Source organism: Melanotaenia boesemani, chromosome 4 (assembly GCF_017639745.1).
Source record: "Melanotaenia boesemani isolate fMelBoe1 chromosome 4, fMelBoe1.pri, whole genome shotgun sequence".
Lineage (NCBI taxonomy): Eukaryota > Metazoa > Chordata > Actinopteri > Atheriniformes > Melanotaeniidae > Melanotaenia > Melanotaenia boesemani.
Window position 1 is genome coordinate 16556850 of NC_055685.1, and position 288358 is coordinate 16845207.

At 38.7% G+C, this 288358-nt stretch overlaps 12 protein-coding genes and 1 long non-coding RNA gene across 23 annotated transcripts; 6 read left to right on the forward strand and 7 right to left on the reverse strand.

The window, feature by feature from the left end:
- Positions 1-19186: 19186 nt before the first annotated feature.
- papss1 (3'-phosphoadenosine 5'-phosphosulfate synthase 1) lies at positions 19187-33925 on the reverse strand. Its single transcript, XM_041982951.1, has 12 exons — positions 33665-33925; positions 32707-32821; positions 32383-32618; positions 31848-31986; positions 30789-30907; positions 30339-30452; positions 29970-30081; positions 28101-28306; positions 25034-25169; positions 24463-24731; positions 23042-23271; positions 19187-20314 (listed from the first exon to the last, which is right to left on the reverse strand). Exons 1-12 carry the CDS (start codon positions 33722-33724, stop codon positions 20176-20178), a joined length of 1875 nt encoding a protein of 624 aa, XP_041838885.1. The 5' UTR covers positions 33725-33925; the 3' UTR covers positions 19187-20175.
- Positions 33926-34324: 399 nt separating this feature from the next.
- Positions 34325-45450, forward strand: sgms2a (sphingomyelin synthase 2a). 2 transcript variants are annotated; one of them, XM_041982950.1, is made up of 6 exons: positions 34325-34573; positions 38511-38999; positions 40425-40542; positions 42909-43062; positions 43617-43783; positions 44706-45450. In XM_041982950.1, exons 2-6 carry the CDS (start codon positions 38551-38553, stop codon positions 44889-44891), a joined length of 1074 nt encoding a protein of 357 aa, XP_041838884.1. In that variant the 5' UTR covers positions 34325-34573; positions 38511-38550; the 3' UTR covers positions 44892-45450. The 2 variants fall into 2 exon arrangements, with proteins under 2 accessions (XP_041838884.1, XP_041838883.1); XM_041982949.1 differs by having other exon boundaries at positions 34326-34573; positions 38508-38999.
- Positions 45451-47913: 2463 nt separating this feature from the next.
- On the forward strand, positions 47914-51849 carry LOC121638269 (cytochrome P450 2U1). Its single transcript, XM_041982948.1, has 5 exons — positions 47914-48458; positions 49168-49818; positions 50439-50600; positions 50729-50896; positions 50992-51849. Exons 1-5 carry the CDS (start codon positions 48029-48031, stop codon positions 51195-51197), a joined length of 1617 nt encoding a protein of 538 aa, XP_041838882.1. The 5' UTR covers positions 47914-48028; the 3' UTR covers positions 51198-51849.
- Positions 51850-53082: 1233 nt separating this feature from the next.
- hadh (hydroxyacyl-CoA dehydrogenase) lies at positions 53083-57890 on the forward strand. The gene is made up of 8 exons (XM_041982467.1): positions 53083-53267; positions 55179-55307; positions 55405-55562; positions 56444-56570; positions 56982-57071; positions 57243-57315; positions 57398-57514; positions 57609-57890. The coding sequence occupies exons 1-8, from the start codon at positions 53151-53153 to the stop codon at positions 57725-57727; spliced, it is 930 nt and encodes a 309-aa protein (XP_041838401.1). The 5' UTR covers positions 53083-53150; the 3' UTR covers positions 57728-57890.
- A 3024-nt stretch (positions 57891-60914) lies between these two features.
- Positions 60915-104700, reverse strand: lef1 (lymphoid enhancer-binding factor 1). 7 transcript variants are annotated; one of them, XM_041982466.1, is made up of 11 exons: positions 103622-104692; positions 101815-101881; positions 100627-100754; positions 80087-80219; positions 75912-76002; positions 74443-74562; positions 73538-73700; positions 72657-72764; positions 70917-70956; positions 70277-70318; positions 60915-62478 (listed from the first exon to the last, which is right to left on the reverse strand). In XM_041982466.1, the coding sequence occupies exons 1-10, from the start codon at positions 103820-103822 to the stop codon at positions 70284-70286; spliced, it is 1086 nt and encodes a 361-aa protein (XP_041838400.1). In that variant the 5' UTR covers positions 103823-104692; the 3' UTR covers positions 60915-62478; positions 70277-70283. The 7 variants fall into 7 exon arrangements, with proteins under 7 accessions (XP_041838400.1, XP_041838399.1, XP_041838398.1 ...); XM_041982465.1 differs by having other exon boundaries at positions 70917-70959; XM_041982464.1 differs by having other exon boundaries at positions 70917-70965; positions 103622-104690.
- Positions 104701-110144: 5444 nt separating this feature from the next.
- On the forward strand, positions 110145-130264 carry LOC121637644. Its single transcript, XR_006009913.1, has 3 exons — positions 110145-110156; positions 120611-120614; positions 130189-130264. It is a non-coding gene; the product is annotated as an uncharacterized LOC121637644 (long non-coding RNA).
- A 44389-nt stretch (positions 130265-174653) lies between these two features.
- On the forward strand, positions 174654-191979 carry LOC121638524 (calcium uniporter protein, mitochondrial-like). Its single transcript, XM_041983364.1, has 8 exons — positions 174654-175089; positions 188590-188659; positions 188822-188989; positions 189701-189805; positions 189935-190095; positions 190220-190423; positions 190854-190970; positions 191107-191979. The coding sequence occupies exons 1-8, from the start codon at positions 174982-174984 to the stop codon at positions 191182-191184; spliced, it is 1011 nt and encodes a 336-aa protein (XP_041839298.1). The 5' UTR covers positions 174654-174981; the 3' UTR covers positions 191185-191979.
- Positions 191505-195803, reverse strand: LOC121638525 (caspase-6-like). The gene is made up of 8 exons (XM_041983365.1): positions 195748-195803; positions 195435-195476; positions 194477-194519; positions 194208-194357; positions 193972-194048; positions 193626-193801; positions 193358-193508; positions 191505-192868 (listed from the first exon to the last, which is right to left on the reverse strand). The coding sequence occupies exons 1-8, from the start codon at positions 195776-195778 to the stop codon at positions 192633-192635; spliced, it is 906 nt and encodes a 301-aa protein (XP_041839299.1). The 5' UTR covers positions 195779-195803; the 3' UTR covers positions 191505-192632.
- A 1087-nt stretch (positions 195804-196890) lies between these two features.
- On the reverse strand, positions 196891-199521 carry pla2g12a (phospholipase A2, group XIIA). Its single transcript, XM_041984361.1, has 4 exons — positions 199140-199521; positions 198844-198920; positions 198518-198683; positions 196891-197598 (listed from the first exon to the last, which is right to left on the reverse strand). The coding sequence occupies exons 1-4, from the start codon at positions 199402-199404 to the stop codon at positions 197480-197482; spliced, it is 627 nt and encodes a 208-aa protein (XP_041840295.1). The 5' UTR covers positions 199405-199521; the 3' UTR covers positions 196891-197479.
- Positions 199522-200499: 978 nt separating this feature from the next.
- On the reverse strand, positions 200500-207523 carry dnajb14 (DnaJ heat shock protein family (Hsp40) member B14). 2 transcript variants are annotated; one of them, XM_041983590.1, is made up of 9 exons: positions 207325-207523; positions 204062-204236; positions 203177-203322; positions 202715-202903; positions 202406-202491; positions 202122-202231; positions 201610-201782; positions 201342-201486; positions 200500-201184 (listed from the first exon to the last, which is right to left on the reverse strand). In XM_041983590.1, the coding sequence occupies exons 1-8, from the start codon at positions 207455-207457 to the stop codon at positions 201362-201364; spliced, it is 1137 nt and encodes a 378-aa protein (XP_041839524.1). In that variant the 5' UTR covers positions 207458-207523; the 3' UTR covers positions 200500-201184; positions 201342-201361. The 2 variants fall into 2 exon arrangements, with proteins under 2 accessions (XP_041839524.1, XP_041839523.1); XM_041983589.1 differs by having other exon boundaries at positions 200500-201486.
- A 2717-nt stretch (positions 207524-210240) lies between these two features.
- Positions 210241-216733, reverse strand: LOC121638672 (tetratricopeptide repeat protein 39B-like). Of its 2 annotated transcripts, XM_041983587.1 has the most exons (18): positions 216627-216733; positions 216042-216073; positions 215646-215750; positions 214973-215104; positions 214455-214531; positions 214085-214214; positions 213878-213983; positions 212543-212608; positions 212347-212455; positions 212140-212207; positions 211980-212039; positions 211729-211890; positions 211535-211626; positions 211327-211447; positions 211124-211235; positions 210932-211049; positions 210651-210767; positions 210241-210530 (listed from the first exon to the last, which is right to left on the reverse strand). In XM_041983587.1, exons 1-18 carry the CDS (start codon positions 216654-216656, stop codon positions 210416-210418), a joined length of 1752 nt encoding a protein of 583 aa, XP_041839521.1. In that variant the 5' UTR covers positions 216657-216733; the 3' UTR covers positions 210241-210415. The 2 variants fall into 2 exon arrangements, with proteins under 2 accessions (XP_041839521.1, XP_041839522.1); XM_041983588.1 differs by lacking the exon at positions 216042-216073 and having other exon boundaries at positions 216627-216643.
- Positions 216734-221955: 5222 nt separating this feature from the next.
- snapc3 (small nuclear RNA activating complex, polypeptide 3) lies at positions 221956-228075 on the forward strand. The gene is made up of 9 exons (XM_041981831.1): positions 221956-222191; positions 224439-224522; positions 224604-224682; positions 224790-224894; positions 224995-225144; positions 225292-225374; positions 226420-226578; positions 227523-227630; positions 227721-228075. The coding sequence occupies exons 1-9, from the start codon at positions 221959-221961 to the stop codon at positions 227866-227868; spliced, it is 1149 nt and encodes a 382-aa protein (XP_041837765.1). The 5' UTR covers positions 221956-221958; the 3' UTR covers positions 227869-228075.
- Positions 228076-228368: 293 nt separating this feature from the next.
- Positions 228369-243915, reverse strand: psip1a (PC4 and SFRS1 interacting protein 1a). Of its 2 annotated transcripts, XM_041983766.1 has the most exons (17): positions 243809-243915; positions 243318-243407; positions 243115-243191; positions 242425-242563; positions 239832-239921; positions 239366-239464; positions 238347-238406; positions 238196-238256; positions 237904-237997; positions 237529-237712; positions 237105-237184; positions 233951-234000; positions 233723-233793; positions 232286-232387; positions 231991-232192; positions 230447-230543; positions 228369-229001 (listed from the first exon to the last, which is right to left on the reverse strand). In XM_041983766.1, the coding sequence occupies exons 1-17, from the start codon at positions 243887-243889 to the stop codon at positions 228971-228973; spliced, it is 1608 nt and encodes a 535-aa protein (XP_041839700.1). In that variant the 5' UTR covers positions 243890-243915; the 3' UTR covers positions 228369-228970. The 2 variants fall into 2 exon arrangements, with proteins under 2 accessions (XP_041839700.1, XP_041839701.1); XM_041983767.1 differs by lacking the exon at positions 239366-239464.
- Between the last annotated feature and the right edge of the window lie 44443 nt (positions 243916-288358).

A 288358-nucleotide genomic window follows, 5' to 3' on the forward strand; every position in this document is an offset into this window, starting at 1 on the left:
CTCCACCTAAAAGGCCCCTGCCAAGGTTTGAAGCGGGAAATGTCTTGCTGTAGGGCTAAATAGTTAAAAGCTAACCAGCACACCACCATGCAGCCCATATTGAAACACTGTGTGCATGTGATAGTAGAGACCCTAAGACATTATCTTTTTTTTTTTTCTTTTTCAGTTTAGTGATCATCGTGCCACATTCACAATACCACAAACATCTGTGACTTCTCCTCTTAATGTCAATATTTTCTGGTTCAGTCATAGGTCACTCAGATGTGTTGGTTTAGTCTTGGAATATTTCTGGTTTGGACGAGTGTGAATTTAATCATTCAGAGCCCAAACACTCTGACCTTTTCACCACAAACGGATTACTCATGTAAAACATCCCAGATTGTTGGTCAGAAATGGACATACTGCAAGGACTCAGCCAACACTAACTGCTCATTCAAAGACAAAAGTATTTTAACACACATTTTTCTGGATGCAGCATCCTGCTTATTGGCGCACACATGTTTCAGATGCATAAGTCCTAAATCACTGAAAGCTGGATCTCTGGACTTTAAATTTTCACATTCCCACTCAGGCCAAGCAGAAGTTGTAAATGATGAATTAGAAAGAAAAATAATGTTCAGGAATAATTTTGGTCTATTACAAGACAGATATCTCAGCTATGGACTAGGTGAGTGCAATGTTGTTGTATAACATCATTATAGAAATAATAACGATAAGAAAAAGGACAGAATGTTAGAAATCTGACTTATTGCTCAAGATAAGAAGTAGACAAGTGAAATCCAACACTGTTTTCCTTACAATGTCAAATGTTTTTCATTCTAAATATAAGAACACAGGTTTATAAAGTGAGAGATAAATCTTTGCTGTCTGTTGTAAGTTGCTGTGAAGTTCCTCCACTGTTACATCCCTGCACTAAACAAGTGCAGGGATGTAACTATAAATTATAACCCACCAACAGGACTCTTATCTCTGTGAGCACCTGCTGCTCTGGATAAAATAATCCTGCTGGAATTTCTCTCCAGCTGTGGGCCCCTCAAATTGTCACAATCTCTCATCCTTCAAGCATCAGCAATATCCTCAAGGCTCAAGGATTAACCCTGTGTTCAACCTCTAGACGCCTTCTAAGCTGCAGTGGTGTGTCTGACACTCATGAAACACTGAACAACTAGAGGGAGAAAAAGTGTTTTCTATTACTACTCGTCCTGGTCCTTGCTGTTGGGCCAGATGTATGTAGGTGTTCATTTTGACCTGGTGAAATTCATCCTTGCTAAGACTAAGTATATTTATGTGATGTGTTTTCAGTTCTAAAACAAAATTAAACTAAGGAAATAATGCGCTAACAAGGGTTAATTTTGGCAACTTTTGAAAGAAAAACTTCCTTTCGGCTGTCCTCAGCCAATGGCTGCACGCTGTAAGTGCTGAAAGATATTTCTGAGACCACAATAAAAGAGAAGACAGTGCTGGTCTGAGCAACCCACTCAACTAGTTGAAGGCTTACTTTGGCCATGGATATGTTCATCACTCAAAACTGACACTTTAGCACGACAGGGCAGGGGCCATCCTCCAACACTTACCATATGCACTCACTGGGTCCTTTGTTCTGGATTGACAAATATACAGGGCATCTTCCTCCTCTCCTTTTAGTCATCCTCTAACAACTAAGTATTAACGAGTAACAAGAGAAGCTGTATTCATGTGGGTAACTTCAAATATTTCTATTTTGTAGCATTAACCACAAGCCTTAGATCAGTCACAATTAGCTGGTTGTATGAATAAAAAAATGCACGCTTTCTTAAAAGAAGGAAGCTTCAGATGTATTATTCTGACATTATTTGTATTCTTGATGGTTTACACATTGTCTTTTTTTAGTTTACCAATGTGAAATGTAGTTAAAAGAACAAACAGCAGCTATAAAATGTTCAAGTTTTGCTGCTGAGAGAAGTGATCAGAGGAACCAGTTTCTTCAGTTACATTGACTTGCTTGTTGTCTTGATGTTCATTGCTGATTTGATGATTTAGCATTAAGCCTTTTGTGTTTGATTTGGTTTCCATTTTTAGGGCTACACACATTTCTTTATACATTCCATTGGTGCCCACCAAACACACATCTACATGCCATTGCATTGTGCTGCCACTTGGGGGCAGTCTAAGAAATATGTGAAGTATGGGTTTTTCTCTGGTTGTGTTGCTGCTGTTGTTGGTCAAAAGACAGAAGCCAGCGGGCAAACATCTGTTTTGTGAAGTAGTGCATATCTGTCCATCTGCATAAAATTAAATAATAAAAAAGGTAATCTCTGTTAACCTGATGTTTGATCCCTTCTTCTATAAGTATGAGACTGAGCTACAGCTTGTAAAATAAAAACAACTTATTTCTTAACATTTACATAAAATACAGTTAAAAAATATCCGTAATTTGTATATAAAAACTGGATCTTAGTCTCAGAAGAGATGGCAATACAAAGTGCATTAAACTTACATTCTTACCGCTGCCCAACAGGAAGTGATGTCAGTGGCTGTTGAAGCTGACTTAAGTTAAAGTCACTTGCAGTGACTTGGCTGACGTAAGCCCCAGTTTTAGCTATTCTGGATTAAACTAAAGCAGTTGCAGGAATGATTATTAGAGCTAATTTAAGAGGAAGGTTTAAGTTTTGCTTAAAAATGTTTGCTAGAGAGTATGAACTATATGGATTATTTAAATTCAGACCAATATGCAGCATAGAGGCCTGCCTGAAGACTGCTTGCAGACAGGAAGAATCCACTGATTTATTTTGATTAAATAACTTTTCCAGACCATTTTGTATGTACAAAGGAAATGCTTTACAGCTAATATCTCTGCTTTATAATTGACTTACAAGGACCTGCACTCAGAGGTGTTTTCACAATGCAGCGTTTCAGTTAAATAAGTTGTTTTCTTTGTGTTCTTTTTAAGGTCTAACTTGTGCCAAATGGTGCTCCGGCACCAATCTAACAAAGATAAAAGCTCAGAGGGTTCTCACTTCACACACAGTTGTTTGGTCCATTCAAAGACACCATTGTTAAAAAAAAAAAAAAAAAAAAGATATCACAAATGTGGCAGCTTCCATGTATGTGGACCCACAGCACGTAGATATAAATGACTCAATCGAAGACTCAAAATGACTCAAAGAGAATAAAAACATAAAAGTTATTTTAGTAAAGTGATTAGATATCTAAAGAAAAACAGATTTTAATGATATATTTTTCTGTCCTGGACCTTTGATTATTTTTTACACACTGCACCTTTAACCTGCCATTCATGCTAAATTCTTCATCTGCAATGTGAAAATGTTCATCATCAGGCAGACCATCAGGAGGTTGGTGGTTCTTTATTATTCCAGACAGGAAGCCAGTCAGTTCACCAGTGTTGTTTTGTCACAGTAGTTCCCCACCAGTAAGATACCACTCTCTTTGATTTTTGCATTTTATTTTTTATCATTTCCAGGCAGGTATAATTTAATGGAAATGATGTCAGAGCATAAATATGAGAAGTGTGGAACAGATATTAGTAAAATATTTTTTTTTTTTTTTTGGTATAACTAACCTGCCATTTATGCTAAATTCTGTGTAAATGTTCATTATTAAGTTTGGCCAAAATACAAATCTTTATTTTGTGTATCTCTAAATGTTCAGAGACAATGAATGTACTTTCTGGCCTTAAATGATTTACAAAATAATGTAAAACATTCATCTTTTGTAATGTAATATCATGTTTTGGATTATAAATTGAATTTTGTTTAACACACACTTGATTGACACATGAATTTCTATGTACTGAGAATTGTTTTTAAAGTATTTGAACTGAAAGGACCGCCATACCGCCGACTCTGATGACATATTTTGTTTGACAGCAAGAAACCGGATATTTAGTGTTTTCTCCACGGTAGGGCTAGCAAGTACATACCGTAGCGAGCATGACCCATTGCCAAAGAGGCTGGAATAATGAGAAAACTTTCTCTAAAAGATTTAAAAATGTTCTTCTTAGTTTTTGATGGACTTTGTTTGTAAAATGTGCCCAATATTGTTATTATTTTCACTTGTGAAAGTTAAATCCAGAGCTTTTGTTGCTTTCAGCAAGCCACTGATTTCAAACAATGTGTCACCAACAAAAGTGCTTAACCAAAAAGTTAAATCCAAGATAAAAAGATGTAAAGAGTTTTAATAAGAAGCACGTGCACGTGGTCAACAATGACTGTACAGACTTTATGATTCAATATGTTTGTCTCTGTGTGCAAATCCACTATGCTCTAATAGATGCCAGCCGTAAGCCAATCTCTTGCAGAAGACCTGACGGTTGACCAAGAAACGTGATGAACTTGGTCTAGTTAGGCTACACTGGTGAAGGTTTGGTTAAATATAAATTATTGTGTTTCAGTAACTGCATTAAAACAACACCACAGCTTGATGAGCAATGTGGAGTCATGTCGCGCAAACATATTTACATAACAGATGTTTGACTTCATGGAGGTCTGCTACTTGAAAAGACCATTGATTTACATTCTAAAAAGCCCTGAGTCAAACCAGATTAAGTGGCAATGGTTGGGTTAGCAGTAAGCAAGAAACAGCCCAGTCAAAGAGAATCAGTTCAAATTCTTATTTTCAGAGTATGTCGTGAACACACTTTGGTCTCCTGCAGTATTTGGTCAGATATCATTTGGCCCTAATTGTGGTGCAGGGCCACATTTGTCATGGTGGTTTCAACAACACTTGAATGCTGAAGGGGTCTTGGGAATTTCTGAAAAGCATGCTGATCCACTCCTTCCCTGGGGAGTTGTTGAGGGCAGATGTGATGCATATTGGGCATGTTTTGTTCCTCAGTCACTATGCACATGCTGACAATGTTGGTAGGAATTTGGTTTTGAGAAAGTGAACAAAGTGTCTGTGGTCAGGGACAAAGAGAAGAGCCATTCCTCGGGTAAGAACCAGAAATAAAATGTCCCATTTTGTCGTCATGTAAATGACACTCAAATCATTTTCCCAGAATTCATTTTATAATATAATGGTTTCAGGCTATGTGAAACCAGAACCTCTGAAACATTGCATAAAGACTTCTGTGCAGACTGTGAGCATAATATACAAAACAAAATGTGCAGAGAGAATTAGAATCTAATTTGTGACTACTCACTGTAAAGTACAAGCTGGAGTGAATCCTGAGAAATGTATATTGGGAGCACTGTGAAGTATCTTGTGTTATTTAGAGATGTTCAAATTAACTGAACAAAGCTTGTTTGTAGAAGCATTATATACATTTTATGTTGTGCTGCTGTATTGGATTCATGTTGCCAGCAGTACTGCTCATCTGTGGTGTGTTGCTGACTGGGTCAGTAGCAAGGAGGGGCATTTGTCACCTTTAAGGACACATTGGGCTGAGCCTGGACCAGATGTAAGTTCAAAGATAAGCAAAGCATTTTTCTTCCCTAATATAAAAAGGTTTTATAGTAGTAGACTGTAAATTACCTAAATTATAATTTAATATCCAGATGCAAGTATGATAACAGAGTGGGATGTTCCATCTATTGCATGATGATGCATTAGATGGAACATCCCACCGATTTATCAGGCTATGAAAGCAGGTTACGTCTAATGTTAGATCTTATATCTAATGATCTGTGTTTTGAAACATTACATTTGAAGTAAAAACAGGAAGAAAATGTATAGAGTTTAGTTCATCTCTCTTCACCTGTTCTCCTTCCTCTTTCCCTTTTCTCTTCCTCTTGTTCCGTCTCTCTCCTTCTACCAAAAGACTACCAAAAGAAATAAAGAAATAAAATTTTAAACATTAAATTGCTCAAGATCAAAAAGATAAAAAACATCACCATGTTCAACAACAATGAATCATTCAGCTTTCCTGGTTATCTACAACAGTGGTTGGTAATGGGAGTACTACAGAGTACTGCAGGAGATAAATAAAATATCAGAGAATAAAAGCATTGAGTTGTGAAATAATTAGGAATAAAATCAACAAATAAGTACTAACTAAACCACATATGAGAATTTTAGTGTTTCTCACGTCATGTTTTGAATGATTTTTTTTTTCTTAAAAATATTTTCTCCTGGTCAGACAGTACTCTGCTGGAAAATATTTCATAGAGTACTGGAAAAGGTTTGAGAACCATTGCTCTAGAGCAGGGGTAGCCAACGTTGGTCCTCGAGGGCACCAATCCGGTAGGTTTTCCAGATTTCCCTGCTCCAGCACACCTGACTCAAATTAAATGGATCCAACAGCCTATAAGGATCTCCACAATGACTCGTTAGTTCAAGTCAGTCAAACCTGCCGGATTGGTGCCCTCGAGGACCAACGTTGGCTACCCCTGCTCTAGAGCATGAGCAGTAATGATTATCTAATCATCAAAACAATGGTATTATTTATCGGAGACTTGTGGCAGCTATCATTGTAAAAGAAGTTTATTACCAAAACAGACTTTCAACTCAAGAATAGCATCAACAAAATTATCATAACCCCAAAAGCTTTGAGACTTATGTTGGCTGCTTTAATACTTTGAATTTGGCCTTTATATGCCACATAGAAAAATGTTTCCCATTCCCAAGTTTGGTATAACTATTTCAGCACAACCTCAGCATGATCTGATCTTTTGACACTTTAACCTACTTTTTTACCACACTGGGCTTAAAATACACAAAAACAATCAAATCTTAATCATAAAAAAGTTCTATTTATTACAATATAAGCCTGCAAACATCACTTCTTTTGTTTGGTAAAATGACAAAAATGAAAAATACATTAAAAGAGACACAGCATCTGTCCATCCAGGTTTTACAACGGGATCAATATTTTTTTTTGTGTGTGTGTTAAGATCAACAAGATCAACTAAATATTGGTTTTAGTGTTTATTCTCTCCGTTCTTTCCTCAGTAGTTTAAATAATTGCATGTATTTTTTTAAAACAAAACACTATCAGCCACTTATACAGAATACATACAGCACATGTACAGGGCATCATTTTAGCAGCTCAACAGGAGCTTAAAGGCTCACTAAAGACAATAAGATACAAAAGCTAGAGGCATTCATCTTTTAGGTGAAATTTACAGAAGGGGGGCATTAACTTCTTCTATATTTAAGTGAAGCCGCAGACGCAAACGCCGCGCAACCATCAATCCGCCTTTAGGCAGATGTTAGACGACAGTACAAGTTTAGCAGCAGTTTTAAACATTATTAAAACATTTACTGATTTCAGAGAATATTTATGATTTTACATGTGACACATCTGATAAATTCCTCTTATCTTTCGTGAACACATAAGACCCCAGACTGCTTCCCAATATTACTGTTATTTTTTTTTTTTAAACAGAGGAAATGGCATGTGACACATTCACTCATTCATTCATTCATTCATTCATTCATTCATTCTCTATACTGTATATTCCAGTGCAGGGCCATGAGGAAGCTGGAGCCTATGGGAGCAGTGAGTAAGCTAGAGGCATGGTACACCCATTTAATTTATCTGTTTTAATTTACAATAAAAAGTTTATTTTTTAAATAACTGTAACAGAAAGTGAAGGTTAAGATGGCAAACCATTTCTTTTACAGTAAATTAATATTTAAATAAATGTGTAAGATTGAAAAATGGACTTTTAAAGTCTATTGATTAAAATGGTGTTTGCAGATATGCAGATAATCCAAAATAACTTAATATAAAGAAATAGATTGCTGCATACCAGAACCTTCTATCTGAATCAATGCAAAATTGGTGAGTGAAAAACCCTTTTCTTTTGTGACATTGCTTTAACTTGTCACTTAACATTATAAATCCTCATGTTTTCGAGTCAGTCTGGTGGTATATTGAACAAGCAGGGAAAGTTTCTTGGACCCTATCGCTTACAGCTTTCTTACCCACAGTGCATAGTCTTAAAATATGCTGTCACAAACTTAACAAACAAGTTTATTATTCCTTATTTATGAGGAGTTGACATTGTGGACAACTGAAACCATCTTTTAATCAGTTGTGTTTGGCTACTGTGCTCAATTAATGTCTTCACTTTGTGTCAATAATTCATCACAAATGTCAACACATATATGTTGTGGTTTCTGTTAATTTACATACTTGTTGTAATATGTGTTGTGAGATACAGGAGTGTTATGCTTACAGTTAACAGCCAAAAGGTTTAACTGAAAATATTGTAGCATTAAAATCAGATAACCAGCTTGAGTATGCATTTTTGGGATTTACATTAAACTCTTTCTTCTGTGACCATAAAAGGGTGGATGTGTTTAGTATTTTGATTATAATGAATGTTTGATTTTTCTTTGTTGTTCTTTTAGCACATTTTTTAGCAGTTATGGCAATATGAGCTGCCGTGCCAAGGCAGTTCTCTTTGATAAAAATTATATTACCTGACACTGGAGTGTGCACTCCTTCAGTAGTGTTTGATCATCTTTACTAAGCCAGAGTTTACCATGTAAACAGAAAAACAACAGCATGCAAGTTGCTTAAATTATTGTCTGAGGGTTGTTGTTGTGTTAGTAAGGGTTTTGCTGAGTTTCTAGTAGCTTTTATCTCAATACTTACATTGCTTTTCTGTAAGTGGGCTACTAATTAAATGTCTGTCTATCCATCCATCCATCATAACCCCTCATTTCCACCAGGTGCATGTGCGCCACGGTCTGGCTGCAACACGTTTTTTTTTCGGACTTCCATGACGTGTCAATCCACACTGGAGTGTGTCAGGTGCGGCGGGCCCGCAAGTTTAATCTGCCTAATTGGATCTGTGAGATCACAAAATCACAGGAGAATCTTGTACTTGTACACTCCACGCTCCCAGAATGCATCAGTTTATATATTGGCCCATAGTTCTCTGACTGGTTCAACAAAAACTATTTTAAAAGAGCTGGGAACCAGAGTTGTTGTATTAGAGATATCTAACACATTGTCAAATAATTGCAAAAAATGAGAAAATGGTGCACATTTCAGTATTCAGATGGAGAACAAAATACTCACACTGAGTCGTTTGAGTTGAGGTATACTGGATATCTACACTAAACTGATGCTAAATTAATTTAATGATTTCAGTAGTAGATGTTTTCTGGCCTGAGATTGTTCCTTTTTAGTGTTGCATTTCTAACAAATGTGATATGTAACCGGTTTGTATGATGCGATTAAGAGGACTGGACAATAACTGATTAGTTGAAGCTGACACCTGTGTAGCATTTTGAGGTGTTGTATTTATTCTGTGATTGATCTTTTTAGTATTAAAGATGCTCTGATGAAAGCTCTGTGCCGAAACGTGTAAACTTACTTTTATCCAAATAAACGACTCACTGTGAGTGTTTGGTTCTCCTTCATCTGGATACTGAGATGTACACCCTTTCTTTTTCCATTTTTGCAATTATTGGATTTGGGTTTAACACCCCACAAAGAATTCCCAATTAGAAGTCCCCCCTTTTTCTCCACATGGTCAAATAATGTGAAACATCTTTTTAAGCAGTGCTGCAGGAAAAACATCATTAGGACAGGAGGAAACAAAGCAGTCATTCTGGCATGGCATTAATGTCCACATATGAGGAAATGGAAGGTCACAGACAGAGTTGTGCAGATTGGAAGGAGAAACATTTTCCCTGGCTTCATGTTGCTTTGTTGTTGACAAATGTGGAAACATGTAACTGTTTGGCCTCAAACTGGTCCTATAAACTGTATTTAAAAGATGGGCATGTTCATTGTTCAGGTATGAAAAAATGAAGCCTAAACCTGCATTCTCTCAGGTTGGATTGCACTACAGTTAAGCCTAATGTTAGCCAAAATATTTAACTCAGTGCTTTAGGGAGGTTGGCTATGGAACAGATATATTGTTTGTGTTTCACAGCAAACATAGTTTAAATGCTCTTTTAAACACAATTCTAATGTCTTTTAGACAATTAGACAAAAACTAACATGTGGGGACAAAATGTCAAGACTGTGTGGAACAACTCTTCACTTGAAGGAGACAATGAGCAAAGCATCATGAGGCGGATCATTACATGTTGGCATCTGAACTTAACACATCATGGAGTAATGACCTCCCTCAGGAAACACATTTGATACTCATGGTGTGTGCATATTTTTCTCTCTATTTTCTAGGATGTTTTCCAATGAGAGATGTTGTCAACACAATCCAAGTGTTGCACAATTCAGTGTGACTAGGGCTGATTCTTAAATCATATCTGTGCTTATTCTCAGTCAGAATGAGTTATTTTGGAGATACTGGCAAGGATTTATTCTATTGACAGTCGTTTTCATTTTGAAGTACAGCTTTTGGCTGATGTTTGGAGTTCCACTTAACTTTAATGGATACTCCAATGGTCCAAATAGTCCTTTCTGACCGTGAAGCCACATTGAATATTTTATCTTACACTTATCCCTTTGGAATTTGGGTTTTAAGTTCCTGCAAGTAACATTCCCTAGATTACCATTCCCAACTTTTGGCTCATATTTTTTAAATGAGATCAGTGTATGTCTCAGTTTGTGGCTTTGTAGTAACTGACCGAGAAATATATGGGAAACAATTTTGAGAACACAGCATGAGACAGCCAGTGTCTTTGTCTGGATATAATTTTCATCTGTTTGTCATCACTTTTAAACATGCTGTAAATTCTCATATCTTTCCTCTAAAAATACATACTTTAAGACAGCAGTGTACAAAATATCACCTCATGTACAAAATTTATTTTTTACCCAATTCACTTAACAGTTGAGCTATTTTTATTTTATCACTAACTGTTGCATCCATACTATCTTGTTTAATTTGTGGTTGTTTTTTTACCTAATACACCTTGCATCTGTACTTTTTAGTGGGGACATAAGGTGGCAGAGTTCTGTTTTTCAGTTCCACATCACGCAATACACAAAACCAAATACCATGACAATAGTCTGTTAAAACCAAATGTAAAGATGATAAATCAGTTTTTATTCAAGTTTTAGTTTGAGCCATGTTTTTATTGGCCATGCTAGGAAGCTGCGGTAGACCGCAGGAAGGATTAGATCTCATTAAAAAAAAAACAGAAGGGATTTGGACAAAAAACCGACAACAACAAACAAAAAAGCAAAATGGGTTATGTGACTCTTGGTCCTTGAATTAATTGTACTGCGTCCATATCATTACACAGCAACTTGCCATATGGCCATGTATAAATGTGTATTAAGGGTAAAGGATAAAGGTTTTAGGGTTATAAATAGAGAATTTTGGGCATTTCTGTCACCATATTTTTGGATAACCACACTGAGATTCCACCATGGCCAGATGTTAAATTCCCAGAGGTTCAAGAGCTTCCAAGAAGTTGAAGTGTAGTTTGACAGGAATCCTAATTACCAACAAATATTATCATGGTATGCACACAGATGCTTCTAATACAAGCAGGTTTGTTTTCTGTTTAGAGGAGGCTGCATGCTTGGCCATATGGCAAGTGGGTGGGTAATAGTATGGACCCAGTACAATTAATTCAAGAAGCAAGAGTCACAAAACCCATTTTGTTTGTTTGTTGTTTTGTGTGTGTGTGTGTGTGTGTGTGTGTGTGTGTGTGTGTGTGTGTGTGTGTGTGTGTGTGTGTGTGTGTGTGTGTGTGTGTGTGTGTGTGTGTGTCTGTGTGTCCAAATCCCTCCTGTTTTTTTTTTAAATTCACAATGAATAATTTCCTGTAGTCGTATATCAGGCTCTGCTCATTGCGTGCATTGCATCCATGCTCAAACATATGAAAATAAAAACTTAATGAAGGTGGAGGAGGAAAGAGAAAGCAGTTTTGGTTCTAGTACAATATACAAATTAAATTGTACATTTGGATTTAAGCAATCCACAACTAAGTGACTACATACTAATAGCCGTGCTAAAGAGGCTACTGTGAATCAAAGACATAAAGGCAGCATGTACTGAGTCAATTTATCTTTTGATCAGTATTCCCAAAAACTGTAGGCCTCTGTGCCTGTGCTTGCATATGCCCCAACGTCTCTTGTTCCACACATTGTTTCCAGGGGGAAGGATAAAGCCCAAAGTAATTACTGCAATTTATGATCAAAGCTCGAACAATGTCCAAGACAAATATAACCGTGGCATCGGGTAGCAGCACATCTAAAGATATGTGGGAACTTGAGATTGCCTGAGTGAGCTGTGCCAAAGAGAGGCTAAAACAGCATCACTGTGTTTGTTTACAAGGAAAGCACCTGAAAGTCAACCAGAGGTACTTGTCATGTCTTTATGTATGAGTCAACCTCATGAGCACAAATATGATCCACAGAATTATAATGGGGTCAACAGTGTATTAGCTAGACTTAGCAAACCAGTTTATATAAAGTGTTAAGAACTGTAACTAATAAAAGCTATCATGCTTAACTGTATTCAGTTTTTTAAACTTATAATAAATAAATCATAACTCCTGATCTAAAAACAATATATATTTTGCAGTTTCTTTTCACTTGTGGTGTCCTAGCGGTGGATGATCCAGATATTGTTAAATTGTTTTAAATGATTTTCTAGGGAAATTTATGCAGAGAAGGAATTGGGAGAATATATATATATATATATATATATATATATATATATATATGTTACACATATGCTAAGCAATGTCTTCTGTAACCAGCATATTTATCTCCAACTACACAAGTCCTGTCTGAAAGTAGAGCTGTTATTTTTATTCATCAATCTTCCACATGGGTTAAAAAAAGTAATTATCTCAACTCTGTAATTACACTGTTTATAATGTGAACTCTCTCTGCCTGTGTGTTGTGAGAACAGACTTTTACACAGGGAGCTAAGCATTCTCCAAACAAACAAATAACAAAAAAAGAAACCCAAATTAACAAAACATCTCGATCACTGTGAAAACACACACTGTGGACAGTAATAAACTGAACCAAAATACTGCCAATCAAAACTCAGCATATGCATGGCTCAGTGGGTAGAGTTGTCATATAGTTTCCTGAGGGTTGCCGGTTCGATCTTCGGCCTGTCGAGCTCATGTCGAGGAGTCCCTGAGCAAGACATCGAACCCCCGAATTGTGCCTGATGGGGCATGGTTGAGTGCCTTCATGGCAGCTTCCCTCATGTGTGAATGGGTGAATGTGATGTATAATGTAAAGCACTTTGGGTAAAAGTGCTAAATAAATACAGACCATTTACCATTTTATGTATTTATGTACAATAACTTGTTGACTTTAAGGGATTTTTTTTAACATTCTTTCACTGAACATTGCAATTTAAAATCTTTAAACTTGTTTAATTTTTACAGCTGATCTTCTTTCTTCTTGTGCTGGAAGTATATCTGTCTTACCTCCCTGTGATCAGACCTTTAAACACAATAGTTTGTAGCTAATATAGACCCAGCACTGGGAAGCAGTTCTTTTTATTTCCACTGCCAAAGCACTTGTTCTGGCTCAGGAAAACCATACTTTTGTAGCACCAACTCTTTGCTGGCACTGAGTAAAGAACTACTTACATCAGGGGTTTGGGAAGAAGTTATACAGACTAAAAAGACCAACAGAAATACCATTGCCTCTATATTTAAAAATCCAGAACCAATGAAGCTACTTAGTAATTTAAGAATGAAAAATCTAAGTCTTGGGTTTAACTTAAGTCCATACAGCAGTGTCTGTGAATTGTTGGCAAATAAACCACAGAACCCAGCATGCACCATTGCCACCAGAATTTATAAACTACATTTGCAGCTTTGTGTGATTTAAAGTGGACCTTTTAATATCACCAGCTGGAGTTTTTGTTTTTTCTTAAAACAGCATGCATAAGTCTAGTTTGCAGCACTGTTCGTAAGTTCAGTGACCATTATTTAAAATAGAGGTTAGAAACTACACTGCCTATAATAAAAAAGCTGGTGGGTCTTTAGCTGTAGAGTTAAAGATGGCTACTAAAATGCAAGCCCCTTTTTTCACCTATATATTTGGAAGAGGAGGATATTCACCTGGTTGCATTTTGCAACTTTTGCATGTTTACATGACAGACCTAAGCTGGACTTCTAAAATACATGTAGCAATCATGTCTAACTAAAATTGCCCAGAATTTAAGTTAAATCCTGATAAACACATCCAGACTGTTTTTGGGGTCAGATTCCCGCGGTGGGTAACAACAAAGGACAAGCATTAGGCATGAGGTGCATCTTTTGTGTAAAAACATTAAAGCATTCAGCTCTTATAAAATATACAGAGCTGTGAAGCTGCTCAATTCATCATTGCATAACTTAGCAGTGATTTGCCATCATCTAGCAGCGTGATGTCAGACATATTTTGGTTAAATAACTTGATTCCCTGCTAGTGCTCACAAACTAAAATGAGCACAGATGTCAAATTAAATGGCTAGACTGAACTCACACCTTAGCTCAACTACACTATGGAAAATTAAGTATTATTCATACTTACTTTTAATAGATAAACCCGCATATGAGTACTTAGTTTGTTGGCATGTTTCCTAATATGGTCTACTTTGTATTGAGCCATATAAACTTTAAATTATTGCAATTGTTATCAGTACTTTGTGCAAATCTTTTACTTTCTTATCATTTTACAATCCTAGCATCCATGGTAGAAGCTCTATGTAAACTCATCATGGACATTAATAGTATGGTAATACTTGTCATTCATCATATTGAATAGAATTTTTCTTGTTTAAGAGACAGAAACAATGGACAACTAAAAATAGTTTCCACATGCATTCATCTTTAGGGTGGGTTGGTCTTGAAATCAAACACCTCATCAAAAATACTGTGTAAGTACAGAGACTCAGGTTATCAATTCACTGATGTAAGAAGTTCTAATTGCCCAGAGTAAATTGGAAAAAGATTCTGCCCCACAATATCAGTTCAAGGTTGTAAACCTATGACCAGAACGTTAGCCCAGTTTAGACTTTTTGCTGTGATAAAGAAAGATGAACTGTTTCCTCTTTCCATGTTGTATTTTTAGGGGAGACTTTCAGTGAGGAGGGTTGTAAAGATGCAGACATATTCCACGCCACAAAGTTTATCTTCAGGACGGTGCCAGGAATTCTTCTTTTCCTCCAAAGGTTGTAAAACAGATGCTTTCTTTTGATGTGTTCACGAATCATCATTTGATGCATGATCTCTCTTCTGTCTGTGTGATCTCTTCATTCTGGGCCTTTGGCTCCTGAGGTAATGTTCCCAAGCCTGTCCAGCCTCATCCCGACATGGTGCCTTGACAGGATCGTAAAGCAGAGTGATTTATAAGTCCTTGGTAATCGTGGAGTAATGAGTGTTGCCTGAAGTCTGCTGTATTTCAACTGCATGTGTGAGGTAGTAGAACAAAAGCTGTGCACAGGAAAAGTTCTCCAATTTTATGAAGCTTTGCACATTTTGTTATGTTTCAGACCCAGCTTCAGATGTATTTAAAGATTTTATTTTTCCTATCAGATTACACATTGTTGACCAAAAAAAAATGTGTTTTAAAGTAAGACTTGGCACCTGATACCTGGGGTAACTTACTTGTAGGGCTGGGCGATATGAACTAAATCTTATATCTCAATATTTTTTACCTGAATCACGATGCACGATATATATCTCGATATATTTATTTATTTATTTATTTTTTTGTCAAGTAACCAAAGAGACAGTTCTAATTTACAGCCTTCAGTGCTAAATATACATTTATTAAGGATCAGCAGCACATGTGCATTAAAACAGCTGACTGAAATTAAAGTACCTTAATATTAAATTAAATGCTCCTAAAACAAAATAAATTAAAAATACTTTTCAATGACCATAACAAAAATACCACTGTGCAAAATGCAAAAGAAAAGATGCTTTTAACTCAAAACAAGCTATCTTGATATAAAAGATATTCCATCCTTCTATATTGTGTCTGATAAAGTCTCAATATATTTTAAAAATCTCTAAATATTGCCCTGCCCTACTTACTTGTGTCTGAGTAGATGTAACTGTTCATATGTACAGTATTTATACATCTTGAATCAAGTAAAATCATGCCATGGTTGCCATATTACAGCACCCAGGGAGCAGTTGAATAAGGGTTTAGCTCAGGGACCCAAAGGGTCAATCTGAGTTGCCAGTCAGAGGACTCAAACCTGGATCTTCTAACCAGTAGATCACCACTACCAAAACCATGGCGCACATTGAAAATGGTCAGTGGGGTGATGTCCAGTTCCTGGTGTGTGACATAGAGCTGTAAAGCGAAATCCTGATGCATGGAGCACCCTGGAAAATAAATAAAGTTGTGAAGTACGGTTTCTCAGCCTTGGAATGTAATGAAGGCTCAAGGAATGCATATAAGTAAATGTCACTGTGCCATCAAAACGAGTCAGATACACCTTTTTTCCAGGTCAAAATGTTACATAGTACTACTTTACAGTAATGGACAAAGATTGGTGAAAGGAGGACATTCATTTAGTCTATTAGATGAGTATGAAATTTGAAAATGATAAGTCTAAAAACTTTTTACATTTTATGGCATCATAACTAATGCTTTATAGTTATTTTCTAGCTATTATCTAGCTATGTATGTAACACCAAAAGACTAATACAGTATTTGATAAACCTTTATTAACCTGAAGCTCCAAAAAGAGTAAGCTTTAGGTACAATAATAATCATCATCATCATCATCACAATGGCAGCTCAGTTTTGTAGCATGTACAGCCAAATTAAATATGTCAGAAAGAGAAGTAAAATGCTGTAAAGTGTGAAATTGATACCAGCATGCCAATATATGTGCATACATCAGACATGCAATGACATCATCAGTGTCACATCCCATACCACCAAAAGGTTCTGTTTTTACATGGACTCCAGCTGTATTTATCTCCAATTTCCTTCCATCTGGTTTGAGTTTCGGTCAAAGCCAGTGGTGATAAAAAGAGGCTTTACATTGAAATATGCAGGATATGGTTCAAATTCAAGGAAAGTCGTGTTCCTCAGTGATGGCTTTAAGCAAAGTAGTGTGGGGGCAGAGTCAGAGCTCATTAACAGAAAAGACTTTGCGTTTTGGACTGCACTGATGGCAGTGGGAAGTTCTGACATATGACTGATATATTATTATTATAATCTTAAAGGACAACTTGTTTCTGGAACATAATGTTCATTAATGCTTGGTTAGATTAAAATTTATTAAATATGTTTTGATGAGTGGTTTTTTCAAATCAGGGAAATTATGTTGAATATTCTTTCATCTTTTTGGACCCTGTTCACATAATTCTTTAATTAAAATACAGCTTATGGCCTGTAATTTCCGAATGGAAACATGAACTTCTTTACATCCCGGTATGGCAGCTTTGTCCTAATAGGCTGTTAAATTAAAAAGTTAATCATTAACCTGAAATCACAATGGATAAAAAGGTGTTGAGAATTAGATCCAAAATATACATTTTGAAGGAGAAATTATGGAAAGAAGTGAGACATATTTTACATTGTGCTAAGATGACCTGCTTTTAGTGAAATCTGTATCATTAAGTAGCGATTTATATATATTTCATACAACCACCACTTATTACAGAAACTGTTCTTTTACAACTTACTGAAAAAGTCCATTTAAATATTGAAAAATAAATAATAAATAAAATGGCTATTATTACTATAAATTACTATTAGAGAGACAGGAGATGGTTTTATTCAAAGTTACTTGTAATATAAAACAGGAAAAGTTCTAGTTTAGTCAAGTATGTTAGGATATAGATAAACATTTTATTTTATTATTTCGTTCTTCCAAAGGGACAGTATAAATTAAACAAATACATATCACCATAAAACTTTCCTAATTAATTCTTCATATGAAAGCAATTTTTTATTACTTTATATTTCTGTTTAACTGTGCCAATAAGGAAACAAACATTAAATATGAACATGTTATAATAATAAAAGTTTCTGGTTGACAAAAAATAAAAATGCATTTTGGATTTGAAAGCCAACATTTAATGAAAATAAAATATCTAAAAACATTTTTTAAATGGTAGTAGACTATTAAAATAGTTTACAAGGTGTTTTCCATAAAAAAAAGACACCGGAAAAAGTAGCAATATATATACTGGACCACATACATAGAAATATTTGTAGCTGAGTGAAATTCAGCGTCATAAAAGTGTTTTTTAAAAGATATTTAATGTCTGCACCTGATTTTTTTGTAAAAAAAAAATTCCTTTATCTTATATACCAATTACAGATGTTGTTTAAAACTTTCTAAATTGTCCACAACAAGTGATCACAATGAAACGAAGCGGTGCGAAGCCAGAAGTCACAAATGGTTGTCAGAACAAGACAAATCCTTTCTGGCACCTTCCTGTGTTCTCCTTGGCAGGGTGCCACATAGTAACGCACCCTTAGAGAGAGGAAAAGTTTCAAAGAGAGATCTGATTATGGGGCAAACAAGCTGAAAATTGACCCAGAACTAAAACAGACTGTGCAAGCTACAACTGAGATACCATCAAGAGGATATGGATACACACGGTAACAGACACCTGCATTACCCAGAGAGCATTGATCTTTTCCAGACAGTTAAAAGGTTAACAGAAATCATAACGCAATCTTTCCAAAATCATTTGATCATTTACTGTGTGAAAAAAACAGCTCTTCTTTTGAAGTTGCACTGAGGTCCCAGCTTGATTAACATGTGAGATTGAACACGATCTGGCGAATAGTACAAAAAAATTGCTGCTGGCAGATCTTTTCCTTACATCTTGGGAGTTGGATTAGATGGAAGTATCCAGGGTATTTCTGACAACATTTGCTGTCTGGATTTAACCTGCTCTGTTCCACTCTTTCTGCATCTGGAGGCCAGCTGCAGCACTTTGTATGTACTGTTCAAGTGTTTAGGTCTGATTAGGGTCAGAAGGGGGTCTGCCTTATTCTATGTACAGCTGACTGTCTCACTGCAAGGTCACCACAGTTCCATAGGACCATGCTTACAAAATTAAAGAAATGTCATTTTGAAGAGTGTTATGCTCATCTAGATGATAAATATATTAAGTGGGTTGGTCACAAAGTCAAGTAAATCTAGAGTTACAGAAGTGTTGCCACATAACTGTGTTACAGACACTGAGGGCTGACATCTGATGAGCTATTCTCTATAATTAAATTCAGCACTTCTATTTAAAATTTCATTCTTAGATAATATCAATTCTTGGATAAAACACTATTATTTCAATCCTTGATTTGTTTTTTTTAAAAATGTAACAAATGCAAAGATTACAGAAAGAAAAGAATAGACAAAACTGTTCTTTGCTAAAAAATGGTTTATTGGACAAGAAGATTACAAATCGGATTCTTTGTAACCCTCAACCATCTGATTATACAGGCCAACTTCTAAAAACGAATTACCACATGGAAAATATTAAATCCAGGAAGGCAAAAGAAAAAGAAAATGTTGAAAACTTAACAAAATACCAAAACATTGGAGCACTACATACCTACATGCACTTCACAGTTAAAATGACAGACATGGTAATGTTAGGAGACAATAAATAGACTATGATGACGGCTTTTTTTCCCTAAAAGTTTGTGATTGTGTTGATCACTGTTTAACTACATGAACTGTTAAAGTGTATCAATGCAACAGGTGGGACAAAAAGCATGTGTGTGTCCTAATTCAAACAAGACACCATGTGAAATAACTAAGGACCAAGGCACTCAACGTTTACTTAAAATACTAGAGCACACCAAATTTGAGTAATGGCCACAGCCACTTGTGAATGTATAATGTAAAAAGCAGCTTGTCTAGAGCTCAGGGTGCAATAAGAACCGTCCAGCATGTGCAGCAACCTTTTAAAAATTTGGACATCACAAATGCTCAATATTCATTCTGAATACTCAGTGCTGCTCAACAGCACTGAAACCAGGTCATTATGAGACCTTCTTGGTCTTCACTTTATAACCAGTTACCAGAATATACAGTTGTTCAGTTGGTGAGAAACACAAACATGTACTTTTATGACACATTCTCTAAAAATTCTCTTTAGTGCACTGACCTTTTCTACAGTATTTCAGAGGAAATTCAGTTAAATAAAACACATACTGTTAAAACACAAATGTGACAAGACTAAAAGAAACTGAGACCAGTATCTTGCGCAACAGTTTAGCATAAATATAACAGATAGAAGCCAGAGTGAGGTTTTTAAGAGTGGTCCCCACATTTATCTTTTCAGAAATCAACATAACCCACTGTGTTCCCATGTTTGTTTGTTTGTTTTCATTTTGTTTAATCTGAGACTCCACCTTTAGTCCTTCTCCAGTGACTTGTAGTATTCTTTCAACACAGCCCAGGCCTTCGGTGCCATGAATCCATCAGGAGGGTTCTCCCCCTCGCGAGCCATCTTACGCATGCGTGTGCCTGAGATGAAATCATAATCTTGATGGCTGCAAATGACAAAGGGAGAGTTTTAAAGCTATTTCAAACTGATGAGCAGATGTTTATTAATAGCACGGATTATATGAGAGGACAGAGCCAGCAGCTAGATCAGAATTGGCTGAATCAAGTTGCAAATAAATCAATGTTTCTGGATGTAAAATCTTAATGGTGAAAGTTGGAAATAATACCATCTGCCTTGTATATATGGGCTGCAGATTTGACCCACAGAAAGATGGTTCCTGGTTCAAATGCCACATGGGAACTTTCTGTGTGGAGTGTGGGTGTTCTCTCTGTGCATGCCTGAGTTCTCCAATTTCTAATAAAGGTCCGAGTTAATAAAGGAAAGCAAAGCATTAACACTATTTATTTTAAATACTTTTCTGTACTTCACACTGCTTTTACAATCCTTATTATCAGTTTTGGTCTCCACTCGTGTTGGGTAGTAACGAGTTACTAGTGTTGCAAAGTCCACTTGTTGGGCTTATTTTTCTGTGAGGTCACTAGTAAATATCATGGTTTGAGGCTTCCTCTGCTCCACCTGTCAAACCCTCCTGGTTCTCTTACAGCTGTCCACAAAGCAAGAACCACTGGATGCCGAGTGGGAAACATGAACATAACAATCCTTTTGATCAGAAACTAGTGTCCACAGCCCTGTTTTCTTGGTTACCGTGAGTGCCCGAAATGGCGTGCCCCTACCTACACACACACACACACACAAACTTCACTTGACAGAGAGACAGAGACAATACCCACGAATAAATAAGGAAATACGTAAATAAAAATAAATTACTTAAAAATATTACTTTTTTTATTATTTGCTGGCCTGACTTCGTTAATTAGTGTTGAAAAACTACTTTGTGTTTAAAGTTGTATTATATTTCAACAACACTAAGTTATAAGCATATTCATAGGAGAATTTTTAAGAAAATCTTTACTTTTACAAAAGTAACTAAAGTTACTTTTAATAAAAACTACTTTTTGGTGTAAGTAATCAACAAAGTAACTGAGTTACTTTTTGAATTAAGTAACAAGTAACTACTTTTTGGTGTAAGTAATCAACAAAGTAACTGAGTTACTTCTTGAATTAAGTAACTAGCACAACTCTTTTTCCTTCTTTTTTATGAAATGTGACTTTAAATTGCTCTTTGGGATTGCTTGATTAAAAAAAAAAAAACAAGAAGCTTAATGTGAAGCAAGCAGTGGAAGACTGTTGTGGTTTCAGACTGCTGCTGAATGGAGCCCTTACAAGTTTCCTTCATACTTATTGTCCTTATCTATAAATTGATTAGGCGTGGGGGATAATTCAGCAAGTTTTAAACTTTTTGTCAGTAGATATATTTGCATGTCTGCACTGAGCTCACACTGAGGGTTAAAGTCTAGAAGTTCAGTGAATAAAATTTCTAATTTTTAATCATATGGCAGCACATCAAAAAAGTTGGCTTCACCCTGAAATTCTTCCAGTGTAAAACTGGAAACAGCTTGCTCTGATACAAGCCATGGCACTTTAAAGGAAGATAGAGATGTGTTGTGATTAAGTTGGTCATCAATATTACTCCTGAAAATTGGCAAGACCAGCTGGAGAGAATGGAATGCTGAAACATTAGAGTGACGTCTGCAGACTGGAAATTCAGTATTCTTTGCTTCCTAGTAATTTGGACCATGGCCTTGAAGTGAGATGAAAAGTGGATTACATGAAAAAAGGTACATTTTTGCACAAGAGACTGGCAATGGCATTATGAAATATGAAAAAAAAAACTTTCTTTAAAGGCAACTAAATGATTTTTCATGATCTTAAACAGCTACAAAGCAGATTATTTACATTGTGTGTCTCCTTAAAAATATTTTGTAAATATATTTCTAGTTCTTTAATTTGATTTATAATTTTCCACAAGTCTAAATGGATATGCTTTGCTTTGTTTTAAGACAATATTGTTTGTGTATTTAATAAATGTAAGTCTTGAATTAAAATTGTTAGAACTAATGATTACAAACCTTTAATCTCTGTTACCTATCTAACACAATAAATAAGCACCTAGTGAAATATGTGACCTTCCACAAACTTTTTCCTCACCTCAATAAATATTAGTTATTTTTTAAAACTTCTCTTCAGAGAAGACTTAAATGTTACAGATCAACGGTTTGCTATGGACTTCATGTCCCAAACATACATAATGGAAAACTAACTATTCTTTTGATTAGTCCTAACATTTCAGCTGAACACAACAACAGTTGCATAATCTGATGGAAGTGGCCCCATCAGACCAGGAGGAAAGAGCAAAGAAACTGTGACTTTTGTTTGTCATTGTGTACAGTGTCCATACAGTCTTTAATCAGTGGCAGGTCTGTAATTTTGAGCAACATCAAAGGTCATACTAATCCATGAAACCTTTTAACAGTAAGAGGAAGAAAAACAACTGCTGTTATTCTTGGCTCAGCATTTTACTGCAGATAGAAAGCAAGAAAGAAAGAAAATGGATGGCGGGTTCTTTTTTGTAAACAAAACAAGCCTAATGAGAAATTAATTTAGAGAATATTATGTCTGTTTAGGCAGCTTGGCCTAATTGGTCTAAATGTGAGGTATTATGCTGGACTAAATTTACAAATAAGCTTTTAAATTAAATGAGTGAGCATTGCCTGTAAACCTTTCCTGTATCCCATTACCATAATAAATAATCTTAAGACCGCAAGACATGTAGCAGTACATACTTACAGAAAACTGAGTACGGTGTACTTACTTTTTCGGATCATAAAAGTCCATTGCTCTCTTGACTTTGTTGTAAGCAGCCACTTTAAAGGGTACTATCTCAAGAGTGATGAGGCCTGGAGCCATGGTGAGGACCTTGGCTCCATGAGAGGGTTCATACAGGTCTTTTCCTGTGTCAGGGTGAGGCATGCCTGCAGGGTCTCGACCCACAATATAGAAATTTGCACCAGCAACCATACGTGCTCTGCAATGCCACTGAACCTGTGGACAAGGAGTAGAAAAAAAAACCTATTGAGAAAAAATACAATGCCACTCACAGAAAACTATTTTGTGCCAAGCAATCAGCGACTAAAGCCTGTATTTAAGCACAATTGTTTAGTTATTTCTAGCATGAACTAATAAAACTAAAAAAAAAAAATAACTTGCAACTACACTTTACGAAACAGTACAGATTTTGTGGTGTGTAGCTGTGAAATACTGGGTCAACTTTTACAAACACTGTTATTTTATTTCATTCATTTTTTTTTTTTTTCATTTCAGCATTTGAAAGTTTAATTATGAAAACAGCAAAATGCAAAATACATCAAAACAGTATTGATTTTAACAGATTAGCTGTCTGATATAATAAAGTATAAAAGGTTACCATTTTTATTATTTTTTCTGCTGAACCACCCACACACAAGTTCACCCAGCCAGCCTTTAACAATTACTTCCATCGAGGACTTGCACTCGACATTAGTTCTGACGGGTTTTTCTGCTTCTTATTAACGATAATCATTAAATCTACACATTAATCCTTGGCAATTAGTAATTGTGCTGCTATTAAGTTTGAATCCATTTTGTATCTACATTTCAGGATCAGTGATTTTAAGATAACTTAGAGTAATTAACCGAGGAAAAGTAGTTTCAGGGCTTTTAAGAAACTTCTTTAAATGTGAACATTTGAGAGGAAATTCTATTATTTCAATAGCATGCAGACCGAGGGTGTGTTGTTTTTAATGGGTAAACAAGTGTAGAGCTATAATGCTATGACTGGGGCTTTGCCTGGTTCTAAAAACCTCCCATTCACTATAACAAACAGACTAAATTGACTCGCTGACATCCACCAGCCCGCAATCTGTTCTCAATGATTTGCACCATAGCTTTTCTATTATCATAAGTGAATGATTAAAAAGATTCTCGGTTACACAAATCCGCTCAGTCAAATAGAGGTTTGTGAACGGCATGAAAACACTGAACAGAACGCCTCAAAACAATTTTAAGCCTAGTTTCCTGTCATTTGTCACTCTCAAAAATTTGCAAAGTAAGTGACAATCATCTTTCCCTGAACGTGCTGTCATTACTCACTGCTGCAGACACATTTTTGTTTTGTCACTTCTGAAGGAAACATGATGCATGTGTTTAAAGAAACCTCAAACATCCAACTACAAATACAACACTATTGATCATTACCTCAGTTGGCCCTGCATACATCATGGGTGAGGGAAAAATTGCAACAATAGTAGAGTCTGGGTTGAGTACACCCTCTTCCAGCACGGCAGCATGCTGCTTCATTCTCCAAGGCAGTGGCACGTCATCGTCTTTGGTCCATCCTCCCAGTGGGTGGAGCAGAAGAACAGGCCGGCGGTAGCCTCGCTCAATGAGGCGCCTGTGTGTGTCCTGCATCAGAAGAGCATGGCCATTGTGGACTGGGTTACGGAGCTGGAAGGCGAACACTGCATCTAAATATATCAAAAAAGTGAAGAAAGGTTTGCTAAAATGCAAGTAAACACAGCTGTAGACATCTGAACAAGACGATCCAAGATCACAATGTACACAAAGATCATGCTGCTAAAAGCCCAACCACTGCAACTACTGATAAATAGTCTTAATGACTTTTCTTCTGTCATGCATGTACTGTGACAAACTTATTTCTTATTTAAAGACTAGAATTGTTGGAGTGAGTCAAAACAGCAAAAGTAGTTTATAAACACTGTGACCATACTGGCTCCTGGTTTTGAGATTTCCTCACTCATCACCATACCTGCATTCATCTGTTTAAACTTTTGTTTGAGCTCAGTGGGTGTCAGCCTGTACTGGTCCAGCCCATCATTCCAATATATCCTGTCCAGAACCTGCAGGTCTCCACCAACCAGCCAGTCCCCACTTTCCATCACCATCTGAAATAGGAGTCACGAAGATAGTGATGGTGAACATAGCTGTAAGTTAATTCAGACTTGATGCACTGTGATCTTTAAAATGAAAACTGTGCTTAAGCCAGTTACTAGTTACTACCCAGCTGCAACGTGACAGGGCAGCATGAATCAGTCATAATAAATGTAGCATTAAACAGCCCACAAAATACTGCTGTGCATACATTGGCTACTTTAAGTAATTGTGCCATAACCCAAAGGTTTTCTGGAAAATTTACAACTAAAGCTTTTTATTTCTGTTCCTGTGTCATTGACATTCATGCACAATTTGTATCGTATCAGGCTTGAAAGGTAACAGCAAACACATTTTCCATCAAGTCTGAGTGAGTTCATTTCATCAACAAAGCAGAGACAAAATCAGAGTATTTTCCCTCATGAGATTTATCGAACATATGATACAGGAACAGGCTGCTATTGTTTCTAGCTATGCATTTAGCCTGCATCCTGTGGCACTTTTGAGACTACAGCTCAAGTTACTGAAAACAATGTGCTGTGTGATTTTAATACGATCTAAAGTGACACATTTGTACATTACAAATCCATCCATGTGATTTGTTTCATTGACACATCATTTGTCATGTGAATGCTCTTTGATATCCATACTTTAAAAACAGAGTAATATAACTTTGATCATAAGCTGTACGTAAATCAGAATGTTGTCAGCAACAGACGTGTCTATGTGATGTGATGAAAAACAACTGAACAACGTTTTAAAGATCATGGGATTTGTTTTCCACAGTGTCATTCATGCAATTTGACCAGTGTCGACCTGAAATGAGTCATGAAAGATATAATGTGCTTGTGGATAAACCCAAAGAGGAGGCTCACACATACACATGTGCTCTGTTTAACCATTGTAAATGTCCCTCATATTCACATGTGAAAAGGGGCCTAACCAAATAAACAGCTGCTGCACCATAGCTTCCGGTGAAGGGGGCTCTGTCTGACAGACAGGTAAACAGGAAAAAGTGGATTAACTACATGTTATGTGAAGTTGCTATCACTGGAAAGGAGTGCTGACAGACGGGCTCCACTGCAGAGAGTTAAACATACACTTAAGTATACATACACGCACTTTAACAACTGGGACCTTAATCAGGACAGGCTGAACACACATGTTAGGTTAGAGTGGATAAAGAATCATATTTGGGGAAATAGAGCATGGAGTATGTGTGTCAAGGCAGCACTGAAGCATCAGGTGTTGACAGAAGAGAGCCACAGTACCAGTTTATGAAACTTGCAATGTAGCTTTAAACACATTACCAGGCCAGATTTCATTAAGAACAAGGTGAGGGAAAAAAAAGATAAAAGCAAAAATTTAAAATTACTACCAAGTGTGCTGAAATACTGAGACAGCTGCTATCTGCTGCTAAAGATCTGAGGCCAAACTTTTTGCAACAAAGGACTTTCAAATAAGCCAGCAGTAGGGCAGTATGACAGCAGGAAAAAAAATAAAAATCACCAAATGTCATGTAGGTTATTTTTAGTTCTCTTCTGAACCCTTGTCAATTTTAAGCAGCCAAACAAACTGCACTGATTCTGAAAACAATGGGAATATAAAATTAGCCAGACAACATTTCTTTTTTCTTAAGCAACAAGCTGCTACCGCTTCCTGCAGGGTGTACAGGATCATTTCAGGACATTATCACCTCACGGAGTCCATCTGAGCCCCATCGATATGCGACAAAAAGATAAAAGCCTGGATATATCTGGAAAGCTGTAGGCAGCTGAGTGAGCCCTACAATTTCAAACAGATTTGTGGGGGCATGGAGGCTCTGCATCCAAATATAACACCTGCAAAATGAGAGTGGACCCAAACAATCACTGGGCATTGTGGCAGAAAAGCTAAACTCTTCAATATATTCAGTCTTTAATTAAGCAATATGAAAAGTCCCGCTGGTATCTGTGTTCTGTCTGAGGAGAATTTAAGAAAGTAGATGCTTTTGCATTCTCTGACGCACATGAATATGATACGAATACGGTGATAACCTGATTCAGCTACAGCTCTATGATGTGTTAAATGTCTACTTTTTTAAAGTCATGAAGTTACAAACTGACAGAGACAATCTAGTAGTTTTCATTGAAGCAAAGTCTGCCAAATTGAAGCATCTTGCATTTGCAGGTGTTGGCATACAATTTTTAAATTTGTGAACTAGAAAACAAATGTTAATGGTTTTGTAAATGGGATGTGTTCTAAGTGTATCATGAGTACACAAGTTGACATTCAAAGAATTTCGACATGAATTCTGAGAAGCACTTTGAAGTTGTCAAAAAAGAGTAAAACAAGACAATTAATTTGTGTGTCACATATTTCACAGACATCTAATTCAACCATTTAACATAAGAACATACTGCTATCCATAACTTCCAAACAGAATGATTACAGTTTGTTCTGGCAAGCTTTATGTAAAATGCTGAACGTTGTCAGGGGCAGAGGTGTCTACGTGCCTTGATCAATGACCACTTCGCTCCCCAGAGAGATGCTTCCTGGATCATGTTGTGATTTGTTTTCCACACTCTAATTATTCCAGCCTGTCCAACACTGGCCTACTCTCAGTCATGAAAGATGCTTCACAGTGATTTTCTTTGGAGAGGTCAACAGGATAAAGAACCCAGAGCAGATTTCCTCAGCATGCTCAAAGTGTAGGGGAATCATGCAGTGCAGTGCAGGTGGATAAATCATAGGTATATACACTACCGTTCAAAAGTTTGGGGTCACTTCCCTATTGAATCCAATGGCAAAGTGACCCCAAACTTTTGAACGGTAGTGTACACATGCATGCTCTCCATCTAATGGTTAAAAAAAAGACCCCACAAATATATCTGTGAAGTAGTCTAGCTTTCGATGCAGGAATCAAACTAGTTGTGAACAGGAGAGCTCTCATCTAAAGCACTGACCTTGATGTACGGGTGGTCTTTGCAGGTGGTGCCCCACTGCCGAGCACAGCGCTCTTCTTTTCTGTGCTCATAAAACTCTGGGTTACGAAGGATGGCCACTCTTCTGCCCTCGTAGACCAAGGCCATCGCTGTTACACCATCCAAACGCTCTTTATCTGCAGTTGACACCGGCAGCACCACAGGCACGGAAAGGTTGATCACACCACCTGGCAGGGAAGCATAGTGTGTATTTATACAGATATACTCCAAATGTCCATCTAACAATAACCTTAGCAATAATCTGGCAAATAATCTTTGCAATAAATCCTGTGGTCTTCATTTTTATATACTGAAAGAAACACCTTGACCATCAGTTGAGATGATGAATGGATTAGAACAAGGCCCACAGCTGTAAGCATTTAATAAATTGTTGAAATACATGTGATTTTATTTTTTCTTATTTTAACCAAGTTATAATTATTAAAATCATAATTTCACTTTCTCTATAAATTGTCATAAATGTTTTTATTATTATTATTATTCATGATGCCAAAATAAATGGGTCTAAATGCTCTGAATCTAAATGTATTACGCCAAGATGAGACGACATACAAAAGACCAGTTAAGATACCCAAAGATTGAGCATATGCAACTTAACAGTTCAACCATTGTTGCAAAGACTCATGCCATGCACCTTCAGGCTCTATGTGGAACATACACTTTAACCACAAGCTACAACGAGTTCTTAGAGCTGCAATTCAAGAACTTCCAGAAAAAAATAAAAAATAAAAAAAATCCTACACTACACTGGAGCTTTGCCCTCCCTCATGTCATGATTTTATCAGTGTGGCGAAACAATTCTTTTGGCATTATTTTCCCTCAGGTTGATGAAAATATCGAGACCCACACACTTTTCACATAATATTATAACAAAAATTTTGAAGACAAGAAGAGACTTTCTCATTGTTGTACCCCTGCCTCCATCTGGACGCCCTTCTGGTCCCCTGTGTCACAGGGAAGAGCTCACAGCTGGTTTCAATAAAACATACACACACAACTTCCAAATGTCCAAATGGTGGAGACATGAGCTTGACTTTAGATTTCTGTTTATCTCTGCTGACATTTTGTTTAGCGAAACCTACAGTTTTATGCTTCCCGACCGGTTATAACATTATACTGTGTGTAATCAATCCATTTACTGTCATATCCATGGAAGGAAGTGAAAATGGACAAATGGCGGTGTGCAGTGTCAATCAATAGAAAGCTTCTTCCTCTGTGTCCTTCACCCTTAGGACGAACAGAAAAGAATCATGACCTTTCACATCTGAATATATGCACATATTTCTGGCTGTGATTTTGAGATTTTGACCTGTCAAAATCTAAAGGTTTAAAACACATTTAGTTAAATTTCACTTCATCTTATTGTTTGTACATCTTATTCTAGACTGTGTGCAGCCAACAAAATGTTTGATGCTACAAAACAGAACTGTAGTTTGTATAATATCACATCTTATGGAATTATTTTTCTTTCCTATTCTTTTAAGTTTTTTTAATAATAGGAAAATCTAAGGCTGCTAGTTCAACCAAACCTGTGATGGTGTTACTTTAAGCTCTGACATTTTTTTATCAATAAAAAGAGCAACCAGTAAACTACACATTACTGTAGTTTTATCATATCTAAAAGATATTGTTGCGATTGTAACACCACAAATGAACAAAAGCCACAACTACATAAAAAATGTACGCCGAAGAGAGTCATCCACTATATTTGCTATCCCACTTTGTGTGCAGTCGACTCCATCTAGTGCTTTTGTTTTTAATAGCACAGAATGTGAATATTTTTTAGTCATTATTATTAAATTAAAACAGTCATTCAAAAAAACATCTTACCATCCAGGAGACAGTCAAAATGAAGACACTGTAAATATTCCCTCTCTCGCATAAAGCCATTCAGAGGAGTGGCCCAGCCTTCAGCCAGCACCTGCACCCACTGCATGTCCACCTGACGGTCATACGATCATATACAGTAGGTCACAGTCTGATCAACTTATCATAAATACAGCTCAAATTTAAAGGATGTAGCATAATGTGTAAGTAGACAGACAAATGGGTAGTCAAATACAAAGTACAAAATATATAGATTTCATTAGTTTGCTAGTTGCATTTACTACAAGGAATAAGATTACTCAGAATTTGTCAAATTAAAAAAAAAATTTAATAAATTAAAAAACAAAAAAATAAAAAAAACATGACAATCACCTTTCCGATCTGCACAGCAGGCAGAGTCTCTGCATCAGCTTTTGCCAAATCCAGCGTATTCTCCTGAACATACAGCTCTTTCACTTCATATGAGGCATCAACAGGAACTATATCCTGCAGATAAAATGTCAAACAAAGTGCATTCAAAAAACATCCTTCATGATAAAGGTTATCTGTTAAGATTTACAATTCACCAAAAGAGTATTGAATGACATGACTGAAGTATATTTGCATTAGCATAAAAAATGTATGCAAATATATGGAGTAAGCGGTTATAGAAAATGGATGGATGGCGCAATACAATTATGATGCGTCTCTGCCCCCTAGTGGCTAAAGGAGAAACTACAGCACTTTTTAAGCATTGGGTCAGAACTTCAAGGTCCTAATTTAACCTTAAAAAAATAATATTTAACAAGAAAAATATCAAGACAAAATATTTTTGCCCCTCACCCGTTCCTGAAGCAAGTCAATGAGCTGTTGTATGCAGTCATTCACACTGCAGGAGTCTGTCTTCAGCACCAACTCTGGAGCTTCTGGCTTCTCATACTCAGAGTCAATGCCAGTGAAACCTGATTAAAGATATGTACAGTTTGCACTCTGTTATATTTAAATATCCAACACTTTCAGGAAAGTTCACTTTCTATTAATCAATTAGCTTTGAATAAAGACAGAGTGAAATATTGATTTCTAATACAGTGCACATAAACCAACTTATTTTGTGCCCTTTAATTATTAATCGCACGACTGGTTTCATCTTCCACTCTGCGTAAACACGCACACATTGGATTTAACAGAGTTGCAGGTAGAAATGCAACACCAAACATGAAATGGTCATTAACTTGGATGATAAAAACAAATCTTGCATTTTCTCAAGATAGAAAGCAGAACATCAGAGGACAGATTAGCACAAAATTCCATTAACTATCAAACTATAGCAGAAGGTGAGGACCACTCAGCAGAATGAACAAGAAGCTGCAGGGTAAATAACATCTGGAAGCTGAAGTACGAAACGTTAACGCCTCAGGTCTTCTGCATAAAGCCACACAATGAGAAAAACTAAGAGGATAAACTAATGTAAACTAATGTTTCCATCGCAATATTTGTTATTATAAGTTTTGTTATTATAAAATACTTGAAAAATCATTTATATAAGGTACTATTTATTATACGCCACATTCAGTTGTTGGCAGTAACCTAATCACAATTGTTTGGTGACCATGGAAATTAGTGTTAGCGTTTGCAGATTTACATTAACAGAAGCTAAAAAACAGTGGTGTTGAACTTGTCATTGTCTTACCTGGGCAATAAATTCTGCTTTGTATGTCTACATGTCTACTATAATGAAAGTTTATTTTGAATTGTCTTTTAGTCTCACTGTGTAAAGGCATGTGCAACAGATGCCATTTTCATTTAACTCATCTGAAGATTTATAAGTGCATAGTGAGTATAGAATCCATGCCTTTCAATAAATTGTGCACTTCACTTAAACTTAACCGAATCATTGTTCACCTCTTATCTCGCCCGCTCTGGCTCTCTTGTAGAGCCCCTTCACATCTCTCTGCTCACATACATCCAGTGGGGCATCCACAAAAACCTCAAAGAATGGTAGACCTGCTGCCTCATGGATCTTTCTGGCATTAAGCCGATCCTATCAGAGAAAAATGAGATTCACACATTAAATCAAACAATTAAGGTGGTACATTTTTTTGGCTCATTGGGTTTTCTATTTGTTTTTTTTCTTGCAGCAAATTAAATAAAGCACCAATATGCCTCAAAATAGCTTGCACAGCATTTAGCAAATGTAGTTCATTATTACCTTTCAATTAATCATCAGTCTCAGCAGGATAGGGATAGCAGACTGCCATTATTGATATTGTCATCATTATAAAAAAAAGTCATATTTTTCAAAAACAGAAGTGTGTTTTACAGCAGCGTCCTGTTAATAATAGTTTCTTTTAAATATAACTGTTAATAAAGGACCAAAATTTACTTGTGTGGCATAGACATTATCAGACATGCAACCACTGATGCATTCTTTACTCACCCTACTGTACGGAGAAATGAAACTGGCGATGCAGACCAGACCTGCATCTGCAAAAAGTCGGGCCACCTCAGCAATGCGTCTAATGTTCTCTTCACGGTCCTCTGGGCTAAAACCCAGATTTTTGTTCAGACCCTGGCGGATATTGTCTCCATCCAGTGTGTAGCAGGGGATACCATGACAGACAAGGTACTCCTCCAGAGCCATACTTACTGTGGTCTTCCCAGCACCAGACAAACCTTTGTACAGAGGAAAACCACAATATTATGAAAACCTTATAAATTAAGGACATCCTAAAATTTCTTCCAACAACAACTTGCATCATACCAGTCAACCACACAGTGCATCCTCTGAATCCTCCTCTTGTACCCACAACCTGCCCACGTTTGTTTCTGCTTACATGATGAGCTTGATAGGTGACGTTAGTTGCACGTTGCATTCCCTAAAATGATGTAGATTTTTTTTTTTTTTTTTTGGTCATTTCATCACAAATATAGAAGTTTAGAAACGATACATCAAGTAAACAAAACTTAAAATAAATGACAAAAGATATAATTTTAAGATAACCTTGATATATCATTACTGGAATACAATAAGCTGCCATTTCTTGTGAAAACACCTTATTTGTAAGGAATATTTGTCTCAACGACTGCCCAGAGTGATGAATTTAAATTTTTTGTCCTGTCCAGCCAGCTTCTCAAAACTACATTATTGGTCAAAAAGTGACTGCATTCAAATAGCTTCAAGTTTTGTCTCTTGATCCAAGAATTAGGAATTAAAGTTTTTATGTGTTAGTCTGAGGTTATTCTATTTGTTTCATGGGTCTGACTAATTGTGATAGAAAACCTTTGTTGGATTAGTTGACAGAACTGTTGCCAAGAATCAATCAAGAACTTCACCATGCAGCCTTAAGGTAATAACAGTTTTGCTTGCTGTGATGTTAAAATCAGACAATGCAATGCTTTTAAGAGTTGATTTGGCATTAAACAAACAGATCAAGCAAGAGCTACAGTATGAAATTCATTAACGTTTGCAGCCAATTTTTTAGTCTAGGCGTAGATAGCAAGTAAGGTTGGGTAGGTAAAGCTAGCTTTGGTGTATAGCGCTGTAAACAGAGTTAACTACGCTAGCTGACTAGCTACTAACCGACTAGCATGTTCGTTTATTAACTGTTGGTAATACAGAGGTGGAAGGACATAATAGAAAGTTGTGTTGAATTAACACAGCTTTTAAAAAAATAATAATAATAAAAAATAATTTTAAAAAAAGGAGGGGGGGACCTTACCCAGCTCTCGGCGGTGTTCCTTAGCTTCTGTTTCTTGTGCGAATTGCCAAGCGTCTCCATGGTTGGCAGGAGTGGGTGGCTAATTCAACCGACTACCTCTAAAACACACAACGTCAGAAACAAAACGGGAAAAAACGAGCAATTCGTTCCCTAATGTGGAAATAAGTTGATGTTGAGCGAAGGTATGTAGCGTGAAATCCGGAGGTGAGGAAGCTGGCACGACAAACAGGACGACTTCCCCAGCGGCCACGTCACCGGCGAAGTAGTGACGCATTTCCTTAGTGCATAGCTCTAAAAACTGATCTGAAGTCGGTTTAGCTTTATCGTTGCCCTTTTGCACCGTGACTGGTTGAGAAACTGAACTGATCTACAATCGTAAAGGGTTCATAGTTGAAAGGAAAATTCCAGTTGAATAAATAAATGAATGTTTACAATTAGATAACAAAAAATACACTATTACTAACCCTATAATATGTTTAAAAAAAATCGAAAAATATTTAATATATTTTCTGTCATTTAGATTATAGCAGTTGCTCAAATAATAATAACAATAATAATAATAATAATAATAATAATAATAATAATAATAATAATAATACTGCCCAACTGCGAATTTTTAGGTGCAACTATTTCCAAATGAGCTCACTTACAGGGCGATGCACGCGTCGATTACAGGACAGTTTTACTCTAAATTAAAGGGTGATGTGAGGTAGGAGGTTCGGTACAGAGTCTGGGTTAGGGCTGGGTCTGAGGCTTCAGGGAGGAGCGCTTCATCAAAAGCGAGCGGCAGTGTCGTGTAAAGCAACAGTGCTGCCTGCGAGGAGCAGAAAGCAGACAGAGTGCAGCAGCATCGGGGATTCAAGGAACTGCAACTTCAGGAAGAACTGCAAGGAGGCCCGAGCGAGGCAGGTAGGATGCTGCAGAACCTGTGGACCATCTAATCTAAATGCAGACTGATAGATCTTGTTATCGGTAGGCCTGTACGCTGGCTGATATGTGTTGGAAACAATAATTGTAACAATAACATATGATGTTAGTAGAGTTATTAAGAAAAGAACTGAGGATTTACAACTTTTTTATCAGCCTTGCCCATAGATAAGCTACTAAAATATACAGTGAATAGGAATTGTAGTAAACATATTTGAATGATCATGTTGTAAGTGTTGTTGTGATGTGTTGTATAGAGTTCTTGTCTTTCCATTAAGTATTTCAAAGAGTTTAATCTGCTGATCTTTATGTCTGAGTTAGTGTTGAGATGGTGAATCATCAGGCTGGTACAAAGCCATTCAAATCCTATTTACCAAGTGCAGATTTTGCATGATTGCGGAACACCAATAATTTGCTTCAATTCAATATTTTTTATTTGGTTGACAGTTAATAGGTCTGATGGAAATTAGAGGGCTTAATTACAGGGCATGTAATGACCCATTGCCCCACCCTGTAGCCTCATGTGGAAACTAGTATTTAACACTGTGTGGGGCCACTATGCTACACCCCAAATGTAAACTTCAGAACTCGCTGGGGCAGAGACATCACATGTGACAGAGTGCCACCCTATAATAAACAAGAGGCATGGGAGACACCCAGCCCTGAGCCTAACCCACTTTGCCAGGATCCACCCCACATGTGGTTGAGGAACCCAGAAAAGTAAGGGTGGGTCCAGGGACAGTGAGACTATTTTTGCCTGTGCTTTTTGAATTTTGTCTTTCAAGCAAACAATGTGCATTTGCATGTTTAACTACTGCTATGGCTACTTCAGGAGAACATGACCATTGTAAAAGCAAACATTTGCTCTCTGTTGTTCACAGTGTTGTGACAAGGTTATATACATTCATATGGATGAACACTGTAACTAATTCCCACCATTGCTACCAACTGGCTGCTTTAAAATAAGGGACATACTGTAATTAAGACAAACCTGACATTTTCACACAAGTTCCAAAAGAAACTTATAAACAATTGAGACTATATGGTCATTGGGAGTCCTTATTCATATATATATATATATATATATATGAATAAGGACTCCCAATGACCATAAAGAGAAACTCTAACAGCTCCATATGGGCTAATGTATGGAAATAGGTGCTTTCGCTCAGATGTATGAAAACAACCCAAGGCTCCAACTTGTCAACATGACTTTAAGGGCAGGCAGCAAGATCTCTTAATGATGGCTTTCTTCTTGTAGCTTGGTTCTTTTGTGCTCCCCTGATGTTTGACTTGTTATCTTTAACATTATCTAATGTAAGAGAGGCATTTAGTTGCCTAAATGTCACTCTGGGTTCTTTTGTGATTTTGCAGACTATTACACAACTTACTCTTGGAGTTATCTTTGCTGGTTGACCCATCTTGGAAGGGTAACAGTTAATGGTTGTTCTTCAGTTTCCTCATCTGTACAGAGCTTATCTCACTGTGGATTAGGGATTACATATTTTTCCTTAAATTTGTTGTAAAGGTCAGATTTTGATGTATAAAGCGGGGTGCCTATTCCCCCCTAATTGTCTCATGATTGAGAACACCTCACTCGGATGTCCCATGAAAATGAACTGCTGCAGATGCAGCAAGATCAGTGTTAATTGTAAATAAATGGCCAATTGAACTATGTTTGTTTTGTGTATGTAGTTGGACTCCTTTTATATTTTATCTTGTGCAAAAATATAGAACATTTTCAAGATATTTATAATTTGCAAGCATGGAAAACTACTTTGCTAACCACTACTTTAGCATACTTTTACTGCTAGTTATCACTGGTCTATTGTTCTTCCATTAGGTTTAGTCAAACAGAGCATTTAGATTATATTTAGACAGTTAGATACATGTCTTTTACAATGGAATTAAAAGAAATGAGCTAATGCTGTTGGATTTATTGCAAATACTACAATGATAAATATTTAGTTGAATATTTATTTTAATTGACGGTATAACTATTATTAATAGTAGTAGTGGTGATGTTATTATTAATGTATTCACATAAGTGAAATTAAAATCTTTAACATGCAGTGTACAAGTATACAAATGTATGTAGACATGCTTCTTGGAGAAACTTGATTCTATCTAAGAATACAAAAACACCATAACATGTTTCATGCTGAAGATGAAAATCCTTGGAAGGTTTTTTTTTTTTAGGAGAAGTACATAATCAGCTCATCTTTAGTTGTTCTAGTTGTTAGAGGACAGGGCCACCTCTAACATGACTTGTGTTTAGCCCTCCCTTTAATGAAGACATGATGCATAGATGAAAATGAGAAACCAGTGAGAGCAGCATGTTATTATCAAAGTCCTAAAATGGAGTAAAACCCCTACTTCTCTGAGAGTAAAATAAAGCCCTGAAAGCAGCTAGCTGCCTTCTCTTGAAATAGCCTGGATAAATGGAGTCAGCCAAGTTATCCATTACAACAGCCTGTGACCGTGTAGAATAGGTTTTTCTGCCAGTTTTCCATCACCACCCATCCCTTCAGAACGCTTGGTCCTCTGACCGGTGGGAAAATACTATGCACTGTACACAAGGGAGGAGGGAACTGGAAAACGAGTCTAATGCAGGCACTGTGCTAACATCCCACAGCAGTGCACATATGGTGCAGCGTCCCAGAAAACACCACAATCTTTTTTTGGACTTGATCTCACCCCAGTCTTTCACCGTGTAAAAATGAATATAAAATTCCAGTAGAATTAAAAATCAAAAAGTGATAGCATTAAGAATGAAAAACACTATAAAAAATTACACCACTAATAAATAATACTAAACATTGTAACTAAAATGTATTTGTTTTCTAACCAGTCACTTCATACAGCTGGTTGAATAAAAGATGGTGAACTGATTTTTTGAGCTAAATGATTGATTTCAACAACAGAGACTTTTGTATTAGAAATTATTCATGCCGATGATACAAACTCTATAGAAGACCAGCAATTTCCCCTGAAATGGCCTGGGCGTATGGGATGACAACATGCAGTAACTCACCACAGAGATACAACACAGTCCCACTTAGACATGACATTGTAATTGGCTTCCACTATTTACTTGCTCTTGTTTATCTAATTAGCCATCTTGGTAAGTATTAGCATATTTTATGAGCCCTTAAAGCCTGTCACACTTTGTGTTCTGTATCAATCAATCTGTTGCATAAAGTAATGAAATCAGCTGGGCGTTAGTCAGAGTGCTTTCTACTATTATTATTTTCCCCAAAATTGATTCTAAGGAAACTGATACATTTTGCAGCTCCCTTGCACCCAGGCATGTTTTGTCTTTATATTTTCTCCTTCTGGTAAGTTTCTCTTCAAGTAAACAGCATTCTGTGTGACTCCCAGGGGTCATTTACTATTGTGATGCATTTCAAGGTTGATACCAATATCCCTCAACCCATTAAAGGGGCTGTTTAAGGTACTAAAAGTACTTTTGGATGTGAAGCATAGAAAATCTTCATTGCTGCAGTGCACTCTTATGTCATTAACTACCAATAGTTCAACAATCATTCCACTTAAATTATGTTCATCTTTTGGTTACCATTAGGACAGCTCCTAATAATTGTCTCCTAAATGTGTTAACTAGTAATGTTTGGCCACGAGAACAGCTTAAACCTCTATAGCAGACTTGATGAGGACGGTATCAAATAAATATAAACAAAAGAGGGTCGAAAAGAGTCCTAATGAACATTTAAACAGATTGTCCACTGAGTGAAGGCCTGATAAAAAGTAAAACTCTACTAAAGCAAAAGTAAACCACAATTCGTCTTCTTACTTTTTCTGATCATGGTGTTTTGGCATTCTCAACGCAACCTTCGTGTGTAAGTTTTTCCCAAAACTAAGAGTTTGTCTGTATCAACCTTTCCCCTCACTCTCTCAGCAGATACAAGCTTTACTTCTGTGGGTGAACAGAGCAAGGACCCATGGCTTCACAGGAGCTTGTGAATGCCGGAGAGTCTGCGATGGATAGTGTGAAACCTGAAATGGAGGCTGGTGCTGTGCCCAGTGCCGGTAAAACCTGTCCAATTCACACCCCAGGTGGTGAGGATACGAAACGGGGTTTTCGGAAAGGCATGAACAGACATAATGACTATGTGAAGATTCCTGTTCCAGAGTCCCAAGTCAACCGTTTGCCCATGGAGTGGTGGAAGACAGTGATCGCTTTCTTTTATGCTGCTTTTAACTTGGTTCTGACAACAGTTGTCATCACAGTTGTGCATGAAAGGGTCCCTCCTAAAGAGAGCAGCCCACCTCTTCCCGATAAGTTTTTTGACTATATTGATAGGGTCCAGTGGGCATTCACAGTAACAGAAGTCAATGGTATGCTGCTGCTGGCCATTTGGATGATCCAGCTGTTCTTCTTTAGATACAAGTAAGAACCATCTGTCCTTTCTTATGAATGCTGGTTATTCTTGTGGCATATATAATTGACTGTCTGTTGTCACTTTTAATATCGTGTATAACATGATGATCAGAAAGGATGAATAGAAATCATTAAAATGGAAAAACTTCCACAAATACACAATCAAGTTTATATTTTCACTTGTCCCTAAGGAGACATGGTCCATGTTAGAAGGAAGAGAAAGAACTTATCATGTCTGACCTGGTAAAGCTTACAATGATGTTACTCACCAGTTTTTTTGTTTTGTTTTGTTTTGTTTGTTTGTTTGTTTTTTGTTTTTTTTTTCCAGTTTGAGCCAGCAAACAATAAACTTATGTGACTGACCAGCATCTTGGATCACATTAACTTTACCCTGAAACTAACAATATTGATTTAGTTGTGTGGGCTAGCACTGTAAAGTTATTGAAAGGGCAATATCTAACAATAACAGACTAACAAGTCCTTTGAAAGAATTACTGTATTTCATTTTACACAATATAAAAGTTTTCTGTATGAAAGAAATTTTACTAATTCAAAGATTGTGAAAATGTTTTGTTTTTTATTAAAGCATATTTAGTTTTTTACCAGTTTAAGTGAACAGATATGACAAAAACAGGTAATAGTGGCCACCAGCCATTGGTCAAAATATTATATTTAACAATGGTCCAGAATCTCACAATTGGTGCATCCTTAGGATAATATTCCTGATATTTTCAGATTTGCTCCACACTTTCTTCCTGTGGATGTCCACCAAAGTTGTTGTGTTTGTTTCTGGCTCAGAAAATCACATCTTCTGAATCATAGCCGCTAGTAGTGCAGCAATACCACCACTCCACAGCTTAGTTTACTGACTTCAAACCAGGCTACAGGAAAAATATCTGATTCACTTTGTTTCAGCTTTTAAAAAGATCACTTCAAGACTTTTCTTTTTGCTTTTAAATAGAAATTCAGCTAGTTATAAATAAATAAATAAATAAAAACACAATTAAATGAGAATAGGCAGTATAATTCTGCTGCAAGAAAAGCAATGTTAGGCTTCAGTATTACCCACTACTTCATGTATTACATAAACCTATCTTGGTGCTACTTTTGACATGAGGTCTTCTACATTAAGTTACATCCATTTAGTGAATGACACTGTTATAGCTATCAGAGGAGATATGTCATTCTTGATTTCTGATGTTTGGTTAATAAAACCTAATTTGTCCATCTGGCTCAAATTTGGAAACATGTTAAGAAGGATTGTCTCTGCAGATTTATGAAGATGTTTGCTTTCGTGTAGCTGGAGTACACCTTATAAATCACCGTTGAAATATGACACACTGTAGGTAGACTGAAATAATGATTATAAAAGGAATTGTAAAATTGCATTAATGCAAAATTTATCACTCACTGGTGTCTTCTTTTTATTTGCAGGTCAATAGCATGCCGACGGTTCTTTTTTCTCATTGGCACCCTGTACTTGTACCGCTGCGTGACTATGTATATCACTACCTTGCCTGTGCCTGGCATGCACATGACCTGCGCGCCTAAGGTGAGTGGCAACTAAACATCAGAAAGCCAATCTCATGCATAGCCCTGCCAGAAAGAAATGGATTTTTTTTCTAAAGCCATTTCAACTCTCACAGCCTTGGGTGCAACAAGGATATTAAGGTGCACCAGTTTCTGATGAAAACATGTGTTCCTGGCAGTTGTTTGCAGTGTTGTGTGTGAGGCAAGAGGATCAACATTCAAACAGTTTATAAGGATTTTATTCTTTGTTGGCCAGTCATTTCCTGCTGTTATGTCAGCTGTTATGTCCTCCCTGAGCCGCCACCTTATCGTGGTGGAGGAGTTTGTGCGTCCTGACGATCCTAGTGGCTATGTTGTCGCTAAGGCAAAAACTCGGGCGTGGGAGGAGTTTGGAGAGGCCATGGAGAATGACTTCCAGACGGCTTCGAGAAGATTCTGGTCCACCATCAGGTGGCTCAGGAGGGGAAAGCAGTGCACCGTCAACACTATGTACAGTGGGGATCAGGGGTTGCTCGACTCGGGACGTTGTGAGGTGGTGGGAGGAATACTTCGAAGACCTTCCTAATCCCACCAACACGTCTTCCGATGAGGAAGCAGAGTCTGGGGTAGCTGGTGCTGGCTCTCCCGTCTCTGGGGCTGAGGTCGCTGAGGTGGTTAAAAAGCTCCTCGGTGGCAAGGCCCAGGGGGTGGATGAGGTCCGCCCGGGGTTCCTTAAGGCTCTGGATGCTGTAGGGCCCTCTTCAAAAAGGGGGACTGGAGGGTGTGCGCCAACTACAGAGGGATCACACTCCTCAGCCTCCCCGGTAAGGTCTATTCAGGGGTGCTGGAGAGGAGGGCTTGTCGGATAGTCGAACCTCGGATTGAGGAGGAGCAGTGTGGTTTTCATCCCGGTCTTGGAACAGTGAACCAGCTCTACACCCTCTTCGGGGTCTTTGAGGGGGCATGGGAGTTTGCCCAACCAATCTACATGTGCTTTGTGGACTTGGAGAAGGCATTCGACCGTGTCCCCCGGGGAATCCTGTGGGGGGTACTCTGGGAGTATGGAGTGCCAGACCCGCTTGTACTAGCTGTCCGGTCCCTGTGCGACCGGTTTCAGAGCTTGGTCCGCATTGCCAGCAGTAAATCAGAATCATTTCCAGTGCGGATTGGACTCTGCCAAGGCTGCCTTTGTCACCAATTCTGTTCATAACTTTTATGGACAGAATTTCTAGGCGCAGCCGAGGTGTTGAGGGGATCTGGTTTGGTGGCCTCGGGATTGGGTCTCTGCTCTTTGCGGATGATGTGGTTCTGTTGGCTTCGTCGGCAGTGATCTTCAGCTCTCACTGGAGCGATTCGGAGCCTAGTGTGAAGCAGCACCTCCAAGTCCGAGACCATGGTCCTCAGCCGGAAAAGGGTGGAGTGCTCTCTCCGGGTCTGCAATAGGGTCCTGCCCCAAGTGGAAGAGTTCACGTATCTCGGGGTCTTGTTCACGAGTGAGGGAAGGATGGAGTGAGAGATCGACAGGTGGATTGGTGCGGAGTCTGCAGTGATGCGGACTCTGCATCAGTCTGTCGTGGTGAAGACGGAGCTGAGCCAAAAGGCAAAGCTCTATATTTACCGGTCGATCTACGTTCCTACCCTCACCAATGGTCACGAGCTGTGGGTAGTGACCAAAAGAACAAGATCGCGAATACACGCAGCCGAAATGGGTTTTCTCCGAAGGGTGGCCGGGCTCTCCCTTAGAGATAGGGTGAGAAGCTCGGTGATCCGGGAGGGGCTCAGAGTAGAGTCGCTGCTCCTCCACTTTGAGAGGAGCCAGATGATTTGGCTCGGGCATCTGGTCAGGATGCTAACTGGACGCCTCCCTGGTGAGGTGTTCCGGGCACGTCCCACTGGAAAGTGGCCCCGGGGAAGACCCAGGACACGCTGGACGGACTACATCTCTTGGCTGGCCTGGGAATGCCTCAGGATTCCTCCAGATGAGCTGGTGAATGTGGCCTGGGAGAGGGAAGTCTGGGTTTTCCTGCTTAGGAACCTGACCCCGTGACCCGACTCCGGATAAGCGGCAGAAAATGGATGGATGGATGGATGTCAGCATTAAGTAACCACTGCAGAGAAAAAAGTCAAACAGCTGCTTCAGTAGACAGCTGTTTGGATAATCCATCAATCTTAAATTTCAAGTGTTTAAGAGGAAATTTTGAACAACTTGAAGACATATTCTGGGGGCTAGAAACTTTTTGTGTTTGTTTTGTTTTGTTTTTTTCTCTCTCTCTCTTTAGCTTGAAATCTTGTAAATGAATGATTGTGAAACAAACTTACAAAAAAACAATTAGACTAATACATGAAATAAGTCTTTGCAGCTTTAATGTTAATGCTAATACAGTTTTTATCTCCCTTTCTCTCCGTCAGCTTTACGGAGACTCCCAGGCAAAAATCCAACGAATTCTTCAGCTGATTTCAGGTGGAGGCCTTTCCATGACAAACTCCCATCTGTTGTGCGGAGACTTTCTCTACAGTGGACACACAGTGATGCTCACCCTCACCTACTTATTCATCAAGGAGTGTGAGTACTAAAAGGAATGTCTGTTTGTTTGCTTGTGAGGAATAATTCATGAGTTTTTTATTGATTATTCATGAATTACATTCTGCACGTTTGCTCTAATACCGTATTACCCACATTATTGGATCGTATAGCCACACATAGGCCTTCTTAGTGGACCTGCATTTAACAGCAGACACGTCAAGATGGCATCTTTTATATGTTTGCTGAATATACTTTAAGATTAATCAGCAAGTGTTCTTGTTGCTACAAGTAGTGAAATTTTTGTCACAGGAAATCTGTCTGCATTAAAATCCCAGTATTGTTTTTTAGAGTAAAGAGATAGAAGGCAAGGCAAGGCAAATTTATTTGTATATCACATTTCATGTACAAGACAATTCAAAGTGCTTCACATAAAACATTTCAGCAGGGTGCAGAAAGCAATACAAGTGCATTAATAATAAAAAAAAAGATTAAAAAGATTAAAAGAAATGCGATTAATGAAGTAAAAACAATAAAAAGAAGAAGAGACAAATAATACTGACAGCACTGTTGTCTTTCCTTTTCTCTTTTCCAAGACTCACCACTGTCTTTTTGGTGGTACCATCTCATGTGCTGGCTGCTGAGTGCTGTGGGTGTGGTCTGTATCTTGGTGGCACACGAGCACTACAGTGTGGATGTGGTTGTGGCCTATTTTATCACCTCCCGTCTGTTTTGGTGGTACCACACCATGGCCAACTTACAGGTGGGACATGTAGCTGAACAATGGGGTGGCTGTTGTCTGTGTGATGTGTGTCTGTGCATGTATTGGTAAATGAGAGTGTGCAGAAGTGAGAGCTTACCAGCTGAAAGTTGCATGAAAATAATTTATTTTTGTTTATGTTTCAAAGAAATGGTCCACACATGATTGTATACTAGTAAAGTGACAGATACTTTAATTTTGTGTTATTGCCATTGATATGCTCAACTGCCTCCCTCTAGTGGGCAAAACATAAACTGTTAATATGGGATCGCAAATAAAAACTTAATACATTCATCTTAGAATAATTTAGGTCCAGCATTTACAAAGACAATACACAAACTTTTAAAACTGACTCATTTTATTGCATGATTATTTTCAATTTAATGTCTGCTTGATGTGTTAGACATTGTATGTTGCCACAGTTTTAACTTGCAGTTAAGAATGGGATGATGAGCTATGTCCACTGAAAATGGTTTATAAAATGTACCAGAGCCTGTGCAATAATCATATCTATTTTTAATCCATTCCCCACTGAGATCATGAAGATCGCTTCCACCCATTCTTTTTTCAGCCTTGTTCCTTGCACCTCAAAACACTACTATTGTTATCAAATGTTATCAAATTTTCTAAGCTTTACCCAACTTTCCACTACTGTTCAGCTAAGGGAGTTAAACAAATTAAATGGCTGTTTTCCAGACATATTTTTTTTGTACAAATGTAATTCTTTATATCTCACAGGACAACAATTCTCACACAAATTCCAGCTATGCCTCAGCTGTTAAGCCCAGGAACTACACCAATATGAATGCATATGGGGATAACTGGCTCTAGACAAGCTATAAGCTTTTGTTCTGTTACAGACTCTTTCAATGTCTTTTGTTTTTAAGAATTTTACACTTAAGAAGAACTTTTTCTTTTTTCACAGACTCTGAAATGCTCGCCCAATAACTACCTCACCAACACCTGGTGGAACCCTTTGTTCAACTTCCTGGAGAGGAATGTCCAAACCTCTGTGCCATGCTCATACAGTTTTCCCATCACTTGGCCTCCTGCCTGCCTGAAGAACCCCTGCAAGAAGTACTCCATGGTACAGAGCACACGAGAGGAGTGAAATGACCCTCAAGCATCAGCATTGCTGCTTGACAATCTGCTGAAGATGTATTTATTCATTCAGTATTGTCTCCTAGACAGGAACCAAAAGCATACCAAAAACATAATTGCAAATGAAATGTTCTAAAAGTAGGATCATCATCTTGTCTGTGTATTTGTCCACTGTGATTTATTTATGAAAAGATGTCCTGCAAGCTGTCACTGTTTTTGTGAGTGATTTTTGTAAGGGACCCTAATGAGCTCCACCTCTTTCACTCTTGTTGGATACTTGCAGGTTTGTTGAAGTACTTGACATTGATTTTGAATCTGCAATCATAATTCCTCCATACTAGGTGTTTTGTCAAGGTTTCTCAATTTGATATCAGTATACTTAAGTCACAAGGTGCCTTAGTGTGTTTGACATCTGTAGGTGTACCAAAGCTGCCATTATCAGTCCTAGTGTATTTTTATATGTGCTTTATTATGAATAACTTTGTATTGATTTTAGTAGTCAGAAGTCTAAATACCCAAGTTGTAGTCTCAACATTGTATCACTGCATTAAAATTTAACCATGCTAAAGCCTAAATGTGCCTCTTTTCTTCAGATAAATAGTCAAATTGTTGGGCTATAGACTCCAACTACCCATAAAGTTAATCTAGTTGTACATATGAAGGTGAAATCAATGAAGTCAAAGCTACATCAAGTATAGTACCACTACCCTAAGAACAGCAATGCATGCAACAGCAACTTTATTCATAACACACTTTAAAAACAACAAAGTTAAACCAAGTGCTACAATGTACACAATGTGCATGTATAATTTTGTTAATTGCTTACTTTGGATTTATTTTAGGCCGTTTCTCAAAGATAAGATAAGATAAGATTATGGAGGAAGGGTGGAAATACGCAGTTAGGTAATATTTATATATATGGACGTACATACATATACACATATCTACATATACACATACATATATATTCATACACATATAAATGTATACATATACATATACATAAATGTTTACACACATACGAGATGCATTATGTGTGTGTGAAGTGGTGACAGTGGAGGTAAAGGGTCCGAGTGACTCATGACATTATGATACCTTAAATAGTCAAACTGCTGTCCGGATGAATGCTCTACGAAAACGCTCCTTCCTGCAGCGAGGATGTTTTAGTCTCAGACTGAAGGAGCTGCTCAGCGTACCCACGGCCTCATGCAGAGGGTGATGGGGGTTTTCCATGATGGATATTAGCTTTGCTAACATCCTCCTCTCACCCACCACCACCACAGACCCCAGAGGACATCCAAGCACAGAGCTTGACCTCTGTACCAATTTGTCAGTTGTATCATATCCCTGAACTCCTTTATCTGTATTTTTATTCTTGTTACTCTCATCAGTTGTTATTGTTTATAAGTTTATTTAATCTTGTTTTTACTCTTTAACTCCAGTGTTTTCCTCCTGGGGATCCTCCACACCGGTAGCTCTACCTGCTCTGTCTGCAGGGTTGTTGCCATAGTGATTGCCTTTGTCTGGGTGGCTGGGGGTCCTGCACTGCAGCCCTGTGGCTGTGGTGTGGATCCCGGCATGCCCTGACCTGGGTGGTTCCTGTGGTGGCGCCCTCTGGAGTCATGGGTGGACTGGCTTCCAGTGTGACTGGATCCCCAAGATATCATTTCCTCATAGCAGCATCAAGCCAGATGTTTTCATTCTATTGATGTTTTTATACTAACATTCAGTTATGAAACAGTAACTAGAGATGGGAGTTCATGTTTGTACAGAACGGGGTGTGGGCGGGTGGAGGGAGTGTATGTGCACTTTGTTTGTATGTGTGTGAGGGCGTGTGTGTGAGATTGTGTGTGAAAGAGACTCCCTGGTACATACTCTGGTGTGTGAAGGATTTTAAATTTAGTTTTTAATGTGTATAATTTTGTTTTTATTATGTAAAGTACTTTGTGTTGCCTTGTGCATGAAAAGTGCTCTATAATTAAAATTTGATTTTATTTGTTTTTGCTGAAGCTGTTCTTCCATCTTTCTCCTGAAACTCTTTGGCTCCTCCTTTTTAAAAATAAATAAATAAATAAATACAAAAGAAAAATAAGTAGAAGTGATGCAATTTTAAGTATAATGCACCTAGTTTTAAAACACCTTAATAGTCCCTCAGCTGGATATTAATCCATTCTTAATTAAGTGGTACTATTCTTTCCTGTCAAATGGGCCAGAACAGGAGAAATTAAATTGTTTAACATTGCATTAAGCAGAAGTGGAGCTTCTCAGCTCATAGTTTTTATTTACATTGTATACTAATGACTGAACAAGTTCCCAGCCAGGTTAATATATGGCAAAATTTTCAGATGACTGTAATTTTCAGTCTTATAATAACATGTCCTTTCAAGTCAGAGTTGATGCATCTTTGTTGTACCTAAAAGACATACAGAGGTGGAACAGGTACTGGAATCTGATCAAGCTAGGTACCTTTTTAAGGTTTGAGCAGTTTAGGCAGTGTAGGCAACAAATTGGGGGCAAAATAGGGTTTAATATTTTGCCAAAAGACACTTTCGTATGTGAACTGTGAAAAGTTAGAATCAGTACAGTGACCTTGCAACAGAAGGACAACCCTATGCTGCCTCATTACATCCTCATTTGAGGACATATAAGAAAAACTCTGACCTTTCAATAAACGGGAACCAGATTAATGTGTTTAATGCATGAGGACGTTACTGAAAAAGTGACCAATCACATCAGTAGTTTTTCTTTTTATTAACTGTTTGCAATTATCTGCAGAATATTAGAAATAATAATTTAATTTAGTTTATTGAATTTATAAATTGAAGGTAATTAAAGTTTATTTTTTTTATTTTGGGCCACTCAATTAAATTTACCAGAGATACATTGATACACCCTATACCCATGTTGGATCCTGCAAGACAAAAATGAGGGTCGAAACCAAAAAACGGACCAATCACAATAGGAGTGTCAGCGTCAGCCAATAGGAAGGCAGTAACGGTGTAACTTGCTCTTCAACAACAACACCGGAAGGGAATACGTGAGTTGGGTTGTTTTTAAGCTCAACTATCGTCGTGGTTAACTTAATACGAGAAATGTGTCGTCAGTGTTATTAGCTTACTGAATTCAGCTTGTTTAAACTGTAACATCATGAGTTCGCTGTCATGGTTGGAATATCTGATCAGCTCTGCACTGACATCTTCAAACATAGTGCCGTTAGTTGTATTTGCCTTAGTGTTTTATCTGGTTAATTTTTATCAGAAGCAGCGGGGCAAATATAGAAATATCCCTCCAGGTCCGAAGCCATGGCCGGTTGTTGGCAACTTCGGGGGCTTGTTGATTCCCTCTTTTATTATGAGGAGGCTTGGGCAGCAGCCACACAACACTGGCATACACGTCATAGATGTTTTAACATCACAAACCAACTTTTACGGTAACATATACAGCCTCTTTGTTGGAAGTCAGTTGGTCGTTGTGCTCAATGGATTTGAAGTGGTCAAGGATGCTTTGTCAAACCATCCAGATAAATTCTCCGACAGACCAGACGTACCTATGGTCTCCATCATAACTAAACGCAAAGGTAAGCAGCTGTTTGCATTAAAGTTCTCTTCCTCTTTATTTCTATTGTTAGTATAAGCTTATTACTTTAACAGACAGTCATATACACAGGCCTATTTATGTTATTTTATTTTTTTATGCACACACAAATAAAACATCGTGGCAATCATGATAAGGCAGAATTAATCAGAATTCAGTTTTTGTAACCAGTCTGGTTGTGGCTACAGACATTTGGCCTCACATGACCTGACCACTATTTAATGAAAGGCACTTGCATATAACTAACTAACTAAATAAATAAATAAAATGCAAACACATTTGTATTTCGTGAACCCTTTGAAAATATTATCAAACCAATTAAGTAACCAACTGAACAAACAAGGCAAAAATATATTTGTCTACACACATTTTTATGTGTGTACACAGGTGTATATGATGTTTAAAGAATAATTTCAGCAAAAATAGCAGCAGTTGTTGGCTGCAGCCAATAGAGATCCAAATAAAAATAAACAACAACCAGAACAAAATACATATATTTACAGAGATAAAAGGTCCACTTTTATATATCTGAGAGTGCAAGTATGTGTTTGCATTATAACATGTAGGCCCTATGAGTAGCTATGTATGTAACAATTACCAGTCCAATAGAAATGTAACTGAAAACTGAGCAAACTGATACTCTCTGTGATGCAAGCCCTAAGCTATCCTTTATTTTTCTGATTTAACTTCAGGGATAGTCTTTGCACCTTATGGGCCAGTGTGGAGCAAGCAGCGAAAGTTCTGCCATGCCACGCTCCGAAACTTTGGCCTGGGCAAGTTGAGTTTGGAGCCTTGCATCCAACAAGGCCTGACCAACATCAAAGCAGAGCTGCTGCGATTGAGCAAGGCATGCAGCGGCGCTGGTGTAGACCTGAGTCCACTGATCAGCAACGCCGTGTCAAACGTCATCTGCTCGCTAGTCCTGGGTCAGCGCTTCCATCATGAGGATCACGAGTTCCGCACCTTGCTGGGCCTGATGGCGCGTGGGCTGGAGATCTCCATGAACTTTCCTGTAGTCTTCATCAACATCTTTCCACTGCTCTACTATTTGCCTCTTGGGGTTTTCAAGGAATTAAGGCAGGTGGAAAGAGACATCACAGTGTTCCTGAAGAGGATTATTGCAAATCACCGTGAGACATTAGATCCCGACAATCCGAGGGATCTTATAGACATGTACTTGATGGAGATGTTGGCCCAGCAAGCTGCAGGAGAGGAGGACAGCAGCTTCACAGAGGATTACCTCTTTTATATTATAGGGGACCTCTTCATTGCAGGCACGGACACAACTACTAATTCAGTTTTATGGGTTCTGCTTTATATGGCCTTACACCCCGACATCCAAGGTAACAGCAGCAACAGTCCAGTCAGTGGAAAACTGGGAAATCTTGTGAAATCTAATCACCTTTTATTGCCTTACTTGTAGATGATTTCCAGTGGTGTTTACATTTGTTTATCGCTGTTGAAAAAGATAAACATTGTTGGAACAACTAATATTTAGATTGCAAGTATTTTTTTTCCAACAGTTTAAAGTCCAGTAATATAACTGCTCTTATATAATTTTTTACAAGTTTATTAACTACTGGCAGGGGCAATGTTTGGAAATAGAGGTGATTGCGACATCTTATAGTCTTTCAGACATTGTTTACTTGATTAATGCAAACCAAGAATGTGAAAAAGGAATTGGAAATCTTTTGTGGTAAACCCTGTCTCTTCTACTTCTCGGTTTTAGGCTTCATGTCTAGCTCAGTTATGCATCTAGTCTTTTTACAGCCATTTTGACAACCACAGAAACCAGTATATCAGATTCTTTCGGATTCATTTGAATTTCATTGCGATTTGCTTCAAGTGCCCCGGCATATCAGTGATTTTTTTTTAAATATATTTTTATTTTTATAAAACAATTAATTACTTCATCATATGACAATTACCTAATGTTGCTTCTGTCCAACTGTTTTGATTCAAGACAAAGTCCAAGCAGAAATTGATGAGGTAGTGGGAAGACATCGAGTTCCATCCCTGACTGATAAAGGAAGTTTGCCGTTCACTGAAGCCACCATCATGGAGGTGCAGAGACTGACTGTAGTGGTTCCACTGGCTATTCCTCACATGGCCTCAGAGACAGCAGGTAATTAAAAACTGTGCACTTCCACCCCCAAAACCCAGCAAATACCATAAATGATCTTGAGGAAAGTAAAGTTCTTCTTTCTTCATCAACTTTCATGATACTTTGAAGTCCTCTTTTTTCTTTTCCAGAGTTCAGAGGCTACACTATTCCCAAGGGAACAGTTATTTTTCCCAACCTGTGGTCTGTCCATAGAGATCCTACTATGTGGGAGGATCCAGACACTTTCAACCCAGCGCGGTTCTTGGACAGTGAGGGAAAGCTGTTCAGGAAAGAATGCTTCATACCGTTTGGGATTGGTAGGCCACTTATACGAGCAACATGACAGATGTTTAATGTATAGATGAATTCACCTGCATGCACTTAATACCGACTCCACCTGTGTATTTGTCAGGTCGCAGGGTGTGCATGGGTGAGCAGCTGGCCAAGATGGAGCTCTTTCTGACAGTCACCAGTTTGCTGCAGGCCTTCAAGTACAGACTCCCAGAAGGAAAGCCTCCTCCTTCTCTGCAGGGGCGCTTCGGCCTGACTCTGGCACCTTGCCCATACACTGTGTGTGTGAGTGCTCGTAATGGGAACAGTGGAGCAGATTTAATGTAAGCAAGGTGCTCCGATATATAGGACTTAAGAAAAATTCAAAGATGGATCTCATGGAGACAAACTTAAAGGTAAAAAGTGATATTTTTTGACCAGAGTGATTGCATCCTGAATCATTTCACTATTCATTCACCTATTGATTATACCTAATCAGTATTGTGTCTAAATGTTTCCATTTTAAAGAAATCAGCTAAATATTTGTGTTTTTTATGGCTGATTTATTATTTATAAATATACAAGAAAAAATCTATCAAGATAATCATGGAAGTAAAGTTTATATTTTTCTGCTTAAGATGGAAAACATATATTTTCATAATCACATGATGTATGGCTGATTACAGATCTTGAAGTGACCAGAGAATATTAGAATTTTACTTAGCTTCATGTATGTTTTAGCTCTGTTTCTCTAATATGTTTGCTGTGAATTATTTTCTATTTTAGTACATAATTGTTGCAACTCTGTCAGGAATATATAAAGATAATAAGGACATGTTATTTTGAACAGTGTGAGAAACTTTGTAACTTTATACTTTAAAACTGCTGCCGAGGAATGCTTATACAAGTGGAAATGAAACAACAATTATTTTTTTATACTAAAGCCAATGTAAAACTGATTTACTGCTCTAAATGACATTAAATGTCAACATTTAAATCATATTTTCATATTTGACTCTCATTTTGACATAACATGTGAGGACTGCTTAAGCTGAAGTGTAATATTAGTTTTCCCCAGCAGGGCTCATTGTTGCACTTCTTACTGAATAAGGGAGGCTTTCAGAGTCCACGAGTTTTTGTTAACATGTTTAATTCATCCCCAGCAGAACCAGAAATATACAACTTTGGCCTCAAGAAAATGTTGTACCAGGAAGGCCTCCTTCTCCTTCTTCTTCTTCTTCTTCTTCTTCTTGCATGGGATCGTCAGTACACTTTGATTTCAAGTAAAAGAATTTCAAAGCATAATCAACTTTCATTTCACTTTTATGACTAAACTGTGCTCAGTTCTTTGTAAAAGACATATGTATTTCAGTAAAGTTGTAACAATATGTTTGCAGTGGTCAAACACTTTCATTTTTCTATTCGATTGCAGTTGGTAGTCACTCATTCTTTCATTTTCTATGTGAATTGGAAAATACAAAATTTTACCTTTCTGCTGCTATATCATATTTGACAACTGTTGTTGAGGTTGTCTCGTTGTCTCTTTTGCACAATTGGAAGCTATTTGTCCTTTATTCTGTTTAATTCATATCATTCTGTTTTTTATCAACGTAACATTCTTCACTACATATCAGTGGTAAATGCTGCACTTGACAATATTTATTGTGCCTGTCAGCTTATATTACAAATTACCACAGCTTTCAAACACACACACACACACGATAACTTTCTGAAACGGAACAGTTTTAGCAGTGTATCCTGTGCATCCTAGTGCATTGCAAAGCAGGTAAATATTGCCTCAGTTTGATCAGGTTTGAAGCGGGATCATGCTGTACACTGAACATGTGATGTAAGAAGCTGCAGAAATTCCAGCTGGATACCGCTCTCTCACTCTCTTCACACAGTACACCTCTGACTTCCAATACAACCGAGTACTGTCATCTACAGTGCCCACTAGAGCCTACAACATTCCCCATTTCCCTTTTTTTTAATTGAATTTCCTTTTATTTAAATAGTCCTGACAATTTGATGATTGTTGTTTCCATCCGTGGGTGGTGCTTTTTTTTCTACATTTTCTGTATTTTCTTTAAAACCTATTTTTTTCAATACACTCTACTAGAAGAAAAAATAAATAGAAAGCCTTTGGGGGAGCACCAGAGCAGAAGGTGGCGGTAATGCACCAGAAAACTGGATCCCAACTACAGAAAGACGAAGAAATCCAAGCAGTGTCGCCTGCAGGGTCACGTGACTGGTCACCCCGTTCAGCGTGTCCTTCATCGGCTCGGGGTTCTTCCGCAAATTATGGCTTTCTACGCTCACCAGCTCGTCAGGAGGTTCTCGTCCTCGGCTGTCAGAAATGTTGTCATCAAACAGGTTACGATCATCGGAGGTGGACAGATGGGTGCAGGAATTGCACAAGTAAGCTACAATATGATCTGAGACGTGTTAGCCTCTTTATAGACAACAGCATTTTTTCCAAAGTTGGTGGTTTAAGTTCCACCTTTAAATCAGAGTAGTTCTAGTGCTGTTTGTATCCAGCTTCAAACTTACAACTCGGCTCCGGGAGATGGGATGAATTAATTGCACATTTTAAATTTATTTCTAGGGTTTTTTTTTTTTTTTTTTTTTGGTTTCTTTTTTATGGGTCATGAAAGAAAGCTCGCAACTCTTATTGTAGGCTAGTTATGTAATAGTGTACACCAAATTATATGTTTTAGAATTAGTAAAAAAAAAAAAAAAAAGACACTTGTCAGCCTCCTAACGGTTAAAACTTTTCCATCCAGAGAATATAACATCTAAAAAAGAAGATTGTAATTTTTCCAACACCTTTTTTAACTTATATGTGTGGGGCAAGATATCAGGAAGACCTCACCACCACCCTTAGATAGGTAACTTTATTGTCTGTTCTATAACAGAAACATACATTTTCTGCATGATCTTATTAATGGATATGATATATATATATATATATGTGTGTGTGTGTGTGTGTGTGTGTGTGTGTGTGTGTGTGTGTGTGGGTGGGTGGGTGGGTGGGTGTGTGGCTATATGTGGACTACCAAAACTTGTCTGAAGGAAGAACAAACATGAAGAAATACAAACAAACTGGTCTAAAGTTGTGTTCATGTAGAAGAAAAAAAACCACACACACAAAGGAATCCATATTTTACATTATGAAATCTATTGGTGTATACCTTCTCAAAACATGCTAAACTTGAGAGACGCCATCCTCTTTATAGCTCGTTGATCTGTTACTAAACTTTCTTATGATAAGGGCGAGTTCATAAAACTGGGTTCTTATGGAGAATATGGATAAAGTCCATGGATGCTGATTGAGAGATGATCTTGGTGAAAACATTTAACAGATTTTTCCGATAAGGAAGGAAGGAAAAATAAGGAAAATTACTATCATTAACTTCATGACGTCATTTCTTTCAACTCTGTCAGACATATAAAGAATAAATAAAGTGCTTAAGACTCCAATAATATTGTTCAGTTACTCTGATTTGTAAAAAAAATCCTAAATATTCATGTGATTTAATTTCTGTGTGACCTGTGATACGCAGTAGATTTCTCTTGTTGTACTTGACTGTAATGGTGCTGCTTGTCCCATTTGGATGGAGTAGAATGGTTTTAGTGGTATGAAAACAGACATCCTTCCTGCCAGGATTATAGTAAACTGTTGTTGAACATTTCATTGTGTACATGTGCTTGCACTGGAATAATTGACTTTGTTCAAAAGTGATAATAAACTGCAGCAGTGTATGATAAGTGAGGATTTGTTAGCACATTCAGAGAAAACTGGACAGAGGTGAAGTCTGACTGCGTTAGGAAAACGTGTTTTTGTTATTCAGTTTTTTGTTTTGTATTTTTTTTTTTTACCACTTCGTTTGAACTTGCTGACTTATTTGACGTATGATAACTGCATCTATCATACACTGGAGATGGAGTATTGACCTTCAGAAATATAGTTGACCAAGCTATTATTTAATCAGGATCATGTAAACAGACTGACTGTGTTTACAGAAACCAAGGAAACAACTTTGATTGCTAGATTTTTGGAGAATATTGTTAGACATTCACTTGATAGATTATTTAATACAATCTTAACTATAATTAATCTTTTGATATGCTTTTTTTTCTTTTTCATTTTGTTTCATGAAGTTTTTGGGGGCACTTTTGTATTGTGATCTCTGAGAGAACAGATAGACGAACATGTAATTCCTAATTTCAGAACACACCGTTACTGTTGTCCAAAAACCTATGAATATATTCAAAAGTACACAGCTTATGTTTACTGGCTTTAAGTTGTTTTAAACCTCTGTCCATTAGGTTGCTGCATCAACTGGCCACATGGTGACGCTGGTGGACACGTCCGATGACATCCTAAAGAAGTCTGTCAAAGGGATCGAAGGAAGCCTTAAGAGAGTGGTGAAGAAGAAGTTTGCTGATAAGCCAGAGGTGAGATGGTGTAGATCTACAGAGGAAAACAGGCAGCCACATCGGTAATGGTGATAAATGTGTTAATGGGGAATGATGAGTTTTGGTTTTTGTCCAGGCAGGTGAAGAATTCGTCCAGAAAGTCCTGAAGAACGTGTCGACCGCCACGGATGCTGGAGCCGCAGTTCAGACCTCAGACCTCGTGCTGGAAGCCATTGTGGAAAATCTAAAAATCAAACAGGATATTTTTGGTCGGCTTGACAAGCTGGCACCAGCGTAAGCACTGCCTCGGTTCTGTTGAAGATGTCAGATTAGAAGTGGATGCTCACTTTGTGGCAGGTGTTTGGTACGAAGCATGCACAGATGGCCATGTGGTCTGGGTGTTCTCTAAAACATAGTTCTTTTCAGATGACTGAATCAGCTTCAACTGAATTTCCTGAGCTCACACGTGAGTGTGGTTGAAGAATAAAGTTAATGTTCATCAGTGACCAAGTCAAAGGTCGGATCTCAATCCAGCAGAAATACTTGCTGAAATCAAGCAAGTGATGTGAGGCAATGAATCGACAACCTGTTTTTGTACAGAGGAAAACTCTGAAATTCCTTCATGCTGATGTACACAGCTGACTGGGCTTGGGTCTGGAAAACCCAGGTTCAAACCCCCTGAGTGCCAACACAGGTGAACCACTATGGGCCCTTGAGCAAGGCCCTTAATCCCCCACAACTTCTCCCCGTGTACCAAAACATGGCAACCCACTGCTGTCTAGTACATTTAGAGACTGGTCAGATACAGAGCTGACTATCCCAATCAGGATTAATAAAGTAAAATTATTATTGTTATTTTAAACTAGAAACATTACATTATAGTCATCACTGTGTAATGGAGCCACAGAAGATGCTGAAAAGAAAAAATTTCTAATGTTATTAATAATTTATAATATATTTATATTAGATATGTATGCCTGTGTAAACATAATTCATTTAGTAGTGTTCTTTAGGACTTGTGTGACAATCTGATGTGTGGGTCCCGTTAATGCAGACGTATTGAACATCCTACATCCTTCACAAACTTGCCCCACTTTATTACATTAGACATAAAAAAATCTGCTTAATTATTTACTGCCATCCTTTTTACAGTTTTTCTCTACTCTCCGTTGCAGACACACCATCTTCGCCAGCAACACATCCTCCCTACCCATTACTGACATCGCCAGCTCCACCAGCAGGCTGGACAGATTTGGTGGCCTTCACTTCTTCAACCCCGTCCCTATGATGAAGCTTGTAGAGGTAAAGTTAAAAAAACACATGTGGAATACATTTTTTCGGTATGCTCACCGGCCCTATTCGACCCCCTTTTGCCTTCATAACTGCCTTAATTCTTTGTGAGTTGCTGCCTTGTGATTGACTGATTAGCCGTTTGTGTTAACAAGTAATTGAACTGGTGTACCTAATTAAGTCAATGGTGGGTGTGTTTTATATGGTGCAGGCAGACTCTATGGGAGGTTCAAAATCTCCACAAAAGGTATTATGGTGATCTTTTGTGTAAATTATTAACTTTGCCCTTGTGTTCATCTGTACAAGTCCTAAAATTGAGTCCAAGTTTCCTTTGATTTAAGTCTAAAAGGTAAAACACACAAATGCTGTTTGAGGTCTCCTGGGTTTAAATATTTGTTTAAAAACTTTGTTAATCTTCTGTAGGTCATCGGAACCTCAGCAACGAGCCAAGAAACTTTCGATTCCCTCCTAAACTTCAGCAAAGCACTTGGAAAAACACCAGTGTCCTGCAAGGTGAGCTGTGTGGGTGGGTGGGATTTTTATGGCTATAAAGACAGTCAGAGTTACAAGTCATGACACAACAGGCAGCTTCATAAGTCTGTTTATAGTGATGAATCCAACTTCAAAAAGACTTTACGCATCATCTCCCATCACTATCCAGCTAACATTATCTATTCCAATCAGGATACACCCGGATTCATTGTAAACCGTCTCCTAGTTCCTTACATGATGGAGGCCCTCCGTTTGCATGAGAGAGGTGAGTGTATCTTTTATTTAATTCTGTATCCTTTAATAGTATTTGCATGGCTTCAGTTCTGTTCTTCTGTTTTCTTCTCCAGGCCATGGATCCAAAGAAGACATCGATATTGCCATGAAACTTGGTGCTGGTTATCCCATGGGACCCTTTGAGCTTTCTGACTATGTAGGACTGGACACAGTGAAGTTCATCATAGATGGTGAGTAAAAACATTGTGGATAATATGAATGTGAAAAGAAGCAGAACTACTCTGAGTGGGGCATAAATTTTTCCCCCCTTATGTCCATTTTCAGGTTGGAGTGCAGCAGAACCTGACAACCCACTGTTTGCACAGAGTGAACTGCTGAACAAGCTGGTTGCAGAGGGCAAATATGGCAAAAAGACTGGAGAGGGATTCTACAAGTACAAGTAATTGCTTGTGGCTGTGTAGCCTTCATGTTCAACACATCAGGGAAAGAAAAAACTAGCAAAGTGCCTGTCACATCAACTTTTTCTCTCAGTCCATTTCCTTGCTGACATCCACCGAAAGACGCATGAATGTCTGAATTCTAATCTGAATAAACAGATTTTACTTGCGTCTTGTGCTTTTTGATCTGATGCTTATAGATATGAAGAAGATAACAGATGCGTTTCAATTTTGTGAGTGTGATCTGGCACATTTTGTTCGAAGTAGGCAGTTCTGCTCTCCACAAAATGTTTTTGTTGATATATGTGGTGTCAAGTATCAGCTGACAACCGAAGACAAAGTGACAGAGGTTGCTTGTGGCCAAGAATCTACAGAGAACCCTCAAACTTGATGCTCCCATCAGCAGCTCAGCCACAGAGTTTCCATGTGTGTGAAGAAACTGAAAACATCTTAGAGGAAAGTAAACTTAAGAGTTATTAGCTAGACTGAAGGTTTGTTGCTGCTTAATACTCAGATTTTTGCAGAAAAGTTTAGCATAATGTTTTCTACACAGTCTAAACAGGAAACCTCTTCTCAACCACAAATGTGTGATTAAATAAATTTTTATTGAAGTTGGGGATATTTTTACCCAAATCTCAATAAATTAAACTGCCTATGCAAAACATGCTGCACGTGCAAAGTACTACATTTGTTTATTCCTTCCTGGTGTGTTGCAGTCCACACAAGTAAAAATTAACTGTATGCATCCAAATTGGAGTAAAGCTTTAGGAATTACAGCTTTTTAATATGTAGCTGCCTCTTTTTTAAGGTACCAAAACTAATTGGACAGTTAAATCTAAAGCTATTTAATGGACTGTACCCTCATTAATCCATCATTAAAACAGGTAAATAGTCTGGACATCCATGGATAACAACAGAGGTGCTTGTTTGAAGGGTCCTCAGTTCTGGAGCAGCATTCTATGGACAGAAGAAACTAACAACCAGTACCAGAATGATAGGAAGATATAACTATGGAGAAGGTTTGGAACGGCTCATGGTCCAACATACACTACATCTTCTGTAAAACATGGTGGAAGCAGTTAGATGGTATGGGCATCCATGGCTTCCAGCAGCTCTGGATCACTGGTGTTTATTGATGATGTGATAGCAGACAGAAGTAGCCAGTTGGAATCTAACGTTATAGGGATTAACTTTCTGCTCACATTCAGCAAAGTTGATTGGATGTCACGTCAGAGTACAGGTGAACAATGATCCAAAACATACGGAGAAAAAATACACGAGAATTTTTTTAAGGGAAAGAAGGGGAATATTCTGCCATAGCTGAGTCAGCCATCAGATCGCAATACAATTGACCATGAATTTCACTTGCTTAAGACAAAACTTAAGGCTGAAAGACCCACAAACAGGCAACGACTGAAGACAGCTGCAGTAAAGGTCAGACAATAAATCACAGAGGAAGAAAGTTTGATCATGTACATGGGTTCCAGACTTCAGGCAGTCATTGTCTGTAAAGGATTCTCAACAAAGTATTAAAGATGAACATTTTATTTACAGTAATGTTAATTATCGGTTTACTTTTGAGTCCCTGGAATGAGGACATTTCACATAAAAATGGTTGCAATTCCTAAATGCTTCATAGGATATCCGATTTTTTCCCAACTACTTGAATTAAACCTGAAAGTCTACACTTCAGTTACATCTCAGTTGTTTCATTTTAAACCCAATGTGGTGGCATGCAGAGCCCAAATTATGAAAATTGTTTTACTGTACAAATATTTCTGGGCCTAACTGTTTGTGGCTGTGCTGTTTCTGGTTTTGAAGTTGAGCATTAATGACCCAGTCCAAGGTAATGTTGGCCTTATTGCTTTTGTAAGAGGGAGGAGTTTTCTGTATTGTGGTTTCAAGATGAGCATGGCAGGAAAACAGAAACCAAACTTGATTTCTATGTTTTTATTATTATTTTTTTTTCAAAAATTAAAAGCAGAAAAGGTTTTCTTTTAAATGTTAAGTGAATAAACGAACTGTATTCAGTCAGAGGCTTCTTCAGCCTAGTTGCAACAAAGAGCATAGAGGTCTATCCTGCCCAATGCAAATAATGCTCATTATGAAGAATGAGTTTTATAACATCATGACTTAATTTCACATTAGTGATTAATAAAATATGTTTAATTTCATGTCTAAAAAATTTAAAAAAGCATATATTCTGAACCTATGTTTTGTTATCCAGTTTGCAGTTACTGTTAAAAATGAATCAGATTACACTCTGCTCCTTTAAATTTAAAATCTGCCAATATTTTTCATTGTGAAAGTTGAATTTTTAAACACAAAATGTCTTGTACATCACAGAAGAGTCCATTCTCTATGTATGTTTGCTTGAGGTTTTTAGCTGTATATTGGAAAACAATTGCCTCCAAACAAATTGTGCAAATCAATGTTCAACTTTTAACTTAAGCCTTTAGAAACTTTGCCCTTTGGCAGAGGCGTACATGAAAAGAGTCCTCTGTTGCTCATGCACCAGTCAGCATAATGAAACTAAAAAAAATCCATTTGATCTCACAATCAGTGGAATACATCAAAGTAAAAAGCAGCCTTTATACTAATAGCTGACCTTTAATAACATTATAAATAAATCCTAGCTACTTCTGTTCACATTTAATGGACATTTTGTTTGTTTTATCCAAACAGACGCCGAATCAGATTGTTAAATACTTTGACAAAAACATTTAATTTTGTTTTTTTGGTACTGAGAATTGCTTGAATAAATAGAATTAATTATGTTTCAGGAGCTTTCATGAACGCTTTATTCCTGTTACATCAACGTGACCACAAGGTGGCGCCTTTTTATCAGAAATAGAACAAAATAATTCAAGCTCTAGATTGAGTATTACCTTTAGTTTTTTTTTTTTTTTTCCAAACATGACTCTTTAATCAGCATTTTTCTTAAGTGTTCTTTTTTTGTTGTTGTTCTTTTAGACAGGAGGAAAGATTCATTTAGAAAAGGTTTTTATGCTCTGATGCTGCAAGTTTGTCTTTACATGCTCACCGATATTAAACTATAAAGATGCATTTTGTGCTTTGCTTGTCAGCACATTTAAGTTTTCCACAAAAAAGATGTTGTACCAGTGTTACACCACCACAAGTCATTCCTGCCAACAGATACTTGACTGTAATCTCCAAGGATGACACAGAAGACTTTTACATGTGGCACATCTAGCTCTGGTCTTTCCACCACACAAGCAATCAAATGAGCCAATGGTGCCTTTTTATTTTTCTTTAAAAAAACAAAAACATATTGAAACAATTCAAATATGACCACTTGGGAAGCAAAATGCTATACCAAGATGACAGTGACCCAAAATATGATGATAATAATAATAATAAAAAAAAAGGAATTCATCAAGTAATACTAAAATAGAGCATTAAATCAAAATGTTACAGAGATGTTTGCATGGAATAAACAACATGGCTAAAGACCACACTATTAGCTACCAGAGAGAAAAGACAAAGGTCCATTGCAAGAAAAGAAAAACTGTCAAGTGCTGGGGTAAATATATATATCTGCTTCATTTGTCATGTTTCAGAACAATAAAATATAGGCCTCTGAGCTGTCACTCTCGCCCTTGTCCTAATGTAGCCTGCAAAAATACCAAGAAAATTGACAAATCCTGACAGTTTTTTTTTTTTTTTTTTTTTTAAAAAGTACACATACTGAGCATTATTTTACATCTGAGCAAGACTCGAGGTCACTATTTGTTACAAATAGTTATCAAAAGAAGCCTTAAGTTTCAATTTTCTGCAAGACGCTTCAACAAGAAAAATGGCTTTCCTGTGTCCAAAGCTTATTTTCATATATACCACTATATAAAAAAAGAAAAACAAAATATCACTAAAATATACACCAAGAAGTTGAAACAAGGGTTCAAGATTTAAAAAAAGAAAAAAGAAATCAAACAAAATTCAGTCTAAAATTAAACACAAATCAAAACGTTGATACTTTTTTGCACCAACTTGGTCAACAGCAAATTAAAATGGCATCTTGAGGACGTTTCTTTGACAAGATGAGATCCCTCCATCTTCCTTAGTGCAGTCTAAAAAAGAGGTGTTTGGTCGGTCGGGTGAAACCCCAGATGGTCTTAAAAATCCAGTGAGAGATAGAGAAAGGGGGTGGGGGGAGGGGTAGGGGAGTGTTGAGGGAGTGAATTTGAGCCTAGTGGACTATACAAAAGGAACAGGTGACAAATAACTTAGAATAACTTAGTGACAGGTGTCGGGAGTGTTTGGGCAGTGCAGGGAAGAAGTCTGTGCACACATCACAATTGCTGCTGTTTTTCAGTGCAGTGCCTGGGATTGCAGTAAAGCTGATATTTTAAGGAAACTGACGAAACACAGATGTTGGAACTGATGTTTTCTGGGTGGAGATAGGCGAGGTCGCGTGAGGGTGCTCCTAGTAATCATGATTGTCTTGTTCAGTTCAGTGTCTTTACAGTAGGTGCCTTTTTGGGGGAAGGAGCTGGGTCAAACAGGGAAGTGTTTTTTTTGTGATGGTGGTAAGGTATGATTGTTTGGAGGACAAGGGAGTAACGGTTAGACGGGGTAAGTGGGAAGTTGGCTGGGGTGGGGAGGGTCCGCTGAGAACAGGAGGCTTCAGTTTGGAGATTTTAAGGGTCTTCATGGAATCTAACAGGCCTCCATCTCAAGCAGAGGGCCCGTAGCTGCTGCCTTTGCTTTGCATGTGGAGAAACTGTTCCGTTTTCCTCCTGGAGGGGGTTAAAAAAAAGAAAAAAAAGAAAAAAAGAAAATTTAATCACGATAACTAATGTAACAGCATTTGTTCACAAAGGAAAAAACTGCTGCATCTGAAACAACACACATCAAAACATTCTTCACATTCAGTTAAACCAAACTCAGACATGTGACGATGACTCAGAGTAACTGGGAAGTATCTCACCATGCATGCATGCTTCCCTGCTCCAAGGAGAGGCAAATTATCAGTCTATTCCATCTACATAATCAATCATTAGTTTTTTTTTTTTTTTTCTTTAGTACTACAGCTGATTGAATAAAAGCCTTCACAGCAATTTTGAGCCCTGCACTGAACTACGGCGGGGTTATAGGTCAGCGACAGGATGTGGGCCGGCCTGGCTTTGATGTTGTTCATGTAGGGTTGCTGTGACCCAGCTAGCAGCACTGCTCCCTTCTTTGCTCATTCCTCCTCTCGCTATCTCACCCAATTGTGCAGCTTCAGGTTGACATTTAAGCTTGTGCTGCAGGTGGGCGATGGGAAAACAATAAAACGGAAATTCTGGGTTTGTCTGAATAACCCACATTTTGCCATCTTGAGCTCTTAAATACACATTTTTAAAAGACCTGTAGGTAGCAAGGAAAAAAAAAAGTCCCACGTCAAAGAAATGCCAACACACAGTATGTTTGACCCACACTTGTTACACCCTTTTGATGCCATTTCAGAACAGAGTTCAGAGGTGAGTAGATCCAACAGCTCATCACAACCAACTGCACCACACTGCTCTGGCTGTTGGAAGGGGTAAATATGAAGGCTGTCTTCACAACCAACAAACTCTAAAAAAGAAAAAAAAAAAAAGACAAAAGCGACCTTTAAAGTTGCCCCATAAGATATTTTTGGTGTAATGAGACAAATCATGAGCAAAATTTGCCAGTACTACTAATAGTCTCAGAGACGTGATGTCCGACAGCCCATATGTTCTACGTAGAAGGTTGGAGGAGACAATCCCAACTACTGCCACAGCTAATTTGCAGCTAATTAGCTTTAAAGCTAATTAGCAAGGTGATGAAACAAGAAGTTTTTATTTTTCCAAAGTCCCCAATACTTGTAATCCTCCTCTCAATGTATAATTTGAGTTTCTTTCTGCCATGCGGGTAATTTGTAACATCAAGAGAGACAGGATGGCCTTACTAACCCACATGTGTCCCAGTGAGCTTCGATGAATCTCCACAAGCCTGCGGTCTTAACGCACGCTTGGGAATGGAGTCAATTACCACAAACTATCACACAAACAGGCAACTTGACAACTAGCAGATTCTCTTTCTGCACAGGAGGATCACTACATTGACCCAGAGTTAGTTAAACCTAAAAGAGTTTGGGAAAAACAAGGTAGTCCAGTTTAGGTTCAGGTTGACACCAAAGTTTTATCTGAATCCAGTACAGAGAACGTTCATGTAACCAACCCCATTTCTCTAGCTGGGAAATTATTTGTCAAACTGCAAAAGTGTTCTTTTCCCTCCCGTGATCCGGGCTAGAGCTAACATAACAGAGTTAGCTTGAGTTTTTGACAAGCCAAGGAGAGCTATTTTAGACCCGAGCAGCATCAAATAGAATGTGTGATCAAAGTGGAGAGGCAGAGACAGAGGTGGGTAGATGCCTCCTGCGACTAAAAATATGGATGTTTCGTGAGGACTAAAAACAAGGAAAAGAAACAATATTAGTTTGCTTCTCTCTTGAGGAAATGCCAAGTGTATTTTTGTGGGAGAGAAGTCAGTCGAGTCCTGCTGCTCACTGCATCTTAACTCTTGAAAGTCTTACCACACACATAAACACACCACCCAGCAGACTGCTTTACCACATGTGGATAAAAGGGAACGGGACAGAGGCCACCATTCCCGAGGAGAGCTGACCCCAGAGCAGCACGGAGCAGAAACTGAAAGGAACACAGTGCTCAGAGTACAAGAGAGAGCCCCTGTCGCTTTTATTTACCTCCGCCGCCTTCCTTCTTTTCATCCCGGGATCTCAAAGCAGGCCCGCACGCCCGGCCCTGCACCCAGTTTCCTGGGGAGCATTTTTCCTTCCCCCACCGCAGACATGAAAAGCACCGACCTTCCTGCCTGGGGAAGAGTACTGAGGGGCTGCGGGCGAGTGTGAGCATGAGTGAGTGTATATATGCACGCATGTGTGATTGAGTGTGTGTGTTCAAATTTAAAAAAAAAAAAAAAGGTCGGTAGTAACAGCAGAGCTGTGTGGTGGTTGGATGTAGGGGGCAGAAGGCCAGCGCTTCACAAGGTCCAGCCGACAAACACTGGGATTCAGAAGCAACTTGACCCCTCCTCCCCCTCACCTCCTTCTACATTAGAGCTCAGGAATGCTGGCTGGATTTTTTTTTTTTTTTTTTGCAGGAAATGAAACGCTCCTCTGTTCAGAGAGTGAGGGAAGGTTTAGTGCCCCCCCCCACCACCTCTACATGATGGAGGGTGGAAGGGAGGAAGGAGTCGGAGAGCTCTCACCCAGCTTTTGAAGTGTGGGAGGTTAAGATAACTGGCACAGCCTCGCGCCTCAATCGCCGCTTTCACCTCCCAGGACAAATCAAAGCACCCGCAGCTGGGGCCTCCACACGTCTTATAGCCCTCTAGCCTCCATCCCGGCAACCCATCCACCAACTCAGCTCCCCTCACTCCCTACTTTGAGCATGTTTTTTTTTCTTCTTCTTCTTTTTTGGTGCCATTAAAAAGGAAAACACTGCTGACAAATTGCACTAAAAATAAGCCAAGCGTTGCGTACGGCACAGGCTGGGGTGCAGACATTTTACCATGGCAGAGAGTAGAGGGGAGGAGGGGGAGAGAAACTGAGAACATGCGAGCAAAGCAATGTAAGTAAGGATGATTATACTTTAGTACAACCTAGAACAAGTCTAAAATAGTAGCTCCATGCCTACAAGTGCCCTTTTTTCCCCTCCTTATCTTAAGTTTGTCATTGTAGAAAAGATCACATTGACGATTTACAAACTGATACATGTTGGATATTCTATGATTATGGGCAAAAAAAAAAAAAAAAAGAGCAAATAAGATCAGTGAATGTCTGGGTCTTTGAATATATTTTACATGCCCCGATTATCATTACATGTCAATAATGTAGGTAGAAACACAACCACCAATAAAGATATGTCCATCATTATCTCATCTTCACTTCCTGTAGAACTACCAGGTTTCCAGCACTTTGAGATTATTTCTGTATAACTCAAATTTACAGAAGTACAAGTTCTTGGGACACTCTTAAAAATTAGATGCTACATCTCAGAGGTTTATTCCTAAATAAATTCCTGTGGTCTGTAGCGTCTTGGCAGTGACTTCAGCCCAGATTGCACAGCCAGCTTTGGTGACACCTTTTCAAAGGAGTTTTCACTCAATAAAACTGTGGCAGCGATGCTGTTAAGGGACAAAAAGGAGAAAATAAAATGGACAGTTTAAAAAGGAAATCCACCTGGAGGAGATGGCGATGTTTTAAACACGAGCACTGTCAGCATTTTCCTGAGACTCTCAACATAAAAGAAAACAATTTGAATTTTCTCTCTCTCTCACTCTGTTTTTTTTTTTTTTTTTTACCTCCGATCAAAAACGCAGACACATGGGATGTATCTTTTCTGCAGGGGCTATCAGAACTAACAAGTGAGTCTGGAAGGCCTGAAACTTTGAGAGGAAAAACAGTGCCTGTGTTAAATACAAGAGAGTGAGGAAGGGTGGGGTCTGGTTGTGGTTTAAAAAAAAAAAAGGGAGGGGTGGGGGGTGGGGAGTAGTCACCAAAAAGCCCAAACCTCAGGCATGTGTGGGTGAGACTAGGGGAACACAGGAGAGTGTGGGAAGAGGGGGGAGTTAGCGGGAGCCGTCGCCCACATCTGAGGCAGCGTCGCTGGGGGCCCGAGCAGCTGAAGTCTGGCCCCGTGCCCCCACACAGCTCAGTCTGAGCCACTGCAGGCTGGAGGATGTTGGGTGGGGGGTGGGGGGTGCGGCACAATCAAAGAGCTTGCACAATGACTGTTCCTTCTGCTGTGGTCCCTCTTCAAAAGGCCTCTGCTGCCACTCACATCCAACATCAGAACGGAGGAGCGGGCAGGATAAGGAGAAGGAAAAACTGGGTGTAAAGAGGCAGAAAATGAATTGAAGAAGAGCAGAGGTTCCAGTTTTGCCTCTCTTTAATAATGCTGTGACAGACTGAAGCAGAAAAATAAACAATGCTTCCCTCAGCGCCACTGTCATCTTCCTGCCTGCGCCCTGTTACCTGGGGGCATTTTATTCAGAGATAAAAATCTCACGGGAAGAGCATTTTATAAGGTCACGAATCCCCACCTCTTCCTAAAACCTGCAGCGCCTGAAGAAGCGTCAGGAGTGAGGGGGTGAAGTGGGGAGGGGAGAACTGAGTGAAAGGCAGGAAGTAGGGAAGACATCACAAAAAGCCATGAGACTGGACCCTCATACTGTTACTGCAGCTGGTCAAACCACAATACAATGGGCTCACGACTCAATCAAAACAAATTTCGTGTCCCAGTCTAAACAACCGGAGAGCTGTAGCTGCACCCCCCCCCCACTCACTCTCCCTTCACAAACACAGACTTTTAAGAGGGCTCAACCCCTCCCTCTTCTTTCTCTCAAAGTGTCAAATAAAGCTGCAAGGCCAGGACGAGACAAACACATCGGTGTGTGAGACTTAGGGTACTTCTGAGCTGAAGCCACATACATGTACTTAAATTACAGGTCCTTAAACTAAGTGCTGACAGGGTTGTTTTTCTTCACAGAGCAAACTTTGTGGAGGTCAGGGGAGGGGAGGAACATTTCCGATTCCATTTCCTACCTCCAGTAACATTAGCCAAGGCGTCGTTCCAATTTAAGCCCAAATTTCTCTGCTCCATCTTCTATGCCTTATGCCTTACTATTTTTTTCCTCCTCTGTACGGTTTTAAAACATCCTATCATCTCCTGTGTGCTGTTCTGAGCAAAAACCACAATTTATCTTTTTTCCTCCTTTTTTTTTCTTTTTTTTTTTACTTTTTTGGCAATTGCTTCCCCAATTACCAAAGGTCACTAATAAGGCAGGGTGTGAAGGCAGTGGGCTGTGCCGCGGTGGCCTAGAGGCTCAGTGCCAAATTGAAACGACTCAGGAAATAGAGGCAGACGCTGAATCTTGCCTAATTGCAGCCAGAATGTGTGGCTGACTGCTCCAATGTGTGTGAGAGAAACAGAAATGTGTTGGGAGTGAGGGAGATGGGATGGGAGGCAACAAATAAAGATGTAGAAAAAAAAAGAGGATGGAAAGCAGGAATGAAGACTAAGGGATGAGTGGCAGTTGAGTGAGACTGGGTAAACTCAGAACTCCTGAAAATGAGTGATTTTCTACTGGCCCCTTTTCTTACCCTCCCTTTCTCCAAACACACACACACACACTCCCTCCATCTTCCCTCCTTGCTCATCAAAGACTTTTGACAGCTGACTTCTGGATGCACACATCAGAGGGAGCAGAGCCAGGGCACCAGCAAGACAGACATGAGGAGGTGGTGTGGGTGGAGGGGAGTGGCCACCAATATTTGAACATTTTCTTTTAAGTTTCTGAACCAGGAATTGCAGTAAGAAACGACCCTTGACTTTCACAAGCATCATTTTACAAACAAATCCTGCATATCCTGGACCACATGCTTAAAAATGCAACCCATTTTTTCCAAACAACTGGATAAAAAGCAATGCAAACTAAAGAGTATAATCAGGAAAAGTGAAGGAACATGACTTTCATAGGGTTTCACGGCAAGTGTTTGCATGTCTGTGGCCCTGGCCAGCCAGATTAAAAAGCCATCTTTGTTAGGAGTGTCTCCCCCCTGTGTAAAAAATGTGCAGCGGCTGATGGGATGATGGGAGAAAGCCTCGAGGGCATGCATGTGTCTCGGCCAGATAACTATCTCAAAGACTGTGAATCAGTGGGCTCAGTCAGACAAAAGGCTAACAGCACAAGAGAAAGCTAGACGGAGAGAGACAAAATCAAGAGGGCTGCAGAAATGAGAATTAAGGAGAAGAAGTGTGGCAGCATAAAAAGAAAAAGAAGCCAGGGCATAGAGTGACAAGGCAAAGAGAAGACTTCTCTGAGAGCTGCTTCTCTGTGGTGAGAACCAGCTGTGTGGCGGACCCACTGTTTGACATGCTAAAGATAACAAAGAGTTCCACAACTCACCGCCTGGTTTGCCTCACATGCAAAAAAAACAGCAGAGGCCATTTAACAAAAAAAAAAAAAAAAAGTCACCCACTCTAATCAGCATCTAAACACTGAAGCTTTTCACTTCAGACTGAGTATTCTTCATTATGAGTGAACAAGAGCTAAAAATAAAATGTAATGCAGCAAATGTTTGAACCTTTGTACACAAAAGGTTCCTTCAAAAAATCAACTCATTAACAAATTTTCTCCAAAGATTTCTTACACATGGGAGGGACAGATGGGGTGGAGGCTGGGACAGATGAAAAGAAATAGACAAACGAGTTCATTTAAAGATGTTTTTGGCGTCTACAGCAAGCTAACCTCAATCCAGCTCTTTGGGATCTGCATAAATTGAGGGCTTGGGGAGTTGTGGCAGTATCCTTGGTATTATGCATATTAGTTTAAGGCTGTCACTGAGAATCAGCAAGGGTGTCCATCCCGCTGCGGCTAGGCGCTGCTAATTATTGGATCAGAGATAAAGTGCTTTTTAGCGCTTGCACTCACTGCGCTTGAAAACTGGCTGTGGTTCTTTTTTTCTTCGTCTTCTTTTTAAAAAAAGAGAAAAGGGGGGGGGGGGGGGGGCAATTTTGGGTTCAGAGAGAGCCAATGGGTCAAGAATCGATCAAGTGGAAAACCTTTGTAGGGTTTGGGGCGATTTCGACGCAAGACTGGATTTGTCACATCTGCCCAGCTTTTACTAGGAGGGAATGGAGCGGGAAGGGAGCGGAATAACAGGATGCTACCACATTCACTGGGAGGGAGAGAGTAGGGAAGCAGAGATGGAAGCAAGAGGATGCGGAAAAGTGTAACAATGATTGAGAAGGAAAATTGACTTGCCTTTACCACCAGAAAAAAAAAGTTCTAAAAGGGATTGGCGTTCAGTATGAATCAGAAAAAAAACAGCATAGTGCCTTTGTTATGGGAGCATTATAGACACCCTGAGACCCCAGATACCATAAAATCTTATTAAGGTATAGCATCTCATTAAGTTCCTGCCAAAAAGCTGCTGGATCCTACTATGCTTTACAAAGCTGCAGAGGAAGACAACACATGTAGTCCATATGGGCTGAGCCGACATCCTGGACTCTACCAGCAGTTTAAAAAAATGTTCTGGGCCAGTTAAAATGTTTTCAGATGTATTATTTAGTCCATGTTAAGAAAACAAGGTTTGGATAAGCTGTCTGATTTATCAAGCATTTATTCTTCAAAGACAGTACTTGTTGGGACAATTTTCTAACACTTGGTGGAAGAAAAATAAACCTTAATCCTCTGACACAACCCCTGACTTTTCATCTATCCAGTGCTTACACGAGAAATGCATAGAATGAACCAGCACGGAGTACATACACATGCACATTTACACACACACACACACACACACAGAGAAATGCAAAATATGCACAATCCCTCAGCAGGCCTAAACATTGCTGACACAATGGCTATGGCAAGGTTAGTGTGGACCTGTTTAGGATTAGTCTGTAAGCACAAGCTCTCAAGTCACTGTGTAGCTGTTTAGGAACAAACTTGACATATATTAGAGTGGACCAGACATGGAGGGCATAGAGGGGTTTGTCTTACCATATTCTCAGATGTACGCCGTTTTCATTCTCTGGCCTGTACCTGCAGAAAATTGCATCTTTTTTTAAAAAGATTTTGAGGTATCTGGATGGTATGGATCACAACCATCCATCTGGCCTGCACAGTGTACAGACCAAAAAGGAAAAAAAAAGGAAAAAAAGTACTGACATTTTTACTTAAAGTGTAATTCTCAGTGGATTACAGTTGAACTAAGAGGGGGCTCAAATGTGCAGCTAAACAAGGTCAGCAGAAAGACATACTGTAGTGCAGCAGGCAAACAAATAGTGCAAAGCCCAAGATCGGTAAGTAGTCATAAGAATGGACAGACTAATCCCAAAGTAGGTGTAATGTGTGAAAGCAGGGATGAGATATGAGTAGAGGACAAATGGATAAAGGGATGATCAGTATATAAATAAAGTCAGATCAGACCAGAATACAGATTGTAGATTATCACTGACAAGTGTTGTCTTATCTGTGTTTTTATTGAAAGAAATTGCTTGTTTTACAGCTTTACAATGTGTGTATTAGTTCTGCAGAAATAGACTATAGATGATAACGTGCACTTCATGGAAAGATGGATTTCTCATCTACAAGATGCAACAGACACACCACAGAAAAAGTTGCAGAGACTGTTGCTTACCTGAGGTTGATTCCTGCATCTTCTCCCTCTTCCGCTTCTTCTTCTTTCCCTAGAAAATAAACAGAGGAACGCATAAAGTGTGGCTCCAGCACTCACGCTCACTAGACCACTCTGATATCCTGCTGCTAACTGCCATGTTCACTCATCCCCTGCTGGGCATCCAACCAGCATCCCCCAGACTCCAGACTCCACCACACTCTGCAACACTGAGAGGGGACCAGCCTGATACAAGTGTGCTTCACCTAAACTGAAATTATTTTAAAGTACAACAACTAAAACTTTCTAGTATTATTATAGTTCCCTTCCTAGCTGAATAGAGGTCAGTTTTTTTTCTATTGCTGTGACTGCTCGATGTCAACGACAAACATGCAGTAAAAACGTTGTTATAATTAGGCCACTCTAGCTCAACGGCTGTGAAGAGCACCACTCTTCTTCCAGTGAGGTGGTGGGAGTTGCATGAGGATTTATAGCTTATACAAAATCCCCAGGGGGGAGACTATAGGTATAGATAGCAGTGTAGAGTCGTTCTAGTCAAATATGAGCAGCACTTTGGTTTCCTGCTGCAAAGTCTGCTAATCCACTTATTCATGAGCTAATCTGCCTTCTATTGCTGCGGCAGATGGGGAAGAGGGGAGACCAAGTGAGTGTGGGTGAGAGGAAGGATGAGAGAGGTGGTACACTGTGATGCTATGAACACTGCACGCTCTCCGTGCCAGTGTGGTACCTATTTTGGGGGGTTTCCAGGCATGATGCGCTCCCTGCATACAGCTGATGATTTTGATGGAGGGAAGGATGTCAGAGAATAGCTCTTGCAAGGAGACAAAATTATCTTCCAAGGAATGTTTAGCATGAGTCATGGCTTTATCTCTCTCTGGTAGGCAAAGCAGAGAGTCATTCCTCTACCCTCTTCCCTCACTTGTACTTACAAAACTGGAAATTAAATGATGTAAGGACTGACTGTCACTGGTTGATGTTAGTCTTTAACTGCGCTGTGCTTCAGTGTGTCCCCCTCAGTGAGGCATCTTGGCAGTGGAGGAGTGGAGGCAGAAGGAGGAGGGATGCTGTCAGTGTCCGAGGGGAGGCAGATAAACACCACAAAGCACTTCAGTGGTGGAGTGAATGTGAGTGCCGGAGCCACACTTTTAATAAAAGCTGGTGCTCTCTTTCAGAAAAGTCACACACATCCCCATTCTTATAGACAGATTTTAACAACTTCCAAACACACACACAGACATGTCTGCATATACACACACATACTGTTATATAGCCTAAAAACAGGCTGCATCCTAAATCCAGCTCATTTACAGACAAAATGGGCAGCTGGGGAGAGCAAAGGTTGCTGCTGCTGAATGCTGCGTGAACAATCCAGCCTCCTCAGCTCCGTCTAACAGTTGCTTTTACATCTGAAGCTCCATGCTGATGTGGAACATCAAAGGCTGGCATAGCCATTACCAGGCAATTTTCACTCATAGTGGCAATAATAGTGTCTGTGATACTACAATCCATTTTAGTGTGGATGGTACTAAAACAATGTTATGAATTACACATTAGGCTGAAACAAAGGGTTTGCAAATGGACCCCATTAGCATGTAGAAGGACAGTGTGAATTAGTGTGTATGTAATCCTTGTTTTGTGTGTGTGTGTGTGTGTGCCACTTATGGAGCAAGTCATGTGAAGCAGACATAAACAACACCAATACACGCACGCGCACCTCTGCCAATCTGTTCTGTTGATACTTACATAATTGTCTCGAGCGGACCAGCCTGGGTAGAGCTGCATGTGGAGCTGCCGTTCCTTGCGGGCTAACTCATAATACTTAGCTTGCTCTTCCCGAGATAAAGCATGCCACTGTTTTAGTACAAAAGAGATTGGGAGGGGGAAAAAATAGCACGCAGCAAATTACTGGCATGCACTTGCATCTTCCCTACATACAGAAGTGTGATGTTTTGGTAAGGAAAGTGTGTGTGTGTGTATGTGTGTGTGTGCGGGGGGGGGGGGGGGGACTTCTCAGTGTTCGTTCAAAAACGAGGATAAAAGACAAAGAAAACGAGGGAAACATGATGAAGAGATTAACATGCAAAAGAGTCGGAGGAAAAGAAAAAAAAACTTTTGATTTCATATCAAAACACTGCTTCCAATTTAAGCAGTGCTTTTTATTCAAACTGTGTCAGCAAGCAATTACCCTCTGTAGGCCACAAACTAGGCTTTGCTGTGGCTGGCTGCCTAGGCCTATTCGTTAAGGCTTTTTAACATGGCTCTGTGGTTCCACTCTTTCCCCAATCCTCAAAAGAGACAAATTTTGTCATTTCCAACCGTGCCATTATCCAGGCATGTTTTATTGAAGCCAATTTGATTGAATGTCACTTAGATAGGCAGGCTGTGTCTGTGCTGCTGAAAGTAACTGACTTGGGCAATCATTATGACAATCATCACCACTGCTTCATAAAAGACTATGTTAATAGAGAGGGGGAATCTTTGTACTTTTTCAGCTAATTGGGCTTGGTAAGGGCCATGCCCTGAACTGTGATCTCTTGAATGATTTAAGTTAATTTGTAAAGAGAAACTGCAGCAGGAAAGCAAATGAGAGCGATTTGCAAGCCTACGCCAACCACATGACCTACCCTTCGTCCCAGGATCTGATTGATGGCAGCACTCTCCTTCAGGGTGCATTCGGCGACCACATTCGCACGCATCTCTTTCATGTACAGCATGAAGGCGTTTAGCGGCTTCTTGATGTGTGGCTTCTTGGGCTCATGCTCCTTTCTCTGTTCATGCTGGGGTTTCCTGTTGGAAGGGAAAAGTCCAAAAAACAAACTAAATGGATGGAGGTGAAGGAAAAAAAAAAAAAGAAAAGAAAATGGTTTGAAATCAAGAGAATAAAAGAGAAGAGCAACGGGAGGAGGAAATTGTGGTGCCGCGATGGCGACAAAAGCAGCGAGGGTCTGGCTGCTCTCAGCCAATGCTGAGGCAGCGTGAGAGGGGCTGCCACACCATGGGCCCCTGCTACTTTAATCATGTGCAGTTGTACAGTCGCAGTCCTTCATGCGGAGAGATTACTTCACCAGTAATAGCAACCAAACCTTGTTGTCCACAGAACATTGGCAACTGCTTAAAACAAAATGTGAAAGTTCTTTAGCTGAAAAACACTCTGCTCCCATTCCTGACTTACTTTCTGACAATCTTTTTCTACAGCCTTAGAGCGAGAATAGCTTTATTTCCCACACTCTGGGTGTGAATTCAGTTCTAGCACTCTGTATCTGTTGTCGGCTCTGTACTTTGTGATCCCTGAGGCCGAATGAAGCGCAGCCTGTTATCAGAGGAGCACGGGCCCTCGCCGCTTATCTGCTCCCATCAAGAGAGCAAAAACAAGGCTCTGACGGAGAGGATTGTTCAGCAATGGCCTGCTGCAGTGGCAGAGTGCACAAAATACCTGGAAATATGTCATCTCAGAAAAACTGCTAAGAGCGGTCATGGCATGAGTTTTAAAAAGAATTGTGTTTCTGAATTTTGTGCTTGGAGGACTCACATGTGCATGATGTCAGTTTCGTGTTGAGGCTCATGTTTAATCTGTGGGTTGACGATGGCTGGGTGGGGGATCCCTGTGGCGTGGGGACCAGGGGGGCCGGGCACCATGTGGTGAGAGAACCTGCAATAACAATTACTGTGAAACAGGCATCCTTTCACATTTTTATTTTAACCAGGTTAGAAAAATTTGGTCAAACTTCATGACACATTTGGGCAGAAAGCCAGGATTTTCTGCTATATTGCAGTGTAAAAGAAACCACATGTTACACAAGCAACACTTTTATTTATACAGCAATCTGGCTATGGTAACAGACAAGGACGTGAGGTGTACGCTTCTAAAAGCACCTCACGAACAATCAGCAGCAAGTTGGAAGAAATGTTGCTCAATACAATATTCTGTTTTAATTTTTTCTTTCAGACATGATTCATATATCCAGATTAGCTACACATGACACAATCTTTAAGATATGCTTTTCATCCATTGTCACATCCTAAATTCTATTAGATTCCTCCTCAAACATAACAGTAGAGTCTGCATCTTTTCATCAGATCAGAGGGTCTATAAAAGGTCTCTTTCTCAATTATCCTCCCATTTCAATTCATTTAGCTATTTATTTCAAATCTCACATCATCATTCTGGGATTGATTCAGTTGTCTGGATGTTGTTTTGTTTGTGTTTATTGTAAAAAAAGGGAGAGAGATTAAAATGCGTAACATTTACGCAACAAGATCATTCACTACTAAAAACCTCAAACTCCCTCAGTCCCATGGAGTAAAACCTGTGACGTGATATAAAATCACTTGGCGTGGTGGAAAAGCATGGGAGGTTCCAAGAAAAACACTTTTTAATCTAAGGAAAAGCTGCTAAATTAAAAAACATGCCAATACACTGTAGGTATTTAGATTTAAGAGCGCCTGGGGAGTAGAGGATAAGGAGGATGACGATACTGTTCTTCAAATACTGCCTGACACTGCACCTTACATCAGTCTACACTTAGTGTATGCCTCAAATGATCACACTGACACAAAGACATAGAATGGAAAAGATTAATATATGGTGGGAAATGAACTAGTGCAAAAGAAAGGAAGAAGAAAGGATGCAGTAAAAATAGACAAAAACAAATAAGAGAGAGACAGAAAGAAGCACTTTGCAAACATGAAGCAAGTCTTAAGACAAAGGAGTGCTTCCAGAAAGCTTTGATGGAGGTTAAGCAGCCATATGGCCATGCAGAGGCACGTATGCAGTGATGTGTTTGACATGTGCTGGGCACACAGAGGAGCAGTGTGGTTGAAGCCACAGCAGTAGAGTAGAAACAGCCAGAGGCAGACCTCCCTGTTGAAGCTGCTGCTGCAAGCCTTTCTCCATTTACTACACAAAGCTGGTACAGAGTCACTGTTCATATGATGTAAAGATCGAGGGCAATAATTGCTCCTTGTACATGCTTTTGCTGTTGTCTGTTGGTGACTCACCATCCCAGTGGTGGTGTGATCTGTCCCACTCCTCCAGGAGACAGAGAGTAGAAATTGGATATGTCTGGTCCTGGATGATGTCTGGGCATTCCTAAGTGAACAATAGTTACACATAAGTATTATAGATGTGCAAAACTCAGACATATGTGGACACCGTGAGAGCAAAACTTTACCAGCACTGACCCAATTATGTTCACACTACAGATTTTCAAACAAAGAATAAAGAGAAAGAATCCAAACTATTTATCATGTTGGGTTTGCAGGTTACTTGGTTAGACATTTCCTGATCCAAATCATCTTTGCAAACGTTTGCAGCATAATACTGTCTGATTGTGCTTTAGGTGCTGCTATGTTTGACAAGTCAAATTAATTTTTTCGAGAGTTTGGAACATAGAGGTGAGATCAGGTATCTGAGTTGTACTGGCGGACCAGTGCAGCACCAATTTTAGACCTTGTATCAAGGTCTACTTGCTAGCTTTAATCCACAACAACTGTGTAAACTCTTAAAAGATGAGCTGTGGTTTAAAACATCTTTAAAACATCACTTTCAAGTCTCTATTTCCAACAGTGCTGCAACCCACCTTCACCATCATGCTTCACCACGAGTCAAGGACATCCCACACTTTCAGGGCGTGAACATGGATCCTGACCTCACATTATTAACCAATAGAAAAGGATAATATTTTGTCTGCTTAGCCAAATTCCTTCTAGTGTGTTTTAGTGTATTTAAGCTGGATAATTGAGGCTTCTTCTTTATGGCAGAGGCTGCGGCTCTCCCTGTAGACACAGGATTGAGTTGGACTAGCTGTCAAGACTAAGCCCCTCTATCTCTGGCTCCTACTGGGCTTCAAGGTCAAGGGGCCTATTTTCCGTGACAGAGTATTGTAGCAACAGAGCTGCAGAATGATAAACATCTGCCTCACTTCATTTTTTTCTTGTCCTGTACCAATTTGTTTTTCATTTTCAAGCAGGTACCAGGAAATGCTGTTCATGCACAGACACGTGGAATGTCCCTACATGAGAACTCAAACAAACACACACACACACACACACACACACACACACACACACACACACACACACACACACACACACACACACACACACACACACACACACACACACACACACACACACAGGAAAAAGAAAAAGGGCAAATGACTAAAGATTAGCACCATCTTCTAATCCTTGCTGGAGCCAGCTTTTTCTGCCAGCTTCTATCTCCTCTCTCACTCCTCCTCTCTCCAGGCTGTGGTCTGAAGGGGGCTTCCTCCTCTGAGAAGCAGGCAAAGTGGGAGGCTTATATCTCCAAAGCCAATGTTGCGACACTGGATTCATAGCATGGATAGCACTGCTCCCCGCTCACTAATCATAATCCACTATGCAACACTCCTATAGGGCCCTCCTGAGGGCAGAAGGGAAGGAGGCGAGGGGTAAAGTGGCAAGGGAGGAAGAGAGAGGGCCCTGGCGTGTTAACCCTGTCACTCACACCTCTGTGGTGCCTAATTACTCCCTCCTTCTGTTTCACACATGCCCGCTGAAATCCTAACAAAAGCTTTACAGTTGCATTTTCTTTCAAAGCAAGCAACCGAAAACCTCAATAAGTTGTTCAAAGTATAATCCTTGTCTTATATATATATATATATATTTTTTTATTTAATGGTTTACATGTAAATTAAGCAAACACCCCCACCCTCTCTGCTCGACCTTCCATCCCACGTAGCGGCCCTGTGCATATTAGAGCTCATAATGAGAAAATCAATGATTGTTTTTCATAATTAACGAGGAGATCAAAGTCTGAGCCCACTAAGAGGAGCTGAGCAGCAATTGGTCGATATGAAAGGCAGAAAAAGAGCAAGAGGGACAGCAAAAAAAAAAAAAAAAAGCAAAGAAAGAAAATGGGCGAGATTCTGTTTTAAGTATTTTCATCTTAGGTCTACTGGTGCGCACACACACACACATAAATGCCTGGGGAAATCATTTACAGCTAATTCTGCAACTGGATTGCTTGGACATGGATTGCTGTTCAGCTGCAAGCAGCAAGATCAAATAGTAAGAAAAAGACCCCCAAGGTGGTTCTTACTACTCTTCATTGTCAAAAACCAATGTGAAAAGGAAAGCAAGGAGCATCTTCTCATGAAATCTACTACATGGCAATGAATTGCTGAAATCCAATGAGTGCATGTTTTGTTTTACTACCTATTTGTTCTTTTATGCTTCCACCAGGAAAAAAAAAAAAGAATCCTACCACATGTGTCATATGCACGACATATGTGGAGCACAGTTTCGTTACATGTCCCGCTTCCTTCATCTCACAACAGTTCTACATTGTTATTTATAGCTGGTCCCTCAGAACCTCATCATCCGCGCCTACATCCCGTCCGATCCCTCCTCCCCCCTCTTTTTTAACTGGCATTTGCAGGAGAAGAAAGTGGAGAAAAGCTAAAAGGTGGGGGACAAAACTATGTTTGGCCCACATCTTTTTTGAGCATCAGTGAGGAGCTACCAAAGTCTCCCGCTGTGCAGGGCTGAGAAGCTCGTCCAAACAGCTGAGGAGCTCTTCTACGGCTGTCAGAGCTGCTGCTTGATGTTATTCCTGAGATGCAAAGAGTACAGAGGGAGAGGGCAGCGGGGCTCAGCATGCCATCGCACAGGCTGCTTCAAATGAGTTCACACTCGGATCATACAACGGTGACTTTGCTGCAACATATTTTGGTTTGCGCACTTCTACAGATTCCCAACAGTGTTGACAGACCTTAAGAAAAAAAAAAATCAAATAAAACTCAGTTAAATGCAGACTGACACACATTACTGCAATATTTGAAGTAAAACCAAACTTTATCTCAGACCTTGATAAATTTAAATAAGAGGTTTAACAACCCTGCTTCTTGAGAGTGGAGTACTGTAGAACTTCAGGTACCTTCACATGCCTGACATTTTCACTCCATAAGGGCAAGGATTAAACTCTCAGTAGAGACTAAAGGCTTCACATCACCTGTGTCTGGGCCAGGTGTTTGCAACCTGCAGCTCTCTGGACCTTCCACACTGGCTATTAATACATGGCTAAAAATGCTAAAGAACAAACTAATATTTTTAAAATATATAATAACAAATGCAGTTTTTTTGTTTTTTTTAGGCAAATTTTCATTTTTTCTTCATGAAATAATTGCACTGAATTTCTACAAGATAATGACACTAAAAGAACCACTAACATTTCTTTTACCTATTTTTCTTGTCGTTAGGTTGGAAACTATGGGCTTTGTTTTTTTTAAACATAATTTTCCCATCCCATAGAAGAAAGTCTGTCTATCATCTTATTATAAAAGTTTTATGTTTTTCTATATTTAAAAACCTAAAAATAGAAATAAAAATGTGGTTCGTCAAAAATGACAACAAATTTCCTATAGTGGATATTTATCGAAAATTACAAGCAAAAGGTCTCGTAACATTTGCGGCTCTAAACTAGTTTTACTGAGCTGGGCTGAGGGAAAAATGGCTCTAAATTGCAAAGGTTGCAGACCCCAGGTCTGGGCTAACAAAATAGCACTTGAACACACCACAAACTCTGAACTAAACTGCCAGCAAGGATGTACAAACTACACCTGTGCACAGTATTTGATTTACTCAGTAAGACCGTGTTGTTGTAAAAGTGTTGCTTGACTGGGAGAAATGACAATAATGAATACAAAAAGATTGTATGTGACAACTTACATTTTCTTTCTGATGTCACTGCCGTCTCATGTGCTCACATTTTGCACTGAACAGCCATAAACCTGAATCACAATTGATGGGTTCAAATGTTTGGGAAGAACTTGACAACAAGCTGCTGAGGACAGCCTTTTAATTTGAATCAGGTGCACTGGATCAGGGAGACCTGCAGGAATGCGGAACCTCGAGGACAGGAGCTAGATACCTCTGGTGCATAAGGGTCTGCCAGGGTTATCTTTGACCTTGTTTTAACTTACATATAAAATGGAAAAAAATGCACGCAAATTACATTCATGAAGACTAATAGATTTTTAAAGGAGGAGCCTGAGGGCATCAGATCAGTGCTCTGTGGCAGATATCCAGCAGTTAATGGGAAGTGGTTTCATTCAACATTGATATAGTTCCACCACAATAATCCTGTTGCCACATCCTGTTGACTGCTTTGTTTCATGTCCATCTTCATTTACCTTGTTTGTTGTTGGCATCCTGGGGGTGATGGCCAGAATGAGAGCCTGGAGCAAAGTGTTCATCGCTGTATGTGATCAGAGGGGTGAGTGGGTGGACTGCATGGGACGGCTGCACCACGGGAACTTTGTTGGACTGTGGAGACAGAAAAAAAAAAATTTGATTTAAAAAACAGAAAGTAAGAAAGATGGCATCACTCCCCATTCACATAAAGCAGAGACTCACAGGTGATCTCTTCTGCAGCACAGAACCCTCTGTGGGTTACAGTTTGGTGAAAAAGTTATTAAAAACATTTCTTTAATTTCTCCTCTTTAGCCCAGTAGCTCTAAACTTTGTTTAGCCTTGGTCAGCAGGAATGAAAACCCCACTCCCTAAAGGAGGAAAAACAAGTCAAAGAGGTGCATGAGCCTGTTTAAGAGAGAAACAGAGAGAAAAAGATGCAAACAGAGGAGGGGCGAATAGAAGCGAGCAATGGAGCAAAGAGAGGAGAGAGAAATGATAGACTTGCAAGGTAGAGTTAGAGCAGAGGTCTGAGGCAGGAGATCAAAGGCAGTCATTAGCTGGTGAATAAGGGGAGTTCATTACAGAGCAAGAGCCGGGGGAAGGAGAGATGAGGGATGGAGGAGGAGGGAAGGGGGGGTTGACTGAAGAGAAAGCGTGAGTGAGACAGATGTCTGCAGAGGTCCTTAATGCAGGGGTAATCACGTCAACAGTGGCCTGGCCACAGACCCCTCATCGCCAGCTGATTCACAGTACCTCCTGACAATTAAAACAGGCCGAACCAGGACTGACACAACCCAGTCAAGAGAGCTTACATGCTTCAGCTGCACCCAACACATGGGAATGCTTAGCCATGCTAAATCTACTATTCACAATCTAAACCCAGAGCTGAGCTGGAGTCAAAATATCACCTCCACAGGATACATGGCTAATCGGAGAAACGTCAGGTCACGGTTGGATGAGCTACGTCTTACACTGTACAGCTCCAGTTTCACCAAATTTGTAATCATTTTCTTACACAGAAACAGATACCTGATTAAAGTGATTCCATGACAAACGCTTACAAGAAAAAATGCTCACAAATTGTTTTATTATCTATATTTACAGCCAAAAAATTATATACAGATAAAACAAAATATGAAATATGTTCACATGTCACTTTATTTATGAAAATATGTATAAATACTTTCAAAACATAATGCTCTAGAATAAAATATATATGATTTTGATTTCCTCTGTATTTCTAATCCCTCCTAAAGGTCACACTTTATTTCACACACTGGTGAGATAATGTTAAAAGGGTTTTGACACCTTTATAGATGCTGATGGTATATGTTATTTGTCTTACTTATCACATCCCATTTTAAACTTTAATCATCAGATATCACACCTATTGTTTTGAGTACATCCAAGACATCATCACAAAGCTTTGGTCCCTTTATAGACGAGTTACTCAGAATAAAAACATCTGCCGTTAGAGCAGTTCTGGATACTCAATGCGTTGAGTAGTTTTGAGCAGTTCTGGTAAATGATGAGCTAGAACTTGTGTTCATAAGGATGACAGGACTGACAGGTAGTCAGCCACACTGATGGCTATCCTTAAGATCACCATTTCATTGTCAGGGAGATGTAGCATCTCACAAGCTTAGGTTTATGTGATAAGTCTTATGTGACATGTAACAGAATGTTCAATTGATTTTTTTTCTTTTTGAACAAAGATTGTAAAAGAATTTGTGAGCGTTTGTGTCTTTTTCTATTAGTGCTGTCAGCATTTGTCTGCACACAGATTAAAGCTGTTAAAGACCCTCGTCTAAATTTAGTAGGAACACCAAGTTTTGAGAAGATATAATGAAACAGGCTGCTCTTCATCAGTTTCACTCTGTTGTTTGACGATGTGTGTGTGAAAATGACATTCCCGCAGTATTAAGTGGTCACTGGTGCCCCTTCTCACCCACTCCCACCATACACACAAATACAAAAGAGGCTGGAAGGTCTGAGTTTCCCCGAACCTCTCACAGACTGGCACCAGCTTTAACTTGAGAGCCCTGCCCACTCATTTACCTCTCCCCACTTTTTGGAAAAGTCCTAACCAGGAACAACAAAAAGAGGCAGAATGTGGGATGTGTGTGTGTGTCCCACCACAACTAATTTTGCAGAGTCTCATCTCCTACATCAATTTAGTTCCCTCTTCCAGTTTTGATTTAAGCCTTGTGCTGGACCATCAAGCACAGGACACATCTGACCCTCTGCAGTCTGAAACATGGTCTATTCCTAAAAAAGTAAAGGATAAATCCAACTAATCTGACCAGGATTCACAGCTTTTTCACATTCGTCCAGGTGAAATGGGTTCTGTGACCTCAGTCACAAAGAGTCAAAGGTGATGGGATAATCTGTGAGCGAGGGAGTGTCCCACCTCCTCCTACAGAAGGGAAGGCTTGTTAATAAGTCTGCTAAACCTAAAAGAGGGACTAACCAGGGCTGAAGGGGCTGGGACATGCCTACACCAGAGGCTAAATAATAGCATTCTCGCCCATATTATTTTACGCCTCTCCACTCCCATTTGTTATCCTGTGGGAATGAGATAAGAACCTGGGAGATTACCATTAAAGCTACAAGTCCTCTTTAACTTGTAGCAGAGAAAGGGGGACATAAAAAGAGGGAACAAGTTATTTTCCCCTCATCCTTGTTTTTGCACTAAACTAGCGAAAGAGGAGACTGCCTCCTTAACGGCCAATAAAGTAAGAGGTTTCCACCAAAGCGAGCTTCTCTGCTTCTTCCAGTTTTACAGCTGTCAAATCCCATTTTTCTCAACTTCTTAATAAACTGCTCCATTGTGAAAAAAAATCCACCGTGGAAAAACCTGCAGGCCTCTGTGACCAATACAGAATATATGGCTATTTGGGTGCACAGTTACGCAAACTGCATGCCTCTATACAACCATGGTTTACTTTCAGAAGAAAGGAAGAGTTTTTATTTAATTACCAATTAAATTCGACAGGTTTATATAACTCTGTATGCATAAAATATGATTAGAAAAGCCACATCAAGCAAAGACAGCTGACCCTTTCTGCTGGAAGTAATGGAAAACGGAGCTTTGGTTTTAACACCAGGTGGGGGGTTGTTGGCAAGTCCACTTTCCAGCTCTTGGAAGAGTTCACAAATCACAACACTCTTTTACCAATTTCCTGGACAAAGTAGTTGGAGACACTCAGCTGAGTGCAGCCATGGAGGTCATGCCACGTTGCCGCAATTTGATCCCTTCTCATCCCCACTCTGACTCAGAAATCTTCAACAGCAGCAGCAGCACTGTAGCAATAGAGGGCGGCCATATTGGAGGTCTCTTTCATTGTAGAGGAGAAATAATAGGCTTAGGATCTTTCTATTCATATTTTTTCAGGGAGAGCAAAAGAGGAGAGGCGGCAAGGATTGAAAAGAAAATGTTCCATTTCAATTTCATATCCAGGCTTGGCTGGCCCTTTTAAAGAACCCTTCAGATGTGGTTTTAACTGAAATTCATTGTGCGGAACTGGAGCTGGCAGGAAGCCCTTCATGGACAACACACCCCAGTGTGTTTCAGAGCGGGGAGCTGGTGACTCGGTATGCTGTCTGAAGTTAGGGGTGGGCAAAGGAAATGTGACGTTTGATTATTGTTCATTTTGTTGTTTCTGTTTGCTCTTTATGACGACACACTGGGTTTCTTTGAGCTCTGTCAAATTCCACCAACATCTTATCGTTGCAAAGCATGAATGTGTGTGCTTATATGGGCATCTATCTCATATATAGAGTAACTACCTCTGTAATATTGCCTTTTTGGCATCCTTCTCCCTCTCGTGCCTCAAAGCACAGCTTTTGTACTCCACTCAATTATACCACTTCTGCAGAGTAGAGTAGGGGGGAGCAGAAATTTTATAATAATCACTTCCCACTTCTGTAATTTATATGCAATGAGGACTCTTCGTGCCTGCAGCTACAATCAAGTGTGTAGAAACCATACGAGGTGCTTCAAAAACAGCTGGGGAGATGGCAGCTCAAGTGGTGGCTATGGATTCCCATGTGGCCAAATCTATTCACGAAGAACCCATTCTCACCCCAAGAACCTAACCTCACCCACTCACATGGTTTTCCACACTCAGCAGGGAAATGGATGTTCAAAAAGAAGGCATGGGATATTAACAGAAGACAAAAAGATGAGGCAAGAAACTGAAATAGCACCAAGAAAAGTTTGCTGTAAATTTTACAAAGTGTATTGATTACCACTTTGGGATGTCTTTTTAAATTACCTCACCACTAGAGAGTACACACCCTTAAATGTGTACATAGAGTATTTAGCTACTGTTTCCACTGATAATGAACTCATAGAAAAAGATTACAGAGACAAAACCTCTGTAAATGCCAAACGTCTGAGTATGAAGCATGGGTGTGCCAGGTACTGAATTCCTCCAGTCACCCCCAGACCAGGTGTTCACTCTCAGGTGTGTTTGTGTCCAGCCTTTGTCCAACAAAAGAGAGCAAACAAGCAGTAGCTTCATAGCATAGGGAAAAAAAGCCACTGTACCTCCCTCCCCCCCTTCCACTTTTTCAAAACCAGTGGAGACCAACCTGCGGAAGCTTAAATAAATAACCAATTACCATTTGCAGAGCCGGTTGAACCCAACCAGCTCCGAGTGAAGTGCTAAAAATGGAATATTTCACTGGCAGGATTGCCCCTTGGCCAGGGGGCTTAATGTAACGAAACCCAATTAATGAAGAAGAAAGCCAGGCTGCCAGCCAGTGAAGGAGCACCACGCGCCCAGGGTAATAAGAAGAACAGGCGAAGCCAACCATGGGGACAGCAGTTGGGGAGACTACGAACAGCAGGAAGCGCCTGCCCTGGAGAGGAGTACACATTTGTGATGCCTCCCAATCTTTTCCCTCTCTATCCCACCCATTCCAATCAAAATACCCTTCATGCTAATAGGAGTCCAAAAGCAGAAGGGAGGCAGTGAAGCCAGCTGGTAAAAGAAAAAAAAAAACTGACCACAAACTTGGCCCAGTGGAGTTTGGTGGAGCAAAAATAGGCATGCACTATATATTCAGTTTAAGTGGTTTAGTGGTTGCAGGACAAATTAATCATGTAAGGAACTTGTCATGCCGTCTTCTAAATACTAAAGTAGCACCATTCGGACACACACGGTTAAATACTTTCAAATTTACACACATGACTGACACTTATTAACATGTATAAACATGGAATCCATCCACAAAAACAGCAGCTTAAAAAGCCGCATACACATGCATTAAAATAGGTTCATGGTGCAGGGATCAAAGACTGCGGAGTTAATGAATTGAACACATACATTCTGCATACAAACACAAACAAGCTATTAAGAGCCAAGCATCTTCTTTCCCACCACCAAGTGTGAGTGAATAGGACAAGATGGATTACCCATCATCCTTCAGCTGGCATGAAGAACTTGCGCTTCGAGCAAACCCAACATGTTAGCTCGGTTGCTGACATTCTGAACGTACAAGGAAGATAATTTGTGTGAAATGTGCCTGCCCCAGATGAAAAGACTTGATCCGCTTTTTAAAGTATTCAACTCCTAATTTCTATGCAGAACAGTGCTATTAACAAACTGAGGAGAAGAAATGGAACAGTCAAAATCATCCAGTTGCTTTCCTCATGCGTCAGGCCAGAGAAAGTAGAAAGTAGAAAGAAATAAGACAGCAGGGGGATGTTTATGAAGAGTCCAAACTGGAAAAAAGTACATGCCAGAGGTAATAATTATCACAGTGTGATGGGATCTCATTCAGATGGTTAGCATATTACAAAATGAAATTAGAAACCTGTGTTTCTGTAGCCTGTTATTGTCAGCAAAAACATTTAATTTACCAAAGACACAAGTTTTATCCATCATCTATTCTTTTGAGATATTGTGTACATGTGGTTGTTGTAATCCTGATAAAGACTCAAGACTTTTGATTATTTCTATGACACTGGATAACAGGTGTTCCCCTAAAATGATTGAGTAATCTTCCGATTTAATCACCCATTCTTCTGAGTAACGTAATGAAACCCTGATCCAGTTCAGACCCAACAAGCTGTTGGTTTTCTGTGAAAGCAGATATTTAACACCTCCAATCACTTTTTTAAAACCTGTGAAACAGTGGTTGTAGACACACTTTTCATGAGATTGTCAGTGGTTAAAAAACCCTACTCAGAATTTTTTCTTATCTTCTGTGTGAAAAAGAATGGAGCCCATCATTCACTGGTCAAGTTCAGTCACATAAAGACTAGAAATGAAGTCTTTTCAGATCATTTTCTTTAAAGTCCCACTGTGTAACACTTATCAAAATCTTTACAAAAAAATACTACATATATTCTAAATAATCATTATTGTAAAATCATGTAAAAAAAACCAACTTTTGTGTTTTCATTACATTTTGAACGCACATTTATATTCTAAAAGGTCATCCTCATTGCCCCTGGTGGGATCAGTTTAGTTGGATGAGTTTTGCAGGGATTTTTTTTACCCCCTTATCCCTATATGGCAGCCTGTTGTTGTTCAATAATACTGCATAATTTCTTTCAGTATCCTAGCTGGATAAAATTAGTTCATTTGTATTCATTTCCAAAGATATCCTAAATTCCATACTTACATTTCAGGATGACAATGCACGATGACAATTTGCTGCATAGATTTGCATGCTGACCACATTTTAATATATCCCGATGTCATAGAATGATCAGTATCCTGATAATCTTCATACTGATCTGTATACTCTACCAAAGGTTACTACTGTACACATAACCAATGGTAGAGATTTTGGGCTTGAAATGTCCATGTGACACATCAAGGATCACCCCTCATTTTCTCCGTCTGCACTCTGTGTGTTGGTGGATCAGCTCTGAATGGAGGTCGGCTGTTCCACTGATATGTTTGCAGAAAGAGAGTGTGTGTTGGGGGGGGGGTTGCTCTGGCAGAGCCCCAGGCGAACTGCAGGATGTTCACCTTGCGGCGGGGCACAGGGCTCATTATCACAGCAGGACCTGGTCACATCAAAGGACTAAGGAAAGGGCAAACATTCTGCTGAAGTGCCACTGTCAGCAGGCCTGCACACGCAAACATATACACAAAAAGCATGCCACAAACACACACTCACACTTCAGAACCCACTCAGCATCTTCAAGCCTGTGAGGGACATAACTGCTGTCTGCTTTGAATCTACATGCTACATGACAATTTCAGTATCTAGAATAACTGCTCAGTTGTGTCATGTATACAGTCATGATGGTGGGTCTTAATTTAAACACAGGTAATCTGTCACATATTAAGAACAAAGCTTTTACTTTAGGGGTGTAATGAATAAACAATACAAATTATAACCTAATTTTAACATTACTGTAAAAAGGTGTACATCGATACAAGGAACCCTAGTTTGATTAGATGCAAGAGAAACTGCTAAACAGCCCAGTTCCACCACTAAAGTCTATTGGACTGAGGCTATGTTCACATTGCTACTCAATTTCGATTTTTTTGTGACTCATATTGAAATTTTTAATGACAGTCTGAATGGCACAAATCCATTAAAAGGAAAAAACAAACCAAAAAACTACACATCTGTGTCGAAGCAACCTCAGTCTGAACGGTCACGCCCCATTTCATCAGACTTGGACGTCACAAAAGTGAGACAAATGTCCCAATTCTGCGTTGGTGGAAGGGGAATGCAGCAATATTAAATTATAGCAAATAATACTGATGCATCTAGTCAAAGTAAAGTTTTTAATTGTGTACCTCTAAACTGGTACACAAACACATAAGCATCCATGATGATTTTCATAAACACTACACACTGCGTGACATAGTGTTTTCCTCTGTGCATGGGTGTCACTTTGGGGCCATGTACCATTCACACTTAAGTGTGATGAAATGAAGGTAGCATTGAAATGATAATGTGAACAACCATGCAAAAATAAATAAATAAATAAATAAATAAAAATTGATTTCCATTAAAGAATCAGATTTGAGCATTAAGACCTACAGTGTAAACATATCAAATTTTGCTGTAGATCTTTTAGAACCAAAGAAAGATCACACCAGCGAGAAAACATCACTGTGTGTGTATATCATTAATACACTACTCATTCACCAGTGAAAGCAGCATGTATGGTAAGCACAAATACAACATGTCTAATGTCTAGTGCTGGCAGGGTTTACAACCCATTAAAGTATAAACTCTGATGATAGTTTGGACTTTAAAAGGAAGAACTATATATTGGACAAGAGTCTGCTGAGCAGTGATCAGGTACAGTGGGTACACAGCAGGTCTGTATACTTATCTAAATATATAAAATATAACATGGATGCAAAAACAACAGCACAAGCAACATCAATGAATACATACAATAAATACAAAAAAAAATTTTTTAAACCACCAACCACAGTTCAGACACAACTAAGCAAGGTTAAGAGGTCATAACATTTAATGCAAAATGCATTGGTTAAAATTTACAGGGTGGTTGAGTGTGATGGCCTTAATGTAGTGATACTATAAAGCTGCCGTATGACTCAGTATTGAAGAATACAAAAGTACTTCTATTGTATCTAAGACCAGAGAATTACATCACCCCCGAATCATATCATAACCCATTGAATCGTCACATAAGGAAGAGATATACACAGTTTCTCTGCAGTGTTACCATATTTATTTAATGACCTGTGTGCTTGAAACTAAGTGGAACCTTATTCTTGGGGCCATATGTTTGAGATCAGCCTTTACAGCTAACCAAAAAGCAGAAACATTTGGACATTTTCCCCCAGAATCAATCGACATCCCTCTCCAGCAACTATTTATAGCAGCCCCACGGCTGCATTAACACACTGCATGATTTATCATTAGAAGCCAGCTCTGGTCTGCTGAGTAGCTACATTCATGCCAGGCAGAGTGAGGATGCCAACATCCACATTCAACAACAAGACTCAGAGGCCCTGAGAGATGTACACAAATAAAATTGCAGCACAAGCTAACTTTGTGTGGCTAGCGTGCTAAAACCTTAGCCTCTATACAATAACAGAGAAAGAGGGAGAGAAAATACAGCGCAGAATGAGAGGAAAAGTGCTGATGAGTTGCCTTATGCAGGAGCTTCATATATCTGTCGAACAAGAGCGGATTTGCCTGCTACACCTAGATAGTGCCCCCCCCACCCCTTCAGCTTTCGCCCAGGTATTCTGGGCATGAATGGCTGTCAGTTTGGATTTGGGAGCTCAGCGTTGAAGGGGAAAATAGAGGCTGGTGGGGGTCTTTGTGCGTCTCTACTTGTGGAGACGAGCACTATAGTACAGTACTCTTCTCACTAAGCCCTAGCTAGCTCAAATGCAAAATTTCATATTACATCTATGGAGAGGATTGGGGGGGGGGGTTCTAAGCAAAGCATGCTAACTGGCAAGCGGTGGGTGAAGCAGTCAGCTCAACTGTGGGGGCGCTGCTGTGTTTGCAGGGAAGGTTTTCAGTGGCACGCACACACCAGGAAAATGTGGATGGGGAGGTGATTTGAATGAGAGCTGCTTCTGCCTGAGCTGAAGAGAGTATTGACCTAGTTTTCCTTCTCTATTTCACTCAGACAGATGCACACCCACCCACATAATGTGTAAGAATAGAATGAATAAAAATATAGACGGGTTAGCAACCACTGATGACTTCAGGGAAAAAAACAAATGAAGACGAAGGGGAAAGGGCAGACTTGTGCTAACAGGTTCAGCGTCTTGTGTTAGGGTTCAGTAAGGTTATGTAATCTTTTAACAACCACAGGCCAACCTGAAGCCCTGTTCCCTTTGGTGTCATGGCACCTGTGTTCAGGCTTTGACCTGAACTTATGGCTCCACCATCACCTTAATGCAATTTTATCTCTAATACTTTACATACATTATGTTACAAGTGATATTTCCATTTTGCTGCAGGTTATAATAAAGAATGGGTCACACCACAGAGCTAAGAAGCATTCACAGTTGTGGATCGCATTGCAAACCTCTCCATCACATAATGGACCAAGCAACAATACCAATAGCCCACTGTTTGGGTGCAATTCCACGTTTTAAGGGATTAACTGGTAAAGACTACTAACAACTGCCTTTCACAGAGGAATTAGTCATTAATCAAAACCACACATTTCAGGATTTCTTTATAGCCAGGCGCACACGCCCCTGCTAAGATCTGAATGGCAAGCACCGAGCTATTCAAATCTGATCCCCTCCGAACAAACGGCTTTTCTCCAACCCCACAGAAGCCGGGAACTCTTAAAGAACCTCTCCAAGGATCTGAGCGGTCACAAGAAAACTCCGCCCCGACAATTAGCTTTGTGGCAGGGTTTAGTGGGCTTTAATACAAACAAAACAATGACCATGTACAACACGGCAAAGGACAACGTCTGCTTATCCCTTGATACGTCCAAAGAAATGGTAATTTCTGGATCACAAAAGGGACTCCTTCGCCTCAGAACATATGGTCACAGCGACATTCTAGGGCACACTCATGCACCTGATGCCACAAAGGCTGTAATTCAGCTCTTAGCTGGATTAATTCATAATGAGCAACTATGAGTGACACAATCATTTGTCTATTAAGAAAGCAATGCATGACTAAATGTGACCTTTCAGAATCTTGGTCAGCAGAAATTGAAAATTAGTTTGTTAGATTTCAGGCAGCAAAAAAAGTAAAATCACTGATAATTGTTTGATATCTGTCTTTTTGATGTCACAGTCTGTTATTCTACTGTTGACTGGCTAAAACGAGCAAGACAATTCAGTATAAATAAAATATTTGGCCTTGGGAAATCACAATAGACATGCCTGATAATTATCTGACTGGGATGTTATCAGAATAATTGAGAATTTAAAGGACCCAAAATTTAAGATAGCAGCTTCTATAAATACAACTTACCAAAGTCATGATCAGATTTTGGGATGTTTGTAATAAAATGTACATAGGACATATGAAGCGATTCCACTATTTTTGCCTGAGGGTTTTAAACAGTAATGTGGATATCTGAATGGAACTTTTTCACTTTTCTAATACAAAATTCAATTAAGTTTATCTTTGCACAATCCTGTTCACATCTTTTCATTTATAAGCAGCAGAATTGATGGCTTTGATGGGTTGGGAAGCTTGCTAGCATAGTAAAATACTGTTTGATACTCAAGATACTGCTATGGGAGGGTATGTAGTACTAAAATGTTTTACATTTTCTCACTCATTGCAAATCCAAATATGAAAACTGAGTAAATAAACCCTTTTCCATCGTCTTTCGTCCAGGGTGCAGAGTTTATATGGGAGAACTGGAAGTGTAGAATCAATGTATGGGGGTGTGGTGGGCACTTCATTTCCTCTCATCTTTCATCTCAAAAGATAGGGGTGCAGTGGGGGTGGATTGACTCGATTTTTTGATGCATTGTTTGATGACGGGCAGCTCAAAGTGGAGGATGCCTCTGTGATGTCTCTCCATTGGAGGACTTGAAAAGCATCACCTGGCCCCTGAGCTGAGGGTTGTGGCCGATGGTGGATTTAAAGGTTCCCGCTGAGCTGGATGGTGGCTCCATTCATATCTCATAATCCATTCAGCGTGACCTTTATATTTTTAGATTCAGTTCCACTTCCCCATCATCCTGCCTTGTTAAAACCACTGCAAACATTAAAGTCCTGATCAACCCTGTTCTGTAACAATGCTTCTCATTTATTTATGGGTGTACATCCCATGAGGAAAATAAGAGCCTTCCATCACCAACTGTGCTGTCCGATGATCAAAAGAAGCATGAAGTACAAGGCGAGCTCATCAGATCAACAAACAAATTCTTGCTAGATATCTTTGTGGGTTTCATCATACTGCATCAAGTGACTGCTGGGGAAGAAAACAAAGCCTTGTTTTCATCCCTGTGACATCAGTGTTTAGACAGGGAGCAGGGGAAGACAGAAAGCATATTTGCTGGTCCAAAAGTATGAGTCTGCAATTTCCCAACTGCCCTACAGCTAGACCTCCAATTAACTGTTAAGATTAAATAAAAACATATATAGAATGAAAAGAGCAGGACCGGCAGTGTTAGTCATAAGTTTTAAACTCCTACAATGTTGTACATTTATTTAAACTAGGAGCAAATATAATGGGTATAAATCATCTCAGCAAGCCACATGAAAAAGCAGAGGGGTATAAATTGTTCCACTGCTGTGTGTTAAGACACTGAAACAGTTGCACAGATCGGCCGAACTGCAGCAGCAGGGAAAGAGCAGCGTTCAGCTCTGCTGTTTTCCCTCTGTGACTTGAGACCACTGAGTTTTTCTCCAGCCATAGTAAATTGGGCGCCTGGGGCAGGAGCCTCGGCCAAGCTTGCATTTCAGAGCCGGCTGTGGAGGGCATGAGGGATAGAGATATGGTACTAGAGGGGAAGGGGGGTGGGACAGGGCATAGATGGTGGGGGAGGACTGGAAGCACAGTGGAGGTGACAGAACGCACATGTTTTAACACAAAAGGGACCTGGCTCGTTAGCACACTAACTAGCAAGCTCCATGGCAATCAGCACTCTCCATTCTTCGTGCTCTCTCTATCCACCTCGTCATAAATATGGCTACATCTGCAAGTGTAATCACTCCATTGTGCTCCGATTTTCTGCTCTGCTGGGCAGCAGCATGGCAGCCTGCTTTTCAGCACCCCTCCCGCTCCCCCCAATCCCCTACTTCCCCTCAAGTGCCCTCGCCTGTTCCTGGCTACTCTTTTTGCTGGTGAGGCCGGTGTGTCTCACAGATTACAGAGCTCTGGTTGCTCAGGTAACAAGAGTCACTAATCTGGTTGGGGTTGAATTACACATAATTGCCTCGGCACCGTGATTGATTTCAGCCTTGGAAAGGAAAAGACGATGCCTCCCCTCCCGCACACCCCAAAAAACACCCCCAACCTCCCTCTCTGCCTCTCTCCAGCGCTCACGAGCGGCAGCCAAGACTCTCCATCTAGTAGGAGGCAGGAGGCTTTGAAGAGATCAAAGCCAAGGCCGGGAGCAGTTGCGCGCCCTGGGAATACGGGAGAGAGGCTTTCTGCTCCTCAGCCCTATTTTCTAGCGTCATGTTGGATTGCAGCTGTATTGCATTTCGCCAGTTTTCTTAATGCTCTTGGTTTTGACTTTGACATCAGTGATCCCCCTCGGTTTCTTCAAAAACAAGAAGGGAGAAGTAAGAGAAGAACGTGAACAGAGAGGAAAAGAGGAAAGAAATGGGAGAGATAAGAAAGAAAAGAGAAGAGGGTAAAAAGATCTAGAGACTGTTTTGTTTTTTTTTGTTTTGTTTTGTTTTTTTTATTTTCGCAACTCCATAATTGGCTAGTTCAAAAGAGAGGAGGGGAGGATGTAGCATTTGTTTTCAATTCTGCCGCTAATATGAAAGGAACGACAAACTTTTATGGGTTTCCCAAAAATTAAAGACAGGCTTTTTTCAGTCAAAGAACAGGGTGTTTTTATGACCAAGACCACACAAAATGAACTGATAGCAAAGCCCTCCTCTTTGTCCGCCCACTGAAAACCCAGCAGTGTAGCGAACTTCTCACATACATCCACAAATGCGAGTTCACACACACACACACACACACACACACAGGTCTGCATCTGACACCCGTTTGTGTTAGAAACTGTTAGACAAAAAGAAAGTGGTTTGATGTTTAGCACATGGACACAGAAGGTGGCATAAAGAAAGAGTGCAAGCTATATCCATCTAGTCATTTAATGGCTTGGCTAATAAAGCCTGGTGGCAAGAAGGCACCCTTTGTACTGTAACTATGCAGGCCCTATACCAACCTCCTACACAGGGGACCATTAATATTTCAGCGCTGTCAGATACACATTGCATGTGAGCCTCTTTAGCACTCACACCCACAGCAGAAAGAAATAATGAGCTTCTGAAAAATATGAAACAGCAAAAAAAAAAAAAAAAAAAAAGAAAGGGGGTGGAGGGAGGGCAAGAACACACCCGAGACTGACCAGATTCATACAACAGAGCAGCTATTGATCATAGTTCTATTTCTTAGCTGGACAAAGTGAAGGCTGTTTGAGCTTCTCTGAAGTCCGGACACAGTCGGCAGGATTTGTAGCCATGTTTCACCCCTATGATCCCATTGTTCCCCCTTGCTGCAGTTTACTAGTTGGAGTGCCGCTCGCCTCTTTATAGACCTACAAGCTGTCAGGATGAAGTCAAAAAAAGCTATTCATGTTTTTACTCATTTTATGACTGCATCAGAGAACAGAGAGGTACTGTGATCAGCCTTCAGGGACTACTGCCAAGCTTCAATCTTGGCTTAAAGACTAAACTTTTGAGGCAGGGCCATAGAAATTGTATTTTTAGATAAAAAGCAACAACTGTAGAACAAGTTTACAAGACTGACTGAAAAAGATCTAATTTTGAGCATATTTTGTACAAGCCTGAAGCTCAGTTCCTGAACTCAACTATCCCTTTCAACTTTGTGTTGTCTTATCATCACCAAGAGTTGCACAACAAATTTGACTAAAAAAAAAAAAAAAAAAAAGAAAGAAAAAAAGAAGAAAACTGCACACATCGCCTTAGAGTCTCCATTTCTCATCCACCCTTACGGGAAGTCCACACCCATGAAATTCAAAGAAAACTGGGCATTGGGGGACAGCCTTGGCAAGGCCCTCCACTGACCCCTGGAGATCAGCAGCAGACTGCTGGTGAAGAGTGAAGCTCTCTGAGCAGGTGCTGAGGCCCTGTCCATGGCAGTCTGGCTGGCTGGCTCCAGGCTGCACTGCTTGATTGGTTAAGCTTCAATCCAATTCAGTGGGAGGATTGAGAATGAAAAAAAGTATCATCATCTATGAGGGTTCTGCACTGAGCAGTCACACGTGGCTAAAATAAACATCAACAGGGAGTGTCATGTGCATCTCTGCATGTGATGCTCACGAGCAATTTCTTTTCTTCAGACATGTAAAAGCTCACATTTTGAGAGCTGTGAGTGCTTGACGTTTGTCATCATTCATTTCATGGCAAATATGGAAAAACTAAACGAAAAAAAGGGCAAAAATTTCTTATTTTGACTGCATGTTCTGTTTTCATGTGGTAACATTTCCTGTAGTAGAAACAACTATGAAAAATGAATGGTATTAACAAAGAATTTAAACAAACTGAAATACAACTACCTTTTTACATTCTTACAAATCAGCACGCATGCCTTACCATCGCCAAGAAAAATAAATCGCCCAGAGTGCAGTCGTGATTGTCCACTAGCACAGAGAGATATGTGCTGTTGTTTAAGATGAGAACTAAAGGGAAGACAATCACTCCGCCAAGCTCCATTTAACAAGATGAAAACACTGATAAGGTGATTGCAACCACATGGTATCATTAGCACTGCGCATATGGAGTAAATGTGTTAACCAGCATTGCCATACAATGGAGAACGAGAAGAAACCTTGGGATTAATGCCGCTGTTTCTAAAAGTCCATGATACACCAGCACTACAAAAAGCCTGAGACACCAAGTGTTTCTACTGTGTGGGGTCCCTGGTCGAGTCTTTACTGTGCACACACATATTTCATTGTGTGAGATCTGCACAACAGATGACACTGATCCGAGTACAACTCTGATATGCATGCTGAAAAGTTTGAGTTACTGAAGATGGCATAAAAATGGACCAATTAAGCTTTTGTCTGACAGTGGTTATATTTTCTAAATTTATTTTGAAGCGTTGTGCTAAAGCTTAAAAAATAAGATGAGCTGACGATCAGAGGAAGTATTGCTGCTTAAAGCCAAAATGAAACATTCAGCTCTGATAAACATCCCACAGAATGTTCAACCTGTAGTGAAACTTTAAAAAAAAAAAAAAAACTACTGAAAGGGGCCAAAAGCTACCATCTAGAGCATTATGTTTGGGCATGGAGAGGCTGCTGGTTGATACACTGTTCTCTTTAACAGGGATCTTCCACGGTAGCACTGGGGGCATGGGCTCAGGACACACATGGCACTGAGAGACACCAGAGCGGTCCAACCAAATCCCGTTAGGTAAGCCTGGGTTAGTGATTCCACGCTGCGAGACAGTGGCTAGCAGATCCGTCACGTTCTCACTACATCAAAGGAAAGCGCAGAACTGCACCCACTCTTTCTCACCATGAGGATCTGCAATTGAGGGTTCAAAGGGGGAAAAGAAAAAAAGTGCAATGCAACCAAGAGACAGCTCTCTAAACCACTCCCTACCACCAACCCCAGCAAAAAGAAAATCATCGATCCTATGAGATTGTCTTTTTCTTTTTTAAGATGTTGCCCAAGACTCACAAGACTGTTCTTACACAGCAGGAGATCACTCCTTGCAGTCAGGTGAAACCCTTGTGCTGCATCTCTGCACTGTCAACATATCATCTGAAGTAAGAACTTGCAGTAGTGTTTCTTATCTTGTCAGCCATGCATTTAGGAGTTTACTAAAAGGATATGGTAGGATGTCATGGTCTCTGTGCTTCTGGGGACTTGTTTTAAACCTATAGTGGAGCATGCAAAACAGGAGTTTTTATCTGGTTTCAACTCATGTGGAGGTGTTTTGTGTGACCACAGCAGCATGCTCTGAGAATGGATTTTGGGTCATTTAAAAATATGTGCTGACCCTCACATGTGTGGTAATCTTTTTTTTTTTTTTTTTTTTTTTTTTTTTTTTAGAAGCCATCACTTCCAAATCCAGGCCTGGTCTTTGAGAGACTAAAGAAGCGGCAATGTAGTGATGACATAAAACAAGTCAAAGCAGCAAAATGCTCCTCTTCCACACATCAAATGTGGAGTGATGACAAAGAGTTGATTTAACCTTCCACACATTTAGGGACATTAGAATTATTTTAAATCAATATTTTAAATAGTGTTCATTCTTAGGGTGGCTTTTACTAGTTTTTGTAAGCTTTTTCAGTTTGCACACCAAAAGGTCAGCAGTCCAACGTTATCAGATGCATCTGGAAATGCTTGATGCTGTTATCAGAAAAACATACAACATATTACAAAAAAAAAGAAGAATAAAAGAGATTCTCTCTTATGAGAAACAAGATCATAGCTGGTATTTTCAAGTCACTTAGAATTTTAACAGCCAAATCAACAAAAATTGGAGTAATCCAATACAAATGTAAAAATCATATATTCCCCAAGGGTATTTTTAAGATGTCTACATCTTCAAAACAGAGATTCATACAAGCAAAACCTGTATTTGTTGGTGACAGGGCAGAAATAAATATGTATAGGTAATCCTCACAGCCAAACATAAGCCAAATGTTGTGACTAAGAAAGCTGATTTCCCACATCCAATTTCTCAAAACAACCTGTTTTTCTGTGTGCCAAGTTCCAGGTTTTAACCATCACTTACAGTAAACACATTGCCCTTTTGCTCTTTCACAGAAGACTTCATATCACATGACGATGAACTCCAACATCATTACAATTTTGCCAAGAATAACTGCCACATGTTTAAAACACAGCGCATTCATAAACACACAACTGACTCTCTCAGGGGACAAAACTTTTTTTGTATGTTTTTTTTTTTTAAATCAACATCTATAAAGCAGCTGGCTTCTCAGGCACCTTTACACTAAACTCTGAGCTCTTGTAGCAGAGTCATCTTATTAAGCTAGAAGTCCTAAAATGTGCTGACAATCAGCAACTCCCAACAGCTCCATCATGAGTGGACGGCATGTGCAGGAATGTCATGGTCAATGGAAATCAATCAAAACTGCTGGGATTGGGGGCAGTGATGGGGCTGGGGATGGAAGAGAATGAAAGAGAGAATGTGCCTTTGATCTCGGTGAAAACCGATCCCAGGCCTGCAGATACTGTGGCTGCGGTGGCCAGCAGCAGAGGCAGCGAGCTGACATCAGTGAGAAAGCAAGAGGACTCATGTTCCGTGATCCTTCAACCAAGCCTTGGCTCTTGTTATTGGATAAGTGAGAGAAACGTATATAAAATGACTACCGTTTTATTGAAGACAGGGTGAGGGGGAACTGAAGGGGGGAAAAAAAAAAAAAAAGCAACCACAGTAAATGAAATGAAAGCAGGGCTTTAGAAGTTTTGGCAGCAAGTGTGCCGCCTAACTGCCTGGCCTAATACATCTGCACTGAGGGGTAATTTCCTCTCAAACTGTCAGCTGGTCTCCATATAGACCTTTGAGTTTTCCAGCACCGTGAAATAACTGCTAACATTAACCAGAAAACAAGCCATAAACAGACAAATTGGAAAGCATCATATCCCACATTTCAGAAGTCATTCTATTTGTAAACAAAACAGGGCAAAGCATGAGGTAATCTGGATCTCGTTTCTCCACGATCCACATACTTTCACTTCTGCAAGTTTGGCAGAGGAGAAGCTTTGCAATTTTAACATCATTTCATGATAGAGTTGCGTTTGAAGAAAGAGCCTTTACACGCAGCATGTGTCATCTACCCCTGACAATCACATCCACCGCCCAAAACTACATCTTACGATAACACAGAACTCACACTCCACAAGTTTACCCTGCTGAAACCAACTCACATCTACTGCAAAAGAAAAGGCAAAAAGCAAGGCTGCTGGGTTCTTCCGCATCATGTGGCAGCGATTCCTGTGTGGAGACACCAAACCATGGAGAGACTGAACCTGTTTGTCTTCTCAAGTGTGATACAGAGACATGGACAAAACAGGATTAGAGTGGACAGCTGCTGGTGTGCTCTGCATTTTATGTCTGCCTTGAGAGGAGAAATTTGCAAATGGGACAGACACAGGAAGCCGCCAGCGAGAGGCCTGCAGCTGGCCTGAAATTAATACCGTTACAGGGACGATGTCTGAAACACACACCTTCCCTGAACGGCACTGGAAACTCTTCTACAGGGTAGCCGCAGAGATGTGATGCTGCCTTCAGGCCTCCTCGGTCATGCTGAGCTAATTAGAGGGTTTACGTGGGTCATGCAGACAGGCATCACTTTAGATTTTAACAGGGTGGGAAAACTGTATATCTTATGTTAATCTTGTGGAAAGTGGGGGAGTTATATAGTGTTGTCAAAAGGACAGGTGTAAGCAATGGTGGTAGCAGTGTAAATACTACATAACAGTAACACAAATATTTAACATTAAACACCGGAAAGGAGCTTTTTTATTCCAACTCTCCATTTTAAATGATTTTTTATGGGAAATATTTAAGCATATTGCAGTCATTAGGTGTGGTAGGGGGCTTTCTGTACATGCATTTTGACCACAGACCTCAGGAATTATTATGACATTTATCCATACTTTATAACATGGCTCCATCTTACATCTCTGATCTCCTTCATCCACACACCCCTTCCCGCACACTGCGTTCCTCCCATACCCATCAGCTTTCCGTTCCCCCGGCACGTCTGGCAACAATGGGGAGCAGGGCGTTTAGTCGCTCGGCTCCTCATCTCTGGAATTCCCTCCCTCCTGATCTCCGTACAGTGGACTCCTTCCTTCTCTTCAAATCCAGACTCAAAACTCATCTGTTCAGACAGTCTTATCCCCCCTAAGTCCATATACATCTTTCCACAGTGTTTCCTTCCCCTATCACTTATTCTGTTTTGTGCTTTTAATGTTTTGCTTACTTTTAGTGTCTTATGTTTGTACAGTGTCCTTGGGTGCTTTGATAAGGCGCTTTTTTAAAATAAAATGTATTATTATTATTATTATTATTATATCAGCATTAAAAAAAAAAAAAAAAAAAAAAAAAACAAAGCTACAAATAAAGAATTCAATTTCATTAATCAAGTTAGTTTTTGGGAAAAAAAAAAAAACTCATTTATCCACATTTTCAACGCCCAGAGGGAGAATTCAATTAGCAATCACTATAAATAGTCAGAGTTTCATCACAGAAACTCAATAAACATCACACTTGGTATCATTATGTGAAATTTGACGAAAAAAAACCCCAAAAAACATCAAAATAACAAATTACAACAGGTTTTTATTTATTTTCTCTATAAAACAGTGGCAGTTTGACTGAAAGAGATTATAAAAAGAATATTTTAGTTTTAACTTTATCTGTATGTATGAAAATCTTTAATAGTAATATTTATTTACATAGACAAAATATTTTTTAAATATTTAATTCTATCTCACAGCCGACCCGGCAATGATGCTTTCAGAATATGTGGGTGTGCAGATCAACAAGTTGCCTTTCTCTCTTGTATTTTATTAGCAGAAAATTTGGCTTAATTTACAGATTTACACAAAAAAACAAAACAAACAAAAATATATATATATATGTGTGTGTGACATTAAAATAAAGAAATAATAACGTTACAATGGTTTATTTTGATTTTGATGGATCAAAGTTATCCTTCATGTGTAAATTTGCTATATACTTTAAGTGAAAAACAAACAGCTACTTTCTGCATCACTTTTCTTTTACACCACCTCTAGAATAATTTTCCATGATTTCATATTCAACTACCAACAGACATAAATTCGATATCCTTTATCAGGATATCAGTTTATATAATTTTAGCTTTGTCAATACACTGAATCTTAAAACAATAAATAAATAAATAAAATAAGATTCGCTACTCACCGTTCTGGCCATGGGCGGCGAGAGGGAGCCATTGTTCATGTATGAGTCAGTGTTCATGTTGCTCATCATGATGTAACCTGGGTACCCCGTATACGGGTGGCCTTTACTGTACATGTCTGGATGTTTTCCTGATTTAAAAAAAAAAAAAAAAGACATTAAAACTGTTGCTATGCAATTAAAGATTTAAACATGAGCATAACTTTAAATAATTATAAACTTCAACTGTGTTTTGCCGAACAAAGCAAGAAACAAAAAAGCTGATGTGAAAGTTAGACAGCGATATTATTACCAAGGCTATCGCTTTAACCTGTGCCCCGTTTTGCCTCGGCCTTTTGTTTGTGCCCTTTCTTCCTGTCTTTCGGAGGAGGGTTGTATTATACAGAGGAACAATGGAGCCCCTCTGTGCCAATTAGCACCAATTAGAAGAACATACAGACTGTGTCAAAATAGGAGACACCCCAACTGCTCCTCAATGCCTTTGACCTGAGACGGGGAGCTTTATACAAGAGGCCTCAATACCGCGCCACTCGCCACTCAGCTGTGCAGTAGGTGGGGGAGGGGGGTTGTTGAAAGGGTTTCTGGTATATAGCCCGATGGCAACATGAATCTTGTTGTGAAGAAAGCCAGTGTTTGGTTTGAGGGGGACTTATTGAGGAGTGAAAGGGGAACAAAGAGGAGACACACTCCTCTTCACAAGCCGTAATAATGACCTGCAGCAGCGGGGTCAGACTACAATAGCCAGGGAGCAATGAGTCTCAAGGGGTAGCAACATGTTGCATGTGACAGCACAACTGAAGAGCGGATGTATGGAAGGACATTTATTAGAAACAGCCAGATATAAATGTGATTGGAAGGACTAAAGGACTACGCCATAACAATCATTCAGTTGAATACATGCGAAATAGGGGCACATTTATCCTTGAATTCTTTGTTTTCCATTTCTGCAGGCACCCTCATCTGTGAAGTGAGTAACAGGTAGCTGTGTTTATGAAAGCATAGCAAGTCCTGACTAGACTTGGATCAGTATAATCAGGAGCTCTCTTAAGGGGAAAAAATGTCCAAGATCATCATTTATGTTTGGGTAAAATGAAGTGGCTCTTTATCCTTCTGTCCCACTCATCTATTCTAAAAATCTGTTCTTTTAAAAACATAATGGTGTAAGCTCTGGCTTAAGGTTGTGTCACTTACCATCTTCTGTATGGTCTCTGTGTTTTTCATGATATGAATCTTGTGGTATTTGGGACTGTCTAGCTGCCTGTAAAATAAAAAAAAAGCATAGGATTAAAGAGCATCAGATACGAAAGCCCATAAACGCAGTTAAATACAGAGATATACTGATACGGTCAGACACCCACAAACACTGCTGGATGACCGCCGTCCCTTTGCTTGACACCAAAGCCGAACAGACTTGTGCACACACACGCCACTAACTGTAGAGAGGAGATGGGGCAGCCTGCATCAAAGCTTTAGAAGAACCACTTAATTAAGCTTCATGTCCTCAAGGAGCTTACAAATTAACTTGTTTTCAGTTCCATAGGTCCACTCTCATTTTCATCTCTTAAGTTTAAGACTCCTTCCACATTCAGATAAACAGAATATATTTGTGTTATAAATGCAAGATTTGTGTGCAAACAGAAGCTAAATCATCCAATAAAAAGAGAAAATGATGCAGACAGCTTTTGCTCTGAACTTGGAGCATCTATCTATTTCCATTTCTGAAATCATAATTAGGAGGACGACCACCCCCCTCTTTTTTTTTTTTTTTTTTTTTTTGAGTGCAAACCCCTCAGGATGGCTTCAAGCTGAGTGAAGAAACTTCGCTGGATTCCTAATTAACATTAAACCTCCGTGTGATACTTCTGCAGGTCATTCAGTGATGCATGTGTACAAATTTTCATTTAACAATGAAGTCAATGACAAAACAGCCAACTAACTTGTGTGAGTGGAAGCTGCAACCTGATGTTCCAGTGTGGGTGAAAAGATGCAGATAAAGAAAAAAAAATCACAACACTGTTTCCAGCTAGATTTTTTTTTTAAATCATCTACCACCTTGTGTGTACAGAAAAAAAACTAATTGTTTTAAACAGAATAAAAAGCTTGAATGTTAAAAAAAGAGCTAAAACAGAAATAAATCATGATGCTGCAACTTAGATTTTATAAGATCTACATGCATTTTTGGAGATTAACGCATTTAAAGATTTTTCTCATGATGCTCCTATCTTTTTTTTTTTTTTTTTTTTTTTAAATCAGGAAACCAAAATGCTGTGATTTCTCAGTGACAAAATATGCAAACATATTGAGCCATAATTAGGATGTCACTTTATGGATATAATGTAAAGAATCAGCAACGTGGCAACAAAATAATTAGATACTACCTTTAAAAGTACATTAATAATATTGTTTGCCTGCTGGTTTCAAACCACATATGCTAAATGAATTCATCTGCTGAGCTTACAGCTGCAGACAGTTATTGCGTACCATCATCCTTGTAGGCTGTTCACAAGGCCCCAGTACTGACTTCTAAAAATACCTGACTTTTGGGGGGGTTTTAATGGAAATTTCACGTTGAATACAAGTAATCTTTAAAAGCAAAATATTGTCAATAGGACATTAAAGCTTGTAATAATTGGATTTGGTCCATTTAAAAGCATGTTTAAAGTTTCTGGTCTTAATGTACTGTCACACATAGAGGCAAATGTGGTTTTAAAGCATATCGCCTCAGCTTAAAGATGATTTAATCCACAAAAACGTCCAAGCATGCATAATGACACCAAGCAAAAGTCCTTAAAGATAAGACAACGTTTAGGGCCTGTTTGCTTTTCAGTGCACCAGGTTATCTCGTTTTAAAACTAAATCAACCCAGATTGCTTAAAAAAATTAAAACAGTTAGAACCCAAACCAGGCGATTATTAGAGTGAAAGATAAAACTTTGTAGACTGCTGCAGGTGGAGTTCCCACCCACATCAATCACCACATCAGTGCACAAATTACTCACTTCGTGGTTGTTGCTGTTTGGGCTACTCTCCGACTCATTGACCAGAGATGACTTGATGTCTGCTAAGTCTCCCTCTTCTTCTGAGTGGCTCAGCTCGGCGAAGATCTGCTCCTTCTGCGGGTCTCCTTCGTCTTTGAACGGGATCATTTCATCTGTGGCGCAGAGCTCTGGGTCTCCACCGCCGCCCGATAACTGTGGCATTTTTTAATGATTCGGGCGTTCGTTTCACCGCTATAACTGAAGACAACACACGCGCCACCACTGTCCGAAACTACGGGAAGGTTAACTCCCACTTGAAATCCCCCCCTCCCTCCCCACCGAAACCGAATGGGGAAAACGTGCCCTTCTTCGCCACCGAAGCCTCGGCCGTGAGTCACTCGGTGAGGAAGCGGCGTGCAAACACGCTGCCGGTCTGTTTTCACAGTGAAGCAACAGGAGGAGAGTGGCTGCTGTCAGCGTCCTTCTTCAGCGTTACTCTTCAACTAAAAAAAAAGAAAAGACATAAAAAAATAATCTCAGAACCACAAAAAACGGAGATGTACGGGGTCAAAATGAGAGTCCGGTGCACGCCGTACTGTCATGAGGAAAAAATAAAAAGGGAGACGAACCACGAGTTAAAATCTCATCACCAGTCTGTTTAGGTCAACTCAAAATTCCGTGGTCCTATAAAAATGCCCCAACGTGGAAAAAGTGCATTTATAAAAGTCAGAAAAATATTTCCTCGGTGGTCCAGTTAAGAACACACGCGTCCTTCAAAGTGGAAGAAGAAAAAGTAAGCTTATAAAACCAAAACACCGTCTGGGGGTGAAAAGGTAACTGATGGATAACTGAAGGAATACGCAGTTTTAACACTAAACAAGCGACACAATAAGCCACCGTGATGCTTAAAAATACATCCTCAAAGCCGGTCGGATGAGGAGAGATAAAAGCAAAAGTCATAAAACAATCAAAAAAATGAAGATAGAGTGGAAAACGCTGAGGACCGACTTCCCACTGCTCTTGCTGCGCTTCCACAGTGTAATGTAACCAGTGTGTGTATGTGTGTGTTGGTAATGTAGCCGTGCTCCCTCCTCCTTCTACTTCCCCTCCTTTCCTCCCTCTTCAGTCACTGGGAGGAAGGAGAGATGAAAGGGAAGCCGGGGCTCTGATTGACACCGCACCGATTGACACTCCTCCTGAGAGGGAGATCTGTACACGGCTCACAACAAATGGGCAGACAGGCAGGGAAGAAGGAGAAGCAGTGAGGCTGACACATTCGGTGAGATGGCTTAAAACAATTAAGAGAAATAAAAATGATAAAAGACATAAAGAAAAATTAGGACGTGCGTTGGTTTATGTGAGACTAAATAAGTGGAATTCAATGTAAATGCAAGAAATGGTAATAACTAGAAGCTGTGAAGCCACTTTAAAAGAATGAAAATAGAGATTATTACATTAAAAATCAGGTGTACACCTATATGTTTGACTAGAGATAAAGCGTAGCTTACATATTAAAAGGAACCTACTGATTTATTATTTGTTTGTGTTAATTATTAGTCATTTTTCATAAGAACTGCTTATTTTTGTTGACTTTTTTTTTTATCTCAAATTGATATATATATTATCACTACCAAGGATACACGAAACTGATAATAGCCTTTGCATTATTCATCCATAAATTTTGGATTTAACGAAATACCTTTAAAAATGGCGAAATGATAATAGAATGGTATTAAATAAATTCTTATATACAAGCTTATATTTTTATGTATTAACTGCAGCTAAACACACAAACCTAAAAAAGTAGGCTGTAAAGATGATTAAAATTAACATTTATTGGTCCTCCAATTTATTTTCGTTTTTTTTTTTTTTTTTTGTTTTTTAAAGATTAAAAATAGAAATCAAATGTGCCCAAAGTAGGACACAACTACATTTGGGTTCCAAAAAAAAAAAACTTTTCTGTAGGAATATTTTATAATGCAGGACAAAGAGAAAGAAAACACAGGCGTGGAAGTGGCGTGCTTTCTGTGTCTGTCTGAGCACTGAGAGATTGCGTGAGAATCGAAGTTGGAATAGGGAGGCAGATCTTTATAAAGCGCGGAGGTGGGGTTAGCGGGGCGGAGTCGCGGCTCCCTTTGATCTTGCGGCGGCTGGCTCTTTCATCCCCAACTTCCCCCCTCCCTTCACCCGGTTCCCCCTCACCACCGCCACCTCCCTCCCTTCCTCCAACTTCCACCCTCCTCCCTCTCTCCTGCCTTTGTATGACTAAATTTGGTCCGAGTGTGGAGCAGAGCCAACATTTCCACGTGTGCGTTCATCCCAGCTGAGAGAGAGTGAGAGAGGGTGAGAAAAGGGGTTCTCTTCCGGGTAAGGAGACTGCAAGGAAAAAAAAAAAAAAGAGAGAGACAGAGAGAGAGAAAGAGAGAGAGAGGGAGAGAGAGAGAAAAGATCAAAGGCTTTTGGGTTTTGGAAGCCGAGTGTGGATTCAAAAGCGCCGAGACTGGCTGCATTCCAGAATATAGCGGAAAGCGCGTGCTGCTCCACGCGCCCACTCACACATAGGCGTACGAGTCACAAATGCTCACGCACGCGAGAAAAACACACGCGCATAAATACAGCACTGAAAGAGAGAGAGCTAATTAGATAGATTTCACACAGGCAGACAAGAACAACCAAACCTTTCATTTAAAAACCTTTCAACATTATATTTCGTGTTTCCAGCCAAAAACTGCGATGAAAGGTAAAAAAAAAACTCTTGCTGTTTTCCTTCCCACCCTGTAGAAAGTGTCGGTTCTACTTCATTACAGTACGTATTTAATTTAATTATCCGGCACTTTTTTTCTGGCACAGTCTGAAATGATGCTACTACCTACATTCACCGCCACCCTTAAACCACGCTAACAGGAGCAACCTCATTTCCTTTACATATTTTTTTTTCTCCTGATGTTATGAAGCATTCACTTTGGATTTGTTTTTGTTTGTTTGTTGTTGCTTTTTAATAATAAATCTGGAAGAGAGTGGGAAATCTGAAGGCAGAAGATTTTGTGCTACACAGGCCTATAAGATACTAAAAAGAGACGCTACAGGCCTGCAGGCCCTGAGGTAAGAGAAGAGATCTGAAGACATGGATTATACAAATGGCAGACTTAAATTTTTCTTTTTAAATTTATTGGCATTCAAATATATGATTGCATGGATACCAACCAGAATTACTGTAACCTACAGAAGTTAATTAAAGATCTTAAGAAAAATGTTAACATACTATTAACAAATGAATAAGCTTTAGAAAATTCTTAGAAATAGAGACTGTCACTGTAAAACATGAATACCATTTTTATGTGTCAGTGCAAAACAAGAACACGAACAAAAAATAATGAAACATAGTTCCAACAAAAATAAATTGAATAATCCAGAAAACCCTAAAAGATATCGACTGAATAACAGATTCAAGGAGAAAGAGATCATGAAGACGTAAAACAGAACATTAACTTTTTCTAATGTTTCTCTATAGATACAGATGTTACGTAGGCTGATTCATTTGGGCAACATACAATGTCAGGAACCCTTTAAAAAAGACACTTGTGAATTGAAACTGTTGTCCTGCATGGATTTTCAGTGTTCTCCATCATCTTAATGTGTTGTCATATTCTGCTTTTATGACAGGAACTGCAAAAGCCAAAAGTGATAGAAATTAATCAAATTTGATGCCCTTTGCTGCATAAGAGACCACTACAGAGTCCATCTTTCTGATTAGAAGGCCTGAGAGAGGAGATCATTTATTCTGTAGGACCCTATTCTGACATACACATTTCACCAGCCTTTATAGATTTTCTTTTCCATTTATTGAATGAATTCTGTTTACAGCCGAACAATAAGCCCGTCAGTAAAAATTCATCATAGATAAAGATAATATGTTTGTTCGCAATGTAATAGTTCTAGTTTAGTGACTTGATGACAAGGCAGCAAACGACAGCCTCTCTAATAAAGCTGCTGTCAGAACCGCCTAACACACTTTCACTTGACATCAAACTACATTTTATTCTCCAGCAAGGCCCTGTGCATCGCAGCTCTGATTGTTAGAATAACCAGGAAAGTTGAAGTAGGGAGAAAAGAGAGAAAAAGGGAGGAGGAAAAAAAAAAAAATCAGAGCTACATTAGCATTTCTCTCCTAATGAGTTCATAAGAGTGACCCCTCTGGATCTCACATGAAAAGGAAAATTTCCTGCTGTGCAGTGACCTGAATTCAGTTGTCTCTCACTTTAGATACTCCATTTTGCATGTTATATAAAAGAAGAAATATATCTATATACACAGCATAATTCATCACCAGTGGATTTTGATGCTTTATCTCCCTCCTTTAAGACCACTAACTGATCTCAAGGATTAAATAAGTATATTAATGGACAGTACAAGTGTTTACGAACATAATAATGCATATTTTGTTTTATAAGATGCTTTTTCTCTTCTTATGAGTTTGAAAGAGGATGGGAGATTATCATACAGAGTGAATTGTGTCAAACAAAATGCTCTTTGTTAAACAACATTCAGTCAAGGTCCTCTTTAGATCTATTATTGTCTCATCTTTTATCTTTTCTATTTTAATTGCAATGCATAATACTTCAAACAGAAATTAGCCTAATTATCTCCCATTTGCTTATTGTGCTGTGCATGTGTTCCTCTGTATTTGCTAGTGTGATATAAGCCTGTTTAGTGGGATGGTTTGTCAACATCAGCTACTAAAAATACTGCTTTCTGTTACTGTGCTGTCTGTTCCACCTGCTAGTCATTCATAAAAACTTCCTTGATGTAGAAATTATAGTCCTTGTGCTTGCAGCAATCCTCAAGAAAACGACAGGAAACAAACACTAAATTATGATGAAAACAGTGTGCAATTAAAGCAGAAGGTAGACACATTAATCAAAAGTGCAAATCAGAACCAGGGGAGGTCCGAGGTGAGTGATTCTTGGTGCCTCTCTTTGATTGGTAGAGGATGAGTCACCTTGTTGAAGGGGAGGAAAGTGTCTCGGGGGGGTGAAGTGAAGGAAGATGAGGCAGACCTGTGATCTGCTGATTTATGGCAGGGCTCTAAGAAGGCTGTCTCAGACAAACTGTCATTAAGTTGACATTAACTCCTTGATGGGAGAGGAGGGGAATTTGTCAGGCTTTGTATACATTTTGTGGTATATATATATTGGAAATGTGACACTTTGCGGAACAAAAGAAAGTTTAAAATAATCAAAAATCCATTCAAATAAATGCCACAATACTGTTGTTAAACTAATCTAGCTCAAGAGAAAGCTCTAGATGTTTCTTATCAGAGTTTTGATCTAGATGCTCATGTCATTGTGTCAACGTGCCCCTGTTGTTAAATAGATATAATGCTTAACATCTTCACTGCCTGAATTAGCTCCACCGAGGGGGTAATTTAGTTGGTACGGTACCCTTCATCTGTCAATATTTGTTAGCAAGATTATTAAAAATAATATGGATAGATTAGTGTGAAAATATTTACCAGAGGGGAAGCATTGCTCAAGTGATCAGCTGTTGATAGATCTGGCTCTGGATCTGGATCCAGAATGCTACTTTTGTTTCACTCAGCCACAGCAGAGGTGCAGTTTTGGGCTGCTGTTGTTTATCATATATGGGATGTGTTAATTAGCGCTAGATACATGATAGCCTGAACATGTCACAGAAAATTACTTTACTGTTGGCCCAACAGTAAATATGTCTGGGTTTCTGATGTAACCAGTGAGTAACCCCCAAAAAGGATACCCAGGCCAAGACTTCTGGTTCAGAACGGAACCAGAGTTCATTATAGTAATGGTTTTGGAGTATAAACTGTTAATGAATCTTGTGGTTAATGTTTCGATAGACCTGTGGCACTTTCTGGAAGGCAACAGTTCAAACTGTTTATGGGCAGAGTGGAAAAAGTCTTGAAGGGAGTTGTCCATCTTCTGCAGCCAGCAGTGAACAAGCCATCCAGGGTGGGTAGCTGTTGATTGTTGTTGATGTTCTGTGCGATCTTCATCATCCGCTTTTATCTACAGCAAAACTGCTCCTGTACCACACCAGGAGGCCACGTGTGAGGACAGTTTCAGTGGAACAACACCAAGAATCATTTTGACAGGTTCACCTGTGCATTCTTAGGAATTACAGCAACTTTAATGCCTCTTGAGAGGCTCTGAGATGTGTGTGCACAGAAATCAGAAGCTGGACACCTTCCCCACACTCTTGCTATTGGTATGCAGTGGTGAACGGACATCCTGTTTCTTCCTGAGATTATGAGTTATAGTCTTCTTGATGGTATGAATAAGAATATTTTATACCTCATACAACTTTTGCACTGTGGTTACAAGTGGACCACAAATAGAAATGAGAGATTTTACAAACTGTGACAACATTGTTGTTTTGTTTCTTGTACTCCGCCTGTTGTCTCCTCCCCCATCACCTACGAATATCTGCATGTTCATCTCATCTCCATCCTCCAATCACAAACTTATCTGTCTGTTGAAGATTTGATGGCAGTAATTGGCAGGGGTATGTTATCACTCTGTCTGTTTGTAGGACTATGTAAAAATTTCTGGATCAAATTTCATGAAACATGTTGCAGAAAAGAAGCGCAGATTACAGATCCCAGTAAATTTAGCTTCAGATCTGCATCATTTTCTTTACAATTGTGAGATTTAATTTTAGAATTGATAAAAGAATGTCCTTTAAAAACCCAGAACTAGTAATTTCAAGGGGATCAAAGGAAAAGTCATTATTGTTCATCATCTTGGGACCATAAAGGTTAACCAACTTTTTGTGCCAGTCCATCAAGTACAGATGGTCACAGGGCAAGAAAACGGATGTTGAAGGAATTACAGGAATCAGTAGCATGCATCCTTTTAGGACTTCTGTGCAAAATTTCACAGGATTAGTTGCTGAGATATTTATGTCTAGATCAAAGTGGTGCAACAACCAGCTGACACTTATAGCTCGTCTGTGAGCATTGATAAAAAAGATGCAGTGCAACATTTCTATATTTGAAACTATACTTGAAAAACATGTTTACTCTGGAGGATCCACGCATGCACATATCAAGTCCAATCTGTAGTTTCCTCTATTGTTCTACTGACAGCGATAAAGAGCAATTAAAGTGGAACCCGACTCCAACCTTCTATCATCACTATTCAGAGATGCTGACAGAAAGAGAGAAGCATAAAGATGGAGATCATCTTTCCCCTGAAACATTCTAACACATGTGGTAGCCAACAAGCTTCAAGAAGTGCATGCATGCCACCATCATCACTAGACAACCTTAGACAAACATGCACAGGCAAATTCTTTATCTCTTTGGATCTCCTCACAGTCTCAACACACTGCACATCCACACAACTGGATGAAGCTTGAAGGTGCTAATTCAGCCAAAATAAAAATTCTCCAGGGCATATAATATCATAGCAAGGAGCCTGTCTCTTCTCTGCGTGTACACACAGCTCAGTCCGACTGTCACTCCAGAAGACTAATGAGCAGATTAACACTTGGCTGACCCAGTTGCCTTTAGGGAAACTGTCTGTGAGGGTGTTTACTTAAAAACATCACCTAGCAGGGACAGCCACCTTCTCTGCAGAGGACAGTTTGCAGCAGTTTGTGGAAATTTATGAAGTGTTCCTGTTGGCACCACGAGTCTCTGGTGTGCATAAAGGCAGGTGTTTAACTCTACGCTCAATGACGATCTAAAACTAATGGTATAAAACTGCACTGCACAGATTACTGATACAGAGAACAGCTCTGGAAGTAATTTAGCACTTTTTTAAAATCTTTTTCTGATTGAAGGTTTAGAAGGATTTAGTTCATTTACACAATGGAAAAGGGCAAAGTTTCAAGTGGTGTAATTGATCAGGTTTGAGAGGCATGACAAGGCTCTTTTTTATTGTGCAGGGCCTTCATATGTCCAGAGCCTGGCAAAGCTTCACCACCAGCTGTCCTCCACTGTGTGCTGCTGTGTTGTGCTACATTCTTTGGGTCCAAAGGGGAAGTGGTCCAGTCCACTCAGTGCGCACAGCCACTCCTTTCATCCCACTGTGTTATTGGAGAAAGCACTGAGCAGTGCGTCAGTGCCTGCTGTGTAGGAGTCAGGGGTCAGAGCTGACCTGCTAAGAGGTCGTGGGGCCCCCATCCAATCCGTAATCATGCACACAGCACACCTCGCTGACCTCACCCCTCTGTCTGAGCTCATCGCCCAGCCTTGGGCCGCCTAAGCTGCCTGAGATCAAACACGGAGCGGCGGTACCTCTGGCCCTGTGTTATCAGCTTGGATGTCTCATCACATCAGCACGCAGGGCTAAACAGTAAACACAGCCTGACTGCTTTGGCTCAGTCTGTGTTTGTGTGTGTGACTGTGTGCAAGCTTATGTGCATATATGTATGGAAGTCCTATATGTGACATAAGCATGGACCTCAATTCTGAGTTAAACTTTAATTTAATAATTTCTTACTCTTCCAGAGCACTAGTTAGGATTTTTCCATTCTATTTGATCAGGTAACCAACCACAAATTTTTAGCAAATGTAAACAAAAGATAATGGAATTTGTCCACTTGGGGTGGTGGAACAAATTATAAACACTGAAAAACCCAAATCTAATCACCACCTTAATCCAAAGCATCCACTAGATGCTTGCCTAGAACATTATTGTCGATTATGTGGCTTGTTTAAACCAATTTATACCAAACTGGGAGCCTTTGGGAAGCTTAGATTTTTATCTGGCTGACTGTACAAGATGAATTCAGGGAGATAAAATCACGTCATGTCTATGACTGAACCTCTCCTGATGTTAAAAAATCCTCCAGTTGAATTCTGATCCTGGCCTCTTGTCCCCATATACTCTATGTTGTGATGTACAATTAGGAGTGTGCACAGACTGTTTTATTTAGAAAATTTGCCAGATTCTCTTTGCCATGCATGTCTCTTACTTCCTGAAATTTATCATCATAAAACAAACTATTTCATGTTGTTCTGGCTATTAATCACCAAAAAGCCACATGATTATCCTTTCATGTATGCTTTGTGGTAACTTTAGAGTTGGTTGTTCCTTCCATGGTTGTTTACTTTTTTTCAAGCGCTTCCAGACCTCTGCTCCTAACCCTGTGTTTAATGCCACAGTCCTATGAACTATGTGCATTTACCTCAGGCAAAGTTTGCAAACATGCAGAGTTGGGGAAAAAGTACACAAGGTTTTTTCATTCAGCACATTGTTGCTGTTGTAGTGTGATGGAAGACTGTGGGTCCACCCCTAAAGTCGACCTGTGCAAAGAGCTTGAGCAAGCTATATTTAACCAGGCTGGTAGCTGATTTCCTGTGTGCACCATCAGGATATTAACTGTTAAAACCACTGGAGTGTGATACTTCCTCATGCTGATTGATTTCTTCTAGTCTCACAGAGAAAAAGTCCATAATTCCCAGGAGTTGTTACTAGAGAGGGAAGCATTTCCAGACTCAGTCACATGCTGCCAATTTGATAGGTTTAGTCGAGCACCTTGGCTCTGCTCCCTTGTCATATTTAAGAAGCATTAAATGAGAGTTTTTTTTTTCCTTTTTTTTTTTATATTTTTCATTTTTAAGAAGGCATTTAAACTAGAGGAGCTACTAATTTTTTCCCTCTTTTGTCTAAGGACTCTCCCTCGACATTGTTGTAAATGAGTCATTTATTCTTGGTATGCCTCAGGCAAAGGAAAAAAAATAAGAAAACTCATAATCTTTAGTAGGACAACATAAATTACTTAGCCTTCCACTACTTTGGATTACTGCTGATTAAATTAGTGATAACTAGTTTAGAGATTTGTAAAAATTTGAATGTCTCAAACATGCTGTCTTCATGCAGGAAAAAAGGTTTAAAAGTTCTGTCTGGGATTGAGTGTATCTGTGTGGAAAGGGTTTTGTTGAGGTTTATGTTTGTATGCATGTATGACTTCATGCAGTGGTAAATGAGTGTGTTATTGTTCTTGTCGGTCTGGCGGGGAAGATCAAAGGTTGGCTTCGTCTTTCAGTAACTGGGCTTTATTTCTGGACTGAATCTAAACTGGGAATTTCATTTCCCCATTCCAATTACTTTGAGCTCCAACATGTGGTTACAGGTAATATTTTTTAAGTGAAATATTCACATTATGGGGAAAGAGATAGACAGCGATGAACAGTCAGCTGGAAATCTCCAGCCTATTTTGTCTTAACTTTATTGATGCCTAAATATGTTGCCATGAAAGCATATGAACTCTTGGCCTCAGTCTAACCCACACTGTGGCCCAATGTGAGCCAAATGTGAAACATTAAATCCCACAGGATGTATAATAAAGTGGCTATGCCCAGCTCTTTCTTGCCCTGCCATCTGCTTCATAAAGTCTTGTCATGAGAAGGCATGCAAGAGGCAGTGTTTGTGCCAATGCACCACTGACAATTTGACCAAGGAATGGATAGCCAAATGTTCTGTAAAATTAATATTTCCAGATTTCCTTTATTCAGTTTTTCACTTGATCAGCCCTGGTTATGATTTGAAGTGATGTTATCCAAGCCTTTTATTGTCTCCTTATGCTGTCATCCTGTTCTGGTTCTGGCTCTACAGATGTTCTGCTAAAATTGCCATTTCCATTGGCTTCACATTAGTGTTAAAGCACAAAATCGTCAAATGCAAAGACAAAGGCACAGACAGATGTCCAAAAGAAGGTCCAGATGATGATTTTGCAAACGCCAATCCCCTGAAAATGATAGTCAAAATGTTCACACATTTCCCCAGGCAGAAATCCTTCCCACTTCAAATAAAACATGTGAATGTTTCCTCCCTTTGTAGAATGCCACAGGTCCAGGTTCAGACTTAAAAGACATTCTCAACCCCTGCATGAGCCCTTGAGCCTCGTTTTTATATCATCCTTTGCTTTAATCCGACACAAAGACTGTTTTCATGTTACGAGAATTCCCCAGGTCAATAATAAATGTGTATTAAATGTCAGTTATGGCAATGACAGTCAACGCAGACACATGCTTTCCAAAGGTATGCATGGTGGAAGCACATCCCAACTACTTGAAAATATCTTTGTCCTAATATTTAGGAACAGCCAACATTTTGTCAACATTTATTTAGTGGAAAGTATGATGGAAAATGAATACCAACATTTGCAATATTTTTAAAGAAGAACAAGGAAACAAGATTGTAAAAAGGTTTTTGTAGATGACGCTAATGAAGCCCATCATCTTATCATTTTATGAAAAACATTGTCCATTAGTAAAAAAAAAAGAAGTTAAACAATATTATGTTGACAAACCATGGATAACCAAAGGAATACTTAACACATGCAAGAAGAAAAAATTATACCAAGATTTTTTTAAGGAAAAGAACAGCAGAGGCTGAATAAAAATACAAGGCATATAAAACAAATGTACTACAATTATAAGAAATAATAGAAAATGATTATTATAGCAAACTATTAGAGGGCAATAAAAATAATATAAAAATACATGGAACATACTAAAAAAGTATTATGAAAAAAGAACTGGCAGGGCAGACTATTCCAGTAGTTTCTTGGGCAAAAATGACTAAGTTATCACTGATATAGACAAGGCTGCAAATGGGTTCAACACATTTTTGTAAGTGTGGGTCCAAAGTTACTAAATATATTGCAACCACCAGTAGTGGAGAAAATGTAGCAACAAATAAATATCAAAGAAGCCTGTACGATCAGCAACACAGCTTCAGAGCAAACAGGACAACAGTCCATGCACTAACATATCTTGTTGGTAAAATAAAAGCCATAGAGAAGAAAGAATATACAGTAGATTTTTTTTACGGACTTACAGATACTGTAGATCATGACAAAACTACAAAGGTATGGGATCAGAGGAACAGCATATAAATGGACAAGCAGCTACCTAAAAGACAGAAAGCAATATGCTCAACTATGAAAAGCAAAGTATGTAGAATTTTATCTGTGGAGTACCCCAAGGATCAGTGCTTGGACCATTTTTGTTTATTCTGTACATAAATAACATATCGCTGCTGTTGGGCGCAAACTTCCTATCTCCAAAACTGTCATTTTTCAAAAGATGAAAAAAACTGTATGGTTTTGTAAGAACTGGACATAATGTCATCAAACTTGATATAGTGTTTTACATCATATATCTTTGGTTAAATATTTGTAAAACAACAGACATACATAAAGGGTGGCCAATAGTACTGATTTATGAAGGAAAACAAAAATCATGAATTTTGGACATAGGAGGTTTTTGCCCAACAGCAACAATATGTGAATTAACAATAAACATAAAAACGATACTATCTGCAGACGATTAAAATTTATTTTCTTATGGAGAGAACCTGACAACGCTGAAGAGATGGTTTGATAATAAACTAAGAGTGAATGTAAGAAAAACAAAATTAATCATTTTTGTCAATCGTTAATTTAACTCCGACAAAAAACTTTAGATGAACAATATTGAAATAAAAAGAGTAACTGAAATAAAATTTCTACAAACTAAAGTGGAAATGGCATGTCAATTATAAAGAATAAAGTCTGGTGTTACTTTTACACCCCTGAAAAGCATAAATCCGTCCTATTGCAGAAACTCTGTGAAAGAATAGAAGTCTGAAACTAGCAAATCTACACCATAAAAGTTCACATCCCTTCACAGGTGGGCGTTGGTGGGTGTAGTTTTCTATGCCTGCTAGGCGAGGACCCGCCTATTTGCGGGTATATGTGGGGTTTTTTAAATTTTCTCGTGAAGTAGATAACCTCTCTATGTTATGAAAAACATAACCTGGTTTTACTCTGTAGCGGGTGTTATAAGCCATTTTTATCCACAAAATCCAGTCTTTAAAATAAATTTTAAAAATACAATTTTTAATTACAGTATATGTGATTTTCATCACAATTAAGTAATTCTGTGTTGTTTACAGTTGGTTACAGATTTTTGGGTGGACTACCCCTTTAATTTATTTCAGTAATTCAACTTAAAAAGGTAAACTAATATATAGACTCATTATATGCAAAGTGAGATATTTCAAGCATTTTTTTAATATAAATTTGATGATTATGGCTTACAGTTTATGAAAACCCAAAAATCAAAATTCAGAAAATTAGAATAGTGTGAAAAGGTACAATGTTGTAACCTCTAAGTACCACACTCTAATCAGCTATTTAATCCAAAACACTTGCAAAGGACTCCTGAGCATTTAAATAGTCTCTCATTCTATTTCAGTAGAATTGACAATCATGGGGAAGGCTGCTGACCTGATGGTTGTGCAGAAAACCATCATTGACAGGAGAAGAGACCTGATCTGCTCTGGCTATGACTTCTAATTGTTTTAGCCTCACAGAAAATAATGTAGATTGCCATGACAGTAGGCACTACAGTAAATATTCCTGCCTTCTTTTCACATACACATGCTTCTTCGTGCATGATGGCAGCATGTATGTGGTTGATACAACTGTTGTCCGGCAAGAATATTTATGGCTGTTTTCCCTTCATAAACTCCTCTGGATGCAGCTGCTGCAGAAACTGCTTTGAGCTGTTTGGGTTTCAGTCCACTGATGACGTGGACATTTATTCCTACAAGGTCCCACATGATGTAAAATATGGGATCAATCCATCTCTGCATACCATCCTTTACAGAATACTTCCACATCATCTGATCCAGAACAATGGGAATCTAAAAATAGAACAGCAATCCTGCGCGGTCAAAATAACCTGTAGCCAAAATAGAAATGATCACATTTTCTCTGTTCTTTGCATACTAAATATAAAAACTAGTTTTAATGAAAATTCATGTGGGTTTAGGAAAAGTCAGGGACCAGCAAGGCGTCATGATTTTATTTGTCAAAGTTATTGAAGTTATTTTAGGTTAGGTTTTGGCCATTCTTGTGTTAAGTGCACCTAATGTGTATAAAATAAAGATTTAGCACAAAGATATATTCATCACTAGAGATGTCCATTAATTTCTGTGAGGTGCAGAGTCAAAAGCCTGTGTTGAGTACCATCTGCTTTTTGAGTCCAAAAACTGCCTGAGTACCTGATCGAATAAAATTAGGTCAGTAAGTGGGGTGATTAACTGTGGTAGAGGGAGGGGAGACTGCAGGAAAAACTGAAAATCCTGGTAATTCTAGTGTTAATGAAGAGTGTGAACAAAAACATTAAATAGTTAAAACTGCTCTAACTTGTAGGCTTCAAATTAAAAAACAAACTACACTTATTAAGGTGTCAACAAGTCGTTTGTACACCGGCAGCCGGAAGTATGCGCTGCCAGCACACAAACCATGGAAAGCACTTTGTGCTGCATTCTTGTATGAAAAGTGCTATATAAATAAAGATTGATTGATTGATTGATTGATTGATGCGCTCTCTACACTCTGGTTGTAGCCCCGCCTCTTCCATGACAAATTTACCTCTCACACACACTTACTATAAATTCTCATTCAAACTGTCAGCTCACACATACACATGTATAACCTCTCACATACAGTACTGATTTCACTGATTCATACTGTATGTGTATAGGGTGTCGTGCATATATGTGCATGAGATTTTTGTAGTATGTATGTGTGAATTTTCACTAATATGTATGCAAAATGTTGCTCTTGTGTGTAAATGAGAGTTGATTTTTTGTGTATGTGAAAGTGAATATAGTAGTATATGCATGATTTTAGAGGTGTGTGAGAGAGTTAAAAATGCTTTTTGTCCTATATGGCCATTACATTTCTGTGTGGAGTTTGCATGTTCTCCCTATGTATGAGTAGGTCCTCTCCGGGTACTCCGGCTTCAACCAACCAGCTTAATTTTATTATTATTATTAGTATTATTATTATTATTATTAGTAGTAGTAGTAGTAGGTTTTGCTTTTATTATGTTAGAAAAAAACTGACTTAATAAACTAACCTTCCTCTTAGATATACTGTAAGGCTGTAACTGCGCTTCTGCAAAAGTACATAACTCTCATAAGAATGTAAAATGTAACTTTTGCACTACTTTTTCAGCTTGGATTACTTTTCTTTCTTTAGTCAGAACCACTTGAACTGTTTTTTTTTTTTTTTTTTAATTTAATTTATTTACATTCAAACTAGCCAACTGCTGCATGTACCATTGTATGCAGCTGACGGATATAAATGTTCAGTCAATTTTCTCATCTAACTTTTCACCAAGGAACAAACACACACATTTCTCAAAATGCCACAGCATTACTTTCAGTAAACATGATAAATTGCTGCGTACCAACTTAAATTTTTACCAAATGCTGCAGCAGCCTAAGTTATGAAGATTTATATCAAAGATGCATCACACTAAACCAGTGCACATGTCACAATGTTTTATTGTTCCATATCCTTATAATAATCTCAAGAAACAAGCACTTACTTCAATTGATCATCTTCAAGATGTGCATATATGCATATAGATATGTCAAAACTGTGCATTTAGATGACGGTCAACAGAAAATTTCTCCCCAAGCTCACATTGGCTTCATGCTTCACCCCCAAAACCAACACAGGTGATCGTACACATTGATGAAGATAGCACACCCACAGTGCCACCCACCATGCCACCCACAATCACTGGTGATGTCACCACGCATGTGCACACATACATTATAGGGGAAAATAAATAACCCAACACATGACTTCTACACAATATCTTTAACATCCAGTCAGACAGAGATTTTGCCATGATTTAAGGGCATATATTGAGATCATGGGGCCATTAGTTTTGCTGACAGCCCCTTGATTCTCCAATAAGTGTTTAAACAAAAACTATCAAAAAGGTCTTTTGTTCATAAATTTAAATGCAATCCCTAAGGGATGTTGTGTTAAGTACCACCCCGACAGGCAGCAGAGGGAAATTCTGACTCAAATGGCCATTTGTACATCAGAGCAAATATCAATACCAAGTGTTTCATTTAACAAGCCACAACATCCTATTAAGTAGGAAGGTTAAAAGAGAGAGAGAGAGAGAGAGAGGGGGGGGGGGGGGGGGGGGGGGTGTCACATGCAGAGCTTTGGATGTGAGTTTGACAACTGTTTGTTTACTTCTGGGTTATGTTCACTCAAAATCCAGCTCTATAAGGGTCTATCAATACTGTTTGAAGAGATACCCATACACCTTTTCTTTTTCTCTCTTTTCCTTCAAGAGTATGTCTACAAGGATGAAGCAGTTTTTGAGCATAGTAGTCCTTCTTCCTTGCTGTTGTAAAGTTGCCATTTTCTTTGCCTATATGCAAATACTGACATCAACACTGTAGTCCAAATACAACCTGAATAGCATTATAACTGAAATGTACAAACATTGAGGCTTAAGAGAAAAACACGTGGATGCAGAAAAACATTTCAAAGACAGAAGAGAAGGTTAACATCATGTCCCATTGAAAATGATAAGGCAAATCCCTCTCTGAAAATGGTCAAACTGCATGAATGGACACATTCATGATTCAAGGCTTTAGCCAGCAGTATATAACTATGCTTGGCAGTTTTGGGGAACTAGCATGACTGTTAGAGCAGTGAATATGTGTTTAAGATAACCCTCAGTGCTGCTTGGTTTCAGTGAATTTGCAGAACAGGCTAGGTGCTTCGTGTGATCATTGGTAGGGGATCAGGGTGAATCACAGTGGGTGAAAATGAAACAAAGTTTGCAATGCACATCGCACAAGTGTTTGTTCTCAAAGATGCAATAAAATATTAAATAAGAAAAACAAACTAAAGGAAACTATGTGTATTGTGGTTGTTTTATGATGTGAGAGTAATGGGAGGGAAATCCTTTGTTCTTGCAAAATCTGATAATTTTTCAAACAAAAACATTTTTCTGTAGTTGCTGTCATTAAGACCAACAGTGAAATTCTCCTGGAAAGTCCAATTAAAACTCACCTTTTGATGTATAATTAAAATCACTTAATTTATTAAAAAACTTTGCAGTTGAGCATTATAGTTTCATGAGGCCTGGGTTTAATCTCCAAACAAAAGTCATGACATTTTTTTTAAAAAAGGAAAGCACAGGAAACATAGAAATGTAAACATAAAATTTTTATATATCTTGTTATTTAAATGGATGCTTGAAAAGAATTATTGTCTTGTATGAAAAGCCGTTAAAAATTCCCAAACATTTATGGGTACATCATTCAAAAGCATACAATTTAGAAACAAGAAACAAACATTATGTATAAATACAATTATGAAAAAGCAAGAAAACTTTAGTGCCCCTCAGATACAAAGACCCACTACAGTACCTACTCTTCCCATTTTAAGCAGATGACATTGCTTTAGCATACATTACACATGCATTTCATCTTCACTAATCAGGCTATTTGTGAGCCTTATTGCTGTGTTGCTTAATATGGTGCAAGGAGGGGGCTCCTTTGTGCCACAGCTGACGTCCCTTCATGAAAGGGCTGGGCGTAAGGGTTGAGGACACTGGTATAGACTCCGAAGAGTTGCTGTATAGGTCTTAGTGTGACTGGCAGCTGCAGTAATCCGCCCTTTGTGTCTTCAACAGGGCCCCACTGAGCTCCCCTGACAGGGACCGATATTCCCAACTCCACCAGACAGCCCAGATGGGCTGAGTGACACAGAAGGAGAAGGAGGGAGGGCTACTGAAAGCATCACTATAAAAAGGGAATAAGAAATTAAAAAAATATAAAGAGAAGGGGGAAGGAGAGGAAGGAAAAGAGAGAAAGAAGCAAATAGGGGTAAAAGGAAAATCTAGTGCAGAAAATCCAAAAGAGCCTGTGGAGAAATGGGGGTCTGCCCCTGAAAGCCTTATTACATCTCTGTTGCAGCTGAAGCAGACCAGACTCAGTTGCTTTGCATGGCTGGTTTGTTTGCACAGATTTTTATTTTTTCTGTTTTTTGTTCCTTTGCGGTCACCCTGAAGCATGCCAGAGTAATCCCTCTGATTGGTGGAGACTTTCTGGATGGAACATAATTAAAATCCACGGTCGCACACAAATATGGCAATGCACACTCTCTTTTCTTCTTTCTGTCAAATATAAGAATTTATTTACGTTTAGTTTTCTTGTCACAATGTCTGACATGCTCCCCCGGCTATTCGTGGTTTGTGTTTGTCTCATCTCATTACTCTCAGTGTTCTCAGGGTTTCTTCATTGAGTTTACATTAGTAATTTAAGTAAAGGTTTCTTGGAAAGGCCATGAAACACTTCATGTCTGCCAGGATTCTGCTGCATCATGAGACATCACTAACAGAACTGCTTATTGTTCCTGCCACCTGGTTCATAATACAGAGAGTGGATCAAAATCTTCTCAAAAACATACTGGATCATCTGGTTTAAATATTTGTGATAAATAAATCATATTGCAACAGGATAATAAGAAAATAATTACAATAAAATAAATAACTGCTTAAAGGTCAAGGAAGACCAAAAAATTAAAGGTATGCCAATTTTACTCCTTACCTTAAATAGGCGAGCCATATATGTGAAAATTAGTTGCAATACTAAAAATATAAAAACATACATTGTCATTTAAAAACAGATTCAACCCTAATTCCAAGAAAAAGTTGGGACGCTATGTAAAATGCTAAAAAAAAAAAAAAAAAAAAATGCAATGATTTGCAGATCTCAACTCATAATTTATTCACAGTAGAAAATAAAAAACATAAAATGTTGAAAATGAGACATTTTTACTATTTCAGGAAAAAATTCTTGATCATCTTAAATTTAACGGAGGTGACAACTCTTAAAAAGTTGAAATGGGCCCAACAAAGGCTGGAAAAGTGGTATTAAACAAAAATAAGGTGGAGGAACATCCATCCATCCATCCATCCATCCATCCATCCATCCAGCCATCCTTTTCTGTACCCGCTTACTCCAATGTCGCTGCAACTTCTGGAACATGTTGCAGCTTATCAGGTTAACTGGGAATAGGTCAGTACAAAAAGTTCTCCAACTGAAATGGTCATATCTGTAATTTCTTCACACCCTTAAATACACTGTATTGTTAAAGGTTTTGGCATACCTGACCTAACTCTCATGAACTTAACAGACATCCCATTCTTAATCAAATGAGTTCAATATGACATTGGCCTAACCTTTGCAGCTATAACAGCTTCAACTCTTCTGGGAAGGCTTCCCACAAGGTCTAAGAGTGTGTTTAAAGGAAATTTTGACCATTCCTCCAGACGTGCATTTGTGAGGTCAGTATGTGATGTTGGACAAGAAGGCCTGGCTCTCAGCCTCTGCTTTAATTCATCCCGGAGTTGTTTTATCGGGTTGAGGTCAGAACTCTGTGCAAACTCGCTGACAGTTTGCACAGGTCCAATCATGACCTGGACCTGTGCAACAAGTCCAGTCGTTATATTTGGACTTGTTGCACAGTTGGCATCCTATCACAGTACCACACTGGAATTCACTGAGCTCCTGAGAGCAACTCATTCCCTCACAAGTGTTTGTAGAAACAGACTGCATGCCTCAGTGCTTGCTCTTTATATACCAGTGGCCATGGAAGTTTCAATTATTTGGATGGATAAGGGAATACATTTGGCAATATTGTCATGGTTTGCTCTTGGCAGTGGTGATTTTGGTATTTCTGAGTTTCTAGGTGGGGCTGAGCAGACTTCCAGGAGGCAAGGTGGAGTCTGGAGTGCTGACTGAACACACCTGCAGCTTGTCTAGCTCTGCTATTTAAGGACCTGCAGGAGCTCCAGTCTTTCCCAGATTTTCTCACTGTTTCCATGGTAGATCAGGCTCCCACCACTGTTCTACTTGTGCTTCAAGTAATTGCCTTACCATGCTCTCTTCTACACTCTAGGGCAACCTTGCCACTCTAGGATTCCGTCAATTTCATCTAAGCATCAGGACTTCCTACACCTGTCATTCTTTCCATCAATTCTCAGTTACCTGCCTTCTTACCCTGCCAAATGGACATTCATCCCCACAGCCACATTTCTGGACTCCATCTGGTTCATAGTACGCCACCTACAAACTATCATCCTCTGCCAGTTTATCTTTTTTTGGATCCACACTAACCTTCTGCTCCTAGAGTGAACTCCATGCAGTGCTCCAGCAAGCATCATGAGAGAAATATGACTCACATAAGAATTCCACATCACAGCTGATGTCATTGTCCAGCCACAAAGTCCTGGATGAAGCAATGAAGTGTTGTGCTTTACTAAAACACTTTTCTTGCTTCTTGGTTGGGTTAACTCAAAAACATTGGGTCTACTTAGGTAAAATTAGAAAATGATTATGTTTTAGATTGAAATACAGTTGTTTTACAATGTGACCATCATCTTCATAGATGCAATTTTATAGGTTGGTTATAAACTACATATAAACATATGAAGTTGCTTTGGCTTAAGGCTGTATCATCACTTCCCAAGGGTCAGAAATGAATCATAATTATGGGTAAAATACCTATGTTTTACAACATGGCTGCTACTATCATGAATGCCTTTCACACGCAGTTGCTCTCACAACCACTGGAGGTCAAATATTTCATTAATAGAATTGCAGACTGTATTTGGATGCAAATATTTCATACAGCCATGTTTTGGGGAGGAGAACAGTCTGTCATTAACATGAGTGGGTATAAAAGACCACCATGCAAAGGCAGTCTCTAAAAAGTATAGAATCACATAAGTTCAGCAGTCGGCAAAATGACACTGAATTTCAGAGAAATGTCCTTGGTGTAAAATTGAAAGGCTCACAAATGCATCACATCAAAGCAAGATTCTGAGAATCTGGAGACATCCCTGAATTGGATACCAATGATCTTCAGACCCTCAGGCGGCACTGCATTTAAAAATAGGCACAATTCTGTCCCTGCATGGGCTCAGGAATACTTCTAGAACTCATTGTCTCTGAACACAGTTTGCCATGTCATTCTTAAATGCAGGTTAAAGCTTTATCAAGCAAAAAAGAAGCCACATGTCAACATGATCCAGAAACACTGCTGTCTTCTCTGGGCTAAAATTTATATAAAAGATGCTAAATAAAAAGTTGTTCTGTGGTCAGATGAATAAAAATGTAAATTTACTTTTGGAAACCGGACATGTCTTGTGGACTAAGAGGAGAGGGACCGTACAACTTGTTATATCCACTTAGTGTGGAAGCCTGCATTCATGATAGTATGCAGGCGCATTACTGCCTATGAAACCGGCAGCTTGCACACCTGAAAGGCACCATATATATATATATATATATATATATATATATATATATATATATATATATATATATGTGAAACAAACTGATGCACTGAATCATATGAAAAAAACAAACATTTAAAAGTAAATTAGGCCAGTCTGAAGCAATATATCCTTTTTGTTATTATTTTTTATTTACAGAATGTAAGGTTATAGGCATAAATTCTGTATTTATGCTTAAAAATTAGATTTGTTTTTTTTTTGTTTGTTTGTTTTTTTTGTAATCATAATCCTGGTTCTGTTGAATAGGAAATTTATCTAGTAGTTTGGATCAATGTCTATTCCAGCCCTTTCACAACAGGGGGTGCTCATGCAGGACAGGAGGAAAGGGAGATTGTGGGAATTGGGGAATGGGCCCCAGAAGAACAATAAATCTGGCACATGTTAGCATGTTAAAACTATACAACATATATGTCTATAGGAAGAGACAGCCAAAAAAAGTGAGAGATGACTTAACATTACTCATCTACTTTTTGAAGTAGATGAGTAATGTTAACAGGCAGTGTCTTACCTGCAGCACACAGCAGTGTGGTAGCTCTTAGTTTCAGAAAATCAGTCATTTCTAAACAAAGACAGTTAAAACCTCAGAAGCAGTGTGTGAAAAACTGCAACCTCATGCTGTAGCAGGAATTAACTGGTACAGCAGCCAGTTGCTGCAACAAAATTCACTTGATTAATTAGACATCAAAAAGTGTGACCACATCTGTAAACACAGATTATTTTAACAGTTTGCTGGTCTCTAGCATGTACTTGTGTTAACTCAGTGCTAAAGAGGATATACACTTTGGCCCAGAAATATTAAATCAAACCATTTTTATGACTTGGGCTTCACATGCCACCACATTGGATTTGAAATGAAACAGCTGAGATGTAAATGAAGTGCAGATTTTCAGGTTTAATGCAAGGGGTTGAACAAAAATATCCTATGAAACACTCAGGAACTGTAACTATTTTTATGTGAAATCTTCTCATTTCAGGGGCTCAAAAGTGATTTGACAATTAACATTGCCCTCAATTAAAATGTTTATTTTTAATATTTGATTAAGTGTGTGTGAAGTCTGGAACACATAAACATCACCAAACACTGGGTTTTATCTTTTGTGACCCTTTGCTTGAGCTTTACTGCAGCTGTCTTCAGTTGTTGGCTGTTTGTGGGTCTTTCTGCTCCACCTCTCTCTCTGAAATTCAATGTCAGTCACATTGAGATCTGATGATGGACTCAAATAATGGGTCATTAAGAGGCTTGTGTAGAATAAGCTGATGGAAAAGCATTTGATCTGAACCAGGTGTGTTGCAGCAGTGAAACATTGAAAACCTGCAGGACGCTGGCCCAAGAAGTCCAGAGTTTAGAAGCTTAGCAATATCTGCTGTCTATGATCACAAAGAAAGAACACCGCAGCCCTCTGCTCTGTCAGTGGAAAAGAAAAGAAAAAAGAAAAGAAAAGAAAAGAAAAGAAAAGAAAAGAAAAGAAAAGAAAAGAAAAGAAAAGAAAAGCAGTCTGAGCTGAAGCTTGGTTAAAATTAAGTAATGAGAAAAGACAATTATTATAAACACACTAACAAATCTTAAAAAGAATGTCTGAAAATGAAAAGTCCAGACTCCAACCTTTCTGAAATGCTGCTGCAGGATATTTAAAGTAGCTGTACATAAATAAATACCAGCAAACCTCAATGAACAGAATCTTTGTGTGAAGAAGAATAAGCCAGAATTCCTCCACAATGATGTGACTGATAACGTCATACAGAAAACAGTTACTTCAAGTTATTGCTGCTCAAGGTGGTTTTTATAATCTATTAAATCATGAGACACACTATGTTTTTTCACCCTCTGACTCTGAGTTTTTATTAAATAAATAATGAAAGACGATTTTACTCAGCCCTGGTATGTAAAAACCTTATGGCACAACAGAAGTGTATTTGTTTATTTATTTTTTTTTATTTCTTTTATGTTGTGCATTTAAGAGTGTATTCACAAATTTGCAAGCTTGTCTGCTAATAGTGTATCTGACACATTGTTTTTAGTTCTGTCTTACAGATATTTTTTTCTTTGAAGGGTTGGCTTTAGATATGTTTTAAGATGTTTTAAGATAACATCTGTGCTTATCTATTTATCCATTCATCAGTACTTTTAGTTGTATTTATTCATTATTAGTTATTTCTTGTTAGTAAATTTTGGAAAAATGGCTCACAGCGAAGATTTTATTTGTGTCTTTGTTCATTAATGTGAGTTAAAGTGTATCAAAATGTAATGACTAAAGAAATTTACACACACACACACACACACACACACACACACACACACACACATATACATATATATATATATATATATATATATATATATATATATATATATATATATTCACTGGCAGCTTTTAATTTGATTTTTTAAATTATTCTTCTTCTTATTATTTTTATAATTTAGTGAATTACCATGAGTGTATTTATTCTTTGGCATAGACCGTCAGTAAGTGGTGAAACTATTATGTTTAGCAAGCAGCTATGAACAGTCAAATTCAATCCTAAGTAAACCTCCCAGTGAAAACATCAGTTTCCTAAAGGCTTAGCTTACACCCCGAGTCCCGCACCATGATATTATTAGTTCTTTCTGCAACCAAGATGGTAGGTCTTTGATTTTAGTATGAATGAGCTCTTCACTTGAGACATCAAACAAAACATAAAGCAATAGGGATTTAAGAGTGATAGAAAGCCCATTGATCTTCTGCTTTCTTCTTAATTTATATTTAACCACTGGCTTGGCACCAAATACAGACTGTGTTTATGGCCTTCTAAAATCCGTCATTAATTTCTTACTGCTGAGCCCAGGCCAAACAATGTCATAAATAAAGTTAATCACAGATGAAAATGCATGACTTCACTATCAACATTTCCTCAAACAGTGCTGCATTTACCCCCAATCCCACTACAAGCGGCTGAACCTTAAATTCTTGGTGCTACAGCAAGTAGAACAAGTAAGTGAAGGCATGGTGTTGCATGAGCTCAAATATGAACTTGCTCACATGTTTTGGAAAGTACTGAAAGACAGACACAGCAAATAACTTTAGGTCAATGTGAATTCAGTGTGTGTATGCACGCATGTGTATGTGTGTGTGTATATATATGTGTGTGGGGCAGTGATAAATAAATTCAGTAACTAAACAATCCTTTGAAAGAGATTTTGCTCAGAGAGCAGAAAAAGTTTGGTTTTAATTAAAATCAGAATAGTGTTGAGAGACAACGTCTTTCATGGTCTACAACTAAATGCAGAATATACAACAGACTTGTATCTTGTCAGTTGTGGGTTTGTTTTAAAGCCTAAAAAAGTGCATTCAATTACTAATTCTTACAATTTCCCTCTAGGATAAATAAATATATATTTGTATAGAAACACGTTATGTGTTACATGTTAATAGAGACCTGTGTTTTACCTGATTTTCTGCTCAGGACTTTTAGGATAGGTAAACCCAAGATACAGGGGGATTATGTATAAGACAAACAAATTATCACTCCCCACATTCAAATGTTATTGACAGAAAACTATACAGTGCTAACTGCAAAAATGCTGCAAAAACAACCAGCCTTTCACCATTTTAGTTAATGAAAGACTATATCTCAAATAAACCATCATATTTACATTTTATCAACATGTATCATCTAGAAGTAGTGTAATAAATACTTTGGCTTTATTAGGTAGCTGATTTACGTAACAGAAATAGATTTTCGTAATCCCATTTCTGAACTTGCTCTGAAAACCAAAAGAACATACAGTCATATAGAGTGTCATAATGACATATTATTCTCCAGATGAAGGCCTTTCCAATATGTATTTGGTTTAGTGACATCCAAACTTTTTATTTTTCTCATTTAATTGACAGAGACCTTCAAAGGCTTAGTTTAAGTGAGTAAGGACCAGCACATAAAATGAAGCTTTTTTTCCTCAGATTTTTGGGAAGTATATTCCACCTTTAGAGTTATATTATTCATAACCTTGACATCCGTACAAGCTTGGAAAAAGGATTCGATTTGGGTTCAACACACAGTCTATGGGTCAAAGTCAGGGTTAGATAACAGTTTATCAAATATATACAGATATAACATGCATAGACTACCATTTCAATAACCATTGAGAAATAACATAAAAAAACAAATGACAAAGTTTTATTGAAGTGAAACTGGAATATAAAAATGATTTACAGATGGAAATAGCATATAGTGTTTAAACTGGATATAAAATATTTTCACAAGTAATACATTTTTTAAAAATAGGTTGTAAAAGGTCAACAGAGGGTGGAGTGTTTTCTCCAGGTCAGGAATGAGGTCCTGCCCCAAGCAGAGGAGTTCAAGTATCTCAGGGTTTTGTTTACCATTGAGGGAAGGATGGAGATCAGCAGGCAGATCGGTGCGGCGTCTGCAGTGATGCGGACTCTGCATCAGTCTGTTGTGGTGAAGAAGGAGCTGAGCCAAAAGGCAAAGCCCTTGATTTACCAGTCGATCTACGTTCCTACCCTCACCTATGGTCACGAGCTGTAGGTAGTGACCAAAAGAACAACATTGCGAATACAAGCAGCCAAAATGAGTTTTCTCCACAGGGTGGCCGGGCTCTCTCTTAGAGATAGGGTGAGAAGCTTAGTGATCTGGGAGGGCCTCAGAGTAAAGCTGCTGCTCCTCCGCATCAAATAGAGCCAGATGAGGTGGCTCAGCATCTGGTCAGGATGCCTCCTGGACGCCTCCCTGGTGAAGTGTTCTGGGTACGTCCCACAGGGAGGGGGCCCCGGAGTAGACCCAGGACATGCTGGAGGGACTGCATCTTGCCGCTGGCCTGGGAACGCCTCAGGATCCTCCCCGATGAGCTGGAGAATGTGGCCTGGGAGAGGGAAATCTGGGCTTCCCCGCTTAGGCAGCTGCCCCTGCGACCCTTCCCTGAATAAGCTAAGTGGATGGATGGATGGATTAAATTGATGCACCGCTGGGGTTTTTAAAGCCATTCACTGAGTGCAGTTTGATTAAATAAATCAAAGCAGGGTTTAATTAGAGATGTGGTCTATAAAGACCTGTGTAATCCCATATCGATGATGTTTTTTATAGTGATAGTTCCAGATTTGATCTGCACACACACACACACACACACACACACACGGTTTTTTCAGCTATCCCTGTAGGTACGTGTAATTTCAAGTCACCATTGTAACATAAAAACCAGGCCAAAATGTTAAACTGTACCAAAAAAAATAAATAAATAAATGAATGCTGATATCGCTGCCTGACAGTAATTTGAAATAAAATGCAGCCCAATGATGGTCGACAGCACAAAATAGGATTGGAACGTGCCATGCACATAGCAGCGTCCATAGCAACCACGTTACCAAAGATCTTGCAAAACATTAGACATTGTAAATGTTTAATTTTTTTCTTCAATAATCTAGAGAAGGGTTGCCCAAAGTTGGTCCTCGAGGGCTGCTGTCCTGCAGATTTTCCAGTGTGTCCTGCTTCAACATACCTGAGCTGAGACTAACAGATACACTGATACACAGCTGCAACCGCCAAAATGAGTGTTGTGCTGATGTATGATGTCTGCTGAATCCTCATGGGACATAATGACGCCAATTCCAACGACAATAAAAGTTTCACAGTTTAACATTGCTGGTAAATTAGTCCACAGCTGGAATCACTTTTTGGGGGGGATTTTACATCTAAGCATTTTGCTTCAGTTAAATTAATTGGCTATTTACCCACTGTGTTTTATTTGTTCTAACCTGAGGTCTGCCAATCAGCATGCTTTATATCCAATACCATAACATTGTGAATTGTGTCAAAAATTAGTTCAAGACATGCTCCTGCCTCATTGTGCAAGTTAGTATAGCCATATTTACTGCACATTGTCTTTATATCAGTATATGACCTCCAGAGGTTTCAAAATATTTCAGTGTGAAATAAAAACAAGTCAGAAGCAGAAATAGAGTTTTAAGGTCAGAAATTTATTTATCTTTGCTTTATAGATAGATTTGTTCAGGTTGCTTGAAAGTACATGCCCCATGTCTCATCTCCACATAATGATGATTATATGTGATTATTGTATGTGATTATATAAACACATAACACAACTAAGGCTCACTAACTTTAAACTATTTTAAACTGTGCTACAGACTAAATGATCTTATTGGAGCATTTATTTTATAGTAACCATAAAATATATTTTGGGGCTTGTGAAAAATGTTAAATATGTTCATATTTGGTAATGTAGCCTATAGAAAAATATTCACGTATGTCACAGAAAATTAATTATTAACCAAAACAATGTGCAGGAACATGAGCACAAGTTACTGCCTCAAGGTTAGTTATCCAATCCAGTGTATAAACTTGTCCAAAAACTCTTTCATGTCCAAATACTCTCACTTGGCATTGCGATTCAATTTCTCCTCTAAAGATCCTTTTCTCTGTACTTTGCCCTCTTCATCTCTTTCCTCATCCCTTGCTCCAAACAAAACAAAAAGTTATCAGGTAAACAGAGCAACAGGATCAGCTGCACAGCTGCCTCCATCCCAACACACATACAGTGTGACACAACTTCACTTTCTCTAAAAAACAAATGTAATATGAGCATTTACAACATAAGCATATGTTGAAATGTTCATATGAAATATATTGGCTCCAAAACACTGAAATTCTGCATATTGTCATTACTTGGTTTTGGTCAGGGGTCTGGTGCTTAAAAGATGGCTAAAAAAATATATATGTCTTTTTAGCCTTATATATATATATATATATATATATATATATATATATATATATATATATATATATATATATATATATATATATATATATATATATATATATAAACTATGGGCTTATTTATTTTATTTTTTTACATAATTTTCTACAAATATCTACATCCTATAGAAAGTATCTCTATTCTCTTTTTTGCAAAACTTTTATGTTTTTCTTTATTTTAAAACCTAAAAAATAGAAGATAAAAATGGGGTTTTTCAAAAACAACAAATTTCCTTCAGTAGATATTTATCAAAAATTTTTCAAAAAGGTCTTGTAACATTTGCGGCTCTAAACAGGTTTTCTTTAGCTGGGCTGAGGGGAATATGGCTCTTTGGATTGTAAAGGTTGCAGACCCCTGGTTTAGGTAAAATGGGCTGTTTGTTGAGACGAACATTGCCTGAACAGTTTCTGTAATCTGTTGTACAGTTTGAGGATCTACGTCCTGCCAGCAGTGACTGTCAACGAATGTGGAGGTGAGGATGTGTGGTCTCAACTTAACTACCCTGTTCTCCTCTAATTTTTACATAATTATATCTGTCACTTTTCACAGCTTTTTACCCCACCATTCATAACAGCTACAAACACTTTAAATATTGTCAGCTGGCATGATAGTTTGCAATGAACATAATCACACCTTTAGAGTTAGTTTGTTTTCTCTTGTACCTGTGAATGCATGTGTGTATGTGAATGTATTTGTGTGTGTTTATTCGTACATGCACAAGCATTTGCGCCTATAAAACATGTGTTAGGTAAAGGGTGGTGAGTGAAGCAAATCTGTGTGCAGCAAATAAAACTTTCCCAGTTTTTAAACTAGAGAAAGTGCCTGTATCCTTATGTTTAGGCTACTATCAGCAGGCTTTGCGAACTGCAGCATCACAAATCCTTGTGAAATCTGGACATTAAATATCTAAAATTGGGTGCTTTTGCAGTTCCACATTCTTTGTAGTTCTTGTAAGTATTTTTAGTGTTTGTGGCCTGCAGTTTGATGTCAGAAAGCATCCTGTAACTCATTTTTCCTTTTCCTTGAACTAAGACATGAAGATCTGAAGAAAACCAACGCAAGACTACAAACAGGCACTATGAGTACATCTCCACAGCCCAGAAAAGTGGAATATAACTGTAAAGGGTGCAACAAAACTTTCCAGGGAGTTTTGCTAGTTTCACATAAGTCATATTCGAGCTTGGTCTCAAGTGCTGCTTCATGAACATGATGAAATGGCCTTTTAAAGTATTCTCAGAGGACTCAACACTTCAAGGGCTTCTTAGAACCCGCACCACTGCCTCGTATCACCCCGGGAGAGGGGAAGAAAAGAGGGCCAAAGAGAAATAGAAAGAGAACGCTAGAGACAGCAAGCAAGAGGGAGAACACTCTCAAACCAAAATGCAAAAGAGTTATAGGGGCTGGGATGAGCAGAAAAATCCTCACAGAGAAATAAAAATCGAAATGAAAGCAAGACAAAAAAGAAAAGAAACTTTTACTGTGAGCTGATCTTCAGATCAGATAAGATAAGAGCACAGTAAGTTCACTCTCTGCTTGCAGCTGAGTTCAGGCATTTCTTTTTCCAACTTACTGAATGTAGGACTAAAAGGAGGACCAGAGGAAGAAGAAGGCAAGAGCAGCATGAGCGTGCCCACTAGCTTTTAGTCAGGAAACCTAATGAGCTCCTGTGGGATGGGGGTTGGCTGTCAATCAGCCTCATTCTTCTCCAACACTATACTGTGTCGTCCTGTACATGCAGAACCAAGGGGCATGAAATAATTAGAGGTGGCCAGCCAGCCACAGTGTGACTTGACTGTCTGGCAGAGGAAGGAAGTCACAGTGAGTCTCGCGTGTGTGACATTTGGATTTGTTGGATTGAGGGGGTTGGAAGATACTGTACCCGCCTTCACCACAATGCTAAAATGTGACAATGAGGTAATAGTATTTCAGCTCATTGCATAATGTCGCCAGGATCCCTCACTTATTGTGAGGGTGATGAAAGAACAAAAATGGTGAGCAATGGATACAGCATGATGAAAGGGAGTCCCTGCTGATAGGGCAGCTGTGAGTCTTTATTTAAAGATGCGATGGCAGAAAAATGAGAAGGAGGGGTTGTTTTTGTTTATGTTTTGTTTAAATATCAAGCCTATTGTTGGGGTTGCTTTTAAGAATAGATTAAATCAGATGGAAGCAATATTAAAAAATATTAAAATCAAGCCTCTTGCCTATATATCTGCTCTCACCTATATATTGAAGTGGGTTCAGTGTATAGATCATGTAGCTCATTAACATTTCTGTACCATCCACATTTGGGTTTAACCTCCTTTTCTTGGCAAAAAGGGAAACACAAAAACTGGAAGAGAGGGAGCTGTGGGAGTGGGGAAGCACAGCAAAATGAGCCATCCCCAAAACAAAACAAGAAGAGGATTTAGCAGCATCTGCATGTGAATAGATCTCTCCTAACATTGGCCACAGCTTTATGTAATTGCTATGAACAATGTCACAGAGCTGGCATATTGGGGAGGGAGAGCAGAGAGTGCTGTGTGATACGAAGTGTCTATTTCGAAGGTATTGTTTGCGCTTTATCATAGTGTAAATCTAAATGTAGTTGTTCTTAAACATTTAATGGGCATCAGAGTGAATAAAGATGAAAGAAAACTTTAGATATATAATTTTGATGGGTTATGTATATTTATGTCTGAGCATAGAACAGAAAATATACTAATGAATATATTCATGATCATTCAGACAGATAACTATTTAAAGACAGACCAAGTAGAGTTTTCTTAAACATTTGAACTTATGGCAAAAATAATGATTTGAGACACATTAAACATGTATGTAATGTACTGCTTTTCTCTGCAAAGCCACTTCTCTCTGCTTGTATTGTTTTTGGGTTGAAACCTTTGGGGCAGTAGATGAGAAAAATAAGACGACGCACATTCAGGCTCTATGACAGTGAGTATTCTCACTGCCAATGCAATGAGAAAATGTCTACATGTTTGTGCTTAAGAACATAACAGCTGCATAACAATTGGATTTATTTCTCCCGTTTAATAGCTTTGTTCTATAACTGGCTGCAGACTGCTCGTTTTCAGTTCTTACACAGGGACCCGTACCAAGAACCAGGTTCAACAAATCCACACTACTTTCTGGATATGTGGTTTAAGTAATCCTAATAATGGATAATTGGATAAGTCAACCTAGGGCTATTCATGTTCATTTAAATTGCATAACTCAATGAAATGATCAATATCACTGCAACGTCATTAAAGCAGGAATAGATGTGGTGATTTATTATTCTGTATTCATTTAGATCACTGCACTGCAGGTATATTTTTGAGGCAAGTGAGGAAGTTGACTGTAACATCAGCTTCACATTTTCATAGCAGCTCCCACTTTAACAGGTTAGAGCATCCACATTGGCTGTATGAGACTTACCTGTAGCTCGAGCCAAATGCCTTTTGAGTTTCAGCGTGATGCCTGGTTTTACCATTTTAGTTAAACACCATGGAAACAGCTCTCACCAAATCACAGAGTAAAACATTTCTTGGTCATCATATTGGCCCCACATGGTAATAATGCATATTTCACTCTTGGATTATTATATTGACAATAAAAACATGCAGACATGAGGAAGTAGCTCGGCAAATTACAGGTAAGTTGACCTGAGTCATATTCTGTTAGATGCAACTCTAGTTAAGTGCTTTTTGAGCCACATAAAGAACATAAAAGTGATTCAGACCAGCTAGTCAAAGCCTAACCTGCTTCAGAGGTTTCAAGATTTGGAGCTTAAATTAATCCACATTTGAACCTTAAGTTACCTTACTAATTAGTCATTAATATAGTTACCTTAAAGGTCATTGAACATGGTGTGATAAAGGACTCTTACTTCGCCCTGATACTTGGTCTCCGTCTTTCTCCAGTGACATTTACTGATGTTACCATCTCAATGTGTTTTCCTAGTTTTAGTTCATGTGTAAGGTTTCTTTTCTCATTCTCCTGGTTTTCCAAATGCTTACCCTTTTCCATGTGTCTCCTGTGCTCACTTGTCTATCCCCTTATCCCATTTCCCAAATTACAAACTCTTGATTACTCAACAGGCTGCATAGTGGTGTAAGTACACAGTCTCCTCACAGCAAGGCTGTGAGGAAACTCCTGGTTTGAACCTCAGTTGGAGGTTTTTGCAGGTTCTTACTAGATACTCCAGCTTCCTTCCGCAGTCTAAAAACGTGTATGTTAGGCTAACTAATGTTTCTAAATTTTCCCTTGGAGTGAGTTTAAGTGGTTGTTTGTCTCTCTGTGTTAGCCTTTCAACATACTGGCATCTGGTCCAGGGTATACTCTGCCTTGTAGTAGCTGCTGTGACATGCAGAGCAGGCAAAGGCAGACCTGAGAAGAGAAAGGTGAGTATAGATGATACAAAATATGACACAACTGCATCAGGTAGCCATTGTCTAGTTGCAGCTTAACATTTTGTATAATTATTTCTGTCAGATTAGTTGTAAATTGGTTTGTGGTTTTAATTCAGTTTATAGAGGAAGAATAATATAATACTGCTGCTTCAGATGTTTTCTTTTTTCCTAAATTTTTTCTCCTCTGGGTACATTTTAGAAAGTGAAAAGATGTCTTTCAAAATGTTTTGCTTTGAACAATTTCCAGGTAACAAGCAATAGGACAGAGGAGGCAGGGATATTTAAATACAAGAGTTGAGATGAGCCTCATTACTTAATGCTGAATTATTATTAACATTATTATTTTGTATTTTCTTTTTCACATATTATTTAGTATTTTCTTAGTAGCTGCATTTTCTTAATTATCTTGCTTTTCTGCAACATTTAAGTTTTATATAAGTTTCTCTTTTTACTTGCCTACATGCTTTTAACGGTCTGTATTTTGGGTAATCAAAGTTCTTATAAGAAGGAAAGTTTACAGTAAAAAGGGAGAAAACTCCCACACACTGTTCTGACATGTAGGGGAAAAGCAAACAAACTGATTATTTTATTGCAGTGTCATAGATATTTACTCTAGCACATTGTAACAATAACTGAGGAATGGTTTAAGTCTGATCACAAAAAGACATCTCTACGTGAGCGCGTAAATGCATTTAGTACACACGGAAGCTAAATTCAGACATTCTACAACCACACCAAGAAATGTAGACCACATTTTGCTTAGTAGTATGAACATCAATAAGCCCTGGGCAACACTGAAAGACCACCAATTTAGCCACAATTCCTCCACTCAAAAACATCATATAAGGTGTTTGTTCATACTCTTTAATATAAACCTTTTTTTAAATTTATTATTATTTTTTTTACCTCTGAAAAATTCCTATTGGCACTCAAATGTTTATGATGTACTTGTAAGCATGAACCGTCATAGAGGCAAGAGTAAACAGAGCAAGTGTCAAAATTCCCAATCTGGCACAATATGGCATATTTGTCACTACTGCCCTAAAATAACTTGTAGAATTAATCAAGATACTATGAGTTGTGTAACCACTGCAGATCAAAGTATAAACAACCACAGCTTTAGTCATCCTGTTTTTTGTTAGGGATGATGTGATTCATCCAGGGTACCAGGTTGAATGAGCTGCCCATGAGTCTCAAAAGTTAATGGATGGCTTTTTCCTTAATGTAGCCCCCCTCTCACGCTGCCATCATCCTTGATTGTTTGCTAACCTGCCTTCCATACATCTCTAGAAGCATTGACACAGTAAAAACGCCCACAGTCCAAGGTTAATTACCTGTCCATCTCCTAACAAAAACACTGCATTGCCTCCTCTTTGGTGTGTGTAAAAAGCTGGCAGGGAAAGGCAGGAGTTCTCTGTGCCAGAAGCGATGGGATGGGCAGCAGCTCATGGGACGGAGAGTGAGGCTGTAGAGAACAGCCAAGGTTGACCTTTGAGGTGGGGCAGGAGAATTGGCCCGGGATCTGAGGCAGTGTTGTGAGGACGCTGGGGAGCTGCTCTATCTGTGGGCATCAAGCCAGCTGTGATCTACTGTATTACCCTATCAGACAGACCGCTGACACTCTGATGCAAGACGGAGAGGAGCGAATGTCAACTTTACAGAAACGGGAGAAGAAAAGAGAAGATCACTGCGCACATGAAGCTTACCATTCATTACCTTTAAGTGTGGACGCATTACACATTTTCTTTTTAAAAGTTTCAAAGCAGGAGAGTAGCTGCATTCAAGATTTCTGATAAAGAATACACATTTTCACTTAAAACAAATGACAAGTATCAGCATGAAAATGCATACTGCAGAAACTGCCCAGGAACAGCTTGGGGAAAACAACTGATGCAGCTTTCAAATTCTGCATATTCCAGTCAGATCAAACTTCTGGAAGTTGCAGAGAAACATGTTTCTTTATAAAGATCAAAGCTTTTGATATTTTTGTACTCGTCAACAGTGAGAAAGACAAATTGGTTTCGAGTGGAAGCCTCACTTAAGCATCAGACACTATTAGAATAACCAATTTCTTGATCAAATTACGGATTATCTGGCTCATAATGAGGTCACTTGAGCATCTCTAAACTTGTTTTTTTTAAAAAAAACAACCCTGCACTACTGCATAAAATGCTCCTTCTTTCATGTTGAAACTGTTAAAACTGTTATACTAAAAAAAAGAATAAAGGGTATCAAATGTTGATAATATTAAAAACAAACATATACATTTTTGGCCTGTATGGCTTTTGCAGTATTTAAATCCCAACACAGATGACTGTAAATTCTTCTGTGATACAGACTATTTTACATGTGTAGTTTTACTGTATGTTTAGATAACACAGTGCTCTAATTAATAATAATGTTATTATTATGCTAATAACAAATATTTAAAAAAGAAAGAACAAAGAAAATAAAAAAGAGTTTGATTACCAGTCATTGACCCAAAACAATTACTAAACACTGCATGTGCATTGACAGTCTCCTTGTCTCAGTCACCCAAAGCAGTAGATCTTAAATGTAGTCAAACTTAACGCAGTTCACTTTTATCCCTTCCCCTCTACAACCATCTCTCTTCTACTTTTAGCTTTTCTCTCCCTTTTTCAATTCCCCCTCTTGGTTCTTTCGCCTCCTCTTCTCCCGTCATTTTGCCCCCATTTCTCCATTTCTCTCCTCTTTCTCCTCGGCCTCTGCTGTCCCCAGGGGGTATGAGACAGGCTGGGAGATTCGCTGTATGTGCTGCTGTCATGGCCTGAGCTCCCCAGTTGAGGAGCCTTTGATGGTGTTGGGGATTATTCATCCTGTTCGTTGGGCCGTGTTCCACTGTCACACAGCAGCAGTAGCATCACATGCATGTACAGACATATGCATAAAGGCACATTCTTGATTAATAAAACTGCACCAATATTTCCTACACATGAAGTTTGGCTTTTTCAACTGCTTCACTTTGATGTTGGAACCGCTGTTGTTATCAAGATATTTTTAAGTTATGATGTAGTGCTGAGTCTTAGCTCGTCAAATGGTGCAATCATCATTTGCTGGATATTAAATGATGCAAGCAAATGGATTTGTGCTTTCACAAGTATTTCTTTCATTTTGGTGTGCTCCACAGCAAACGTCTCATAGCACTGTAAACATCTGTCAAGAATTTCTGCTAAAATCGAAAAAAAAAAAAGTTATGTTAGCATTGGAGCTTTTTAAATTAGTTTGTTTTCTTTTTATTTATGCAATAAATATATGTTTTCAAAATTAAAAATATGTGAACTTCACCAAAATGATTTTTGTCCAATGCAGTCAAGTTAGCTTCTGTTATAGAAATGCTCTCATGCTTTCTCTTAAAAATCCAGATGCCATGCCACATCACAGCCTCTGATTAGGCTCTCTCTCTCTCTTTTTTTTTTTTTTTTTAACAGGCTCTCTAAATAAATGTTAAACATACATTGAGGTGAGATGCAAAGTTTATAGAGTTCTTCATTCTGGTGAACCTAGCTAGCTTGCTAGCCACAGTTAGCACTGATAACCCATCAGCTGGAAACCAACCTCTGAACCAACCTTTGAAATTTTTAAAAACAAACTTTTTTTTAAAACTTTACAAGAAAATAATAAAGACTGTTTTAGTTATGAAACAATAATTTCACATGAAACTGAACAACCTGCTCTCCATCCATCTGAACTGACAGGACTGTAATTCTCTGAGACATTAAATATGTTTGTAAACCCCACACACTGCTTTCAGTTTGTTGTCAGTCATTCAGATCAGCTGATATTCAGCAGCTAAGCAACATTTCAAATAATAAAACACACTCAACACCCTGCCTAGTCTCTCTTTCCCAACTGAATGTGGGGTGATAGCCATGCTCTGCTTACTGTTTGAGTGCTGGTCATAGTACAGTATGTGTGTGTGCTAGTTGAGGGTTGCAGCTGCTGGCATCTGGGGCATAGTTCTCACCTCACTCAAAGTCTTGTGTGCCAATCTGGAGAACTGCTATGTTTTTCTCTCTCTCTCTCTCTCTCTCTCTCTCTCTCTCTCTACTGTGTCCCTTGAGGAATTTGGGTGCATCTCCTTAATGATCCTGAATGTTGCTTCAGTGGCAGTATGTGGGCTGCTGGTGTGTAGGCGATGTGAGATGGAACAGCAGAGCTCCACAGCACCTCATTAGGCCCAAGTCTCCCGAGCTGGAGCCACATTAAAGAGCAGCCATGCCTTTCAACATGTGCCGGCTGGTCCCCCCCTTCCGTTTTCCCCACTGCTGCTGCAGCACCCCCTCATATTTAAGATGCATCCATACGTACATGAAATATAAGGGTGGAAAAACAAGTGATCTGATACAGTTTTGGGATAAAGAAGAGACATTGTGGTTTAAAAAAAAAAGACAATTTAGGTTGTTATGTTTCTGTAATTTAAAAAATTGTGCTTAAAATATTTTCACCTGTTGTCAGCGATTCTCACATATTGTTCAAAATCTACAAAACTACAGAAAAATCTACAGGAAAACAATACTGGTGATAGATTTGCCTTAGATGTAGACTTTTAGTGCAAATTCTCCCCTTTCTTGAGCCAGCCAGGCAGGGATCACTATAATCCACTAAAGCCCTCCACCTCTTCACTCACTCGACAGAAGTAGACAGATCCTCTTCCCACTGTGAAGTTTGGCTTTAGAGGCTTCACTAGGTCAGACCCATTGTTATCGTTGTCATATTGATGAAGCACCCAGTTTACAAGTGGTCTGAAGCCTGCCCAGATTTCAGCTGACAACTAAGAGGAGAGAGATTAAGTTGCTCCTTCTGCATGCACATAACAGGGGGTAAAAAGGACTATTTGCTGGGGATGATATTCAAATTGCTGTGGGAGTGTTTTTTGGACTCATGTTTGTTGTCTGTGTTTACGATTTAGAGGGTTTTAGCTGTAAACAAGCAACCATGAGAGCTGTTTGGATGATATGATAAAATGCACATCTTTTTCAAGTACTGGAATCAATATCCCCCTGTTATCATAAACACGAGGGCATTAGAGAGTGATGTTCTTCTTTGCTTGTAAGGACATACAGTGTGTCATATTAATGCAGTTTATTTCAATTAGCTCCTTTCTGGGAGGGGCATGGGAGCCCAGAGGGATATTTTGTTGATGGTGTGCAGCGAGCAAAAAGTGAGTCGAGAGAGGATTGCCAGTTAATGTGATGATACGATGAGATCGTTTGGTGCCACAACAAGCAACAAACTGGAAAGTTTTAATTAAAGGCAAAACAAGCCTGCAATCTTTCAAGCACAAACTTGGCATTCATGAGGAGTGAGAGACCCAAAGGTTTCGTAATAGACTAAAAAAAATTGTTTTAGATGGAAGTAATAATTAAAATCAGTCTTGCAGTTTCCCTGTTTTTATTTCCTCTTGTCATAAACAACTCATTCTGAGTTAAAAACCCTGTGCAAGCACATTTAAGAAAAGAACAGGAATTGTCACAGTGCTGAACAAAATTCTAAACTAAAACACAACAAAAAGGAGAGCCTGAAGGTTTTTCCTCTCCAGTGGGTCCCTGTCATAGCAGACACAAGCTGTTATTTTTCTATTTTCACTGTATTTCATTTAAATTTCCATTCTGTGTCTTAGAAATGAATATTTGATCTTTCCCCCCCGAACCTGTCACCGATGGGTCTTTGAAGCTGTGAGACACTGTATTGTGTTTGTGACACTGCAGGATATACAGGAGAAAAAGATCAAACTCCTCTGCACCAAGAGAACATAAAAAGGTAAACACCATGTCCTGGCGGTTTACCTGTTTAGAGGCGCTCTTTGTCTCAAATGTTCTGACCACAAAAGTTTGGGGGCAACAGCGTTTTGCATTGTTTGCTTTTCTGGAAATGACTGTCTGCTTTAATGTTTTTCTTTTTCTTTTTTATCTTTCATGAATTGTGTTTCTTCTGAGTGTTGCTGTAGTTTGCAGAAAAACTTTCTCCCTGAGATCTGCACTGTTCTTTCCTATTCAGTTCACTTTTTCTATAATTTTTGTGTGGTTAAATGCACATGGATACGCATTTGTGTGATTTGTGTGTGTCTATAGTGGCAGGTAAAGCAGCACTGGAGGTCTGCTCAGTTGATACTTGAGGAAATCCCCTACCTGAGATCAAATGAAAGGAAAGAAGAAAGATATATGGACTCTAACTGCTTTCCAATTAATATATAACCTGCATGTGTGATAGGATCAAAAGAGATGAAGCCAGCCAGAGGTTGACAGAAAGTATGAAACCAAGAATGAGCTTTATGATATTCTGGAAATCTTGGATTTGCTCTCATGCTGATCAGCAACACTCCAACATAACAACTGTGGAGAAAAAAACATCTACTCAGAAGTGTGTAACCAAAATATGGATTCCATGCTCCTAATTATAAGCCTGTGTAAAAAAAATAGAGAAAAACATGATAAACACGGTCTAATAAAAAGTGGAAATTGAGCACCCTAGTTAGTCATAATTGGCTAATTTTGTTTGTAAGGTCATGATAGCACTTAAAGCCTCTCTGGATCCCTTCCCGCAGAAATGCAACATGCAACACAGGCAGCCCTTTTGTGTGCCAGCAAGCACTGATGTGCTTTCTGTTTCCATGCCAACTCACTTTCATCTTTCATCTTTCTTACCAGCTCATCCTACGCTTCAGATGAATTAGGTTTGTTACAAATTCTTTTGAAGTGCACCCCCCAACACACACACACACACACACACACACACACCCACCCCAACACCACCCCTCTTCAGCGAAACAAAACAAAAACACTGAGGAGCTACAAATGTAAGCCAGTAATCTTGCTCGTTTCGGCTCCTTGGCTAACCAATGGCACCACGGACAGGATATTTCCACTTCATTTCAATTTGGAATACGTCCCTTTGCTCCTTCTACCTCTTGGCTTCCATTTACTGCTGTTGTGTGCTGCTCTGTGCCACACAATTCATTTCCATTATGGAGACTGTCACTGAGAGGGTTGTATTGTGGGTTAGTAATGATCTTCAATTACACTGATGCCAGTACCTAAGGGGTAAAAGAAAGGTGAGGTCTCTTAAGGATCAAAGGTTTAGACCTGAAGAGGACTTCTGTGTCCTTGCAGATGCATTTCCTCAAAATACTCCCTGTGAATTCTGCCTCTGGACACAGAAAGGTAATTTCCAGGCCCTGGGTAGTGTGCATCTGTAATAGAGATGGAAAGTCTGATATAAACTGGATATAAAATCATCAACCTTCTTTCTTCCACTTCTCTCTGATCTGCATCAATGTTCATTCTTAACATTCTTAACAATGTGTTTGAGAACTTGGAGTGAATTGATCACAATTGCTGCACAGAGCATTTGAATGTACTCCAAATTTAAGCTGGGCTTTGGTTTCATAGTATATCAACAGCATTTCATCTTATATTTCCTAAAATTTCTTTGTAGTTTCCTCTGACAACTCTAATCATTGAGTTCAGTGTTTAGTTTTTACAAGTTTACCTGTCAGGATAGTAGTTAGTTGAGGTGAGGGGTTCATCAATGGACCCTTTGAGGTGGGCCAACACCAGCAGCATGCATGCTGTCCAGCACCAGGGAGACAACACAAGAGACTAACACAGCGCAAACTGTCAGATTCAGGTATGTGGGACTAAAACGAGAGTAAATATTCAACATTCATCATGTCGCTAGAGACACAATTTAGATGAGTTTTAATGTCAGATTTATAAATATGCAGCTCAGAACAGTTTTGTCAGACCTTTTCTGATCAATCTAATCAACAGTCCTGAAGCAACAACAAAAATAACTGAAATAATGTGTCAGCATAAAAATCACCTGAAAAGCTTCATCAGAAAAGTGTGCATGCCTAATTATCTAAGTCTTCTTTATTATCTGCGTATTAGAAGACTTCACTTTGTTGCTTTTGGCTTTTTGAAAGCCTACCAAGCTATGATTCAGCTGCAAAGCCAGTTCAATACTTAGAATATGAGACTCTGGTGGATGCAGGTGATCAAAAGAGCTTTTAAAGAGAGAAGTCAGGATAAAAATTTCATCAGCAAGCAAAGGCAACACAGCGAACTATTGTAGTTTACTGTGGGGTTTTTTCAAACTGAAGACCTACAAAGCCACAAACACCCAGCTATCACTTTGATGCAAGCTTTTACTGTAAATATTCACTTCATATTTTAATATTACAGTTAAATATGTGGCCAAAATTCAGAAAATATCTATATTCGGATCTTTTCTTTTAGATATATAATATAAATTAAATGCTACCACTGTTTGGTTTGTAAGGGCATTTTTTCCTCTTTTGCCTTTATCTTGAGTGTTTCACCTCTCCATCTTTAATCTTTTTTATTACCTCAGCTGTAAATTTATAATCTCAAATGTAATTTTGTGTTCTGTTTGAATTCTTCTGAGACAAATAGCATGTCATAATTAATTACAGGCTTTATAAAGGTTCAGACTTCTCTTCTAGCAAAAGAAGAGGAGCAAAAATTATGTTTTTGGTTATCACTCAGGTTAATATTCTAAACTATATCACCCATGCAGTGCCAGGAGAAGCCCAATTTGCCTTGTGTGTGTTGAAAGTGTGTTTTTTTTTTGTTTTGTTTTGTTTTGTTTTTCTTTTTTTGCAATAGATTTTTAAAGAGACTGTTCTGTGTGCCAGGAAGGTGAATTAGCAAAAAAACTAACAAAATGAAAGTTAAACTGATCACTAAACATTTTCAAGACAGGACTCAATCCAACTTGTAATAAATATATCTGTATATTAGATAGATCTGCTATCTACACTATCCACATGATTCTCGGGCTGATGGTTGCGACCTCCAGACAATCTGACTATTTAGGGGGATCCTGGCTTTAAAGAGGTGAGAACCACTACTTCACCTGACATAAACCCTATATTACAGCGATTTTAACACGTGCAGAGTGCACTTTGTGACAGGGCAGGTGCAAAATGGCATAAAAGGAAAAAAAATTTTTTTATCATTTTGAGGAAAACTCAATTAATTAGTCATCAAACTTTGCTTCACTCATTGTAAAAAGTATTTTATTTAAATAAAGTTCATATTTAACATCTACACTGGCAGAAATTTCATATTGGTTGACTGGACCTGCATTCTTGATTCATACTACATTCTACTCATAATGTTTTGCTGAAATATTATGGGTAAAATTTAAAAACTTTTTAGTTGCTAATTTCTTTACTAATACCTTCAATGCACTGAAAACATACAGATGCGAGGGTTAAGCATAAACACAACAAATGACTGATTAGAAAAACAAATCCCTGTTGAAGCCACCACCAAAGTACAGGAAAACACACAAAAGAAGATTCATGTAAACCAGCAATTTGCATGCAGTCCTTAACCAAGATCAGCTCATTTAATACCTCATTATGATTGGTAGTTTCTGAAGAAAATTAGAGACACTGAAATTCCTTGGTCAGCCTTTCAAAACCTGGATGCTGTGGCAATTTACTTGATTGGAATACAATTTTGAGGTTCAATTAAATCCAAGCTGATTTGGAATACATTACAGGGAGACTGATTTATTTAGGTTAAGCTGCCATTGGTGCCTTGCAGAAAAGTAACGAAGCTTTAACAGAATGATATTCCATAGCAGTGAAGTCAAGAATATTCAAGCGCCTTGAAAAGGCATTTAAGGAGCATGAAAGGAGCCAAGGGTGATACTATACCCCTACAACATTTGGTTAATTGGAGATTGGTCACGGGCTGTAATATTTGACTGTAATCTGAAAGGCCTGTGAAAGCAGGAGTGTGCAGTGAGAGCGAGAGATCAGCACAAGCTGTGAAGAGCAGCCAGTGATAAGATTAAACCCATTCACATCATATAATGAAAAACGAGCAGCTCTAGTTTCTCTTTATCAAACCACTTCTCATGTCGTCTCTTTTCTAGGTTGTTTTCATGTAAATAACAAAGTGTGAGAATCTACAACACATCTGTAACAATAACCGATCCATCCCATAGCACACAGCTTTATCCGTGCAGTGAGGTGCTGGTGAGGAATCAAAGGTGGAGAAAAAAGAAAAATAAATATCAGCTCTGGCCTTATTTTCACCCTGTTCCTCTGCGTAACCAAACTGACTCATTACAAACTTCAAAGACACAGATAGGAGTTTTAATTAAGAGAAATGCTGGGGAGCAGTGGAGATAAGTAACATTCCCCCTCCTTCCACCCCTACTCTCCTTGCCCTCCCCCTCTGTGCACCCCACATATCCCCACCTCTCAGTGCTCAGACAACATCATTAGGACAGTTCAGTCGTCATCCCACCGCATGAAACCAAAAGCGTCGTGTGGCTTCTGTGTGGTAATCCTCACATCACTGGTCCTTTGTACTGATGTGGAGTGACACTCTGCATGTTTCGGTACACACATGCAAACATAAACACGGGATTATCTGGCACTAGAAGAAGCAGCAGCACCACTGCCCTCCCTGGTGCTACAGTACCAGTCAGCTGTATTGAGAGGTTTGGAGATACTGTTTCCAAGAGCATACAATACTTTGTGGCGTTATTCATACTTTGTAACATTAAAAAGGTTTCATTCGTAATGCTGCCACAATGCCTCAGACAATAAAAGAGTGATCAAAAAGAGGATTACATCACTTTTAGTTTGTTAAAACTTGAGGTTTAAGTGAGCATGAACTGTCTCTGATCTACTGAATTTAAAACGCTTTCAAACTTATTCAAGTTTTTTTTTTTTTTTTTTTCATTTTAAGACCTATTTTGTAGGTTTTGTTTTTTATTTTATTTTATTTTATTTATTTTGTCCAGGTCAGCAAATAATTTCCCACGGTTTGAATGTGAAATTGTTATAACACCTGCTGTTGAGCTCTGGTGTATCCTACTTCTGTCTTTGGACTTCAATAAATCTTCCATAACTTTACCCGTGTGGAATCAAATGTATTAGACATCAGTAAAAAGACTTACGTATCTACATTTGAGATCCAACCAAGCTATAGGTTTAGAGGACTGTAGACCTGACAGGATTGTGTTAGGGCAGCTGTCTTCATTCTCAAATAAAAGAGGTATGGAATCACCTACAGGCTAAACAAAAACGGGGATTTCTTCTCTTCTGTTCTCAAAATAAATCAAGTCCACACAGCACCATTTACAAAAAGAAGACAAATCTCTGCTTCCATGAAAACACAAAGGTATGGTGTGCATCCAGCATTTTGACAGGACTGACAGATGATCTCATAATAGTTTACTTCCCTTCAGTTTAGAGGTGAAGCAGCTCAGTTAAATTCAATGGTGAATAAGAAAATTCTCTCACTTTTTCCCAGTGAAAACTACTATGTTAAAGTTGCCATGAGTGAAACCTGGTAGGCATTTTTCAGAAGGTTCAGATTCACTGCAAAAGAAAAAAACCAAAAAAACTTTGCTTCAGTGTAGAAGACAGGCTTGCTTAGGTCAGACAGTTAGCAATGAATGGATTCCTTGATAGAGAGGTGAAAACCTTATAGGACAATCATCAGCACTCCACCAACCAGAAAGTGTTCAGACAGAAGCTATCAGTGGCCCTTAGGAGCAAAACACACACACAAACACATTTCACAAAGGGAAGCAAAGTGTCATGAAATGCAATGGCCTTTCACAAATGCAGCAGCAGTAACTGATGACAAAGATGGCTTAAGGAAAACTGAAAGGGGACAGATGAAAGTGATGCACATCAGAAACAGGAAATTGTCCTGTTGCAGTGAACGTAAGCTCGGTCCAGTCACAAGCAAGAACTGGTCCTACCTTTCCTTTAAAATTAAATGTTGCATTTAGTGACATGTTGGTACATTTTCTCTGTTCTTGTGATATCTTGAACTTTTGGGCCCTTCAGCAATATATAATGTGGCATTAACTCAGCAGCTTGATTCTACTCAACACAGGTTTTTTTGGTTTTCCATCACAGGTAGCACAGTATGTCTGACTCCTTTTTTGGTCCAACCTCAACTGAATGCAGTCTGTTAGCATAAGTTGTTGCACCCCAAATCATGATGTGTGTTATTAGTTTGCATTTTTGTAATTTTACATAGCATTTCATGTAATGTACCATGGGAGACTGAAACACTGCCATGTACTTTTACACTAACCTGGACATTTGTCATTAAAAATGCAAAGTGACACACCTCAAGCTGATGGTGTGTGTGCGATGTGTGCAAAGTACCCAAAATGGCATGCTGTTTATAGCCAGTGACAATATGTTGTGAAGTGAGTTAATAAAAAAGAAGGTGATGTGAAAACATTGGAGACCACTTAGGGCTCAGAGAGAATTCTCATTTGTGGGCATAATACCAACATTTCTGCCCTGCACACACAAAGACAGATACAGATGCGCACAAATTATAAATCCATGAGCACTGTCATAAAGTGATATTACACATGGCTCATTTTTCTTTCCTCTGTTATGTTCACTCTGAAAAGACGTCAAACACCTTTATGCAAAGTCCTTCACACACTTGCATGATTCATTTCCTACAATACACACACAGAAGTTGTGTGTCCTGTATTTGTCTCACTGCATGATATGGAGATAAAATCTACAGTGGGAAACGAAGAGTTGAGTTGAGCAGAGCTAAGCCACACCAAGCAACGGAAAAACATCTCATGAGGCACAACATAGCTCACTGGGAGTTTGATAAAACAGAGAATGTCTCTCAGACTAGGAGAAGCAACTTCCTTTGATTTATTGAAATAAAACTTAATCTATTTGCTGCAATCCCCAACAGCATATGTAGAGGAAACCAAGACAGAGTATCAGTATGTCAAACATGGCAATGGGAGCTTCATCCACTGGGGATGTTCTTCTGCAATGGGGACTGGTAGACCAAACAGGGCAGAGAAAGGGATGAAAACAGAAAAACTGAGTAATTCTGAGGTCTTTTTTTCATGGGGTTTATGATCTTTTTATTTTTAATTTATCTTAAGAACAAAACTTTAAAAAAAAAACTTGCTTTTGTTTTCCATTTTGTAGTAAAAACATATTAAATTGGCACCATCATTTGCTTTTGATAAAACTGATGCCTCACTAGGTCAGCTGAGAAACTGCTACTGTGCCAAAAACAGTAGCTGTCAGGGGATAGAAAATCAAACTTGTCATAACATTACTTAAAGGGCTAATTACTCTTAATTAGCAGATAATGAAATCTAATCTTACATCTCACTTTCCATCCTGCCAAGCCAGGTGAGTTGTGCCACTGCTCATGTCTGCCAGTGTTCAGGTGTGTACCCTCATGTTGGAGTAGACTGGGCGAGCTCTCAGACCGCCCACACATCCCCCGGCCCGCTATGTGGTGGAGATCAGTTGCAGAAGAGAGAAATCTGTCCCCCTGGGGTTAGGCCTGATGTCGGAGAGATTAATTACAGACTACGGAGCTGCAGCACGCTGGGAGCACACATTGATTGCGGGCTCAGATATATTCATCAGCGTACACACAAACACACACCAAGCCCAGTCTCCCTCCGCTCCTTGCAGGCAGGATCCATCAGCATGTTGAATCCCAGATGTACATCAACCCTTCCCCTCCCCCCCAGAGGTGCTGCTCCTTTGTCTCCAGGTAGTCCACCCTGGCGCTCAGCCCACTGCCTCCCACTTTCATGTGGCCAAGGGAATTATCCTCCCTTTTGTGTGTGTTAGTGTGTATGGTTTGCACTAGAGTGTGACGCCTTCACAGGTACTAGTTTCATATCTGCTTTCTGTTCTGGCTACAAGCCAGCCAGCCACCTGTGAAGTTGTTTTCCCGGAGGCTCCTGAGCAAGGCAGCTCTGTGGCTGAGACAGCAGTCGGCCGACAATTATGAGAAGAGCAGTCAGAGGAAGAACATAACTCTCAGACTGCTACACTCCACTTAGTGGTAACGGCTTAGGAAGTGGTTTGCCTTGTGTGTGTGTACTGTGTCCATGTGCATGCAAGTGTCATAAATCACTGAGGCTTTTTTCGTGACTACAGCAGGCCTCTGAATGTATAACAATTTCTCTGTGTGCTCGTGCATGGATATGAGTTTGCGTTTCTCCCCATGTTTAGTTTTATTTGTACAAGGAGAAAAATTAAAGGTACAAACCCACAGTGTGCTACGCTGCTTATTTTGGGGAAACATAACAACTGGTATTTCCCACTCTTCAAAGAAAGCTGTATAATACTTGGTTTTGCTGTCTTCTGAGTGTGCTTTGTGGAGATCCCCACTGTGAATCCAGCTTAAATACTTTTCCATCCCACAAACTCTTCACTGAGCACAGTGCCTGAATGAACCTTGAAGGTGGCTCTAGAATCTTGGCTAACTTTTGACAACAGATCATCACACTATTAGACATGTGCGCTCATGTTTGCATATGTGTGTCAGCAAGGTCTGATCAGCAAATGGCTTAAGTGTGGTAGTGTGTTTCTTTGTGTGGTGATCTATCTATCTACCAACCACAGACGGATCGAAGCTATCAATAAAATCACCGTTTGTAGAATGAAGTGGTTCTGTGATGTGCATCTGCGTATGTAAAGCTGTTTCCTGCTACACAAGTCCTAAGGCAGTGCAGGTATGTTGATTCTGCAGCAGAATGGGCCTGCAGGATACATAGCAGGTGGCCTCTGTCTCTGGGAAGTACAGCTTGGTCTCTTTTGTTAACACTGGATTGCAGAAGGAGGAGAAGCTCCTGCATAATTTCTTCACTCTCTAGCCAGGTCTCTATTCACCAACAAATCAAATCTAAGCAATCTCTTAAAAACAAGAAAAAGGAATCATATACATTTTATTTGACTGGTTTGTATAGTGCTGGCGCACTATGTTGCTTGTGGTGATAATTCAGAAGAAGTTGTCTTAACCAGAGAGAAATGAGAACGAGAAAAAAAAAGAGAGTCCTCTTCTCAAAGAATTTCTTTACATTAATGTCTTGGAATTTCAAAGATATTATACCATATCTATGAAATTGCTGGTCATTGATGTGAATTTGTTTGCTGTCTCACACAAAAAACAGTTGAAGTAATATCTGATCAGACCAGTTTCGTAAAGTTGTTTCTAATTTTCTCTAATAAGTCCATACTGAAATAAATAAAAACCAACAAAAACTTTCTTGCAATTCCTTTTAGTAGAATAGTTCCCCAGGCTTCTTGAAGGACTTTCCAAAGCTCTTCCTTGGATCTCGGCTGCCTTTTGTTTAATTCCCTGTCAAGATGATGCTGCCTTGCTTCAGTAATATTGAGGGCCAGACTGTTGTCCCTGATTTTTGTCCTTGTGTCATTGGGCATACCTCAGCCTGTTCTCACTGTTTCTCTTCTTTGAGAGTGACTTCCTAACAGTCAGATTTCCATGCAGACGATTTCTGATGATGTTTCAATGAACTGTATCTGTCGCAGGTAAGTGTAGTATATAAGTGATGTAGACTTATCTCTCAGGTCCTGTGTCAAGTGATTGATGTGCTCCTGCTGTTTTCTGTTTTCTTTGCTCTTCTTTTTTTTATTTCTTACTTTCAGATCTGCTGTAAATAGTTTATCAGGTCTGCCATTTATTCTTCTGTCCCACATGTCTAGTTTCCTGAAATTTTAAGGGCACACTGCACCCCATAGTGAGATTTTCCAATTTATTAGCTGGTTGGGTAATCAGCATGTTGATGCAAAAATACTATTTTATGCCTGTTAAACTGTTATGTTTGGCAAGTCCAGTTATTTTAGGATGATGTGTCAGGTTGCTGGTAACAAAATCTCTAAAGATACAATTTAGACTTGGTTTCATGTTAAGTTGTCTGTTACATGTTGATGCAACACTGGTTCATCACTTGTGTTAGGTGCCCTTTTTCATGCATCACTGATTTACAGGTCAGTGTGTGATGGTTTAATATAAAAATGTAGTCTCTGAAAATAACCAGGTAGGGCAAGGACAAGGAGTGAAACAGCAGCCAATGTTCAAAGAAAAAATTTTCAAAGACCCTTAGAAAGCATTTTCGACGCCACCAATATATATATATATATATATATATATATATATATATATATATATATATATTCATCATGTACCTGATGAAACATGGCACTAAAAGACTTCAGTGATAATTGAGAAAGTTTCATTTATGTTTTTTTAAAATCACAGACATAGCACAGTTATAATCCCATAGTAAAATTGCTCTAAAATATACTAATGTGTATGTTACACATTAGTCTGGGAGGTTGGAGGAGTGATGGTGGAATACACCACTCCAGAAAGCTCAGGTTGAGGTCAGTGTGCAACTTTTGTTGTTTATCAGTTAGTTTCAGCCCAGGACACATGAAAGCTTTGGATTCTTGTGAGTCTAAATTGAGGTTGTCATTGCATTTTGTTTTTTTGTTGTTTTTTATTCTTTCTCACTTTTGAGGTAACAAGACTGGACTGGCTGAAACTTTAAACCACTTTATTAAAGTTTAGAAAAGTGTAAAATTAAGGTTTGTAAATTCTTTAATCTTTCTGACTAAGCTATCACTATCCTGAATTAAGAATGGCTTTCAATCTTTAATGTGAGAATTGTTAAGATTATATGTATTTGTAGTTTCTAGAAGGTTAAATGTATTTGTAGTTTCTGGTATTTTTTTCCAGTTTCAGATCCAGGACTGCTGCACTGATATTCATCAACCAGTGTGTTAACCTCTAACATTTTCCTACATTTTTAAAACATTTCTAAATAGATTAACTTCATGTTTTTGAAAACAAATGTTGCACTCCTTCCATGATATTTTTTTATTTCTTGATTTTAGGTTGGAAAAAATATACATTCAATTTCTAGATTCTGTATTATCACATAAAAAGCTGGATAGTTCATCACTCCAGTGCCTAAAATCAACATTTCTTCCAAAATAGAAATCCATTCTCCCACCTATCCCTCCACCCCTCATCCGCTTTGATGTGTGGGTGTCTGGGTCTTACATCAGACATCAGGGTCAAAGCCTGAAAAGGCAAGTCAATTTACAGACAGACATCAGACAGAGCGGCTTCTCTTGCACAGGTAGAGCCAAGAGAGCCAGAGCAGTAGCCCGAAAACCTCCTCATCTGTCAAATTTGAATGGAACAGACAGCTTGGACAGCTTGCCTAAAACAGGTTCATTGTTGGGTTCGTTACATACATTGATTTATGTGCCAGAGCGCAGACAGTTCAGCAGAGTCCTGAAGTTCAGTTGACTAAGGTGGTGTATCCACCGATAGCTATGAAGGTTTGTATGTCTGAACATCAAAGGCCCCAGAAAGTGTGGTACAACAACCAGTAAACTGCTTCATGGTGTTACCAATTTGCCCATGTGCCTTTATTTTCATGGCTCTTAAATACCACTGAGTTCATTCCGAGAAGCATGAGAGATGACAGGAAGTAAGGGTTCACTTTACCAACAGCGGTGGGTTCAGAGTGGCTGCTTTATAATTTGATCATAAGGTACACTACACCAATACATGCCTTGTTTACATGCCCATGGGTGTGTATAGAAGTTTGAGTTAATATAAAGTTAAGATTCCACTTTTTTTGTTTTAATCAGTATGAGGAGTATTTAAACAACTGTGAGCGAATAAAAAAAAAAGAACTATTTCTTTGAACTGCATTGACGTCAACTGTAATATATGTCTTTGTATACAGATGTCAAACATCAAATAAATGCAGGAGTTGGTAATAAAACTTTTTCTTTTTATCTTAGCTTCAGTAAAATGTAATCTAAGCCCCATAGAGAAATAATTGCATCGACTGTTCAAGATTACTTCATTTTGTGATCGAAGCTTGTTCAAAAACTAAACTATGCAGAAAAAATCATTTAATAGATGCATTCATTTATAATTTCAATTTGTACATGCATACAATATTTCAGATATTTTGTATACAAATATCTCATAGTTTAAGTGACTTATGTATTGAATTTAATGTATTACCTTATTAAGCTAATTTTCTATCTGCTCTTTTGATATTGAATTGTTAAAAGTAATTTATAGCTTACACATCTAAACTAAAATGTGTGATAATGACATGCAGCCTCCCATTGATCTAATTAACCTCAAATTGCTTTAAATGTAATTGATTGCAGTGAATTTTGAACTTATAACCTCACTTCTGTGAGATGCAGGTTGCGGTGTATGAAGGAAAAGAGCAACAAAATCTCCACCAATAGGCAGGACCTCAAAGTCATAAACAACTCTCCCTGCAGTGTGGTGATCAGGCAGACTCACATCAAACACAAACATGGATGAAAGACAAAGCACCTCCAATACAGCTCCTGTATGTGCCATTACTTGCAGCAGAGTTCATTAAGCTGAGTATGTGAGGAGAGATAAAGGCCCCTGTGCTGGGGGATTTCCCCCTGCTAGCATACTGTCTGAACATGACTGCCAGTGTCTTTGAGCACAGCGCAAATGCATGGCTGAGGGCGTATTCTCATCAGGCCTCAGATCCCAGATCCTGTCGTCTCTCCACACACAGATGGAAGTTCCTTCTCTTTTCTGACTTTTTAAAGCAGCGAGCTAGTTAAATGGTACATACAGTGATGGAAGTATGCCTTTGATAAGAATGAAAAATTGATTTATAGCTGTAATTTTTATCATTGCTTCCTCACAGCTTGCTGCCCCAGGCGATCCATGCTGTGGAGATTTTTTTCTTCTTTTTTTTGGGGGGGGTGCTGTGATTTATAGCCACCGTGGATTGAAAGTTGTAGTCTTTACTGTAATGTGTAAAGTCCCTGACATCTATTCTAGGTTCTCTGGGATCAGATGGTCTAAATTATGAGATAAATTTTAATATGAATTTGGCTGTTTAAAAAAAAATAAAATAAAAATACAGAAACAACTGGTAAGAATAAAAGTGACTGTAGAGGATCTACAGTCAGGCGGCACAATGATAGAGAATTTCAAAATATACCATAGTGTCACATAAGTGATTTTGTAAGTTATGCCTTTGTTAAGTCAACAGTTTGTAGCATAGAACTACACCAGGGACATTTTCCAGTGAAGCACACTCGCAAAAACCCGACCGGGGCTTATGATACTCTGAGATCTGCATTGAAAATGCAGTTTGTCTCCCAGGGCTACAGGCCCTCCTCCATTGTTTCACAGCTATCTTGACACCCACTCACCAGAATGGAGGCACGCCGCAATGAACCCTGGGATCTGTGATCCTGCCACCGATAGGCACAGCAGTGCCACAGATTCCATTAAGCTCCAAATTAAAGCAGGCACATCAAAGGGTCTGTGAGGAGGCAGCATGGAGATGTGACGGGGAGAGGGGGAACAAAAATGAGTGAGGGGAGAAAAAAAAGAAGCCTCATTTATGCAATCCCCGAACGTGACAGAGCCTAATCCAAATCAATATCTGTGAGTGGTGGAGTGTTGTTACAATACTAGTATGGAACACATTAGCGGAAGATGAAAGCATTGAAGTGGTTAGCTAGATGAAATAATGTCTTTTATATCATGAGACATAATTGGAAAAATCTGGGCGAGCTGGAATACATGTTTACCACAAATATACTTATATGGGAAGTGGTAGCAGCAGAAACATTTTACACTTTGATACCTGAGTGATTTTAATATTGTTTACGAAGTTTCCACATTTTCAGATTGTATTTTATTTGTTTGTTTGTTTTTTTTTGTTTGTTTGTTTGTTTTTTGTTGTTGTTGTTGTTTTTAACCAGTTGAAAAAGTACTGCAGTAAAATCTTGAGCTATCTATCCCACATTTCCCCATATATTCTCAGGAAAACGTGGTTCTTTGCTAAGCTGTCTGTTTCTGCAGACACAACAATGGTTCATTGCCTAAATTAGGTTCCTTTTTATTCATGAATGATTCACAAGTCAGTTATTTTGAAGTGTTTCTTGAACTTAATAAAAGTTTATGCACTAGATTATTCATGAAAAATACAAGGGTTGATGTAAACAGAGAGGTTTAGATGAATTATTGTTAGAGGACCCTGAAATATTATGTGCATCAGAAACAAATTAATTGCTCAAATTAAACAAGCAGAGCTTTTATAGCTGGAAGAAACATCTATAATTGTTATTAGCATTATATGAGTCCTGCAATGTATAACGAATTCCATTTACTGTGCACGTTTTCCATGGAAAAAGTCTATTTTTAATGCTGTATCTAAAAGGCTTCATCTGTGTCATGCTGAGGGTAGCTGAAAGGGGACCTCTGGGATCATATTGTCTTCTTTGATAATCTGTATTTATTTTTCTGTCCAGGTTGGAAAATTTTCCACTAATCCCTCGGGTCTTGGCAAATGTTTTATCACTTGGAGATTCTTCACAGGATGTTTCTTGTGATTAGAGAATGGGAAGAACTCTACGTGATATCGTCTGTATTGTAATTCCCAAGGCCTGTCCAGGAGCCTCTGCTGCTCTAGACTACACCAAAGGAGCCTTGGAGTTTACTGTAAGCATCGCTAACTCTATGCTTTCCAAAAACAGAAAAACATGGGTAAAGTGGGGTCCTACGCAGCGATGGTGAGGGTGGTGTTTGCGACCCTACAGCAGTCTGGCTGATTACATCGCCACACAAGCATGCCTTCAAAGCCTTCCCCTTCCCCACCTCCCAGTTTGACCAGATAAGGGCTCCTTCATGCTGTGGTTCAGCTAGGGGACAGGAAGACACACGAAGGGGTCAACGGTAGTGCCATCTGCTCCTTGTGTACAACAAATACTGCTCGTCTATATCAACAAACTGCTTCACTGTCCAAACACATATCCTAGTCTGCATATGGACTGGCTCCTCATGCTGTTGCTTTGATCCCTCAATAGGTTTTATATTGAAGCCTTTAGTGTGTAATACATTCAGGATGTTTATCTGACTGCTAGTACAAGTTTCACAAGGACACTGTTGATTGAGTCAATATGTTTTTCTTTTTCCATGCCCTGGCACATAAAGAAGGACTGCTTTCTTGTGGGAGGCCGGCCCCTGCCGGAAGGCTGGCATATACCGCACAGTGTTAACAACCTGTATTAGGACTATGCTCATATGGGTCAGCTAGTGACATCACATTCCTGTATGTCAGTAAGTGCTTAGGCCGCCACGGTGATTCACAGCCCGCACAGCGCACAAAGAAACTTCATTCTTGGAATGAGTGGCACACAGGAATGCAATTTAATCTTCGAGTAACAATCCTAAAAATGGACGAATGCCTCGTGGCATTTTTGGATAAGCATGCCAACCACCACAACACAGACAGACATCGCCATAACCCCCCGATTGGCTCCACATCCTCCAAATCGACACATGAAGCAGTATAAGCAGCTGTCACAGAGACTGGATTGTGTTGCACACAGGCAGTGGAGCCAGTGCCTCCAGGTTTACTGCTTACTAGGTGACTTTTACAACAGCTTCTCATCGTTTATTTCATTGATATGTCTGTTTTCCTTGCATCATTATTCCTGTGATTATGCGCACTCCCAGCTCTAACACATTATCAAACCAACCAGAAGATAATCACTATCATCTGGATCTATGTTTAATTAAGTAGTTTCCAGTACGTTCTAACAACACACCTCCACTTCCCCTTACCTCAGTCATGCTCTCATGATCTCACTTAAAAAAGGTGTTTTCCACTGTTTGGTAGGTAAGACCCGAGGGTGTCTACTTCTCAACCGCCATGACCCCCTACCCCCACAATCAGAGATTGCTAAAACAAAAAAGGAAAATCTGTTACATCTGTGGTTCCAAGCATTTGATGAATGAAAAGTTAACTTGCCAAGATAACAAAGGAGCTGGATACAGTCACCACGCGGTGTAATAAAAACTGGGGAATATCAGAGTCAGCTTAAAGGCAAGTGTATAGTATGAGCTGTTTTCCAAGCATGTGCGTGAGGAGTGAGTGAAACTGCCATGTGGGGGCTTGAAAAGGAGCCAGTGAAAACAGAATCGGCTTTGCATAAAGGAGAAAAGTTACACAACAGAGCCCATAATACCTGGTCAAACAAACTTGTGACTGATTCATTTCAGACAACTTAATAGTTCAAGAGTGAAAAGGATCACGGGACTGTGACCAAACAGTCTTTAGATCATTTCTTTTCTGGGAGAGGCCCAGAGTGCATCACCCTAATGCTGCTCATGCTGTGTTTGGAAAACCCTGATTTATATTTGAACTAATGGGAAACAAATTGCCTGAGCATGCAGTCTTCTCAAGCTCAGGGATTCCCTAATCCAAATGCAAAACTGACTGTAGGAGACAGACAGCACAAGACCTCAGAACTTCTTCTGTTTGTTTTGGAGAGGAGAGATAATGACAGGGAGACTGAGCTTGCTGGGCCCAGCTCCTATCATGGGCATGGGAAGCCCCCCAAAAATGAATAAATCACATAATGTTTCATGACAACACAAGGAGATGAGATGAAGCACATGGCTGCAAGTGACTAAGATACCACATACTCACAGGGTGGAACAATGAAGCTCTTTTATTGAGGACAGATGATGAAGTGTCAGTGGAGCTTCCTTGCGACATGACAGCAAACTTGAACAGAAACAAATGTCAGCCGTGAGTTTTTAAGGGCTAATTTTCTCCAACCTGGCAAATATTAGGCTGTGGTAAACATAGAATATGGCGACTATGGATATGAGTCTGTGTGTGCATTTCTGTATGACAATACACATGAGAGGGAGTGTCTGTGTGTGTGTGTGTGTGTGTGTGTGTGTGTGTGTGTGTGTGTGTGTGTGTGTGTGTGTGTGTGTGTGTGTGCGTGCGTGTGTGTGTGTGTGTGTGTGTGTGTGTGTGTGTGTGTGTGTGTGTGTGTGTGTGTGTGTGGTGAAAGGGTGGGGCATTGAACAGAGGCCCCTCTAGCCCAGACTTGAAAAAGCATTCTTTCATCACTGCTAATCTCCCAAACATAAACATGGGAGCATCCACAGAGTCTCTCTCTCTGGGCCAAAGAGGTGACCCTCCCATTACTGGCGATGAGGGACCACATGAGGACAGGGGGCCATGCATGCTGTTTGTGTTAAGGAGAATTGCACCAACTGCATCAATCAAGATATCAGTTTTATAATGGTTGTTTGTGAACAGATTCTTAGAGCATGTTGTGGGTGTGTATAAGAGAGTGTCAGCATACTTGTTTATGATTGTGAGGCGTGTGTGTTCCTGTGCTCCTGGGTAAATCAGACATCAAACCAGGGCATGACAATTTCATCTGCAACAACCTACAATTAGCTATTTTTTTCCACAACAACAATGTGAAACATAATTGCATGAGATTTCAACAAAAAATTAAGTCAGAAGCTTGTCATGTCTTGATAAGGTGACAAAGAGATCTGCTATCTCTGGATGGAAGTAGAGAGATGTATTCTGAGAAGTAAATCGGTCACTGAGCCCAACTGAAGAGGGAGACAAAAACTGGGAACTTGAACATCTGGGAACGGATGAAAGGTTTCCAGGAACTGAGTGGTTACAGAGAAATTGTCAGAGAAAAATTTTGCCATTTTGCATTTATAGAAACCATAAAATTGTATATGAATAATGTCTAGAAATCGCAGTGTCAGCGCCATCTTGTCACCTCATTTTGCTTCTTACTGAGCTGGTTCTGGTTGAGAAGACATCTTGAAGACATTGGGCAACTAAGTTTAAAAAAATAATCTTCATTTAGACCAATATGAGTTAAAAATAAAACATTATATATTAATCAATATTTTACTTAGAGCTGAACAGAACTGTTTACACACTAATGGTGACAAAAGGTGGAAGTTAAAAATATGTTTAGATATACAGACCTGCAGCTCAACAAATTTCCAACCATCAAAACAACAATGTTGAAATTCCAGTTTGTGTTCTCTGGGATTTTAACATGATTTGCAGACTTCAGTCATGCATTTATCTTTATAATTTGTGCAATATACAAAATAATTCATAAGAACTAATCTGCTTGGGCTAAAAGGAACCTAATTTACCTAGAAAATGGCTGAGAGTTTTTTACGGAACATGCAGGCTTTTGTTATGCTCTATTTTATGGCTAATTATGATCCTTTCCTAATTAAACTCAAGTAGCTTTGACACTTAAACCTAACCTGATATAGAGGGGGGGGGGGGGGGGGGGGGGGGGGAATATTCACATGAGATCTGCCTGAGACTGGAAATGTAGAAGTAAATGGGGGAAAAAATACATTCCACCTCAAATCCAGGTCTCCTGGACTAAATGTACCCAAGATTGCTGCATCACACTCTTACATGTACTTTATGACAAATGTTAATTACACTTCATAGCAGTATTTTTACTATTTGATATAGTGCATTTACACAAAATATTGTTATGCACAAATATAATGCTTTTCTCAAATGAAAGAGGTTCTAATTGTATAACGCTAACACAGTAGTAGCTTAGTTTTTGTGAGGTCTATGGAGCCCTTGTGTTGACTCAATAAGGACACTATTACTTAACACTATGTATTCAGACATCCTTCCATTTCTCTGTGTTGCAGAACTTTTAAATTAAATGTTTCTGTTCAGTATTTCAGTATCTTATAGAGCTAAAGGTACATCCTGTATTTGTTTTTATTTGCCCCAGTTTCAATTAAAGTTTTAAGAATAACAGACATATTAATGCACAGTAATACAACATACAGTTCACAATGGCATAGGTCATTTATTTTGGTTTTACTGTAGGCTCTGCATCATAAAATATGAATAAAGCTCCAACTGATTATTAACAGTTGGTATGGTTATGGTTATTCAACTTAGCTGAAGGTTGCCAATGTGGGCCAATAAGATGGTACAACACGTGCTCCTTTCTAAGGGCCACTTATTTCTCTGGGCCTGAAATAAGCTCAGCTCACATGACTCATGTCTCTGCAAACACACACATGAACACATGCACACTTGCACACACATAGATACATCCAAGCTCATATGCCACACTATTCCTTGCATACATGCTAAAGCTGTTCTTGCAGAGCATTTAAGAGATAAGGCCAGAGAGTTAATGCAGACGTCCTGCCATAATCCAGAATCCCCCCCCTCTCTGATTCTCATCCCCCCTCCATGCTCTTCTCTAACAGTTTCTTTGCGCTTTGACTGCATATCTGTGACAGATTAGGGTAGATCACCAAGGATTACCTCCACCAGACACAGCCTCTACACGTTGACCATGCACACCCCTCACCACTCCCCTGCAGAGAGAGAGTAAGAGCCAGGAGGCACAGAATGAGCTTTAATATTCAATTGCTTAGTTCATTGATCATGTGCTTAAAGGTTTTACTTCTAGATACTTGTGAAAACTTAAAATGTGTCTCTGAGGGTGATTATATTTGCTTTTGTAGCAAATCTAAACACTCTTGTTAGGAATGACTATATTGTTAGAAGGATGCATGATGCCCTGGTGCCTCTCCTTTGGGATTCTGTTGCAAAGTGAATATAGGTCAGACCTCATTATTATTATTTGCCTTTGATTGCTGAATGAAAAGATGTGCACAGTCCATGGTACAAGGTTGTGATTATTCTTTTTGCAAACAAACAAAATATTAGGTACCTAAAAGCAAATATCTTACAGTGAAATCATTATTTTATTTCCTTTGTTAAAGACTAAACAACTTTATCTTACTGCACTCCACGTCTCAGCAGCATCCAGTGGTCTGATTGGGAACAGCAACACTAGAAGGGGAGAGGAGGAAACATGCGGCAAAGGGTTTATCTCATGGATTTGATGTGCATGTGAGATAAAATGAAACTGATATCTTAATACTTTTATATGTAATGCTTGTGGGGATTTTAAGGGCAACTTTTAAAATATTAAATGCATTTGAAATGAGGGAAACTTTACGCTCAACTTTTTGGAGTTCACTGTTACAGTCCAGAGAGAATATTTTCGCATTTCCATTAAAAGAGAGTCTCAGTAAATTAGTATCAGCCTTTATCCTTCCTTATCTAACTACAGCACTTCAATGACATCACTGATCTTGATTATGATCAATAATATATGATTAGATTAATATGCATATATGATATGTATAAAATACAGCTTCATTTTAATATAATCAGGATTTTATTCATGTTCTTTGTTTAAAGGCTTTTCTCATTTTAGCCTCAAAATACCTCCTCATATGTTGCCAAATTAAAGCAAACAGATCAAAGAGAATATTTCAGTGTTGTACCACTATGGACAAGTAAATGATTTTATGGGCAAAGTAAGGTTTGAAATTGAAAAGCACCCATTAAGACTGATATTTAACTAGCTTTAATAAATTCTTGAAATGTGGAATACTAAATAAAAAACAATTAAAAACAAATAAGCCTCTTTTTGACTGAGTAGTCTTCATTTTCATGCATGGAAACAAAATTGTGTGTGTGTGTGTGTGTGTGTGATGGAGCAGGTGTGTGTGAGATAGGCAGATACAGGAGGGGGACAATGGGGGGGACTGAGACTCCACCTGGACTCAGAACAAGCAGGAGACCAACAGGGGACGTGAACACCACACAACGCACACTACAAAGAGCTGGCGGGGCGAGGTGCATGAACGCCATAACAGAGCCAAAGTCCCATTGTTCTACCCCTGTTTCATCTCTCCTCCTTCTCTCCAAATATTTGGAGGAACGCTCTGAATAACATACTGGTACTGAGAATTTTGCACTCTGTATATTGTTGAAAGGAACTCGGGCAGAGTTTTTCACCCTTCAAAGACGTTTGCTTTGTTTTGTTTGGGTTTTGTTTGCTCCTGTATTTGAATTGTGTATCGTGATTTCGTGGATATCTCATTGTTCCAGGATTTGAGATTGTTGGACAGAGAAGCACCCACTGGCTCATTTATTTTCATTGCATCATGTGACTCATTGTAATTGCAGCACACTGGGAGAAGAGGGCTGAAATGATGCAAAAAATAACAACTGGCTCCCGTTTCCCACTGCTACTGCTGGGGAGCTGTTTGTGAGAGAAGTTTCATTCTCCTTCATCATTAGAGTTTCAACAAGACTGCTACCATATAGACTTCCAGGCTGCTCATTTCCATACCAGAGCCAATGGGAAGTCGGTGATTAAAAATACAAGACCACAGCTTTGCTTCAGAGTTCAAAAACACAGAGCAGAAAGTGTGGAGCCAAACTACTAATCATGTGATCAATGGGGGATGAGCATGAGTCTCGACGACACAGGGTTACAGCATCGTCTTACAGGGTTGTTTGATGGCCCTTTCCTTGGGACCCCAACATTGATTGGGCCCTGAGGGCACCCCGCGGCGCTGCCCTGTCACTAGGGCGTGACTGACAGCTCTAATGAAGCCTGCCATCGTTGGGCAAGGGACCACTCAAGAGCAGACGTTGAACTTCAATCGGCCTGTGTGACGTACAAAGAGTTTTGATTTCTCAGCAGTGATGAAGGGGTAAAGAGAGGACCCCTGTGGGAGACAGGCAGTACCAGGCCTGCTTTTGAATATTCCTCCGTTTACCGCTTGTCAGTTCTTGGTATTGGAGATGAACAGAAGAGATGTAGGGGGGTTGACTGATAAATTCTTTATAAGCAAAAGAAAAAGAAAAAAGCAGGGACTCAGTCCCCTGAGATCAGGTTTTGGACGCTGTCATATGAAAGCAGACTGTCTGTGTGGATGTCACTAAGCCAGTTGACAATTACAACTGCTTTCTGAACAGAGTTGTACTGATTTGTTTGTCTGAATAAGGCAAAAACATGTCAGGTAACTTTAGTTTTCTTCATAGTTCCTTGAGAATGGAGAGAAAAGTTACAACTTCTCTAATCCTCTGCATCATACGCAAACACCCCTTCTCTGTGTGATGGAGGGATGTTGAAGAGCAGTTGAACCTCAGAAGACTCATCCTCACTTTGTTCTATTATTCACCATCTCTGGCTTTCAGAACTCTCTAGGATCTCCACGGGGTTACACTCTCTATCCTGATGGAAAGACTCCTGTGCCACTGAGAGCCTGTTTACTGTCTGGCCCTGAGTTCCACTGGAGCATACAACCAGTCCCCTTACTTCCATGCTCACATCAGAGCCTTTAAATGTAAATCAAAAACAGAGTGGTGCAAGCCATTTGTTAATCTTATGTTTGCTGGCACGTTTTGAAAACCAGTCTGAATCAAAAAGGGTCATTTTGGAGACTGGCCGCTCATTTGATTTTTGACATCCTGACGGTAATAGTTTGCTCTGCTGCACGATCGCTTCCTTTTGTTGTTTTCATTCAGCATGAATCTTTACATCATCAGCCAGTATGATTCAATAACCTCTCAGAATGCTCATTTGTAACTGCATAAGTAGTTATTTGAAAGATAAAAGCAAACATGTTTGTTTTTTGTTTGTGTCTTTTTTTTTTCTTTTTTTACTTTTTCCCAACTCCCCAATGGCATTTATGAGCACTTTGGTAATAGGGACCAGAAAAGAATTTTGCTTAAAAAAAAGAGGAGCAGAGGATGCTTTGATGTACTCTTAGATTAAGTGAAGTCTGCAGCGATGTCTACAAAAATACATTCAGTGTATACAGTCGGCACAGCTAGAGAGATTCTTCTCTGCTGGCCCCAAACCACCACAGCATAAAAAGACAGTCTGTATGTTCTGTGGCAGCAGGAGACTTGTACGGACCCTGTTGACAGCTTCAGATGAAGCATTCCCCAAAGAAATACAAACTGGGGAGATTTTTTTTTTCCTTCATAAACTTATGTTTTTCCTCCATCCCAGAAATCCCCATCCCACCACCCCCTCCCCATTCTAAACTTTTAAAAGCCTGCGTTCAGAGCTGCTTTGATTTTATATATATATATATATATAATTCCCCCCCCCCCCCCCCCCCCCCTTTGGCTTAAAGGAGATCTACCAACTGCTCGGTGGACGCGCCATGCACAAGCTACCAGATAAAGTGATAATGTTTGAGTCAGAGAAAGACGGAAGGTGAGTTTGGACGGGAAAAAAAAATATGAAAGCAAAAACAAAAACAACAACAACAACAAAAACAACAAAAAACCAAAGAACAGAATGATTTAGCAAGATGTTCTGAAATAGTCACCATTTTCAATTTAATATATTATCTAAAATTTTAAACATTTGATTCAGTGTGATGAAGTCTACCAGAGGCAACAGACATTACTTTAATGCAATACACTCTGATCAGTGCAAAGCAGTTTGTAAGCAGAAAGCAAAAATACGTAATTCTCTATAAAAGCACACAGTATTACTGATTTACAAATCAGCAAACTGACATTTAGTTAAGAAAACATTCCTTGGCACAGTGTGACTGCTAAGATTCCCTCTACTGTATACTGTGCGATTTGTATTTGATTAGGCTGGTAATGAAAGGTGGCATGAATAATTTAACATAAACAAAGCATGTGATTCCAAATTCAATGTATCCCTGCAAGCACATGTAGCTACGCCTCTGAAGGGTGGTGAAATTATGGTGAGACGATGCTGACCTCTACTGGCCAGCTCTGCAGTGCAGCTTTGCTACCAGACTGGCCCCCGTTAATTTGTTAAAATACAAGTCATCATGAAAGACTTTATTATTATTATCATTCATGTTTCTGCCAAATATATTTTTTTACTTGTAATTCATTGTACGTTTAAAAAAATCTGCATTCTTTTACTTTCTTTCTCAGTATTGAATCATTCTCAGACTTATGTTGTTTTTAGCTGTAGCTTTTTGAATTTTAGGCAGCAGTAATACTTAAGTAAGTTCAGATCATTGCTCAGATACATAGAGGCTGTATGTGAAAGATTAGCGTTGCTGTTTGGTTTGTGGAAGACTGTCATCACCTGGTCTTTTCATGTATCCACTGTCCTCAAAGCATCTTTAAATATTTTTTGAAAATTTATAAAAAAAAAAAAAAAATCAAACATAGAGCTTGTTCTGACCCTTTGCTCATACCACAACTCTCGTGAGAGTTCATGCAAGCTTTTGACTAATGCTAATGAGGTGCGTGTTGATTGGGCGCAGGAGTGCATGCCCAGTTCATCTGACTCCAAAACATTACCAGCTGAATGTGAACCACAAAAACCAAACACTCATTAGGCAGTAGCTTTCCAGTCACAGAAGCCCCACCCAAAAGCATCCTTGGATTAATAGTCTGTATTCTCCATAGAGGGGACCAGAACTTGTAATGTAAACATTGTGTTGTTGTAAAGAAGACCTTAAACTAGCAACTGAGACTATTTTTCTGGACGTTTAGTAGCAACGGCAAAATGCAGCTTTAAGAGACCTCCAACACTGACTTTGGGAGGTAACACTGATGCAATATCACATATTCCTACATTGCTCATGCAGTGTGTCCAGAGATGACATCCAAATAAATAAATAAATAAGCAAGTCAACTACAGGTACATCAAATCACATTTTTTTAATCAGCTTTTCTATGCTTCTTTTTTTACATGCTTCTTTTCCTTTTCATTTGCAAAGCAGAATGGTAGAAAGCACCGCCTACCCAACCTCCTCACCCAGCCATATGCACAGACATTTGCACACCCACCACCACTGCCACTCCACCCGGCTCAATTAACACTACGGTTCCAAGGGTGTGAATTATTTAGCAATTAATTATTAATAAATAATAACAAAGGGGCCCGGGAGAGGCACGGCCTGGTCAATTAGGAGAGAAAGGGAAAAGTGATGGCAAGCAGCAGGGGGTTGGAAGCAGGAGATCTGCAGCTGATCTGATCTGTGTCTCATCATTATCGCTGCCTGTCAGGCACAATTACCTTTCTTCCACGTGCCCTGGCACTTCAAACAATAGCCCAACCGTCTGACTCTGAAAGCCCTCCACTCCTCCAGCTTCTGTTTAGCCAACACAAACACACAGTTAACACAAATTCTCCAGCAGCATTACAAAAGTAGACTTTAATCGTATGTTGCAACATGACCAAAAAACAACAACAACAAAAAAATGCTACAAATAAATTACATCAGTGGCTAAATTAGTTCTCCAATAAGCCTGGGCTGTGTGTTCATCAGTAAGCACTGGTTGGCTATTTATTAGTCCCCTGATTCCTTCTAAAGTTGTTCCCTGGTTATGAAGCACAATTTTGTGTACCTTATTGTAAAGTGTTACCGATAAACTATTTTAATAAGTGAATGCTGCTTTGTATCATTACCTTTCCCATTTAATAAAACAAGGATTTTCATGATGTAATTCACTGTGCATGATGGTTTTTGTACTGCTTATGCAAGTGCAGAAGGGGGCAGCCTATCACAATTTTAGGAAAGTGACGCCATCACCTTTAAAAAATAATAATCTTTTTGTCTCAATCACTTGACAGATGAATTATTTGGAATATTAATATCACTCTTAAACATCTAATGAAATGTAAACACAGAGACAGAAATGTAAAATGGGAATAACACATGATCAAATCAGTGAAAATAATCACTTCTAGGGTCAATATGAACTTAAATGTGAAATCAGAGAATAGACAACATTAAAGTAAGAACCACAACAACAAGTGTAGCTTAACAAGTGGTGATGGCATAGATTTAATTAAAAGTCAGCATCACAAATACAATAAAAATCCAAACGTGTAACCCTGCATTAGAAGCAACACTGACATATGGAAGCTAAAACACTGCTTTCTGATTTGCCTAGAGCACACTCGACATCTCATTAGAGAGAGAAACTTGGAACATACCCCATAAATAACCTCATTCAGCAGGAGAGTTCAATTCAATCTTGCTCCCTTGGCTAGTGGCTAAAATGAGAAGATAAATCAAAGGGAATGTGACAGAATATCGAGCGACCAGCAGAAAATGTTAGAAAATATACAGAAAACTAGCTTTTGTACTCTGTGTGTCAACTTTGTGCTCATCAAAAAGATTGCATTTCCTCTTAATATTTTCTGAATAACAAGTTTAACAAATGTAAATTTAAAATCAAAAGACACTACCTTCAGAGGAAAAACCAATCTCTTTGCCACAGGCAGCATATTGATTTCATCCAGTCATCTATATTCTTGCAGGGTGTATTGATGCCTTTCACCATGCTTGCAGGACTCTGCACAGGTCTGTGGGGACTAGCATAAGGACAAGAAGTCTCTCAAATGAGCTTGTATGAATTGCTTCAGCTCTCTTTTGTATCCAATATGTTCCTGTAGACCAGTTATTGTTTTGTCAGTGAGGCTTAAAGGAAGAAGTCTTGTTTTGGTTTGTGTTCCTGTTTGAACATTTAATTAAATGTCTTTGGTGCAGAAACAATTATGTGCAGAGTATTATGTAAAGTGTTGCTCAAAGTGGTTGTTTTGTTGAATGTTTAGATTAAAAAATAATAATAATAAAAAAGGACAATCATAGGGTGACCAAACATTCTCTTTTATCTGGACATGTCCTCTTTGTAAAAGCTAAAAAATGCATCCGGCTGGTATTTCAAAGCTGTTGGTATTTTGCTCCATCTCAGCCTCAAATATGTTTAGTTGCCTGGTTATGACCTACTCTGCCGGTCAGAATTACGAGATAACTGAAACGCACCATAACTGTGTTTTTGCAAAACTGTGGAGAAACTGTGAAAGACTCTTCCTCATATAATCTTGGATGGGTTTCGCTGCCATGGGGGATGTGAAACCATTCAAACTTTTCCTGGTGGGAGGGTTTAACCCCACCCCCATTACTACTAAATGTCACTCCAATCACATCCTGCTGTCTGTTGTGGAAATCTTATTCACCAGGCTCAGCTTGCTTATTTATTTAATGTTTAAATATTTATGAATAGACCAGAATCAATAGCCTTGTCAATGTGGTTTTCTAAGCTGGCATTTCATCCATAGTGTGGTCACATTGACCTAAAGTCATCAACAGCTTACAACTAAAGGCCACCTTATCAGGTACACCTGTTCAACAGCTAATCAGCCAATTACATTATAGCAATTCAGTGCATTTAGTCATGTAGACATGATCAAGATGACATGCTGAATTTCTAAATCAAGCATCAAAATGTAACTGCCAGATGGACTGGTCTGAGTACTTTAGAAGCTGCTGATGTACTGGAATTTTCACACACAGCAATCTCTAAGCTTTACAGAGGCTGGTTTAAAAAAGAGAAAATATCCAGCGAGCAGCAGTGGTCTGGATGAAAATGCCTAGTTGATGTCAAAGGTCAAAAGTGAATGGGCAGACTTGTTCAAAATGATAGAAAGGCAACAAAAACACTTGTTTTTGTATGCAGAATGTCATCTCTGAAAACACAACACACCAAACCCTGAAACAGATGGGCTACAGCTGGAGAAGACCACACCAGGTGCCACTCCAGACAGCAAGAACACCCCAGCCAACCTGAGTAGTGTTGCTGACCATGTTCATTGCTTTATGATCACCGTGTACCCATCTTCTGATGGCTACGTCAAGCAGGATAATGCACCATGTCAAAAAGCACAAATCTTCTCAAGTGGGCTGGGGCAGTGGTGGAACCGTAGATTCTCATCATGGATGTGCAGCAGCTGTGTGATGCTACCATGTCAATATGGACCAAAATCTCTCAGGAATGTTTCCAACACCTTGTTGAATCTATGCCACAAAGACGTAAGACTGGTCTGGAGACAAAAGAAGGCCCAGCCTGGTACAAGCAATGTGTACAAGGTGTATAAGGTGTACCTTATAAAGTGGCAAGTGGGTGTATAATGACCACACAGCTGAGTTTGGTTATTCAAATAATCAGTCTGACTGATGTAAATAAACATAGGTTTACTGAATGTATTTATGTTTGTCAGACTCTACTATGACTGGTGGCCAAATGCCCGCTTTCAACTTGTTGTGTCTGAGAGGGTTAAGTTCATAGTCAGAATAGACTGGAACTGGAAGCTCCAGTCCATTCTGACAAAGCAGGATGTTTGACTCATATTATTTCTTTGGCCAAGAAACAAAAACAATGACAAACTATTTAGCTTGTAGTAAATTGGTACCACACTGAAGGGTGAGTTAAGCATCTTTATATTTCATACATTCTGTACGCCTTTTTTCACTATCTGTCGACTAACTTCTTTTGTTACTTTCAGGTCACAGATCAGGATGGGAACTGTGGAGCCCCCATGAAATGTAAATGTACTCTACTATTTTACCTCCAACTGCATTATCAGTACATGTTAAAAAATTCATTTTTGCATGATTTAATTTTGGCTAACACGTTTATATGTAATATATTAGTTTAATTTTTGCTGGACTCACAATAATTCTTTTTATCTTTATTTTTTCAACATCAAGTAATCTGAAAAAACACAAAAGAGTAAATTGTGGATTAATTTAATATTGTCTTTTAAGTAAGTGATCAAGAAAAAAGATTCAATCAAAATAAAAAAAAAATGCATCTGTCTCCTGTGATTTGGTGTTTATTTGTAGAAGGATGAAGGATGAAAGAATTCTGAACTCTCTGTAAGACCAAAATATAAAGGCAATACTTTTTTATGTTTCATTCAAAACAGCTTCTACAATGCATCCAGAAAATTAGAATAATTATTAACTTTGATGCAAACAACACAATAAAAAAAGCTGCATCTTCCCTGTGCAGGCCCGATGATGAAATGGTAAAGACCTTTACCTAGAACGTTAAAAGCAGATCATATGAAAAATTATCTACATTATGTGACTGCAGTGTAATTGCACATTCTTCTGAAAATTCTACAGAATAACATACTTGAGCGACTGCTGGTGTCTTTCTACCACTGCTGACCTACTGCCTCTGTGTATGGTTGTCCAGCTGCACAACAGCACAGAGCAAAGAGCTGCACAGGGTTATGCAGGTCACCCAGAAGATTGTTGGTCACCCTCTCCCCTCTCTTAAAGAACTGCACAACTTTAACTGTCTCAAAAACATTGAGAGGATTATCCAGGATCCATCACACCCTGGACATGGACTGGTGAAACCTCTGCCTTCGGGTAGACGTTTCAGATCCTTAAAAACAAATACTAGTAGATTAAAGGACAGTTTTTATCCAACAGCCATCGGGATGCTAAATGCTGCTCAGCAGTTAATTAGATAATTTACATGTTTACATTCTCTTCAAACCTCATGTTTACAGCCTGTAGGGCTGCAAGTGGACCAAGAGCAATAAATCCACATACACAGTATCATATGCCACTGTCATTTTTGTACATGCCCCTTCAACATGTGTATAGATGTATGTATATATGTAAAATATACAAATATGCATTTTTTCTTATGTATATGTATGTATGTGTGAATATGTGTGTTTATATATGTGTATATACGCATGTATGTGTGTATAGGTATAAAATCTGTGAGTGTGTATGTGTGTGTGTGTACAGTACTGTATATCTGTCTACATATATATGTCATGGCTCTCGGGCTGGGGTTGATATTTCCCAGCCGTCCCTGAAGGCATTCTTCCTCTTCCTCTGATTGATTGCTAATGCGCTCCACCTGTACTGTGTCTTACTTAAACCTGAGGTTATCTGCTTGTCATTGCCAGATCGTTTGTTTTCTTCAGCATGTTTCTAGCCAGCTCTCCAGCCTGCAAACCTGTTTCTTCCAGAAGCTTTTGGCCCTACCTGCCCCAGTCTGGAAAAACAATCTAATACTTGTGTGGATTTTTGGCACCCTGACCTCTGGACTGTCTTTTAGGATTGGATTTGGATTATGAACCTTGTTACTCCCCTTTTGGTTGAATTGGAGGATTTATCTGGACCTTTCTGAAGGCTCAACCCAAAGTGGAAAACTCAGTGTTATTTAACCGTATGATCACACTAACACTGTTTCTGGTTCAGCAGTCCCAACAGCCCCCAGTGGAGTTTCCCACTGCAGCCCTCTCTCTTCCTGAGATCTCCCTATTGGCTCCCATCTCCTCTGCTGGTACGTGGCCACCCTACCTTGCACATTCGCTTCAGATCATGCTGGTTCTCACCCTGGTTCTCCTACCTTCACAGGCGAGCTGACTGAGTAACCAGATTCTGCCCCCCTGGAAATACTGTCTTCTCTATAATAAATCTTCATCCAATCCTCAGCTCTCTGACTTTTATGTGGGTCCAGTTTGCTGATTCCTGACAATATGTACCCATTTCAATCTGTCAGTGTAGGTGCAATAGCATGATGCCTCTTTGAGATGTGTTCATACACATCAATGACCCTCCTTTCTCAACTAGGTACGAAGGCCTCTTATTTGTTCCATATTATTTTTCTCAAAAGTTAATGACATTTTTGGGGACCTGAACATGCTCAAACTTACCAAATTTTGTGTACCCCCCGCAAAGGAATGCCAAAAATATATATTTTGGGGTGCTTGGGACTGTTCATACAAAATTGAACAAGAGCGCCACCTTGGACACAACCAGGTCCAAACTGGGTCAGACAGCAGAAAACAAGTTGGTGATATCCAGAGAAAACTGTTGTTCTATCCTGCAGGGCGAGACAGTGGCGCCATGGCAAACTTTGATAAGACGCCATGACATCATTAATTAGTATAAATCCCTCAATTTTCATCCAATCACAATCACACTTACAGGGATTAATCAGGGTCTGCTCCTGAACAGATTCATATAACTACTTCTGGTCTTGGACTAAGCCCCGCCCACTTAAAACAGGAAGTGCCTTTTTTCAGACACAGAGGTGCTTCTCAGGAATGAACCTCACACACTCAAAAGTGCTTCAGATCAGGTCAAACCCTTTCATGATACTACAGGAAAAAAAACTCAAGTTCCCTCGTCAAGCAGATCCATGGAAAATGGCGTCCACTGCCATGAAACAGGAAGTACTTGTAACTGACACAATGTACTCCTGATCTCCATCAAACTCGGCAGGGGGGACAGTGGTCAGGCCTGGAACGGATTCAAATTGACATATGCTGGTAATATGGCTCCATAGTGCCCCCTATAAATCATTTACCAGCTCCAACCACTGCATTAGTCACATCGATGAAATTATTTCATATCAATATAACATGCCAGGACAAACAAAAAAGCCTCTTCATGTCCTGATGTCAATGCTTCCTGTCAAAATGTCAAAATGGCTTCCTGTGATGGTTATATCATTCGCCATGAAACAGGAAGTGGCTCTAACCCTGTCGTCAGTTGGCCAATGGAGGTGATATTTTCCTGTTTTCATTAGAGTTCCAACCTGAACATGGTTCTACATGAAAAACGACTATAGCGCCACCCAGTGGCCATGTGGAATTTTCCACTTGATAAAATCATGCTTTGGTTTGTGAGAATTCAACAGTTTGTAAGGAAACAAGGTCATGAATGCTTCAGATGTCATCACTGGTCAGACTGAGGTGCAAATTGATCCTCTCATGAGGAAAATCAGCTCTTGATGGAGATAACCTCTGGAGGAATGGGCAAACGGCTGGGGCGAGGTTGCCGGTTGGTGGGGTGGTGCAATAGGCTGGAGCGGTGCCGTAGGTGCGAGGGCCTTCATCGCTGCTTGCAGCTTTAATTTTTATTGTTTTTAATGTTTTTATATCTTACTATTGACACTGAAAGAATTGCACCTTATATTTTCATTGTACAACACTGCATTGCTACAATAACTAGTAATATTTTTGCCAGTGATTGTGGGTATTATTTTTTAGTTAGAAGCACTAATGGCAAAATTATCCTCATCTCCCCATAGTAAAGAATCCTTTAAAAAAATCCTGGATCCATGTGGTGATCTGGATAACCCCTCAAATTTTAATCACTTACTCCTTATTCAATTTCTGGGATTTCCTAAACATTTTTATCAAAATTTGTCCATAACCAAGATACGTTGATAACAAACAGACAGATAGACAAACTAATTCTGCCAAATACATGCTCCACCTTGGCAGGGGTAATAAAGACAAAGATTCAGTTTCAATTCAAATGTTACTTGATCTATCATAGAAAAACTGATGATGTGAGATTTAATCACAGGCTGCATATATACATGGACATTAGCCACCATGATGCCACCATGTTTGTGGACTTGTTTTCTCAAGCTTTGTCTTCCACATTTGACTGCTGCCTTGTTTTTTAGGCCAGAAATGAGTGTGTTTGAAGAATATGGCACATAAGACAACATAATTTCTTTTCTATTACACATAAAACATAATCATATGCATGCAATTGAATAAATTATTGGTATGATCCAACCTAGCAATAAATAAGTTCTAGGCATTGTCCCAACTGTTTAGTATATATTGTCATAGGTGCAGTTTCTGTTAAACGTGGCAGAATGACAAGTAGATTTTCTTAGGGTCCAAGAGGCATAACTAATTATCCTGGGCAGTGTTGCCTCTGCTTGCAAACTGTGCACTTTTACAGCAAATGAGCTGAATATCAACTGAACAGCTACTAAAGAGAGTTTTAAAAATCCTTTAACTAAACTATTATTTTCCATCCATATACTGGTCAGTTCTGCAGAGCAGCAGACCATGAGCATGGCTTACTTCTTTATCTCTACTTTGTTAAACATATTTTTTTGCAGTTGAAAAAAAGTTTGGATTTTGGCCTCAGGGTAAAATTTTCCATTTTTCCTTTTTTTTTCTTGCAACTAAAAATATTAGGAGCTTTTCTTTTTGACATTTTTGGCCCTCCGTGATCAGACAAAATAGGAAAGATGTGACAAAAGAGGCAAGTATATGCAAACACAATATGTGTGCACTGTTTAACAAGTAAAAACTTAACACATGTACATAGTCTCTGTACTATTCGCAGGTGTAAGTCTTCTAGACAAGGTACTGATACATATATATATATATATATATATATATATATATATATATATATATATATATATATATATATATATATATATATATATATATATATATATGACGTGTTTCATAATCCCTCCCAGATTGAGTCCTCTCGAGCTTCACTTCCAGCTCTGTTTCGCTTTGTACTGCTATTCATTCAGACGGGGTGGGGTGTATGCAGTCTGATCACTCGTGTTTCCCACTGGCTGTACTGGCTGCTTCATTTTAACAACAGACCAACCAGAAAAAGGGTGACAAAAGAAGCACAGTTTGGCAGGAAGGGCGCGGATGTTGTCAGAAGGAAATGGTATGCGCCGCGGAGGCTCAGGCTGTTCTGTTACTCCCTCTGTCCCGTCCCTCTCATCTCATCTGTAATTTAACAGAAACTACCGGGCATCAAAGGCTGAAACTACTGTGCCCTGACACTCGTACTGTGGGAGACTCTTCTATCGATATGCCCCAACGACACAGCTGAAACGTTACCAGCTGACAATGGCTTTGGTGCGGATGGTCGGTAAAGTTGGGCCGAGACTTTTGGGAAGTCTTCCGGTATTTCACTGTGGTTCCAGACCCACTCGTTCGGTGACTTTTCTCCACCAGGTAACAAAAACGGTTAAACCGTAGATTTTTACACCAGCTGTAGCAGTTTCACTTAGCACTATTTTAAGTTTTTGTCCGACACATCTCAGCCTATGTCTGTTTAACAGAGAGCATCTGCTGCTTAAAAAAAACAAACAACATCAACAAAAGCCCTCTTCATTCGCTGTAACAGGTCAAGTTGTAGTTTAAAGTCGGAGATAAACTCAAGCAAGCTATTTGCTATTCTTCATTACTTGTAGTGAAAACCACATGGCATTTTAGTATGATTAATTTCTTAGCTATCACTGTAAGTATTACTTGCAGTGTTCGTCTGTCTCCTGTTATGTTCCTTTAGGAGTTAGTAAACAACAGCAAAGTCTTTAAAGTGGGTCCTTTATCTCCAAAAACTGGATTATATCATTTTTGAAGCACTCCTTCGGTTACTCCAACGAGGAGGTTGTTTAGGCCTGTTTGTACGCAGTAAAACCACGAATAAGATCATGATGGCGCTCCAAAATACTCAAATAGAAACTTTCCTGCTAAAATTCCTGGTAATCATTATTTTGAAATACTTTGCATCCTTCAGCCTAGACAACAACACTTTTTCATGTCGCTTTCTTCCATCCTTATTTAATCCATCCATCCTTGTGTCAAAGGTTAATGGTAAATGCGTTTATGAACATCTCACAGAATGCAGTAGTTAGTGTGAAAAAATGCTGCAGAATGTGAAACCATCACAGGATCAACAAAAGGTTTTTGTGGAGAGGATCTGGACATAGCTGTATTTTTAGATCTTTTAACATTCATTGCACAATGTTGCAGCAGTCAGCAAAGATGCAGGCATGCAGACACCAAGTGAGAGTGCTGGGAAAGCAGTGCTGCTTTTCCTAAAATCAGCTAGACTCCTTACAGCCAGCGCTCATATACAGTCTGTGGGATTGATGGACAAACTGTAATGACTCACACTTGTGTGCAACAATGACTAAGATGAGTGCTATTTTTAGAATGAATCCTATACCAGATTGGATCCACTTTGCATATGGCATGCATGCTCACAATCTTGCATCCCAGACAGAAGTTTATCAGCCAGTGCTGTAGAGTCTGGGAAAGTGTTCTCTTTATCCCAAACATGTGGGTTTCAGACTAAAGGAGTATTTTTAAATGAGCTTCAGTATTTGTTATGTAAAGATAGCAGTTTACAAAACAGGGAATAGTGCTACAGTCAGGTTTCAGAATCCAGATGGCAGTGTGTTGGTTTTATAACAGTATTAACAGTGGGCTGTAGATAGAGCCTGGTTTTAGCTGATATACCTGGAAGTCAGTCAGGTAGACAGGCCAGACTGGGAATTTATGATTAGAATGTGGAAATGTATGTTCTGTTGAATTTTGACAGTAAAGCTTTGCTGACTTCTAAAGCCTCACAAACCATGTAGGAATTAATTTATTGCAGTTAGAGGAGACATAATTTGACTGATCAGTGAATTATGGAAAAAGTGTAGAATTCAGATATCTCATGGGAAGCTAGGGATATCGGGCTCATATTACATCTACTTTCTTTATTGCAAGCTTTACCCCTCAGAACCTGCAGCCTGCAGGAGATAAAGTGCTTTTAGATTTCTGTATCCATTTCTGCAGATAGGCTTTTTAAAAGTGAGAAATGGTAGAATATACAGAAGCTGTGAAAAGTTTGGACACACTTACCCATTAAAATTAATGGGTAAAGTGTGTCTTAACCTTTCACTGGTAGTATATAAAATATTTTTATATGAGCATCCAAATGATGCTGATATAGTGGGTCATCTGTCATTGACTGCATTAACTACTAACAAGGAACACCTGTGGAATTCTGATAGCAAACTATGTTACTCCAGTGGTTACTCTTCTGCAAAAGTGCAGGACTCAAGTCCACTGATGTCCATGTTCTGCATAATATAAAAGGACTTTACAAAATGGCTTCCTATACTCGATGAAGTCAGAAAATAATCACACCTCAAATACTTTCTGTGTGCTTGGACCCAGCTTATTGTAGCTATATTTTACAGTGATACTTGCAGTGTGCTGAAATGATAAGATCATTTTTATGACAGTAAAGACAAATGTTTGCAATTTCACACAAAATAGAAATCCCAACTCTTCAACACAGCTGAGACAAGAATCATTTTGTCACCTAAAGGTTTGACATATTAACCAACGGTTTGGCTCCAACTTCTGTCTTGCACTTATCATTACCCATGCTGTCATTGCACTGTAATATAGACTTGTTGGAGTGAAACCTGCCTTGACCGCTGTTTTCGTTTTGAAAATAGTAGCTGTGAGAGGTACCATTACTTTCTTTAGGCAGCATCTACACAAACGCAGACGTTACTTGATAGCAAAAAAAAAAAGGACTGAGTATAATCAATTGCTGATATCTTGAAGTGTGGTAAAGTGTTTGTCTCATAATAATGAAAGTAATGCAGCAGCTGAGGTTTTTTTCCACTGAAAAAGTTTAGATCTTGTTTACTCTGTGTGTTGTGCAGTGTTAGACTGTCTAATACCAGCTGTTAGAAGTGAAAAAAACTCTATTTACATAGTATTTTATTAATAGTATTCTTAAGCACACGGTTAAAGTTTTTATGATAAGGTTATAAATAACTACAAATTATTTATAAGAACCCCTTGAGATGCATTTGGGGTTGTTATAAAGTTTCCTTAACAGCCCATCACAAGTAATAGCAATAAAATAATGTGTTAGCTATAAACTAAAGTATTTATTACACAATTTAGAAATCCTAATTGTAATCTTTTTTTCCACCACAATGCCATGTTTGTCATTTTCTTCTCTGAGAAAAGGAGCTTAACATATTCTTTGATAATCAAACAATTAATCTTGTGTGGTCTGTGTCATGATGCAATTGCACGATGAGGCTGTAATTTAGCATAAATATGATTCACTATGGAAAAGTTTTATAACATGTTTACCTAAGAGTCTTTTTCCATCAGAAGTTCTGTTTTCACGTTTACAAATCAGATTCTTTAAACATGGTTGCTCTGAAACTTTGCAGATTCCACATAAATAGTTGAGTTGGTCCTCTCCTTTTTTTGTTTTCTTTATATCAGTATTCAGCTCCTTCACTCTGGCAATATGCTGGTTACAGGATTGAAGCTGCCTTTGTGAATTTTGAGCTTGGAGAACCTAATGTGTAGAAATTTGCATCAAATGATAATAACTGTAAGAACAAATATCCCAAATATGAGTTCATCCCCAGCTTAATATCCTACACCACCCACCTGAAACACAAATGAGATTTTAAGCTAATTTTCCTTTTCCACTGTTCAGATAACTGTTTGGAAAGCTGTCAGAAACATTTTTCCTTTTAGAATGCTAGACTATAAAGGCCATTCTTCACTTTCCCAGCATGCCTCAGATAAATTAGATTAAACTGTTTTGCTCTTTCTATGTTTTTATCATAATTATTGTATGTATTTGTTTATTTGTGTTAGATGTTACACAACCTTGTGTCAGTATAGAAGCCCGTCTTGCAGTTACTGCCTTTCCACTTCTATGCGTTTTCCATATTTTCCTAACTGAACTGCATCATTAACTGGATAAAAGAAGATAAATGATCGAATGCAAATTACTTTCACGGTACGGTGCTGGCTGTTCTCGATCACATTTGTGACCTTGAGTAATTCATTTACTGCTCCTGGTAGCCTTTGTTTTCCACCACTGCCTTCAGCTTATTCTTTAAACAACTTTCAGCCCATTTCTGCTTCGATCATACCTGTAGTATGGTGTAAGTTTTCATCATAACTTACAGCATGCTAGTTCATAAAAGTCTCCCTTTCTTTGAATAATGGTACGGAGCATGTGGTGAGAGTGGGAGTACATTCCTGTAGGAGGTCTTGGTGCAACAGACCATAGCTTTTGTGTGACAGGATTCATAATGGCCTGACCTGCTTGCTGAAAGCCTGCAGGGAAAATGAGGCTGCTCGTCATCGAGACCGTTGCTCAAGCAGGAAGTCATGGCGTGCCTGTGGAGGAAGATTGCAGTTTGTCATCACATTACTAAGCGTTTCCCTCCATGTCTTTGTCTTCTCTTCTTTCCCCGTTGGCGAGGCATTAATAGGAAAGTTTTAGCTGAAGGGGTAAATATACCCTTAGCTGAGCGTTATTTACAAGAGCAGCTGGAGTGAATGATTTGATAATGAGGGGCAGATGTGCAGAAAGTTAAATGCATAAACGTGCACCCTCATAATATAATGGTAGGGGAACAACTTCAGCTTATCACTGTGTACTGTGATCCATGGGTGTGTCTTTTCGTTTGAATGGTATTAGTCTAGAAAAAAAGTTGGCTAATGAATAATGGGGAAAACTGAATGTCCTGTTTTGTGTACAAAGCCTTTATTCAATATCCAGAACACTGGGTAAAACTGTGAGCTATAGTTTTGTTTCATTCTGTTCCAGGTCTGGTTGGGACAGTTATGCAACTCAAAGTGTTTGTTTTTTATGTGTCTGTGGTTTTGAGGAATGTCATCTACTATATTTTCTCATGTTACACATTTGACATGTAATAATGAAGAAAGGTCATATATCATGTACATATATGCAATTGTATGGATGATGGAGGAATAATGTGTGTGTGTGTGTGTGTTTGGGGGGGCGGGGGGGGGACTTGGATGTATATTCCTAAAAATGTAAAGATATAATAGGGTAGTAATCACTTACATTACGCCACACAGTTGCTGCTTGTCAGCTTCACCTCCATGATCGGAATCTCCCATTTCACCACATCCCAAAGGTGGTCTATTGCATAAGATTCATTGGTGTTCGTGACCTCCAGCCCCACATGACGACTTGGTGATTAATTGTGTAATGTATCAAATGGGCCATCTTGCAACTATCCTCTTAAATGTAAGACTGGAAAACTGTCAGAATTGTCATCAATAAGGAGGATAAAGTTGTTTTTGGTTGTTTACCACTGTGGTGATGCACTTACATGCCCAAAATCAGCTTCTCTCGTAGAGATGTCAAATTCAGATTTTTAACATGGCACGTGTACTAACTTTGTTGTTTATAAGTTAATGTGTTAAAAAATGAAGGTGCTAATTTTAAAGATTTATCCTTCATTAATGGTTTATTTTGACAGCCCTGGTAAAAATCACAAATTTATTAGATAAATGTAGACTTTATATTTTTCTTAATTATCTGGTGACCCCCTGAAATTATCTCGCAATCCCCATGGGGGTCCCGACCCCCAATTTGAAAACCACTGGTCTATTGGATTGAGAACTTGTGACTGTGGAGTACAGTGAAATCATTATCATGTTCAAGAAACCAGTTAGAGATGATTTGAGCTTTGTGATATGGTGCATGGTGCTCGGAGAAACCGTCAGAAGATGGTACACTGTGGTCATAAAGGGATAGACATGGTCGGTCAATATGGTGAATCATACTACTACTACTACTACTACTAATACTCACGTAGGTTGTGGCATTTGAACAATGCTCAGTTGGCACTAAGGGGTCCAAAGTGTCCCAAGAAACTATCCCTGACATCATTACACGTCCACCAGCCTGAATCATTGATACAAGGCAGCCAGGATCCATACTGTTTAGGCCAAATTAGGCCAAAACATCATGTAAGCACTACTGAACTTTGACAGATTTTGTCACTGAGGTGCCTCCTTGCAATGTTTAATTTGTTGTTCATCTTGCATGCTACTTGTACTCTGAGCTCCCTCTAGCCCAGGCCTACTCAATTCGGTCCTACGAGGGCCGCAATCCAGCAGGTTTTCCATGTATCCCTGCACCAACACACCTGAGTCAAATGAATGAGTCATTGTGTAAAACCTGATTGGCTGTTAGAGCCACCTAATTTGACTCAGGTGTGTTGGTGCAGGGATACATGGAAAACCTGCTGGATTGCGGCCCTCGTAGGACCGAATTGAGTAGCCCTGCTCTAGCCAGTGAAGGTCAGTCTGATGTTGAATTGAGTCTTATCTCTTGCTCTGTCCTTTTCTCCCTTTCTTTTCCTCGCATCCTCCAGTGATGTTCTATTGCATTTCTTTGAATCAGCCATGGTGCAAAATGATCAGTGTGTTGATATCCTGTTACATATGGCGCGGTGCATAAAGCTAGATTCATCTATACAGTGACTTAGCATTCTGGAAATAAAGATGAAGCATGGTTTCTCAGCCTCAGGATTCTACAAAGCTACACCAGCTCCAAGAATGTGCATATTAAAAGTCACTGTGCCATCAAAAATGAGTCAGAAGTACATATTTTTGAGGTCAGAATGTTACATTGGTTTACTGTGCTTTTCTATCATGTCAAACCAGTCAGCACATTTTACTCTGACATCATTAAGGCATTTTTGTTCAAACAATTTTCCACTCACTGGATATTTTCTCTTTTTCAGACCATTCCCTGTAAACCCTACAGATGGTTGTGTTACAGTAAATCAGCTGTTTAGAACTTAATTTAGTCATCTTGATCGTGTCTATTGTTACTGCCGCGTGATTGGCTGATTAGTCATTTGTTTAAACAAGCAATTGTAACAGTAAATAAAGTGACAGATGAGTGTTCAGTTGTTATACTTTGTCCTTTCTTGTTAGCAACATAAGTTTTTGTTGGTCCACCACATTTTTTTTTCAAATTATTTATTATGTTTGAATGAATGGGAATAATATAAAATTGTTGTCCCCAGAAGATGATGTTTGTGAATCCTTAACCTTTTTCTAAATGACTTAGGAGGGTCACTTTTTTTTTTTTTTTTTTTTTTTTTGTTTTAAAGGAAATATCTTGTCAAATACTGCATGACCATCTTGTGTTTAGGTATTAGTCTTTAGTACAGATAGTTATGTTCCGAAAGTAAGCACTGAAATAACTGGTGATTTTCCTGTAATGTTTTTTTTTTTTATACAAGCATTATGGAGTGCTTTGGTGGGCTTGTTTGCACCAGTGATTGCAATCTGTTACAATACACTTCCTCGTCATTGTGTTTCTAGGGTCTTATTATTGTTTTTGTGCTTGTGATGGACCGAGCAGTGAAGGACAATCAGGCACAGATTTAAAGTTCAAAAAAAGAGGGTTTTATTTTCACCCCAAAAAAAGTCATCCAAACAATTATTAAATCAATGAATAATCTAGCCCATAAAGGGGTCAACATAATATAACTCTACTTAAAGAACTTGTGGCAAAAATAACTCAAACAAACCGACCAAACAAATGAAACAAACTGACCTGACAACTAAGACACAAGGGTAAACTTAAAGTGGCTGATCAGCCCAAACAAAAGACACAAAGGGGTAACACACAAAAACCTAACTAAGCTAACAAAGGAAAACCCAATTCCCCCCCCTCTTGATGCTGGTGTGTGATCTGGTCCAATTAGTTGGCTCCACCCCGTGGCCACCTGCTGGTTCCCATGCCAAAGGACTGGAGCCACTGAAACAACTCAAGAATATAAATTTAACACCACAATATAATCCAGAATGCGCGCCAGTTCTAGAATATACGTGCTGTCACTTGTGAAATTAAACTAATGTCCAACCAAATCATATAATGCTCTGTAAATTAAATCTAATATGAAATATATAAAATGTGTGTATAGTACTGTCTACTGCAGATTACCACTCCTGTGTGGCTGTAGATGCAGCCATCACACACTCCCCCTCTTCAAATCGCTCGCTGGGACAGCGAGAGAGACAGTCCGCCGTGCAGTTGTCCTTGCCGGGAATGTGGTTCACCGTGAACAGGAATGGCTGAATTGCCAAGTACCACCGGGTAATCCTCCCATTAGTGTCCTTCATCCTCTCAATCCATTGGAGAGCTTTGTGGTCCGTTTCCAACCTGAACTCCCGTCCTAGCAGATAATACCTGAAGGAATCCAAGGCCCACTTGATGGCCAGTGCCTCCTTCTCGACTGTAGAATATCGGACCTCCCTTGGAAACAGCTTACGACTAATGAAAGCCACTGGATGGCGCTCATCAGGTGGTCCCTGCAACAGAACCGCTCCCAGTCCTCTCTCTGAGGCATCTGTCTGGAGAACAAACAGTTCATCAAAATCAGGGCTATGCAAAACTGGGCTCCTACTCAGTGATTGTCGCAGGTCTTGGAATGCAGCTCTGGTGTCCTCAGTCCAGCAGATCTTATTTGGGCTGCGGGTACCTGTCAGATCTGTCAGAGGCGCCGCCCTGGCAGAGAAATGAGGAATAAAGCGGTGATAGAATCCTGCCATCCCCAAAAATGACCTTAACTGCTTTCTGGTCTCTGGCAGGGGACAGGACTCTATGGCAGCAACTTTATTAACTTGTGGTTTGATAACTCCATTTCCAATGACAAACCCAAGATACTCAGTTTCCGCTTTGGCGAAGGCACATTTTGCTGGATTAACTGTCAGACCAGTAGACTGAAGACGTGCCAGCACCGCCTCCAGATGTCTGAGGTGTTCTTCCCAGGTGGAACTGAAAATGACAATGTCATCAAGGTATGCTGCAGCAAAATCAGACATGTCCAACAGTACCTGATCCATCAGCCTCTGGAATGTTGCTGGGGCACCGTGTAGTCCAAAAGGCATAACTGTGAATTGGAACAGGCCCCATGGAGTCCAGAAGGCGGTCAGCATTTTGGAGCGCTCTGTAAGTGGAACCTGCCAATAACCCTTAGAAAGATCTATGGTGGTAAGATATCTGGCCTTCCCCAGGCGCTCAACCATATCATCAATACGAGGGGTGGGATACGAGTCAAATTGTGATATGGCATTCAGATACCTGAAGTCGATGCAAAACCAGATACTGCCATCCTTCTTTGGAACCAGGACCACCGGATTACACCACTCACTCCTTGATGGTTCAATTATTCCCAATGATAGCATCAAACTGACCTCCTCTTTCAGTGCAACCAGCAGTCGCTCAGGTATCCTGTAACTCATTCGTCTCACAGAAGCTCCATCCTTCAGCACAGTATCATGCTCCACAATGTCAGTTTTGCCGAGATTCTCCTGGATCACTGGTAAATTACACATATTTCTCACCTGAGCCTGCTGCTCTCCAGAAAGATGGTTGAGGTCCAGGTCCTGAGGAGTGGGTGCCGGCAAATATTGTTCATCCACTTCCTTTTTTTTGTCCTTTTTTACAGAACTTGCTGTTCTGTAAAAAAAAAAAAAAGCATCTGTAGCTGCCACATCATGGTAAGAAAACTAAAATGGGCAGTGTTCGTAATGCAGTGTGTGTTAGGAAGTAATAATAGAAAACCAAGAGCATAACACTGGAAAATTCATGCTATTATTTATCACACAGCTCTCAGGTTGTAGTATGTGTCACAGTAGTCCCATTATGTTGATTTTGAATGAGATTGGTAACGTGTTAGGAGGCAGTCTGTTATGAATTGACCACATGATTTTAGACACACACAAAATCTAATTCATTGGTGAGAAAAGTTGTCTGAATTTAGCCTCTGCTCAGTTTTAGATCTGATTTTCTTTTTCACATCAACAGGACACCAGTTTATTGTAAACACAGCTTAAGTTGCTCTCCTGTTAAACTACTTCAGACACAAGCTGTTTTCCAATAAGAGCAGTAGTCCAAGTAATTTATTTCCAAGCACCTGCTGTACAATGTGTGTCAGCACCCAGTACCTGCACCACTCAGTAAAACAAAATACTATGGCTGCTGCAGTACAGGTGGAATATAAACAAGATTTATGGTTCTTTTAACAAACTGGTAACGTATTAGCTGTCTGATGTTACCTCTGAGGGGTCTGTCAGGTCTCAGGGTCAGCATGGTTATATATACTGCATCGGGGATTTTCACATGGTGATATGTAAAGGAAAAAACGTGACATTCTCAAATGGGTTTGTTTTTTTGTTTGTTTGTTTTTATAGCATTTATAACATAGTCAATGTCCAATTCTTTCAGCTTTTAAGGTTTCAGATTTCATTATGGGTGAGAGTTTTAATTTAACCATCCATCCATTTTCTATACCGCTTAGTCCAATTCAGGGTTGCGGGGAAGCTGGAGCCCATCCCAGCAATTAGCAGGCAAGAGGCAGGGTACACCTTGGACAAGTCACCAGGCCATTGCAGGGCCAGCACAGAGAGCAAAAAACCACTCTCACTTATATTCATTACTAGGAAGAATTTTAGAGAAACCAGTTGACCTAATATGCACGTCTGGACGGCAGTAGGAAGCCGGAGTACCCAAAGAGAGCCCACGCATAAACGGGGAGAACAAGCAAACTCGGCCACTGTTTCAAACCTCCCCCCAGCCGAGGCTCAATTTAAGCCTAGAGGTGAATATTTTAAACTCAGATATGGTCTTGAGTTCAGTCTGCAATGAATCCCACAGCTTTGCACTTTTGTAAGAAAAGGCAGACGGACCAGGAAAAGTTGTGCATTGTGGAAGCTTACAGTTCTGGTTAGTGGACCTCTGGTGACTCTATTGCTTTTCTGTCTCTGAACAAATTACCTAAATGGCTCTGGTTGGTAATTATTGATACATTTGAATATTTATTTGAGAAAACAAAAGTAACTAAAACTGGCAAAGCTTAGCAATTTATACTCCTCAAGAATTTTGCAGTGGTGCTAGCGGGTTGGCTTCTTGCCCGTAAGTTTTATTGCTTGATTGCACAATGACTCAGTGGACTTTGTGGCTGAGGGAATGGCCTGGCCCCCTGCTGTCATGCAGTATAATATATGTGAGAATATCATAGCATACAGTCTAGTTCTGTTGGCTACACCATCATGGGGAAGACTGCTGACCTCACAGTTGTCCAAAAGATGACCATTGGCACCTTGCAAGACACAGAAGGTCATTGCTAAAGAGGCTGGCAGTTCACAGAGCTCTGTGTCCAAGCACATTAATAGAGAGGTTAAGGGAAGGAAAAGATGTGGTAGAAAGAAGTGTACAAGCAACAGGGATAACTGCACCCTGGAGAGGATTGTGAAACAAAACCCATTCAAAAATGTGGGGGAGATTCACAAAGAATGGACTGCAGCTGGAGTCAGTGCTTCAGGAACCATCACGTACAGACGTCTGCAAGACATGGTTTCAGCTGTCGCATTCCTTGTGCCAAGCCACTCTTGAACAAGAGACAGCGTCAGAAGCGTCTCGTCTGGGCTAAAGACAAAAAGAACGGGACTGCTGCTGAGTGGTCCAAAGTTCTGTTCTCTAATGAAATTAAATTTTGCATGTCCTTTGGAAATCAAGGTCCCAGAGTCTGGAGGAAGAGAGGAGAGGCACAGAATCCACTTTGCTTGAGGTCGAGTGTAAAGTTTCCACAGTCAGTGATGGTTTGGGGTGCCATGTCATCTGCTGGTGTTGGTCCACTGTGTTTTCTTGGGTCCACGGTCAACGCAGCTGTCTGCCAGGACGTTGTAGAGAACTTCATGCTTCCTGCCATTGACCAACTTCATGGCGATGCAGATTTCATTTTCCAACAGGACTTGGCACCTGCACACAGTACCAAAGCTACCAGTACCTGATTTAAGGACCATGGTATCCCTGTTCTTAATTGGCCAGCAAACTGGCCTGACCTTAACCCCATAGAAAATCTATGGGGTACTATGAAGTAGAAGATGTAGTACGCCAGACCCAACAATACAGAGCTGAAGGCCACTATCAGAGCAACCTGGGCTCTCATAACACCTGAGCAGTGCCACAGACTGATGGACTCCATGCCAGTTCTAGAAATCCTTAATTTGTATTGGTCTTAAGTAGTATTCTAATTTTCTGGGATATTGAATTTGAAATTTTCATTAGTTTTCATTTATAATCATCAATATTAAAAGAAGCATTTGAAATATGTCAGTCTGTGAGGAATGAATGTCTACATTATACAAGTTTCACTTTTTGAATGGAATTACTGAAATAAATCAACTTTTTCATGATATTCTAATTTTATAACGAGCAATTGGTTTCCTGTGTTGCCTTCATCCAAAATCAGCTTCTCTTGCCAAGAGAATGTCAACTTCAGATGTTTTCATTCACCAGTTTATATTACATTCATCTATAAAGTCTTTTGCAGTGTATTACTGCTCACATTAGCAACTAAGGCTAAGACTGCGGTATTCATATTAGCAGGAAGTGATGCCACTATGCATGTAGTTTAAAATAAATCCAAACCATCCATCCATTTTCTGCCGCTTATCCGAGGTCATGTTGCAGGGACAGCTGCCTAAGCAGGGAAACCCAGACTTCCGTCTCCCCGGAATCTGTTTGGGATGTTATCAAATCTTAATTTCATGTTTGATTCTTTCCACAGAGCTGGTGTGCTAAAGCACAGCTTGTAAAACTGTTAGAGCTTTCAGCTAAACATTAGCATCTGGACTAAGCTAAAGACTCGAGTTGTCTCTTCATGACTACTTTATCTGGCACCTGTGATGTACACATTTCATATTAATCCATTGTGTGTGAGTTACATAGTTTGATTAATTGCCCACAGTTTCTTCTTCTGGTTCTAGTCTAGTTGCTGTATTTACCGCTCAGATAGTTTTCTTGCAGATGTTACTGTTAGAGTCCCATCTCCTAGCCAGTGAAGTGGAAATGGTAACACATCTGGCCTCTGCTGTATTGCTTTGTTTAAGGCTTGTTTGTGTTCTCACAAAATGGCAAAGACAGCTCCCATGGTCCCTCTTTAATGTAATATTGATTGAACAAACTCTCAACTATGTCCCTGGTTATCAGTTGGACAAAGATGTATTCATGTGGGACTTCATTATCATGCTTGTCTCTGACTTTTAGCTCAATAAGAAATCTTGTGTTAGGATCTGTTCTACATCTTAAAATTCACATGGAGATGAGCATGCAGGTATTGTTTTATTATTGCTTTGGAAATTGAAGAGGATGTTGAGCCATTGTTTTGTAACACAATTCATGGTATTTTTATGATCACATTTAATACATTTGTGTTTAATTAGTTTGATAGTTCAGAACACATAAGCTGGCTCCTCAAAGTGACATGTTTGTGACTTCATGTAACATAGGAAGACATGTTTGTCAGCAAGCTGTTTGGCTGGATCCTAAAACATGTGGTGCTCATTGACCAAAAAACAAAAAAATAAACAGCCAGGAACAACAAGTACAGGAGATAAAATACTCCCGTTGACCCCAATCTTAATTGTTTTCTTATCAATGCCCTGTTCATTGACAGCAGTGTTGATAAGATCTGGGGTGTGTACTTTGCAGTGTAGTTTGTAATTCATAGATGTGTTTGCAATTTATTAGTTAAAATGTAGCCACCTGAAGAGGAAAGGAACTGGTTGAAATCAGAAGAATCTGTATTGCTAGATTGATTTGATACACTTGATGAAAGGAATGAAAATAAATAAATAAATAAAGGTTATAAATGTGTTAAATGACATTTAGAAAAGTCAAAGCCTAGGAAACTTAGCAGGTTGTTGGAAACTTTAAGGTCAGCCATCCAGGATAACAAGTTTCCTCTCGGCTGTGTGCTGACAGCACAATTTACAAAAGGAGCGGCTCGTGGGAACACCATGAACAAACTCTTAACACTCCTTTAATTTTTTTTCTCTCCCCAGGTTCGTCACAGACAGCTTCCACTTGGAAATAGCCGAGCTATTTTCTACAGTTCACTTGCTCCCTCCAGTGGTAAAACTCTGTTACTACAGTCATATAATGCTGTATATCACATCTGTCCCCCCTGTGTTGAAACTTTAAATTCTGTTTTCTTTTAGATAAAATGCACATTTATTCCACATTTACTGTAAAATGCAAAATTCTAAAAGCAGATTTCTCCTCGCTCTGTTGCAGACGCATCTTTAAAGTATAAATATGGCCGTCTGGTTCTGGAGGTGCCACTGCCGTCCAGAAACGAGAACTGTCTGTTCTTCCTCAGGCCCATGTTGATGAGTGTGGGAGACCTGATTACTGATCTGCAGAAGGAGGATCCAGGAGCAACCTTTTCTTTTGTCTCCAAAGGTATGACACTGCAAGCAGCAGGTATGCTGCAACAGGTCAGGGACATGCTTGAGGCTCTGCAAGTCTGGTTTAGCAGGTTGTACATAGCTAAAGAGCAGCACAGAGTAGTTTGGCTAGATGCCTTGTGGTTGTCATTTGATAAACCATTTTGTCACTGTTACTACAAAGCATAATCACTTTTACTTGCAAAGATCCTATCAGCATCAGCCTAAGTATTACAGAACTAGATCTCTGACCAAACTGATGGTGATTAAGTGATGTTGTGGTTAATGTGGGATCTGGGCTTTGCTAAAGAATAAAGTTCTTTTGTTTGGCTGTATGAACTGAATCCAGAGATCCAAATGTCAAACTAAATTAAAGATTGAAGCTTTAAATATTTGTAAGGGATGTTTAAAAGGGTAATTTCCTCTCTTTTATTTTGTTTCATCTTTGACACCTATTTTGAAGCAATTTCCCTGAGTTGACCTTTGATTTCAGTAAAAAGCGAAAGTTCTTTCATTGTAATGGGTGGTTCATCATGCAGTTTTTGAAAGTTTGAAGTAAAGATTTTCACTTAAACTTCACTGGTTGTGTTAGAGGGTGTTTCACTATATGTCTATGTACACCTATGCATTTAGTGTATTTGATTAGATGGTGCGAAAGCAATTTTTCAAGGGTTAAAAAGTTCTATAAATGCAATTAAAGTTTTGAACTGGATGCTTCCTTTGTCAGATGGAGAACGTGTTGCCAACACCACGCTCATAGACACCCTGCTGGACAAGGACTTCCAGATTGTCATCAATAATAAAGTTTACAACGTTGCTTCTCCTGAAAATGGTACAGCACATTAGTCAGCTTTATAGTCCTGCTGATAAACTGTGCTCTTTACCTCTCCAGTTGTGGCTGCTTTCATTTTTTATTTCATCCTCTCATCTTTAACCACCTTTTTTGTGACCTCTGTTGCAGTGTGCACTTCCAGTGAACATGCCAGAGACCTGGAAGACGTGAAGCATGTTGTGCACCTGCTACACACAGCTCTCCACCTGCCTGAGCACCATCTGCTGAAAGAGAGGCAGCTGTTGGAGAAAATTGACAATCTTAAAGAACAGTTATCACCTCTGGAGACGGTATATTAACCTAAAATGAGTATACCATTAAATCTCTCTTTAGGTCTTGTTATACCTGCCTGATGGTCTGAAGAATAAATGTGGCAGATATAGATCAGGTTCATTTTGTGTCATCGTCTTTCAGATGAAGGTGCAGCTGTCCCAAACAGCAGAGTTCCATACTTCTAGGACTCTCTGGACTGGCATGGCCCTGTTGTCTGTGCAGGCTGGAGCCCTGGCCTGGCTCACCTGGTGGGTCTATTCATGGGACGTCATGGAACCCATCACTTACTTCATCACCTACGCGACCAGCATGGGGGTTTTCGCCTATTATGTCCTTACCAAACAGGCAAGGCTCTTAAGACATTATTTCAGCTTTATTATCTGTATTCAAATTGTAGATAATCAACTCCTTTTGAATTTAAAGGACTAAAGGCCATTTTGGCCCACCACATTGTTGACATGATTCATGTAAATGGATGCTTGAAGTAGTATTTGTACACAGAATAACAATATCTGGATATAGAATTGAATGGAAAATAAAATAATAAAGAAATTACCTTAACTGCAGTATTTTCAAAGTGTAAGCTTCTACAGTATATGTGTTGAATAACAATGGATTTAACAGATTTAATCAATTTTCTTCTCTCTATTATAGCAGAAAGCAAATAAGGAAATTTCCCAGAATGTCTGATTGCCACCAGTTAGACCTGGAACACAGTGCCACAAAATAATTTACACAGCGTTTTTTAGTCAGCTATCACTCTTTTTTTCCACAGGATTATGTATATCCAGAGGCTAAAGACAGACAGTTCCTGCATTACTTTTATAAGGGGGCCCGCAAGAAGAAATTCAATGTGGAAAAGTACAATGAACTGAAGGATGAACTGGCTCAGGTTTGCTGGTTGATGTCTTCTACATTTAGTGACTCAATTTGTACAAGCCACAATCCATTTTATGCATATTTTCAACTGTGATCCACTTTTTTTTAAATCCTATTTAATAAAATGTGTAATATTGTCTGTGTGTCAGGTGGAAGAGGATCTGAGACGTTTGCGGAATCCAACTCAACTTCAACTACCACTGGAACAAATCCAGCCAAAGCCATAAATGATGCCAAGCTGGGATGAATGCTTCATTTTGATAATGATGCCTTTTTAACTTGGTAGTCCATCAAATTCTGTGTTGTTTACAAACTCAATAATGATGCCAAATTGTATCCTGAGAAATATACAAACACAGATGACAACTGAAAAAGGATGCTTTTCCCCATCTTTGCTTGGTTATCTGTTTGATAGCATGTTAATAAAAATGTTATTTGATCATTGTTACTGGTAAGCTAGTCATAAATGGTTTAAGATGGAGACTTGTAAATAATTTCATAAAGAAGGCAAAATAAAGAAGGCTCACTCTTTGGCAGAAAATAAATGGTTTCTTCTTTTTTTTATTTAGAATTTAAGAACAAACCTGCAGCTAAATTACTGCATTTGTACAAAATCACAATATTATGAGCACAAAAATACAGAATCAGTGTGTACTCTGATAGCTGAAGTTTTCTTGACACAGATGAAAGTGATTGAAGTCCACAGTACAGCTTCAAGAAAAACAACCCCACATGTTCTCCTCCCTGAGGTATTTATTTACTCCTGTTTGTTGTCATTTTGGGTGCAAATATGCATCAAATGTACCATAAACTGCCATGACACAAAGAACCACAAGAACATGAATTCCCTTTTTATGGAGCAAACTAGAAGGTGCAGCATGTGTATTTGGAGCTTGGGCTGTTATGACAGATTATTTAATGTGTGAAGCAACAGTGACATAAACTGACTAAACTGATGGAGATGAAATAATTGAAAGCACTTTTTCCTGGTTGTGCTGTTAGATCAGCTATCCCACAAGCTAACTGGAAAACAAATAACTGGCGCATACCTGCAACTGACTTAAACAGATAAAAAAAACACCCCTCTCTGACAGTTCCAGCTCCACCAGTGACAGTGTTTTGTAGGAGAACAGTGCAAATGTCCAGTTGTTTCTTAGCTCATTGTGGAATAATGTGAAAACTAAGGAATGATTTCTGCAGTGATTTAAAAGCAATCAACAAGAAAGTAGGGTCCAAAATAATCCTGCAGGAAAGTGCAAAAGGTGTTTTGATCGACAGGTGCTGGACAAAATAACGGGAACACCTTCCAACATAATGAAAACCTAAGCGAATAATACAAAATGTAGTTTAAAATATGTGTTAACTTTGTGGTTTGGAGCAAAACTGACACATAATGTGCACTTTTCCCATTTCCACATGAAGTATTTTCAAGAATAAAATGACTGACTAGTCAAAGTCAGTGTAAACAAATGTGGGTCCTGTAATTTTATTACAACTAATTTCCCTGGAAATATTACTGTCAGTTACTTGATTATTCAAGACATAAATGTAAATCATAGTGTACACTAGTGATAAATTCATGAGGACTGAAAAGAAAAAGAGCAATTTAATTCTGCTCAGAAGGCGCTTTCTTTAAAGGAATCAATACGAAACCAACTCATTTAACCACAGGAAGTTACTTCTTTGGTCGAAAGTATAGTTTCTTTGTAAGCATTGAAGCAAAGCAAGGCACTTGCTTTTTTCCAATAGCACTGCGGTCAGTGCAGTTCCCAACACTCCTCATCGACACCTTTCTGTTGACCAGTGTGAGCAACTCTGTAAATTCGAGGGAATCCCCGAATCTTTGAAGTATCTCACACAGATCCTGGATGTACCACGAACCATTGATGGTCTCTCGATGGGAATAGTAACCTGCAGACAAACGGATTAATATATTGATGTTGAGTGAGCAGCAAAATGGATATCTAAAAATGGTTTACTTTTGTGTAAAGTTGATTCTGATTATGATTATCATTAAGAAGTTCATATCAATTGATCCAGATCACTGGGCAAAAATAAAAAGGTCAGTGTTGTATTTTTTAGTTAGGTTCAGCTCACGGTCTGACTTTTACAGACAAGTAAAGAAGACTAAAGATATTAACAAGTCATGCACATATAAAAACACTTTCACCAGCAAAAATGGTCCAAAGTACATTCATTGCCTTTGAATCTACAATAATATTACATCTACCATCAGAAAAATACTGTGGGTGGCCCACTGGTTTTCCCCATCACCATCAAACCACATCCAAGTCTACTTGTTTTTTTCTTTTATAAGCAGTCATGGTTCAGTTATTTGGTCCACAGAAACGACCTAAGCAAACCAAACTAACAGTCTCTTCAACAACCTGGATAACTCACCCTCAGCCACTGAGTAGCACATGATGAAATCAGCCCCAGCAGGGAGGGTGTGTACAGCACTGGCATCCACCACTACTGTATTAGCCAGTACCTCATTGTCTACTGCATCACAGGGAGTCACTGGATTGTCATGTTTGTCCCCACGACATGCCTAAAGACAGACATGCGCACATCCATTTTAGCTGCCTTTGAAGAACACTTCATTTCTAAGCAATCACTGAAAACAACGTTGCATGTTGTACGTTTTTGTTTTATTTTTTTTATGTACCTGTATTATAAAAATCTTTGGTTTTCCTACAAGGCTCTTGCACTTATCTCCTTTGAACATGGATGTGATATCCTGGATGCTAATCTTGTCATCGTAGGTGTAAACGTGATCATTTTCGCCATGGCTCAAGAAGACGAGCAGAAAGCAGTCAGCATCTGAATGGTCGTCCTTGGCAGCTGGTGGGATAGGATCAGGTGTTCGTTAAGCTTGCTTCTGAACCAAAGTCTATGTCACAACTGAATTTTAAACAGTTATCTTTTAATATGCAAAATGAACCAACTAAACAGTCATTTTAAATCAAGTCTTTGTAAGACTTAAGCAACTTAAGGAACATGTATTTAAGTACCTTCTTGGATTTTTTCCAGGACTTCTACCTGTCTGTAGTTATCAAAACTCCGGACTTCAAAGTTTAGCTCCAGCAGTCTAAATGGAAAGTAAGATTTTGTTCAGATTGAAAAAAATACAAGAGAAGAAAGCAAAATACTAGTGACATAATCATGAAATGTTAACACAGAAAAGCCTTGCAGCTGCTAAGCAAGTGCAGTCATGTTCTTAAGTACACAAATATGCACTGTGCAATACCTTTTCTCCAAGTTGTAGCGATCAGCATTGGTTCCATGTCTGTCGTTTAACCCCAGGCGCCAGAAGAAACGCTCTTGGTTAAAAATTAGAGCAAGGCCTCGCCGTTTGTTCCTCATCTTGTACTCCTCTGCAGGATCCAAAGTCAATGCACTGTTTTAAAACAAATATTTATATATATATAAAACAAACAAACAAACAATAAAGCACAAAGATATAGGTAACTAATGTGTCACAGACATTGAAAAATTGAGATTTTTTTTTCTGTTTACCTTCGGATGAAAGCATCAGTTTCTGTTAAATTCTCGGTGCATGCTGTAGAAAACAACACAAACATTGTTAACCATGAAGTAATTATAAAATAGTGAAGCATTTCATTCTTAATTTACAGGCTTCTTTAATGTCAGTACTGTTTTTAACAAAAGTACTGGATGACTGAGCTTTTTAGACTTTTATTCCTGTGTTACGCAACTTAACTAAATGTGCATGGATTGCTCCAGGGATACTGGTTTGGTGGCAAGCAGCCATGGTTCCATTAGCTCCGTGTCTTGAAGGCTTTCAATGGCTGAGTGACAGGTGGAGAAAGATAGCAAAGGCTGCTCCCTCTGTGAAATCAACATGTCCAATAGCAATGACACTATTCTCTGTATGTTATACTGTTATAAGTGTACACATATCTCTTTTATTGTGTGATGTGGTATTGTTTTGTCTGTTAACACAGTAGGTAGGCAGGTTGGCAGTGTTTTGAGTAATCTCATGCAGTTTGATGCAACAGTCCTGCTGGAAAGCCAAAAGTCATTAAGTCCAGTTTGTTGGTTTTTTTTTTGTTTTGTTTTGTTTTGTTTTTTTTGTTTGTTTGGTTTGTTGTTGTTGTTGTTTTTTTCGTCCTCCTGTAAGCTACTAAGGTCCGGAATCAGTCAAAATGCTCTTGTGATTTTTTTTTTCTTCATTAAGTAGCTTATATCCTCCAAAAAGAAAGCGCTTACACATATCCTTGGAGATCAGTTTCTAGATGACAAAGGATCAAAGGTAATAGGGAAATATATTCTTCACATGGTAGTAATAATATGGCTGTTAGTTGTTGATTAAACTCGCTCCTGTTGAGTAGACGGCAAAAGAATAAACTTTTACTGATTTGTTTAACTTTTTTAAAAATATTTATTTAAAATAAACGTAATGTACTTAGCTCTTTCCTCTTTTAAATTTGTCAAAGGGCTTTATAAGACTCACCTGCACTGTCTGTTGCCGGTTTGCTGTCTTTAGCAACACTTCCTGTAAAGGTGGAAGATATAATACAGTGTAAGAGAACTCAGAACCTTAAAAATGGTTCCATATTTGTAAACCAGTCCCAGAAGGAGAAAACTTTGAGACTACGACCAGGAAAGAGATGTGACGGCACATATACAAAACCATAGTAAGTCTGAAGCCTGATTCCCTTCGGACATTATGATTAGATGTTTGTAATTTTCGTACTTTTATGGCTGTGGGCAATCCCATGATTTAAATCTGTTCAAAATTCAAATTATATATGTAACATAGTTACCTCCACAACTCTTCTCTGTTTTGCTGGACATGTTTCCCTGGCCGTCTTTGCTCGTCTGAAACTACCCATAAAACTGAATCTAGTCAGATTGTAGCCCCGCCCCTGTAATATTATTGGCCAATTGACAACTAGAGAATTCGATTGGTTTACATAACTGTCAGTCAAACAGTAGCAGTTAGCGCTGGATTGGATCAGAATTCCTGTCCAACCCAACCTAGCTTAACGCTAATAACCAATCCCCTGATGCGCAGTAGACTTACCAACCAATCACAGCAGAATATCCAGTATAGTGTCGGTGAAGTTGAACGATTAAAACTAATAACAAATGTATAAAAGAGTTTACTCAAAGGGATCTGCGGTGTAAGATTGTTTGGAAAAACGAGTATCCTGATATAGCTCGGAAAAAGGTCTGGTCGTTACCCAGACAATTTTTTTTTTTTATCACCAACAAACTGCTAAAAGTGTCTCAAAATTATCCACAGCTATTCTTTCTGGCAAGATTTCATAATAATGTGGAGCATTGATTTTCCTTCTCATCAAGAAAATGTCATCTTTTTGCAGATTGCTCTTAGACTTGAATCTTCTGGCGTGATTTTAATCTCTTCTTCAATAGAAAACTGGAGTATTAAGAATGAAACCTGAGGCTTTGTTTAGCAGTTTTTATGATAAACTCCCTTCCAAAATATGTTCTTAACCTTTTCGCTGTGCTTGCCAAATTTTACATATATTGTAGCCAATTTGGCAGCTTTCTCATGTACCTGAAGTCCTTATAATTTTGCACAAATTCAAATTCTGTGAAAAACTGAATGCTGTGTGATGCTATTCCTAAGCTTGAGTTATAGGTTTTCTGTTGTCTTTTTGTATCTGTTTTGTGATTACAAAGAAAAAAAAAAAACTTTTGTAGCAGCATTTTCTTTAAAATGAAAACAAATTGACAGTATAGTTAAAACTACAAGAGCTAAAGAGCAAATTTAGACTGAATTAGTTGATCCCTCCTCACAGTATCCATGTGAACAAGGTTGAAAACGCCATTATTGTGAAGCCAAATATATTTGAATATCTGAACGTTTTCTAGTGTCACATCTGTTTACATCTGCTGTGTTTACCTGTGCTTTTAATAAAAGCCACCCAAAGACTTTCAGATGTTGGGGATAACATTGGCACACTTGACTTTATTACTTTATAACTGTTTATTACATTATTATTACTGTTAAACTGCTTGCTATTGTGGCAGTTGCTCATTTTTTATAACAACCTGATCTGCTGTACAACAAAAGAAAAACTGTTTTAAAACTTATACTAATTTTAGTATTTTGTTTTGCACTTTATTAGCACAAATCCAGTAGAAAGGTAATGCTTGAACAAAGTCAGTCTTTTTTTAAACTACGTATTTCTTTATATCTTTTAAATGTGTTGACACAAATACTGGTTCATGCCAAAGCATTTATGAAGTCTGAAAACCCCATTTCCACTCCATAACAGAAACCCTACATTAATCCATATTCATTATAATATACAAATAATCAATAACATAAAAAGGATATAAAGTGTCCACTCTAAAAACTTAAGCAACTTAACGGTGCATACTTGTCTGTCAACAAACAAATGAAGGTTATGATAACAGATTAGTCTCAGCCAAAGAAGCTGTATCCCTGAGAAAAACTTTAAGTTTAAAAGAAAGAGTTGCTTTTCTGAATGGGTTCATTCAACAGTCATAATTCTTGCAGTGGTGTCATAGTTCCCTCTTCACTTCATACTGACACACACAGGATTCCCGCTGACTGTCCAGGTATGGCTTACACCCCAAGTGCATGACGGCATCAAAAAGCAGAGTCACTGCCGACTTGCAGGCTGTTGAGACAGAAAGAAATAACACAGTGAGGAGAATGGCAGAGGTGGATGTATTTTTACTAATATCAAATTTATGCAAGTCAAAAATTTGGATTTGAAAACAGTGCAGAAATCAGGGTATTTTATTTTAGAAATAAAAATCAAATTTACATCACTTTATTATCTATGTAGAGAAAAAGCTCAAAGTTATAACCACTCTTTAAGCAGCATATTGAGTTGGCAAAAAATTTGATTAAACTAAAAAAAAACAGAACCTGGCACATTATAAAAAAAAAACTTAATCAAAAATTGACTGCAATCATCATATGGTGTGCTGACAGAAAGTGCTTTACATCATGCAGCACATGTAGTTCAGGTATGTTACAGTAACAGGATAAGGAACACTGAAAATAAAGCTTTACACTTCCATCTGATGGGCATGCTACGTATTACAACAGTTCTCATTTACACATCCGTGCTTTTATATCAAGCTTTCCATATTTTACTTATTACAAATAACAAGTAACACAAACTTTCAAAATACAAATAAACAACAATAAAACATTTCATATCTTTTCTACAGCAGACAGGTTGCTTTGTCGTAGCTGGATAGGTACAAGTTAAACTAATTTTGTTAAGAGATAGTAAAGTTCAATTAGATGTCCCAGTAACCAGGACTCTGAAACTAGCTCCCTTAAACAGAAGACAGCCGTTTATTTAAGTACTAATAAGACAAAGCAAACAAACTCTTATGCTGTAGCCTATATGTGACGGAGAGGTGTCATGTTTTTAAGAGAAAAGTAGGAAAATTTATATCTAAAGAATAATAAACAAGAAAAAAGTAATATTTAAACAGAAAGCTTGACTATCGAAGTTTTAGAGAATCCAGGCCAGTGCAACATCTTGCAGCTAGTTTAAATAAACTGGATCAGTCTCTTACCTTGGACAGTCTGGGCCAAGCCCAAAGTTCTTTGTACATTCCTGCAGATAGTCTCAAGGCAATCCTGGAACTGCTCATCACAGTCATGTTTTTCACGGCCACAGGTGTCATAGCAGCGGTCATGTTGGTTGCAGCATTTGGTCATTGATGGGATACCTATATCAAACTGGAAATAACAGCCTGGTAACTATTGGGCTGTTTGTAAAGCATGTGTTTTATATTGACAAAAGGCATTGTATTCTACAACAGTTTTATTCAGACTATCCCATAGCACATACTTTTTTGTAGCAGACACAGAAGATACAACCTACGATAGGAGATACTACCTGAAATCCAAAAAGAGGGGAACCACATCCATTGGGTGGTGGATGCTTGTACCCAGGACGAGGCACTGGTTTATACCCTGAGAGACAGGAGCAAAGGTCAGGAGGTTTGTTGTTCTTACACTGATCATTATCTTCCTGTTTGACCAACCACACCAGCAGAGATGATTAATGACTTACTGTACCACTCAACGGGTGATTTACTGTATGTTTTCTAGTCCCTTGTTATATGTCAACATAAGATCCAGAAGATGTTGAAAGTACTGTTCAGTTAAAGGCCTTGAAGGCAGTAAACTTACCATCACTACATCTATAATGACACAATCCATCATCGCCACCAAACAAGTCCAGGGCTGCATTCAAGTACGTGTCAATTTTGTGTATCCCATTACGAATAGTTTTCAGAGTCATTCGCCAGTCTGGGGTCTCTGGCTCTTGTTTGCAGGCAGACACATACGGTAAACATCTACAGGAGAGCAAACTCAGCACAATAAACAAAAAGTAGCTGTGATACAGCATAGTAAGCCTAACGCCTGAGCCGAAAAGCAGTATTCCCAGAAACATTAGTTTCACTAAACCGAGTTATTCCTTAACTCGTTGTCTTGGTAGTCCTCAATTCCTGGGGATTTCATTTCACTTCTAAACCACCAACAAGGCTACCTGTAACAGCTGTGATATCACTTCCGGGTTGACACGGTCACGTGACGGGGCCCCATTTACGATGATGTCATATTTTGAAATACAGGGGGGGGCATGCTGTCAAAATTTTGAAATACCCCTGAACTGGAAAAAAAGTTATGCTGCATTGGAAAAAAATATAAATTTATTTAGTTCTTCAGCCGCCTACATTACCCACAGTTCAGTGATCCACGTCTCCTGTGACTCACATTAAAATCGTCTTCTCTTTATGATTCAAACATCAGATTGCATTTATTCAATTTAAATAGAAAATTATGTGAAATACATTTTAGCCCCAATACTTCTACTACTGTAGACAACAAAATGTGATTACATTTAAGAAAATAAATAAATAATAATCTTGGTTCATATAAGAACGCACAGAACATTTTCTTATCCTGGCTTTAAATATAAATCATTAACCACTGAATTTAAATTCAAATTCGGGCCCTTTGTTTTTTTTTTTTTAAGTATTTCGCACTTTTATTTCACTGTAAATGCAAATGAACTTAGATGTTTTCACGTTAATTTTAATGCAGTAGTCAGGCAGGTTTCACACAGGAGTTCAGGGTTGGCAATGACACCTAATCTGACTGTAAAACAAAGTGTTTCATGCATATTGTAAAATATACACAGGATGGAAAGGGTAACATTTCTATAATTAAGAACTAAATTTAAACATTGGCTCATTGGCTTTAATATGTTTAGGTGAAATGACAACTTGAAATGATAACTTGGTGTACATTGCAATGACAGTGGACCTTGTAGGTTTAAGAGCTGCATCATTCAATATGTTATATTACAACCCCTTTGTATCTATTTAATCTAAGCTTTCAAAGTTGTCCTGGAGTTCATTTACAAATTTAGGGCTCTAATTTCCAATTGAAATGTATAGACTGATTTAGACTGTGGCATTTTTTAAAATTTACTGTTAACACTACTTTTGGGCAGTACCTGGTAAATAATCTTGACACTAAACTCTCTGACGTACCCCTTTCTTCAAATAAACCGTTTGACATTATTTGACCAGTCTTCTTAATGTCAGATTCAAAAAGACAGTCCATCCAGTTAATGGTAACAATTTCACTTTATTTAAATGATTAGGCGAGCACTGAAGAAAAACCTGTTTCTTCTATTGTTATTTAAATAACTTCATTAACTTTAAACATTCAAAAATGAAAATTTACAACCATTTATGAATAACAGTTTCACTGTTCATTCATCTTAAGTCCCAACCTGCTTCACATTTTTGCAATGGAAAACAAAATGCTTTTCTAAATAGTAAAGACACTCGCTGATCATCCATGTGTTGAGGCAAGTAGGAAGATAAAATAGGTATTCTTTTTATTCCTTCATTATATAGTTTTGGCTGGAGGACTGGGTGTCCAGCTGATCCTATTACATCTCCCAATTTTATATTCAAGACAAGCAGAGGATGCAAAAAGCTGCAGTTTGTTGTTCATACTGTATTTCACTTGAGCAGAATGCCTCTCCAGTTCTCACTACTAAAAGCAAAAGCCTTTACAATCAAGTGTCCTTGTCCTTCTTGCTCCGAGGGAGAAAAAACAAGATAAAATTAGAATAAATAAATTTTTTAAAAATCGGAGCTGTCTATAGTGTGTTGATTGGTGCATAATGATGTAACAAGGCGATTCCCAGGGTCAGGCTGGAGTGAGAAAGAGGAGAATTTGGCAGGAAAGGATATGAGACATCGCCAAACTTCAACAATAGAGCTACATTATTTCATAAAGTTCTTCTACTGTTTAGACTCTTTAAAAAAAACAAAAAAAAACATGAACATACATCTATTCAAATACATTTACATTTTCTAAAAGCATCCGATTCATCCACCTCTGAACAGATTATTTAGTCTGTCCAGCTCCTTGCAGTTGTCCATGGTCATGAGTTCTGCCTTCTTACGCATTCGGTCATCCCTGTACACCTTAGCAGCATAAAGCAGGTCTGTTTCTGGATAAGAAAAGTAGATATAGGAAAAAAGTAAAAATACATAAACAAAAACTAAACACATTGAACCCCCCCCCCAAAAAAGACAAACACACACACACACACAATCAGGCTTTTGTTACTTACTTGTCTGTCTCTCCTTCCAACAGTTATTTCTAACATTAGTTACATAGTCTTCTTCTACATTTTTTTCAATTTGCTGCAGAGCTGAGCCCTTAAACTCGGACTTGAAATCTCTGGTGACATAGTAGTCAACGCGCAGGTTTTCTGTCTGCCTTTTTACAGTCTGACCTGTCGACCTGGAAGACATGGAGGTACAAGCTGTGAAAATGCTGACTATAGCTGTACTTTCTCACATGGTGAAACCTGAGAAGTACTTAAATTTCTTTTGTACTTAACATAGACCACAATTTCATTCAATAACTACAAAAATAAAAATTACAATGTTAAATTTATTAAAAGGTACAGTGAACCCAAACATATAAAAAAAAAAAAAAATAATCAAATGAACAAATTGTTATGTGGTCAATGACGTACTATTAGCTTTAGCAATGACAGTTTAAGTAAATATAGCAACAAGTAAGAAGTGTGATTTGCTGCATGCTTAAGCAGACTACCGACTGAGAATGTGTACATACGGTCTAGAATAAAGGCTGTAGGGTGGAGGGGACACCATCATCTGGCTCAATATTGACACTAAAATCAGGACCACGATGGGCATCAGTTGAATAAACATAGAAAAACCACCCTGGGGACAAACACACTGTGTTAAGTAATTTAGGTGCAATGTCAAACATATCATATTATGCATTAGTACAATAACCTTGTAAAGATGTTGGCAAAAAATGTACCAATGTAACTGTGTACAAAAAGCATTAAAAAATAGATGCATGTATCTTAAATTCTGAGCACATCTACATACATCTCCCCTTTCCTCTGTTCTCTCTTGTCGGTAATCCGTCTGATGGCTATAGCTCGTCCTGCCGTTGGTGAAAGTGTGTGCGCTTGCTGTAGACACAACATTGTGGCCGATGTCAGATACAAAGTCGGGGCATACTATATGTCACCAAACCAGTTACACCTGCTCCCAAGACCAATATTTAAAACTATACAATCATTAATTCTGTTTTTTTTTATGTAGGAAAATGTATGTAGCTCCTTATGTTTATAAAATCAGTTTCAAGAGGGCAATGAAGAATGATGAACATAAAATGATCCTTAAACATCTTACAAGAGGGGAAACCGCCTCCAAAGAACATGTTGAAGAGATCCTCAGGAGTGATGTCCGCCTCAAAGCCTCTGTGGAAGTCAAAGCCTCCACCACGCGTGTGACTTGGGCTGCTTGGTTCCTCCCCACCTGTCAGGTCATACTGTCGTCGTTTGTCTGGGTTGCTTAGCACTGCATAAGCATTGCCAATCTCTGGAGGAAAAGTTAGGAGAACATGGCTTTTTGGCAGTTGCATGATGGGGGTCCTCAATACCACTGCTCTAGAGGACTCCTGCTTACCTCACAGCAAGTAAAATTGTGAAACAGGAGGCAGGTATCCATCTACATACACCATTATATACTGTATGACCCTGACCTTAATACACTTAAACCAAATGCATAAAATGTTCATCAAGTGCAGTGAATCACATACATATCACATGTCATATTGCTTAGCTGTACAGCAAGAAAACTGAGTGAGGTTACTTTTAAAGGCTTCTGTTGCTCCAGGTGCATGATTCTTGTCCGGATGGAATCTGAGAGCTAGTTTCCTGTAAGCTTTCTTAAGCTCATCGTCACTGGCTTCCTTGTTGACACCAAGCACTTCATAATAGTCTTTACACCTTTTTATTCTGAAACAGAGGTGCAAGATGTGAAAGTGACATGGAAAAAAGTAGGAACAAGAAAATATAGCTACAAATCATCATACCAACGTGTTGTACATTGATTAATAAAGTTAAGACTGCATTAGTTGTGTGCAAGATATTTTATTCCAAATACTCTGGTATCATCCAGCTTTGTCTCTGAACCGTGACTGAAGCAGAACTATAGATGTAATCACATTTTTATTGTTAATAAAAACTGCACAACTAGTCTTACTTTGTCTTAGAAGACATGATGCAATTTTTAACCTCATGAAACATTCCCACAGGGGAGGAACACCAAGGGGAAAAGGATGATTACTTGACTTACTCGCACAACGAGCAGAAATCTTTTCCTTTAAATGACTTAAAGCTGCAACTTATAAGGATCTGAAGGGTGAAGGAGAACCTGTATTGTAGCTAAATATATGCTTTATTTACTGTTTTCATTTCTGTCTGGTGTAGAATGAAAGTATGTGGGTACCTGGTATCTAGCTCTTACTGCTAACCCCCCCATGGGAAACATAGATGCAGAGGTTCCTATAGCAATAGCTGCTGACAAACATAGTGTCCTCTTTTGGTCACAAATAAAAGGTTTAATCAAATATAAAGACGGTAGCTCTGCCACAGTGCCAGTTGTAGGGTGGCATAAAAATAGCCTAGTCAAGTGGGACAGATTATAAAACATACCAGTTTTTAAAATATTAAAAATAAATCAATAAATTCTCACCTTTGCACACCTTCAACTTGGTCTTTGGTGAAGCCTTTGGTAGAATCACTACCTCCGGATTCTCGACTCTCTTCTTCTGGCTGGGCAGCAGTAGTTTCTGAGTGTTCTGCTGGTTTCCTGCGATATGCACCATTACCTGCGGAGCTTCCATTCTTTGTTATTGCATCGAACAAAGCTAAAGAAGAGAAAAACAAACAGTTAAAATAAATAATATTAAATGTCATATAACTTAGAAGAGCACAAATGGCCAAGCCTGTTAAAAGATTTCCAATTCACATACAAATAAATCAATACAAGCATTTAATAGTTCAGTGCAATACAAATACACTGATGTTTCACTCAAAGAAAAGTTAAGCTCATTGGGACTTTTTCTGTCGTTACTGGCTTGTTATGTATAGTACAGAAGAAACAGTGAAGAAAAATCATGCATCATCCTAAACAAAATATGACTGCAAAGCAGGGTCATGCCACGGAGCTAGTCAGGTGAAATTAGTGGGTTAAGATGTCAGTATTAAAACCTTCACTGCTTCCCCTGTGCCAGCTCACCTATAACCACGGTATTCTGTGTTTTGCAGAAGTCTCACTCTGGAAAATTTAGGAAAAGCTAACTGTTTAACCAAAAACTGGCAAAAAAGAAAACATGTGCAGTGCATTTTTGTTCTCCATAATCCCTGTGTCAGAACTACTCTGAACAATGTTACACATTTAACACAGTCAAGGCACATTATAAGTAGCCATCAGTGCTGTCAAACTTTTAAAGTACTGTTACATATAAGTAAAAAGTCTGTACAGAAAATACTATAATCTTTTTTACAGCCACGTATTATTCATTCATCCATTTTAGTACTCAAATCCTGGTACAACAGATGCAAACTACCCGAGATTACGGTTCTATAAACATGAAATCATGCCCCAATAACAGGAAGGGACTTTCAGTTTATAAACCAATTTAGTGTTGCCACCTGTAATCGAAATACACAATGTCTGTTACAGGGGCATAGAGATTGTTTACTTTAATTCAAGTTTTTATTTTTATCAATTGAATCATTTTCTATTTTTTCAGCAGAGTTAAAGTCAAATGTTTTCATTTCAAAAACAGCATAAGTAGCACAATCACACAAGGAACATTAATACAGCAGCTATAAAACATATCAATTACCTTTGCCCTGGCTGCAAATCAACTTTTACCTTCAATTATAAACTGAACTGGATTGGTGACCCATTCAGGGGTGTAATCTGCCTTTCATTCAGTGAAAGCTGAAGTAGACTGCTTTTTACTCCCCCAGAATTATTCACTAACTGAACAAGAACAAATGTATGAATTTCATTAATAGGAGACCAGCACATTATTCATCAATCTTCATGAAATATAAGAATTTTTTCTCCTCATGATCCCATTTTTCTGTTGTCTTTTTAAGTCATTACCATGATGAAAAGTGGACTTTTAGTTAAGCTGGTTATACAACTCCACAATTCTGATTGTGTGTTTAAATGTACAGCTTGTAATGTTAAAAAATATTCTGGACTGTGACCATTCAATTCAATTCAAATAGCAGCCACTAAATTGTTATTAATAAACACATAATCCTCAAAACTAAATAAATTTTGCATTATACAACAACTATCTTGACCACTCATTCTTTAATGCAAACCCTATTACAACACACTACAGAAATCAAGGGTACAGCAGCTGACAAACTTAACAGAGAAAAGGAATCTCAAATACAGAAGGACAAACCGCCAGAGGTTATACTTCTGTCATACAGTAAGTGTGACAGAGGTATAACCTCATTGCAGATCCTAAAGTTCTATTGATACAACTAGTACTAAACTCATTGAGAAAGTTACAGGTGCCATGGCTTGAATCAGTAACGATTATGTCTATGTCATTACGTCAGCTAGTCTTGCTGTTTTTCCATCAGTCTGTTATCAAGATAAATACAGATACCAACAGTTACTGTATTCCCTCTACAAATGTCTCTTTGCAGAAATGCAGTTTAATATTTTAATTTAAATCTTTGTCTTCTGCTAAATTAATATTTACATTATCACGGTCTTATGAAATACATTACATTTCAACTGTTTATCATTTTCTCAGCTAATGAACTTTTGTTTTCTCCATAAAATGTCAAAACTGTGAGACATTATCTCATAAAATTCTTAACCCAAATGTGATCATTTTAAAAGCTTTTTTGCTGTATTTGAGAAACACTATTAGTAGCCTTTTATTTTAAAAAAAATTATATATATTTATATGAAATAGAAAAACAAAAAAACTATTTCCTCACAACTTTCGGTGTCAGTTTCCAAACTTCAATAAATGTTTTAGCCATGCATAGCTAATGACAAGGGTTCAGGCACAAGTATAATTAATTACCCACCCAATTGGGCACATTTGTACAAAAAATAGATTCAATTTCAACTTAAATGTTACAGTTTAACAACTAAGTAGTTATTAATCATATATGTGCAAGTTAATTTATTGTGAAATCACTCACACAGCCACAGAAAGACAATCCAACCCCTACCAGCAGTTTACCGTTAAGTCAGACACTGGCGTGTCTTGGATTACCCAATACTTGTGGGCGCTCTTCGGGCCAATCATTCAATTAAAGGATTGGCAGTTGGTTGTATGGACACATTGTCCTAGATCCTTTCACTGGACCCAATTGCCTGCTCTGACCCCACCACAAAAAAGTAAAATAATAGTAAATCAGTGGCAATCCGCACAGAACAGATTTTAAAATCTATGTGAAAGTGAAATTGGAGATATCTAAAGAAATTCAAATAAGCTAATAGCCCGTTAGACCCTACCATAACATTTAGCATTGAGTTATATATTCTAATGACAACTTTGGCATGCGCCGATAAACGGTCACTTGGAATCTGTGTTGCAAAACAAGACAGTATAAAAGTTAGTGGTTAACAAGGCTACAATTTTCACTTATGTACCGGTAAACCCTTTAAAGGAAGCGTTTGCTAGGCTAGCTGTCAGGTCAACAGCTAAGCTAGCTGGGATGCGTTTGGCTAAACTTTCTCTCAATAAGCCTCAATTGATCTCTCCCAGTCGTTGCGTAATCATACAACAATTCATAGACGTAATACTGTAGTCAACAGATTAACTACTGACAACCTACACTGTGAATGATATTACTAAACGTAAGCTACATGCTAACACCTGTAGATCCGGAGCTGCTTGGTCCTTTGCTAAGTTTGCCTGCTCCAGCAGGTAAAACAACCGATTCGGTCTCAAACAGCCTTACCTCTGGCTCTGTCAGTTGGATACAGCTTCTCTGCTTTGCTGAGAAACTTCAGGGCTTTCTCTTTGTCTCCGGCTTCGAGAGCTTTCGTCGCAATTTTTATACACTTTTCTGCCTCGTCTCTGTTGCCTTCCATCTTCTCTCCTCTTCCTCGTTCCTCTCTCAACAGTCAGCCAATCAGCTGAGCAGCTTACACACCACGTGGTCAGCAGAGCTGACAGAAGACCCAGCAGTTACAACACACTGTTACAAATACCCCCGATATACACATATATATATATATATATATATATATATATATATATATATATATATATATATATATATATGGTTTTGGACTTTATAACGCCACTCCATATTATCTGATATTTGTCGGTGCCAACTTGTAAATAGGTTAGTGCAAGAGAGTTGGTACATCTGATAAATGTGAATAAAACAAAATTCAACCATTTGTAAACTCTTTAAACTCTGATTGAAAGTAGTACAAAGATCATATATAAATGTTAATTACTGTTTTTCTTAAGATAGGCGACTGTAAATTATCCTGGTGATGCAAACCACATGACTTTATATTGTGATATGGTCATATTTGCTACTGTTTTATAGTAATATTTTCCTGTCCTTGCTTGATGTCCAATTCTAGCTGCTCAACACTTCAGTTTCCTCCATGTTTTCAATTTATTGATACATAAAATTATTTGAATGGGAGAAAGGACTGGACTGTAGGCCCCCTAATTACATGTTGTAATATCTGCAGAAACTGATCTTGTATTTCCTGCCATAATAAGCTATGAAAAAGTTTCCACCTCGATGTCAGCACCTAAAACTTTCAGAGGATCATTCAGCATTAACAATGCCATCTTTTAATATAGATATCTTGCTAGTAAGCCAGAAGGTTTCTCCACTTTTTAGCCTAGAACAGTGGACCCCCCCTCCTCCATAAATGTTTTTTTTTTTTTTGGACATGCACCAAACAAATGTTTTAGCATAATCGTATCATACTCAAAATAAAAGTGGAAAGATCGGATCACAGGCTGACTCATCTTCTGTTGAAATTCCTCAAGACAGTTCAAAATAAAGTTCAGTAGTGTGTGTGGCCTCCACTTTGCTGTATGCACTCACTCCATCATCTGGCCATGCTCCTTGTAAGGTGATAAATGATCTCCTGAGGATCGCCTCCCAGACCTGGATCAAGGGATTAATCAACCCCTGGACAGTCTGTGGTGCAATGTGGTGGCGGTGGATGGGACGAGACATGATGCACTAGAGGGGCTTGATTGTATTCAGGATATTATATGTTCCCTTCATTGATTTTGAGCATTGTAAATACTATTTTCTTGAACTAGTTTATTACAGTTCAGTTTTCTGACACTTCTATGGCATCTTCTGTAGTCAACCATATAACTTACCCATTGTGTTCATACTTGCCCCAAAATAATAGTTTTGGGTAGAGGTTTTCCAAATACGAAATGTTGAGCTATTAAATTTTGGCTTAGTGGGTTTATTTTTCACAAAATGAAAAACGCTGAACATCTGAGTGTGATGAATCTAATTTTTACCAGAGGTTGTAGCAACCACTAGCCAGGGATCACCAACTCTGGACTTCTTTAGCCAATGTCCTTCAATGTTTCCCTGCTGCAACATACTTGGTTCAAATTAAATGGTTCTCCAGCAGCTTAAGTTCTGAACAAATGACCCACTATCTGAGTCAGATGAGTTGCAGAAGGGAAACATCAAAACTGCAGGGCAATGGCTCAAAAGGTCGAGTTGGCGTTCCCTGCACTAGACATACACCCCCACCCCCCTTGCCTGCACAATACCGGTAGCAGCTGATGTAATGAACCTTTAGTCACCTCATAGGCAAGCCAGCAAGGCAGGCCATAACTGTATTATTTCCGTGTTTAAAGGGTAACAAAAAAACAAAGAAATCACAAGATGAATATCATTATTTATTTCAGCATCCTTCCTTTTGCTGGTAAAAGGAAAAGAGCTATGATCTGCCAAAATATCTAAAGGTAAGCAGATTAAAGCAAATTCTGGCATTTCCTTCTAAACATATGCAAAAGCATTACAAAAAAAACCCCACAAAGATTATGAATAATGTTTTTGCATTACAGATTTACAATGTTTACCTAACTTGTATTCAGGATTTAGTCTTGGCCACAGCTTGTGTTGCTTCCTGATATAGTGAGACTTGTATTTAAGAAGTCCCTGACACAAAGTTATGGATGCTGAAACACAACAAACCAGCAAACAATGTCAAATTTTTTATCTCAGATAAGTTTCTTTCTTACGTTTTACCTTAGTTGTCTAAAAATTATTTTATCAATGAACCAATTCAATGAGCAAAATTCTGCATTGAAAGGCTGCAGTGGGATTTTTAGGCAATTATGCAAAGAGCCACAATTACTGTAAGAGTGTTATCTCTAAAGTTACAATGAAAGGAACAGCTGAGGACCACACCACTAAATACCTCCCTCTGCACTGACCATTTTACACCTGGTAGTTAATATTGGCAACTTATTCCACAGTTGGAGAGTGGCCATATTTATTTGCACCGACCACAAATCTGTGCCAAAAAGGCTCTAATTTTTTTCCTCTATTTGTGAAATTTAAGCTCAACTTAGAGTCAGCAAAAGTGTCCCAATATAATATTTAAGAAAATGTTCTTAATTTGAAGTTAATGCATTTTTCTATGTTGTCCTCCTCCTGAAGACAATGCTATTGGTCTCCTGCATATGCAGATTACCTCCAGTGGCCATGGCAGCAACTGCATGTTAAGAGTAAAATTGGTATTACGTTATGAGGAATGTTATTACTCAAATCTAACCAAGAAGTGAAAATGTTTTGTGCTTGCATGTTGCATTAGGTGCAACTTCAAATTTTGCAAATATAAATATATATATATATATATATATAATATATAATATAATAAAAAATAAAAATAAGATTTTCATAAATTCATCTCAGAGCTCAGCTCTGACATACAAATGAAGTGAGGACTAGAGGGTTGATGAGGACCTGAAATGCATTCAAAGCAGAAAGCAGCAAAGAGTGTCGAGACCCCCTCTTCAGTTTGCTGCCACGGTTTCTTTTAAGCTGGCGTACGTGAAGGAGGAAGTTTGGCTTCAAAAGAGCCCATGGTGTTAAGTGCTGCGTGGATGCGGAAGTGTAGCCTTGACTCCATACTGTAGTTTTTGTAGTTCATCCTGTGTAAGAAATCACACAGTCATTTTTTACTATAAAGTTGCCAATAAAATTATTCAACCCATGGGAAAGGTAATTTACACTAAATTTTTCTGCAGCAATATAGTGTAGATGCAACTTACTTGGCATTTTCTATGACTGTGATTGCCTTGTTGATGTCACCTCTTTGCTTGTGCAAAAGTCCCAGTTCATACATAGTATATGGCACCAGATAGTTGTCATGTTTGATGTTATTTTCACTGTTAAAAAAAAAAAAGAATTTACAGCCCATTTAACAACCAAAAATTTTAATTTTATTTATTCATCAACCTCAGGTGTGTTAGATCAGGGAAACAATGAAAACCTGCAGGATACCGGCCCTCGAGGACCGGAGTTTGACACCCCTGCTTTAAGACAATCTTACCTGGAAATGACTTGCTTGAAGCAGGTCTCAGCCTGGACCAGGCGCCCCAGCTCTCTTAGACATAGACCCTTCAGCAGCTGGATAACACAGCAGTCATCCAGGTGATACTCTGATGGAGCTACACATTAGACAACAAAACTTAGTTTTTTTTTTCCCCCCACATTGTTATTTTTAAAGTTCTACTCTTCTCACCAGAATCATTTCCAAGCTGCTCCTCTGCTTTCTCTAGAGTGAACAAGATGCTTTCAGTCAGATCAGGCCTTTTGCCTACTACTGCGAAGCCATTCCACACGTACATCATTTCCTGCAGCAGAAGATGACCATTTACAAGGCACCAAAAAAAAAAAAAAAAAAAAGGTCTCCTTAATTCACTTAGAGAGTGGACATGTTCTCACCAACGCAGGGACGACAAGTTTCACAGGGTTGGGGGAAGAGTATCTCTGAGCCTTCTTTGCAGCAAACTTCTCAGTTGGAATCGATTTGCCCGCAATTCTTAATCTGAGACCTTCCACCTGCCTATGAGCCACATTTCAGTTAGTCCATATGGAAATATGCAACTAGAAATGAGCTATTGTTCATTGTGACATTGCTGGCTTTGCACACCTGAACAATGCCACAACATTTTCTCCCAGTTTAGTCACCTCTTCCTCTGGGAGCATGCTCAAGATGGCAGCTTTCTGAAATGCATAAGTGGCCTACACACACACACAAAAAGTAACAGTTTGTTAAAAGAAGAAAAAAAAAAAACCAATAAAATCCCAAACAATATTTTGACCATATGTCATAAAAAAAAGTACCTGGGACCATTTGTTCTCTTTGCAGAGCAGGTTAGCGTATCGATATGCTTCTATCCAGTTTTGTTCAAAGGAGTAAGTCCACATCAACTCCCAGTAGCATAGGTGGTGAATCTGACGCCACTCTTCCTGAGTTGCAATACATGCCAGAAACTTCTCCTGGGCCTGCAGAGAAGTCCAGTTTCAGAGTTTTAGTTCCTATACAACATTGGAAGCATTGTTGTGAATAAACACAGATACTAGAATGCACTTACAAATGTAAAATTGCCCTTGAGTACAGCAATTCTTGCAGTGTAGAAAAGCATGAGAGCTCCCTGTGGACAAATTAACTCAAATTATCTCCCAACAATGCAATTTCATCGATGAGAAAATGAAATAGCAATAGATACATCAATCAGTGTCAGCACTGCTCACATTGGGGAACCTCTCATTATAGGGTTTTAGCAGAGCTTCAGCCTCAGTGAGGTTTCCATCACCAATACCTGAGAAAAGAATCCAAGAAGCTGTTACCTAAACACACACACTCACACAACTACAAAATCCAACAATAAGAAACGAGTTTCAAACAAATTAAATACGGGATTCACATTTAGAAAATGTAGTTCATCCTAATCAGCTCACCGAGTATCACTGTGGTATAGAGGTGAAACATCAACAGAGTCATTGTGCTGAGGATGGATCTCAGGCTATTGCTCGCTGCTCCCTCCCTCAACTCTTGCAAACCCAGTTCCTATAAAATAGTTAGTGAAAAAACAAATCTTTAATTGAAAACCTAAATTTTAATAGTGTTACCATCACATTAAGTTCTGTCACCTACCCTGTCTCCAGAGAAGCCCAGAAACTCCATCAGTCTCAGGACTCTGGATGGAAGCAGAGACAGCATCTAACAAAAACACACAACTAGTTAGTACAGAAGCCAGGAGCGGCCGTTAAAGGTCTTTTTTTAATCGTTATCTCAAGGTAACAAGTTAATTTTCTCGTTATCGAGATAAAGAGAACCATTTCTTGTGATAACGGAATATTATATTCTATTATCTTGAGAAAACAAACTTTGTTTTCGCGAGATAACGAGATGATTACAATGATCAAAACAGACCCCGTGACAGCTGATGGGAGGGGCTACAGTCATGGCGTGTGTGTGTAATTATGTGAATGAGTGGTGGGTAAAACTTAACAGTATGACAAGTCAGAGTTTCAGCCTTTGCCAGACTCGATAGAAGTAAAATCAGACGTATTGAACAGTGATGGATTTTGCTTGATCTGACGTGAGCTTGTGTCCATTTGCTGTACTGAGGCAACAATCCCATCCCAGTACAGAACAACTCTGTACTGGGATGCCCTTGGATCAACCAGTTGAGGTCTTAGGGAGAGAAGATAATAATGGCTCAGCTCTCAAAGATTTTTTTTCTCAAGATAAGATAATTTATCTTGTTTTCATGAGAAAACAGTGTTTAGGAAAAAAACATGCCAGTCCGGCTGCTCATAAATTAGGCTTCATTCATTAAATCAGAAAAATATAAAAACAGCTGTATCAATCAGTTCGTAACAGTTTTTCCAAGTTCTCAACTGCTCTGAAATGATCTAAACCAGCGAAGGGATTAGCTTTTCCAAGTTTGAGTTTAGGAGACAAACACTATCATTTTGACTGCTGGTTCTGATGGCCCTCAGACATCCCATCAGTGTCTTCTATTGGCCCAGATTGCGAAAGAGACACTTCTTCTCTTCATAAATTTAATAAACATCTCTACATGTCATTAATGTTTCCATTTCCTGTAGTTTGTGCCTTTTTTGTGCATTTTTCCATTGTCACTCTGCAGGCATCCTGCATTTTTTTGCTCCGCAGTTACTATAATCCCATAAAGTTGTCATTTCTCCGTTTTCATGTTCTCTCTTTTGCCATCCTCTTCCAATTATTAACAGATAACCATCATCCCAGAGCTCTCTCCTCACTTTTAAAAGTAGCTTTTCATTCTGTACCATCACAAACAACTTGCTCAAAAAGATGTTTTGTTTCTCCCTACATTATTGTGAGGTCTGGAAATTGCGATCTTTTCTGTTACAATTTAGCATCATATGAATTAAAGTGAATTACCAAAGTAGCTTAGCTTAAGCATTTTTTTTTTTGCAGAAATGTAGGTTTCATTGCTCTCACCAGATTAAACGATCCAATGCCCATGCTGACCCCGCCTCGAAAATGCACATGTGTACGCCTCTGTTTATCCTCTTCTTTTATGGAATTTTCCATAGCTTGGCAATTCCTGTTTTGGAGACATGTCATCTTAATGTACAGCTCAGTTCTCTTAAGTTGTGTTTTTCCATGCTTTGCTAAATTACCAGAGAGAAGTGACAAGTTTCTTACTTGTAAATCATGTAACTGTGTCGCATTCCCATTCCTCCTTTGATGAAGCTGATTATACTTTCATCCAGAAATGTGAGCGCAGCTTTCTGCATCATAACGTCGGCATAGCATAGCTCTGCATGCATCTGTTCTGTTAATGAGATATGTAAAATGTTGAATCTACCTTAATTCAGCATGAGAGATTGTAACAAATATTATAAGACACAATAACTATATCATCTTGTGTCATTGTGAGAGGTAAGTATCCTCACTTGTAGTTTCTGGTTCATTTCGCTGTCTAATTTGCTGTTCAAATGCCTTTTATTCGCTTTTCTGTTAACATGGCTTATTCAAAAAGCTGTATAGTTCGAAAACACCTCCGTGCACTTACCTTCTGTTAGGTTGTCATCTGCTTGTCCATGCCACAAGTTGGCCAAGCTTTCCATTAGTCCAGTTTTCTTTCGAAATCTAAGTCAAGAAACAGGCTACGTTGTAAATGGTGACAGTTCCTTCAAGATAAAAATATTGGTCTAATTTTATTCCTCAGGCTTCATTAGTTGTTGGATGACTATATTGCTTAATAAATCAAATTTACAGAACCTGAAAACAATCTTGGTGTTTAACAATTTCTTTTCCTCAGAAGAATGGATACAGTATAAGGTCTCTACATTAGCCACTCATTCTCTTCCCATCCACATTAAACGAACATCACCTGAGAAATGTAACTGTGTGTCTGCCCCCTTTAATGTGTGGTTTGGTTTTGGTTGGTTCTTTTTTTTTTAAACTATATAAATTATTAAACCCAATAGATGTCTATGTGGATCACAGCTGGAAAATGTACACTGATCAGAGTGGTCCTTTGTCAAATTATGTGTGCAATGTCTTGTTGCTGGAACTGTTAAGCCCTACCTCTGGCAGGTGTGCAGGGCTTCCCTCAGCGCAGTCATGGCAGCGTCCATGTCCTTTGGGTCAAAGGTCATGGCAGCCTGCATCATCAAGATGCTACTGTAACCCATTGCATGGTACATACTATGATTCTTCCTAAGGAAGAGAAGTGCAACAAATTCTAGTCATTATGAGTATGCCTATAGTACCAGTGAATTTTATGATTACCATCATCACCATCATCACCCCCTGTTGTGTAAAATCAAATGAGAGCATGCTTTTGTATAGGTCTGTATACTTGTACATATAGGCATCATTTTTATAAGGCAAAAATATGCACATACACACAGGATATGATTAACAAATCAAATTTAATTTATAGAGTGCTTTTCATGCACAAGGCAACACAAAGTGATTTAAATAAATTATACATATTAAAAACAAAATGTAAAAGCCTTCACACACCAGAGTATATAACAGGAAATTAAAACAGACTTCATAGTAGTCTCTTTTCCACACAATCTCTCGCTCTCACACACACACACACACACTCACACACATACAAACAAAGCACATGTACACTCCCCCACCGCCCATTCCCCCATTCTGTACAAACATGAACCCCCATCCATTAGACTCCTAACAAGTCTAAGTGTAACAAATAACAGAACTCTTAGTGAGGGCATCAGTGACTTACCCAGGTTCTAAAATAGCCAGAGCATCCCCAAACCTGTTGTTCAGAAAAAGATGCAGGGAAGCTGTGCAGTCCTCCAGTGCCTTCTCCAAATCCTTCTGAGATGACCTGAATAAGACCACAGCAATTTTCAAGCAAGCATTCAAACCAGAAAAGACATATGCGCTGACTTCAGACTTCTGTGCTAATAAATAGTGAAAAAAGTATCAGTAAAATACATCTTCCCTGGCTGTCTTGCACGGCTTTATTTTGTAATGATTCAGGTGGAATGATGCAGAAAACTGTATGGAAATTCCATGGTTTCTCCTAATGCCTGGTTATTTACTGCATCGTGTCAATTGCTGAAATACATGAGCTATACAATATATAGAGCTTGTAAATGCTGCCCATGATACTCACATTTCATCCCAGCTAATGCGATCCAAATCCGCCTGTAAGAATATATTTTTAAAAAGTAAATAAACAAACTTTGGGGCAAAACTTCTTCAAACCACATTTTAAAAACCAGCGCATCCAATAACACCGAACAAAACTACGTAGAGTCCCGCCTTCCTGCTCCAGCACAGGTGATCCAAATCAACACCTGATTTAAGCCCCGCAGAGCTGACGAGGACGCGCGAATTTCAATCAGATGTAGACGGTGTATTCATTCACTCTAATCTTATTTTAATAAGATTGTACAATGTGTTTGCAATGTGTACTTAATGCAAATTTGACGTTTGAAATTTTTACATCTTGTTAATAAAGAGTTACTAATGAAAGTTTTCTTCGATTTCAGTGACTCAGAGTGCAACAAACGACATCGATCATTTCATGTTACAGATTTACATTTTTTTCTAACATTTGCTTTAATTATTTTAATGGAAATACAACTACGATTCAATTTTATATATATATATATATATATATATATATATATATATATAAACTGGGGAGGCTGGTCAAAAATCCCACTTAAGAATCGTAAATTGCAGCAAAGATTACCTGGCCCGGTGAATTAGTTTTCATCTCCATAGGATGTCGCAGTTTTAATAACACCGGCTCGCAGTACGTATGAACACAGAGGAGATGAAGCTCCTTCCCAGCCGAGCTCTCTATACGTGCAGATAGAAATAAATTTGCCTCTATCTTATAGCCTAAAAAGTCGGGAGTGGTCGTGATGCAGGCCCGGCCCACAAGATATCTTTTTTTTTAAGGAAATCTCGTTCAAGCTTATTTATTTTCTCCTCAGGCTCTTAGTTCATGCTTTCTCCGTGCAATCTTAATAACAATGTTGGCCAGATTTTAGAGAGCCGAACTTACGTAACTTTGTGCCATTTCTTTAATTAGATCGTGCAGCTTAGAATAAGAATTGAGCATTATTAAAGTATAAATTTGATTTTAGATTTGTATCCCCCCCTTTCACACATATGTGAAATTAAAATTCAAGAATGATAACTACTGGGAAATGTCTAAAAAATGGCAAACAGTCCATTCACTGCAGGTATGTTTTGAACAAAGCAGGAACAGCATAAGAGGGAATCCACACATTAAACCTTATCAGTGATATGGGGAAATCCAAGACTCTCTTTAGTGGTGTATCAGTATACTTCCATATCCTGATTTTACCCCCCATAACATATGCTATGGCAAATTTAAATAATGACATGTACAACTGTGAATGGTGAAAGCTATTTCTGTTTTTTTTTTTTTTTTTTTTTTATCTCTCTGATATATCATGGTGCTGCAGAGAGTTGCCATAATGAAGGAATGGAAGATCACTGAAAGCCACTGTCACTGATATTCTTTTTTGTTTTTTGCTTGCTATCTTGTTCTATCTCCCATGTTGTCTGAATCTACGGAAACTGCACCACAATTGGTACCCATGTAAAGGCAGAATAAATAAGTTTATCATTGGGGATATCATCACCATCAACACTCCACTCACTGTCATGTGCAAAAGCAAGTGTTAGAGTTCCAGTCTCACATTATTGATCTGCTGTGAAAAAAAGATTTAATTTCTAAGCAGCAGTTAAATTGGCAACACAAGGTCCAAGAAGAACTTAGACATTTTAATTTACAGCATAGGTAAAAATTCACGAGTGTTGCCATTAATACAGAAAGCCTCAAATGAACCAGCTAAGTTAAAATTAGTTGTGTGATTTTGGAGAAAATTGTGTCATCCAGAGGCAAATTCTCAGAGCTTTTCCATGTCAAATTATTCAACTAAAAAGTGGGTATGTTCCTTGGATTTAGCCAGTATTTCTGCTTATCTGCTTGCATGTGACGTCCGACACTAAATAATTATTCTTGGTTGTTTTATTTTATTCCTGCTGCACCAGACTCTATTTATTCAAGGTTCACTCAAGGAAACAAATGAAATAGAATAGCCTGCAGTAAGACCTGCAAAACAAGAGGTTTGTGAATGGTTAGATACAAAACTAAAAAGAGAGGAGAAAAAAACTGAAGAAACAGAGAAAAACCTTTCAGTATGATCAGCCACATGACTAAATAAAAGTCTGTCATTGACTGAGGCTTTAAAACTGTTTCAAATTGGCATTTTAGTCTCATTGTCACTTCAGTAATATTTACCCAACATCATTTCCTCATTTACGGAATAAATACAAAAATCCCCCCCAATGATTATCTGTCAGTTTTCTAGCTGCAGACAAAAAAATACCCTCTGCTACATTATAGGTTAAGAACCTTGAGTCTGCTCCTAAATTTGCCTCTTCATGTTGCAGGATGTCATTGCACAAATAATTGTATTTTATTTTACTCCTCTGCTCCTGACCTTTGCAGTCTTAAAACATTTTCTGTTAAGATTATGAAAAAATAAAATCTCAAAAGCCTAAGTGGCTAGCTGTGCTGCTCGGACCATCCTTAACCTTATGCCCTTATTTGCATTTATTGTTGTGTAAATGTATTTTCTTTTTATTTTGAGGAGCTTATTTAAAACACAGACAATGACTCCAAAAAGATGCAGGAAATGTTTAAACTTGGAGCACAGACAGTAGAAAGAAGTTTTATTGCAAAAACCTGTTCTTAGTCTTAAATAAATTGCTTATGTGTGTGTGTTTTATTTTTCATTTCATTACATGCTAGACATTAAATGCAACAGGTGGCTGTTTAAACTTAATTTTGTTTGCCTGCCTACCTTATACATTACAAAGTCCAACTCAGGGGCTGGACCCTCTGAGCCAAGGTATAAGTAGAAAAACAAAAAAAAAAAGACATAAATTAAGCTCAAATTTATTTAATTTTTATATTTTCTTGTTAAGGGATCATACATGTCTAATTATCTCAGGATGGTTATTAAAATTAAATAATAACATAAGAAATGTGATAATGGACCCCAACCAGATACAGCTTTCTGTGGATATTATAACTATACCCATAACAGGATTTCTAGGTGCAATATATATATATATATATATATATATATATATAAATAATGAAGTCAACTACAAACTGCAACTGTCAGAAAATATAATAAGGAGATGAAGAAGAAAATTTAAAATGAAAGGGGGATGGGGGTATGAGCCTCAAAACCGGACCAACATAATAGAAATTATAGCGGCAGGAGAGGAAAAGGCTGTGCACTATCATCATGTGTCATCAACGGATAAATTACCCAAACTACACTGCTCAAAAAAATTAAAGGGAACACTAAAATAACACATCCTAGATCTGAATAAATGAATATTCTTTCTAAACATTTTGTTCTTTACATAGGTCAATGTACTGACAACAAAATCACACAAAAATTATCAATGGAAATCAAATTTATTAACCCATGGAGGTCCAGATTTGGACTAACACTCAAAAGTAAAGTGGAAAAAAACACTACATGCTGATCCAACTTTGATGTAATGTCCTTAAAACAAGTCAAAATGAGGCTCAGTAGTGTGTGTGGCCTCCATGTGCCTGTCTGACCTCCCTACAACACCTGGACATGCTCCTATTAAGGTGGCAGACGGTCTCCTGAGGGATCTCCTCCCAGACCTGGACTAAAGCATCCACCAACTCCTGGACAGTCTGTGGTGCAACATGGTGTTCGTGGATGGAGCGAGACATGATGTCCCAGACGTGCTCAATTGGATTCAGGTCTGGGGAATGGGCGGGCCAGTCCATAGCATCAATGCCTTCGTCTTGCAGGAACTACTGACACACTCCAGCCACAGTAGGTCCAGCATTGTCTTGCATTAGGAGGAACCCAGGGCCAATCGCACCAGCATATGGTCTCACAAGTGGTCTAAGGATCTCATCTTGGTACCTAATGGCAGTCAGGCTACCTCTGGCGAGCACATGGAGGGGTGTGCGGCCCCCTGAAGAAATGCCACCCCACACCATTACTGACCCACTGCCAAACCGGTCATGATGGAGGATGTTGCAGGCAGCAGAACGTTCTTCACGTCGTCTCCAGACTCTGTCACGTCTGTCACATGTGCTCAGTATGAATCTGCTTTCATCTGTGAAGAGCACAGGGCACCAGTGGCGAATTTGCAAATCTTGGTGTTCTCTGGCAAATGCTTAACGTGTTGGGCTGTAAGCACAACCCCCACCTGTGGACGTCGGGCCCTCATACCACCCTCATGGAGTTTCTGACCCTTAGAGCAGACACATGCACATTTGTGGCCTGCTGGAGGTCATTTTGCAGGACTCTGGCGACTCCTCCTGTTCCTGCTTGCACAAAGGCTTTTCAGTCGATTTCTACTTTGCATACATGTGACATCTCAGTTTACAATACTTATTTCTGGTGTTTTTGATCTGTTTTTATTTATTTATTTATTTGTAAAATTTCCTGCTCCAACAGATACCACTTAGTCAAGGTTTACTTGGCCTGATGTGCACCTCTTCTAGACCTGACGTGCACCCCTGCTATGCAGACGGTTAAAAGAGTTCTGCTGCATATCCTTGGGCGTAGAAAGGTGTTTCTTCCATAGAGGCTATGCAAGAAATATTACATTGGACCCTCTGATTTGACCGAGTTTCTCATCCTATCATAAAGGGTCTGTTCAGACTGCTGTCACAGTTTCTGTAGACTGTTAGCAGTTTTATTATTTGGGGTCACCACCTCACAGCTAATAACCTCCAGAAGGAACGACTGCTTCGACGTTTGACTTTCCCCAACACAACAGACCTGTATGGACTCAATGTGAATGCTCCACTAAGCCGTCTGTCAGTTATCTATAATACTCTTTCCCTAGTTGTAAACAAGACACCAACATTTAAAACTCCCCCACATAAAACAGCAACTCATCTCAAACTGGTAATCACAGCCACATCACACTTATCTACACTGATCACTTGATGAAGCTTACAATAACACAGCATCAGCATATCTTGAACTCAGCAAACGGAACACCATGTGGCCTTTGGCTGCACCTAGAAATCATGTTTAGTGTAGTTATGCTGTCGTAATCCTACAAAATGCTCACTTGTAACTCTACCTCCTGCACAACTGTGACCACCCTCTTCAGATATTAAGTCCTAAAAACCTGTTTAGAAGATTGATTACCTCAGCATTTGAGTGCTGTATGATCCATAGAACACCACAGGGTGTATCATCTTGTTGTAATGAGGTAAATTTTATGGTTATCCCAGTAAAAATGTCATTCTCAGGAAACCTTCATTGAACCATCAGGGTACTTTCTATTAAGATTCTGTTGTTCTGCAAAGGTTGTGATGTTAAACCATCCTTTAAAATTGAAAAGGAAAATAAATTAATTATTAGCCATAAAAGACTGATAAATAGTTACAGGATCTGTATATTTGAAGTTAATGGAGGGCAGCATTATATATGCATTAAGTAAGGACATGAATGTTGACAGAACATTCTGCAGCTAGAGCAATAAAAAATATCCAATAGTCTTCCACACAATTTTTTTTTTCCAAAAGTCAGAGTTTTACAAAGTAAATAGAACATTTGTTAGGTGCTGCAAATTATTCCGGAATAATCATACACATTCTCCAAAAATTAATTTAGCTTTTGCTTTAATTTATACAAGATGTTAATAGGATTGAAAAATCTTGTTAGAATTGCTAAATTAAAAAAATAAATAAAATCTGAGTATATAATGATAGTGACACCACTAAACTTACTTGCTATTTACTATAAGTTCTATTTTATGTACAAAGAATTAAGTTTGTTTCATGAATGAAAGGATTGAATCTGTATTTCACAGAAATAATGGCATAATTTAGCTTTAAATATAATTATTCAATTCTATTCAATTCTATTCTATTTTCAACAAAAGTCATGAAACTACATTACCCATGATCCTTCTTGCGGCGTTGCTTCTTCTTCGTCGTTTTCCTTTTCTCTTTTGTAAACATGGCGGCATCCGAACAATCTAAGGACCCAAACACGGGAATTCCTGAATATGAATACATCAATGTTAACTCTAAACCATTTCTCGTCAGTTCTTTTAGAGAGCAGTGGTTAGCTAGACTGAGACCAAAAGATTATTCCTACGAAGAGGAAGATAGGGACACTTTTGATGCTAACTTTGCTGCAGAGATGGGAATCGATGCAAAGATGATGGCCGAATTGAAATCCGTCTGCAGGTATTCATTTAAACGTTTGGCCAACGTATAAAAACAGTTAATGTTGCGATTTGTATATTGGTGTACCTTGTATGTATTAAGTAAACCTTGCCACAGTGGTGCAAGTAGGTCACATTTGTGCAACTTTCTTTTTCAAAGAATCTTCCAAACGAAAACAAACAACTTTGTTTCTACGGTTTCTGTCACAAGCAGACGAGACGCTTCAGAGGTTAACATAATCCATCCATCCGTAGATTCATACATCTATTTTATATACCGCTTATTCGGGGTCGCGTGGACGCTGGAGCATATCCCACCAGGCGAGAGGCAGGGTACACTCTGGGCAGGTCATGTCTATCTCAGGGCGACATAAATTGAGTACCGTAAAATACAATAGAACTCAAATCCGAAAAAAGACCTAAGTAAAACCTGTTGTAAAGTGTTTTTTTTAAAGATGTAAAATTAAATTAGAATTATACGCTAAAAACACTCGATATATATTAATATCTATCTTGAAATTTAGTATGTAATAATGAAAGTTTACAGTGTTTTTTTGGTAAAGGAATCAATCCTTGAACAACTATTAAGGCTGCTGATGCTGGTGTTTTATTGCAAGACTTTTTTTTTCTTTCTCTAAATTCAGTTAAACATCATGTTAGCACTATAGACGACCTGGATATTGTTACTGCACATGCCCATAACTTCACGATTACACTATACCAGGTCTACTCATTTCTGTCCTATGAGGGCCGCAGTTCTTAAGGTTTTCAATGTTTCCCTTCTTTAACAAACCTGACTCAAATTAATTGGATCCAACAGCCTCATTAATTTGAGTCAGATGTGTTGGAGCAGGGACACATTGAAAACGTGCAAGACTGTGGCCCTCCTAGGACCGAACTGAGCAGCCCTGCAGTATACTATTTTTAGTGGCTGCTTTTAACAGGGTAATACAACATAAAGGAGAACCAGACAACAACTATGTACTGTGGAGCAGCTGAAGTCTTGCATTCAGCAAGAACAGACACAGAATTAGGAATTAGTTGTTTAGAGTGTGGCACACAGGGCTTAATTGCTGAAGGTTTTTGCTAGAAACTCATCAGACTCTTAAAATTAAACAAGAACAAAATGGTGGTTAAGTTTGGTTGCCCTGAGCTGGTTCAGGCCCTTGCCAGTTCCCTTGGGTCACTAGCACCTCACAGAGGTGTTAGGCATCTTTGTGTGATTGTGGATGGTGCTTTTAAGCTTGACAAACAGGCCAGCTCGGTGGTTAAGTCTAGCTTCTTCCAGCTAAGACTTACTGCTAAAGTGAAGCCTTATGAGACCCTAAAAAAGTCATCCATGTTGAACTCATGTTGCTTAGACTATTGTAACTCCCTGCATGTGGGAATTGAACAGTTGGAGCTTCACCGCCTGCAGCTTGTTCAGAATGCAGTTGCAGTCTCCTCACTGGGACAAAAAGATGTGAGCACATAACTCAGGTTCTTTCCTCACTCCACTGGCTTCCAGTCAAGTACGGGATTGATTTTAACATTATTTGTTTTTAAGTGTCTGAATGGGCTGGCACCAGAATACCTGTTTGATCTCATTGTACTGCGTTGGCCCTCCAGAATACTTTGTTCAGCCAGTTAAATGGTCTTGGAGGTTCCTCGATCTAACTTAAAAGCTAGAGGAGACCAAGCTTTCTCAGTTACGGCCCGCACACTTTACCTTTAACTGTGCGGCCTGCAAACCGTATGTCCAGTATAGCTAAAGAAATAAACTTGACACTGACATCAAATCTTTCCCTCATTGAACAAATTCTCAAGGCATCTACAGCATGACTGGTGTAATGCTTATTTTTTCTATTAATCGTCACAACATAAGAGTGCTTGAATTCTCTCGTGTGTGCTGTCACACAGCGCACCATTGGGAAGCAAAGTACATAATTAGGTCCTTTGTGTTTATATAGAGCAGCAGCAGAAAGTAGAACTGACTATAAATGATCAGACAGTTCATGAACTGTGTGCTGGTCAAATCTGACACAGAATCAACAGGTTGTCATTGAATGTAACCAAAAGGTTCTTCTGGTAACATAACAGTTTTCTCTATCTTCATCCATCTATGTAAACCATGGCACTCAGCAGTTAAGATAAAGTTGGTTGCTGAAGACTTCACTAAATGTAGATTGCGCAAATTGTAGACTTTGTTCTTACATTTTGTTGCAAACCTTCATTTGTCTTTCCACTAAATTAAATTTTCTTCTTTTTTTTATTTGTCTTTGGATTCAAGTCTTGACTCACTTGGTTGCCATCCTGATGATGAGCAGCCTGACAAGGAAGTTGTGCCTCCAGACTCAACACTGAAAACACTCATGTATGAATTCTCTTTACTTAATACAAATCATGCTGTCTCAGATTGTCCATTGTCCTGATTGAGTGTCTTTTTCTTTAACAGACAAAGGAAAAGGAGGGAAGATCACAGAGCTACTCTAAAAGTTGCCAGGAACAGACACGACCTCTATGCTAATGAGCTGGTGGGTGAATTGAAGTATTAATTTTATGTTATGATCGATCTCCTTTCTGTTTATTCCTTTCTTTCATTGATGTTAAATTAAGCCTCACTTCTCTGTGTAATACTCAGGAGCGTTTAACTGTCGGTAGGAAACCAGAACTAAAGACTGACATGATCCCTGAGGGAGAAGTCATTCTAACCGTCAACGTCTACTACGCAGGCATGTCTGAAAAAGTGAGCGTTCATCAAAGTGCCTCCAGCCTTTGTTCTTACAGCATTTTATTTTTGAATATTGTCTTTGTGGAGCTGACATTACTCTGCTCATCTTCTGCAGTTTAACTACGTCAGACCCCACATGACTCTGCTGATGACAGGCTCCCACAGCCTGGCAGAGCTTAGGGATGCCATTTGCTGCGTCAGCGACTTGCAAGTGTGCGGCGAGTTCAGCCAAACCCCATGCATGGCTCCAGACTTTACCAGCAAAGTAACATCACATCCAGTTTATCTCTGTAAACCAATATTTGCTGTGCCAGTGCTGACATTTAAGAATTAATCTTGCACAAGAAAATTAGCATTAATGTGACCAACTGATACAACTCTACAGGTGATATTTTGATATGTTTTCTTTCAGGATCATTTCAAATCAGCTTTTTTTTTCTTCGAAGGAGTTTTTTACAATGATATGCGATTCCCTGAGTGCCAGGACATTAGCATGTAAGTTTTACCTCTGAAACAAAAAGTATATGACTGGCAATGTTCTTATTTTCCCATAATCATCGATTCCAGTTATTAGTAAAGCACACATTAAACCGGGAGACCATTATCACACCCACTTCAGTTTAATCTCATCATACTGCTAAGACGCCACTGAAAGCGTAGGGAAGTGAAGAATTTTTAAATGACATATTAGCATAAATATTGACAGATTGACATTATTATGGAATTTGGTTTACTTTTTGAATATGAAGGCCGAGCTGTAAAATAAAAGATACTGAATTATTTTGAGGAAAGTGCTTTTTAGTGACTAATTCAAGAGTTCAATTTGCAATATTAGTCTTTGTAGTAGAAATATATAATTAAATATTCTTGTTTTCATAGACCAGTTCATTCTGTTAATAGGATTAGTTCCTTTGGAGTGCAAAGTTACTTTAGAACCTTTGATCTCCAGTGAAAACGCCTTTACAATCTTTCACAGTCATGTTTCTATCTGTGAAGTCATGGTCAGGCCATGAGCTGCACAGACCCCATATCTAGAAATGTCTACGAATTTGATAAATTCTAATAATAAAGTTAAAACTGTAGACTGACTCAGTATTTTAAATCTTAGCCACTGAGAGCAGATGCTTCAGCTACACCTCAGACACATTTGTGTTGTTGCTTTGGCTCAGATGTGGAAAAAAAACTTGGTGCTGTAGGTATCGATCATGCAAGAAACCTATTTGATACACATTTTCAAATTCTCCTGCTTAGAAAAAATCCCAAAGCCAACACCAGCTATGACACAGTAAGATCACATGTCAACAGAAATGCTTCTTTCTGAATTGCTTTTAAATCCACAAAACCACCTACCCGGTCATCTCTTCCTTGGAGCCGTATTGTAAATGTAGAAATCTCCTGCCCCCTTTGTTAGGCAGACAAACACAAATCTGTGAGAAATAGTTCAGACTTCACCCTGTCAATTATGACAGAGCAGTTATGACCTTTTTTTGTCCCCTGAATGTATATTTTTGTGATAAATTTCCTTGCATTTGTGATCTAGAACTACTATTGAATGGGCTAAGTCCCATAACTTCCCATCGTACACCCAGGCCAAGATGGAGGACATGCTGCTTAGAGATCTTAAAATCAAAGTGGGATTCCCGTACCTCTACTGTCATCAGGGAGACTGCGAACATCTCGTCATCATCACAGACATCCGGTTGGTTTTTCTATTGTTAGCAGATAGCGCCTCAGTTCCTTGATCCTGCATCCTTTTAAAATCTACTCCAAACTCTGATCAGCAGATGGGATTTAATGTGTGATTAAATGCCTTTAAAGGCTGAAATGACAGTTTAAGAGGAAAAAATGGCTCCAAAAACTGAAATATGACACAAAGAATTTTTGAAGAAATTCTCATAAATGCACCACTGGATTATGTAGATAACTGGCACAGTAATTAGTCTGCCAATTAAGTCAGGATTAACTAAATGAGAAATGTCCTATGAAACTTTGGAACTAGCATTCATGATTCCCAAAGATGAGTACTTGGATCTTTGGGGATCCTTGTGATCCGCTTACCGAAGAGATGTCTCATGGCTCTGACGATGACATGGGATAATTTTTCCAATGATTGGTGGTAGATGGTATCAGTTGTGGGAACAGACCAATGGAAAGTAACTGTTAATGATTGGAAAACAGGAACAATTAGATTGGTAAAGATGAAAAGGGATTAATAGTACTGAATAGTTTTTCCAAGATTCCAAATAAATGATTTTTGGTTCTCTGAAGTACAAATTTGCCTCATGACAATAACCCATGCAATAAGTCATTTTAGTTTATCACACCCAATAGTGAATGAGACTTTTATTCTGAGAAAGATGCTTGTGAGCTTCCGTGGAAAAAGCTGTATCCCATCATGCACCTTAATAAACTTTAAGATTTTAAGTTTACTGACATACTGACGCTGTTTGAAAAATGATTTTTTTCATCTCTAATTATGTTTTACTACTGGAAACCGTGAAATAAAGCTGATCATTGTCGGGCAGGAGCTGATGTACAGTTGGCGTAGACACACATGAAAGTGGCTCTTAGCATCACAAATGTGAGACAAATCTTTACCCACATTCTCTGAAAAATCCTCTTCCTCATTTTCACACATTACAGACTAGCCCATAAGGATGACTGCTTGGATATTAAACTGTACCCACTTCTCACGCACAAGCACAGAGTCGTCACCCAGAAGTGTGCAGTTTGCCATGTCTTCATTGGCAGGTGTGTAAATGTCAAGTTTTATTTCATGCACTAGTGTTGGCTTTCTTTAAATAAATGACTCTTCCAATAATTATTGTTTATTTTTTAAAGATGGTATACCACCAACGACCAGTTTGCTCCCAGTGATCCATGTGTCTTCTGTGACAAATGCTTCAGGATGCTGCACTACGATGCCCAAGGCAACAAACTGGGAGAGTTCTTAGCTTATCCCTACGTAGACCGGGGTGCATTTAACTAATAATTTTCTTCAAGTGCTTGTGTCATGATGTAATGCTGTATAATACAGCGACGTGTTCTATATTTCAGAAAGAAATGTTTTATTCTTGGGAAGTGTTTATTTTCTTTTAAAATGTTTTGGTTTGTTTGCTTTCAAAGATTTTCCTGGGCTGTAAATTTCAGCAAACGTATTGATTATATATAAACTATTAAATTCTTTTTCACTCTGCATGCATTTTTTGTTAAATTAGATATTCGACTAAATACTTGGATTGGTTTGCATCACGTTTGATATCACCAAGTGGTCCCCAGCCATTTAAGTGAGACTTGTCCCTATGTGGTCATTAATACCTTTAAGATAACATTAACAGGGTCTATACGCTGACTGAAACTCCTCTTCTTAAAATTTACAATACTGTAATTTCATCTTTGCAGATATTACAGTTCTTCCCAGATGGCCACAAGTTTCCACTAGGTAATAATATCTGCAATCAAAATGAATGTACAGTTAAAGACAAAAGGTTTACTATAACTACTTTATTATTAGACGTTGACACAGGTCAGACAGGCACAAAAATACTCTTATTTACATCTATGTTAAAATGCAAGAAAAAAAAAAGAAGACATGGTTGAAAATAAAGCAATTTCTTTGCTACAGAAACTTTGGCAAACTCCATAATTTGTGCAACTGAAGTATCTACGAAACATGCATTACAGAGTCTTAACACACCTAGAATTAGACCTTATGTCCTGCTGTTCACCTTAAAACTAAAATCACGTAAAAGAAAAAAAAGGACACTATAAAACCATTTCAGTTTGGAAAAAGGAAATATTGTACTAATCTTTCTGTGAGCATGTTCATCAACATTCAGTGTTACAGATGTACAAATAGTTACTCTACACTGTCATGAATTTAACATGCAACAATGCAAAGCATCACAAGGTGTCTGAAAGGCAAGCTTACATAAAGTAGAAAAAAAAGTATGCAGTCAGTCATTTGGAAGGGGGTTGATGTACTGAAACCTTTAAGCAGCGACACTGACAAAAACGGTCAGTAAACTGGAACCCAGTTTTACAAAGGTTGTTTTAGTACAGCAGCTAATTTCTTCAGGCATGTAGGGATCTCAAGTGGACTCCTCTTGAGCTTTTGGAGCACTACAATAAGAAAAAGGGGGAAAAAAACGTTTTAAAACAATCTATTATTCAATTACAAATGGGCCATGTTTGTTGTTGGCACCTCCCTCCCCAATACTCTTAGTGGCAAGAAACCCATGTAAAAGATCAAACATAAGGGAGTGTTTTTAGCAGAGCATGTAAGACCTGAATGAATGAATGTTTGTCATTGTACTGAATGCAATACAACCGAAGAGCTTTTGACGAAAGAGCTTTTTTTTCTCAACAATTCTTTGATGGTGACCTCCGCAGAAACACAACTATCACAGTTCGTAAAACTAAGTTTTTAATGACATTTCTTTGTTTCTGTAAGTGCAACCAAAGCGGTGAAATGATGTGTTCCAGTTGTCTTGGAACTCTGAGAGGTTGAGAGTAGGTGACGTCAATACCAGGTAGTTGCTGTTCCAGCTGCACCAATTTGGGAAAAATGGATTCCTCCAGAACTGCAAATTTGTGAGCATCTACAAATACCGTATAAAACTTGAACATCACAAACCCACGGTAATAGTGTGCACCATGAGAACAGCAGCCAATTCTGATGATAAGGATTAATAAACCACATACCGATAAAGATTTTTCCACAAACAAGCCTGTCGTAACAACGTAATTCTCAATAACAACAACTTGCTGCTGTTTACACTAGAAACCTAACGGACACAAAATATATCATAAAGAATTTTAATAAAGACAACTGGACTACAAGTCGGGGTCCTCTGAAACTACAAGTTAGCCGTTTGGAAAAACAAGATTCGTTTGTCATTTCTGGCAAAAAATTCCTTGGAATTCCTAGTTCCGCAGATAAATGGAACGTACGATAAAAGCTCTCAATCATGGGCTTTTTATCAGGTAGCATCTGCACCTTAGACAGGAACACTGAAGTCACATAAAGCTAGCCACAATGTGACAGATAAGTCCAAATAATATGAATAATTATAAATAATAAATATTTTTTCAGTTTCTTATAGGCTAAATTAACCGCAGAGTTCACCATCACTCCAGTCTTCTGTGCTTTGTTTTGGCTGTTAGAGGAAAACATAAAGCTGTATGAGGGAATTCCAATAATGTCTTTTTTTTTTTTGAATGGTGAATTGTGGTTTTGTAGTTTTGTATAGAGGAGTCACAGATGGCTCCTCTCTGAAGATGGTGCTAAGAAAGAACTTATAAAAAAGGTATTACATGGACTACAAGTGGTACTGGGAGCAGCCATCTTTAAACTTGGAATCTCGGGGTGTTCAGACAAACAAAATGGCCGTCATTTCCGACAAAAATTTCTTTGGAATTCAGAGTTCCGAAGACAACTGGAATGCACAAGTAATTCTCACTGATAATCCTGAGTCCCTAAATCGGATTCCGAAGTACCTATGGACATTTTTTATTACTGTTTAGGTCGTAAATTATAAACTTTGGGCTGTTTATGAATTAACTACCTGTGATTTTCTCCTGCTGAGGCATCTTCAAGTAGTTTGTCTCTCTCCGTCTCCTGCTTTTTGTCCTCAGGGCTGACATCGCCATTGGTCAACTTGTCTTTGGGGTGATAAAGAATAGCAGACAGAACATCATTGTGTGACCTAAACTACCACACAGAGGAGCTTACATGAGCATGTGATAACATGCAGCATTGCAGACTTTACTGGCATTAATACAATTTTCCATTCATTTGGTAAGCTTAACTCTTAAAAAGAATTAGACCTTTCATGGATGAACCAATTCTGGTAATGGAGAATTTAAAACCAAGGAAAAAGGACTCAAATTTGATAACATTTGGCTTCAGCTAACAACAAAGATCCTATGATATCTCCTGCAAAGGAAAGAAAAGGAAAACTGACCGCAAACAGGGAATCAATGTTTCTATTCTCTAGTTGGTCTTCAGATGTGACTTACCGGTCATAATGGATTTAATCTATAACCAAAAGAAATTCTGTATGATGCAACTTACCGCCTGACTTGATTAATTCCCACTCTTATTTGGATGCAATTTTAATCACAGATGGGCTCCTTATTTTAATTCGCTCACAACAATAATTATAATAATAATAATGTCAACCAGCAATTCCCATTAATAAACAGTACACATTACTATACACAAAGACGCGACTCTTCATTCCAATGTGACCTAAGCCAGTACACTGTGTCCATTCTCTGAGCTGTTATGACAACCCAATATTAGGAAATTGTAGTTGACTAGAGAACAGTCTGGGCAGAAAACCTAATTTCTTCCCTTTGAAAACGGTCTAAAACAGTTTAATAGATGTGTAGCACTAATCAGCAAGAGAGACCATCTCCTTCGTCCTTAAAGTGTGTCTTCTTTTTATTAGCAGCCTTTCTCTTCTGCACCACCTGCTGTCAATGCCAGTGCTGTCAGGACTTAGGACAGCAACAAGCAACATGATCTATGAAAACAAGTCCAAAATACCCAATTCGACTCTTTAAGAAGCCTAAAGTTTCTTACACTAAGCAAACTTGGCAACTGTAGACATGACAGCAGGAAATGTAAATGTGTGTTGCCAGATAATAATAGTGTAATTAAGGTGTATAACATGTCTATCAGCTTATTACTAGAATACATGGCATGTAAACATAACCAGTGTCTTGGGTATTTACCAATACTAAATGTGCTCATGGTCAAATTCTTTACGATGAGATTTTGACCTATATTATGACTCAGGAAACTTTTGGATAACTCACATTATGTAAATATGAACATTAAGCTAAAACAATATAATTCACTGAAACGGAAATAATCTTATAAACCAAAACATGCAGAATTTCAAATAAGTTAAAAAACAAAAAACAACCAGATCAAGTGAAAACAATCAGTGGGGGCTCCACCGATAGTGTTGATTACTTCAGTAAGAATAAATCAAATTAAATTGTAATGACAGAAAGAAGTTGACAAATGAATGTTTGCACACTTAAAAACAGTGTTCATCTGTGCTGCAGACAAAGATAGACAATCTATAATGACTCATACCTGCACCGTTTTCTTTGACTTGTTCTACCCTCTTTAGCGCTCCTTTCTTTGCTTCTTCATGCTGTCGCTGTTCAGCTAAAGACTTGTTGAGCACCTGGCTGAGTACACAGTCACCTTCTCCAACCAGAAACATACTCTTGAACTTGTTGTACAACATAGTGGCCTTGTCCATAATATCCTGGCTGGCCTTGAATCTGCGGATCTAGAACATGAAAGAAATACATAGATCACTGCTCAACGTGTCTTAGTGACTTCAAACATTTTTTTCTTAAATTCATTCTGCCACAGTATTTACCTTTTTAAGAGTTGCAATAAGATCACTATGCTTCTGTAGGTGCTGAGTGGTGACCTGGAGAGCACTTATTTCATCTAATGCATCCAAGCACTTCTTAACATCCTGGGATGTGAGGTGAGGTAAGCAGAGGAGAGGGAAAGTCAAGATAAAAGTGGCAGAAAATCACCGAAGTTTAAGCATACTGAGAAATAAGCTGAAAGCTAAATAATTATCATTTGAAAAAGCTGTTGAAATGTCAATATGTGCTATTATGTGTTATCCTTCTCCAAGCACTGCAGAAGTATGTGCACAGAACAAAGCAAGTAGTTGGCTGCAACACTGAGGTACTTAACAACTTCACAAGTCTGATGGCTTGCTTGAATTCAATCAGCACTCAAAAGCTTGATTCAGTACAAATTCCATCAATCTAAAGGCAAATAAAATGTGTCAGTGTGTCTCCATGATAATATTGGTGCTTTTCTATCGCATTTTATTGTTGCAATCTTACTAGCAACATTTACATATCTGCATGCAGACACTTTACCAGAAAGATACACACAGTAGTCATTAAAGTGGTTTCAGTTGCGATTCAGAGGAATAAGACTTGGGTTTTTAATTAAATAAGTAATAGTATCACTGTAACTTTACTACTGTACCATTTATCTAAGTGTTTTTTAGAGTCTAAATTAAACAAATGTAAAAAAAAAAAAAGTCCATTTGCTACAAAGCTGTGGTGTGCAGTTGTAGATTCACTCACACACTAGACAGAACTGAGACGGCAAGTTCCCCAGGTGAAGTAAGATGTCAAGCCAGCACGAGCCAATTCATTACTAAAACAGCCATTAAGTCACGAGTAATAAGCCAGTCGGGAGTTTTCTTATGACCAGCTGTTCATTAGTTTGATAAACACATTGCAATGTCATATATTCAGCTCACCCCATCCAGACCAGTTATGTTTTACTCAATACAATGACATATGAACACACTCATTCTACAATAATGTGTTATACATCCACTGACTTCCAGTCAAATCTCTTGCAAATAGCAAATATTGCACATACATGAAGCATCCGTTTTGTTACACTAAGGTGAATGCATGAATGTTATTGATTTGATAGACTGACAAAACCATTCAGGTCATGTAACTCATGTCTGACACCGAGTAGAAAGAAAGAAACACCAGGCAGCCACACAGGCAGTTTTCCCTGTAACTGATTAAACTCAGCTATTTGTTCCTCTAATACCATAAAAAATATAAACTGTCATAAGAGTGCACATATTAAAACACGCCATTATTCTTAGTTTGACATTGTTTTGGACAGTTGAGATGAAGCAATGTAAATAATAACAAAATCTAAAGTATTGTTCTTTGTCAGTTTAGTGCAATGCATTTACAAAGCTGACCAAACCAAACATGTACTTGTATAATATATGTGTTCAGTGATTAGTAGAACTTACAGGGCTGTCAATTTTCAGTGAAATCTTGATTTCACTGTGGAGTCTCTGCAGTTTTAGGTCTGTTGACATTTCTGTGTATAGGGACAAAAAACAAAACATTTCCTCAGCTAATCCTCAAAAGTTTTAAACAAAACTTGACCGAATAAAATATTTGTTTACACGTGTTTGTATTCATTTTTAACTTTACAGTGTATTCTGAATTCAAATGACAGTGAATCCATTATTAACCTTTTTTCTTGGCCCCTGCTTCAGTTTTCTTTGAATCATCTTTGTTTGACCTGAAAGACAGGAAGGACAACAGTGTGTTAGACGTAAACTGTATTCATTGGCCCCGTTGGCAGAGGTACAGTGAACACTAATGTTGAGGCAAAAAGTTACTCTGTCAAGGATGAGGAGTCTGTTCTAAGGTGAAAAGTGATTACAAGTTTATTGAACACAGAATTAGAATACAAAGAAGAGAAAGAATAGAATTGCAATTCGAGAGACTGTTCAGAGGTCTGACAGCACAGAGATCTGAAGAGAATCTGATAAGAAACACTAACTTTGGAAAATTTATAAAATATTATTTCCTTTTATTTCTGTGTCAGCTTAGAAATAATAAAGATTTAGAATGATAGTAGTTCACCTAAACAAATCTAAGTTACAATTATAAAATGAATATGGACTTAAAGTGCAAATTTAGAGCCTAAAATGTGAGGTATTCACTTCCAAACTTGATGATGGGTTCAATGACTGACATCTCACTAGTATGTAGAACCCTTTTCCAAAAACATTTTTAAATGACTAAAGAGCTTTTACCTCATCACGTTTTGTTTTTCTTTTTTCATAAAAGTTTAGGTTTTTGCTCTACAATAGGTAAAGTGTAGTGCAAACATTTCCAAAGTTTTAAATTCACTTCATAACTCGATAAAACCACAGCTGCTGCTTGGTTTTCCAGACTGCTATTCAAGTGGACAACAAAGGGCTTGCAGGAATATACCAATTCCATCCATAGCAATTATAGATTTATCCTAAAAAAAGTCTGAACACATTTTTCCTGGTCTTGTTGATGCAAAGAAGCAGCTGACTGCTGCTTCACAACCAACAAAAACAGTTGACCTGATCTGACTCCTGCTCATCCCTGACACTCCCAATCAAAGTAGAAATACCAGAAAACATAATCTGAAGTATAAAAAGTGAACAAAAATGATATTGGTAAACAGTAAAATGGGTTGGAAGATACTGAAGGCACTTCAGCCTTGTCCAACTTGGAAATGGAAACTACTAATCACTTTAAAAAATCTTATGTGTTAACTAACTTTTTGACAAAAGGAGGTCGCAATGCAATGCATTCTAGGACAATGACATGTTTGCTCTAAGACAACGAGGTGAAGGCAAACATGACTTGTTTGTGTTAAGATTCTCTTTTCCCCTTGAACACTGGAAAGTTGACAAGCAGAAGCTGCACAAACAGCATATATTTTGGTCCACTCTGTCCTCTTTATCCAGCTGATTTTACTCTTTTTAAGGATAATTTAGGGATTTGTTCATCCCTGCGCTCTCTGTCAGTGTGCTTAGGTTCAAACTGAAAAGACTGAACAGAAAACATTGAGCTATATGGGGCCGAGACCGCAGCAACCTTGTGATGTCATCAAGATTTTTAAATTTTTTTTAATTTGAGTATTGATTTTGAGTATTGATATGGTGTGCAGACTGAAAATCCTGTGGTGATCAACCTATTAAAAAACAGACTGATTCAAGTTGTTTACTTTGTCCGTGCTGCCCCCTGCTGCTGCTGATGGTCTTTGATGTTGAAGCATCTGATTTGACTTTGATGTTGTTTTGATGGAGTTTGTTCTCCAGCTTCAATCTATATGGCTTTCCCCTCTTACATACATGGTGAATCCTCTTCATTTAAAATTTGTTACAAGACCTAAGACCTGTCTTGTTTTTATTCAGTGGAAATTCTGGGTCACCGGTGATCCAAAACCCATCTTTTGGAAAACAGTTTGCAGTTCTTTCTGGGATAGTAGTATTGAAACTGCCCATGTATTACGACAGTGGGATTTTCTGCATCATCTCAAATGCAGTTCTTTTTTGTATATCTGGTGTGTATATATCAAAACTTGGCTGCAACGTCACATGGCGTTCCCAGATGAAGAAGTTGTACAGTACAGTTTCTCAGATTGGGATGCTGCTGGACAGTAACGGCACCAGAAATGCACATTATAGATGCCACTGTGCCATCAAACGGGTCGGGAATGCAGCGTTTTAAGGTAAGAAAGTTGCACAACACGTCTTTAAAGAGTTCCAGTTCCTCAAATTAATCTCCAATTTTGATGTGAACACCTTTAAAATTAAGCAGTCTGCATTTGATGCCCACAAACCTTCTTCAGTTGTTAATATATTGTGGTAAACAGCTAAAAACATGTCATAGTCGACACACTTTATCTCCAAACGTGTCCATTATGGGCTTGACACACGGGAGGCGACGTCGCTCCTTCTCCATTCATTTCCTATGGAACCTGAGTATTGAGGCGAAAACCGCTATCCTCCTCCAGCCAAGCAACAGGCGACATTCGTGCATGTGAAATGTTGCGCTCGTTCATGTAGACGTGCACACGGGGCTTGCGACGCGACACAAGAAAATAGAAAAATGTTCAATTTTTGTCGCTGTCGCCTGGCACTACAGCCAATCAGCAATGGGCTTCATGGACCGACCAATGAGAGCAGGCTGTTAGACAGCACAGTCTGCAAACACTTTGAACATGGAAAAATAGATCATTTTAACTTAATAAAAGGCAGTCGCGTGGCGCCAGAGTGAATTAGTCCAAACATAGGTTCTGGATTTATCTCGATCAGCATTGAGGTCCATCAAATGCTCTGCTTTAAGGATGGAGCTCTTCTGAATCGGATTTTGTTTTGTTGCACAACTGAACTCTGATGTGGCTTAAAGAAGCAAACTGGTCTGCCTAAAAACACACGGCCACAAATCCCAGGTACAACACAGTTCTTTGTAGGTTAACACAACTAAAACATACGTGTGTGTAGAACGATAGCAGGGAGAAATGGCTCGTGTCAGATGTAACGGGGCAAAAGTTCTGAGTGAAATATGGTCTAGGGGACAATTAGTGTCAACACCTAAACACACCCTGGTCTGGATAGTAAGGTTTGTTTATAGAATAATTGCTGTTTTCAGAGAATGTCGCCCTGAGTGAGCAGTTATCGTGACTGCTGCATGCTGTCCAGGCGGTTTGGTCTGCTTCAGCAAAGTACAGTGGGAAAAGCAAACCAAACCAAAGGAAGATGTGACAATTCTTGGCATTTCTTGCCCAATCAAACCAAGTCCCCCAGACTATCCTGGTGTGAATGCACCCTTAGGTAATGACAAGTTATAACTTACTCTCTCAGCTCATCTCCTTTCCGCCTTCGAACATCTTTGTCCATTTCAGAGTTTTGCAGTTTCTTATGGCCTTTGTTTTTCTAAGAAAAAAGAATAAATAAATGTGAATGAAGACATCAAAAGGGCATTTCTGTGCTAGATTTAGGGTTTGAATTTAAAACAATCTCAAAATTTGTTCGTGCTCAAATTCTCTCAGCACATTTCAGTCTTCTAGCTAAGAGACTACAACAGCACTAAACTCTTATGTTGTGGTCATTATTAAAATGCCTTTCAAATAGACAATGTGTCATCACAATGTAGAGTTTGTCAAGGTGGATCAAGGTGGAAAATAAAGTTGTGATAATATTTTTTGCCCTAGTTAGACATATGTGGAAATGTCCCTGCTAAGAAATAGCAATGGTCATTGTGTGGAGTGGAGCCTTGCCTCGTCATCATCAGAGCCAGAAGAGGTGTCATCTTTGGACAGCTTCTTCTTCTTGACTTCAAGCTCTTTGACCTCTGCATCCTTGCCTTTGCTGCCTTCCCTTTTCCTTCTCTTTTCATCCTCTCCACCTTGAGACTTGTCCTCTGCTGCCCTCTTTCGCTTTTTGTCTGAGTCACCAGTGTCCCTAATAGGAAAGCAAAAAAGTGCTTTTGTCCTTAAAGCTGTTGGGCTGCTTGTATTTCTATTGTATTGCCATTTTAACAAATTTATGATCAAAATTAAGATTCTGTCCTCTTTGCAAGAATACATTTTCCTGCAGGTTGTGCCCAAAAAAAGTAAAAATTTCATTGTGCTATCTTATGATCATGTAGTTACATTTCATTTCCAGAGCCCTGCTGGTCCTGCTGCTGGAGCAAAAGCAGCTTCTCACTTTTGGGCTTTCTGCCTCTTCGTTTCGGTCCCTCTGCACCTGATCATGTGGAAGGAAACACACATTAAGCAAAAGTCCAGTTTGTGAAAATCAATGCCCAAATCTTCCACTTCTCTTAACCCATTTTATAGATAGAATCTCCAGTTGGGGAACTTTGCCTGCTATAATGTTTGTACTAACTTCTGATTGTCTACAATAGGAATGGATAAAAAGATAGAGACCAGCAACTCAACATACCTGAGGGACTAACAGGGCTTGATGGTGCCTCATCTTTGTCATTCTCCTGATCGGTATCAGTCTGGAAAACGACCAAAACATCTTTCAAGATATTTCCTATGATCTGTGTAGTTTTTTCAAAAAGATAAAGAGAATTATAATCACGACCAACCTTTTTCTTTCGTCCTCTCTTGGGTTTAGAAACATCTGTAGATTCTTTCTGAACAGAACCCTGAAATTGGACATAATTCAATACATGTATTACAGCTGACACCACATTTGAGCAGTCATGTACTTCCATTTAACCTGACATGACCAACTGTGATAGCAAGACAAAAATTGGGTATAAATCAGTTTAATCCATCTCTAATTTTTGAGCAATGGTACCCTCTAGTGTATAATTGTTGTATTACATTTTGTATTAATATGCCACTTCAATAAGGTCTCAGTTTCTTAATACATAGTTTAGGTTGACAAGGCTTATAAAGTATTCTACTAAAGAATTAGTGTGAAATTTTACTTCTATAATTTGTTTTTTAACACTGTTGATAATTTTTCTTTTATCAGCACACTTAACAATTGAATGATATTTAGCACCCTGATACTGTTGTGCATTTAATTAAACCTAATAATAGGTTAAAGTACTAAAAAAAGAAAATGACTTAACTTACCGTTATCTAGAATACATAGAAAAAAAAAAACAAAAACCAATTTAGCAGTAGGGTTTATGCATTATAAGGATAGGGAAAGGCTGGAAATGGAAAGCGTTACCACAAGATGTCAGGATGGCCTCAGAAAGGTAAAACAGAGAAAGAAAACAGTTTTTTCTCCCATATAGCCACACACAGAAATGTCTCCTAAGCATTAACCAATTTAACCTAGAACCATTTCCACCATTCAAGCACAATCATTGCCCTTTCCTAATATCACTGACTTCCTAAAACACAATGACAGATCTGTCACAATTCAAATCAATTTTAACCCCAGTGGCAAAGAAAAAGCAGATCCAAGCCCAGCACTCTCGTCAAATCATCAAGCACGGACTAAACTTTGTGTCCACAAACAATCATTTTTACTCAATTAGAAATAAACCACAGATTGAAAAACCACCAAGTGTCACATGCTTTTCCACAGAAAGAGGATGAGATGACCTGCACCGCTTTATGGTATTCCAGCATGCAAAGTACGTACATCCTGGTTCTGAGCCCCCTGCTCAGAGATCAGAGAACTTTCATCATCCTCCTCCTCCTCCTCCTCCTCCTTCTCCTGTTCAGACTCACTTCCTGGAACCTGAATACACCCAAAACACAGCAAGGGATGCAGTGTGGTGGGGTAAACGAGTCTTGAAAGGGAAAAAAGTTAGCGAGTATTCTTCTGTTGCACACATTGCTTTTAGCATATGAACCTATTTGTATATTACCAAAGGATGGCAAGAATATTATATAAATAATTGCCTGCAATTTTACACAATTAATTCTGAAGCAGACACACAGTGGAGGAAGGGCTGAAACAGAAAAAAAAGAAAAATAAGAAAGTAGCTGAAAACAGGAGCAAAACAGAAAAGAAGCAACTGTGTATGTTCATGTGGGTATGAGAAGTTTGAAAGGGAGGGATAAAAAAAAAAAGAAAAAAAAAAGAAAAAAGGCAGACAGATTACCTTGGATTTGACTGCTTTGTCGCTGACATCCTCATTTCCTTCAGGACTTCCAACTGAATCCTTTTCAGTGAAAGACTCAGGGGGCACCGGCTTCAAATAAGAAATTTGAGTAAATGAGACAACTGAACAAAAACACAAGAACAACATGGACCTGAACAGCTGTGCATGTCAAGTTATGTCAGATCATGTCACAGATGCAGCAGGAAAACAACATATGGTGATGCTGGACTAAATATACTGTAGGTGCAAGACACCAAACAGAGTTTTCACATTTTAAAACATTAAAACTTAAAAGTCCCCAGCTAAACGAAGCTTCTTTACAAATCCACGATCAACTGGGTTTTTGTTTTTTTTTAATACTTAGTGCAAAGACTCTACAGAAGATGCAGATGAAACATTTGATTTCATTACCAAGATTTATATATGATGAAGAAATTAACCCTTGTGCCCTCAAATTAATTACCCTCTGGTGACCTTTGTGGCAAAAAGTGTCCATGCACAAAAAAAACTGCTACAAAATTGTCATACATGAATATTCTTTCTACTTTTTTGTCCCCCAAAATAATTTAAATTTATGTCCTGCTCAAAAATAGAAAACATTAAATCACCTTTATTCATTACTTATTCATTACACACACACACAAAAAAAAACAAAAAAAAAACAAAATGTAATTATCTCCAACATAACAAATATTAGAGGGACAGGTCTTTGGTGTGATTAGACACTTGAATATCTCATATGAATTTCATACATATTTTTTATGTAGTGTCAGAAACTCCATCTGGGGACCCTCATGGCAAAAATGTTCATGCACAAAAAAACTGCTATAAAATCATCGTGCATCAGTTTTATTTCTTCTTGTTTTTTCATAAATCAATTGAACACCTTTACCTGCTCAAAACTACCAAACATTCAATCATTTTAACCCTTTAAAAGTCAATTTAATTATTTGAAATTTTTTATTCATTAAAAACATACAAAACATGAAATGTTTTTTATAAAATAAATATCACTGGGATGGAGTTTTGGAAATGTCGAAGACCAGCAATGAAACTGATTTGATGTCATTAGTATTATTTGTAGTATCAGCTACTTTCATCTGGTGACCTTCTTGGCCAAAACTGCTCTATAACTTAGATTAAAACTAGATATTTTAATCTTTCTGCCTTTACAGTAAGACAGTTGTGCCCAAGTCCAGTCCTCAAGATTTACTATCCTGCAATTTTTAGATGCAACCCTCCTCCAACACACCTGAATCAAATGAATGCCTCGTTACCAGGCCTCTGCACAGATGAATAACATGTGGCGGAGGGGATTCAGCCTTTGGATACAGACGTTTTGAAGAAGAGATGCATCTAAAAGTTGCAGGATAGTAGATCTCGAGGACTGGACTTGGGCTCCCCTGGTTTAAAATCATTCATTTTCTAATGTCAGCATTTCATTTTGTAGAAAAGTATTGATATGTGACATTTTTATTGACAGTTATTGCAAAAAATTCATGCCACTAGCTGCAACACAGCCAAAATGATCAATACGTAAAAAATAAGTTGAGAAAAATGGACAAATGAGGGCATAAGAATGAAATAGCTTAGTTCAATTCATTTGAAAATATGTTTAATCATATTTCCAGGACTGCATTGCTTGAGACAAACTGCCCAATGATACAGAAGTGACAGGTATAAGCTGAATTTGTATTACTGCAACATCCTGCAGGGACTGATAAAGACAATTTCATGGGCTTCTGGTTAAAATAAAAAGGGTTGGCTTTTGATCTCATCTGTCAAACTGGGTTTTCCTCTCTGACTGTCCTGTATTTATTTCCACCATGGCAGCCAAACACATTACAACTATTACAGGTTAAAATGAGCAATCCACACACATTTAGCTCTGACTCCCTCTGATAGAATCAAACTCTTAGACTATATCTGATTGATGTAAATGTTGAGTCAACTTACACATGATGACTACTACCTTTATTCAGCCCCCTACTGATGTGGCATCTTTCCACCCCTCCCATATAGTGTGGTTGAACACTTTCCACATAGTTTCTCTTATTCGGCTCAGGCTTTTCTCAAAAACTATCAATACTGAGCCAATTTGAGGTCAATCTGTTATTTCCTTTTCTGCTGGCTGAACATCAACAAAAAAAAAAAACACACACATCCATACACTTTAATACCAATTTAAAATTTTGCAGAAAATGCTTAACTTTTCAAAAGGCCACTTATAAAAAAAGAGGCTATACACTTAAAGAACTGCAGATACATCCATCAATTACTGTTTTAGCTTTCCTGGCTGCAGGCTCAGTTGGTGCACTTGCAGCACCCAAAAAAAAACAAAATTTTGCAAGCCTCAATGAACTCGGTCAAACAACTAACTTTATTTGTTATTTGTGCAGACATGTGATATGCTTAACATGTAATAGTCCTTAAATGGTAAAATACAGAATTTTATAATCACACTTTACAAACCAAGGCAAACACTGGGTTCAAAAAGAAGTAAAGAACAAAACCAACTACTAGCATGCTAAAACCTTTAAATGAAATTGTGTCTAAAATCACATGCTGAAAAGTATCATTGGTAGAAAAGTACCTTGGGTGCAGTAAGCTCAACTTTTGGGTTGTTCTCAATCTCCCACAATCCTTCGTTAAAGCCTTTCCTCTTATTCGGCTTTGCGTACTTCTCTTTGTTTGGCTGGTATGGAAAGATATCTTTTGGGCCAAGAAATGCTCTGTGGGAAGAAAATAATTTCAAGATGCCTGTACAATCAATAATTTCTAAACCATTAACAAAAGAAGCAACTCAACAGAGCACAGACAAAACAAGGAGGCAACTCTTTTTAGCAACCCATCAAACATTAATGAATTTCAAAGAATATTCACAAACACACAATGGCTTCACCACCATAACTGGATGAAAAAAGAAGCTATTTTTATGTTTCACAATAGGTGAGTGCATGCAATCTAGAAAACTACTAATAACAAAAGTTACGACTTTTCTCCTTAGTTGCTCTAGTTGCCTCACTGCCTAGCAATGTCAGTAAGGTAGACTGCAATGGTTAATGGTTAATTCTTTTCATAATATAATATATAATTATACTTTAATGATTACTCTATAATTTCTTGTAGCAAAAGCAAATGTCACAGCAACATTTTAGATTTACACAACAAGCATTTCTTCTAGTTAGTCATGCTTATATAAACTATCAAATACTGCTTTGTATTGGTGCAGAATAAGCCCAATAAGCTAAAGGAAATTGCAAAAACTATGGCTGTAACTAACGTTTCATGGGTACCAAAGAAGAAAATAGGAAACTTTATGTTGGATGGCTTCACTGCACCATCCGGTACCTCGTCGATCTGGAAAAGATGGGAGAAAAAGCAGGTGTACACAACAATTCATCAAAATGTGGGTAAACATTAGGTGTGTTTTGGACTGTATGTGCATTTACATGTGAAAGCTTGCATATATTTGCTCAGACTTACTCTTGCAGGCCAGTGAGGATAACCCTTCATCTTAGCAAAAATAAGATCCCCTGGTTTCCAATCTCGAGCCATATTGGACATTAGAACAAGCTGCAAAACAAATATATTTGTGATTAATACAACTGTCTGAGCTTCAATACTTGAATTAAGGCTCAGCCTTCCGCCTCACTACATCATATATCAATTCGAGTCTTTATCTTTGTTAGTTACGTTTACTGCCTAATTAAGCATACTTTCTAATTGCCACGAAACATATGTAAACTAATCCTAATGTTTATTAGTAAAAATTTAAGGCAAAGTCAACAAGCAGGAAAACGATATAAGCACACTGAACGCCTCATCAGCAGACATGCTAGCTAGCTTTTAGCTGCTCACTGCTAACAGAACTACACAAAAGGTTCCCTCGTTTTTACTCTTGTATATACATACTTTTATAACAAGACACGGTATTTATATTAGTTTGACAAATTGTTATTATGTTTTTATTTTACCAGGAAAGCACACAGCTCCTTTTCCGCACAGTGGGATGCACGTTTTCCGCTCCCGCGCAGGACGCCCACAGACTGTACCATCACAACGTTAGGAGGGGTGTCTGTTTTGATAATGTTGCTATCAGTGCAAGCTTTTCCGTAATAAAACTAAGACAAAAGCATTAAAATAATTACAACAGACTTGAAATATCCTTTTAAATTACAATCATAATCGTAGTGACGTAAAAAACGATTTATAGGGGAAAGTATTTCGGAACAAACAATCCTGTCACCGCATCGAAGATCGTCAACGAAAGCAGATGAGTTGACAGTTTAGCATGAATAAAGGTGGAGTTAACATATACAGACACGGGTGCTCTCGTAGGACAACTTAAACAATATGCAATTTGTTGATATGCAAACTAACAATTAGCTAAATTACTGTTAATCTAGACAAAATGTACATTTATCTGCATTTGATTTTCGATGGACTTAATAAACTTATTTTTTCCTGGTACCTGGAAAGAAAAATAGAGTGATAGTTCTGTAGATGTTCGTTGTTTACTGCTTGGAATTGATATGGATGACGCTACTCCGCTTCAGTTTATCATTCTGGATTGTGGCTTGTATGTTACTGTAGTGCAGATTTAGGTTTATTTTGTGATCATTTATCGCAAAACAAGAAATAAATATTTTGTTTGTATCTTATTTTAAAACATCATTTCATCTGGATAGGTTTTTATGAAATTGCACTACATTAAAATGGTTACACAAAGTGAAATACAAATCTTTCATATATTGGTGTGGCCTCTTCAGATATGTGAGATTCATTTGGACAAGTGTTAAAACCTTCAGTACTTGACAACATGCAGTATTTAGTGACATCTAGTGGTAAAATGTGGCCCAACATGAAGTGTATTTTCGCATGATGTTCTTTCTCCATGCTGCCTCAATTCAAGAGCACATAGGAAGGATGCATATACAGTATATATATATATATATACATATATTTATGTGTGTGTGTGTGCTTGTTACTAGTTACTGTGATATAATTTTTATTTTATTGTATTTGTATTTAATATTTGTATTTATTTAGTTAATCTGCTTTTCTTACTCCGTTTTTCTGTAGTTGAGCTATCGTAACACACAAATGTACCCAGTGTGGAATTAATAAAGTTTTTTCTTATCTTATCTTATCTTATCTTATCTTGTCTTGTCTTGTCTTGTCTTATTTTATCTATGTATTTTTAATACAAAATGACTATTTGTATTCAGTATTCTAAGTTTTGACAGTGTTTACAGCAGTATAGTGAAATAGGCACTCATTTCTTAAGCCGGGTGAGGGACAAAACTATGACTTCAACAACTCTGAAAGAAGTTAGTGTTCCAACAACAGCTTGAACTGAGAATCTTCCCAGACCTGCTGAATTGGGTTATGCATTCATTAATAAATCAGTTGCTTCCTTTATTGCCTGTTAAGTCTCATTGGTCTGAAACGTATCACATTATTGGTCTGATATGTTTCAAACCAAAAATATTAAACATATCTTATTACTTTATAATAATAGAAACCCAAAAGGCTGCACATTTCCTTATATGTAAAATGGGATTCAGAAATTTGTTAACACAAATTATTAAGCGAGCTTCCATTTCATCTCCTGTGATGATTCAACTTTTGTTTCAGACTTGGGTTAAAAGAACTTGAAGGAAAATTTAAGAGATAATCAAAAATTTAACAAATGTGTTTTTCTATTTATCAGCTGATTTCAGCTGGCTTGAGAAAAGGATATTCTGAATTGTTTTTTAGTTTTACAACTCTGTGGATGATGGAATGAAGGTGACCTCAACATTTGCTGCCACACAGATACACAAGCATTCATATATATACTCTATATATGTGTGTGTGAAATTAAGACAATAGATACTGATAGTTGAAGGACAGGCTCACTATCCACAGAGTCCCAGAGAAGGGGATAAGGGAGAAGTGAAGGCCAGGCTGAGCCAGAGAAGGGTGGATGAGACAAAAGGAGAAGAAAGAGGTGGAACCCAGGTTCATACCCAGGAATAACTCACAGGAGCCACCGGGCCCCCTACCCAGCCTGCGAGGTGAGAGACCTCGGTGTTGGAATCCAGCCAGCTTAGAGGGGTTCCTGCTCAGACATATGACTACAGCAGAGGCCAGGGGTGGAGCTGTAGAGAGATGACAGTGTGTGCATTGACGTGAATGTGTATCCTTCACCTTGGCAGATGAGGTTATGCCAGAACATCCCAACCCACCCTGTCTCTGAGGGCTGCAAAGTGCTGCTATCCTTCCTCACTCATTTGTTAACTTCCCTCTCTTCTTCAGAGTCCTTGCTCATGCTGAGTGACTTTATGTATGACCAGTGCCATTCAGAATCGCCTCTCTTATTTAACGCTGTCCTCTGGCTAACGTGACAATGAGACAGCCTAGAAAGGGAACAGCTGGATTTCATGAAGGCAGTCATTTACACCTAGATTATAAATATATTTATAGAAAACTGGAACAAACAAACAAAAATGCAGCAATCAGCAAAGACTAAAAAGCAGAGCTCTGATGTCAACATGCTAAGTGGTTCAGACTCAGTGAAAACAGCCATATTTCTAATTTACTGACTTCCCCAGCAGTCTTGGTTACCTGAATCCCTATACCTGCCAATACACCTGTTCCCACTTATTGATAATAATGCCACTACTGAACCAACTATTGTTCCATTCTTATCAGTGCTGTTCTATGTCATTGTGCTCCTTTTGTTGACTAATGTGGTCCATGCTGTACTTCCCTTCTTGCCTCTTGTGATATTTATTCTTCAACTGTTCCTGTGGCAAAAGCTGTGGCATCGTCAAACTATGACAATAAAAAACCAAATGCTGCCTTGATGCTGGAGAGTAACAGCAGATTAACTAGTTGAAAAGGGGTGAATGTTTGTTGATGTCATCCTCTTAGATGCACGGATTTGAGGTGTTTCATAGTTGATTACTTTTTTGTTTCAACTAAGCAACTAAGGCACTCAGAATCTTTATGCAGTGAGGAAAAAAAAACTTTTTTCATAACTTAAGGCCACAACCAGAGCATTCAACAGCCCATGTAATACTCACCAATTCTCTAATTGAGCCATAAATGCCAAATATTGCCCAGAATAGGCTTAAATCTGGAATTATCTGCATCATGAGTACCTTTTGATATCAATCACAAACCTCATACTTTAGCAGTGCATAATTTTCTCTTTTTAAAAGGCAATTTTGAGCTGAGTCCAACCTGACAAGTCTTTTTTAAAAACTTGATCCCTGATGTTGTCAGCAGTCATTGATGACTATTAAGTCAGGTTCTTTGAGCCAAGTATCCAATTAAAAGCAACAATCAAGCAACTGACTCATGTTTCATAATTTCTGACCAATCAGAGCAGATCAAGTTGTATAATTTTATTTTTAGCCAAGATATACACATTCTTTCCATAAATAATGCACATATATGTGAGCACAATGTACATGCTGTTTTATTTTTCTTTTTTAAAGATGTTTGTATTAATATTTTAATTTGTAATATTAAATATTGATTTGAGTGAAAATTTAAAACACTCATTGTTGAGAAAAATAATTACGTCAATTCAGTCACCCCAAAAGTTTGCCTGAAGAATCTTCCCTCCTTAAAACATATGTTTAAATAAGCAATAATAATAATATTTGCTCTTCTTTCTAAAAGAAAGTTCTACTTTAAACTTTGAGGGAATCATTTTGTTTCTTACACTTTCCTTTTTCTTTGCAGCTTCATCTGAAGGGCACCTTCTCTGGACCTGAATGAGTGATGGTGTCCTTGAGCTTGTGTCTTTTTTATGAGTGTGTGTGTGTGTGTGTGTGTGTGTGTGTATGAGAGATAGAGAGAGAGAGAGTTTGTCATACACATGGATTGGCATCTTTCCCCTTTCTGCTGGCAACCCTTCAGTGTGTTTGGGGAATAGACGGGGGTGCCACTGGAGGATGATAAAGTAGTCACAAGACAGGTCAGTACATTCATTAACACCACAGCAATATTTATTCATAGATATGGGTTTATTTGGCATGGACTTGGCAAAGCCTGAAATAAGGTTTTTCTGTGTGTGTGTGATGTTCAGAGACAACATTCACGGAGTGGACTGCCACCCAGTAAAAAGAAAGATGGCTGCATATGTTAACATGTTTGCCTTAGAGTACTCTGAATGAGGGCTCTGTTGCAATAACAGTGAGAAGTGGAGGGATGCAGCGTGTAGGATTTCTAAAGGAGGCGTCCAAGAGCTTTATACAATCTCCAAGAAAGCTCAGAGAGGCCTGGGAGGAGAGAAAGTGGGAGGGAGTGAAGGAGGTAGATAGACAGAGTCAGGCCCTTGGACAGCAGGTGAGTGTGTGAAGGCAAGGCATGACAGATGCTTCTGTCAGCGTTCCAACGGTCGCCGCTTTGTGGGAGCAGCGCAGATGCCTTCTCCCCCTCTCCACTGCAACTTCCCTCCCTCTCATCCCTACTTTCCTCTCGACAGGCTGTGATGTGGGGATAACAAGACAGAAGCAGTCCTCTCAGCAGTAAAGTGACCACACTGGCAAAGCGCTATATGTGGACAGGGGAGGGGTGAGGTGATGGAGAGGTCCAGGCCTGAGCCCAAGGCTTAAGGAGGTCTCCACGGTGGTGGGGGTGGGGTTATAAATGTGGGGGTCAGTGTGTGAGGACAGGGAAAGGGCTCTCTTGCTGGGTTGTGGGAACCAGCTGAGACATGGGGTCCATGGCTGTCCTGCCTGTGAGGAAAGCAGATGTTTTCACTCGGGGGTGTGCCAAGTTTGCAGAGCAACCTTCAGCTGCTTGGAGGTCAGGTCTTTAATAAGGGGGCTGGGCACAGGACATTTTGGAGGCACATGCTTCAACTTTGGTACAACAACATATTAATTATAATGGTAGACCATAGGGCAGAGGGTTGTAGCGGTACATCCTACCCCACTGGTTTGGAGTCTTCATCAGGCTGACATTAGCCAAGACTGGCTGGCAGAACTACTGCTGTCCCAGCATTAGCCCACTTTTTAAACCAGACCTCACTGATGCAGAGGCAGCAGTTTGGCTTGGTTTGACCACAGCTTAGCCTGTGTCTGCAACCATTTAAAATAGTTTAACTTGGATTAAACAAATATCAGAATTATCATTAAATGAAATAGGTTTGTGTTCAAAGATAAATCTTCCAAAATTTGATATAATATTTGCACAGTTGTATACAACTAATGTGTACATTTTGGCTCTTAAAAAAACAAACAAACAAAACACACACGTAAACACGCAAAAACCCCAATTGTGGTCTCCACAATGTTATCACCCCTCTCATGCGGCAAGGATCAGAATAAAACAACCTTTATATAACAACTGTCTGGCATGTACAAGCAACAACTGAAAGACAATATAATGTTTAATTAATTTATTAAGTGGCAAGAGACAGAACAAATAAATAAAGTTGGCTTAGAGTTTAATTTTGAACATGTCTAGAAAAAAACCCCCAAAATAAAGCAAAGAAAACAAGCAGGTGGCCAGTCCACGATATACAAACATAAATAACAAGGAAAAACAACATCAAGGCATATAAATAAGTTTACACACCCTGTACTTGCATACTTTTGATAAACTGTTTCTTTATATTTTACATAAAGTTGCTTTCTGTCAAAAGTGTGTATGTTTTAAAGTTTACTGGTTGTAAAAACATGCACAATAGAACAGTTATATAGTTATATATATTTTATTTATTTAATTAAAAAAAGCAGGAAAGTAAAGAAAGAACAAAAACTAAAATAAATAATTATGTCTAAAAACCAGATTCTTTTTTCAGATAAATTAATTTTACTATTTACTTATTTGATTTCTGTTTTTATTTTAAAAACATATTTATATTTGCATATGATCACTCAATGTTACTTTCAATACTTTGATTAGATTTTTATTCCTGTATAATTTATCAAATATAATTTCTATTTATATATTTTCCAACTTGTTACATATTTTTAAAAAACATTTTAAATTTGAAAATGTAGGTACTCTTGCTAAAATAACTTGATTGATTTATTTTGTTGAGTGTTCAGCACTGTGGTTAGAATCAGTGTCTCTACTTCTTCCCAGGGAATATAAGTCAAACGCAATGAAAAGATGGCATTATATGGTACCTGCTGTTTTAGGCCCCAGTTTTTCTGATAATCACAGTTTAAGAAATTACAATCTAAGATAGTTAGAGTTTGTTATTATTGACTGGATTATGGATCAGTTCAGTTCAACACAAAAGGGGACATAACATAACATTAAAAGTAAGCAGAAAAAGCTGTAACAGGGGATTTAAGCAACTGAAATGATATAAAACATTTTTTTTCATATATTCAGTCCCACTCTGAGATGTTCAGTTTCTAAATATTAGCATCTCTTTGCTTTGATTCACTCTATCACATAGTTCAGTTGAAGTTGTTTTAGTAATAAGCTTACAAACAATTACTTTTTAATACTTTTATTACTTAAGAAATGGCAAAAGACCAAAACAAGTGTGTGACTGGTAAAAAAACAAAACACCTAATTCTACAAGCTTTACAACAATATGCAACTATATGTTGGTCATCGTTTTCCCAAATAGGAACATTTAGCTTAGTCTCTTTTTTATGGTGGTGATGAGGGGTTTTCCTTGTGGGGGAGAAAAAAGAAAAGAACAGCTTGTTGATTTATAACTCGCACCAACATCTTCTTATAACATCTGTATTTTCAATTTTAGAGGCTGCGTGAAATAGGACAATTAGTTTCATCATGAAGCCACAACGATTACAAAAAAAGAAAAAAAAAATGATCATAAGACTTCATCACTTCCCAGCCTGATGAGTTAAGAAGGGAGTTTCACCTCATCTCAACCTTTGCATTGATTTTCTAGAGAGTGGGAGATCTAGGGATTACTTTGGAGAGCAGCAATGAAGACCTAGCTTATTGGGTCTTTTTTGTATTTGGCAAATGGGCTTGACAAAGATGGAGGAGACAAAATCTAGGGCTTACAGCTGCGGCACCCAATCGGGGGAACTTGAAAGCATTGCTTGTATGGGAAGCTGGGAGAGAGGGTACCTCATTTAGGAGTGGTGAATTTGGACAGGGGGCATAGGGAGATACTTAAAGTAAACCACAGAGGCCCCAACAATCGTCGGGAATTGAGACGTTTTAAACCTTTAACGGGGGACTGTGATCAAAGCGGCCGCCGATCCTCACTTGAGTGCAAAAGAGGAACCAGAGGGAACAGAAGGGATTGGGGTGGATCATGGCAGGTTGAAAACGTAAAATCAGCACATTAGCTTTATAAGGGCGTCAGAATATAGATGATCTGGGGATCATTGGACCCATGGGGAACCAAAGAGAATCTAGTATGTACCAAGCTGAAGCAGAAGAAAAACGAGGCCACTGCTCCCTGAGAAGCCTCATTTTTATCAAAGATGCAGCTAGAGTGGGAATAATATTGCTCATTTCCCATAGAAAATAACTTCATACACAAGTTTAGTCTGAAAACCACAACACAATTTTGAGGAGTAAGTTGCCACTCACAAATAAAACTAATGCCATTTTGAATTTTATCGAGTTACATTACAAATGAGCCGCTTTCATCATTCAAACTTTGCTGGCAAAGGTTCACTTAAAAAGTCTTTTACAACTCTGACTATTTCATCTGATCAGAGAGCGAAACTTAGACAGAAATACCTATAATGCTGCATTTTATGATCTAATGCTGCCATAGTCCATGGACCTCACATCTCCTTCCCTTTTTAAACCTACCTTAAATAGAGCACAAATTAGTCAGGTTCTCTCCCCCCCCATCTTGCGGCTTCTTCTCCCAGTCGCAGGGCTAATTCAGAGTAACACTAGCCCTGGGTATCAGGGTTTCTCGCTTGCTGAATTATAAATCAAAGAGTATATAAAACCATTTACTAATTATACGTTCACTTCATTCCTTTTTTCTTCTGCATGTCACTTTATTCTGGTTGTGATCACTGGGAGGTAAGGGAAGGTGCCGCACAGAAGCCTGCTTCCAGATAACTACAGTGTAAGTGACCAAGTGAAGATGATAGCAATTATTTTCCTGTGATTATCCTGTGCTACATCAGTGTTAATCCCCTGCATGTCCTTGAAGTGTGTTCCCTAGTTAATATGCTCTGAGCAGACTGGCATAGCTGCAAAGGGAGCTCTTGCATCTATTACCTGCTGCACCACTAGATTAAGATATTTTTATCTAAAAAAAAAAAAAAAAACTCTCCTGTGCTGTATTTGTGACTTCCTCATCCTTTTATGTCCTCCGAGTGTCATACTTTACAGCCCCACCTCCTCTGTGAGGCAAACCAATTTATCACTGGCCAAAGAAGGGCTTTCACTTTGTCTGTTTTCGAGGCTCTCCTTCCATAAGCTGGTCTCCTAATGAAAGAGAGTGCCGCATCCAGGACAGTCCATGGAGACTGAAGGGGGCAAAAAGTCCTGTTTCAAGCCCAGTGTGGGAAGGTAATTACCCCTCTGGTGGACCACTGAGCAACACACACACACACACAAGTGGACTTTCACTTACATACCTATGGCCCAGCCCTCATTGTTAGAAAGGCCCCTGAACCTGGTCATATGACCTGGATGGGAGTGATGCAAAGGGGTCAACTCAGTGTGCCTTGGCCGTGGTAGTTGGTATTGGCAAAAAGATTGGAATACTGGTGCCAAAATCAGCAGAGGAGAGGAGAAATTGGGGAAATGGAAGAGGAGGGGCTTTGACAGGAAGAGAAATGAACTGTCAGGGAGAGATAAATAACGAGGGGAAAGCGGGCAGCAGGTGACCCACGGCAGGGCTGCCTCGTCGGGACAGTGACCGGCTGACCTCTGGGCTGGCTCTCACAGGGGCCACCCACTGGTCACCTACTTCTACACTGTCACATCTCACAAGAAACTGGGGATGGATAACTTACACGATGGACTACAGAGCACCAGAGACCAGATTCAACAGCAGCCTGCTTTAAAAAGAAATGTGATGATGATAAGCTCTGACCAGAGGAGGAGCTTTTGGTCAAGAAACTGGACCACAAATCTCTTCTGCTCTGGGTAATTTTTTATAAAGTCTAGCACATAAACTGCCTTGACATTTTTCAGTGTATATTATTCAGCACATTTACAACTACTGTACAAAACTGAAAAGGCTACTTTACTTGACTGGCTGCATTTCGTGTGACAGCACACTTTAAGTATCTATGCTACAGGTTAAGAACCAACATACAAAGACATAATTATCTTACAAAATATTATTCATTGTTCAAATTTAATCCCTCATTTTACCTCAACCAGCTGCAACATTAATATACTGTTGCACAGAAATGCATCATAAAAAGTTCTTCTATGGTTTGACATATAAACACATAAAGCATGTGACATTTTAAATACACGTTCATGTTAGATACTTCAACTTTAGTAATATTTTCAGTGTAGGACTGAATTATAGTGCTCCTAAGTAAAATGTATTTTTTGTAAAACACATTTTATAAAAAAGTTTGTTTTATAAAATGCCATTTTTTCTGTTATGTTTGGCATTTTCTTTTTGTTTTGTTGTATTTTGTGTTTTAGGTATTTTGCTCCTTTTTAGGAACAAACACTATTAGACAGTTTTGTTTAATAGTGTTTTTGTGTAATTGCATCCCAAGTTAGCTGAATGTTTCTTCCTATATATTTTTTTTTCATTCAAAAATATTCTTTGAAAATCCTCCTGCAAGGGCAATGTGAATCTTTGTTCCGGTTTTAAAAGACATATAATTATACCTTTGTTTCCAACAAGATTTACCTATCTGTTCTCATCAGCCAGTTTTAGGTGGTGGAGTGTGCCATTTTGTCATATTTTAGATCTAAAGCTTGGACGTGAGGTGCTAATACTGATGCTTCTTCAGAGCACAATACACTTAAGGGTATGGATGAAGTTTAATCCACGCTAACAAGTTTGTTTTGTAATGGCGGCACAATGCTGCATTCAATAACAAATGTAACATCTGACTTTTAAACTGGGAAAAAAGTTAAGGAGCTTCAATAAGAAGTCAAATTTCCTTGTCAGGATATGATTTAAAACATTAGATAAAATACTCGTAGACTGTTATTTACCTTTTAAGTTGGGTGGATATAAAAGTGGATTATCACACTGGGCTGGATAGTTGTACTCTGTACCTGATCTGTAGTTGTTCACATTTACACTCCAATGGAATATTTTCAGATCTAGGTAGCCCCAAACAAAGTTAAAGGGTTGTGTTATATAGAAATTCACAAGTTGTTAGACACTTAACAGACCAAAATAAATACACTAAATTCTCAGGCCCCAAAAAAGTAGATTATTTTCATTTATTTATTTTTTTTTTAATTTTTTTTATTTTTTTTTTTGCATAATGTCCACTTCAACATCTTTTTGAGCCACAAGAAATTAATCTTATTTTCAGTACTGAGACATTCCATTTCATTTCCACATTTCTGAACTGACACTGACAATTCTTGATTAAACAGACTTTACACAGACAATATAGCTGAAGGTCCATAAATTAAAGTGCTGACTTTCCCTGAAGAAAAAAAAAAAGAAAAAAAACCCTCGGGCTGTTTTTATCCACCTCTCTTCTTTTTTCATCATGAATCAGTGTCTGAGTTTGTAATGTAATTTACTTCAGTGAGTTGCCTGGAATGCCCATCATTCTCTCCATATCTTCCTGCTGGTATCGATCTTCCTCTTTGACCGTTTTCAGATTGCCTTCCATGGGAGCAGTTGCATTCATGTCTGCACCTCTGGACCAAACCTGGAGTTTGTTTAGTGACAACAGTGCCTCCTCCTCAAATACAGTAGAAGATAAAGTATGAAGAGGACTCTGGAGTTCTGCTTATGCTATTGTGTCTAGTTTGTAATAAATTCCTGAATAAAATTAACTTCTCATCCATGTAGCCTATTGTAACCATTGTCATCTTGAATGCTTCTTTGCTTGTTTGTCCTTTCTTTTGGTGCTTTTCAGCTCTGTTTTCCAAAAGCATGTCCCTGATGTTCTTCAATCACAATGAGTGCAACATTTATCTTTTTGCTGTGATAATTTAAGTACCAAATTATCAGCCAGCTTACACAAACAGTCCACAGCCATTATAGTTTTCAACTGTTTGATTAATGACATTATAAATACAGTTCAGCTGTTTTATTAAAAATGTATTTAACAATGAATCTACACTTTATGACCCATCTTTTGTTCCAGAGGCACATAATGAATATGAAAAGATCAGTAGACTGTCATACTTTGTAAAAAAACAAACAAAAAAAACAAAAAAAACAAAACTGTAGCATTAAGTGAATTACATATTTAAAAAAATAATAAAAAAATGGATTTGGTTCACTCACTTCTCTGTCCTCCTGCTAAGTGAGGGATGTATTCAGTTCTAAATGTACCTGGAAAAGAGAGGACCATGGAGGATGAAGCTTATTGGAAAATCTATTAGCCTGGTTACATCAGTGTATCCTTTGCATAAGTTTTTTTGGTGCGTATGAAGGCAGCATAAGAGGTTAATCGTACACTTGAAAGCAAATTAAAAGTTAATTTTGTCTTTGTCATAATCATTTTTACTGCTCATCTGGCAGAAATAATGAGATAAATGGTTTGACTTTATGATGTCATATTTAGTTGAGTTAGTTTAAGATGATGATCTGAAGCAAGGATGCCTCATTTTGTTAAGTGCCTCTCATCTCAGCTCCTCTCCCCTTGTGTCTCTCCTCAAATCCTTAGCTCACATCTCTCGTGAGTGGGCAAAGAAAGAAATAGAAGAGTCGAGTGTGTGCAAATTGGGAATAAAGGTAAGGCGAAAGACAGTCATTTATCTTAGAATATAACAAAACGGCCACCATTTCAAATCATTGTGTTATAGATGCTTTTTTTCTCTCTTTGTATATTTGGGAAATTATATTTCTGAAAATCATTGCCCTTGTCATTTTGGTTAAACAATGTTTAACAATTCTTTCTTTTGTTTGAAAATAAAAGCTCAGATGTTTTTCTAGCAAATAAAAAACAAATACATAAACAAACAAACAAACAAACAAGTCATAATTTGGACTATAGGTCCATTATTTTTTAAATGTTAAATGCCCATCATCTGGCTCAGATAAATACTGAAAGAGCTGATACAGGTTTAAAAAATCTCTGTGTTTATTTGTAACCTACCATATGATGTGTTTTTCTTCATGTTTTTCCTTCCCCTTTTAAAAGTTCCTGTAAATTTCCTTTTACATTTTGAAACATTTCTGGCATTTTTCATTTTTCAAAGGTGTCAGGCATCACAAACTGATCAATTAAATTTGATGGGATGCAGTGAGGAAACTAATTTCCTATTGGATCAATGCAAGAGGATCCAGGAAAATTGTATAGCTCGGCTCACAGTCATAGTCTTGATTAGTCTAATTTGTGGTCTGACGGGGCTCCCAGGAAACAGTGTCTCATCAAAAGGCACACTTTGGAAGTTTATTGTAACACATGTGTAAATAAGGTTATCTGAACTACTCCAGATGCATCTTTGCCCAACACAGCCAAATGAACCATATTCCATAACAGTCAGGGTTCTGACCTGAGGAGAGGTGACAGCAGCCAGGTTGGAGTCATCATGGCAATGGCCTGAGCAGAAAGTCGATACGTGGTGAGACGGGGAATTGAAGGGAGAGAGCAGAGCAAGGGTTGAAGGAAGAGCAGATCAATTTTGCTGTTTGATCTTGCACAAGCTCTGAATAAATGTATATTTTAAGATGTCTTTTTTTTTTGCTCTCTCTGAGCAAACATTGACATTTTTCATGTTGATTCTTGACTTTTGTGGATAGAGACTTGATTTTATCCAACATCTTGGACTTGTTATTCCTGCAGCGGTTTTCCTGCACCCCTGCAACTGGGTTAAGGTGGCTGACTAAGGGTAGAAGATTGTGGCTATAAATGCATGTAGCCTCCACCACCACACTCAGACAAACTTCTTGATGCCATCTGCAACCAGCTAAAGCCATCTGAAAGCACAGCAGACTTTCATTAATTAACAATTCTTTACTTCTGACTACTCTTCTAGCTTACACTGGTAGCTCTCACACACACAGGAGACAAGACAAACATTTTTTTTCTTTTCATTCAAAGCTAACTGATGCAAGAGTGACGTAAAATGCTCCAATGTCTGGACAGTTCCAAATATTAATGTACATATGGTAAACAGTATTGCGCTGAGTTGCGTTCAGCTCCAACAGTGCTGTCAGACAAATTGTGTGAATGTTGATGATAGTAAATACAAATGTGCTAATGGCCTTACAGTATAAATGGTCTGCAGAAGGAGTCTTTTAATTGTATAAACTGTGACCAGTTGATATCATTTGGATCAACTTTTAGTTCATGAAAACATAGATTTAATTGCATGTCCACAAAATGCCAGCAACCTTGGAGGATTTGACCCATTTATGGCCATCTCTAACAACTTGAATGGCTATCCATGCTACACCCCACATTCCCTGAAGTTCTTCTTGCCCTTGATCTGGTTTAAATAACAGGCTCTGCTGCCATAATTAGGATTTAATCTCATTTAACATAGCTAAATTAAAGAGTTTCAAGGATGGACAGATTAGAAATAAAGAGGGATTTGAGAGATAGTTAATGAAATTATGCCAAATGGACATTTGTCTGAATTATTAATTGTCTGTATGATGCTGAAGCTATGTGGTGATTACCAATTTAAATGTCTTGAGGGGGAGTTTTATTTCATTCCATACAGGCTATGCAGAAAGCAAAAATAAAACAGCAACTTGTCAGACCATGCCTCTGTAATGTGTGTTCAAAAGGCATATTTATTCCCTTGTTGCTTAAGATGCATAAATTATTTATCCGATTGGGTGTGAAACTTTTTCTTTCTGAAATGCATTACAAGTGCTGCAATGCTCAGAACAAGATCAAATGAGATTAAGCTAAAGGAGCATGAGATCTCAACAACGGAAATCACGATGTTTCTTTACAGGTTGTACATATTGTACAGATTTTCAAAAATGTTTCTGTATAATAACAATAAAAAATAATGTGAATACACATTCTGATAAGATTATTCTATTTATATGAACAATGAAAATATATAGTACATTGTGTCCTTCATCCCTTTTGGTACTACTGTGATCTAGAGCAACCCAGTATCATGGAAAAACATGTGGTACAGTAAATACAGAAATTTTATCTATTGATTAGTATGGACAGACATGAATATTTTAATTTTTGTCATTTTTTTCCACTATAGATGCGAAAAATAACATCTAACTGGATTGTGAAGAGGTAGGTTGTTGCTACACACGATTTTTTTTTCTCCTAGATAGATAAACTTCCCTTTTGCAACAGGACAAGATAATGTAAGCATTTTCCCTCAGTTTTATGAACTCTGTGCATGGAGTTACTGTAACAGTACAACAATAATGATATAAGAGAAAAGGTGGGTTAAAAAAATTGTGCACCCTGGTAGTCATCTTTGTGAAAAACCTTGTTAAAAGACATGTGAACAACTAGTTTTGATTTGAATGTTTTCACATTGTAGTGATCAGTCTGACTGAAGCTGGGAGTTTGCCAGTCTGTTGCTACTTTATTTTTCAAGCTTTCTGGAACATCATGCAGTCTCTGAAATCCACTATGTAGGTTAAATATTTCAGCCTATTTTTGGCAAGTTCTAGAGGGGAAAATCCAGATAGTGGAGTTATACACATCTGCTGGAGATTACAAGGCATGAATGGACTTCCAGTAACTTACATACAAACACACACATGAAATTTGTCATTAAAGTCCTGAAGACTTTAGGCAAGGCACGTTTGTTTGTACAGCACAGTTCAATGACAGAGTGATTCAAAGTGCTTTACAGAAATATTTTATTAACTTTTAAACATCATTTTCTTTTGCTCAGTTGCTGTGTCTTTCTGGTTTGACTCATAGTTTTGCCACTGTTTTGCACAAACTATCGGTTAAAGGTGCACTACTTAACTTTTGCCATTTTCTCAGTGAAGTGCCCCCTATTGAAGGCTAATTCGGCATCCATCTTACATCTTACCTGTACTGTGAGCTCTCACCAAACAGTAAAAAACAGTCTTATGATGACTCTTGTCTTATCTTGTGCGCTTTTTTCTGACTTTCTTTGGTTTCCTCTCTACCTCAGATAACGTCTTCAAACATTTCTTTGCTAGCGTCCTGGATGAAAAAGTTGCATAGTTTGGTTTCTCAGCTGTGGAAGCAGCGATGGCTTCAGAAATTAACATAATGGTTATCACTGTGTCATCAAACAAGTCCAGAATGTGGTGTTTTAAGGTTTAAAAGTTATGGAGTGGATCTTGACTACTTGACTGAAGACATAATGACTGCTGACTGTAAATGAGACTGTATGTGTGAGTATGTGGTCACACACATTTACACCCCACATACACCCTGATGTCATTTATTTGTTTGTTTTTGTTAATATATTGATCCACTAAAGATGGACCCTATTAGGTTGGTTGATACATTGACTTGTTTACTTCCAGTATATGTTTTGGTTTGTCTCTAATCTCTCTCTCTCTGAGGTGAGTTTGGAGATCTGAACTATCATGGAGGCCCATGAGTGCTGCTAGCAAGGGCCTGATGTGCTTATTTAGCTTGGATGGCACTAACCAAGTGGCCCATAGGAGATTAGGAAAGTAGTAGTTAGATTTTCTTTTTGCTTTATCAGTACAAGTTGTTTTGATGATTAAAGTAAATGGTTAAAAGGGGATGTAATTTTGTATTTTGTGGGATGGTGATCAAAACTAATTTGTAGTGAATGTTTTTATGGGTCGCAATTGTAAATACACTCCTGCGTTTGTAACTGAGTGGTTGTAGCCATAGCCTTTATATAAATTTGATAAAAATAGAGAGAAGAGGGATGCTGGATGTACATGGAGAGTGATGTGAGTAAAAACCTGAGCTCAATCAAGACTAGAGTTGGTCCCTTTTTGGTGGTATACATCGGTGGATGTCGGCATTCTCCATTTCATAAGGTTTAAACCTTACAATATGTTGCAATAAAATGTCCTTTTCCTGGATTACAGGCTGCTGAGTTTTGACCCTTGGTTTAACACACCATATCTATCAGACACATAAACCATACGTCCTTTTGAAATACTTCATTTTGACAATTCATTTTTGTGACTCTTTGACATTGTAACAGTTGTAATTGTGGAATGGCCCTTTAAGACTACTTTTGGTTGTCTACTAATGATGACGTCAGCAAGATGCTTCGAGAAGAGAGAGGAGATCATCTTGCACACGCTTGGACTGCAGACGGACATTTTGGGAGCTCAGCTCTTATTCATTTCTTTTTCCACCTAGTTGTGACTGACGTGTTGTGTTGCACTGTTTTATTTATGTATAATGAGACAGTTGCCGTCCAACCGGGCTTTATATGGTTAATGAATGTCCTTTTATTAAAGAGCATGCACTGTGGAATTTTCAGTACCAGTGTTGCTGTGAGTTTGTCAACCTTGTGGCAGCTTTATCTGGCTAACTGAGCTAATTCCGCTTACCACAACATGCTTCCCCGTTACAACATGTTGCTAAGACTGGATAAAAAAAGGCTTCTAAGAAGTATATTTATTAGTGAGAATTTCTAAGTAACTAAATTTAAATATTGTTTTTTAAATGTTTTTAAGAGTTATTTTATTATGTCTCACTCAACAAAATCAGTGATGTGCACTACATAACATTTATTTATTTACGTACACTTTTTTACGAAGTAATTTACCTATGACAATCAATTGAGGCTCAGTAAAGCAGGAAAATTTGGTGTAACATAAAGTACTAAATTAATTCAATTTTGAACACATAAAAAGAGGTCAATGTCACAACTGAGTGTACTTTTATTTAAACTTGTCCTGTCCAGCATCATAGCCAGCAGAATGATGAACCAATTTAAGTACACAGTAACTGTTAAAGAAGTACGGAGTAAGAATTTAAATGCTCCCTCTCTCTAATCTAGAGGAATAGAGACACTGACATATTGACAGAGAAAGTGCAAGTGAACAAAAAGTGCTATACTCTGGGAGATTTATTAACTCCACCAAAACCTTAAGCTTTCAATTATGAAGTAAGGAAGCAAGGGCATTTTGAGAGGACATAGTACTCCAGAAAGGCTGCATGAAAAAAACAAGAAAAGCAGAAATTCCAAGACCCAGATCTGGACCGATGACAAAAGTTAATTATTTTCGAAACTGCCATAAATTTCCTTGCAAAGCTGAGCCGTCCCCTCAACTAACAAACACATGAATTAATTGAACCAGCTATAACTTCCAGAGCTGTTGTAATTGCATATTTATTTCTTGTTATCTATTAGATAATTAGATATCTGTTAGGAGATGGAAAAAAAAGCAACCAAGTCTACTTAAAAACCTGTATTTTGCATTGATGGTACCTCCACAGAATGTTGAAATACTCTGAATGTGTGTTTGTGTGTGTATTTGTGCATGCATTTTATTCTACCAAAAGACTTAAATCTCTTGTGCAATAGAATTTTAAGGAAGGATAGTAAAACTGAATGATCCGCACCTAGAGGAATATTTGACATACGGCAAGAAGTGAGGTGCTTATGGGATTTTACTCTGTCAATATGGATCTTAATACCACTCAGCCTTTTTATTTTATGTGCGCTCAGTGTGGGTTGTGTGTCTATGTGTGCAGCCCCCCTTCCTTTTTTTTTTTTGTGGAAAATACATGTGTATTGTTTTGTATTCTGCAGTTCACAGTTTAGCATGTGTGTTTGTGATTTCACGGGTGTGTGTGTGTGAGTATAGGATCCTCATAGGAGCTGCAGTAACCACTGTGCACGACCTGCGCCAGCCCTCGGCAACAGACTGTGAGCTAATAACACAGCAGAGGAGTCCGCAGGACTGCCTGCATGTCAGCCCCTGTGCACCACAGTGCCAGCACACCGTGGCTCTCCTCTGCCTGACCCCCTGACCTCGACTTGAGCTAATGAGCAGGTAGGATGGCTGAGCTGGGGCCTTCCAGCGGCTGAATTTTACTCTAGATTCCAGATGATGACATTTGTCCAATGAAAGATTGTAAAGGAGGCAGCTCAGGTTGAATGCTTCAGTCTTCAAAAAATTCACAATAGGCTGCAGGTAAACATGCACAAATCACAGGGGCTTGTACAGGCCCACACACAGCATGCAAACATATTGAGGACAGCTACATTAATAATTTACTAACATTAATTATGACATGCCTGTATCACAGTTTGGTGCCATTTCTGAGGGCATGTTAATGCGTCTGCGTGTCTGTGAAGACTTCTTTTCTTTCCCTCTCCATCCCATTCCCCCTTCATGGGATGAGCCACTGCTACCAGCCAGCCACAGCCACAGGGACCTAATTAACACAACATAAATTATAGCATGCTGATAAAGCAGTCAGTGGTGCCTTTACAGGGCAGCAAGCCCCTGTGCCTGCTTTCAACGTCCTCACAGCAGACCACCATGGCTGGCTGTGTTTCCTGACTAGAGTGAGTCTGTTTTGTTTGCATGCATACAAGTAAGAAAGAGCCTTGTGGATTTCTTGGTAAATGTGAATCAGCTATTAGTGCAACCACAGAAGGTATGATTAATTCCAGTGTACAAGTTCTTATATTGTGATAATTTTGCACATCTCATTCTGTTTATTCGCATAACTTTAGTTCAGACTGATCCTCCTTTCAAAGAGCTTTAGTTTAAAAAAGTTTCTTCTCACAAAACAATGAAAGATGACTGATATCAAGTCATCCCCCCCATGTGTATGTTTTTGTGTAAACATTTCTTCTTTGATGCCCTTGAGTATCTGGTGTTTGCCTTACCTTGCAGACAAGATCTAATAAGAAACAGACATGTATATAACTAAAATACCAAAATAGGTCACTTTTATTCTCCTTACATGGGTTAGACAAAAAGGGAAGGTCTTATTTCAGAAAAACTATTTAAAAACACATTTTGCATACACCATATTACAGCAGAATGACCCTGCATCAAATGAGTAATTTGGAACATTGTCCAGACTTTTTTCAGAAACTTGCTTGTAGTTTTCTGCCTTTATTTCCTGTCATTTTGTAGGAGGTATCCAAGTAATCACTCAAATCAGATGCAGCCCTCACAAAAACAATGTTTTATAACTCACACAATTCTTTCTTTTTTTCCTGCCACAATTGAGAACATCAAGGTTTGCTGTTACACATAGAAAGAAAAAAACAAAACAAAACAAAACAAAACAAAACAAAACAAATGGTAAATCTGAGGAAGGTAAGGAAAAACATGCACTTAAGTACCAAACACAGAGAAAGTTGACTGTTGAATTGTTTGATCTCTTGAAATCTTTGTATGGAAATCCCTGCCTGATAATACAGGTCAGAAGGATGTAGAATAACTTTTAGGACAATATTTGTAGTTTTTGTACACAGAGACATTCGCTTACACAGCTTGACACTTGTACCCATTGTTGGAGAGTGAGCAAAGATGACCCAAAACAAAAGTGGCATAAGGAGTTTCAGTTAGTGCCAGACATTTTCTGTATCAGTCCATGCTGGAAATAAAGTGACTGTGTTCTTTTGTTCTTTTGACCCTTTAAAGTTATGCCATCATACCTTGTAATTCTGTAAAGCCTACACTTTTATTGAGAATTAAAAGAAAAAAAAAAAACAATACAAAAATCCTCAGTGGTGTGGTAAATTAGTAGTTTAATGATCATAATTGTCCTTTTTCTTATTGGTGCTGCTTTAATGATGAAAAAAACAAAGGCCATTTCACCTCAAATACAGACACAGACATATAGATTTATGTTACATAACAAAGCACACTTTGCACAGAGAGGATTCATCATTCAAAATAAGAGTCCAAAGAAGCCATGTGCCCTGCCTTCAGTACTTCCAGAGTGATGTTGAGCCTTTCAGCTCCAAAGCAAACTGATGAATTATTGCCATACTGAAGGTTAAAATTCTACCTGAAGGAAAACATGGGATTTTCTGACCAGTAAAATTATGTGTTAAGTTTTTTTTTTTTTTTGTAAATAGTCTGTACTTAAATGGTCTGTAATTATATAGCACTTTTATCCAAAGCGCTTTACATGTATGTCACATTCGCCCATTCACACACTGATGGCGGAAGCTGCCATGTAAGGCGCTAACCACAACCCATCTGGAGCTAAAAGGGGTTCGTGTTTTGCTCAGGGACACCTCGACATGAGCTTTCCGGGGAGCAAACCGGCAACGCTTGGGCTACAGGACGACCACTCTACCACTGAGCCATGCCTTCTCCCGTACTTTTTAGTTACAGCTGTGCCATGTACTTTCAATACTATCCTGTAAAGATTTGGTTCACTATATAACCCAGAGCAATTGGACCAATAATGAATTACATAGGAGAAGTCTAGTAGTGAGGAGTATCTGGAGATCTGGTTGACAACAGAGAAGTCATGTCCTTTCTTACAAGTTTAAAACTCTTATATGTTAAGGACAATGTATGGCAATAAAAACACAACTGCTAATGTTCACTAAGAACTGAAGAAATAATGTGCTCTGGCTTAAAGTTGCATGAAGACATCCAAAGATTTTTATTTATTTTTACTTTGAGTTATTTGGAAAGCCTTACTGAGATTTAAAGCTACCTTTTCAAATGGTTCTGTTTAAGATAATGAACATAAAAATGAATTACAATAAGCCAGATAAAACAAAACATGCCATTCAGTGATAATTTCTACTCATTTATTTCTTAATCTTGGGTAATTCTAGAGTAGTTTTGCACTCATAACTCAAAATACATTGTAATTATTTCTCAATGACCAAGCACTTCTTCCTGGAGATAGTTACAAGCAGTAACTGAATGTAGCAAGCAGTCACGAATGTACAGTTATTCTGATCTATCCACCCTCTTTTTGTAAACTGCAATTAAGTGAATCTTCCTCTGAAATGCAATTACCTTTTTGTAGTTAATTATACAGCCATGAAAGTTTTACATGATTTTGCTTTAGGTAAATCCAGCTCCCTTCCACTTCCCAGACTCTGTCATGTTCTAGTGATGTTAAATGGCATACTGAAGATGATGAGGAGAACCCTATGTTACTAGAAAGAAGCACATATGTTTAGGAACACATTTTTTATTGCACTTAACACTAACATTGATTACTAATGGCTGAATCCAGGGAACATAGGGTCATGCAGTCGGCTTAAACTGAACTGAGAGGGACAAGAACAAACAAAATCACTTTAAGTCAAGACAAGGGGAAAAAATAACTCACTTGTTAGGTGACCATACTATACCGCTGGTAAACAGACGAACTGGTGCTGAATGAAGAGCAATCCCGGGTCTTTATGCTTGAGCCAAATGAGGAGCATCTGTGTCCAATAGTCAGACACTCAGGAGTACTAGGAGGAAGGAGGAGCAAAAACACAAATCCCAACAATTGGTTCTGACAGGTGCTGGTCAGCTTGTTTGTTGTCTGAAGAGGTGATCCAGAGCATGGCTACATTTCATTGACAAACACGACAATGGCACAAGCTCTAATGTCTGTGTTTGGAAGATCAATAAAAATAACAGATGATAGGACAGAGCTATAACCTGCCTATATATATATATGGCATCGGGCCATGAACGTCATGAAAGTGGGCTGCAGCCAAAAGCTGGAAAGCAAGCAGGAAATCAAGGAAGCAAGGAAGCAAGCAAGCAAGCAAGCAAACAAGGAAGCAAGCGAGCAAGCAAGCAAGGAAGCAAGCTGGAAAGCAAGCAAGCAGGAAAGCAAGCAGGAAAGCAAGGAAGCAAGGAAGCAAGGAAGCAAGCAAGCAAACAAGTAAGGAAGCAAGCAAGCAAGCAAACAAGGAAGCAAGCGAGCAAGCAAGCAAGAAAGAAAGAAAGAAAGAAAGAAAGAAAGAAAGAAAGAAAGAAAGAAAGAAAGAAAGAAAGAAAGAAAGAAAGCTCAGGCCAAGTCTCTGTGTCTGATAAGTCTGATCTGCTCTTGCTGGGACTTCTAAATAGGTGTTTTAGGCTCATAGTAAATAGTGTAGATTAGCATTACAGTATAAATTTTATTGCTTTCTTTCCAGACCCGGCACTACGGATAAGCTCCATTTGCCTGCCCAAACCCATCCAGCCTTTTGATTTTCAAATCTATTTTCTTTTCAATGTAATTTTATTAATAATTATTTAACAGTTATTTTTATAGTGGTATTAAATTATCAAAAGTAGAATCACTTCCCATATGTGCTTATTTGTATTGAGAAAACTTATGTCAAGTTGTGTGTGTGTTTGTATGTGTGCGTTAAACCCCAAATCCTGCGATTACTTAAAGAACATAATGTGTTCTCTAAGTTATTGTGATATTTAACATGAAGTAATTAACTACTTTCAACTACTGATGGCCTTTGGACAATAGACATAAGAGAGCAATCCAATTGATAATGTGAAGAAAGGAACATGTGCCAGTTGTCACACAGCAAGAATCAACCACTTGATGGATGATTCTAGCAATGTGACAAGTCTTAGCACAATAGCAACAACTGCAGCCACAGGTGTATGTCTTCTGCTGCTGGATAAAAAGCAGTCTGACTACGTCCTTACTAAGTGTTGTAAGTTGCAATTACATGTTTAGTATATCTGGTTTTTGACTGCTGCAGATGTTTCCTGAAGTTTTACAGAGTTGAAGTTGCACAAAATGAATCAGGATCAGTTTGGTTGAGCTCAAGTTGACAGTGTTCCACCACGGTCCCTTTTTGGCTGGAAGTAGATTGAATGGCTATAGCATGATGTAAAGATCTACGTTGTGCTGAGCATTCATGCTGTTCTGTGTAAAATTTGATGAATGGATCCAAACATCTCCCACATAATGTTGCTGTTTATGTTTTCTGATTAACTGATCTCGACCTCAGACAGTCTGTCATTTAACGCTAAAGTCTGATTATTGGTTGAAATGACTAGATTGACTTTGTTATTCATAAATTAAATGTTCAATTTTCAGATAAATCTGTCCTGTTACATCTGATATCTGATGGATCTGATTTAAGTGTTGCAAAAGTTTGTTTTTTTCAATAGTAGAGGAAAAAAATCTTCTCTTTTTTGATTGTATTCTATATCTAATCTGCTTCGACATGGGTCAAACATTGAATCATTGAACTGGAATTTGTCTTCTTATAAAGTCAAAATTCATTTGATAAATGGGGCCTGCCCATGGCAATCAGTTGCCCGTGGTACTCTGTCCTGGCACTGGGACTGCTTCTTACCAAGTTCAAGTGCTGCTTCGTACACTATGGCAGTGTTCATGTGGTTGGCAGGTGCAGAAAGAAGGCAAGAGTTCGCTTCATAAACTCTACAAGGTCCTACAAGGTCCAATATGATGTAAAATATAGCATGAATCTCTGCATATCAGCCTGTACAGAATACTTCTGAATGAGGTAGAAGGAGGAAGGAGAGGCTGATTATCCTGGAAATGCTAGTCACAATACAGCAGCCAGTGTTTATTTGATTGCATTCTTTGTTGATTTCATGTAAACATCTACAGAGTTTTTATATTATGTGACACATTATTTACCACTTCAGAGGAGATCTGTAGTTTTGGCATCCAGATCAGTTTTAAGATATTACTGAGCTGAGTCGTTTTCTTTACAATATGTGGAGTTGACAGTGATTTCTTCTTGAAAGTTGGGTCAGGAATTGATAAGGGAATCAATAAAAGAACTGGATTGATAGCCAAAATTTATAATCAATTCTCATCCCTGTTATTAAATATTTAACTGACGTGACACCTACTATACAAGACATCTCCAACCTATATTTTCATGAATAGTGTTGTGATTTTACTTTTTCTCAGAAGATTTTATTCATTATTCCTTTTTGTCAATATAAAAAGTATAGTCAAAATATAAACACTCCCTGATGATGGCTTTATTGATATAGTGGTCAGGCAACAAATCAATCGGTTCCAGTCATTGTCCCACACAAAGCTAGCTGTTACATGTCTGAGTGCTAGCATTGCCTGAAACACAATATCATGAATGTCATTCAGGGTTTTTTACATTCTGCATAGAAGTGAATCCTTTGATACATATATTAATTTAAAACACTGTAATTCTAAGAAATATTTCTCATGAAATGGGCTCTGATTTAGCACTTTGTGACAGAAAGTGAGCACTCCGGAAACTTCACTGCTTTTGGGAAACAGAGCAAAGTCCATGCTTGTCTTGACCTGGAGCCACAAGTTTTTTGGCTCTTGGCAAAATACTGTGATCCCCTTGGAATTTAAAAAAAGTTCCATTAATGTTTTTTAGGCAACTGTTGAAATGGACTGTTTTGTGATCTCTGTTTAGGAGCTTGGCTCTACTAAACAAAATAGGATAGGCGAACTACTTTTGGCCCCCTAGTTGCAAATCCTGTTTGATGGCATTGCACAAAAAACTAACTTCAAGGAAGATATGCATTATTTTTTATTAGTAGTAAATAAAGATAAATAAGTAAGGAAATGAACCACATTTTATTTAGCAAAGTGGGGCCTGCTAATATCAAGTCAAAGAAATGTCTGTTCTAGTCAGTTGTTAGCGTAAGCATGCTATGTAAATTTGGTCATTTAGGCAGCTGAAAAGAAATATCTTATGTCGGGTAAGATACCAGCTTATTGTAAGGCCTTTGTGCTTTTCAACTTTGCAGTATGTATCAGAAAGTGTTACATCACAAACTAATGGTAAAGGGGGAAATCAAAGAAGAATATGTCCATTTTAAAAAAATTATGTAAACGCTCAAAGTACTACTCCACTGGAAATCAGCCAAGGCAGTGAGTGGATAATTAGCTACAGTATCTAGTGCTGCATGTTTTGGAGCCTTGAACAATACATTAAAAAAAAAAAAAAAAAAAAAGAAAGTCTGCATGACTGGGAGCAAGGTTGGGAGGATAAGGAGAGAAGAAACAGAAGAGACAGCAAGGCAGTGGTCGATAAACTCAGACAAAATGAGAGTGGAAGTGTGGAGCCATCCGTTAACCTCCATTTCTTGAGACAAACCTAAGGCGTAGTTACTGTAGACATGTTGGGGACCAGCAAAAAGGTGCAGTGGATTTAAACAACACTAAGGCATGATAGATGGTAAAGTGAATGAAACAGCAGGCTAATGAGCCATGAAAAGATGGAACCCACCGGCACCAACATCGCTGCCAAAAAAGAAGCAAGTAAATAAAGTGGGGGAAAAAAAAAAAAAAAAAAGCAAACAAAGACTGTTCCAGCAGCTCCTGGCTCTTGAGGAGAATCAGGCAGCGCTCAGGTAGCCTTGTTCTCTGTTTATCCGAGAACAACAGAGAAATGGGCCGAGGTGTGTTCCTCCAGGTGCATTGTGGGCATTGCCCATGGATGCGCTGTTTGATTTGCGCTCGGCCTTGCTGTTGTGCTTGTCTGTGAGCTCTTGACATGTGCACTGCCGCATGAATAATTGAGGCCTCGCACGCAGTCAGGGTCCAGCAAGCCCTTCTTGCTTTCTCTCTTTTGCTCTCCCTCAGTCCTCTTTCAGATTTTCCCCTTTTCTCAGCCTTACGTTAGCCTCTTTGTCTTACTTTTCTTTTATTCCATGGGATCTTCCCTCAGTCCTCAACACATGTTGTCTTAAAAAATGTGGCATTTAGGAAAAAATAAAATGATCAAATTGTATGCTTCTAACCACCACCAATCAGTCACCCATAGGGCTGTTCTCTTCTGGTTTAATCACTCTAACATGGGGAAGGTCATCAGCTAAAGATTTTCACATTTATAATAATAAATCATGCTTATTGAGAATGTATAAATCCTTGAGGGAACACATTTGATATTTTAGAACACCTTAATATGACATACACATGTCCACAGAAAGTTGGTGCTCTTGTTTACCGCCTTTTCTACTTCTTTGACTGGCATACCTTTGGCAGGAACTCCCATCAAGTTTAAAACATGAAGTCTAAGCTGGAGTGTGAGATAAAGCAAAATAGTCATACCTGGGTCAGACTGTTGATGAAGACATGCTAAATCAATGAGAAAAGACTGGAGGAGATGAGAATATATGAGTGGTTAGACTCTCTGTATCTCCCTCCCACTCTGTTTCTACCTCCCCTCACTTTCTGTTCCATAGCCAGCACAGTTATCAGCCCTAGCAGATAAACAAGTCTGGCTGCCAGATATAACTCCAATATGTGAAACTCAATCAAAACTCAGGAAACCGGTTGGGAATATGAAAGAAGGAAGGAGGAAAATGAAAGCTGCCATGCCCACAGGGCAAAGCCCAAGGTCCCTTTTGGTAAAGTAAAGCTACCTCTCTTTCCTTCTTTTCCATCACTTATTTATCTTACAAAGTTAAAAAAAAAATAAAAATAAAATAATAAAAAAATAAAAAATCACAATGCAGTAAACCTGTTTTCTAACTCCTTTAAATTTTTTGTGAACATGCTCTCACTGGTTATTATAGAATATAGTGAAGAAGTTGTGCCTGGTGTCTTCATCCTTGAGTTCAGGACACTGATAGCTGTAGGGTACACGCTTCTGAAGTCTTCTTCACTCTCCATCTTTTGCTAGTGGGATGTCTGTGATTTCCACTTGTCAGTGAGGGCCAGTCATGCAGAGGGGATGGGACCTGTGCATCAGACGGAAAGAGAAACTTAAAGGAAGAAAAGAAAAAACAAGTGTGTGTGTGTGTATTGAGAAGGGGTGGGGGGGCTTTAGCTTTGACTGGACTCACTCATGCTTTGACATTGACGGCCCTGGGAGAGTAGAATAGGACCAGCTATCCCGGAGGACCGAAAAGAGAGAGAGTGAGGAAAGAAGAGGAGGGGATGAACTGCCAGAGGCTGCTCTTGGCTTTGAAGCAGGGACTAGAAAGGGCTGAGGGCACTGTTAACCGCCTTGAAGTGGTTTCAGCACTTGTCACTCTTTCGGCCATCGCCTAGAGCTGTGGACAGCTCTGCTCTTTCAGGATGAGGTCCCACAATGGACTCTGCAGCACTGATGTTCACCTTGATGTGGTGACTTGGATCAATAGTTAGACCAGTGAGCCACTGGCACCATCATGTTGTGATGTTAAAAAGTAGCTGAAGTGCCTCTCAATGCCTGTGTGCTGGGTAAGTCAGAGGAAGTGGTTCCTGTCAAGATCATCTTAGTAACACACACTCCAGGCAACAAAGCAGTGGAAATCAACAGTAAAGTTCAGGAAAAGATAAAAAAAAGACAAAAATAACATATTACAAATATATATATATATATATATATATATATGTTAGGGCTGTGAAATGATAAAATTTTTAATCAGATTAATCACAGCTTTCAAATTAATCATGATTAATTATCATTTGTGAGTTTTTATATACATTTTTTTTACTGTATTGTATCAACAGAACAAGCCAATGCTTACAAATATTTTGTCTTAACTGATCTTCCCTTGGGTAAATGTCAGCTTTCCAATGGTCAGTAAATGCAGCATGTAATGTACTCCTGTATGTTGATCTAAATCATCTCTACCATGTTCTAGATCATAATTCAGAATTCATATATCATCATCTCACCAACAATCACCATGGTGATATCTGTCATAAAACCACCAGATGTGACGAATGAAGTTAAACAGCTAACATAGATGAAGAAACTCTGATAAACTGATGATCTGGCTAAAAACATGTTTTTCCTTTTATCATTGAAGTGTAAGTGTTTGTGCAGCAGTGATAAAAGTCGTACAGCAGCATCACCCAAAGTGAACACCTGTTGATAAAATAAATCATTGGCTGTTTGTTTAACAAGTTTTTCTTAACTTTTTTTTTTTTTTTTTACATTAGATTATCACTTTAGTTGTAATAATCAATTCAATATTTCATAAAATGTAGACCTAAAAAGGATCTCATTTGTGACCCCCTTTTCCTGGTCAGTGCTCCTACCTGGCCACCCATCAAAACTTTTCTAGACACGCCCCTGTATAGTTGAAATATAGATAATTTCTACAGCTACTTCTTGTCATTAGCTACTGTGTCAGAGAAGGTCCTGCGAAAAACAATTTTTGGGGGTAAATATGTGACAGTGTGAAAGATGAACCACTAGTTTCCTCCTTCTGGGCTGAACAATAAACAAAAGTGTCAAGAGAAAAGCTGATCACCAACATCTGTTATGATTCACGTAACAACATGAGAGATGAGGGAGGAAGCAGCTGCTGCAGAAACAGAGACAACCAGAAAACCTCTAAATAAGACATAAGACAATGTTGGTGCAAAACACAGGACACAATTAAAAAAGAATGCATGAAAAGTGTAGGTATGTAACCCTCTCACCGGGAAAAGAGTGTGTGTTAAACTACCCCCATCCTCCACAGAGGTAATGTCTATGGGTTGCTCCATTAATGCCAACAGATGCATGCAAAATAGCTCTAAAACCAAATATAAAATGAATGCCCATCATGGCATCAGTTGACTGCAATGGACTGACGACTTGCCTAGGGTGTACCCTGCCTCTCACTTAGAAGCAGGTGGGATAGGCTCCAGAGCCCACGGATTCTTGCATTGGAATAGGTGGAAAAATGGATAGGTGGAGGGATGGATGGACACCAGCTGATGATAATGGTATTCAGGTTACACTCCCTCAATCGTAAAAGGACACCTGACTCAATGATCTCAGATTGTTTGACACTTGTGTAAATGCAAAAAATATGTGTTACAACAAAGCTGTTTGGAATCAAATCAAACAGATTAAGCAAGGCAGGTTTATCTTTTCAAACTTCCAAAAAGGAAAGACAATATAAACAAATGAATTGCTGCAATTCATATGCCTATCTTGTTAACTGTAATCCAAAACTTTTCTATCATGGTGGTGCAACAAGAGGTGTTTTGATGTTGTTGTTCTGTTATAATTTGATGTTGTGCATAGCCATGTATGAAATAAATAAATCAAATAAATAAATAAATAAAATAAACTTGTATTTACAGTGGACACCTTGGGTCTGGTATCTAGGGTCTGGTATGTTAAATCATTATTGTACAATATTTTTGTACGTTCATGGGTCCAAATTATTGTTATGAGAAATTATGTTTTTTGCATTTTTTAAAACTAATTTTATAGATATTTTTTTTTTCTAAATTTTCCTGACAAACAAACTAGATAAGCTATTTAGTATCTCCATTTATAGTCTAGGTAACTGCAATATTTGTGCTAGCATTTAACAGAAAAAAATATCTGTAAAGAGAGCACTGTCACACTTTCCTATAAAGGTTTGTTCTGCTTCAGGGACCTGCTTCAGATCCTTACGTGTCTCATTTGCATTAGCTTAACAGGGGTTTAAACTAAGGTGGAAACACAAGCAATGGGGAAATTTAAGTTTTCTTTCCATGGACGGCAATTTGGTTTTAGTGCTAAGCTGGTAAATGTACTGTGGGTTTCCAAGCAGACTGTTTTAAGTCCACCTTTAAATCTTTCTAGGGAAAAAAATCTACCTATGGTGAGGTATTTATTTATATATTCAAGAAAAACTTTAAGGTGAGTCTCAGTTCTGACTTTTCTCACTTAGCAAATGGTTTACATCAACAGGTGAGTTGATAAAGAAGTGGATTCTACAGTCTAGTGGTAACTGTGTGGGGTAACTTGGGGCTGTTTCTAAAAATATTCACACTGCCACCTATTGATCTCACTCCTGCAGTGAAAAAAGCTCTATAAGATTAGATAAACTAAACTTTATTTATTGTAATGGGACCTGTTTCAGCTTAGCCAGTCAGTCCCCGGTGGTTTCATAATCTAGGGTTTTCCCCAGGCAGCCCATAAATGAGTTTCCATTTGTTGTTTATTGTTCACCTTCAGAAATCGTGACCAGGCAAAGTGAACAAAAACGGTAAGGATTGATGAGATGTGCCAAAAAAAAACTGCTCTATATTCTGATGCATGGACACAAACTTAAGATAGGAACAGCTTCACTTATCAACTTTAAGATGTAAACTGTGGCCAAAACAATGAAGCCTGAAAATTACAGTTACAGTTTTGCCCTGTAACTTTGCCACACAGTCAAACAAGAAAACTACTCTGTGTCTAAAACCTGGAAATAATTCTGATGTTATTTCACAGTTTAATATCACTGATTTAAAAATCCTACTAGAAATAGTTTGGCATTTGAAATCAACAACATGCATTCTTGACATTATACCATCCAACGTTTTTAAAAACAGTTTTTATCTCAGTAGAAAGTGATCTACTTACAGTTAACAGCTCACTGGCATCAGACATTTTTCCCAGGTCACTAAACATAGCTGCTATTAAGCCACTCCTTTAGAAAAGGACTCTAGATGCCTCTATAATGAACAACTGTAGACCTGTCTCTAACCTCTCTTTTAGATACAAGATTATTTAGAAAGTTGTATTTCACCAGCTTAATGACTTTTTAAATAAAAGTAGAAATCTTGATAAGTTTGAGTCCGGCTTCCGACCTCATCACAGCACTGAAACAGCTCTGGTCAAAGTGTTGAATGACAGGTTGAATACAGTCCATCCATTTTCTTTCGCTTATCCGGGCTCGGGTTGCGGGGGCAGCTGCCTAAGCAGGAAAACCCAGACTTCCCTCTCCCCCGGCCACATTCACCAGCTCCTCTGGAGGGATCCCGAGGCGTTCCCAGGCCAGCCGAGAGATGTAGTCTGTCCAGTGTCTCCTGGGTCTTCCCTGAGGCCTCTTTCCGGTGGGACGTGCCTGGAACACCTCACCAGGGAGGTGTCCAAGAGGCATCCTAACCAGATGCCCGAGCCACCTCATCTGGCTCCTCTCGATGTGGAGGAGCAGCGGCTCTACTCTGAGCCCCTCCCGGATCACCAAGCTTCTCACCCTATCTCTAAGGGAGAGCCCTGCCACCCTGTGGAGAAAACTCATTTCGGCTGCTTGTATTCGCGATCTTGTTCTTTCGGTCACTACCCACAGCTCGTGGCCATAGGTGAGGGTAAGAACATAGATCAACCATTAAATCGAGAGCTTTGCCTTTTGGCTCAGCTCCTTCTTCACCACGACAGACTGATGCAGAGTCCGCATCACTGCAGACGCCGCACCGATCCGCCTGCTGATCTCCATCCTTCCCTCAATGGTAAACAAAACCCTGAGATACGTGAACTCCTCCACTTAGGGCAGGACCCTATTGCAGACCTGGAGAGAGCACTCCACCCTTTTCCGGCTGAGGACCATGGTCTCGGACTTGGAGGTGCTGATTCTCATCCCAGCAGCTTCACACTCGGCTGCAAATTGCTCCAGTGAGAGCTGAAGATCACAGCCCGACGAAGCCAACAGAACCACATCATCTGCAAAGAGCAGAGACCCAGTCCTGAGGCCACCGAACCGGATCCCCTCAATACCTCGGCTGCGCCTAGAAATTTTGTCCGTAAAAGTTATGAACAGAATTGGTGACAAAGAGCATTCTTGGCGGAGTCTGACCCGCACTGGAAACGATTCTGATTTACTGCCGGCAATGCGGACCAAGCTCTGACACCGGTCGTACAGGGACCGGACAGCTCATACAAGCGGGTCTGGCACTCCATACTCCCGGAGCACCCCCCACAAGAGTCCCCGGGGGACACGGTCGAATGCCTTCTCCATGTCCACAAAGCACATGTAGATTGGTTGGGCAAACTCCCATGCCCCCTCAACGACCCCGAAGAGGGTGTAGAGCTGGTCCACTGTTCCACAACCGGGACGAAAACCACACTGCTCCTCCTCAATCTGACGGACCCTCCTCTCTAGTACCCCCGAATAGACCTTACCGGGGAGGCTGAGCAGTGTGATCCCCCTGTAGTTGGAGCACACCCTCCGGCCCCCCTTTTTGAAGAGGGGGACCACCACCCCAGTCTGCCAGTCCAGGGGAATGTCCCCGATGTCCACGCGATGCTACAGAGGCGTGTCTGCCAAAACAGCCCTACAGCATCAGGAGCCTTAAGGAACTCTGGGCGGACCTCATCCGCCCCCGGGGCCTTGCCTCCAAGGAGCTTTTTAACCACCTCAGCCTTTTTAACCACCTCAGCGACCTCAGCCCTAGAGATAGGAGAGCCAGCACCAGCCACCCCAGACTCTGCTTCCTCATTGGAAGACGTGTTGGTGGGATTGAGAAGGTCTTCGAAGCATTCCCTCCACTGCCTCATAACGTCCCAAGTCGAGGTCAGCAGCCCACTGTACACAGTGTTGACGGAGCACCGCTTTCCCCTCCTGAGCCGCCAGATGGTGGACCAGCATCTTCTTGAAGTTGTTCGGAAGTCATTCTCCATGGTGTCTCCAAACTCCTCCCATGCCAGAGTTTTTGCCTTAGCAACTACCAAACCCGCTCTCCGCTTAGCCCGCTGATACCCATCAGCTGCTTCTGGAGTTCCACAGGCCAAAAAGGCCCGATAGGACTCCTTCTTCAGCTTGACAGCATCCCTTACTGCCGGTGTCCACCAACGAGTTCGGGGGTTACTGCCATGTCAGGCACCGACGACCTTATGGCCACAGTTGCGGCTGGCCGCCTCGACAATAGAGGCACGGAACACAACCCATTCGGACTCAATGTCTCCCGCCTTGCACATGGTTGAAGCTATGCCAGAGATAGGGGTTGAAACTCTTTCTGACACAACACGCTTGGGTCTGCCAGGCCTGACCGGCATCCTCCCCCACCATCTGAGCCAACTCACCACCAGATGGTGATCAGTTGACAGCTCCGCCCCTCTCTTCACCCGAGCGTCCAGAACATACGGCTGCAAGTCCGACGACACGACTACGAAGTCGATCAACTGTGGCCTAGAGTGTTCTGGTGCCAAGTGCACTTGTGGGCACTCTTATGTCTGAACAAGGTGTTCGTTATGGACAATCCATGACAAGCACAGAAGTCCAACAACAAAACACCACTCGGATTCAGATTAGGGGGGCCGTTCCTCCCAATCACGCCCCTCCAGGTCTCGCTGTTAAAACGTGATAGGTTTATTATAAGAACACAGCCTGTACTGTATGCAGATGTTGTTAGGACCTATATTGGAGCAAAATACATTTTATTGGAAAATATACTCATTAAGCAGCAACATTTCAGTTCTTTTTGACAATGATTAATTGTTCTACTCTGGTTTATTGTTGTACAGAAATGTGGGACAGTTATGAGAAACACGTAGGTCACCTGCCTGCGCACAGTGAGACAGTGCATGCCTGTGTGTCTGAATTGCCACAAAGCAGGCATCCCCAACTTGGGACCTCTTGAGCCAGTGTCCTGCAGGTTTTCAGTATGTCCATACTGCAGCACACCTGACTCAAATAATGGGTCGTTAAGAGGCTGGTGCAGACCTGGTTTATTATTGTACACAAGACCGTTATAAGCAACAAGGTGTGTCACCTGCCTGCCAGCAGTGCGTGCATTTGTCTGAGTCGCAATAGAGTGTGTGCGCTGCTTTTAGTTAATAAAACGTTGTCTCCTGACAATAAAAATGAAAATTATAAAGGCAATATGCACCGCTGGGACTGGGAGAAATAAGTTGCCGACACAAAGACGTGGTCCTGTCTACTTAAAGGGTGCAACGTCAACAACTGTCCTCCAAGCTTCATCAAATCTCTCCAATAAAGTAAAACTTAATCCCATGTAGTAAATTAGGAATTTCTCTGGAAATAATAAACCAGGTCTCCACCAGCCTCTTAACGACCCATTATTTGAGTCAGGTGTGCTGCAGTATGGACATACTGAAAACCTGCAGGACACTGGCTCAAGAGGTCCCAGGTTGGGGATGCCTGCTCTGTGTAAAAACAATAAACCAGAGCAGAACAATAATCATTGTCAATTAATCATTGTCAAAAAGAACTGAAATGTTTCTGCTTGATGAGTATATTTTCCATAAAATGTATTTTGCTCCAATATAGGTCGTAACAACATCTGCATACAGTACAGGCTGTGTTCTTATAATAAACTTATCACGTTTTAACGTGATACGTTTCACGTTTTTACAATAAACTTATCACGTTATAATGTGATACGTTTCACGTTTTCACAATAAACTTATCACGTTATAACGTGATATGTTTCACGTTTTTACAATAAAGTGTCACGTTATAATGTGATACGTTTTACATTTTTACAATAAACATATCACGTTATAACGTGATAAGGTCGGATTTTTTTTTTATTTGGGTGACAGCTCCACGCTTCCGTAGTTATGCCGTTCTCTCTGTAACGCTGCAAAGATGTTTCCATTTAAATAGATAAATTTATAATTCAAACAATATATTGTAAAATGGTAAATATTTGTCTTAGGTACAGATAGAAGTGTTTCCCATTTATGGGGTGGCAATCTTATTTATCATATGCTCCTCTCTATAAAAACCTTTTGTCTTGGCTTCAGAAACCCAGCTCAATAATGGTCTGAAATACTCCCACTCCCAAAGTACCCACTAAGTACTATTAGTATTTACTGCCTGTGGTTCCTCTGCCCCCTCCTTTGGCCTCTTCTCTCCCTAAAGAAAGATTATATCCAAGACAGCCTATGACCGATGGATGGGGGGCACAAGCCCGAGCCTTTGGAGAAATATGCGCTTATGAAATCATAAATATTATCTCTAACACTAATTAGCATTAAGAGCACTGGTGATTTTATTTATCACGTTTAGCCACAATTAACAACCAGAGCCTTGAGAAGAGCATGAGGCAGATAGGCAGGACATGTTTTCTGCGTCAAGGCCGCAAACCCATAACACACTTTACTGATTGAGGCAGCCCCACTGGGGGAATAAGTAATTGTGTCTGAGAAATTTTAATTGCCCTGAAATGTATTCTAAATTACACTACCTTGTTTTCAGGCAGAAGTAACACAGCTGAAGGGCTGGGATCATGGTGGAGTGTCGTGGGTCCAGTAATGGGTTGTTAAACACCAGACTGCCTTGCTTTTTTTTTTAAAAAAAAGGAATTCTCTTGTTTTTTTTTTTACCTTTCTGTTCTTAAAGGGCTAGAGAAAAAGTTTACAATTGAGGTTTAAAAACTGACATTTATTGGGTAACTGCACATCGCATTGTTGTCTCTCTGAGCAGTGGAGGGAAACTGAGGGAAATTCACTAACTTGCCTTTATGCAGAGAACTAGGGGAGAAGACTGATGCTCTGATGTGTCTAGTACTGTAGATATGTTTGCTACGCTAAGCCTATAGGCCCATTTGTTTCATTAATTATCCAAACAATGTTATTTTTGTGTTAAGCTTACAAGCTGCTTGCTAACAGTTTTGAGACTTTATTGATCACAAGGTGAAATTCAGACAAAAAGCCAATTTAGTTAGCAAAACACAATATTAGTTCATGGCTTCTAGGGTGACCGGTGTTTTCTGCAATGACAGCTCTATCACGATGCCACTGTTGTAAAACTAAAAGTTGTTCATATTACAGAGATTGAGGTTCAGGTGTAGGAAATTTGTTAAGAAAATTTAACAATGAATGTAAGGCACACAGATGCAAATACTGTTATTACTTTTAATAGAATGCATAAGTAAATGTGTGTATTTCACATACAATATTATATTTCTTCACTATCTGGAGACATTACCACTCTTTAAGAGTTGTTGATTTCTCTGTGTCATGCAATGGAAAGCATGGTTAGTTACAGGAGAACAGACGGAGGGGTTGAGTTAAGCACAGGTTAAAAAGAAAGGGGTGGGCGTATGCAGTATACATAGGGCTTCTGTTGGTCATGGGGCTAGCAGTCTCATTGTTAATTATCTTGATTTTGCTTCCATGGCAGTTTTTTTTTTTTTTTTTTTTTTTGTGAGGGGCCTGTCATTTTTTTCTGTGCAAGGAGCTCTCCGTGGTCTGCCTCTGTGGCCTCTGGCTAATAACTGCAAAAGGAATCAGTACCAAATCATAGTTTGACTCGGTTGTGTTTCGGCCTCTGCTGGATTCACAGCACAGTCAGGAATTTGTGATCAAGGTTTGGTCCAACCACTGGGCTACTAGTTTGAGGAGCAGTAATTTGTTGGGTTTATAGAATTTTTGAGGCGTCTGTGAAAGATCATCATTTATGATTTGTTTATTTTTACCTGGTATCAAATGAGAGGGCTTCTGCCTCAATTCAGACATCCTAGTCCCACTGTCATGTGGGTTGCTAGGGTGAAGGATAAGATAAGTTGTTTGTGTACCACAAGTGACCACTGGGCAAAAAGACTGGCTCTGACAACTATCCTATATAATTTATGCTGTTCATCACAAGTGTTGTGTTAAATGAACTTTTATCTAAATGCTAGCATGTGCAATCTTTGTCTGATTCTTATGGGGAAATACTCCAAGAGATTTTGATGATTTATGTTTCTCTCAGATATCCCAACCCTGTTTTGACCCTGTGGTTGTTGCTGGGTTTTACATCACCTCAATATATTATTTTTAATTCAAGAGGGGAAACCCATCAGATGGATAAAGATTGGCATGATGTGTTTGCAGAGAAGTCAGTAAACAACATTAATTTCAAATGAGCCTGTAAGAAAGTTTTAAGTGGCAATTCTCAAATGCTTATTTAAAAATGTTACTCTCATCTAGCCGATTAACTTCTTGAGGCAAAAGGAAATGTTGCACTGGTGACTCAAAGATATTTAACAGGAAAAACTCCTCTATGCTTGATGTTGTCACAAAAGACATTTTATTAGAGCTTTACTGGAAAAAGATTTTTTTATTTCCTAGATTTTAAGAGACCTTTCTCAGGCAACATGCCAGGCTTAAAAACACTCAAACGAAAGCTAACGTTCTGATTCTGTAGAGAAAATCTCGGTAATGTATACTTATTCAAAATTAACACAAGAGCTAGTTGATCTTTGTCGCTTCAGGGGAAAACAGACACCATAAGTAAAGCCAGATAAGGTTTGAAAGCACCCAGAGATCATACACTGTCTTCAACATCAAAAAAGTGTCCACATGGATAAACTTAATGGGTTTAACTTGGATGAATTATTCAAGTCTTCCCCCCTATGCCTCTTTCTGGGAAGTGAATCCACACCACACAAATGGTCATAGCAACAGCAACTGTTATCATTCGCTGAAATCTTTATTAGTGTGTTTTTCACCACTGTCGTCTGAAAATTGAGCCATATTTTTTTGTAACTAATTGGAGCTTTGAAATTGATAACAAATCCAGATTACTATGGACCATTTTCCTCTCTGATCTGTGGTATATAGAAATGCATCAAAGATCATCATGGTCTAAAAACACACCACTGATTAGAGTGACAAATATTTTAAATACTTTACACAAAAGCTGTTTGATAGAAATAAAAACCTGCTAGTAGTGGTTTGCAAACTATTTACTTTATTGAAAGCATTATACACAAGTGATACATGGACAACCCATCAAATGATAACAAGGAACTGAACTGTCTTTGTAAAAAATATAATCTTTTGAAGTTGAATTAAGCCTTTTCTTTTAAATAAGTCAGAATGAATAAAAAAGGCTGGAAAAGTTAAATAATATTAGAATGGAACAAACAAACAAACAAAAAGCTTAAGAGGTTGCAGATCAGTCCTCTGTGATACACTGATGTACTTTAATGGCTGAAGAACAATAGGCGTCATTCATTAATTTTTTTTCTTTTTTCAGTTTGTTAAGTTGTACTTAAGTTCATATATATATATATATATATATATATATATATATATATAGATATAGATATATAGACTGTGAAACTGTTCGTATCCTTTCTCTTCGACTGATGGATACCAATCTCCTTGAATGTAAAGGATGTGCCAGCTGATCTTGCTTTACACAGGTAAATGCTCGAAAACTGCCATTAAAGGTCAAGACTGATGCAAATAGACACTGACAGAGGCAACACAGACGAGGACAAATAAAAACAGGCCAAAAGCATAAATGAAAATAAATAAAATAAACCACTTCCCCATTAGGGTCTAATGTAGAAGTGGTACACCATAGAATAAATTTTCATCTCTCTTTACCTACTGTATCTTCAAGAGTTTGTAAAGCAAATCGGCACCTGGGAGTTTCGGGTGACTTAGACATTCTTGAAGTGATTTTCTTGCATTGAAGGAACGGATCTGGAGAGGGTGCTTTTATGTGTACTTGCATGCATTCTATTGCACTGATGGTGTTTAAGAAGACCAGCAATAGAATTAAATCCCATTTTGTGTGCAACCTGTTCTGAAATTAATTAAATGGATGAAAAACATTTTTTTTACCCCCTGAAGAAAATGCTAGTGTTACTAAACAATCAGTAATATCTTGCTATTTATCCTGAAACAACAAAAATAATCAAAAGCTATATTTAATAATCTGATAAAATATTATGGTAATTGTGTTACTGTAGTCTAATTAGCTGAACAGCAAAGGACAGCACAAATATTAATTTTGTTCAGACATGTTGAGACTCAAATGTTTGTAAGAGTATTGATGAGTGTTTGAACACACAAAGATTTTCATAAATGCCACAATCTCAGTTAAAATTTTATTACGACTTAAGTAAAAATGTGTTCGGAAGCAGAGCCATGAGGCACAATAGCTCAAAAAAAAAAAAAAAGGTAAATGTTTTGGAAATTCCCATTATGAATTTGTTTAAAAGTGTTTGGGAATTTAGAGAAATCAGTGCCTGCAGTCAAAACGTTCTGGGCTCTCATGCGTGTTGCAGATAATGATTTGCTAAACGACTCTGAACTAGAAAATGCTGCATGGATCACTGCAACACTTCTGAAAACCATTGAGAGTAAACACATTTAGTCTGTGTCCTCGAACATAAAAGTGTTTTAAATTTTTATGAATTTTTGGAATTTTATAATCCCAAATATAGGCATGTGTCCACTTCTAAGTGATCCTTTGCATCACATACTATGGAATATATTTAAGTTGACTGCCACATTAAATTTTAATAAGATGAAAAATACGATGAAGAATAGGTTACTAATTGGCCTTAGTTAATCGTTATGGCCCTGTATTATAACAGGTCCTATAGATGAGAACCACACACCCCTGCTGCGAACTGTCAAATCATCTAGATTGCCTGAATTTTTGAAGATCCTGCCACATGCGGCCTGCTTTACGTGGCCAGTAAAGAGAAAGCTCTGTTAAAGCTCAGTGGGGCTCCCACTTTGATACCAAACCCAACATGGCTTAATGTGACAACACGTCACAGGGGGTCTGTGTGAAGCTAATCTGTAATAAGGATTGAAACTCTCAACTGATGAAGCAGCTTAATGGTACGTTCATCCTCACAGAACTGCTTTTACACAGAACCTTTTTTTTGTTTTGTTTTCAGGATGTCTTTGGATGACCAAAGTAGAAGTCCCCTGAATACCCTTACAGTCTGTACACTATAATTCACTGTCCAAATAGTTCCAGGTATTTTTTTGTTTTTATACAACTCTTAATTTAACTGATTTAGGGTGGATGTTTTTTGGATTAAATCAACATTATCTTTTCTAGGCTTGATTGAGAATTATGTGTCTGTTAGTGTTAGAGATGTGAGGAGGCAGATGGAATGCTGTTACAATACATGTAGATGGCAGCATTTGCTCCAGAACTGTCCGTAAGTCTGTAAGTAATCCATGCAATGTGTACAAATGCAATATTTAAATGTGTTAATCATCAATAATTTGTGTTAACTGGTAATTTAATTTTTTGTGTGTAAATGTTCCTGAATTCATTCTGCATTTTTCACTACAGAATTTTGTTTTTGGCTCACTGACATCTGAGTGCCCAAACGTCAAAACTTCTCAATGTAAGCTCAGTTTAATATAATTTACTTTAACCCATACGTCTGGATGGAGCATCTAGATATACTGGCTCCAATGTAAATTCCTGTCTTAATGATTTATGCATTAAATTCAGCCACAGTATTGACTTAATAAGCTGCAGATACAAAAACATTATCTGACTTTATGTTAAGCCTCGTTTTCAACAAAGGGTACGGATCAGGATGGGACTGTTAGGGTGCGGATATGGTTTGTAAACATCCAACTGTATCATTAGCTGAGAGGCAGCGTATCATCTGGATAGCGATAGATGCCTCAGCTACGTCATAGCATGATGCCATCACAGCGCAACGCCTTCATTGAAGTATAAATAAAACAAGACTAAGAAACAAAGGAGAATGGCGGTCATCCGGCGGTTCTTTTCTCTTGGCTGTGCTTCATAACGTCATTTTAAACAGAGATTTAATCAACAAAAAGAAAATCTGTGGCTTTAAGCACTGGATTGCAGTATCACTCCACCCTTTTGGGTCAGATCGGTTAGATTGGTACCCCAACAGAAGGGTTCCAAAAAAGTAGGATGGGTTGAGTTGAATATTAGGGTACCCTTCCCAGTTTTTGCTTGTGGAAATGCAAAAAATGCTTCCCGACCCGCCCACCCCACGTCAAAAACATGTAGATTTCAGATTTTCAGATATTCAGATTTCAAGATTTATTGTCATTGTATAAGTGCTACGAAATTTTGTTGGAGCATAATAAAAAAAAAATGCGTCCTGACCCGCCCGCCCCACACCAACATAAGGTAGATTTCAGATTTTTTTAGATTTTCAGATTTCAAGATTTATTGTCATTGTATAGCTGCCATGAATTTTTGTTTTTGTGCAAAAAGTGCAATACAAAGCAAAACAAAATGTATTTGGTGCCAGCATGTCAAAATGTGGAGTAGGAATAGTTAAACACTGCAAAAACCAGTTTATAGTTATTGTGTTGGGGTCTGTGGGCCATTCTGGTGGTTCTGGCCCAGATAGACACATGCCTTCTATATATACATATATATATATATATATGTATATATAGACATATATACATATATTCATATATACATCTTGACCTTTATATAGAAGAAAAGCATTCATTTTTGATTTACAGGACTAAACAGACAATAAATGTGGTTGATGATCTTGCCGTCAGAGCCTGCTATTTCATACGTAACAGATCAAATTATGAAAGACCTTGCAGTGCAGTGTCGGGGCTCAGCACGGGATTAGGGGGCAACTATCTCAAGGCTGTGCTTCTCAGATAACCGCACCTAAAGCAACCTTTTCTCGAAACACACAATTACCCATCCACTCCCCCCATCCCCTTCACCACCTCCCTTTTGAATTTCATCAGGGGCTTAATTAGTATACAAATAAAACTTCCCTTATCTCCCTCTCGCCCTAATTGGCCTGTCTTTAGTTATGCCTGGTAAGTGTGTGTGAGAGAGCTGGGGCCCCTGTAATTAGGGTGACCGTGTTCACCTTTCCTCTCAGACGCACGGGTGCTCAGGCAGCCTGTGGGGACGGAAAGGCTCTGCATTGTACTGTATACTCATGTGAATGTGCGTGTATGTGTGTGTGAATGAGCACACTTGGTGTGTTTTAGCGTTTACATGGGGGTGTTGGGAGGTATGCTCAAGATTATTGCTCTGCAATCATTCTTGGGCCATCCCTACGGTGTTCTCATGAGCCTGGGAGGGCTTTGGGTGCTACTAGTTCCCACTGAATGGAAGGGGCATCTTACTTTATTCAGTCTCTTTTCTCCCTCTTACTTGCCTCTCTCCCTTGCACGTCAAAGTGTTTATTGATTATCTTGGCCTGCTACTCAACAACTTAATATTGGTGTGACAGTGCAGTGTGTTCACACCGTAATTAGAGTTCAGCTGTTCAGCTATGACACATACGTAAGAGAGTTGAGTGGGGCAATTAGAATCTTTTGTTATTATAGTTGATTCATCTTCCTTCTGCACAGCTCTTCCTTACTCTTCTCTCAGGGATGCTTACTCAGGGTATCAGGGTAACTTGCTTTGCAGCTAGACTTCCCTATATGCCACCAAGAAAACTTCCATGTCTGAACTTAAATAACAACACAACAGAAGTCCTCCCGACACAATGAGAACACATCCTGTGCTGTATGACTGCACTCAGTGTCTCTTGTTACTTCTGCCAAGGCGGCTGTTATGTTTTCAGCGGTGCATGTTTGTCTGTCTGCTACATAACTCAAAAAGTAATAGATGTATTTTGATGAAATTTTCAGGAAAAATCCAAAATGAAAAAAGGACCAGCTTATTAGATTATGGGGGGGTGATCTGGACCATCACCTGGATCCAGGAATTTTTTTAAACACTGAAGCCACCAACATTCCAATATCGCCCAGAGGTCATTTTGAAACCCTGCCGACAAGCATAAAAAAATCTGTGTTTCTCCTACCTTTGTCTGTTGATTAAAAAGCTAAACAATTTGATGTTGTTTGATCAGATTTACATTAAGGCATGTCATCGCTGCCCTATGTGTTGCTCTGAGTTTTGCCCTGATGTCATACACATACACGCACACACAGGTGAGCAGACTTCTGCCAGTGGTTAGAGAGCGTGCCTCTGAAACCACGACAACCAGCTGAAAATAGGACTCAATTTTTGCAGTTTTTTTTTAAAGTCACCTTGGGAGGTGAAGATGGAAACATTCGCTCCAGAGAGAAGTATTTGTCCTGCTCCAGTTTTACACCGAGAACCTCATGTCCATAGCAGGAATGCTCACAGCTGAATAAGCGCAATCTACCATCATTGTAGGAATTTCTGAGTCAGATAAATGGATCCAATATTCTTTGTAGGTTTTATTAACGTCAACACATTATCTGAGAGCTGAACTTTAAGAATATTTAGAGTGACTCAACTGAATGACAATGGAGAGCCGTTTTATTTATAATTAATTAAATAAATACTGAAATTAATAAATATCCCATAAAATAAATACAAAATAAATTAATAAAATGTCAATTTTTCAATGATTCTTTTAATGACACTTATTGATTTTTTTCTATCTATCTATCTATCTATCTATCTATCTATCTATCTATCTATCTATCTATCTATCTATCTATCTATCTATCTATCTATCTATCTATCTATCTATCTATCTATCTATCTATCTATCTATCTATCTATCTATCTATCTATCTATCTATCTATCTAAATATTCCTGCCATATTTGTCTGGACGCTATCAAGTGCTGACACACACAACTTTCGTTTTAAGTTGTGTGTGTTTCAGTGCACTTCTTGTTTATGTGGATGTTTATTCCTACAAGGTCCTTAATGATGTAAAATACAGCATGGATCCATACCAGCCTTTACAGAATACATCCACATAATCTGATCCAGAAAGATGGGAAACTTAAAATAAAAGAACGCAAATCCTGTGCAGTCAGCATGACCACCTGTAGCCAAAACCTATTTCCTTTGTTAAAACAGTTCTGTGAGGTGCAGTCAAAAGCACTGGTTAAGTGTTTGATCTGAACAACAACGTGTCATTTAATGATATAAATTACAATATAGTAGAGCTGTTTTAACATAAAGGTAAACCTCCTTCCCTCCTTTCCCTCTGAACATGGAATCATCCTATGGGCACAGTGAAGTTAACTCTGCAATTCCTTTTATCAGTTGTTGAGGTTGTTATACAGATATTTATATAAATACTTTAGTTAATTAAATATTTAACTATCCCCGGCTTATGCCTGGAAAAAAAATGATGTTAGTTGTATTTGTAAGTCCATCTCTGTTGTGTGTGCAAGGGTTTACCATAAAAGAATGAACTTCTGTCTATCAATGCCACTAAAACTGTATACTTTGTCTTCTCTATTCCTTTGCTGCACCAAACATTGTTAGTTTGAAGAGTGATGTGAGTTGAAAATATTCTCACTTCTCCTCTCTCCACAACAGCATCCTCCCTAACCCTTTATCCTCATCCTCTGCTCATTCTTTGTCTCCTCCAAAGACACCAGGAGCTTGATATGGAGCTTATGGGGAAAAGGAGGAAGATCAATCCTGGTGTCAGCAGCTCAGCGCACATCTCTCCCAGTAACGGCAGGACAAGTGTCAGCTGGAGGAGAGGCAGCCACCATGCAGAGACAGAAGAAGTAAGCGTTAGTGAATGAAAAGAATGGGGGTGGGAGTTAGGGGATAGTGGCGATGGGAGGGGCTGGGGGGGCATTGAGAAAGAGAGCCTATTGCATGGCAGCCAAGCGAGTGAGCGGTCCTGCCCATGGGAGTGCACCTCCAGTAGACAAAAGATCAATTCTCTCCATTTCACTCTCAGCTCCTGATAACAAGCAAAAGTTCAGCAAGCCCAGGAGCTGTCTTGTCTTTGAAATGTGCATTCTGCTGTGCTACACACATGCAGCTGCACACTTACACTCTCATACAAGTGGCCCAGACAAATAAAACCACAACATATTCCTATGTTTGAATTTAAGGACCCAATGGTTCCACATTAGCTGTTAATAACTGAAATACTGTTTTCCTGGACAGGGGAAACTTAGAGAAAATCCATGATGAAACAGTGATGTGTAATGCTGTGTTGTTTTTTACATTTTTTTTCTTAAGGGGGCGAGGGGGTTGTCGACTAATGTTTATTTTTTAGAATATGCTACTGGATGTCCTTTCAGTAAAAAAATAAAAAATAAATAAATAAATAAAATAAATAAATAATCACATTTATAGTTGGCTTCAGATGAAAACATGGACCAAAAGACAAAAAGCACCAGAGAGGAAGCTGTTGCATTTGGTCAGAATCAAAACGTAATTTGTGACAGCAATCTGAGCCAGGAGTGTGTGGTTTGGATCATGATTGCGGATAACAT

Bases quoted from the DNA above. Each gene is read 5' to 3' on its own strand.
- papss1 (XM_041982951.1), bottom strand. From the start codon at position 33,724: ATGGAGACGCTTGGCAATTCGCACAAGAAACAGAAGCTAAGGAACACC. The intron at 32,822-33,664 runs GTAAGGTCCCCC...ACATCATTTTAG, and splicing joins GGAACACCGCCGAGAGCTGG to GGAATGCAACGTGCAACTAA. The intron at 31,987-32,382 runs GTGAGTAAAGAA...TTTCTCTGATAG, and splicing joins TCATTTCTCCGTACAGTAGG to GATCGGCTTAATGCCAGAAA.
- sgms2a (XM_041982950.1), top strand. From the start codon at position 38,551: ATGGCTTCACAGGAGCTTGTGAATGCCGGAGAGTCTGCGATGGATAGT. The intron at 39,000-40,424 runs GTAAGAACCATC...TTTTATTTGCAG, and splicing joins CTGTTCTTCTTTAGATACAA to GTCAATAGCATGCCGACGGT. The intron at 43,784-44,705 runs GTGGGACATGTA...CTTTTTTCACAG, and splicing joins ACACCATGGCCAACTTACAG to ACTCTGAAATGCTCGCCCAA.
- LOC121638269 (XM_041982948.1), top strand. From the start codon at position 48,029: ATGAGTTCGCTGTCATGGTTGGAATATCTGATCAGCTCTGCACTGACA. The intron at 49,819-50,438 runs GTAACAGCAGCA...TTTTGATTCAAG, and splicing joins CTTACACCCCGACATCCAAG to ACAAAGTCCAAGCAGAAATT. The intron at 50,897-50,991 runs GTAGGCCACTTA...TGTATTTGTCAG, and splicing joins CTTCATACCGTTTGGGATTG to GTCGCAGGGTGTGCATGGGT.
- hadh (XM_041982467.1), top strand. From the start codon at position 53,151: ATGGCTTTCTACGCTCACCAGCTCGTCAGGAGGTTCTCGTCCTCGGCT. The intron at 55,563-56,443 runs GTAAGCACTGCC...TCTCCGTTGCAG, and splicing joins CTTGACAAGCTGGCACCAGC to ACACACCATCTTCGCCAGCA. The intron at 57,316-57,397 runs GTGAGTGTATCT...TTTCTTCTCCAG, and splicing joins CCTCCGTTTGCATGAGAGAG to GCCATGGATCCAAAGAAGAC.
- lef1 (XM_041982459.1), bottom strand. From the start codon at position 103,822: ATGCCACAGTTATCGGGCGGCGGTGGAGACCCAGAGCTCTGCGCCACA. The intron at 101,882-103,621 runs GTGAGTAATTTG...TTTATTTTACAG, and splicing joins CAAACAGCAACAACCACGAA to GCAGCTAGACAGTCCCAAAT. The intron at 100,755-101,814 runs GTAAGTGACACA...TTTTTAAATCAG, and splicing joins CAGAGACCATACAGAAGATG to GAAAACATCCAGACATGTAC.
- LOC121638524 (XM_041983364.1), top strand. From the start codon at position 174,982: ATGGCTTTGGTGCGGATGGTCGGTAAAGTTGGGCCGAGACTTTTGGGA. The intron at 175,090-188,589 runs GTAACAAAAACG...TTCTCTCCCCAG, and splicing joins CGGTGACTTTTCTCCACCAG to GTTCGTCACAGACAGCTTCC. The intron at 190,971-191,106 runs GTTTGCTGGTTG...TCTGTGTGTCAG, and splicing joins TGAAGGATGAACTGGCTCAG to GTGGAAGAGGATCTGAGACG.
- LOC121638525 (XM_041983365.1), bottom strand. From the start codon at position 195,778: ATGTCCAGCAAAACAGAGAAGAGTTGTGGAG. The intron at 194,520-195,434 runs GTGAGTCTTATA...TGTTTTCTACAG, and splicing joins ACCGGCAACAGACAGTGCAG to CATGCACCGAGAATTTAACA. The intron at 193,509-193,625 runs GTACATAAAAAA...GTCTGTCTTTAG, and splicing joins CAAAGATTTTTATAATACAG to GCATGTCGTGGGGACAAACA.
- pla2g12a (XM_041984361.1), bottom strand. From the start codon at position 199,404: ATGTTTCTGGGAATACTGCTTTTCGGCTCAGGCGTTAGGCTTACTATG. The intron at 198,921-199,139 runs GTAAGTTTACTG...CCTGTCTCTCAG, and splicing joins TCATTATAGATGTAGTGATG to GGTATAAACCAGTGCCTCGT. The intron at 197,599-198,517 runs GTAAGAGACTGA...CTGTCTCAACAG, and splicing joins CTTGGCCCAGACTGTCCAAG to CCTGCAAGTCGGCAGTGACT.
- dnajb14 (XM_041983590.1), bottom strand. From the start codon at position 207,457: ATGGAAGGCAACAGAGACGAGGCAGAAAAGTGTATAAAAATTGCGACG. The intron at 203,323-204,061 runs GTGAGAATTTAT...CCTCTGTTTCAG, and splicing joins CAAGTTGAAGGTGTGCAAAG to AATAAAAAGGTGTAAAGACT. The intron at 202,904-203,176 runs GTAACCTCACTC...CTTTTCCTCCAG, and splicing joins AGCAACAGAAGCCTTTAAAA to AGATTGGCAATGCTTATGCA.
- LOC121638672 (XM_041983587.1), bottom strand. From the start codon at position 216,656: ATGGAGATGAAAACTAATTCACCGGGCCAG. The intron at 216,074-216,626 runs GTAATCTTTGCT...ATATTCTTACAG, and splicing joins AAACTAATTCACCGGGCCAG to GCGGATTTGGATCGCATTAG. The intron at 212,609-213,877 runs GTGAGAGCAATG...TGTTTTTGTTAG, and splicing joins GCATTGGATCGTTTAATCTG to ATGCTGTCTCTGCTTCCATC.
- snapc3 (XM_041981831.1), top strand. From the start codon at position 221,959: ATGGCGGCATCCGAACAATCTAAGGACCCAAACACGGGAATTCCTGAA. The intron at 224,523-224,603 runs GTATGAATTCTC...TTTCTTTAACAG, and splicing joins TCAACACTGAAAACACTCAT to ACAAAGGAAAAGGAGGGAAG. The intron at 224,895-224,994 runs GTGAGCGTTCAT...CATCTTCTGCAG, and splicing joins ACGCAGGCATGTCTGAAAAA to TTTAACTACGTCAGACCCCA.
- psip1a (XM_041983766.1), bottom strand. From the start codon at position 243,889: ATGGTACAGTCTGTGGGCGTCCTGCGCGGGAGCGGAAAACGTGCATCC. The intron at 230,544-231,990 runs GTATGAGTCATT...ATCACCCCAAAG, and splicing joins AGTCAAAGAAAACGGTGCAG to ACAAGTTGACCAATGGCGAT. The intron at 229,002-230,446 runs GTAGTTAATTCA...TTCTTATTGTAG, and splicing joins TCAGCAGGAGAAAATCACAG to TGCTCCAAAAGCTCAAGAGG.